Here is a 288,358-nt window from a genome sequence, read left to right as displayed (position 1 = left end):
ATTTAGTGTCTCGAATTCTTTCATGAATCTTGAGTTTGTCTATAGACTTTGACTCTTGATTTTCTTAGATCAAATTTTATAACTTCGTCAAAAGGCTGCTTCAAGCAATCAATCAGGTAGTCTAAATCATCCAAATGCAAAGTGGTTGTGAGTCCATCATGATAAATGCTGCCTCTCCGACCAGCCCTTCCGACAATCTGCTTCACCTGTGTTGTAGGCACTGGAACAACCTTGTCACCATTATACTTACACTACAAAAGACAACTCGTCGAATGTTTAATCAGTACAAGTTTGTGATCCTTGTAGGTTCTGATTACTAATCCCAATAGTCCATTATATGTTTTTTCTTACTCTGTTATATTCAGTCTTATACATGTTCTTCACTGTAGTCTGTATCATTCTGACTCTTTCAATGAACTGGGGTAAGGGTGTTGGTGCTGTGGTTGTGCTTTACTGTTCCAAACGCATCTTTGATTAGGTTTTGTGTATTTGGGAAGAAAGCTAATTTTATTATCTTAAAGCAACTATGGAATTTTATCATATTCCACATGGTATATTGGAAATTGATCTTTGTTATCCTCACCTTCCCCTCTATTTTTTTCCTCCCAAAATCATAATTTGGGTGGGCAATTTGTCCATTTGATGCTGTGGCAATAGAGTTTGGAAACCAAAGCCCAAGAGATTGTAATAACAGGATTAGGAGTTTATATAGCCTAGTTGAATTCTTGTTTCGCTTTTATATAAAGATATGTACCCCCATCAATAGCTTAGTTGGAATAGATTATTTTATTTTGAGATTGTGTGGTGTGAATAATTGTCTCCTCTCCTCTTCAATCTCTTTTCTCTCTGTTCTTTCTCCATTGTAGCTACTTACTTGCTTCTTATATCTTCCCTTTTACTCTCTCTCTCTCTCTCTCTCCCTTCCATAATTAAATGGTGAAGTTTAAGGGGCCTTGACCTGTTATCTGTGGTTTGTTTTGGTACCAAAGCTATGTATGAGCAATTGTCTGATGTTTTGATCTGGCTCTCTGGTTGTTTAATTCTTTGATCAATGCACTTGTGTCTAGCTTTCTATTTGTGATCTCATCGGAACTTTTGTCTTGACCATATTAGTTCTTCGTTTGGTCGACAGGAGATATGCAAAATGACATTTAATATTAAGGATTTTTCTTTTAGCATCTGAAACCATGTCTAGGAATTGGATCGGAAGTTCAGGATGCATCTTTCGTTGTCTTCACAATACAGACTTGAGGTCGACAAATTCATAGAATATGCATTTTCTAGTGCATCCATAGGGGATCAGATCTTATGCCCATGTGTAAAGTGTGTAAATCAACTGTGGATGAATAGAAATGAAGTGTTAGAACATTTGATTTGTGATGGAATTTTATGAAATTATACGAAATGATTTTCCATGGGGAAGGTACATCATCACAAACACATCACCGTGTTAACACTGCAGTACAAGATGAAAGTGAAACAAATGATGTTACACACACCATATTAGATGAGCTGCGGGGAAGAAATGCTAAAGAAGACGTTGAAGATTGGGATATAAATGATCGTACAGATGGGGCAAGTATAGAGGCAGATAAATTTGAGCGATTGATTGAAGATGCAGGAAAAGAGTATCCAGGGTGTGTAAAATTTACTAGATTGTCCTTCATTCTTCATCTTTATCATATAAAGTGCCTTTGTAAAATGACCGACAAAGCATTATCAATGCTTTTAGACTTGTTGCAAGAGGCACTTCCTGAGCCAAATACGTTGCCAAAGAATATATACGAAATAAAAAAAATTATCAAGGATTTGGGGCTCATTTATAACAAGATTGATGTTTGTCGAAATGATTGTACGTTATATTGGAAGGAAGCAGACAAAGCCACGTCTTGTTACAAATGTGGCACATCAAGATATACATATGAGGATAAGAAAATCCCGGCTTAGACATTACGCCATTTTCCTTTGATCCCAAGATTGCAAAGGTTGTACATGTCGTCTAAAACCTCATTAAATATGAGATGGCATCAAGATGATCGTTTAGATGACCAAAGGCTACAACACCTAGCTGACGGGCAAGCATGGAAGGCGTTGGATAAGTTGTATTCGGCTTTTAGTGAGGAGCCTTGTAATATCAGACTTGGGTTAGCAAGTGTTGGATTCAACCCATTCAAGTTGATGAGCTTAAAGCATAGCACATGGCCTGTATTGGTGATGCCTTACAATTTGCCATCATGAATGTGTATGAAACCCGACTTCATTTTTCTTTGCTTATTCCTGGACCTCAGCAGCCTGGGAATGATATAGATATATATTTGCAGCCATTGATAGAAGAGTTGAAAGAATGATGGTACAATGGAGTTGAGACTTATGATGCATATAAGGAGAAATTTGTGCTAAAAACATGCTTGTTATGGACTATTAACGATTTTTCAGCTTATGTAGTCCTTGCCGGTTGGAGTACTAAAGGCGCTTTAGGTTGTCCATGTTGCAACAGCGAGACTTCTTTTCGTTGGCTGAAGTATGGTAGGAAACACTGTTATTTGGGTCATCGCCGATTCCTTCCCCAAGATCACAGATTTCGACGTGATAAAATGAATTTCGATGGCCATGAGGAATATGGACTCCAGCCAAAGCCATTATCGGGGAACAACATATTGGAACAGTTGCAAGGTGTTCAATTTCCCCCATTTGGAAAAGAAAATGATGAAACAGAAAATAATAAAAAGAATGGGAAGAAGAGGCGAAGGCGGTTAAAACAACCAAAGCTTCCACATAATTGGAAGAAGAAGAGTATATTCTTTGACTTGTCGTATTGGAAATATAATCTAATTCGTCACAATTTAGACGTGATGCATATTGAGAAGAACGTTTGTGAAAGTATCATTTGTACGTTGTTGGATCTAAAAGAAAAATCAAAGGATAATGTGAATGCACGTCTAGATTTGAGAGAAATGAAAATACAACCAGATCTTCAACCAAAGGTCATTGAAGGCAAAAATAAATTGTTTATACCTCCGGCATGCTACACAATGTCTATCATTGACAAAGAATTGTTCTGCACAATTTTAAGGAGTGTGAAGGTTCCAGATGGGCTTTGTAGTAATATTTCACGGTGTGTGCTAGAACGTAACATTTCAGGAATGAAGAGCCACGATTGTCATATTATGATGCAACAACTTCTTCCTGTTGCATTGCGTGGCGTTTTGCCAAAAAATGTTAGCATTGTATTGATAGAAGTATGTACCTTTTTTCGGGATTTGTGTAGCAAAGTTGGAAAGGAGGAAGATTTTAAGAGGCTTGGTGAAAGTTTGTTTTAACACTTTGCAAGCTGGAAAGGCTTTTCCCATTTGCATTCTTTGATGTTATGGTACACCTAATTGTTCATTTAGCCAATGAAGCTAGCTTGGCTGGTCCAGTACAATACCGTTGGATGTATCCAATAGAAAGGTGAATGTGAACGTCCTTTTTGTCTTAAACAGTAAGGCTACTCATATAGGTTTCTGAATATGTTTAAAGGAATTAATCATTTTTTTGCTACTTGTTTAGGTTCTTTAAACAACTTAAAGACTACGTGCGCAATTCTAGTCGGTTAGAGGGATCAATAGCAGAAGGATACATTGCGGATGAGTATTTGACCTTTTTCTTTAGATACTTTGAAGGTGTGGAAACAAGGGCAACTAGACCCCTTAGAAATGCTGGGTCACTAGAAGTATATGATCCATCCTCTATATTCTCAACCGGATGTAGGCCGCTAGGGAAGTGCGATATGATACGACTAGACCCTATAGAAAGGGAGCAGGCACATTGGTACGTGTTGAAGAACTATGATGGATTACAAGAATATCGAGAGTAAGTGTTATATATAAACTATGTTTTCACTTGATCAAATTTTATAATCTATATGCATATGAGAAAGTATTAGTACATAATAGATTCTTCACACACTATATAGGCTCCACTATACGCAAATCCAAAGGTCAATGGGTCAGAAATCTCGTTCACTTTTGGTAAGGACGAAGCATGCTAAGGAGTTTCCAAAATGGTTCAATGAGCATGTAAGTATAACATGGGAATTGTTATAATTGTATATAGCTTAATTTTATTCTTACATGGGAATTGGTCCAAAAGAGAGTTTGTCCATGGACTGCTACATAATTGAAACCATAGTTGTCATGGTGTCGCCATGGCGTCCTGGCGCTGGAGAAACTGGCATATTGACCTTCGACATGGCTAATGTATAAATATCGACCGATATGGCGTACGGACGCCATATCACGATATATGGGCATATTGGTCGATATTAGTTTAAAAAACTTAGGTTTTAAATTTTTTTTTTAAAACCATTTAAAAGCTTAAATGCTTTTTCCTTCATTTGTATTGGTCACATTAACATTAAAAATTAAAACCATTAAAGATTAAACAGTACACTTTAGTAGTATTCCCTAAATCCCTAATTGGAATTGAAATTTGGGGATTTTAGAAATCGCAAAGTTTGTCGAGACAGAAGAGAGACTTCGTGAGACGTCTGGAGACTGAAGGAGTCAAGAAGACGAAGAAGAAGAAGAAGAAGAAGAAGAAGAAGAAGAAGAAGAAATGAAGCTGCAAGTTTGCCACTCTCGGCAAGTTCGAACCCCTCTGGCAACCTCCAGGTAAGTAATTTTTTATTTTTTATTTATTTGGTTCTTCTTCTTCTCCAATCTCCTCCCAGTCCTCCAGTGACTGCGATCCTTCTTCTTCTTCTTCTTCTTCTTTCATCTTGCTTCTTCAAAACTTTCTCCGTCAGTTCTTCTTCTTCTTGCTTCTTCTTGCTAGTTGCGAGTTTTGCACACAGTGTAGACCTCTCAGTTTTTTTTTTTTTTCCTTTTTCTTCTTCTTGCCTTGCATTGCGAGGCTTGCACACATTCATAGACCTCTCGGTTTTTGTTTCTTCTTCTTGCCTTGCGATTGCAGCTTGCACATAAAAAGAGAAGGTGTTTTTTTTTTATCTTCTTCTTGCCCTGCACACAGCCACACATACACAATTACACACACAGGGACAGGGAGAGAGTCGAGAGACAGAATGGGGGGTGGGGTGGAGGGATTTATTACAGCCAGTAGTTCTCTCGATTTTTCCCCCTTCTTCTTGCCTTGCGATTCTGAGACTTACATCACGAGAGATGGTGTTTTTTTATATTTTTTCTTCTTCTTACCTTGCACACAGGCACACATACACAATTATTTGATAGGCTAATCTATGTTTTCATACTTTCATGTACACTAATGGATATTACACTTTCATGAATTAAACCATAGTATATTAATAGTACACTTTCATGCTGATTTTTGATGTTATAGGATATATACTATAGCATACTAAATGACATTAAAAATAGAGAAAATAAAAAATAAAACATGGTCGACATGCTCGCCATGCATGTCGATATATCGACGTGACACCCCTCCACCGACTTGGATCGCCGTGACGCCGTGACAACTATGATTGAAACTTCCATGGGAATTGTGCTAATTTCATGTAGCTTAATTTGTTTGTTCAGATATTAAATCTACGCCAGAATGGGTCCAAGGTGCCTTATCATATCAGATGGCTTGCTCGAGGTCCTAACTTGGGTCTGAGAAGTTATGATGAATGCATCATTAGTGGCATCAAGTTTCATAGTAAGGCACATGAGAATAGGAAAACTCAGAACAGTGGTGTCTTTGTAAAGGCAATTACAGAAAGCTATTCAAGTTCAAAAGATATACACCTTGTTGAGGGATATATCACATATTATGGTATTCTAAAGAAAGTAATAGAATTGGAATACGCAAGTGATCTCAAAGTATTATTACTTAAATGTGATTGGGCTGATACTAGAAAGGGAGTGGTGAAAGATGAGCTTGGATTTGTACTTGTCTATTTTAACCACTTATTGTACAGTGGTCGAGATCAGCTTGATGATCCATTTGTATTGCCGTCACAAGCAGAGCAAGTGTTTTATGTTGTAGATCCTCAAAGGCTTGGATGGCAAGTTGCCAGAAATACAAAGAATAGGGATATTTTTTATATGGAAGGGAAAGTGGTTCAAAGTAATGAATCAGATCAGGCAAATACACAGACTACATCAGAGGGTGATGGTGATGCCGATGTCAGTTGGGTCAGATCTAATGTGGAAGGTATTATAATTGACACCCCCGTCGAATTGATCAGTACAATGGATAGTTCAGATGGCAATATATCGAATTGATTGACTATAAAATTAAATAAGGTATCATATATTGTTAAAGAATTGGATGTAAATGTGTTTATTTAAATTGGGGATGCATTTAACATGATAATTTAAATATATTGATGATACCCTAAGTTTGTGGATGCATTTACTAAGGAATAAAAATATAAAAAAATTTCACCTGTTTTTTGTACTTGTTAAAGGCCACTTTTTTAGACTTCAACATGTAGTAACCAATATTTGGTAGCAGATCACCCCCATTATATTTTCTTGGTTCTTTTTTCTTATTGAGCTGCCATGCGCTAGAGCTTTCGACATGTTCTGACAGTGATTGTTTATTGTAAATCAGGTTTAAACAATGAGTGATACCGAAGTACATGGCAGTACTAGTGCAAGTGGTTCAGGTTGGTCAATAGACTGTTATTCTTCAAAATTTATGTCAAATATTGTTGTTCTCAATATATACCAATGGTTTTTTTATCTTAAACTTTCACAGGAAAAAGGTATTGAGGCCAAAGGGGAAAAACTAAGGCCCTTGACATTGTCAACATGTCTGAGAATGATAGAATAGAAGTTGAAGTAAATGAGTAGGGGTAGCCTAACAATGAAAAGTCCGCATCTAAATTAGTTACGTGGATTGGGGCCATAGCTAGGAACTGTTTGTATTGCCCACTAACGTATCCTAATTGGAAGAAAAATTCACAACCTTACAAAGACGATTGCTGGAAAGCAATGAAGGTAATATGACTCACATATTATAATCTGTCTTATGGAAAAATGTTTATTTAGATAAAGTTACCATGTGATGTAATTAATTATATATGTATATATTTGTTGCTCTAGGACAAATTTATCATTCATGATGATTCCAAAAATTGGGCCTTCGATAGGCTAAATCATTGGTGGAGGGAGCACAAGTGTGATTTGAAGGCTGAGTACTACACTAAATATGACTCAGACTCTGATCGGAGAGTGAATCTCGATCCTCATGTTATGCTAATAGAGGATTGGGATGTGTTGCTGAAGTTCTGGGATGATGAAAAGAACAAGGTAAAGGACATTAGTATGCATGTATAGTTTTGTATGGATGTTGTGAGAAAGGACATTAAGGAATTGAAATAAACAAATGCTCCCTCATTTCATTGTAGGAAATTTTTGAGCAAAATAAAAAAACCAAAAAGAATCAGAAAATGCACCATAGGACAGGTAGCACTTTATTTGCAGTCATACGAGAGAAGATGGTAAGTGCTATGTTGTATATTGATATTGATTACAACGAATTTATTTCTGCTTAATCTCTCTTACCACCCAATGCATCCTAACGTTTATTGTTCTTGTTTTATTTTTAGCGTAATGAGAACCCAGATAAAAAGCCTCCCTCTCGTATTGAGTTGTTCGATAGGACTCATACACCCAGTAAGGGTGGAGAGATGGACCCTGAGTCAGCTAAGACAATGGTATGCTTATTAAACATAGCACATGTATTTATGTTAATGTATTGTTTTTTGGCGAATGGTTTCTCTTATGTTTTTCTTGTTTAATTTCATTTGTAGGATCAATTACGAGCTGCCCTGAGCAAAGAATCTGAAGAAAGACAAAAGGATAGTGCAGTTCAGGATGAAGTCTTCCAAGGTATATTGAAAAGGGATTCTCATGGGAGGGTACGCATGTACAGGCCTAGAGTAACCCCGAAACAAGTGTTTAGCATAGAGGGACCGCGCACCCAGAGACAAGAACAACATATTGCAGATTTGAGGGCAAAGAATTCACAATTGAAAGAGAAGATTGCACAAGAAGATGACAAGATAGCTGAACAAAGTGACAAGATATCTCAACAGGGTAACAAGATAGATATGCTTATGGAATTCATGCAATCGTTTAAATCTTCACTGGGCTAGTTATAATGTAGACTTAAATTCCTATACAAATTTATTGTTCATTGATTTATTCACATGTTGTAGGCAATGCTATTGATTTTGGTTAATAATATTTCTCGATTGAATTTGATTTGCAGGATGGCTTGGTAACTTGGAAAAGAAGGACCACTGGAGTAGTAATGGCTCCCATTTTGGGGAAATTTTTAACTACTTAAATTTAGCATCTTTTGTAGGTCTAAAGTGTTTTGAATTGGGAATCTTATATGGAAGTAATTCTAAATACATTTCTTATAGTGGAATAATTATCTTGCTATTTTTTTTTCATTTTAACCTTAGTATGGAGATTGGGTGGTGGTGTAACACTTGAACTTACTTTGGATGAAATTAAAACCTATTTTGGATATATATGGAAGGTTCTTCCTCTTGGTTTGGCCAATAGACTATTGTTTTAGCCATTTTCTTCTTGATTTTAATTAGGTTTAGAATTGGATTTTATTGCTGGTAAAGATCTTAGGTCCTACTTATTTTGAGAATATTGCTGATACGAAGATGAGATATAATCGAATCCATGCATCCATGTTGGTATGTAAAGATTCATATCCATGAGGTTTTATTGCTATAGTAGTGATTAATGTCACAACCCCATTGTTGTACCTTGTTGCATTCATATGGTTTCACCATTGATTTTCGGGTTTAAAGCAAAATATCTTTCTGTTTTTTTATTTATTTATTTGTGTTGTTTTACCGATTTCCTCTTCATTTGTGGAGGTCAATGTAGTCTTGATCTGGGCAGATCTAGTTTCAGTCAAAATTCTTTAATGGCTTCTTTCTCCTTCAAAATGTATTTTTCAATAAAAACAAAAGATTTTCCTTTTCTCTCCTCCTTTTTCTTTCTTAGCCATGGATCTTGAAGCTGAATCATTTCTTGATTTTCAACAATAGGTCATTTGACTTACATTAAAGTGGCCCTTAGGTCTGTAAATCGAGTTTGTGGATGGGTACAATGTCAGTCCATTAGCCCGGAGGTCATATCCTCCACACATCGTTTTGAGTCAAGGGTTCGAACACCAACCCTTGGGGCTTATAAGCAAAGCCCATTACTTTCGCTTGGGTCCAGACACGAACCTGACTGATTTATTTCAAAACATTGTCTTTCTTTCTTCAAAAAATACAGCATTCCATCATTGGGTTGGGCTAACAATGGACTAGGGTTACTCCTTGATAAAGGAACGAGTCTGGCGTTAAGCCAAGGGTAGGTAGTCTAAGTCTAGGTTGTTTGGATATTAACTAGTTTGGTACTCCAACAAGACTAAGGGCCTACATTAAAAAAGAAACATATACTCTTCTCTCTTTTTTGTGGGTACTGTCATGTCTTTCTCTACTGGCCTTGCCAACAATATCAGCCTAAAGCATAACAGGTAAGATACTGAAGAAACATATACTCTTCTGTTTCCTCTACTGATTTTTTTCTTTTTCTGTTCCTTAATTATTTCTTTCCTACTGCTGTGTCTACATGCAGTGTTGGTTTCTACCAGATGGCTAAGATTTCGGTCACTCCAACCATTGTCCTGGCCGAGTTCATTCTCTTCAAGAAAAAGGTTTCCTTCAATAAGGTGGGAGTGAACTTTGTCCATTTAAATGTGTTAAGTGTAAACTAGTATCTAAAAGGGGAGGGAGGGGAAGTAAAAATTTGTTTTTGGTGAAAGAACATGAAGAAAACAATGTTCAAAAGTCTTGCAGATGATGTGCATTTCTTACTTTCATAAATGTCTTAAATCCCCAAAGTGCTTACTTATAGGCTGTTTATTGGACTGCTGTAGCTTAAGTAACCATATTTCTTTTGATAGAAATCAAAGCCGTAAAATGTTTAGGGCAGCAAGGGGTGGGGGATGTGTGCTCAGGTATAGGGCAGCAAGGGGGGGGTGTGTGCTCAGTTGTAGGGCAGCAAGGGGGGGTGTGTGCTCAGGTATTGGGCAGCAAGGTAGGGGGTGTGCTCGGGTGTAGGGCAGCAGGGGGGGTGTGTGCTCAGGTATTGGGCAGCAAGGGGGGTGTGTGTGTGCTCAGGTATTGGGCAGCAAGGGGGGGTGTGTGTGCTTAGGTATTGGGCAGCAAGGGGGGTGTGTGTGTGCTCTGCTTTGCTACTCTCTCTCATAAAAATATTGCTCGTCTCTAGCTTCTAAACAAATGAAACTTATTGAGGAGAGGGACCAGCATTCTACCTCAAAAAAAAAAAAAAAAAAAACTCTTTTGACCATTGTTAAAAGAGTTCCTATTTGATTTGCAATTGAGTCATGTCCACTATTTCTCCCCCCCCCCCCATCTTTTGGGAGGGGGGTACATTGATATCCATTTCTAAATAGGTGATTTCTTTTGTCCATTTATTTACCTTTCTATTTTATTGATATCTTCCCAATATATTCTCTTCTGCCACTATATCCCCAATTGTACTTACTGCAGTTCACAATTAGATTTGTTTCAAAGTGGCAGTTCGACATGGAATGGGTTGGATTTATTTAGGTTACTATTGACTATGGCAAAACTGAATTTTCAATTCCTAGCCTGCAACTCATTTAGGACCAAAAGGGATGAACTTATGACAGTTTTGAATGAAAAATTGGGAAAGAAAGAAACACATTAGGCTTTGACAACAGGAGCAGTTCTAAGTCCAAGATTACAGGCATATATCCATTACTTCCATGCCAAACCGGGTTATAAACTTCAACAAATTCTGAATGTGAGCATGCAGGTTCAAATGGCTGACTAGATCTCCACATTGTATGCATGGCAAGAAACCAATAGTAGGAAAATTGCCATCAATGATTGATTTATATACCATAAGAATTCCATTAAATAACTAAATCTTGCTCAGAACAATCCTAAACAAGACCAAAATCTCTTGTGTGTCCACAAAGCAACGAAAGCAAATAGGGCTGCGAAACAAGCTTTTAGCATATTGAGTGAATTCAGAAATTACAGAAGTTGTTCACAACTGTGCAGATTGTATATAGAAATCACTCAAGTATTTAGGACTTGACTGATTATTGTGTTGATCCAATGGTTCTTTCGAATTACTATTTCTTGGATGAAATGAGCTGATGATTTCCTTGTAATTTTCTGTATTCTCTTACTGAGGATCAAATATGTCTATGGTCTTCCTGTTTGGAAACACCTATGATCTCCTTGCTGAATCTCTATTTAGAATTTCTGTACTTGTGTCTAGCTTTCTATATGTCGATCGATGCCATCATGATTCCTTCTATTGAAATTCTGTTTAGAGTCACCCCCATTGAATCTTCTATTGTTTGGATCGACTCAATGGTGGTTCCATTATAAGAGTTTGTACCTGTTGTTCGAGAAGTGCCCATTTGACTTTCTTTTACTTGGTTGGTAGATTTGGAAGCGATTCAGGGGCAACGACAAGCCTCCTGAGTATTTGGGCTCAAGCAAAGAGTACAATGTTGATATGATCCCTAAGGTATTCAAAACTTAGATCTTTGGTGGTCTATATAGTATAGATAATCCCTTGCAACTGTGTCTATATAGTATAGATAATCCCTTGCAACTGTACATAGACACACAGACAGTCCGACACGCACAGAGAGGGAGAGAGAGAGAGAGAGAGAGAACAAGATACTGCCATGACAATTGTACATCTTCAATTGTAAAAATGGTTTTCTATTCTCATGTATAAGATACCATGCTTTTTCATCTAAATTAGCACTGATTTCTACTAAAACCATCCTTGATCATGATTTATTTGTTCACAAGAATTGAAATAAACGTCTTCCTTAATAGTTAACACCATTACTCACAAGTTGCTTCTTTTCTTAGAGATTTCTTTGTTGAAAGTCATAGGTACTATAGGTCATGGCAGGCAAGGCAATAACCTCTTTTTCATTCATATATCTTTTTTTTCTCCTTATTATGTTTTGAGGGATGATGCACTGCATTCTTAAAGTCTATAACGTTTCCTTTTGGTATTTGATGATACAATCATACAGGTGGTGCATAGTAATTGATGTGCTTTTCCTAATCATTTCTTGGTCTTAACCTCCCTTGTGCTGGGGTGAGTGTGTACTTCAAATTCTAAATTGTGGGTTTTCTGTAATTGAAATGTTTGTCCACTCAGACCTTCTCCATTCATTGACATAGACTTTGCTTTGACTAATAAAGGATCCTCATCACTACTCCTATATAACACAAAAAAGGAGTCCTCTTTTAGATTTTGTTTCCTTTTCCTATTAGCTCTACAAACGGTTTTCAGTTTCCTGCTAGGAATCTAAAGTTTTACTTTATTTTCTATTTAATGATTTGTAAGAGCCACAATTTCATGAATTGAGAGGTTTCTGTCTGCTTCAATTGAGATGCTGTGAGCTTTAGTGAAGGGTGGGAAACCCTTGGGAATAGTGAGATTTTGGTCCAGGTATATGGTGGGAAGCCATTAATGTAGTTCTCCTTTTTTATACTCTGTTTTCTTGCAAGTTTGTTGTTGTTTTAATTTCTCTATCAATTGACATTGCTGTCTTGTGAATGAATCCTTGGTTTGAGTGATTCAAACTTCAATCAATTGGTATCCATAGTATTCTTTTAGTGCTTGCTTTATATTAGAGAAGCCACTGTTATACCCTTCAGATGCTCTGTTTTAGAGCTGCTTTTCTGACAGAATTGAGACCCCTCCTGAGGAAGATATGACCTTCAATTTAAGGAGACGTTTTGGGATATTCAAGGTCTCCCTAAAAGAGACCTTTGACCTGGGCCTGGTGCAGATCTGGTCTTCTGATCTGGATATATAAAAAATCTCCCAAATATGCCCCTTTGTTTTCCAGATTTTCTTCTTTGACTTGTGACTACAGTTCGACCTTTAGAACACAGTAATTTGGGTTTGTGAACTTTGGTTAAATTATGACCTTCATCAGAAAATGTTGACTTTGACCATACTGTTGACTTTAAATTGTAGATGCATTTACCATGGTAAACTATATTATGACCTTCATCAGAAAAGGTTGACATAGAAAATTAGTTCCACTTGCTTGTAACTAATGTTTCTCTGTCTTTTTTTTTTCAGCAACTGCTCTAAGCCCACCCTTACCCTCTGGTATGAAGCCATAAGTGATTTTTGGATCTACCAACCACTCAACTGGCGTGGATATGTGGTCTTTTGGATGCTCATTTGGTACTGCTGCCTAACTAGTTTGGTATTCCAACAAGACTAAGAGCCTACATTCAAAATTTTGTCATCTTCCAAGTTACATTGGATAAGCTATCATTGGATTTTACTGTTTTCATCTTTTGAATCATCCTAGCTGTCCTATATATGGTAGTTACATTGGATAAGCTATCGTTGGATCTTTTACTGTTTTTCATCTTTTGATTCATCCTTGCTGTCCTATGGTAGTTACATTGGATAAGCTATCATTGGATCTTTTATTGTGTTCATCTTTTGATTCATTCTTTTGAATCATATTACCTATTAGATCTTTTGCACACAAGTCAATGACAAGGAGCTAGACCGCTTGCTGTTGAGTTGTAATGAATTTGTAGTATCAAGACTAGCTAGTCTAAGCTATAAGAGATTAAAATTAACTAGTCACACAAAGCTTTCAATTTTCAGTGCAGATAGATAGATGAGGCCTTCTCATTTTATTCTGAAATTTAGTTTTAATGGTACACTGACTCTTAATTGGTACAATGATACAATCAGATTGGCTTGGAACTGAGAATGGATTTCTCATATTGATGGGTTCCCACACTAGAGATTGCTATGACCAAACATTTCTTGGATGGTCTAGGAGATCTCTTGAGAGTTGATTCAATTCCCAAGCTGGTGATGCTGTCTTGAAACTACTGTGGCTACCATTCTGATCCATTGAATGAGTTTTGCAAGATAAATCCAACTTATATCTGATGAAGAGTGCAAAGTCTATGAAGGTAATATATACAGTGTAATTAGAGTCATGAGTTCTTTTAATTATGATTGGAGCATTTTTTGTAAGTGAATTGTAAGAAATGTATTCTTATTTGGATGTATGGTTAATTTTATATTTTTTCAAATGGACCAGTATACTTATGTAATTATAGGAAATATATTGATTTTAATTTGTTGTCTCAGTTTTGGCAACGGTTATTTTTATACCGTTGCCAAAAAGCCTAACTATATTACCTTTAGCGACGGATTGTTTTATTTTTTTACAACGGTTAATGCCGTTGTTAAAAATATGGTTTTCTGCAACGGTATATTTTAATCTTCGGCCACGGTTTATTATTAACCGTTGCTAAAAATATGGTTTAAAGCAACGGTATTATTTTAACCGTCGCCAAATATATTTATCCTAACGGAACCATTTATTCCGTTGTCTAATTTTGGGTACGCCATTATGCCAACGGTGATTGCAACAGCTTAGAAAATCGTTGTCAGCATATTTAGTAACGGATTTGAATTTCTGGCAACGGAAAAAAATCATTGTCAAAAATGAGTTTTCTTGTAGTGTTTAATGGTGGTCAATTAATAGTTTGGAGGAGAATATGTTGGAGAAAGAAAAGATACATCTCTATGCTTTTGATCATTCATACTATATTTATATAGGTTTATGTATAATTACTGGTATAAGTTAAAATCTCGTCATAATTACTAGGATATGAGCTAATTAACCCATGAATGTGATAGAAGTAAAGTCCAAAAACCACAGAATTATTCCTCTAAACCAGATTATTAAACCAAATAATGTTATTTCTAGTGTCTACTGAATTGTCAAACAATAAATCAGGCGGTGTGATGAGATGAGATAAGCGGTTGACGTAACAAACACTAGCAAACTTATGAGAAACCAGAATTGTAGTGAACTAGAAAACTGAGAATATAGGCAGAAACTAAATAGGATCAGTACTAGCAAACCATTTATCTGATGGGACTGAAAGTAATATAGAATGGAGGTCCTAATGGGGTGAGTATATGGTTAAAATATCAAAAAAAGATGATGGTCAGATGAAGAGAAACAAGCAAGAACAAAATTAGAAACTAAGGAGACAGAATTAGAAACTTTAAAAAAAATAATCAGAACCCACAAATTGCTGATTGGATGAACACCAAGCATGGGTCGAATGTAGCGTAGGAGTAGAGAAACATACTAAAAGCTGAAATGATGTAGATCACAAGTCTATATTGTGAATTCGATTGCTGTGAGAGATAGCCTGGTCTGATGATGTGGCATGTTTTGTTGGTTCAATGGAGCATCACCTTGAGCCCCCACCTAGAGAAAAGCATGAAAGAAGATAAGAGACCAAGATAGAAATACAAACAAAAGAAGATACTATTCACCTTGAGCCCCCACCTAGAGAAAAGCATGAAAGAAGATAAGAGACCAAGATAGAAATACAAACAAAAGAAGATACTATTTACATGAACAGTACCTTAGTTATTGTTCACATGATCAATGATTTAGGGGCAGACATAGACAAGCTGATAGAGATTGAATGCAACTTTGAAGACTTCTAAAAGACTTTCTAGTTATTTAGTTTCTATTTTAGTGTCCTTCCTTTTGTTTTAGAAGTCTGAAATATAAAACGTTAGTAGTTTCTAATTCTAGTTAGTTTTTATTTTCAATTAGTTGCATTCAAAGACATCTTTTTTTGTTAAGATCTTAACTAAAAATGAACATATCATCAACATATAATAAGAGAATAATTAAGAAGAATATAAATATTTTCTGAGATAGACACAATGTACAACAATGGTTCTAGTAAAACTATTACTCATCATATATAAGTTAAACTTTATGTACCATTGTCGCAGTGCTTGCTTCAGTCTATACAAAGTCTTCTTCAACCTGCATACCATGTGCTTCTTACATTTCACAAAGAAATCTTTCGATTGGTCTGTGTAAATTTCTTCCTTTAGATCTCCAAGCAAGAAAGTTGTTTTCACGTCCAACTACTCAATCTTCAAGTATTGACAAGCAGCTAGACCAAGAATAGTGTGAATAGAAGACATCTTCACAATGAGAGAAAAGATTTCATCAATACCAACACCCTTTTTTGCCTGAATACTTCGACAACTAGCCTAGCATCATACATCATTTTCTTCTTGTCATCTTCATTTTTCAGCTTGAAAACTCACTTGTTCTTTAAAGCTTTTCATCCTTTTGGTAGTTCAACTAATTCATAGGTCTTGCTCATATGCAAAGAATCAAGTTCTTCTTGCATAGCTTCCTCCCATTGTTCGTTTTGTTCACAAATCATGGCCTCTTCAAAATTTTCTAGTGCACCAATTTCAGTGAGTGTGACATACTTGCAGCTTTTGGTTCTCTGTGACTTTCGTAGCATGGGTGGTTCTTCTTAAGGTAATTGCTCCCTCTACTCAAAATCACCATGTACATCATCATTTCCATGCACATCATCAAATATTTGAGGAGTCTCATCACCCTCACATTGATCTTATTCAACTTAAGTTTGTCATCCATCATCATCATGTATGGATAAAGGGGGTTGTGTTGTTGATAACTTATCTACAACCTTCTCTAGAAGTTCTTCCTTATAAAAATAAAAAAAAATTTGACCTTCTCAAATGATCACATCTCGAATTCTGACAATTTTCTTATCAATTGGAGCTTGTAATCTATAATTAAGTTTTTCATCTGTATATCCCATGAAAATGCACTGTTTTATCTTGTCATCAAGTTGGGACCGCTCATCTTGAAATATGCACAAAAGTCTTGCGACCATATTTTTCCAAGTGACCATTGAGAACATCTTTCCCACTTCACACTTTTTTTGAAACAATCTATTCAAAGGAATAGATGGAGATAAATTAATTAAGTAGGTAATTATACACATAGCTTTTCACCAAAACTGTTTAAGCAAATTTGTCGTCGAGAGCATGCACCTAACTCTTTTCATAATGGTATGGTTGATACTTTCAACTTTACTATTAAGCTATGGGGTCTTGAGAACTGTTTGCTCATTCCGAATATCGTATGCTTTTTACAATACTTCTCAAGAGACCACTGTACTCACTACTATTATTTATACGAATGCATTTGAGAGATTTTCCTGTTTCTCTTTCAATCATGATATGAAACTGTTAAAAGATTCTAAATAGTTGGTCTTTAGTCTTCATGGTTAGGCTCCAAACTTTCTTAGATGCATCATCAATAAAAGTAGCAAAATACAATGCAACACCAAGTGTTTTCAATCTTAAGAGATCACATACAACAGAGTGAATTAAATCAAGAATTTCAATTTTTCGTTTAGTTAAAACATGAGAAAAAGAAACTCTATGCTCCCGTCTAACTAAACAATCACCACATAGGGACAAAGACATATCTTTGAGATTTGGAAGAGAATTTCCCTTTGACAAAATCTCTATATCTTTCTCACTTATGAGGCCAAGTCATCGATGCCATAAATCAGATTGAGAATTTTAAAAATAGTGTTCACCTTAACTTGGTATAACTAGCCTTCGGTCATGTAAAGAGAACAACATTACGTACCTCTTGCCACAACAAGAGAATAACTTTCATTCCCTATTGCCAAATAGTGATTCATACCCTTCATAATCAAGTTTCCTAGTTGTGACGAGATTCAATCTGAGATCTGAAACATGTCTCACACCCTTGAGAATAAACTTGCAACCAATATTGGTTGTAAAGCAGACATCACCTATTCCAACATGTTCGGATATCCCATTACTTGTCATTCTTACTAAACTAAAGTCTCCTGACTTGTACATGGTATGGTAAAGAAATCTTTTTGTGAATTAGCATGGAAGGATACTCCTAACATCAATTACCCGATTTGAATCATCACATGTTACATTCTAGTATTTTATACTCCTGTATCAATTATCCGTACGCGGCTCTGTGGAGATGTACTTTTTCCTCCCACCCTCTCCCCTTCTTCTCCATACCAGCCCCCACCCATGCTCTATTTTTCGACCTCCACATTATATTTTAGTCCTCAGATATTTATTGTCCAGAAGGAAAAACATAATAGCGTTACTCTAGTATTTTATAACAAAGGCTTCTAACTGTACAATTTTATTATTTGCTACTCTGCTACCTTATATAGCTTTTATATATTTGTCACAAAATTTTTCATAAAAATAAATTTTCAGGTAAAAAGAAACAAGAAAAAAATTGGCCAAATTTTGCGTTCCATACAATTTTGGCCTTAATGCTCATACATCGGTGAGGTCTTCAACTAGGAGATTATATGTAATACCCGTACCCAAAATATAAGGGTAATTTAGGCTTTTCACCTTGTGTGCAGAATCTGTACCAATGGTGGACTAATGATGGATGAATTTTGATTAATTACCACGCTAGAGGTAAAAACCTTACTAGTATTTTTTTAGTGTAGCGTTGTTTATTTATTTCCCTATACTTAGTTATGTAACATTTATTTATAAGCATATAAATGGGGAAACTTGTTAGCCTAGTTGTTAGGATCTTAAAAGTAATTAAAAAGGTGTAAAGATCAACTCTTGTTGGAAGCAATTATAAGGAATTTTATCTATTTTTTTTAAGCAACAGGTGGACCCCACACAATATTAATTGAGAAATTGAGAGAAAATAAGGGTGGAGTATCCCTACGTTTAGAGAAAACGTGGAAGATAGGGAGAGAGATAGAGATTGAGTTGGATTGAAAATTTAATAAAAAAATAGAGAAGAAAGAGGATTGAGTTGGATTGAAAATTAAATAAAGAAATAGAGAATAAAGAGGATTTGAATTTAAAACAAATAAATAAATGGGAATGGAAGATAAAAAGGGAAAATCGTGGATAGCAAATTGGATAAAAAAAAAACAAGAGAGAGAAGAGAGAAAGAAGTTAGAGTTTTAATAGGAGAATTTGAGTGGAATTAGGAAAGAGGGGGAGACACCTAAATCGTGAAAGGGGGAAAGAGACTAGAATTGTGAAAGAGGAAGAGAAAGAGATCGTGGGAAAAAAAGAGAGGAAGAGAGAAAGAAAGAAAGAAAAAAAAAGAAAAAAAAAGAGGGAGGTCTTCCACCATTAGCATCTTCAAGCTTTTCTTTAGAATTTGATTTTTAGCAGACCTGTGAGTTAACATCTATACTTTGTGCTTATTTTATGTTAAAAATATTCTCCTCTCTTGATTTTAAAACTCTGATTTTATAAGCATATGTACAACAACTTTATTTGAGAAAACTATGTTGAAAAATCCATTGATTTATGAGCAAACTAGCATGAGATATAGTGAGAATGATGTTATGATGATATTCTTCATGATTATGGAAGCATGACAATCCTTTGCATGCTTATGGATGTAAGGATGTTTTTTTATTTATTTTTGAATTGTGATTGAGAAGTTGAGCCTGTAGTACGGTACGGGGCATAGTTGTCCTCATCTTTAGTGAGTGAGCTGCGCTTGTAGTACGATGCAAGGCTGGTGTTTGTGATTACATTGATGTGCATGTTCATGATTAAAATTGATATCGTGGTTATGCTCTTGGCCAGGTGTAAGCATGGTGTTGGTGCTTGAGTATGTATATGCGATATTATTTTTTTTGAAATTTGCTATAGAGATGAGTAACCCTAATTTTACGTATATATTTTTTTAACTCTGTTATGGTGCATGTTTTTTTTTTTTAAAATGCTCGTATGAGGTTTAAATGTTACCTTGCTAAGTTTCTTCCCGAAGTTTACCCCAATTATGTTTCAGATGGAGAGACTGTAGATATTGATCAGACCTGTGTGGAGAATCATGAGGATGAAGCTTATGATTGTGAAAGAGACATCATTAGGATTGAATCTTGAAGTTGATTTAAATTCTGTTTTAGACTTGAATTTTTTTTGGACATGTAACTTTGATTAATTTGGGTTTTGAGACGATGTAATAGTCAGTTAAATTTTTAGTACTATTAGAGACTTGAATTTTATTATATTGATTGAATGGATGTGGTTAGAGACTTCCGTTGCAATTTATGTTCTGAGGTCACCAGATGATTTATAAATTTGGTTCACATTCTGGTTCCTATTTTCCTAAGACTTAGATATTGTGGACCGTTAACGACCTAAACTCCTGGATGGATTTGGGGGCGTTACATTATACGTCTAGAAGTCATAATGCATTTGATGAACGCCGCCCAACCACACCCTCTGCAATCCCCTGCACCCATCCCCTCATCTTGCCCCGCAACCCCAACCCCCATCCCTACACCACTGTCTGCAACTCCCACCTACTATACCCTGATCTTTATCTCGTCCCCACCCCTGATCTGTTTTTCCACCCCAAACTAAATTTTAATCTTCAAATACCTTATTGTCCAGAAAGGAAAACATAGCAGCTATACTCTAGTATTTTAGAACAAAAGCTTCTAACTGTACTATTTTATTGTCTGCTATTCTGTTACCTTCTATAGCTTTTACAAAATTTTCATGTTCTTATGAAAATTATCTTCCAACCAAACAAGAAACAGGAATAAGACTAGATAAATTTTGTGCCCATGCCTTTTTGGCCTTAGTGCTCATACATTTGTGAGCTCTTCAGCTAGGAGATTATACATCTCAAAACCATGATGCATTTGATGAATGGATCAACTGTATATCTTTGGAAAATACATTTCTGGTGATCTCAAACTAGATCTAGATTCTGATTAGTAGTATGATATGTTTTAATAAATGTTCTTGGGAGAGAGTGACTAGAATTTTTTTTTGAAACTAGGACACTTAATTGATGTTTTCATCTTATCACCAATCCTTGATGGGTATTTTGAAAACTCTATGTGAGGACTTGAAATATTACCATGTTACCATTAGATACCTGTGCTTTGAATTATTGACTATTGCCTTTGGACTCTTATATGCCTAGAACTAGATTACTAGTTTGTTAGGCTATTTGTACTAAGAATTTGAGAACTGTGAAGGAAGGTTGTATTGGTGACATCAAGTAAGTAGGAAGGTGATTGTGTAGTGAAAATGCAAGATTTAAAGAATTAAGTTGTATTTGATGGACTGTACATATTTGATAAAAATTTGTTGTTAGTTGAAAACCTTAAAGAGTAGAAAAGAAGGCTTTGATTTCAGACTTGGAGAATTTAAGATACAATTCATCAAATTCAAGGATAGAACTGAGAACATTGGTAAATTTACCCATGATTCTATTTGGTTATCTTTTTAGATGGTAGAATGATAATCTGATGTATAAGTATTGATCAGTAATTGTTTTGTTTGTTAGATTATTTATTGCATGTGAGTATAATTTCAAGTTGAAAAGGTTGAGAGAGAAAGCTCTAAGGAATCAATTTTGGGTTTTTTTGAAGTGGTTATTCAAAGCAAGGCAATGATCCTAATTATGAAGTGATTAGAGTTCATGGCTTGTTTAGGATCATTTAAGGGTTTCTATTATTGGTTTACATGATTGATTTTTTTTTTTTTGGGTGAATGTTTACATTATTGAATTAAGTTTTAGTTAGGGGTTATTCCATATGTTTTGTTTGGGTGCAAACCCCTTTGATTGAACCCCTAACCCCATTGAAGCCCTGCTCTATTGAGCAAGATTTTGTCGTCTGGCAGTCGACTGGCATGCAATGACAATCGATTGGATCTTCCAGGTGGTCAGCTGGTTGACCAAACTTCGATTGGCAGACTAATTAAGTATTCTAAAAGTTTTGGTCGAAGCAACGGTCGATCGGTAGCTTCGACTGACAGATCCCCTTTTTTGTGTTTTTGAGTGATTCTGTTTGGGAATGCGACAATTTTGGTGTTCAGACCATGTTTTTAAAAGAATACCCTTTTGAATTGCATGGAAGACTGAAAGTATTTTCCATGCAATTCTCTGCTTCCTTCCTTGATTGATCCAACATAAAGTAGACTGCACTGCAATCAAAATAAGAGAGTACAATTAACGACCATCTTTTAACCAAAAAAATTATAGCAAAAACAGTGACACATTAGAGAGCTAAGCTCACATTAAAGGAACTAATGTGAATATGAAACTTGGAGATTTGTCATTCCTTCTGGTAAATCATATGTCAACTGATCTATCTTCTTCCCTACATCGACGGAGAGCATCTCTTCCAGGTGATTGTTGATTCATATGGATGACAATTCTTCCACACCATTTTTTCCCCAAAATCTTTAACTTGAAGTAGTGTTACCATTTGGATCCAGATCCTCTGATAAAACTTTGATTTTAATTTTTAGTCTTTGTGTACTTCCTATGCCTAACATTTTGATTATTTTTTCATGTGTAAATAGAAATTCAAAATTTTTTTTTTACACATTTATTGTCAAGGCGGATGAATCTCTTCATATCTGTGTCTTTGAAGATGTGAATTTTTATATATATTAGATCTTCAGGATAAAAAAAGCTATTTCTTAAAAAAATGTTTCAAATCCATTTGCACAAAAGGAATATACAAATTTCAATTAACTAAAAGATTTCAATAATGGACTTTGTAGACGCTGATTTTTGTCACCCCCTAATTGGCGATGATGACAATGGGACATGGACGATGGATGACGCACCCCCCTCTTTTCAGACCCAAAGATACCTGGCCCATAAGACCAAGAACCATGCTGAGCACAAAATGGCCCATTTTAGGCCCAAAAACAAGGAAAAATGGCACTGCGCGCCCATGGCGCCGTTGACTCTTCCCACGGCGCCGTGGACGCCTTCCCACGGCACCGTGGGTACCTTCCCATGGCACTGTGGGGAGGTGTACAGGATTTCCACGGCGCCATGAGGGGGTGTGACATCAGCCTGCTGACGTCACCCACGGCGCCGTGGAAAAGTCCCCCACGGCGCCATGGACATCTCCACGGCACCGTGGAGGACTTTTTCGGCTAGGAGAGAGAAAAGGTCCCTCCCTATAAATAGGAGGGTCCCCTCCCACATTTCCCAAGGAATTTTGCATAGAGAGACCCTCCCCAAGTGATTCTTAGTATCTTTGTCTCCCTTTTCACCCTCATTTCTCCTCCTTCTCTCATGAGTATGTGAGTATTTGAAGTTTTCTTGAGGTGGACAAATCCTTCGATTGTCCCTCTGAGTATAGAGCGTTTTGGCTCCTTAGCTTTGGTATCCCGTCTGTGCACGGATAACCATCGAAACTCCCTTGTTACAGACGTTATTCTGTCTGTTTACTCTTTTCCAAATCACTCAAAAGAGCCGTTACTCTGCCAAGAAAGAAGTAGCGTCGATCCATTTGTCCATCTCCCCTGAGCCAGGGGCATACAACCATACAGGTATAATTATTGCATTTTTGTTGATTCAATGTAGTCCTTTCATACTTTACCGTTTTAGTCCGCATTTTCCACATATATAATGTAGTTTATTATACTTTAGTTCAATTCATAGCATCTGAATGTAGTTCATAATATCCCCCATCCCCGTAATAAGAGAGAAACAACATTCGTCCTTATGTAGCATCTAACACAGAGAGACCGGCTTCGGCCGGGCGAGGTGGGTGCCTAACACCTTCCCACACTCGTAACCTGACCCCTTACCCGAACCTTTGGTCAGACCATATGGAGTCACGTAGCCCGATTCCGCTCACCACGGGTAGGGCTACACTTAATGGGTCCTAGGCCCTAACCCTAGGTGGCGACTTCTCATTATGTTAACATTTTTAATGCATGATCCCAATCCCCTATTCATCATACATTGACAATGATATCCACATCCATACACACACACATGTATCTCCCAAAACCCTATGTCACTAATACACCTACAAAAAGGGCTGAGGAAACCTTCGTCCCGAAGGACCGCGGTACTTACAGTGGCGACTCTGCTGGGGACATGGTGGACAAATGTCCACCCGAGGTCAAACTCTCTAAATATGTGCTATCAATAAATGACAGAATGTTCTCTCTAAACTTTTATAAACAAAAAAAAAAATAATAATAAAAGAATATAAAAAAAAAATATACAAAACAAAATACAAAAAATAAATAAATAAACAAATACCATAATATATTTGTCTGGCTAACCCTTGTGTGTACTAACCGCATCATGCATAGTGCTCGAAGTGAAATCAAACGGCGAGGGTACTCCCTGTCGTGCCTTTACCCCCGGGGAGGTGAGGCACGTCATGCTAAGTACTCTGAGATCGGATGATAGCCGCTTCCTGTACCACTTTCTTGCACACATACACTGCATGGAAACTCCTCTTACCCCCGTAGTTAGTCGTTGGACCCCATGAGTAGTCATGGGTAATTCGCGGCGAAGCTACAGCCCTTGATATTTACTGTACGAGTTTAGAATCACCAGCGAGGGTATTCACTAGTGTGCTGTGGAGTGCTCTGCCACTCAAAAAAGGCACTAGCTCGATTACTCTGAGTTTGTGTGACCTATTCTCCAGGTATGTCAAAAGAACCACGTGCCTACAATTCGCGACCACGAGCGATAGGTATATCGGTTCTGTCAAGGGTGGCCTTGTTCTGTCCTATGGAAGCCTACCCATTACATGCATCATGTAGGAAAATAGACCACATATGATTAGGGTACGACACAAACTAACATTTGTTAGCTGTAAGAAAGACCGAGTTTAGGGTCATTTGACGATTAACCTGGTTTTGATATGAGATACCATCAAAGATAAGGAATTCCATAGTCCCACGATAGTCCCTCAAAGAAAAATGGAAGTCCACTTCCATATAATGGAACCTTACATGTCCCTCGAAAAAAGAAGAAAAAAAAGAAGGTGTCTCATCTTGACTCCAGACATAATCATCAATGACTCGGTAACTAGGATCTTTCTTTTGTTTGTTTTTTGTTGTTGTGTTCGAAAATGCTTGGGCAATGACGGCATTCGAAGTCTGGTCTCAGAAGGAGTCTGCTGAAACTCTGATGATCACTCCGATTACTTGAGTCGAATAAAATAATAAAATGAAATAAATGTTATAAAATACCAAAAAAAAATTAAAAAAAAAAAACTCAAAAGGAAAAGAAAAAAAAATAGATAAATAAAATAAAATTCTTCTTTAGCCTTCTTAGGGTCTAAACTAGGTATTCTTCTCTCTTTCGTAGAAGCACGATTCCGTCCTTATCCATCTGGGTCCGACGCGATGGAAGGTTGATTCGAGCCAACCCACCATTCTCCTCAAGATCCCTGATTCCTTCTCAATCTTCTAGTTCATCTTCTGAGATATCACTTGTGAGTAACATGAATCCTCCGGAGGATCACTTGTCTGAAAGTCACGTCGAAGATCGAGTGGATAGGTTGCAAGTAGACATGGACGAAATGCGCCAACTCATGGCACAACTAGTTCAGTCAGTCAATGAACTATCTAGGGGTGGATCCATAGCTGGACCAGCAGAGCAAGAAGTCCGGAAAACTAACTCCGCAACCCTCAAGACTCCAATCATCATACCAGTAGAAGAAGGGGAAGATAGCCACCCTATGGACCCTCCTGAGACTGAAAGGGAGAAGAAAATGAGAGAAAAAGTAGCCGAGTTGGAAGTGGTTGTCAAGGGCAAAGTCAAAGAAAAAGATGAAGAAGACCTGGTGTTCTTTCCCGAAGGGAAAGTCCCCAAAGATTTCAAATGGAAATTGGATAAGTTCGACGGATCGGGAGATCCTAGGGCTCATCTTAAGATTTTTGCCACCATTGCCAGATCATGGGGACTTTTTGAAAACCAAATGGGACAGGCGTTCTTATATTCTTTGGCCGGATCTGCTCTGAGGTGGTTAACCCAGCTTGATCACACCCAAACCCAGTCATGGGCCTCTGTGGTTAAAGCCTTCACTAAGCAATATTCATACAACACTGAGATGGATATTACTCTAAGAGAATTGGAAACCTTGAGGCAAGAACCAAGTGAAGAGTTCTCAAACTACATCATGCGGTTCAGGGAGAAGGCCGCGAAAATGTGGAACCGCCCTACTGAGGAGGAGCAGGTCGAGATATTGTTAAAAAATCTATATGGGGAGTACCGTGAGAAGATATACTACCAGCACATCAAAACATTTGATGCTCTTATGACAATCGGGAAGAAGATTGAAGATAAGATCTTTAAAGAAAGGCAGAATCAGGGTATGACCCGTGAAGCATCAGGAAGCTATTCGGCAAGGAAAAGCCCAAGAGCCAAAGGAGGAAATGCTGTAGAGACAAGCAGCCAGGCGACAGAAGTCCAGGTGGTAGCCACAGAATCCACCCCTCTCGTGATCCAAACTGAATCTGAAGCACCCAGGAGGAATTTCAACTTTGAAGGAATGATGCCCTTGTTGTTATTCACCAAGCTCAAGAAACAGGGAATGATCAATTCCGTTCCTCCTAAGCCTGTGGATTTGAACAATCCACCTACCTGGTATAAGCCCAATCTGTACTGTCATTACCACGACCAACAAGGCCATCATACGGATAGATGCCTAGCTCTTAAGCATGCGATCCAGGACTTGTTTGACGAGGGTAAAATTGAACTTCAGAAGAAGCAGCCGCCAAATGTCACCACAAATCCTCTACCTAACCATGGAGTAAATATGCTTCAAGAGGATGCCGAGCAAGCAGATCCTACCACCTTGATTCATCCAGTCAGGAAGAGGAAGCTAATGAAGGCACACGTCTATATAGCAATGTTGACCAAGAAACTTAAGGAGGAAAAAGAACCACAGATTCGACAAGAGGTGTCTCAGGAAGTGGATCGGCCCGATTCCCCTTTCTATCATCCAAAGTCAGAAGGTGCCACATGGGTAGAATACCAGATACCTGCATGGAAAATCTCACAACCACTGGTAAAGGGGACCTATTCCCTAGAGTCGTCTACAGGATCAGTGAACATGCTGCAGGAAGAGACACCATTCCAAGATCCTACCACATTGATCCAGCCCATCCCGTGGTATTCAGGAAGAGATGAGCAGTCACGGTAAGCATGGGCAGAAAGGATGCAGATTTGCGTTTATTGCCCCCGAACCAACTGTGACGGGAATATCCGAACAGGCGGGCAACCATGTGACCAAGGTAGAGGTATAGCATCCATCAACCGGCTTCGAAAGTTGGATTTCTTGGAGTATGGATTAGAGGGTCTCAAGATAATGACACCATTGTGCAAGTATGGTTTCTCATCATCCGAAATATCTCACATGGTTCCTGAAGAAGAAGAAGGGACTGAAATCACCAGAGTCACACCTCAGCTCCTTAAAGCAGTCTCAGCATTAGCTATTGGACAAGCTCTGACCAAAGAAGTCTCTCTTGCCCATGTAAGGGGAGATATTGACAACAGCTCAGATGAGGAAGACGACCAAGATATCCACGAGGGATGGATAGAGTATGCCGAGCAAAGTCCAACGATGGAGGACGAAGGAGTAGAAGAGATGGATTGGGTAAATAACATCGGAAGCAATGATAATAATGACCCTACCGGCCTTATTCAACCCCTATCATCAGATGAGTATGAAAGCGAAGATGATGAGGAGATATCATCTCCAGAGGTTCCCAAAGGCGATTGGACGGTGTCCAGAGAAGATTTCGAGCGTTGGAACATGAGCGCCTTCTATCAAGTCGCAGATATACTCGATGTTTCCACCCATACTCAAGAGATCCTGTACAAGGCTACTTCTCTATTTCCAGATCTGGTGTGTAGTAACTTCGCAGCACGTTGTGAGAGCTTGGTAATGCCAAATAAGAGCGATGAATTCGCTCGAACCCTCCATGAGCTGAAAAATATGACTTGGTTAGTCAATGCTTTGGCCTGTGATCTGTTCGAAACTCCTCCAGAAGACCTGGTCTTGTATTCAGATTCATTCTCCTATCCAGATCCACCCCGAAGAAGTGAAACCTGGGACGCATGGATCCATGATATCAGCCTCGGGGAATTTCAGATTGACCCCATCAGAGGTGTCTTTCCTATGGACATCGATGATGAAGGGGAAGAGCCGTTGGAAGAAGAACAATCATCTGAAGAAGATGAAAGTGAGCAAGAATCTGCATCAGAGGAATCCAATGATGAAGTGTCTGAAGGGGAAGAAGAAACGGACGATGAGGAACCTTGGCAACCAAGGACACGTCAGGAGAAGTATGAGAACATTTGCGGACCCGCACCATGGGAATTATCATTTCGGGTGAACAAGATCCACGGGGATATAGATAAAATCCAGGAAACACTCATGAAGACGGTGATCTTGGATGATAAGTACCAGGAGGAGCTTCAACAACTGGAATCTGTTAAAGAACAGTGGGCACTCCCTCAAGCAATTCGTCATTTGGAAAACTCTGTAAAGTTAACTTTGGCCTTGACACAAGACCTATGTGGGACTCCTCCCCCGTCTCCGTATCAGGGTGACACAGAATACCGCGCATGGGCAAGAGCACATGATGATTTCTATATGTGTCATGTCAATGAGGGAGAAGCGGTAAATGACCCAACAGGGAATATCCACCCAGTTATTTCAACCCCAGAAAAGAGGTCCAAAATTTCAGTTTCCCAAGGAGAAAAGAAGGATCGCAACTTCTATAAGTCATTGGCGGAAGCAAGGAAGATGTACCAAGCGGCTTCGGAAGCTTTTCATGCCATTGGCCAATTGATACCAGAAGAACCCCATACAGTCCAGTAGGTTGCTGAAAAGCAAGAAACCCTGTCAGGAATCCTAAATCAAGCCCGAAAGTCTATCGTGGCCTTGTCTGATGAAGGAGGTAAAACCCGAATTTGTCCCAAGGGTCCTCTTATCATCACTGATAGTGACGAAGAAGATGGGGACTTTTGCCCAGTCCGGTTGATCATTAAAGAAAGAGAGTCAGAGGTGGCGGAAACCAGGAGTGGCCGAAACTTCAAGAATAAAGAGTTGACAGTGGAAAAATATCGGTCTAGCCAGTCCACGGCAGTTGTTGAGCCAGAAAACCGAGTACTAGACTAATTGAAGAAAGCCCAAGCCAACATCTCAATCTGGGGTTTATTAATGGCATCACCAACCCACCGAGAAGCTGTTCTGAAAGCTCTTACCAAGGTTCAAGTGCCCATAGAAATGGGGCCTAAGGAATTATCTCACATAGTGGGGGCCACTTATGCCATTCAGTCACTCTTTTTCTCAGAAGAGGATTTAGCCCCAGGAGGAAAGAATCACAACCGGGCACTTTACATTACGGTGGAATGTAACAAGAATCAGGTCCCCCAGGTTCTGATAGACAATGGGTCCGCCCTCAATGTGATGCCCCTCAAAGCAGCCAGATGCATGGGTTTATCTCTAGATAAAATGAAGTCGTCTAGTCAAACCATCAGGGCATATGACAATTCCAGAAGGGAGGTGATTGGGATTCTTACCACCAGTGTCAAGATTGGACTAGCCTGCTTTACCATAGACTTCCAAGTCATCGACATTCAAGCATCCTTCAATATGTTGCTTGGAAGACCATGGTTACATTCAACGGGAGCCCTAGCATCAAGTCTTCATCAAAAGCTGAAGTTCATATATGATCAGAAAGTGATTACCATTTTTGGAGACCCGAAAATGGTACACACTTTGGCCAACATTGAAGTAGGCGGTTCATCCTCGCAAGAAGTGCAACTGGGTGGGTTTGAAATCGGCCACATTTGTAATACCTCTGCAAGTGAAGAAGACCAGAGTCTAGGGAAATTCCTGACAATGTGGAGCGAAGCCTCTGTAAAGATTATGAGAAAGATGAAATATTTCCCTGGATTAGGATTGGGTAAAAACCAACAGGGGGTACCGACGTTCCCGGAGATACCAGCCAATGCCAACCGTTGTGGATTAGGGTTTAACCTGAAGAACCCAAGGAAGAAAGTCACAGGATAGACGAATAGTACGGCAAATGGTGAGCCATATTTCAAGACCCTGAACGGGTACTTCGTGAAAGAGGGAGAAGACTTCCCTTATTGTGGAAATCCAGAACCATGGTTCGATCAAGAACAGGGCGAACGTCTACTAGGACTTGAAATATTCTTTAAGAACGAAATAGACTGGATGGCCATGGAATTGGATCAAGCCAGCAAGAAGGAAGTCACAGGGGATCAAGGGATCGACAAACTGTTCAAAGTAGCAGTCATCATTGAAGAAGAAGAAGGAGGACCGGCACCACATCTTCTCATACAACCTCTCCAAGGATCCATAGCGAATTGGGCAAGAATGATGGAAGATTTCCATATTAATGAATCTGAAGTTGTAACCAGCTCTAGTATAATCCTGTCTAAGTCTGTCTCTGAGTCTATATCTGAGTCCGGTGGAAATGTCCAGTCCATTGGGTCTGTCTGTACTCTTCCCCTTATCATGAATGAAATTACTGATTCCGAGTATGTTTCTTCTTCTTCTTCCTATTCTTCTGATGATGATAATGTCTTAGAACATCGTAATCTGTTAGAACAATTGGAGCAAAGAAGAGCTCAACCCGTCCGAGAGGATACCCACCCCGTAAATATAGGGACCGATCAATACCCTCGAATAATCAAAATTGGTGATTCTCTCAACAATAACGAAACATCCCAAATGATCTCTCTCCTCAAGGAATTTGAGGAAGTCTTCGCCTGGTCCTACAAGGATATGCCCAGCATCGATCCAAAGATTGTGCAACATGAATTACCAACACATCCGGAGGCTCGCCCAGTCAAGCATAAGTTAAGAAGGATGCGGCCGGAATGGAGTGAGAAGATCAGGGAAGAAGTAATCAAGCAATGGAATGCAGGATTTCTTCAAGTAACTCAGTACCCTCAATGGTTGTCCAATATTGTCCCAGTCCCTAAGAAAGATGGGAAGGTTAGAATGTGTGTGGATTTTTGTGACCTAAACAGGGTCAGCCCGAAGGATGATTTTCCGTTACCCCACATTGACATTTTGGTAGACAACACTGCAGGCCATACTCTACTGTCCTTCATGGACGATTTCTCAGGATATAACCAAATTAGTATGTGCCCAGAGGACAGGGAGAAAACTGCCTTCACCACACCCTGGGGCAAGTTTTGTTACAAAGTAATGCCTTTTGGGTTGAAAAATGCTGGGGCAACATATCAAAGAGCGGCCACGGCTATCCTACATGACATGATACACAAAGAAGTAGAGGTATATGTCGATGATATGATAGTCAAATCTATTGACCGACAAGGCCATGTTGCAGCTCTCAGAAAGTTCTTTGAAAGAATCAAAGAATACAAGCTAAGGCTGAACCCTCAGAAGTGTGTGTTTGGGGCCAAAGTAGGAAAATTACTGGGATTTCTTGTCAGTGAAAGAGGGATAGAAGTGGACCCTGACAAGATAAAAGCCATCACGGAAATGCCACCACCCCGGACAGAAAAAGAGGTACGAGGGTTTTTGGGCCGCATCCAGTACATCAGCAGATTCATATCTCGGTTGACATCCACTTGTGAACCTATCTTCAAACTCCTAAGGAAGAAAGAGCCGAAAGAATGGAAAGAGAAATGTCAAGATGCCTTTATGAAAATCAAAGAGTATCTACTTTCTCCTCCTATACTTGTCCCTCCAGTGTTCGGTGAACCTTTGCTCCTATATTTGTCAGTAGGAGAAACAGCGATCGGATCAATGATGGCCCAAGTTGGCAAGGCGGATGGAGAAGAGCATGTAATCTACTATGTGAGCAGGAAATTCATCGAGTATGAAACTCGATATGCCCCAGTAGAAAAGACATGTACATCTCTGGTTTGGGTAACTAAGCGCCTGAGGCACTACATGGTGTCACATCCCGTCAGGTTGATCTCTCGTATGGATCCAATTAAGTACCTCTTCGAGAAACCAGCATTGACAGGAAGGATGGCTAGGTGGTTGTTGCTATTATTAGAATTTGACATAACTTATGTCAGTCAAAAGTCTGTGAAAGGGCGAGCAATCTCTGACCATCTAGCAGCATTTCCCTCAGAGCATGATTCCCGAGCAACAGATGACCTCTTCCCAGATGAAGATTTGTACTCCGTAGAAGCCGGACCAACTAGGGGGTGGCAACTGTACTTTGATGGAGCCACTAATCACAAAGGATTTGGCACAGGGGTGTTATTGATAACCCCAGAAGACTTTTACTTGCCGATGGCCTTCAGATTGGAATTTAGTTGTACCAATAACATAGCAGAATATGAAGCTTGTGCTATTGGGTTAGAAATGGCTCTGTCTGTAGGAGTTGACAAAATTAAAGTTTACGGGGATTCCTCTGTGGTAATCTGTCAAACACAAGGAAAGTGGAAGACTAAGGATGAGAAGTTGAGGCCCTACCAAATCTATCTGGAACAACTGACGCAATGCTTCAAGGAAGTTTCTTTTGAGTATCTGCCCAGGGATAGCAATCGGTTCGCCGATGCTTTAGCCACTTTGGCGTCCATGGTAGAATGTGATGCTCGAGACAAGATCCAGCCCTTCCTAATAGAAAGAAGGACTTGCCCAACATATGGAGAACCAGTCAATGCGCTCACCGAGGATGGAAGACCTTGGTATGCTCCAGTGGTCGACTACATCAAGGAAATGAGATATCCTAAAGAGTTTTCAGAAAGAGAGAAGAGGCATTTACGAAAATATGCCACTCAGTTCCTCCTCCAAGGAAACTTGTTGTATAAGAGGTCTTATGATGGTATCCAACTATTATGTGTGGATGAGGATCAGGCTCAAATCATTATGGAAGAAATTCATCAAGGAATATGTGGACCACACATGAATGCAAGGATGCTGGCCAAGAAAATTCTCAGGATGGGATACTATTGGGCCACTATAGAAGCTGAATGTGCTAACTTCGTAAGGCGATGTTATAAATGCCAGATATTTGCCAACATCATTCATATTCCTCCGACAGAGTTGCACTCATTAAATGCCCCTTGGCCATTTTTTACTTGGGGAATTGATGTGGTTGGAAAAATAACTCCAAAGGCTTCAAATGGACATCAATTCGTGTTAGTCGCCATCGACTATTTCACAAAATGGGTAGAGGCTCAATCTTATGCAGTCCTAACTTCCGCCAAGGTGGCAAAGTTCATAAAAGAGAATCTCATCTCCAGATACGGGTGCATAGCGTTGATTTCAGATCAAGGTTTGCATTTCAGGGGAAAAGTGGAAGAACTCGTAATCAATTTGGCATTAAGAGGCATAAGTCTACTACTTACCGACCACAGACTAATGGAGCAGTAGAAGCAGCCAACAAGAATATGAAGGTCATATTGCAAAAGATGGCAGATACACACAATGACTGGGAAGAGAAACTTCCACTAGCTTATGGGCATATCGGACATCTATCCGAACCTCTACCGGAGCTACCCCGTATTCTCTGGTATATGGGATGGAAGCCGTATTACCGGTAGAAATTCAGGTCCCTTCTCTTCGAGTCTTACTCGATAGTCAATTGCCAGAAGGAGAATGGGTAAGGGCCAGGTACGAAGAGCTCAATCTCCTGGATGAGAAAAGGATGAAGGCCATGGATAATCTCAAGAAATATCAGCAAAGAATGGCTAGGGCATTCAATAAAGGTGTCCGCACTCGGAGCATTGAGGAAGGAGATTTGGTCCTTAGAGAGCAGTGAGCTCCAATCCACGACCCAAGAGGAAAATTCTGACCCAATTGGAGTGGACCCTACAAAGTCAAGACCATATTGCTAGGACAGGCGGTCCAACTCTCTGATCTTGACGGAGAAGATCTTCGGGGTCTGGTCAATATGGACCAACTAAAGAAGTATTTTGTCTGAGACATGTGAAGCAATTTGAACTACGTTCGACCTGATTCCTCCGAAGGGATACGTAGGCAACTCGATGTATTCGGGTACGGTCTCAAAAAAAAAGAAAAAAGAAGAAGGTATTGTATCGGTTTCCTCCCATAAATTCCGCCAGCCGGCGTCCCTTGCACATATGGGTAAATCTCGCCATTTGGCCTTCCATCCTTGACCTAGCTTAGAAGTAAAAGTCATCTAGAGCTGGTTATTAACAAAGGATTTATTCATTCTGTGTCACAAAATGCTAACCCAATCCTTGATATAGGTAGCATGAGAGGACCAAAGAAAGAAGGACTCGATGAGCAGTTGCGTCAGTGGACTCTCCTGATGAATGTGGACGAGCCTACACTCCTAGAGGATCACCATCTGATAGTATTGGGAAGGATCGGTTGCTTTAAGCTCCATCATGATTTACTAAGGGAAGTGTCGAAGTGCTGGAACCCCCAATTGCACGCGTTCCACTTCGGAAAAGTCTGGCTGGCTCCGACCATTGAAGAATTCCGGATTTGCATGATGTCACCCCCTCGAGGAAAGTCGTTCCTCCCAACTATGAAGAAAGAACAGCTCTTCAAAAATTTGGGAGATTTCTTTGCCATGAATAAGAAGGAGTTAAAACAAGTTCTCAATTATGACAAGGTGGATGCGTTGAAAGTTGTGAAGATCTTCAACAACAATGGATTTGAAGAAGAAAGACAGATCCGACGCAAAAGGTGGGCATACTTATTCTGTATGATTGGAAGGTACTTATTAGCATCTCCAGGAAAAGGCATGTCCCCAATAATTGCGGAAGTGGTGAGGCAAATTGAAGAAGGATGCGACATCGCTCTTACCGTTTTAGCAGAAACGTTCAAAGGGTTTGATACCATGAGTCGGGTCTCGAAATACGGTCATGATTTCCTTCATGGATCTCGCGGTATTCCAAATGTGGTTGATGGAAAAACTAAAACTGGTCACACCAATTCCGTGTCCTCACCTCCGGCCTATGCATTTTCAAATACAAAGGGAAAAGTCAGAATTGCACAAGGTCCAAGACTGGAAGAAATATTTGGAGGAGAGAGATGTCCAAGAAATCCAGTGGAACTGCCCTTGGATGAAGGCCGAGAGAGAAAAATCAGAAACATCAGGGAACAATTATGTGAGATTCATGGGTTTAACTCACATCAGTTTTTATATCACTTCCTTAGTATCTCCGAGGCAGGAACAACCTAAGATGGAAAATTTCAGAACCTCAAAGATGTGACACAAGAAGTGGTGATGCTATTATCCGAAAAATGTTACAAATAAGTGATATCAATTGGATGTTCCTATCTTTACTTGTTTGTCTTTCTTTTCTCAATTTCTCTGTCCTTACTCATGTAATGGAACCATTTACCAATGGAATTTGTGCTTCTAAGGAAAGGGATGGAGTCTCATGTGCATTTCAAAGAAAGAAATATCCAATGAATTCATAGACAATTCGTTTGTGTACAAAAAAAAAAAGAGAAGAAAAGTGTACATAAAAATTGCACCAGTATCCATACCAAAGTGTATAAACAAAAAAGAGAAGGGAAGGAAAATAAATGCACATAAGTGTAACAATATTTCCAAATAAAAAAAATATAAAAAAAAAAAAAAAAAAAAAAAAAAAAAGAGGAGCGGTCATGACTCAGGGGAGTAATCGTCAACATCCAAGCCTCCCCCCTCTCCGCTTTGGGACGCTATCAAGGCATCCCTCTCGACCTCAGCCCGCATAAGGTTGAACTGCAGCTGATCATTTGCAAGCCTGAGTCTCTCAATCTCTCTCCGACAATGGTCGAGCTCAACCCTCTAAAAAAGGAGAGAGAAAGAGAGAGAGAGGAAAATCAAAAGATAAGCAAGAAATAACAATAATAAAAATTGAAATAAAAAAAAAAGAAGAAAAAAAAAGAAAGAAGAAAGGGGGGGGGGGAAGAGACAAAGTATTACCATACTATGGCCCGCGTCCACACGCGAGATGATCATCTCATCCATGCTCGCCATCATGCGCCTCATATCGGCGTATCGGCTCGCATCCACCTAAACATGATAACCACCCAAGATGTCAAGAGTTTGAAAAATAATGGATGAAGTTAGGAAAGTCGGATGTGCTTACCCCATCATAAGGAAGAGGGAGGCCTAGGTCCGTATCCGCAGCCCGAGGGGGTGGTAAGATGACCTCAACCATCCCAGGCTCGTGGTGGCGAATGAACCACGAATGATACCCTGGGATGTGGTCATCTGGACCAGCAATCCGCAGGGCTAGAACCTCTCCAGAAGGCCCAACACCTGACTCCACCTCCCCTACTCGGGAGGCGAGAGAAGAACTCCCACCACCATAGACCCCTGGAATCATGGGGCGACCTGAAAACGATCAAGAGGAGAAACACATCAGAATAAAAGCTAGATTAACAATCTGAGGAGAAGAGGGGAAAATGGAGAAGATCTTACCTGAGGACCCTCGCGGGTGAGGGGGATGCAGACTGTCTCTCGGAGAAGGAAGTCGGTGTAGTCCGTCTCGGCTAGCACCAACCCAATCGCGGGCTCACCAACCCTCCAGTGCATGATCTCATCCCGATCCATCAAGGCTGGCTGATGGACCCGAGCAGGAGGAGGGCAGGGCACCAAGCGAGCCTCAGACCACTGCAGGGATACTCGCTGTCCCAAGTAAAAAACAAACCCCCATGGGCCCTCAAAAAGGACCTTGCGAGTGGAGAGAGCTGAGGCCCTGTCAAACATGTCCGGCTCTAAAATCACCTCCCCCAAATAAGGACGGAGAGAAGCCTGTCAAGAGAGACACCAGATCAATGCAAAAATAAAAAGGAAGAGGAGAAAAGAGAAAATAAGATAAACAATTACTTTAAATTTACCTCGGTCGGCTGCAGCTCGTTCAGGAGGCCGCGAATGGACCCAAGGTCCTTATGGCGACCGCTCCTGAGCAAGTGGGACTTACGCCATCGCGTAGTCCGAGGAAAGGTGGTTTCGGGGTCATCCCCAGGTCTGAAAGTAGGGACCCGAAACCGAAGGATCTCATAGCTCCACGTCTGCAATAGGCAATCATAAATGAGCTCAAAAAAGTAAGAATAAAATAAAAACAAAAAAAAAAAGAGGGAAAAGAGAAAAAGGTAAAGTTGAGAGAACTCACCCATAGGACATAGCAGCATCCGATCAGGTTCGGTGACCCCACAACCAGATAATCTAACATATCCAGGAAGTAGGCGTACGCCGAGCCCCCCCCCAATCGTAGACCGCGGCCACGTCAAAATGCTCAAAGAAGCGAACATATGCGGCGTCGGTTGTCACTGTAACCGTCATATCGCTGAAGATCACCTCCTCCAGCAAGAATAGGAGGAAGCATCAAGCCTGCTGATCCTGAAGGATGGACGACGACTGGTCTGTAACAACCCTCTCATCCCAGCTACCCCTCAGGACCGACGCGGGGATCTCTCTCCCTGTAACGGAAATCCCCAACTGCTGCCTGTAGTACTCCAGGCGCTCTGATGGCTCTGCCGAGGCTATAATCCTCTCCTCCGGAGTCAGTGTCACGGGTAATCCACCAAAGGGGAATCCCGTGATCATGTAGAAATCTAAGGGGGTGACCGTCGCCTCACCAAAGGGAAGGTGAAATGTATGGGTGCTCGGCCACCACCTCTCTATCAGAGCCCTCACAGTCGGACTGTCCAACTCGCGAGCCAGGGATGAGGCGATGTGCCCCAGCCCGGTCCGAACAACCCGCGACTGTACCACTGGGCAAAGTGTGCGATACCACTCTGAAACTGCCTCCAACCCACAATATTTCTTGGGCGAAGGAAGGGAGCTGTCCTGCAAAGAAAAATAAGGCAAATGGTTAGCCGAGATAGTGAGGACAACAATTAAACAATTAAATAAAAATAATAAAAAAAAAAAAAAAAGAGAGAAAGAGGGAGAGGCTGTAAAAGGGGGCGTCACCCAGATTTGCGTACCAAAGGACACTTAGGGTAGTGTCTGATGGCCTCACTTTAATTTGCGTGCCACTGGGTGCCTAAGAGGGTATCTAGAGGTGTTACCTAGATTTGCGCAACAAAGGACACTTAAGGTGGTGTTTGATGGCCTCGCTTTGATTTACGTGCCACTGGGTGCTTAGGAGAGTATCTAGAGGCATTACCTTGATTTGCGTGCCAAAGGACCCTTAGGGTAGTGTCTGACGGCCTCGCTGTGATTTGTGTGCTACTAGGTGCCTAGGATGATATCTAGGGGCATTACTTGGATTTGCACGCCATTAGGAGCTTGGGGCAGAGTCTAGGGACCTTACCTCTAATCTATGAGGTAAGGTATGAAGCTAATATAAATGAATGCATAAATTGAAAGGAAAAGAGTAAGAATACTGACCTGGCCCCATATGGAGCGGCAACCATGGCGGGCCGTGTCGGCCAAGGTGACCCCTGAAAGATACCATGGAGCCCGTGAATCGCGAGCAGTGGTACTGATTAGTGGCTCCCGGTGAGACTGGCATCCTCGTCGGCGGAAAGACATGGTGTGAGCAAATAAAAAGGGTTTGAAGTCAAAAATCAAAAACAGCAGAGCTTCACAACAGAAATGGGAGTGAAGGAATGAGGGAGGGAACCCTCTATTTATAAATTCTCTATCGCGCCCACTGCGCCGTGGAGGATGGCCCACGGAGCCGTGCAAGCACGGTGCCGCCCATACACCGGGCCGTGGACCATAAAAAAATATATAGATATCCCTTGTGAAATCTCTCAATACTAACTTTCGGTAGAGTGGAACCTTATAAACCATCCAAGTTTGACTTTTGGTTGAGTGGTGCCTTATCACCCTCAAATTGGATCTTCGGGCCGAGTGGTGCCTTATCTAGATCTTTGGTCGAGTGGTGCCTTATCACCCTCAAATTGGATCTTCGGTCGAGTGGTGCCTTGTCACCCTCCAAACTTGATGGTTTCGGTCGAGTGGAACCTTATAAACCATCCAAGTTTGACTTTTGGTCGAGTGGTGCCTTATCACCCTCAAATTGGATCTTCGGGCCGAGTGGTGCCTTATCTAGATCTTCGGTCGAGTGGTGCCTTATCACCCTCCAAACTTGATGGTTTCGGTAGAGTGGAACCTTATAACCATCCAAGTTTGACTTTTGGTCGAGTGGTGCCTTATCACCCTCAAATTGGATCTTCGGGCTGAGTGGTGCCTTATCTAGATCTTCGATCGAGTGGTGCCTTATCACCTTCCAAACTTGATGGTTTCGGTCGAGTGGAACCTTGTAGCCATCCAAGTTTGACTTTTGGTCGAGTGGTGCCTTATCAGCCTCAAAAATTGTTTGAGCAATGCTCATAAGATAAAGATTTGGTTCTTCCGAGTTTTTCTTTTGAGGATTATCGAAAGATTTCATCGCGATTAATTGCCTGTTTTTAGCAACTCTGCCGCCTTTGAGCAAAGCGTCAGCAGTACATGCTCTTGGTGACAAAATTAGTTGGTCTTTTATCTTTACCCTTTGACTGTTGGCACAGGCCTCGGCCAAAGAGGGGCAAACTGTAGACGCTGATTTTTGTCACCCCCTAATTGGCGATGATGACAACGGGACATGGACGATGGATGACGCACCCCCCCTCTTTTCAGACCCAAAGATACCTGGCCCATAAGACCAAGAACCATGCTGAGCACAAAATGGCCCATTGTAGGCCCAAAAACAAGGAAAAATGGCACTACGCGCCCACGGCGCCGTGGACTCTTCCCACGGCGCCGTGGATGCCTTCCCACGGCACCGTGGGTACCTTCCCACGCACTTTGGGGGAGGTGTACGAGATTTCCACGGCGCCATGAGGGGTGTGACATCAGCTGCGACATCACCCACGGCGCCGTGGAAAAGCCCACCGCCATGGACATCTCCACGGCACCGTGGAGGATTTTTTCGGCCAGGAGAGAGAAAAGGTCCCTCCCTATAAATAGGAGGGTCCCCTCCCACATTTCCCAAGGAATTTTGCGTAGAGAGACCCTCCCCAAGTGATTCCTAGTATCTTTGTCTCCCTTTTCACCCTCATTTCTCCTCCTTCTCTCATGAGTATGTGAGTATTTGAAGTTTTCTTGAGGTGGACAGATCCTTCGATTGTCCCTCTGAGTATAGAGCGCTTTGGCTCCTTAGCTTTGGTATCCCGTCTGTGCACGGATAACCATCGAAACTCCCTTGTTACAGACGTTATTCTGTCTGTTTACTCTTTTCCAAATCACTCAAAAGAGCCGTTACTCTGCCAAGAAAGAAGTAGCGTCGGTCCATTTGTCCATCTCTCCTGAGCCAGGGGCATATAACCATACAGGTATAATTATTGCATTTTTGTTGATTCAATGTAGTCCTTTCATATTTTACCGTTTTAGTCCGCATTTTTCACATATATATAATGTAGTTTATTATACTTTAGTTCAATTTATAGCATCTGAATGTAGTTCATAATATCCCCCATCCCCGTAATAAGAGAGAAACAACATTCGTCTTTATGTAGCATCTAACACAGAGAGACCGGCTTCGGCAGGGCGAGGTGGGTGCCTAACACCTTCCCACACTAGTAACCTGACCCCTTACCCGAGCCTTTGGTCAGATCATATGGAGTCACGTAGCCCGATTTCGCTCACCACGGGTAGGGCTACACTTAATGGGTCCTAGGCCCTAACCCTAGGTGGCAACTTCTCATTATGTTAATATTTTTAATGCATGATCCCAATCCCCTATTCATCATACATTGACAATGATATCCACATCCATACACACACACATGTATCTCCCAAAACCCTATGTCACTAATACACCTACAAAAAGGGCTGAGGAAACCTTCATCCCGAAGGACTGCGGTACTTACAGACTTTAATGTGAAACAGTGGAAATATACAATCAAAAGATGCATCCACAAAGGCTTAAGTATTACACCCGCACCCGAAATATACCTTAATACTCCAGGGCAATTTAGACCTTACCCAAATGGTAATGCTATGGTAGCAATGGTCAACATTAATGACCTTGAACCTAATATTTTATTATAAGTGTCCCCTTAAAGTCTTGGGAGTACAGGTCAAAGCCCCACAACTTTCCTTGAAGTTTGGGCCCTGACAGTAACACCGGAGTCACGAACAGACTCACTCGAACTGAATCCGCTCAAGGATCCGCCCGTGCTGTTGCCTGTCCTTTTGGTTTATTTTCCTATGGGACCCACATCCCCGTGTCCCGGACACTATGATTTGATCCCCGGATCAGATTGACCCTCATCCCTACCTTCCTATGGTTAGTTGAGCCATGAAAGTGGCCCCATAAGACTTAACTTAAAGAATTAATGAGTTTTATATTTAACTCAAAACCAAATAAAGCCTAAGGACTAATAGTTCTTCTGAGATTTAAGGCTAAACCAAACATATCCTAACTAACTAACTAACTAACTAACTAACTAGACCTAATGGGTAAAGACATGGGCCAAACTAGACTTAAAGTCCAGCTAAAACCCATGCAAACCTAGAGGCCACTAAGTGTTTGAGGGCACCTAACCAAACAGGCCCTAAGGTCCATTTCATTTTATAGCCAATAGGTTCTTTTTAGGTTTGAGAAGTTGGGTTGGTTCAAGGACCATGGGTTTAATCTTGGCCCAATAGTTGGACCATGGCTTGTTGTAGAAAAAGGGAATAAAGGTAAGGGTAGTTCAAGGAGTTTACTTTTTATTGTTTATTTTAGCCTTAAAGGAGGAAGCTCTTAAGCTTTTCCTCATTTCTCCAATTGCTGAAACCGTAGAAGAGAGGAAGGAAAAGAAAAAGAAGAAAAAGAAGAAGAAGAGAAGGGAAGGGAGAAGAGAGGAAGCTACTGTCCTCCCCTCCTACACCTCATCTCCTCCCTCCCCTCTTGCTGTCCGGAGAAGGAAAGAAGAAAAAGAAAAGGAAAGTAAGGAAAGTAAGGAAGAAGGAGAAGAAGAAAAGAAAAGGAAAGGAAGAAGAAGAAGAAGGAGAAAGAGGGTTCACCTAGCCTTAGGTTTTACTTCTCTATTAGAAGTGAATGAGTCTTCCATCTCTCCCTCTCCATTTTCTTATTTATTAGATTAAGGTTTTGGATCTTGAGGTTGGGAGTAGCTTGGGTTCCACTTGGGACCCAATGCTCTTGTGTTGGAGCTTGTTCTTAGTCCCTTTGGATGCCTTTGCACACCTTTAATCCTCCCAATGGTGTACAATACAACCCAAGTCATGAAAACCTAGGGATTTCACCCAAAAACCTAAGTTTGGGTTGAGGAATTGGATATAGACCATAGATGCCTTAATGCATTGTGCCATTAGGATATTTGGGACCCTAATGAACCTTGGAAGTCATCCTTACAAGCCCTTGAAGTCATTGGGGGCCTTGGGAACTAATTTGGATGAGGTTCAGAGTTGAAAAACTCATTCTTGCTGTGAACGAACTCAGCGGCGGACTCTGAATCATGCATCCGCCTGTGGATCCGCCCCTTTAAGGTGTGTCTTAGGGTTCGAATGGATGCATGGGCGGACTCACACAACATAATCCGTTCGTGAATTTGCCTGCAGTTTATAGCATGACCACTGCTCAGTATTTTGACCATAACTTTGTCTATACATATCGTATCGACATGATTCAAGTTGCGTTGTAAAATAGAATCAAAGGGATACATTTTCTATGAAGGAACTGTAGATCCAATTCAAATAAAAGACTATAAAAAGTGGGCCCAAACCCAGCTGATATATTTTGACAGCAACTTAGGAACATGATTGTAATCCGGTGACCTGGCCCACATTGTGGCTGCTTGTGTAAGACTTAATAAATCTTATTGGGGGTTAATTATCACCTAAAGTACCCCCTAAATGTATTAATTAATTGATTTATCGGGATGCCAAGGTCTACCCTTGATGCCCTCAAAACCCCCTTGTTGTCCTAAGGGACTTGTGCCCTCAACCTAGAAATGAAAAATCCTAAGAAGAGACCAATCCATGGGATCTCCCAAGACCAATGGATGATATGAGACATTATATCCTTAGTAAGGTTTAGGACACCCTCCCCTAGCTCATAAGGCTGTTGGATCTCAAGAAGAAGGCTGGGAATCAGACTGACTTAAGGATTTCATGTTTAGAATTACTTGTCTATAATACTTGGGGCTCCTCTTGGGACCCGTCCACACTTTCTAACTTTATGTTTCACGTATCCCTGGGCTACTTAACCAGTGCGGGAGAGCATATATCAAGGCAATTCATACCAAACACATCGAACGATATCCGAATTATTGTGAGTGAGTTTTGGGTGATGTTTGGGCTTGTTATATATGTATATATATATATATATTCCATTCTTAACATGTTGCATCCTTGCATATAAACTATGTTGGATATGAATTTATGAAATGTGGATATGTTTACTTTATTTCATTGTATCGGGTTACGGTGCCGGGTATGCCGGTGCCGGAACCCCCGAAATGCTTATGATAATAATTGCTTACCATCTTGGTCTGTATGCGCCGTGCCGTGTTGGTATCCGGGTACTAGATGGAATGGGACGTTGATGCAATCGGAATACCTCTCAAGACGATAGAATTTGCATGTAGTATATCTGTGGCTAGGATTTATGCTCCCATATGCTACGATCCTTGCCAACAGGGGTTTATGTATTGGATAGTCTGAGCACCTAATGTCTATGGAGGCGGGAGAAGCCAGGTTAGGGGTAGTGATGACTATCGGGGTCTGCCACTGGGTAGTCATGATGACTTCTACCGGCGTAGGTCCTTTGTGATAATTGAGGTTTCACTGGGGTGATAGGATAAGTGACCCTCAGTGTCTCCCGAGTTATCACAGTAGCATATACCATAATTTAGATTGTTTGTTAGGTGAAAAATATATTTAACATTACATGCATTATGGACTATGTGTGATTGTGTGTATGTGCATTCCTCATCCCCTCACTGGGCTCAGTGGAGCTTACCCCCGCTGCGCAACCCTTTTTAGCTGTATGCAGGTGATGAATGATGGTGATCCTCTTTCTTTTGATGTGGGCTGATCGGAGCTGTGATTTTGGACCTTGATCATGGCATATGCTCATGGAATGTGCCATTGAGGCACAATTTACATCTTTTGTTATTTTGTTTATCATGAGTATTGTATATATTTGGTAGTATTTCTACTGTTACAGTTTCTAGTAAATCTTTTGGGTCAAAATGTTAAACATTAAACTGTCTATCACTTAAACTTTGAATCCTTTGTATCTGTAACGCTTCCGCCCAATTCTGATATTTTGGAATGAAATATTCCTTTACTTTCTGCATTCTAATATTATTATAATTTAATATTAGTTTAAGACTGTGAGTTGGCCACTGCATCGAGATCTTGGTAGTGGTTAGGATGTTAGTAAGCATCCTAGTCATACCCCCCTTTTATAGTATTTTATCCCTTGCCGGGATGGGGGCATGACATTAAGTCTTCTAGCCACTGAGACCTCTCAATACTCGGTTACATTTTGAAATAGAAGCAAACTTTGTATTTCATAGAGATAGACAAATGCAATAGCAGAATAAAGAGAAGATAAAAAAATGTATTTTTTAAGTACTCTAATGGTGGATCTACTTTCCCTCCTTGATTTGCCTATTATTGTTGTGGATTTCAATTAATGAGGTGTTCTCAGCCTCGAATAAATTAGGTGGGAGGGAGACCTGTGGATCTCAATAAGAGATCTTTGATCCTTCTAATCAACCTTATTCAGGAGTTAACCCATATGTATTGGACATTGCTTGGATTGGTGAGTTGACTGCTCGTTGGGGTTATTAGCCCACTCTTTATTGTTTCACCATGTTACAAATGATGCAAGAATGAAAAGGGCAAGGGTGTTGCCACGAAAGAGGAAGCGTAGAGGATTTACACTCCTTTACTTTAATTTTTGACGATAAACTTGTTCATTAAAATTTTGATGAATGTTAAGTACTGATATTGAAGGTTTTAACATCGAAGGAAGGATGTAACATATTGATTGATACAGTTCAATTTCAGTTTGTTTAAGGATGTATATATCATGTGCTAATCCTTGTATATCCTCTTTTGAATGGAAATGTACATAATGTGTAAAGCCACCAGGTTCCATTTTTGTTTATTGTTTATCTCTAATGGTTGTTTTTGAATGTCTTCATCTTCCACTTTAGATCTATAATGAATGTTATAGTTTAGTTTTTCCTTGTAAGAGTATTATAGTAATTTCCCTTCATATGTTCTAATATAATCTTACTTGTATTTAAAGCTCAGGCTATGAGGGGTAATCTAATAATTAACCCATTTGACCTAAACCTTAGTTTTCCTATAAATACTAGCTGGAGGCAGCACCCTGGGTATTCCAAACTCGATACTCAGGGTGTAATGTTTTAAGCAACCTTGTGCTTAAACCCTAAACCCTAACATTCCTTGCACGGTCCTAGCTAGGTGTGGCTTTGTGGGCCTGGTCCGACCTGTAGTGTTTGGGATCGTGATAGAGGGGGTGGGATTGCAAGACAGGTGAGGGGATAGGTGTAGGAGTTGCAAAGGACGGGGTTGGGCGGCATTGCAGGTGGTGAGGGAGGTGGTGTTCTGTGATGATGATGAAGAAGAAGAAGAAGAAGAAAAAAGGTAGGGGTTGAATAAAAAAAACAAAAAACGAGGGAGGGAGAGAGAGAGAGAGGAGGGGGGGGGGTTTCAATGGGTAATCAGTTACTGGAGGGACATATGTCAGCTTACCATCATATGTGGAGAGTATTTACATACGGAACTGATCTAGACTCCCCCCCCCCCCCCCTTTCTAGCCTGATAGGCTAACATCTCCATAAAAGTCATAAGGTGATTATTAAATCCATAATTAAGCATGTAGAAAGTTGATTAAAATTATTTTGCAATCCCATAAAAACTTTAAAACACCTCCATGCCCATGCGATGTCTTCTTGCTTTGGAATGAGCTTCCCTCGTACTAGAGGTCTAAACTTTAGCTATTCAATGTTCCATCTACAAACTTGCCTTGACTTCGTGAAGAAAGCCCTTAGTTTGAGTCTCAATTTCATCTCCTGCCAAGCCACGATCAAGAGCCAAAAAATAAAAAAATTCTTAAACACAAATAAAGATACACAACCAGCTTCTCCTGAAATAGTATCAAAACCCTTCGCTATCAAGATGATAGGATGGTCTTTGAAAATATGAACCAAAGAGTCGAGAGATTCATAAATTAAGAGAGGATCCAACTCTTCAAGGGTATTATGGGTCTGAAATGGAGAAATTTCTCAATTCTCTAATCTATTTGTTGATATTGAGTAAGACATATGAGGAGTTTAGTTTAAGATCCAGAAAAACAACCTAAATCCTATGTAATCCATAAAGTATAAAGGGATTGAGAAGACACTAAAGAGCCATGAAACCAATCCATTTGTTGATACTAAGTTAGTTTGGCAATTTAATACTATGTAGATAGAAAACTATCTACATAAGCAAGGGTTAAATATGATGGATGTGGTTCCTCTTGTATTTTAAGGGACCCTACTACTCAAATAGGTTGATTTTTTTTTCAAATAATTTTTATTTCAGGGCGTTCTTGAATTCAATCTATCCGAATCGAATCAACACTTCTTAGATCAGGCTAGGCCTCTCCAGCTGAGCTGGGCGCTGGGGGCCGACTCTTTAGTCTTAAGAATGTTGGTTTTAAGAATGAGTGATTGACCTTCTCCAACACTTACTGCCTAACCTGAGAGCAAACAACTATGCATTCCACTTATTGAACAAGGTGTGTTCCACGGTCGGTCTGTGACACCTGGATGCTGAAGGCGTCCTTGGGGTGATCTCGTAACATTAGAATAACATGTAGAGAAAACATACTTATCTAAATTTGATTGCATGTCTAGGTATTGATGCCGACAAAATGTTTGTTAAATTTTGGGCTCTAACAAAGCTATTGTGTGGCAATTATAATGGGGATGTGGGACCTTAAATGATGATTTCCCTTGGTTTTCAAGGGTTTTTTTTAGTTTTTTTTTTTTTCTTTTTTGGGTAAGGGTTTTTGTAGTTGATAACTAATTTTCTCTCATATGGATTAATGAAACACATGTTCTTTGAACATTTGCATTTTAATTTTGGGCTCTAACAAAGCTATTGTGTGGCAATTATATGGTCTATGACACCTGGATGCTAAGGGTTTGAGTCTCATATTTGCACATTTGCATTTTAATGATCTCTAAAGAAACACATTTTCTTTAAACTGATTGTAGTAGAGGGACCATTATGGGGAAGAGGGGGGGAACTGTACTTGACAAACCAAATGAGACCCAAAATCATTGGATATGTTGTCCAATCATCATCTAACAAAGAATTTCATACCATTCTAATATTTGTACACATCATTTTAATGATCTCTAAAAAATCACTGTTTATGGTACAATGTTCATTAACAAAAAAAAATAAGAAAACAATAGACAAAGAATTAAGCCCAAGTACATCTTGAACCAAGAATTGATAAAGAATTGATATTCTTTGAAAAGATTACAGGGAAAATTATCTTCTACAATTTTCTGCCCGGCCCAATTCTCTAGTGCCTATAATAAGGGAGGGATGGACCGCATCCGGGCAGAGTGTTCAGGCAGGGGTGGAATGGTTATTACGCCCCCCTTGTTAGGGTCACTAGGGGAACTGGACCGGACAGGAAATTGCAGGGGATAAAGATCCAAGATTAACGGGTTTTTGTTGATTAGACCAAGTAATTCTTGAACCAATAGAGTGAAAGCTCCTCCAAACAGATCTAGTTCACTAATGTTCTCAAGGACTGGGCTGTTGGGCTATTGAGGTTCAAAGCTTTGCTTGCCAATGTATCATCGGGTGACAAAATCTCAATGAAATCACCAATGAAAAGAAATGGAACCTGAATTTGCAGTCTTCCCAAAAAGCAATATGAATTTGTGACTGGAGCGGACCATACACCCCGGTTGAACACCATGAATTACCTATTATAGGATCATCAAGATCAGGTTCTCTTGGACAAGGTTTAAAGTATCAGTATCAGGTATCATAGTGGAACGGTGATTTAAGAGACGTATCATATATCGTATTAGATTAGAGATATCCAAGATACGTTAAAAATACACATGAAAATACACTTTTGGAGGTAAAAATAATATAGATAAACAATATAAAACATGTATCTTGCATAAACATTAAAATAGAAGGAGGGGGGGGGGCAACGTATATAACGAAACAAGTGTATTAAATTGAAATTGTTATAAAAGATGAGATTTCTTACATATAGTAATAATCTATTGCCATGAAAAGTGGCAAGATGGTTCAAACTCATATTTGAAAAGGTTCTATATTGAGCCTGAAACCAACATGGGCTTTTTAATGGCTGTATTGAATTGTATCGTATTGTATCGGATATAGCTCAATACAAACCGGTACTCTCATCAAAGACTTTAACAGACATATCAACAAGTGCCGATATGTATCGATGGTATCATGTCGATCAATACACAACATTTATAAAAAACAATATGTATCGTTATATACACTATTCGATACGGATACGTCTCATACAATAAAAATACGGGCCGATACTTGAAACCATGCTCTTGAGCATTCCAGAGTCCTGAGCCTCTTGACCAGGAAACGTTCATCTATAAAACTGTCAAGCCCCATAAATGCTGATGTGGCAAATTCTGATAGGTATGAAACGTCACTAATACTTTACCAAAAAAAAAAAAAAACGTCACTAATGCTGTCACACATACTTATGTGAAATTACCGAAGTCTTCAAACGAATTCGGCTATCCTCCAGACATTCCTGTTTTGACTGGTCTGGATCCTCCAGCCCCCGCCATGTTAAATGACCCAAACATTCCTGTTTTGGCTGGTCTGGATCCTCCAGCTCCCGCCATGGCTGGTGGAAAGTCAGGTTTATCTTCAAACGAATAACTGTATAGACCAGGTGTTTTTAATGTTGGAAGGACATCCGTCGGATTGGTATCTTAAATCTCATCTCAATAAACAATTAAATAAGGACCGGTAATCAGTTAAATTGAAGACCGTTTTGCCTTGCTCCCCAAGACTCTCCCCTTCAAAAACTTGGGGAAGAAACCGCAGGAATATTCGAGAAGAAGCTTCGAGGCTCAAAACCCTCAAAACTATAAATACCCTCTCGCTTCTCTTCTCATTTGCAGTCTTGTTGGTTTTCTGCTCAAATCTCTCATTGTTCTTTATATATCAAAGGTTTTCTTGATTGATTCTCAATTACAATAATGCCTCGCCGAAGCTCTGGAGGTAATGTTTCAACTTTCACCTTCATGTCTCTTTTGATTCCTGAAATTCCGTTTCTTCCAGCTCTGTTTTTTTTTTTTTTTTTTTTGAGTATTATGTGTTGTATTGAGTGCTCCTTTTTTTACTTGGGATGTCTGGTGGAGTCTCTTTTATGGTCTGGATGATTCAAATGGCTCTGGTTCTAAATATTTGTTTTTTTTAAAAAAAGTTTGAAATCTTATGCTTGTTAGATTGATATTAATTTACCTTGCACAACTCTGTAGTTATTGGTGAATCTAGTTCTGAATTAAATCCATGCTTACAGGAGAGGATTTAAATTTTTTTTTTTTTAATTTCATAATTGCTTGAATTTTGGAAACAAGAAGAGATAGTAGCTGAATTTTCAATTAACCAGTGATGCAAATCGTTCTTTTAAGCTTTCCATCTTTACTTGCTGATGTTCTAAAGGATGAATAATTATCTTAAAATTTTAATGTTGCATTAGCAGGAAGGCCAGCACCTCGTGCAGCATCTCGTGCTGCTCCAGTGCGTAACCTACCTCAGCCAGGTAATTTCTTATTGTTCTTTGATTTTTGTTTCTATCTCTCTACTCAAATTCAATTTTTTCTTCTCTTTTCTTGACATCCTAACATTGCCTGAGCTTTGATGATTTTAATTGATTTGTATCTACAGCAACCCCAGCTCCTCCTCCGGCACCTATTCGGGGTGGCGGTGGATCCATGGTTGGAGGACTTGGTGCCACCATTGCTGAAGGTAGGTTTAATATTTCAACTTTGTGGAATACTTGTCTCGGTTATTTAAATTTCTCTATTTCTCTAATTGTCTTGTCTTAACTCACAGGAATGGCTTTTGGTACTGGAAGCGCTGTTGCTCACAGGGCTGTTGATGCGGTGATGGGTCCTCGTGTAATTCAACATGAAACTGTGGTCTCAGGAGCTACTGCCGCTGCTGCACCTGCGTCTGGGTCTACAATGGGCAATGTTGGAGGAGCAGATGCTTGCGGTGTTCAATCCAAGGCCTTCCAAGATGTATGTTCACTCTCCATATAGAGTAATTTTACGTTTATTTTTCCTAAACAGGTGATGCTATAAAGTACTCCTTTTATACCTTAATTCTTAGAGGAACCCAATTTTTTCTTCTACCTTATATTGTCTATTTTGCTGATGATGACTAAGACATCTCTCTCTCTCTCTTGTGCGCACATGCACTCAAAGCTTCCACAATCCACCCACTGACTCACCCATGGTGTTGTCTTACCTCGTCTGATTCTGCAATTCTGTACAACTTTTTTGTTTACAAGGTCTTTCTTGGTCAGAAAAAACAACCAAAATATTGAACCCCAACAAAGAAGTTAGTATTGAGCATTCTACTTTTAAAAAAATGCTTTTGCCTATTTCAGTGTTCACAGGATCTGTTGTGTTGGGAAAATGTGGTTTTAAAGTTCGTTTGTTCCCATTATGGTTTTAAAAATTGGGAATCGGATTGGTGAATTGCCCGATTCGAATCGGAATTGGCTGTCACCAATCCTGATTGCCACCACTCCTAATCGGCAGATTCCTAGTCATTTTCTTTATAATCCAATCTTGAATTGGACCGTTCATGGGCCGATTCGCGAATCCTGAACCGATTTAGGCTCGGATTAGAATCCTCTCTGACCAATTCCATTTCCGATTCCAAGTTTTAAAACCTTGGTTTCCCATCCTTACGGCTCTTTGACTCTATTATCACAATTAAAGGTTCATAATGTTTAAATCATGAGACCTAAATGTTTATATGTTCATGTCCATGATAATCTCTGCATTATTCCCTTGCTGACATCTGTACTTGTTGGGATCTTTATCCTCTCAAGTGCGGTGCACCTCACTTGTGCATGGTGCACCTTTAGACTTCATCCTCTCAGTCTCATGGCCACCATCGGATGCTCAAGTGTGGTGCACTAGCACTGCACTTGAGAGGATAAACATACTTTTGTTGCAATTGGAATGAGTGCAGGATGGCCTTAGGGTTAAGGCATGCATAATAAAGGTATGAATGAATATGTCCACTACGTTCTGATCTTTCTGTCTCTGCTTGCAGTGCCTGAACAATTATGGTAACGATATCAGCAAGTGTCAGTTCTACATGGACATGCTCACTGAGTGCCGTAGAAGCTCTGGTGCTGTTATGGGTGTTTAATGGAGTACACAAATAGTGGGATTTCTTGGCTATATATGTGTCTAGTTTTTGCTAGTTTAACCATATCCAAAAAAATATTTGAGTGATGTGAGTGATAAGTTCTTGAAGGGTTATTACCTGAAAAATAAATGTGGAATTCCTAGACACTGGTACTTTAATTGCTGTGAATTGTGAAGACCTGATAAATTGAGCTTCTAATTTTATACAAAATGGATTTAGATCTAAAATTCAATATTTAGGTCCATTTGTGTTGTATTGCATTTCTTTACCACTCGTCAAACAATGGAAATTTTGGACTAACCCATCAACCAAAATCTTTCTGTTATGCTTCTAGATGTGATTGATGCTGTGAAATTGCAGTCTTGACAACCCTTTCTTGAATTTTGCTGAATCTCATGGATTTGCTTATTTCTTTTCAGAATGTGCCAAGCTCACAGATCTATAACCTTCAAACTCTAATCACAACCCTACTTCCTCCCCCCCACCACCCTTTTCCTATTTTTGGGTTCTGATCTGCCCAGGTTCCCATTTGATGTGTGCAGATAGGACCTTGAGTGTCCTGTGAGGCTAGCAAAACGCTTTCTTGCATAACAGTGGAAAGGGGAAACATACATGATGTTTGTTTTAGAAAATTATAAAACTGGTTGTCAATGACAGACCATATTTAAGATGAGGCAATGTTGTTGCAGGTTGCCTCCACTATTGCCTTCTTATTGCCCCTTTTTTTTGTGTTCAGCATGAAGATCATCTCGTGGAAGAAGGATCCTGATTATGTGTGTCAGACTTTGTATCATAATCCGATAAATGAGATTGACTTTTTTCTTAAAACAGAAAAAAGATAAAAAGACGTCCCCCTCTTCTTCTTCCTGAGCATTACCAATAATATTTATGTCTTGGATTTCATATGTATAGAATTATTACTATTCTATTGTATCTATTATTATTATTAAATTGATTATTGATATTTTATATGAGACAAAAAAAAAAAAAAAAAAAAAGAAATCACAAGAGAAATTGTATATTAATGGAGAAAAGAAAAAATAAAAATGTGGAAAACAAGACAGGGATTCTCTACAATGACCCGGTAGACCAATTAAAAGGGATGTAGCGCAGCTTGGTTGTAGTTATTGATCTACAATCTATAGGGTTATTCTAAAACTTAGATATTGCTGTATTATACATTTATACTTGTGGTTTTAAACCTAGAGAGCATGTTATTCAACTCAGTTACGAGTTACGATCACAAGGTTCCTGGAGCAGATAATCGAAATTACTCCACCTTGGAGAGAGATGGTTGTCTATTGAGTGTGGAACAGAATCAGACAGCCTAGGAAAAGTTGCATGTAACAGAGGACTCCTGTTCTCTGTATAATGAGTACAAGAACCTAATTAAACTTAAATTATAATTCCCTATATACAATATTCCTTGTTTAGACAAACAAACTCTTCAACAGTTAAAAAAAAAAAAAAAAAAAAAAAAAAAAAAACGGGTCGTACCTAGTGCACAAGGCTCCTGCCACTGCGTTGCTTTTTCAAAGATGCTGTTTCCAGAGTTGGTCACAATGGAATAACCTTACCATTTCACCAAGGCCCGCCCTCTAGGAACTCTTCAACAGCATTCTTGAAAATACAAGCCTTGAAGCACTTGGACTATATTTTTGATATTTATAGTTGTTTCTCACCAGAGGGTGCGCCTCGGTGCAACGGTAAGGTTGCTCCATTGTGACCACAAGTGGTCATGGGTTCAAGTCTGGAAATAGCCTCTCTGCAAAGTAGGGGTAAGGCTGTGTACATTATGACTTTCTCCAAACCCCACAATGGCAGGCTTCATGCACTGGGTATGTCTTTTTATTGTTGGTTCTTACCTTTTAATATGTTTGGCATCCAAATTTGGTTCACTGTTTGATCTCAAAACTCGTAAGCTTCTCAAAATATAATTTCTATTTTTTAATGAAGTGATTTAATAGTATTCTATTTTTAAAGACACTGAACCGACCATTTCTATTGGAGTACTTTTCATGAGATGGTATTGGCAAGAATTACCATTTCCAGAACAAGAAAGTGTACTAAACACTGTTCTATTTGAACAACAGTTGGGTTGAACGAGGATAACACAATTTAAGTATGCTACACACACAGGAATTTCAATTATTTGGGGTTTAAACTCGAGGCGTCCTTGCTCACCTAATAAAACAGTAACCTTTAAATCAAAATATGGATGAGATTAGGATCCCAAAGAAAATGGATCTGCAAGTTTTGCATTAAGATTCTCTATTTACAATAACGAAAAGTTGCATTGTGATCAGCAAACAGTAGGGCTTAGAGCCAAAATACAGATACTGTACAGTTAGTGGATAGGATAGGCTTCTTTCAGAAGCCAAAATAGAAACTTCTTCCCCAAAATCTGAAATACTATTTCACAGGGAAGAATACTCCATATTGATGATTCCCCATGAATAATTATGTGAAACTAGCAAATAATTTTATCCGACTATCAGAAGCAGAGATTGCCTGACTGCTGGAACTGAACAAATTAATGAGCCAAAGATACCAGTTAGAGCATAAGCAATTGCGCAAAAAGGGAGTGCTTCAGGCTCCTTTGCTGATAATGCTGCAGTTCCCAATCCATGAGCACTGAAACCATCAGAATAGCAATTTCAGCATGCATCGAAACAGTGGCACAAGGATCCTTCATAAATATTCGGGTTATCCATTAAGATAAGAAAGAAATAATGGAACTTTTGTTACATTTTAAACAAAATATTTCTGTATGTCAGTATGGTATAAATATATGTAGCTTCATAAGGTGTCATCTTGATAAATCCTTGAAAGGAGATGTTAAAAAATTTTGTCTGCCAACAATTCTATTAGAAATGGAAAAGAAAAGAAATACAGTATATATGACCTTAACGTCTCCAGGCAACAAGAATTACCAGTAGTGTTACCTCTTTAATCCTTACTTTTTCACCTCTTAATTCAAATTGCATCCTCCTCCCAATGGTAACAGGAGTATTTAGCAGCAAATTGAAGGTTTTGTTTACCAGAGTCAGTGCAAGGAACTCGTCCCATGATTTCCTCCATTTTCAGCAACTTTTCTGTGTATTTGTGTTGACTGGGTGGGGTTGTAGAATATTTGGCAATTACCTCCTGTCCTTCACCAATTGGACAGGCAAGCCTTAGAAAATTTAAACAATATCATTTTGGGTAGAAGTTATAGGAAATTCAATTTTTTTTAGTATATATATGATTCAGTTTGCTTTCCATTGCTGAGAGTCGACCATTCTGGATTGTTACTCCGGTCACATGATCCTCTGCTGCTCTACCTCCTTAAACTACAATTACAACCGCTTACCCTAAAATTTCGAGATGTTAAGGGCCACAACAATGTATATCAATACACACTAAAATCCACCCGCATGTGTAGCGCCCCTCCCCTTCCCTACACGGCTTTGCTCGTGACACCATCACCTGGAACCAAGGGGGCACAATGCATAGGGGCACAACACATGACACAACCTCCTCACACTCAGCTGGTATCCTCAATTTGACCTGGAAACTAATAGCTAAAAGGAAAAGTATTTGGGTTGATTGGCTCTACTCTAGACAGCTTCCCTGATCTCAGATGCTTCATGGGTCTGGAGAAAAGATATTGAAGCTTAGGCCCCTTGCTTATGGTACTATCACCTCCTTGATTGATGATGGTGCTTCTACTAGACTCTTGTTGGACCACTGGCACCCTCTACGTATCCTCCTTCTTTTGGTGGGTGATAATTGATAAAGCCATCTATAGTTTGGGATCAGACAGACTAACCATGGTCTCTACATCATTCAAGATGACATTTGGATCTCCCTCATCTCCTCTCCGAATTGGGTTTTTCTTCGGGTCTATTCAGCTTGAAGTCGGCTAGGGATTTTCTCATGATTCGGGGTTCGGTTGTTAACTAGTGAAAATTTTGGTTTGGTTTACATCCCTTATTCTGTGTCATAGTTTCATAATTTGGGGGGCCCTTAACTATTGCCTCCCAACATAGTCTTTTGTACCCTCCAATTAATTTTAGCTTCTAAGTAATTGATGATAGCATAGCAAAGAGTAGGAATATAAGTACTTAATCAAATATTTCCGTAAGTATGAAAATCTATAACTGAATTACGGGAAAGTATCAAACAATTATTTAGGTAGCTACTTCAGATATCAACAGCCCAAGTTTTTGCTGTGAACATGAAGGGGCATGGAAGTCTGTAAATAGTCAGATCCAGTGTCCATAATGTGGTGGCTGTGTGGACTATCCACTGTTATGGTAGTAATAGATATTAATTTATAATCTATGAAAATAATTGTGCATACCTAGATGCTGTTGCTATTCCTCGAGCTATAGGGTCATTCAAACGAAGTTTGTCAAGCACCGTTTGTACAAAATTTGCACCGACAAGACCAGATAGTACAACTGCAGCAGCTGTGAGAGATGGATTGGCACCTGCAATTAACAAGATAACCACATTAATCAAAGATAAAATTGAAGTTTAGAAAAGAGAAACATGCAATTCACACTGTGTGGTGGTTCGCTGCACTTCCATACATAGTGCATGTTTGGTTCATGACAAGAAATATGCATGACATGAAGTCCAACTCCTCCACCACCACCCTCTAAAATATATATATATATATATATATATATATATGATGGTAAATATTAACTAACTTGGTATTCCCTGTCAAAATTGGGCTTTCTGGAACAGATAGCTCTCAGGAAACAAGATTACCTACCTAAAATTATAGAATATCAAGAAGTTGGTGTACCTTCGAAAAAGGAGACAATGCTGAGGGCTAATGCAACTGTTATACATCTTGGCAAAATTGATACCGTCAAAGCAGGTTCCAGGCCAACAAGACGGCCAATGAGTGCAGTTGAATACAATGAGAATACTGTGGAGATGATCACAGATGAGAAAATCTCTGTTGCATGCCTCTTGACAAGCTGAAATTTGTACAATACAAAAAAAATATCATTTTCAACAAGTAATAAGAAAAAGAACTGGAAAATCATGGTGTGCAATTGTGCATCAAGTAGCTGTCATGATTGATGACCATGAGCTATTTGTCTACCAAGCGAGCACAGGTCCATAAGATGCAAATACTGGAGATTCTTTGGCAATTAAATGATTTCTACATGGTGTTAACCTCATTCAAAATTTATTTCCATTCATTGAGCATCAATATTTCCTAGAGCTTTGAAAAGAATGCATTAGAGAGGAAATTACCAATCATGTAGCTGAAACTATTTTTGGAAAAAGGTGTCACATAAGAAGATGCTGTAGGCATAAGGTCTTTAGACCTAGAACACACCTCAAATGTGTTCAGAGTAACAGTAATGATAGCTACAATACCTATTGTAATATCAGGTGTAATATGGGTATAAGGGTAAATCTGTCCATGGGGGCATTAATGTACTTGTACTTGTATGTCACTTATTATAAATAGAATAGGACTGTCCCACTAGCAGGCTCCTCTGAATCAAACATGGTATTAGAGATGAGATCCACCTCGAGATCCCAGCCCCAGCCTCCGCTGACACTCTCTCCCTCCTTTCCTCTCTCAGTCTCACCTTTCAGCCTCTCACCTTCTCTTCTCCGACTACTCCCAACACCTTTCTTCTCTCGGTTTCATCTTCAGTTCTCAGAAGGTCTATCCTAAACCACCGAGGGTCTTCCTCTCTCCCGTTAGGCTCTCAGATCTCCCTTGACTAATGATCTAAGAGACCCATATATGAAAATCACCTTTTCTTCAGGGTTTTGAGGTAGATCGACTTTTTTCAGGGTTTTGAGGCATGGATCAACTTTTTAGGCAACTTGCACTGTTGATGAAACTCCCTTCAAGTCACAAGATAAGTTTCGGGTTTATGATTTTCTAGCTGGACTGAATGTTGAATACAATTGGATTCGTGCCCAGGTACTTAGCCGGGACCCTCTCCCTACTTTGGAGCATTCTTACTTAATGATTCAGTTAGAGGGAAGCCGCCGCAATACTATGCTACAACACACTACTCAGGACCGATCAACCTTACTCTTTGGGTCCACTCCAACTAAGGGTGGTCCCCCTCAATCCAGTGATTGCTCTACTGATCGTGCCTCCTCTGATAGGGAACCAGTCAAGTGTGACTACTGTGGTAAGGAACGTCATACCAAGGACATCTGCTGGAAACTGGATGGTCGTCCTACTTCCTCTTTCTCACAAGGTTGTGGCTGTGGTCGATCCTTGCAGGCTGCACATCACACAGAGGCTTCTAAACCGATTCCTGATAGTACCAGTACCTATCTTTCCCAGGATGAGCATGTTATGCGTAGTCGTTTGATGACTCGCTTGGAGCCTTCCACTGTTCCTGCTTCCACCTCTACATCTACTCTGGTTTCCTTTGACTCCCACTTTGCCTACTCAGTTTATTTCTTTTGGTGGTCATTGCGCATCGGTTGTCTCTCGTCTTTGGATTATTGATTTTGGTGCCATTGATCATATGACTGGCTCTTCTAATTGTTTTTTTTTTTTTTTCTGATATTTCCCTTGGTCTGGTAAAGACAAGGTTAGAGTGGCTGATGGTTCTCTTTCCACTGTTTCTGGAAAGAGTTCTATCACTTGTTGTCCCTCTTTATCTTTGGCATCTGTTCTTCATGTTCCAGATTTTTCTACTAACCTTCTTTCTATCAGTTGTCTCATCACCGACCTGAATTGTAAAGTAACTTTTTCCCCTTCTCACTGTGTTTTTTAGGATTTGGCGACAGGGAAAACGATTGGTTGTGGTACAGTGCATGGTGGTCTTTATTTGCTTGACGATGACATATCTTCAATGGATCAAGCTCATCAGACCGGTTCTCCTTTAGTCTCTTCTGAGTTACTTCTTTGGCATAGGCATTTAGGCCATCCCCTTGTTGGCACTTTGGTTAAAACTTTTCCTAGATTATTTCAGCATTGTAATCCCCAGGATTTCTTTTGTGATGCTTGTGTTTTAGCCAAGCAAACTCTTGCAACTTATTCCAGTTTGAATAATAGAAGTTCTTCTCCTTTTTTGTTAATTCACTTTGATGTATGAGCCCTGCCCATTCTTCTATTACCGATTATAGTTGGTTTTGACTTTTATTGACTGTCATACATGAGCAAATTGGATTTATTTGATGCATAAAAAAAGTAAGTGTTTCGTTGTTTTCAGCTTTTTTAAATCATGGTCCATATCCAGTTTAACTCTAGCATCCAAATTATCCTTTGTGACAATGGTAGGGAATATCTTGAGGGTTCCTTTCAGTCTTATCTTGCTACTCAGGGGACCATCCATCAGACCAGTTGCGTTGATACTCCGGCTCAAAATGGTGTGGCTGAATGCAAAAATAAGCATTTGATGGAGGTTGCCCGTGTTCTTATGTTTGAAATGAATGTTTCTGCTCAGTATTAGAGTGAAACTATTCTCACTGCTGCTTATCTCATCAACCGTATGCCAATTCGTGTCCTTGACTTCAGGGCTCCGGTTGAGATTCTCCAGGGTTCTTCCACCTTTCTTATCCCTTTTAAAGTCTTCGGATGTGTTTGTTTTGTCCGGAATCACCATCTTCATGGCAAGCTAGATCATCGGGGGGGGGGGGACAAGTGTGTTTTCATTGGCTACTCTGCTACTCAGATGGGCTACAAGGGCTATCACCCCCCTTCTCGTCGGGTCTTTGTTTCTATGGATGTTGTATTCCATGAGTCAGCTGCCTATTACTCTCCGGCACCTCTTCATGGGGGGGAATCTTCTTTGTTTGGTGAAGATGTTCCTCCGTCCGTGCCTATTCTTGGCTCTGACTTCTCTTCTCAAGTTCCTTCAGTCCAGGAGGGAGTCTTCTCATGTTCACGTTCAGCTGCCCATGAAAGTTATGACCGTCGTCATCGTGACCAGCAAATAAACACCACCCAATGGCCCCTATAACACCTTCACCACTACCTAGCCAGTTGTTATCTCCTTATCCAGGTCATAAGTCTTGGTCAAGTAATACTTACTCTAATTCCCCTATTATTTCTGACCCATCTCTTGACTTACCCATTGCCATTCGAAAGGGAACGAGATCTTGTACTCAACACCCTATTGCTAAGGTGGTTTCGTACGACTCTCTTTCTCCTTCATATCATACCTTTATGCCTTCCTTGTCGTTTATTTCCTTTCCTCAGAATTGGCAGGAAGCTACCACAGAACTGCAGTGGAAAGCAGCCATGAATGAAGGAATGCAAGCCCTAAAAACGAATGGTACTTAGGATTTGGTCTCTCTTCTGATAGAGATAGACCTCCTTAGGGTCTGATCATGTGTGATCACGTGTTCTGTTATAAGGCTAGAGTCAGTTTTGCCATGTGGCATTGTATGCTGCCCTATATATATGTGTAATTGTCATTTGATTAATTAATGCAAATCATTCTTATCATGGTATCAAGAGCTTCTTTTTGGCTCATCTGAGCTGTTGTTTCCTGTTTGGACCTTGTTCTCTGTTCTTTTGCTTTCTTGGTTTCTTGTTAAGGTTTCGTCAACATCTTTCTTTCTGCGATGGTTTCTTCTAGCTCCGATCTCTCAGACATGGCCTCCTTCGCCTCTCTGGTTGCTCCGAATCTCTCTTCTCAGCTCTCTTTGAAGCTGACCACCACGAACTATTTGCTCTGGCGAGCACAATTTGTTCCTCTTTTGCGAGGTTATGACCTTCTTGGGTACATCGATGGCTCCTTTCCCCGGCCTTCTTCGTCCGATGCACCTGTTCCTGCAACTGTTTGGGATCAGCAAGATCAGTTGATCCTCAGCTGGATCATTTCTTCGCTTTCTGAGAGCGTCATTTCTCATGTTGTCAATGCCTCTACTACCTTTGAGGCCTGGAGTACCTTAACCTCTGTATTTGCTCCTTCTTCGTGAACCAGAATTCTTAATCTCAAAGATCGTCTATCAAGAATCCAGAAGGGTACGGATTCGATCACAGATTATCTTTCTTCTGTTCGCACGATTGCTGATACGCTTGCGGCCATCGATCAGCCAGTTTCTAATGAGGATCTTGTACTAGCAACCCTTCGGGGTTTGGGATCTGAGTTCCGTGACTTTGCTACTGCAATCCGTCTTTGTTCGGATTCCCTCACATTTGTTGAGCTTACTGGTCTCTTACTGAGTCATGAGAGTTATCTTCGCTCGATCTCTCCAGAGCGCAATCCCTTGGTGACTACGGCTAATGTTGCCTCTTCGGGTGCCACCTCTGGTTCTGGCACAACTGGTGGTTATCGTGGCAATGGCTCTGGCGGTTATCATGGTTCCGGTAATGGTTCTGGCTATCGTAATTCTAGATCTGGTGGTTATCGTGGTTCTGGTTCTGGTGGTTACCGTAATAACAATGGATCTGGTTCTGGTGGTTACCGCAATGGTCGTGACTCCTCTGGTCGTGACGGCTTCCGTAATGGTAATGGGAATTCTCGCACTGCTCATTACCAAAATCAGAATGTTTCCCCGGTGTCTACTTCCAGTGGTTATTCGACTCAATGCAATGGGAATTCGGATTGGTCTTCACCATCCATTATGAATATGCCTCGCTCGACCTGCCAGATCTGCAATTTAGTTGGTCACACTGCCTCTTGCTGCCCTCAGCGCTTCAACCACACTTTCCTTAGTATTTGTTCTTCCTCTACCTCTTCTGTGTGGCTTTTGGACTCAGGTACTAACCACCACTTGACTGCAGATATTAGTAATCTGGCCGTAAGTACTCCTTACTCTGGAACTGACCAAATCGTGGTAGGAAATGGTCAGGGGTTACCTATCTCCCACTCAGGTTCCTCTCTGTTTCACACTTCTTCTGCTTCCTTTAAGGCTTCTAATATTTTCTCTGTCCCTGGTATTCACTGCAATCTTCTTTCCATACACCATTTTACTTTGGATAATCCTGTGCACTTTGTATTTTCTGACTCTTCTTTTATGATCAAGGATTCTCGGACGGAGGAGACCCTGTACAAGGGCCAGAGTAGCAATGGCCTTTACACCATTTCTCTGTCAACCTCTGCTCCATCTCCGGTTGCTATGGCTAGTGTGTGCACCTCGCCTGATTGGCATAGTCGCCTCGGTCACCCATCTCATAAGGTAGTTCGAGCCATATTACATGATTGTGACTTTTCTGGGTCTATGTCTTTAGATTCACCTTGTAATGCCTGTAATATTTCTAAGAGCCATTGGCTCCCATTTCAATTGTCTACTTCTATTAGCACTTCACCACTTGAATTACTTCATTGTGACTTGTGGGGTCCTGCCCCGGTGCCTTCTCTTGATGGTTTCCGCTATTATTTGTTGATTGTGGATGACTTTAGTCGCTATAGCTGGTTATACACTCTGTCTCATAAATCTGATGTGTTACAAATTTTCACTTCCTTCAAAGCTCATGTCGAAACTTTCTTTGGGCTTCGCATTAAGGCCCTTCAAACAGATGGTGGGGGAGAGTTTCTCAAGCTCAAACCCTTTCTTTCTGTCCATGGTATATCTCCCATAGGTTATCATGTGCCCACACCCAGGCTCAAAATGGCCTTGCTGAGCGCAAGCATCGGCACATAACCGAGACTGGTCTGGCTCTTCTCCTACATGCTCATCTTCCACCTGAGTTTTGGTCTTATGCCTTCTTGACAGCTGTCTATCTGATAAATAGGATGCCTTCCCCAACCACTGCAAATCTAAGCCCACTTCGTCGTCTCTTTGCTACCACTCCTGACTATTGTTTCTTACACACCTTTGGCTGTCTCTGTTATCCTTGGCTCCAGCCATATGCCCGGCATAAGCTGGACCCACGATCACAGCCCTGCATCTTTTTGAGTTATTCATTAAACCACAAGGGCTACAAGTGCTATGACTTTGCACAGCGCAAGCTCTACATTTCACGCCATGTCGTGTTTGTTGAGTCTACCTTTCCCTATCCTTCCACATCATCATCTAGTTCGCCGGTTGCATTCCCTGTTGACCACTGGTACCACCATTCACCAAAGGTTGTGCTCCCTTGCTGCTCCCTTGCAGCCTCGGTTGTACCCTCTTTATCTGGTCCTGCTGATGGGCCTCCTAGTACATCCGTTAAGCCTAATAGTATATCCACTGAGCCTACTGATACGTCTATTGGGCCTACTGGTATAGCCACTGGGCCTACTGATACATCTGTTGGGCCTTCTGGTGAGTCTATTGCGCCTTCCACAGGCCCATCTGAAGAGCCAGCACCAATTCAGTCCTCTCACCAAGTCCGTCGCACGCACTCAATGACCACACGGTCACAAAGGGGATCCTTGCGTCCCCCGGTTCGTTTAAATTTGGTGGCTCAGGTTCAGGCCATGCCTGAGGTGGAACCAACTTGCTACTCTCAGGCCGTGCGTTATGCCCCTTGGCGTGAGGCTATGCAGGCCGAATTCAATGCCCTATTACAAAACAAGACTTGGACACTAGTTCCCTCCACAGTTGCGTCGAATGTTGTGGGCTGTAAGTGGGTCTACCGGATTAAGCGCAAGTCCGATGGCTCGATCGAACGTTATAAGGCTCGTTTGGTGGCCAAGGGGTAGCATCAGCGCCCCGGCCTTGATTTCAATGATACGTTTAGTCCCGTTGTCAAGCCAGCAACCATACGAGTGATATTATCCCTTGCGGTTACCAATGGTTGGGCCTTGCGGCAATTGGATGTCCAAAATGGATTTTTGCATGGGACATTGGATGAGACTGTCTATATGACACAGCCTCAGGGCTTTGAGGATCCTACCAGGCCTACTCACGTTTGTCTATTGCAAAAATCCTTATACGGCCTTCGTCAGGCTCCAAGTGCGTGGTACACCCGGCTGAGTACATTTCTGTTGGGCCAGGGTTTTGTAGCCTCCAAGACAGATACCTCTTTGTTCATTTTTTGGAATGGCAAGGTCGTCTTGTATTTTCTGGTTTACGTGGATGACTTACTTCTCACCAGGAACTCTATACCGGCTATCTCCGCCCTTATCAAGGCTTTATCAACAACTTTTGCCATTAAAGACTTGGGGGATTTGCACTTCTTTCTTGGCATTGATGTGCGCTGCTCCCCGGATGGGCTGTTTTTGTCACAACGCAAGTATGCCTCTGATCTACTGGCAAGTTTGGGTATGAGTGATGCCAACCCTGTCTCAACTCCCGTCGGTTTGACTGTAACACTCACGGCCTCTTCCGGTCCGCCCCTAGTTGATGGTACTGATTATCGTAAATATGTTGGAGCTTTGCAGTATCTTATTGTCACATGCCCGGACTTGAGCTACGCTGTGAGCCGGCTTTCTCAATTCATGCACCAGCCCATAGAGCAGCATTGGGCTGCCTTGAAATGGGTTCTACGCTATGTGAAGTACACCATCGATGATGGTCTATTCTTTCTCTGTGGCACTACTCGTTCTTTGACAGCATACTCCAACGCAGACTGGGCGGGTTGTCCTGACGACCGCCGTTCGACAACCGGCTATGGGATCTTTCTTGGCAATCACTTAGTTTCTTGGGCCTCCCGCAAGCAGCGTACGGTGTCGCGCTCCTCAACGGAGGCTGAATATCGGGCTGTGGCATCTGCAGCTACAGAACTTGTTTGGGTTCGCTCACTATTGCAGGAATTATGTGTCTTTCTGTCTCAAGCTCCGCTGGTTTGGTGCGACAACATCGGGGAAATGTATCTCACAACCAACCCCGTTTTTCATTCCCGCACGAAGCATCTCGAGGTCGACTTCCACTTTGTCCGTGAGATGGTTGCGGCTCAACAACTTGCGGTCCGTTATGTCTCTACGGCCGATCAATTGGCTAATTTGTTGACCAAGGGTCTCTCTCGGCAGCGGTTTCACTATCTACGGGACAAGCTCTCCGTGGGTCCACCCCCGGTTCGCTTGAGGGGGCATGATAGAGATAGACCTCCTTAGGGTCTGATCACATGTGATCACGTGTTCTGTTATAAGGCTAGAGTCAGTTATGCCATGTGGCATTGTTTGCTGCCCTATATATATGTGTAATTGTCATTTGATTAATTAATGAAAATCATTCTTATCATCTTCCTCCTCAAAAAAGGACCATGAGTTGCAAGTAGGTTTTCACTATAAAGCAAAAAATGGATGGGACAGTGGACTGATACAAGGCTAGGCTGGTTGCAAAAGGATTTGCCCAAACTTATGATTTGGATTACCAGGAGAAATTTGCACCAGTTGCAAAAATGATTACCATCCGTGTGATTCTTTCTTGTGCTATGAATCTAGGATAGGATTTGCAACAACTGGATGTCAAGAACACATTTCTTCATGGTGAACTGGAAGAAGAGGAGTACATGGAAATCCCCCTTGGTTTCTCATGCCAGAAAACTAAGGGAAAGGTTTGCAAGCTCAAGAGAGCTTTGTATGGGCTGAGGCAGTTTCCCCATGCTTGGTTTGGGAGATTCCACAAAGCTATGGTGTCTGTAGGTTACATGCAAAGCAATGATGATCACACCCTATTCATTAAGAAAACTGGCTCCAAGATTGCTATCCTCATTCTGTATGTTGATGACATTGTTGTCACCAAGAGCGACACAGAGGAAATTTCTCGCTTAAAGACTTACCTTGGTCAAGAGTTTGAGATCAAGGACCTAAATAAGTTGCGCTATTACCTTGGCATTGAGATTTCCCTCTCTACCAAGGGTATCTTTCTATCTCAACGGAAATGTACCCTTGACCTCCTATCTGAGACAAGGATGTTTAGTTGTAGATCTTCAGATACTCCTCTTGAAGCGAATGTTCATCATCTCACAAGTAAAGACTGATGACCCAATGGATAAGGGACTGTTATACCAGCGTCCAGAATACACCCTAATTTTCGGGCTAAATTGAATTTTCATTAGTAGGTGTGGCAACGCTGCCAACGGTCGACACTTGAGACCTTGGACCGTGGCAGTCAAGGGGAAAGCTTGATCAAAGAATGGAATTTCGCCTTGTTGGTCAATAGCACCACCCCACGGTGAACTCTTAACCCTAGATGTTATGTATACATACCCCCCTTAAAGCCCTTGAAGTGCGAGCCAAAGCCTAAAGCCAAACATGGAGTAAAAAGCCATTTCTCTAGGGTCGGTTGAAAGGGCGGATGCAAGACTGTTGTTGCATCCGGCCTTGCATCTGACGGTACTGTTGAGCCTCTGATGGGTAAATTTTCGTGTGGGGCCCACTTGCCCCGTGTCTTGAACATCGCCTTGGTGTTCCTAGGCATGGTGGACCCCATCCCCATTCTTCCATATCATGTAGGGTCAAGTTGGTGGGCCCACATTGCTCAACATAGACTTTAATAAGATTTGAGTCTTAAAGATGGCCAACCAAACAGGCCCAAAAGCCCATTTCATGTTATAAAAAGGGACTTGAGTTATAAAACTCATTTCATTTTCTCATCCAAGCAAAATCATGGAGAAGGGAAAGAAGAAGAAGAAGAGAAGGGGGGAGGGAAGAATGGGAGCCTTGCTGTCCACATCCTTGTGTGCTACCCTCTTCCTCCCCTCTTAAAGTCCAAGCCAAAGGAAGAAGGGGAAGAAGAAAAGGAAAAAAAGGAAGAGGAGAAGAAGGAGAAGGAGAAGGAAGGAGGTCAAGGGGGCACACCTAGCCCTGGTTCTAGCTTCCCCATTGGTGGTGAGTGATCTTTCCAACTCTCCCTCTCCATTTCTCTAATTGTTAGCTTAGGGTTTTGGATTTTGGGGTTGGGAATGGCCTTGGGTTCCACTTGGGACTCAATGCCCTTGTGTGGGACTTGATTTTGGTCTCTTGGGGTGCCATTATACAGCCTTGCTCCTCTTTTTGAAGTGCCATTTAACTAATCCACGAAAACCTAGGTTTTTCACCCAAAAACCTAAGTTTGGGGTGGGTAATCGGGTATGGACTATAGATGCCTTGACTCATTGTGCCATTAGGGTTTATAGGACCCTAACGAACCTTAGAAACTATCCCTACAAGGCCTTGGAGCCATTAAGGGCCTTGGGGAACGATTTGGTTGAGTTTTGGGGAAGAAAATCGTGTTCTGGGTGAGGTCGGATGCAAGGCCAGATGCAACATTTTGCGTGAAACCGCACTTGCATCCGGTCCTGCCTGGAATTGCCAAGCTCTGGACCTTAGCTCATTGTTTTGACCATAACTTTGTCTATACATATCGTATCAATGCGATTCAAGTAGCGTTGTAAACTAGACTTAGAGGGCTACATTTCATATGAAGAAACCCTTGACCAAATTGGAGTGTATGGCCCTCTCAAGTAGGCCCAAGTCTAGCTGATGTGTTTTGACAGCAATGTTAAAACCAAGTTTACTCCGGTGACCTCACTTACTTCGAGGATGCTTATGTAGGTCCTTGAAGGTTTGTAATGGGAGGTTACCTTGAACTTCTAATGACTTCTAAACTTGTTAATTTGGTTAATAATGCCCTAGGATATTCCTCTCTTGGCTAGGTTAGTACATGAAAACTCCCCTTCCCCTTTAGTTTGGGGGTTGAGAACTTATGATTTTGGAATTGACTTTGGGTTCCACTTGGAACCCAAGGTGTGGTCTTAGTTTAGTATTGGACCTCATTAGTGAGGCTTTGCCTCTAAATACAACCCTAAGACCCTTCCTTACAACCTTGATGCTGAATTTGGGATTTCATTACCCAAAACCCTAGAATTTGACCTTTCGGGATTCAATCCCTTGAGTCCCCTAAAACCAATGGATTGAATATGGTAATCAGACCCTAGTAGACCCTATGACACCCTTCCCTAGTCCTTGGAACGTGAAGATCCAAGTGGAACGAATTGGGGAGGAGAAACCCTTTAAAATTTAAGGCTTGCCTTAATTGGATTCAAGGGTGGATGTAAGGTGCTGATTGAAACCGCCCTTGAATCCGATGTCATCAGGGAAGGCTGGCTTGATCGGAGGCAAGGGCGGATCCAAGGTCCAGCTTGAAACCGTACTTGCATCCGGTCCTGCTCTTATGGCCTGTAACCTTATGTAATCTAAGGGGCTTCCCTTGGGACCTTCTCTACTACCTCTAACACTCTTTCACACCTCCCTAGGCAACGATGCACTTACGGGGAGCACGTACTAAAAGGCAATCGGATGACGAACCAAATCAATGGAACACGAACTATATTGTGAGTGGGTTTCGGTTGATTCTTGGGAATGTATATATATACTATTATATGAATATGCATCATTAATCAAGCATGTTGCATTCTTGCATTTATAAATTACGAATTGTTGAATTGTTGATGATTAGTGATGTAGATTTAAGTTTTATTGCTCATGCCGGGTTACGGTGTCGGAAAGTGCCGGCACCAGGACCCTATGAGATGAATTGCTATTGTATGTCATATTAGCTTGTATGCGCCGTGTCATGCTACTACCCGGGTACTAGATGAAATGGGACATTGATGCATCCGGAATACCTCTCGACACGATAGGATCATATAGTATAATTGCGATTAGGTTTCTGTTCCCTATGCTACGACCTTTACCAACAGGGGTTTAGGTGTTGGGTAATCAGGGCTCCTTGTGTGCCTAAGGAGTGATACGAGGCCAGGTCAGGGATGACCACTGGTTATCGGGGTCTGCCTCTGGGTGGCCTGGAGCTTCAACTGGCGCGGGCCCCAAGATAACAATTAAAGTTTCACTGTAGTGATAAGATAAGTGATCTATAGTGTCTCCTGAGTTGTTACAGTAGTATATACCTGGTAACCTAGATTTGTGTGTTAGGTGAAAAATTGATTAATAATCACATGCATCAAGGACTATATGCCAATTGTGTGCATGTGCATCCCCATCCCCTCGCTGGGCTCAATGGAGCTTACCCTCGTTGCGCAACCCTTTTTAGAAGTATGCAGGTGATGTTTTGATGGTGTTCCTTCTTCTTGATGTGAATCGTTCGGAGCTGGTGACCTAGGACTTTGATGTTGGTGTACACTCAAGGACTGTGCCATTGGGGCACAATTTCATCTTTATTCTTTTTAGTTTTAATCGCATTGTACACTTCTGTAACATTACTGTTGTTTATATAGCTTTTAACTTAATATTTTGGGATAAAATGTAATATACATTATTATCTACCACTTAGACTTTTGGACCCTTTTATTCGTTGATAAAACGCTTTCGCACTCTTGATTTTAAATTGGAAATGTATTATTCCTTTCGCTTCCGCACTTTGATATTATTGTGAGAATTATATTGAAGTGATTGTGATTCAAGCCACTGCATTGAGATCCTGGTAGTGGTTTGGATGTTGGTAAGCATTCTAGTCATACCAAAACCCTAGGGTGGGGGTTGGGGTGTGACAGGGACAATATTAGAGATTGTTTGGAAAGTTGATTTACCTATCCAACCCTCGTCCTGACATTGCCTTTGTTGTTAGTCTGGTAAGCCAGTATATGCATGATCCCTACTCCACACACTTGGAAGAATCCTCATGTCTTCTCATGGCCTTTATCGATGCTGATTGGGCCAGCTCTCTAGATGATCAGTGATCTACCACCGGTTATGGCACCTTTGTGGGAGGTAACCTAGTTGCTGATGTGGCTTCAAGGTCTCTTGAAAGACCTAGACTTTCATGTTTTCCTTCCTATGATGCTTTACAGTGATAGTAAGTTAGCAATTAGCATTGCTCACAATCCAGTCCAGCACAATCGCACCAAGCATGCGGAGATAGATCGTCAGTTCTTTAAAGAAAAGCTAGATCAAGGGCTGATTTGTATTTCCTTTGTAAATTTGGAGATTAGTCAGCAAATGTTTTTACAAAGGGGTTAAGTAGTAAGTTGTTTCATCTTACTGTATGCAAGTTGGGCATGTGTGATTTCTATGCACCAACTTGAAGGGGAGTGTTGTAATATCGGGTGAAATATGGGTATAAGGCTAAATCTGTCCGTAGTGGCATTAATGTACTTGTACCTATATGTCACTTATTCTAAATAGAATAGGGCTGTCACACTGGCAGCCTAATCATTCTTCTCAATCAAACAACACCTATAAGATGAAGCATCTTTTTTCATGGGGAGCCTTGAAAAATTTTTAACTCCATTTTGTTAAAAAGAGTGGTTGGTTACCTTTCTCTGTTTGAACATTGAGAAGGCAAAAGAAATAATAACAGATCCCAAAAATCCCATCAGAATGTCACCAGCTCCAGGGTTTGATGATACTTTCGTGAGATAATATCCTGCACAGAAGAACTATACATTATTTCATGTGTGAGTTCAAAAACAAAGTTGAAAAGCTCTGTAATAATATTTCTGAGCAGTATGTAAGGAAATATATAGTGAATGCATGAGTTTCTCAAAGGACTAGAATGTATTTTACTCATGGTAAAGATTTACCAATAACTATCTTTCTCAAGTGAATAATCAATAAACATGATTTAATTTTTCAAATTATAGTGTTTGAATTCTACATTTCAATGACGAATAATAAATTTCTTCATGTTTCCCAGAACTCATAGACTAACAATAGGATGTCGTGTCCTTCAATGTGCTAGAGTTGTGAAACAAAGATAGGAGGACATGTTCTTGAACTTCAATGTCTTGAACAGGATATGTCAATATGTCACAGAAAATACCAGTGTTATAGTAGGTAGGAGGAGGGAAGTTATTCTCTGATGTGTTACACAATTAATACAATGAATGTAGTCCTAAATGACTTTTATAGTTCAAGAAGTAAAAGCAAATAATTCCATTCAGTATACAGTGCAGGAGTGAAGCCCACATACACCTGAGGTATAGGTAATGTAAGGATAGTTTCTGTCGCAAGGAATAGTTCGATAGTTCATTGTAGCAATAAAGTAGGCTGCATATGGAATTATTTTCTTATTTCTGCTTTTTTATACTTAAAACTTTTGACAGATTCTCACTCGTATATTGAAAATTATTGATCTTGTTCTCTAACCCGGCGGAGGTCAAACAGAAAAGAACAGAATCAAGAAGTGGAAAAAACCAAAACTGTTTTCACCTCTTGGTCTGGAATCAAAGAAACAGATATGATGCCAAATGTGCTTTTAAATGATGGATGATAAAATACAAGCACATTGAGTAGGCTGTAAACCTAGAACAGCATCCACTCGAGACTTTGATAAATACCCAAAAGCTACTACTGCCAAATCTGCTGACAGAGCACAACAAATTATTGGGTGGAACAACTTCTTGATATCAGAGGGCAACCTGTAGACAAAAACCCATAAACATAATAAGGCGTTTCTATAAAGACTGAACATAAATCTTAGAATATATTCTGTGTCAGTCGAATAAATAGGGAAAGAAGCATTTTACCCAGAACCAACCATGTAACCTAACACAGTAGCTGCAAGTAGGAAAGGCAGGTATGTTCTTGCATTTGTCCCAAGTGCTGTTGGATATAGCAATGCTGAAATAAATGATGCAAGGAAAATTCCAGTCCAAGTCCACACTTCAAATTTTGAGAATGGGGAAGGTTTTGTCATAGGTTCGGCAGCTACCATTTCTGTCTTTACAATCTTTCTTACGGCTACTGCTGTGCAACCAGCAACAGAAAGTGAAGCCAGCCAACCCCCAACTGCGGGAAAGAAAAGGCTGTGTCATTTCATACATCTGAGATGAAAATTAAAAAGATGGTGAAAGAAATTTATCTTCTTGGTTCATTGGATAGCATATTCAGAACTTTAAAGTTCAGCTCAATCAAATCCTTATTTCAATAAAACTCATTTAAATTAACCCCTGATCCAATTAGATTTCACAGAAAATAAACAAGCAAGTATAGAAATAAAAGATTAGCTTGCTACTGTTGTTACATTTCAGAAGAAGCTCATTTAGACACAAATATACAGATCAAAACAGCATGGGAGGTAGTCATGAATCTCTAAAACATGCAATGCAAACAGACAATTGAAAGCCAGTAAATGCTTGTAGGCCACTTAAAGTGGACCCATCATGACATCTAAAGTAGAAAATCAAAATTAGTAAGGCTTGTGAACTGTTGGAATAGATTTTAAGTCTTGAAGGATGCTACTTGGGAGCTGGACCTAGGGATCACAAGATGATTTCATGACATAAATGCACACACAAAGTAAACAGAGTGATGCATTCACTAGGAAAATCGAAATCAAGAAATATTTCATAGTTCAAACATAGAACCAGGAGCTGATAAACATAAGGAATTTTCATGGTATGAGTACATAGTTTGATACTCCAGAACCTTAAATGCAAATATGATTTTATTAATCCTAAAACAAAGCTTAAATGTACACGACAGCTTCTTTAAGCTAATCCTAATACTACCTTCACAGCACCCAACCCTCCCTGCTTTCACCGGAGGATCACTCAAACCTCTGGTCTGGATGATCACAAATTTAATTAATTTTTCTCATGTGCATTAACCTTATATCTTGATATTACAGAAGCATAGACCATTTCTATATGCAACTCAATATAATACTGGTTCAAGTATTAAAAAAAGAAAAAAAGAGTACTGATTCAAAATGACAGGGAGTCGAAATAGAAAGGGGAAAAAATCCCGACTCGAAAGATAAATATTTTCAGTGAAATGAATCACACTAAGCGGTCATAGATCCAGATTTTCTATGATCAGGCCTACTTCCTACTATTCCTTTTTTCTTGCTCTATTTTTTTTTTTTCTTTCTCTAACTCAGGTTGGGCTAGATCTAGGAGGGCCTAAGCTTTGGCTCAGAAACTCAGCTCAGAACTCTTCTTCCTCCTCTACCCATCCCCTTAACATATGAGAGAGGATATGATGGGAACTTGAAAATGAGCTTCCTTTCAATTTTAGATTATTCTGGGACAATCACCTACAAGAAAGGAACCAAGAAGTTGAAGCATCCTATGGTTGTACTCCTATCACTGCTTTTTCCCAGGTATAAAATGATGTCAAACCATTAGCATTTACAGTGCCAGAGATATTCAAGTCTCCTTGGCTTACAAGGTACAAGTGACATGAAATTCGATAATAACACATGGTTTCACGCTTGTGGTTATAATGTCTTCCTACGAAAGGTTACAGGAATACTGACCTTTTTAATTAGAAATAGTCAAAATTGGTCAAACAAACCTTAGCCAATTCCAAGATATAGGAGCCATACAGAAACAGGGTTTGCAATATTATGCTCTTTTTTCATTTCTGCAGAATCACATAAGCTCAATGGTCTCAAAATGCAAGAAAGAGACTAAGATTCATATACCTATGATGAAACAGATCTTGACCCCTGAAGCCGCAGGGATATCCTTCACAGCCAATGGCAAAACCACCAAAGAAGGAACATAAAACAATGGAAGCCACCTCTGAATAAACAAATTTGCTGGCTCGAAGAAGTTCATCAAACTTGTTGCAGCTGAAGGGACTACAGAATCAAGAATTATCAGAATGGAAAACACACTAAACATCCCGAAAAGGGCACTCGGAAACTTGATAGCTGCAGCTACGAAAGCCTGTTTCAAATATTTATCCATTGCTAGAATGATTCCGAGCGAAACTAGCATATGCAAAATGCTGACGACCTGGTAGACAATCTCCCAGTTAAGAATAACCCTTTTCAAACTACACAATAAAGTACCGATTCAACATTCCATAAGGAGATTAAAACCATTACTCACACTCTGAAATCCAACAGAGACACTCCCACCCTCATTGCTCATAGAATTCACTAAAATTTGGCGGCAGGAGTGATTCTTGTTGGCACCATCAGGGAACGACCAAGATTGGGGGCCAATTGCTCTAATTGGCCCTGAAATTTGTTGGTCATTGGTGCTTTTATATAAGATTTGAATGCCATTGAAAGCTACTGATGTCTGCAGATGGGTTTTCACAAATGGAGTCACTGGTTTTCGATGGATTCCTGTGGAGTAAGTAGGAGACGGAGGCAAAAATCTGGGGGTAGCTGAAACAAAAGCCATGAAAAAGCAAAGGAAGGCCTGCTCCTGCTTCCTGGGAGAGAAACCAATTTCATGGATAAAAGATTTTGGATTATGGACAGAAAAGGCTGTTTGAATCGTGAGGTCCTTTCTCTCTCAGCCATCACTGTCAACGGAGTTGTCACCAACAGCTGCCTAGTGCAGTTGCTGAGCCGTGGTGCGCTTCATGCCATGCTCACCAAAAGGTCTCGAGGTCTGAGTCTCCTACTGGTACCTCTCCTCTGCTCTATATCCAGATCCTCTACTGCCCAACTGCCCGGCAGGACCGTGCTGCCAAGACACGGGAAGGCGTATATTGACTGTCTTACCTCTGCCCAAGCAGGGGTAAGACAATCATTACATGCCTCATCGTGTCTTGACAGCACGCTCTTGCCGGGCAGCTCGACAGTAGAGGGTCCAAATTGATTCCCCCTTCCCTCCTAAAAACACAAAAAAAAAAATATCGGAGTAGTTTTATATTTCCCAGGAATTTCAAAAGTTATCTTTTTCTTTTGGGCAGTTGGGGTCCTGGGGAACGTATAAAACTAACATTTATCTAACGATTAATATACCGAGGAAATGTATTTTTTATGACCAAAATACCCTCAAAGTTTTGATTTGATCAGATTTAAAACCAACGGCTCAAATAGAAAAGTCTGCCTGTATAATAGTCAATTCGGTCTAGTTTCGATCAGTTAAAAAAAAATTTATTTAAGTATTGATCTAAACGGAATCCAAATTGGTAAGGTGAGAATGTGAGATTCGATTTTAGTCAGTTTTGGTTTTGGGTTTGGGTTTGTATTAGGACCATTGAGGATCGAGACCGCCCGACAATCCAAGGCAAGGTTCTAAATCTCGGGTTTCGATTAGGTTTCAACCAGCTAGAAAATGAGTTCGTCTCGATCGAAACTTGGGATTTTCTCCAGGCTAACTTGAACCTTGGTTTCGAGGCCCAAAAATTGTTTTTTTGCCCTGATTCTTGTTGTGCTGCTTATTTTTTACATTTTAAATTCAATCGATGCATTAGTTTCACATAGAGAACACTAAAATCTTGCTTGTGGTTTTGATCCAAGCTTGATACTTTATATTGTTCTTGGACATGGTATCAAATAAGGTTTGACCGAAAAATAACTCCTTCAATATAAATGAGATTTAAGCAATCTTGGGTTTGTTAGAAAGCTTTGTTTTGATAGTTTTCCAATAAGTCCAAGATTGCTTAAATCTTATTTAGCAATTTTTAACATATTAAGATTTATGAAATTTTTAGATTTAAGAAAATTTCAACATTAGAAAGTTGAAAATTGCACCTATCATCGAAAATCCAGTTTTTGTTCTTGAATTGGCGGGTTTGACTTTTTTTCCTTTTGGAATTTTATTTTTTAACTATTTTTATTGGATTCAAATAGAGGGATATTGCTTATTTATGAATAACATCTTAAGTGAAATACAAAAACATTTACTTAAATGAGATTAGACATAACTAAGTGTCCTAGTTTCTGGCATAAATACCTGTCTGTCCTAGTTTCGAGCTAAGTTTCCCCTAGTTTCGATGGACATATGTGTTGAAACCACCAAAATATGGTCGAAACCAATCGAAACTCAGCTGAATCCAGTGATTTTATAAAATCCCCCTTCAACTCGTCTTGGAAACTTGGGAAACCGAGTTAACTTGGTGGTTTCAACAGGTTTCGGTGGAGTTTTTGTTCCATGATCCAAGGACGATCGAGACCTCAAACCCAAGGACGCGGGTACGCTCTAACAACCAGTGATGTGGAGGCATCTCCTTCTGTCGTTACAAATACACTCATCGTTGCAGGTCATCCAACGACTGCTCTTTTTGATTAAGGATCAACTCATTCTTTTTTGTCTCGTAAATGATAGACAAGCCATTTACCAACTTCAACTGAGTCTCTTTGCCACACAGGATCGACTAGTTTGGGGACCCTTGAAAGTTGGGAGTTTCAGTGTCAAGAGTGCTTACCATCTTCTTTGCAATCAATGGACGACTAAAGAGTTGGGGAGGCCATCACCATCAACCTCGCATCGTTGGATGGAAGTTCCTTCATCGGTTTGGAAGTCTATTTGGGGCAGCAATACCCTCACAAAGCTTAAGAGTTTCTTATGGAGGGCATGTTCTAATGGCCTTGCCACAGCCTCAGCATTCAATGTGAGGCAGACCAAGGTGGATATGCGTTGTGGCAGATGTGGAGTTGCTCCAGAGAGCATTGAACATATTTTATTTCTCTGCCCATTTGCGAAGGCTGCGTGGTTTGGGTCCAGCATGGCAAGTCTTATTCCAAGGGATGATGGAGCCAAATTTCATCATTGGATTCAGAATTGGGGTTCACTCTCTACACTGGACAAGCAAAGCAAGAAGAACCTTATTATACTCTGCACATTCATTGCATGGTCTATATGGTGTTCGAGGAATGAAGGTCTTTTTGGTCGTAAGGTTTCTTCCCCGATTGAGGTTCTGATTGCGGTGCAGAAGGCGTGTGATGAATTCCTCTCAGCCACTCGGCAGACTGCTCAGGCGAATTTACGCAATACTTCAGGTGTTTCATCTAGTCTGGAGCCTCCAGTATCGTACCAGGTCTGGTCTCCACCCCCACGTGGCTTCTTTAAATTAAACTATGATGCGAGTTTTACGCCTGGTAAAGAGTTTGGAGGAGTTGGATTTCTTCTACGCAATCATTTGGGTCAGCCTCGGCTTGCAGTTTCAAGTCATCACAGATTCAACTGCGTTATTGAAGGTGAAGCTATTGTAGTGAGGGAAGGACTTCTTAAGGCTATTTCGGAAGGAACTTACCAGGTGTTGGTGGAGAGTGACAATCGGGAGCTCATCTCGTATCTTCAGGACTGCTCTAAGCAACCACCCCTTTCCATCTGCCCTATTATTGAGGATATTCGGCATCTTGCTAGTTACCTTGATGTGTGTCTTTTCACCTTTATTCCAAGGGATGCTAATTGTGTAGCAGATTCCCTGGCTAGGAGGGCACAGTCTGTAATGGATAGGACTGTTTGGCCCAATTCCGATCCTTGTCTATCTGTAGATGCTGTTACAAAAGACTTGAGTTTAATCCGTTAATAAAACTCTTTGTTTTTCTACCCAAAAAAAAAAAGCATTTCTAATATAGGAGCCAAACTAAGGTGCAGTGTTAAACGGTCAATTCCTAAAAACCCCAACCAAACACGACCATTAATGGAATTAGTTCGGCTTGGTTTTCAATCGGTCCAACAAGTGGGATTGATTTTAGACACCCCTACTTCAAACGACTAATAATTGTCACATAGGTCATCAGGGGCCTAAATCACGTAGAGGTAGATCACTAATCCTTTTCTCCACATGTTTAAGTTTCAATCTTAATGGAAGTGGCTCTTACCAAAAAAAATCTAAATGGAAGTGGCCTAGTGGTGAAATAATGCTTTAGGGGAGTTTGGTTCATATATGGTTGTGGTAGGAACCCTATCATACATCTATATTGTATCCACTAATTTCTACATGGCTGCTTTAAATGTGACTAAATTCAGTTAATATGTTGTCCACATCATTTTATCATGAATTAGAATTTTCATACTAATATGATTTCCTACATAGAATTGTAATGTTTTAAAAAAATAAGAAAAAATCAATTCTTTGTGAAACTATTTGAAGACCACTCAACACATAAAGTAGATTTTATACATGTCGGGTTGTCGAGTTGTAACAGGCTACCAAATTAAACACATGGTCAATTAAGAGAGTTCCTCGTTTATCCAACACTCAGGATTTCAAACCATATTGTTTATTAGGCAGAAAACTAGCGGGTGTGTGGGAATCGGTTCCTAGCATGAATGTTTATGAACTTACTACTCCAAACATCCGATAATTTATCCAAAATTTTCAAAAATCTTTAAAAATTACTTTAGGGGAAAAGAACATTATCCTGTCACGTGGTTCCTGTGCCTAGACATAGGACTGCTTGAATTTACCATTCAGCCCCCAATGAAATTATAAATCCTATTTCAATAAATCCCCCTGCATGCTCTCATTGGCTCCCGCGTTGGTGCAGACGCTACACGACTAGACAACAATCTCTTGCCCATAACTTTAATTGTCTAAGGAAGATGCAAATGATGAGGGGTTATTTGGTTATATCTGGTACTAAAATTACACGACCTAAGGGTTCAAAACCTAGCCCTAACCGTTAAGACCAATCGAACCAGACCGGAAAAACCCAGACCAAACTGAACTGATCTTTATCGAATTGGTTTTGGATTGGGGTATGATGGGACCGGCTGAAAAACAAACCGCACCGAACCAACCGATATCCAAATCGAAAACCGAACCGATAAAAAATCATTGAGTATAAGGTTCTGAATAGTTGAATTAATTATCAATTGATTTCAACATTAGTGAGCAAAAATTTCTGGTTGTATAGGGAATTGTTACAAATCAATGAGTATGAGGTTATGAATAGGGAAATTTATTTGTAACAATGTTTCTTCCATTGATCTCCTTGTTCACTATACAAAATTAGTTGGGTTGTTAAATAAATGATTTGATAGTATCGTTCATTTTGTGATTTCAGTATTAGTTATCTTCTCAATGGCTATTTATTGATTTCAACATTAGTTATTTTCTCCTTACAATTAATGAAAATTAATGATATGATTTGTAACAATGATTTAGCTACAAATTCTATTTATTCATTGATTTAAATATTAGTTATCTTTCATTCTCCCTCTTACAATTTATTCTTAGTTGTTCAGACAACAATATGAACGTATCAAATCAATTTTCCTACTCATGGTTGTTTACCTGTTTTGACTTGGGGAAGGTGAATTAAAGTGTTTTTATCGAATTTTTCCTCACTACAAATTTTGAATGTAAGATTTCATTGTGGTTAAAACCCAAAATCAAACTGATCTAAATGGTATTAACCCGATATTGAAAAACTGAAATAAACTGAGACCACACCAGATTGAAACCGAAACTGACCAAAAATCGAAGTTTCTTAATGATTTGGTTTTGATCTCACTCATTCCGAGGCCGAAACCGATTCAGCCTGACCGAAACTGGGCCGAACTGACCATTTGACATCTCTAACATGACCCTTTGTTATGTATGCCTTGAATTCTTGGACCCGTTTCGAAGAATGACCAGCTCCGACATTTTTGGTGGCGACCTGAAAGGAACTTTTTTTCTGAGATAGTGATGGTAGCGGAGGACTTGGGCCGATGGATGAGTATTTATATTCTTTACCCACTTTATTGTAAAGTGTGTGAGATTTGGGGTTTTCATCTTAGGGTTTCAGGGTGAGAGCAACAACGCCGTTTATAGGCGTTCTTGAGGGTTCTCCATTGTAACTTTCTCTGATTTACATAGTGAAACCAGCTTCGCCTTCGCCCGCGGACATAGAACACCATACTGGTGTGTGAACCACATTAAATCTCTATGTCGAGTTGCTCTGTTTTTGTTTCTTTTTGTGATTTGGTTGGTGTTTGCTCTAACACCCTTCTTATGTAAGCCATGCAAATAAGGGACAATGCTCTCTGTGGGGTGAAATGACTCTCCCCCCCCCCCCCCGCGACACACATGAAAGGCGAAAATTCCACCCCCTAGATGCTAGCGTGCATGCTCTCATTGGTTGTCGTGCGTGTGTGGTTCTTGCGCTCCCCCACCGAGAACACTCTCCCTGCAAATAAATAGTACTCGTATTTTATGTAATAAAAAATGCACTAGACTTTCTACCATCCTATCCATTGTTACACACATTTTTCTAAATTCTATGAATATTACCTATAAATAAAAAGGGAAAAAAGAAGCTTGTCAGGCTGTGTGGTGTGTGCGCTAGTGCGGTGTCTGTGCCCAAACATACGAACTACACACACTCTCATTGTCCCCCCCTCCCCCCGGCGTTGGTGTAGGGACCGTAGCATATCAATGATCCCCCTCCGAGATAAAAATAAGGGGAGGAGTTCTTTGTTTGAGAGTGTGTCTCCTATACCTACGGAAGACCCAATTAGTGTCCCCCTTTCAGTTCAATCTGAGGGGTTAGGATGGTCATTTTACAAGGGGGAGGAGGAGAGAGAGAGATACAAGTGTGTAGGCATGGGAGCCACGCTCCTGGATAGAAAACTTTCTTTCTAAAATAATATTTAAATGACCGAGTTTCCAACACCCACCATCAAAAGAGAATCCCTAGCCTTGATTAGTGAGTTTGGATGGTGTTTCTAAGGTATAGGGGAAGAGTGAGAGTATTATCAATCATAACTATATAGGGGCAGATATTGTATTTTTCCTTCATGCAAGGGAAAAATTATATAACTAGAATATTCCCTCTCATAAGGAAATGAGAAGGAAACTTCAAAGCATGTGGATGGCGTCATGGTACTAATTAAGAAAGTCCCTCTTGTGATGAGCTCATTTTTCTATTACAAAATTCTTACCTTGAATTTATTGGTTTGGATGAAATAACAAATAAAAGGGGTGTTGTTCTCTATGCTGCAGCGCAGGCTACGCCCAAGCACATGGGGGTGGGCGCAATGACCACCCTACCCCCTAAGTGGCAGACCCATGTGCTTGGGCACAGCTTGCATTGCAGCACAGAGACCATTCTCCCTAAATAAAATGAAGTATTTCTTGGGTAGAGAGTATGCACGCGTAGGGGCTAATGAGAGCACACATGGAAGCATCAGACGGGCAATTATTTTCGCTTTCATGGTGTCGCAGCAATCATTTCAACCCCCCCCCTTTTGTTTCTGGACATGGGCACTACATTCTCCCCCAGGAAACATTTCTCCAATAGAAAAACAAAGTTGAGCCCAACCATTCCAAAAGTAGGCACTAAGCCCGCTTTAAAACTTATTAAGTTGGAATTTAATACAAAACCTGAGTCTTCCATTACTCTTCTTTTCAATTCTTGGATCTTTGTTTTTGATACCTTTACGAAATAGATATAATAAAAAATCTGCTGAAACCTAAATCAAATTCTACTTGAGAGTGCAGAGAGGATAGAAGTCAGAGATGAAGCTCTGGCAAGTTGGAGGGGTGGGGGAATTGTTTTGGTTTGGAAATTGAAATCAAATATATTTGATTTGGTTTCGATTTATAGCTATTCCATCTTGAACTGAACTGAAACCAAGCCATTTAATCAGAATCAAACCGATTTACGAATTTTTTTTTTTTTTTTTTGTGATCTGGTAAATCTTCTTGATGAGATCACTGTTGTATATTTGATGCTGAAACAATTATTATAATGTAAATAGAGGCAATGAAAGGACCAGGCATGGGACATGAAGCTGAAGTATGGAATTAATAGTGGATGATGCAACTTGGTGATCATGAGTCAGAAAGGAAGTTGAAGCAGTATTTAAAACTTGGGAGAGAGTTCTCTATCCGGGAGTGTGGCCTACGCCAGCACTCCCATGAATTTATCTCTCTCCTCCTCACATGAAAAGATAGCTCTATCCCCTTGTTTTACGGAGGAGAGAGATAGACACATGGGAGTGCTGGTGTAGGCCACACTCCCGGACAGAAAACTTTCTCCCTTAAAACTTTTAGAATTATTATTTTAAAAAAGATATTCCTTAATAAGCCCTATCATTTTCACAAGCAAAAGAAAAAAAAAAATTTTACATATAAACCCCCATTCAAATTATATCTTAGATTCGCCTTGAGGTCATGACAACTATGGTAGTATTTTCCACGAAATGGGAATGAAAAGAATTACTATCTCCAGAATGTTTTAAACGATGTTCTATTTGAACACCACTGAACCAAGCATTTCTATTGTAGTACTTTCCATTAGATGGCAATGGTAAGAATTACCATTTCCAAACCTCCTTGCTTTCCTAATAAAATGGCAACCTTGATTTAAAATGTGTATGAGATCAGGATCCCAAAGATGCCTGCATGCTTTTCGCAACAATGCTGATTTAATTTTATGTAAATGTTGTTAATTATCCAGTGAAATTAGTTGAGTTCAACTAAAGACTATTAAGAAGTCTGGATCCATCTTTGGTACTTCCTGAATTTGAATTAGATATTCTGTAACTTTCTTTCTGATATTTCCATATTATTTTACTGCAACCTCGAAAGAAAAAGGAAAATAGACCAGCAAGTTTCTGTATAAAGAATCTCCCTTTGAAATAACCAAAAAGTTGCTTTGTGATCAATATAAAATCACAATATTTTGCTAGAGAACAGTAATATTGTTTACATGGATGGGCCTAGAGCCCTAGAGTGAAGATACAGAGTCTGTACAGCAAGCTAGTGGGGGGCTATATGATAGAAAACAAATCTTTCCCAAAATTTGAAAAACTATTTGAGGGTAAGAGTACTCATATTGATGGCCCAAATATAATTGTTGAAACTAGCAAATAACTTTATCCTGCTATGAGAAGCAGGCTGTACCTGACTGCTGGAACTGAACAAATTAATGAGCCAAATATACCAGTTAGAGCATAAGTAATTGCACAAAAAGGGAGGGCTTCAGGCTCCTTTGCTGATAATGCTGCTGTTCCCAATCCATGAGCACTGAAACAACCACCGAAAGAGCAGCTATGGTTAGCAATTCAACATGCATCAAAACAATGACACAAGAATCCTCCATGAATATTTTGTTTTAACAATGAAAGAGTTAGGATTTGTTATGTAATAATGAAAAACTTTTGTTAAATTTTAAAATAAAGTTTTCAAACAAAGATGCAGTATGTTTTACATATAAAGACATTTGTGTAGATTTAATATTTTTTATGCCATACTTTTCTGCAAGCGATAGGATTTGCAGTCCTTATCTTTCCTTAAAATTTTCTTTTTGTGCCATTTTCAATCAAGGCAGTGGTTTATAGGTTTGCAAAAAAACGCATTAGTGTTTTCTGTGATATCAGATTTCCTAATTGATAGATTTCGAACAAAATGCATGAATATTCTCTCCTTCATTTTCACCTTATGCCTACTCAATTAACTTTGATTGTCAAGTAGGAAAGCTTGGAGCTGCATTTGCAGCATGCAAAATTATATCAGAAACTGTGAAATAACTCATGATCAGCAAGTCAAACAATGGAACCTTGCTACGCATGTGATGATTTGTCAATCTTTCAATTCAAATACCCAAAGCTGTTAAACTTTTCTTCCTAGGGAACCTGTGGCTCTGATACCACTTGACATTCCCAGGTTGACACTGAGAGGGGGTGAATCAATGTCTACAAAAATTCTTTCCAAAACAACCTGTTGATCACCATAATGAAACCACTGTCTTCTGGCACAAGCACTAATTGGCTGGGGCAATCCCAATTTTACCAATCTCAAAAAATTCGCATGCACATCCAACTCATAACCACAGAGTGGCCAAGTATATCAGATTGTGTACACTCACTCTAAAAGCTCACATACTCCAATATGCAATAAACTAAAGCAGGCACACACCAAATATAAGTGGTTCGACAAGTTGCCTACATCCACAGAGCACTGACCTAGTTGGGCTTCGTATATTGCTCAATACACTTCTCACATTTTGACTGCTACAACAGTCCAGGACCTATTACACAGACTAAGGGCTACAACCCCAAACCTTATCAAGCCCTAACTTGACAGGTTTAGAATTTTCAATATAAAAATCACATCCCCCAATTACATCAATGAACTAAGTTTCTCAACATTAATCACAACCTAGAAAGAATAAAATAGGGATTTGCTAATGTAGATTACCTTAACCCGTGTAATCCCACAAATGACTAACTCTTTGAAGCAAAAAAATCAACTTGTACATGCTCCAAACATCAAAGAGGTCATCTCAATCATCAATACACCTCTGCAATGAAAAGGGGTTTTCTTCTCAGTTTTTCTCTCTTTGTGCAGCTTAATGACATTCTGGTATGAATTTGAGAAGAATGAAAAAACTAGGGCCAAAAAGGCCTTAAATTGATCTCTAAATCACAATTTTATCTCGGTCATTGGATCTACACAAGGTAGAAGCCCCGAATGAGCCCAAAACAGAATCTCGTGACATTTCGTCACATCACAGCCGACGGCTCATACCAAGGTCATCGGAATTTACTGCAACAATTAGCAATGGCATATAAAATGCATTTCAAAAGCGCAGGTGGATTATCGTCCGTTAGATCTATCGATCACGTTAGCATATTTGCGCGATGCATAGGCACCTCAAGATCGGAATTTTGGCAGGCAGCGTGGGTAAGCTGCAAACGACAGAATTGGAATTTCTTCGGTGCGGCTTAGATGTTGGCCGTCAGATCGTGATGCTTAAAGGCGGGAAGCACAGGAGCCATCAGATGGGAATATTCTTGGCATGGGATGAATATTCAATGACGGATCAATTAGAGACCGTCGGACCGGCTGTTAAAAACTGTGGGGGTGATTACAAGCTTTAGATCGGAATCTTCAGCATCACAGTGAGACTTCTATGCTGCAGAAGTATTGATGGCCATTGGATCAGAATCACATGATTAATACGCAAAGGCAGGTAGAACCATAAGTGCTCGATTAGAGTCTCTCGTATCATCCCGATGCTCTTCAGACACGGCTTGATCATAGGCCGTTGGATCGGGGTCTTCACGGCACAGGACAAACGAGGGAGCATAAAATGGAATGAAGTCTGTTGAGCGCTTGTGTGCACGCAACATGGAATCATCTTTATGATGCAGTGGATCGTGTCACACTGTGACTTCGGTGCTCCACCAATCTCAGGGCTCGCAATGGAATTTGTCACATCAACTAACCGTGCCTCCACACACGGAAATATCAACTCTTCGATCGAAATATGATTGACATGGAGCAATAACAACCGCCCGATCTTTGTTAACTTTGTCAGCCAACGCTCCAGTGTGTGCACATTTACTCTAAGTTCATGCACCCGGCCTACCAAAAGGCTAGAAATGGAATCTCACACATTTTACAAGATTTTAATGCGACTTTCGAGGCCAATAGAGAGAATAAGGCTCGAGGAGAGATGTAAGCTATGGTGACTATATGTAATCTCAGGAAAACTGGCAGAGAGAACCTTAAAATGCTCCAAACTCACTCATTTTGCTTCTTTTCTACATGATGATACGAAAATTGTCATAACTCCCTCATATGGTATCGGATCGACGTGATTCTAGTCGCGTTGGAAAGATAGCTTGACTTACGACAACTTCCATGTACATTGCTCCTTCCAAATATTCCATTTTTCCCACTCAAATTGGCTCCAAAGTTGACACATCAATGTGAACCTATGAAATTGCCATTCTAACTGCATGTACACTTCACCCGATGCTGCCACGTGGTGACAATCACTGAATATCTCTATAATACACTGTCAAACACTGCCCCATATGACCAGTTCTCACTGCCACTGCATTGTCTGTACTGCTACATCACTGTCTGTCACTTCCAGCATTGCCACAACACTTGTACACACCTACACACATGATTTTGGTGCACGGTATCGGAACAGTTATCGGCAACACGGAAAACTGATACGATACCGATACAGTATCGGCTTGGATCGGCTGTATCGGACAAAATTACCCCTTGATTTTCTTAAAAAATGAGTTTACGGACCATTTTACCCCTTGTCCATACCTTGCTACCGATACAGTATTGACACGGTATTGGTATCAGTGACTAGCAAAACCAGTACATATCGCCCGATATGGGCGATACGATACCGATACTTAGAACCATGCCTATACATCACCAAAACACACTGTCTAGTTGCCAACAATGACAACACATGCTCTAATTGCCCAACAGTTACTTACAACTGGTTTGAATTGGGGGTTATATATGGTGTTTAACTCAGGGTTTTAAGTATCAATAGGTATCATATTGTATTGGCCGATACATATCGGTCAGTGGGTATCGACATGATACTTACCGATACAATACTTATTTTTCAAAAAAAAGTTTGTAATATGGTCCGACATGGAGCCGATACGGTCTACAGGTAAGATACGCCTCCTTTAAACTTGCAAAACAAAAACTGTGAGTGAGATACGAAACGGAGAGCACCGAAGGCCTTGGAAACTTCTTGTTCTCTTTGATATAAGTTGGAGGAAATCATCCAACATAAAAGACTCTAATCTTCATGATTTCAACAAGTCATTGGGACTTAGCGTTCAAATCACGAATCAAAATAGATTTGGGCAAAAAAGTGGTACAGTTGCAGATCTTTTTTATTTTTATTTTAATTATGCATCACTAGATTGGTAAAAATGACTCAAATCCTTGCATCTAGCTGATATATATTTACATATTGCATTATATGGTGTTTTTATGCTTCAAAACTGTATTTTATATGTCATAAGCACATCCATGCATTTCTCGATCATTTCCATGCGTATCTTGAGCGTATATTGCGTCTCTCCAATACAATATGATATGTATCTTAAAATCACCCCTCTGATATGGTACTCGATACCGATACTTAATTCCGTGGTTTAACCTGCTGGTCAGGTTATGAGTCATCCGATTCTGTTGTGGGAAGGATTCTAAAATCCATGATGGTGTTATTGAATCTGTCCCTCTCTCTTTCTCTCTCTTCCCCACACCCCAACTTGAAATCTCATTTGAGTTTGAGAAGATCGTTGATTTTTCTTGAGCAAGTACAATATTTTGTCCCCGCAGTGTAATGAATCTTCCACGTGCTGATCTGAAGAGTGTCTCTCATATTAGTCTGTATTAGTATGGCATAAGTATGCGGCAGCTTCACATGCTGTCATCTTCATAAATCCTTGAAAGGAGGTGTTATAAATTATTCACCAAAGTGTATACCCGATCAATTTCCTTCCTTGAGGTCCATTACCAGTGACTACTTATCATTTAGTCCACTAGCAATTCTATTGGGGGGGGGGGGGGGGGAGGGAAGGAATACCATTTGCTGGGTAGTGTGACCTCCTTAATCCTCACTTTTTGACCTTTAATTCAAATTGCTTACTCCCAATTGTAACAGGAGTATTCAGCAGCAAAATGAAGATTTCATTTACTAGAGTCAGTGCTGGGAACATGCTTGTCCCATTATCTCCTCCATTTTCAGCAACTTTTCTGCGTATTTGTGTTGACCCCGGGGGTTTAGAATCCTTGGCAGTAACATCCTTGGAAGTTACCCCCTGTTCTTCACCCATTGGACAGCCAAGCCTTAGATAATATAAATATTGCCATTTTGGACTGAATCGAAAGATTGGGAAGTCAATTTTTTGTAGACGATTCTGTAAGTACCGTGGTCCTCGGGACGAGGGTTCCTCAGCCCTTATATATGGTGACATAGGGTTTTGATATATATATATAGATGCATAATAGATAATATTGTCAATGTATGATATTGATAAATAGGGGATTGGGATCATGCATTAAAATATGCTAATATAATGTGAAGTCGCCACCTAGGGTTAGGGCCTAGGACCCATTAAGTGTAGCCCTATCCGTTGTGAACGGAATCGGGCTACATGACTCCATATGGTCTGATCGGAGGTTCGGGTAAGGGGTCAAGTTACGAGCGTGGGAAGGTGTTAGGCACCCACCTCGCCCGGCCAAAGCCGGTCTCTCTATATTAGATGCTACATAAAGACGAATGTTCTCTCTCTTTTATTACGGGGATGGGGGATATTATGAACTACATTCAGATGCTATGAATCGAACTAAAAACATACTAAACTATATTACATATATGAAAAATACGGACTAAAACGATGGAATACGAAAGGACTACATCGTATCAACAAGAATGCAGTTATTATACCTGTATGCTTGTATTCCCCTGGCTCAGGGGAGATAGACGAATGGACTGACGCCGATTCCTTTCTGGGCAGAGTAATAGCTCTTTCAAGTGATTTGGAGAGGAGTAAACAGACAGAATAATGTCTGTAATAAAAGGGTTTTGATTTTAGCCGCACATTGACAGGATAACAATGCCTAGGAGCAAAAGCACTCTATACTCAGAGGGATAATCGAAGTATCTATCCGCAACCAAGAAAACTTCACTCACTCACACTCTTATGAGAGAAGGAGGAGAAATGAGGGTGAAAAGGGAGAAAAAGATGGTAGGACTTACTTGGGGAGGGTCTCTCCACCCAAAAATTCCTTGGGAAATGTGGGAGAGGACCCTCCTATTTATAGGGAGGGACCCCCTCTCTCTCCTGGCCAGATAAGTCCTCCACGGCGCCGTGGGTGACGTCAGCAAGCTGATGTCACACCCCCTCATGGTGCCGTGGAAATCCGGTACACATCCCCACGGTGCCGTGGGGGCGCAGTGCCATTTTTCCTTCTTTTTGGGCCTAAAATGGGCCATTTTGTGCTCAACATGGTTCTTGGTCTTATGGGTCAGGTATCTTAGGTCTAGAAAGAGGGAGAGTGCGTCGTCCATCGTCCATGTCCCATTGTCATCATCGCCAATTAGGGGGTGACAAAAATCAGTATCTACAGATTCATTTTGCTGTCCATTGCTGAGAGTCAAACCAGCCTGGATTGATACTCTGGTCACAAGATACTGTGATTCACTGCCTGCTTAAATTATCATTACAGATTTCTCTTTTGGTCTTTTTTTTTTTTTTTTCTGTTCCTGCTTAATATTGAGTCTTAACCATTTACTAGTCAATCTAAGGATTAAGAGTGGAACCAGAACCGGCACACTATGATTGTTAGAGTTATGTGTGTAAGGGTAGTTCTGTCATTGTCTTGTTATAAGACATGAGTTAGTTGTTATTTATTCTTTCTTTTTATTTCTTCTTTCCTCCCTAGGGAGGCTTATGTAATTTCCAGAAGTTTATTAATAAAGTTATTATGTGTGTTGAGAATCACTCAACACACATAATCAATTCTCTCCCAATCTCTCTTCTCTCCTTCTTCTTCCCTTTCTCTTAGCTGTTAACCCTTTGATATCTCATTAGAATCGATCCATTGAAGATTTAACTTGGTATTAGAGCTAGCATCCCTGGTTTGAGAGTCAGCTGAGCTCAGTGGTTGTCTTCTCCTCTCTTTGGAACCCTAGAAATGTAAAGGGTTCCATTAGAGGCTATACTATGTGAGATAACTATACTTCTTACAGTCTTTGGAGTGCTATTCTTCAAACCAAGTCCATATGGAGAGAGTTTAGGAGCTGCTGAAGTAGTTTAAAGCTTTAGAAGGTGCTTGCCTAGCTACTGCCAGCTTGTGGAGTGATTGTCTCTATTCTCCTTCATCTCTCCATCTTTTTGAATGAGACCTAGTGCATTTGAATCGCCTAGAGGTGCTCTCTCAGACCCCTGACCTCTCGGTTGTTGAGAGGAGCGTTGCTTGGTTGGAAACTGCTGTGAAGCCTTTGAAAATAACTCAGAATTTCCATCAGCTTTGGGATGTTTGAGTTTCGATTCTGCCTTTGGGCAGATTGTTTTGCCTTGAAACTAGGCTTATTTGAGTCGTATAGGAGAGCTGTTTTGAAGCCCAAAGAGCCTGATTCTTGAAGGAGAAGATTTGGAGACTATTGCTCCCTTTTTTGCTGCTGTACAGGTATCGTTAGCTCTGTTTCTGATACTTGTTTGACCTTCTTTTGAAGATTGCTGCATTGGATGGTTGTTTGTTGCTGAGAATGGAATGTTTGCACCTTGTTCCACTTGTTGGGTGTTATGAACTGAAGTTCCTTAGGTGTTAGAAGGATTTGGATTGAGTTATGCAAGTTTTTTGCTCTCTGTATGCCTGCTGTTTTTTAGGATTTGCCCTAGCCTAGTTGATTTGGTTGATTTAGATCCATTTGTGTATTGGTTTACCTCCTTTATTTAAGTTGAGTGTACCCAGTTGAGCAGCACACTAGTTTGACTGTTGAAGTGTCTGCATATGGTGTCTACTATGGCTGGGCAAGATTCTGAGGTCAGTGGACCAACTACAGCTAGCAGCCTGAGTAGTGGTTCCCAAATGATGGCTTCCTTTGATAACCCCAACACCCAAATCTCTATTGTGAAATTGGATAATACCAACTACTTGGTTTGGTCTCGTTCTGTGAAGTTGTCCTTGCGAAGTAGGGGAAAGTAGGGGTATATTACTGGCTCTATTAAGGAGCTTGCCATTACTAATCCAGGCTATCTCAAGTGGGAGACTGAGAACTCCACTGTTATGACTTGGCTGATATTCTCCATGAAACCTGAGATAGGTAGGAGGTTTATGAGTAAGGAGACTGCGAAAGATATCTGGGACAGTGTCTCCAAGGTTTTTGATAGAGTTGGTGATGCAGCCAAAGTGTACCAAATCCTCCAAAAAATCATCCATATGAAACAGGGTGATAGGAGTATATCTGACTACTACAACACTGTTATTAGCTTGTGGGAGGAATATGATCATTATAACAACCTCCAGCTGTCCAGTTCTGATGATGAGGCAAAGGTCTACAAGAGCCACGAAAAGGAAAGGATCCATATTTTGCTTGGTGGTCTTAACCCAGAATATGAGCCTCTTCGCTTGCAAATCTTAGGGAGATCTCCTTTTCCATCTCTGGATGAAGTGTGTAGCAACTTGCAAAGTGAGGAAACTAGGAGAACAACTATGGATATGACACCATCAACAAAGAGATCTGCTCTTGTTTCTAGTACCCATAGAGACTGGAAAAGTGGGGGGAAAGGCCAAGGGCCAACTCGTGGAGATCACTGTGAGAGATTTAAATGTGATCACTGTGGAAAACTGGGACACACCAAGGACAGGTGTTGGGACCTTCATGGGAAGCCCCCTGTTATGCGTGGTGGTTCATCTGGTGTCCATGGTGACAAGCGAGGGGGAGCTAGAGCTCACTCTGTGACATTTGAGCCTGAGACATCTGGATCCCAGCCTGCTCTTGATTCCTGTTAAGATTATCGTGTTTAGGAGTTTATCGTGTTTAGGTGTTTGGAGTTGTTTATGTCTCTTATTATGCTTTCTAGTTGGTTCTAAATTAGCTTTATGTCTTAAGGGTATTTTGGGTACTTCATATTGTAATTCACTTAAGTTATGTTATAAATAAATCTATCTCTCACGATTTAGTGAATTCAACTAAATCATGAGAAGCCTTCTTTTCTCTCGGTTTTTCCTTCTTCTCCTTCTCTCGGTTCTTCTTCTTTCTTCTTTGCTTTCTTCTTCTAGTTCTCTGGCTGCAGATTATTTTTAGCTTCAGTTTTGTTTCATGGTATCAGAGCAATAAATTCTGATCCACGAGATTCATCTTGCTGCTGGAGTTTTGAAGGTTCTTTTTCACCCCTTTGTTTATCGTGGTTTACAACTACCTATGCTGCCTATATTGACCTGGACTCTAGTAATATATTCATGAAGGACTAGAGTCTCCTGCTATGCTGCAACTGATTGTGTATGTTCCTGCTGCTGTTCGAAGTCCTTGAAGATTGGTTATTTGCATGCCCCTAAAACCCTGACAATCGATATTTCAAATCCCTGTGGAAATCGATTTATTTTTTTTCTGAGGTCTGTTCTTCATTCTTGTGGCTGGACTTCTAGTGATTATACATCACTATTGCTGGTTATATTTATCAAAGACAATACTTCTGTATTGGGCTGTTCTGCCTTATTCTTCAAGGCTATCGGTTTTACCCTGATCAGAGATTTCTTTCTTTTGGGTTGTTATCGACATTGGAGTTTGCACCTTTTTATTTCCCTAATGGCTGATGCTAAGTCTTCTACCGACAACTTTAATATTCAGATTACCAGTGTGAAGCTGAATGGTGCTTCTAATTATCTACTTTGGTCTCAAGCCTTTGAGGTCTATGTCACTGCTTGCCGGAAGATGAAATATCTTACGATGGAACCCGTGGATTCCACTGATGACAAATATGATGATTGGAAGGCTGAGAATGGAACCCTTCTTTGCTGGCTTTGGAATAGCATGGAACCCTCCATTGCTTCCAATGTTATGTTTCATAAAACTGCCAAGGGTGTTTGGAACGAACTTAAAGAGAGCTACTCTCAAGATACAAATTTGTCCCGAATTTATGATGTCTATGAGAAATTCTTTTCTTTTAAACAAGATGGAAAATCCCTTGGTGAGTATTGCAGTTCATTGAAGGGGATGTGAGAAGAACTCAATGTATACCAGCCTATCTCTACTGATGCTGCTGTATTAAGTCCCAACGATCTGAATTTTTGGTTTCTAAATTCTCTCTGGGCTAGATTCTGATCTTCAATCTGTCAGAAGTCAATTGTTGACTGGAGAGAAGATCCCCTCTATGAATGAAGCATATTGTCGGATCCAGAGAGTTGTATCCCCTTCTGTGGTGAAGTTTGATTCAGCTCCTACCAACAAAGATAATTCTTTCCTTTTCACTTCTACTGGAGGGCGTGGCCGTGGTGGTGGTGGTACTTCTTCTCGCGGTCGTGGTTCTACTTTTGGGCGCGGTCGTGCCGCTGGTTCTGGAGGTCGTGGGGTTACATCTAACACTGCTGGTTCTGGTTCTGTTGATACTAGTTCTCGATGGTGCACTCATTGTAATCGGTCTAATCATACTTTTGATAAGTGTAGGCTCAAATATGGCAAACCACAGTGGGCCTGTGAGCAATTTGCAAACTCTGCCATATCTAATGGAGGGACTGATTCTGTGCACTCTTCCGACCCTGCCCCGAGATCCTCTACTGATGGTGGTACCTCATCTAATGATTTAGTCTCTCAACTCTTACAACGAGTCCAGCAACTTGAGGCTTCTTCTTCTACATCTACAGCTGTCCTTGCCCACTCAGGTACTACTGCTTGTTTTGCATCCTCATCCTCTCCGTGGGTCATTGACTCAGGAGTATCCTCTCACATGACTGGTAAGCCTACTTTGTTTTCATCTTCCACACAGACTTCTATGTCATCTCGAATTTCTATTGCAGATGGATCCTCTATGCCAGTCACTGGTCATGGGAAGGTTGCTCGGTCTTCTAACATATCTTTAGCTAATGTTCTTCATGTTCCCAAGCTTCCTCTTAACCTCTTGTCTGTTAGTCAATTAACTAAAAATTTGAATTGTTCCATAACCTTTCACCCTTCTTATTGTGTCTTTCAGGATCTTGCAACAAAGACGAAGATTGGAGGCGGGTATGAGAAGGGGGGCCTCTATTACTTTGATCTGGGAACTACATCCACTACAGCGGTTGCTACTTCTCCTAGCGTATCTCCTTTACATTGGCACTATCGGCTAGGACATCCTTCTCTATCTAAGCTGCAGCACCTTGTTCCCAGTTGCAAGTCTGTCTCCCGTATCGATTGTGAAGCTTGTGAGCTTGGCAAGCATCATCGTACTGTTTTTCCTTTGAGTCCAGAGTCTAGGAGTACTTTATTTCAGTTAGTTCATTCGGATATTTGGAGTCCTTGTAGGGTCAAAAGTCAGTTAGGGTTTTCATATTTTGTTAGTTTTATTGATGATCATTCTCGTATGACATGGCTGTACCTCTTGAAGGATCGATCTGAATTTGTCTCTGTCTTCAAACAGTTTTATAATGAAATTCGAGTTCATTTTGGTGTTTCTTTAAAGACTTTGTGTACTGACAATGCACTTGAATTAATTCAGCGTGAGGTCTCTCATTTTTGTTTTGATAATGGTATTCTTCACCAAACTAGTTGCTCTTACACACCCCAACAAAATGGTGTGGCAGAGCGCAAAAATCGCCATTTGTTAGATGTTACTCGTTCTTTGATGTTTCATATGCATGTTCCCAAACTCTATTGGGCAGATGCGGCGCTGATAGCATGTTTCCTTATTAATAGTATGCCTTCGTCTGTCCTCAATAATCAAATTCCTTTCAAACTAGTTTTTCCTGATCGGGCTGTTTTCTCTCTTCCTCCTTTTGTTTTTGGTTGTCAGTGTTTTGTTCATGTGCTTCGCCCAGGGCTTGATAAGTTATCTCCTCGGGCTGTTAAGTGTTTATTTCTTGGATATTCTCGTACCCAAAAGGGGTATCGCTGCTTTGACCCTGTTACTCGCCAACAGTTTATTTCGAGGGTTCCCCGTATTTTGCTGGTCCCTCCGTTGATGTTCCTTTTGATGCCGTTGATCGGGTTGCTGCCCCTGCCCCTCTTCCCTTGCCTATAGCTGCCCCGCCTGTACAGGTTTATGTGCGTCGTCACCAACAGCAGCCGCTGCCCCCAGTTCAATCTATTATGGCCACACCTCTACCGCCACCAGCTGATTCTTTGCCTACAAATCCCACTGTTAACGTTGATGATCTCCCTATTGCTCTGAGAAAAGGTACTCGTGCTTGCACTAACCGTCCTCTTTATCCTCTGGCCAACTGTGTCTGTTTCTCATCTTCCTCTTCATTATCGTGCTTTTGCTACTGCATTACATTCTACTTTTATTCCTACTTCTTATACCATTGCTATGTCTCACCCTGAGTGGAAAAATGCTATGGATGTGGAGATGGAGGCTCTCATCTCTCGTAAGACTTGGTATTTGGTTGATCTCCCACCTGGTAAGGATCTTGTTAAGTGTCGTTGGGTGTATACGGTGAAGTACAATCCCGATGGTACTGTGGAGCGGCACAAGACCCGTTTGGTTGTCAAGGGGTTTACCCAGACCTATGGGGTCAATTATTTTGAAACCTTCTCTCCTGTTGCGAGGCTGAATTCCGTTCGTATCTTGCTTTCTTTGGCCGTTAACCTTGACTGGCCTCTTTTCCAGATGGATGTGAAGAATGCTTTCTTATATGGTGACCTGCAGGAGGAGGTGTATATGGAGCAACCTCCTGGTTACGTTGCTCAGGAGGAGGATAGTTTCCGAGTTTGTCACCTTCACAAGGCAATTTATGGACTGAAACAGTCCCCCCGTGCTTGGTTTGATAAATTTAGCAGTATTGTTGCTGGTTGTGGATTTTCTCAGTGCTACTCTGATCACTCTATCTTTGTTAGACGACAGGGGTCTAATGTGGTCATCTTAGCCGTATATGTTGATGATATTATTATTACTGGTAATGATGCTTCTGGGATTGCACAGGTGAAGACATATCTACTTGACAATTTTCAGATTAAGGATTTGGGTAACCTCAGGTACTTTCTTGGCATCGAGGTTGTTCGCAGTTCTTGTGGTCTAAGCTTGTCCCAACGGAAGTATGTTCTTGATTTACTTGATGAGACAGCTATGATAGGTTGTAAACCTATTGATACTCCTATGGATCCTCATGTCAAGTTTGGTGCTTCTGATGACACAGACTTTGGTGATCCACACCAGTATAGATGCCTGGTCTGTAGACTTATCTATCTTACAGTTACTCGTCCTGATATTTCTTTTGCTGTAGGTGTTATCAATCAATTCATGCAGACACCTAAGCAAGTTCATTGGGAGGCTGCTTGTCGTATTTTACGTTATCTTAAGGGTGCTCCTGGCAAGGGGCTTATCTATCGCCGCCATGGACACACTAGCATTGTTGGATTTTCTGATGCCGATTGGGCTGGTTCTGATGGTGATCGTAGGTCTACTACAGGTTATTGTACTTTCTTTGGTGGTAACTTGGTTACTTGGAAGAGCAAGAAACAAACTACTGTTGCTCGTTCCAGTGCAGAGGCTGAGTACAGAGCTATGGCTCACACAGCCGCTGAATTGATGTGGGTTCGTTCCTTTGCTCATGAGCTTGGTTATTCCAGTAATCAGCCCATGGAGATGTATTGTGATAACCAGGCTGCTATCTACATTGCCAACAACCCTGTGTTTCATGAACGAACTAAGCACATTGAAGTTGACTGTCATTTTGTTCGTGATGCTGTTATGAAGAAGTTGATTACTACCCCTTTTGTTCGATCCTAGTTTCAGCTTGGCGATATGTTTACCAAAGCTTTGTTTCGACCACAGTTTGCAAATGGCTGTTCCTAGCTGGATCTTGGTGACGTCTATGCTCCAGCTTGAGGGGGAGTGTTAAGATTATCGTGTTTAGGAGTTTATAGTGTTTAGGTGTTTGGGGTTGTTTATGTCTCTTATTGTGCTTTCTAGTTAGTTCTAAATTAGCTTTATGTCTTAAGGGTATTTTGGGTACTTCATATTATAATTCACTTAAGTTTTGTTATAAATAAATCTGTCTCTCACGATTTAGTAAATTCAACTAAATCGTGAGAAGCCTTCTTTTCTCTCGGTTTTTCCTTCTTCTCCTTCTCTCGGTTCTTCTTCTTTCTTCTTTGCTTTCTTCTTCTAGTTCTCTGGCTGAAGATTATTTTTAGCTTCAGTTTTGTTTCAATTCCCTTTCACAGGATGATATTGCAGCCCTCCGCCAGTTGATGTCTCACCTCGGAGGGTCAGCTACTGGTTCTACCTCTGGAGGTTAGCTTCTTCTGCCTCGGCTCTATAGGGCTCGTCTACCTCGTCCACTGCTCCCACTTGGATTATTGACTCAGGCGCCTCTGACAACATGACTGGTGTGTCACAGTATTATGATTCCTATTCCATTTGCTCTGGCTGGGACAAAGTAAGGGTTGTTGATGGTTCTCTTCTATCTCTAGTAAGGGTAGTGTGAGAGTTACTCCTTCTATTTCCCTTGAGTCTGTCCTTCATGTCCCTGATTTTGCTACTAACCTATTATCAGTGAGTCACCTAACCAAATCCTTAAATTGTTGTGTCACTTTCTTTCCTTCCTATTGCCTTTTTTAGGATTTGGAGACAACGAGGGTTATTGGCAGTGGGACTGAGAAAGGAGGACTTTATCATCTTGAACCACGGTTACATGATTCATCTACTGCTGCGGCTTATGTTTGTGGTCGGAGTGACCGTAGTACTTTGGAGTCTGTAATGCTTTGGCATCAACGTTTGGATCAGCCCTCTTTTGTTGTTATGAGGAGACAGTTAACCCACTTGTTTTCTTCTTTTCCTTCTTATGTTTTTCAGTGTGAATCTTGTAGTTTTGCTAAACATTGTCGCACGTCTTATCCTTATCGTGGTAATAGATCTACTGCACCTTTTTCTCTTGTTTATACTGATGTTTGGGGGCCTTCTCCTATTACTTCTTTGTCTGGATTTCGTTACTTTGTTTCATTTGTGGATGACTATTCTAGATCTACTTGGACAGTTTTGTTGAAACAAAAGAGTGATGTTTGTGATGCTTTCAAGGATTTTTATCAACTTATCAGTACTCAGTTTGGTACTCAAATCCAAATTATTAGGTCTGATAAGGGGGGTGAGTACATGTATGGGGGGCTCCAACAGTTCTTCACTGATAATGGCATCATCCATCAACTAGCCTGTGTTGACACCTCTCAACATAATGGGGTAGCTGAGAGAAAAACCGCCACTTGTTTGAAATCACCAGGGGTCTTCTCTTTGGTATGCATGTGCCCGACTTTCTGATCTGATGCACTTCTTACCGCTGCCTTTCTTATTAACCGAATGCCAACTCCACTCCTTGGCTCTTCTTTCTCCTCAATCCTCAGTCTTCTCTTTGCCTCCAAAAATCTTTGGTTGTGTTTGTTATGTTCATGTCAACAAATCAGCCTGCACCAAGCTTGATCCCAAAGCTCTTAAGTGCATCTTCTTGGGCTACTCTAATTCAACCAAAGGGTATAAGTGCTACCATCCTCCTTCCCGAAGGCGACTTCTCTCCAAAGATGTCACCTTCCTTGAGTCTATTCCTTACTTTTCTTCTCCTTAGCATCCTCTTCAGGGGGAGAGTACTAGAAGTGAACAGGATGCTAATATCATTCCTTTTCTATCTCCCTTGCCTACCTCCACTTCCCCATTCCTATTTGATATTGGAAAATACAAAGAAGTGGATGTTGTTGATGCCGATGGTGTTGTTGATATTGATGCTAGCAATGGTGGTGATGTTAGCAGGAAAAAAGAATACAAGGAAATAAGATTCAAAGATGTTGTATTCATAAGAGGTGAATGCATATTGAAGGGAAAAGGAAGCAACCATGGTATGCGTTGAAGGGAAAGCAACCCTGCCAAAACCCCTCCTTGGATCCGCATCCTCAGTCTCATCCTCCCCAGTCAGGTAATACTTCTCCTTCTGAATTAGATCTTCCCATTGCTAAAAGAAAGGGGAAGAGAGTCTATACAAACTCCATATCCCAGTTTGTTTCCTATTACTCTATTTCTCCTACAGGTATTATCTTTTTCACTGCCCTTGAATCTTCTTCCATTCCCAAAAATGTCATAGAGGTCTTATCCGATCCAAAATGGATATAAGCAATGTCTGAGGAAATGGTGGCTCTGGAAAAAAAAAAATAATTGGACTCTAGTTGATCTTCCCAGGGGGAGAACTCTAGTTGGATGCAAATGGGTTTATACCATAAAGTATAGATCCGATGGTACAGTGGAAAGATACAAAGTTAGGCTGGTTGCAAAAGGGTATAGTCAAGTGTATGACATTGACTACCAAGAGACTTTTGCCCCTGTAGCTAAGCATAACTCAATCAAGGTTCTTCTTTCAGTGGCAGCCAATAAAGATTAGCCAATGTACCAATTAGATGTGAAGAATGCATTTCTTCATAGAGATCTAGCAGAAGAAGTATACATGCAGCCTCCACCTGGTTTTAAGTGTCCCTCAGCTGAAGGGAAAGTATATCTCTTGAAGAAAGCTCTCTATGACCTCAAGCAGTCTCCTAAGGCCTGGTTTGAGAGATTTAGACAAGCCATCCTGAAGAATGGGTATTATCAGAGTCAAGCTGACCACACCTTGTTTATTAGAAGAGGTAACGGTACAATTACAGCTCTCATTGTCTATGTTGATGACACTGTTGTTGTCCCTTTCTAACAGCTGTAATTGGGAATGATGTTACTGAGATAAACAGATTGAAGTCTTATCTGGCTAAACAGTTTGAGATCAAAGACCTTGGAATCTTGAAATAATTCTTGGGTATTGAAGTATTTAGATCAAGGAAAGGAATCAACATTTGCCAAAGGAAATTTGTCTTGGATCTTCTGAAAGAGACAGGTATGATGGGGTACAAACCAGCAACTTCTCCCATTGATCTGAATCATAAGCTTGGTGATGAATGTGGTTCTTCTCTTATAGATGCAAGCAAGTTCCAAATGTTGGTTGGGAAACTAATCTATCTCTCCTTGACTCGACCAGACATCTCTTATGCAGTTGGTGTGGTGAGTCAGTTCATGCATGCTCCCAGGAGTGGACATCTGGATGCGGTGTATCGCATCATTAGATATTTGAAATCCTATCCAGGAAAAGGTCTTCTATTTGCCAAGCATGATCATTTGCAGATCGAAGGCTACACAGATGCTAATTGGGCTGGTTCAATCTCTGACAGGAGATCTACTTCTGGGTACTGTACCTTTGTGGGTGGTAATCTAGTTACCTGGAGTAGCAAGAAACAACCAGTTGTAGCTAGATCCAATGCAGAGGTTGAGTTTAGGGCTATGGCTCATGGAGTGTGTGAGCTTATATAGCTAAAGAGACTACTTCAAGACTTGAGTTTTGAAACTAAAGGGCCAATGAGACTTTATTGTGACAACAAAGCTGCTATAAGCATTGCCCATAATCCGGTTCAGCATGATAGAACCAAACATATTGAGGTTGATCGACACTTCATCATAGAGAAGCTGGACTCTGGGTGCATTTGTACTCCCTTTATGAAGACAGGTAATCAAGTAGCAGATATCTTCACCAAGGGTCTCAGTCCTAGTCTATTTAGTACCTTATTGTGCAAGCTGGGAATGTATGATATCTATTCTCCAACTTGAGGGGGAGTGTTAGAATTATGAGTAAGGGTAATTCTATCATTGTCTTATTATAAGACATGACTAGTTGCTATTTACTCTTTCTTTTTATTTCCTCTTTCCTCCCTAGGGAGGCTTATATAATATCCAGAAGTTTATTAATGAAGTTATTATGTGTGTTGAGAATCACTCAACACACAATCGATTCTCTCCCAATCTCTCTTCTCTTCTTCTCTTCTCTCCTTCTTCTTTCCTTTCTCTTAGCTGTTAACCCTTTGATATCTCATTAGAATCGATCCATTGAAGATTTAACTATGATACCATAGGTTGTAGACAGAAATCTTTAGTAAAGATGGGAAAGGTTGAGTGGACCTGCCATTCCCAAGACCGGTTTGGAGGTTTTCAACTTCATTAATGGATAGTCAGATTTGGGTTGTGTCCTAAGATGGTAGTTAGTGGACGACTGGACCCCTAGCTACTAGTAATTGTATGACAGCAAGGCCTCTGCTTGGCAAGATCAAATTGAATGAGAGTCCTCTTCAGTTTAGATTTTCTCATTACCGCAAAATAACTCCTACCCAAATCAACCAAAAAATCCTCTATAAAATAGGAATTCCTACTATCCACCCTCTTACTTCTATCCTTGTTTCCCTGTTTTTCAGCTTCAGCCTCCCAATCCATAGTTCTCTCTCTTCCTACTTACTGCCACTCTAATTATGTTTCCAGGTTACCAGATGCACACATCAGTTTAAACCTTTATCTAGTATGTTTCAGAACTCTCATATTTTCATGTTATTAGAGGAGTATAGCATAGAACTTTAAATGCTTCTTAAATAACATCAATGTGAATTTTAAAACATCAACCTGAATTAGAAGAAGACAAACCTAACAAATTTTATTGAATAGTTTATCTTTGAAAATTAGGACGCTCACATTCATGCTTTAAGATATTAATTTCATTATAACAACTCGGTCTTATCCCAACTAAATGGGGTCAGCTACATGGATCCATGCCCTCCAATCAACTCTATTCAAGGTCATAATTGAAACAAGACCTAAACTATGCATGTCTTTCCTCACTACTTCTCCTAGGGTCATTTAAGGCCTACCCCTAGCTCTTTTAGTTCTTTCAATCTGAATCAAATCACTCCTCCATACTGGTGCATTCCAAGGCCTCCGTTGAACATGGCCATGCCAAATCAAATGACTTTCTCGGAGCTTATCATGTATCGGGGCAACTCCCAAATCAGCTCTGATATGGTCATTCCTTACTTTACCCTTCCTAGTGTTGCCACACATCCATATCAACCTCCTTATCTCTGCTACACTTAGTTTATCTATATGACACTTCTTAACTACACAACATTCCGGCCCCATACATCATAGCCGGACGTATGACATTCCTAAAGAATTTTCCTTTAAGATTTAAAGGAATACGCCAATTATACAACACTCTGGATGCACCTCTCCACTTCATCCATTTATTTCTCTGTGACACATCATCCTCTATATCACCTTCTTTATTTATGGTAGAGCTGCACCACGGAATCGAGAGCTCCAAGTGGGCCATTTTTGGTAAACAGAATTGGCAATACAGGATGAACCAGAAGCCGGGTTACGATGTCGATGCGACACGGGGCTGAATCTCAGTGGATCATGGCAACAATGCCACTCTGCCACTTACAATACCTCGTCGCGTATTTAAGTCGTTTGCAAAGGATTCTACTTGTAGTGCGACAAGAATTATGCTTCAAGGCAGCCCCATGCGACACGTCTGTCGCCGGGGCTTGGCCAATGACACGTGCCTCTGGGGACCGAGAGGCCCCTACTGCGGGTCGGCAAACGGGCGACAGGCGCATGCATCACTTCTTTAGCCTTGATTTTGACTTAGTGGCATTCAATCATAATCCGACACATGGTTTCGCAGTACTGGCTTTTCAACCAAGCGCGACGACCAATTGTGTGAATCAACGGTTCCTCTCGTACTTGGTTGAATTATTATCGCGACACTGTTATCGGTAGGGTAAAACTAACCTGTCTCACGACGGTCTCAATCCAGCTCCAACTTAGCGTTAATCTCTGCTTTTGTCTCATCCATAAAAACAGTATCATCAACAAAAAGCATACACCATGGAACCTCATCTTGAATGTTCCTGGTTAAATCATCCATGATAAGCGCAAACAAATAAGGGCTTAAAGTTGATCCTCGATGTAACCCAATTGTAATTGGGAATTTACTACTTGACTTCCCACGGTTCTCACGCTAGTCACCACACCATCATACATATCTTTAATTATGTCTACATGCTTACTTGACAAACTTCTCTTCTCTAATACATGCCAGATTAACTATATAAATACTTTGTCATAAGCTTTTTCTAGGTCAATGAAGGCCATATCGAGATCTTTCTTACAAGCTCTAAATCTTTCTATGAGCCTCCTGAGTAAGTAAATAGCTTTTGTTGTGGATCTACCTGGCATAAAACCAAATTGATTCTCTGAAATAGTAGTTTCTCTTCTCAGGTGGGCTTCAATAACCCTCTCCTATAATTTCATAATTTGACTCATTAGTTTTACGCCTCTATAGTTATTGCAGCTCTGGGTATCACCTTTAATTTTGTAAATCAAAACCACAATGCTTTTCCTCCCTTCATCTGGCATTTTCCTTGTGCTCTTAATCTTGTTAAGCAGTTTGGTTAATCAAGATAAACCACATAATCCTAAGCTCTTCCAAACTTCTATTGGGATCCCATCTAGGCTTGGTGCCTTGCCTTCTTTCATCTTTCTTAAGGCTTCTTTAACTTCAAACACCCTAACCTTTCATACATATATCTATATGTTGAATTATGTACACCAGAATACCGTGGGGGTATTCTGGTCATTTTACAGTTGTATCTTTTACTTATTTGTACCTCCTAGTTAAGTCGGCTGTACTAGGGGTACGTTGGTCATTAGTATGTAATCTCTCATATCATAAATACAATGCTTGGTTGATCACTTAAGCAATTACTCTCTAATTCAGGTCTGCTAACATGGTATCAGAGCAGATTTCAAATTAGGGCAGTCCCCTCTCCTTCCCTTCATTCTCGAGCTCTTCTTCCCCTCTCTTTCCCTTTGTTCTTCATCCTCCTACTAGGGCAGCACTGATGAGGTGATCTACAGATCTAGTTGCTGCCCTCCATCACCTCATTCATGCTATAAAAAAAAATTTCAGATCGATAGGAGCTTGTACACTACCTGCTATATTTGAAGACTTCAAGTTTTTTTGGACTGATTCATCTACCCTGCCGAATGATCTCTCCACACTATTGAAGCTCAAGAACTGCAGCAGATTTATATTGGACAAGATTTTATCTCCAGCCATACTACGACTTCTCTCCTTGATCGATTTTACTCACATCTTGGGTTTTTTTTAGCAAATGATCTTAGTGTTCTACTTCTCTGTTGAGGCTGATTTTTGGAAGGGTACTTCAGTACTATTAGAAGCACACTCGATCCATGTTTCAGCTCTTTCTGGTGATTTTTTTCTTGCAATCTGCCCTCCATCGATTTCACCAAAATCAAGGTTTTTAAAAAAAAAACCCTGAAAAAGTCAATCTCAGGGATTGCCCTACCTGTTGCTGCTGGTTTTTGGGGACAACTCTTCTTACATTTAAAAAGGTTTCTCCACCAATTTCCAGCTCTTATCTTGGAGTATTTATTGGGTTTCTCATCACTATAGCCCCTCTCTGCGATTTGATTTTTTCTACTGCATAATGGCTGGCTCTGAGGTCTCTTCTGGCACTTCTGCTGATGATGGGTATGGTAGGAATGATACCCGCGACCTTCTCCCTAATCTTATCAAGCTGGATGGGAGTGATTACCTGATATGGTCTTGCTCTGCCTACTTTGCCATTGCTGGCCGTGGGCTTACTGGACATATTGATGGTACTGTTGCTCGACCAACTAAAGCTGGTGCTCCTTTGAACAGATGGATCTCCAATAATGGCATCCTAATGCCTTATTTGCTTGGCTCAATGCAATCAGATCTTGCCAGTGGATTCCTTCTTCTTGATACTGCTGCCCAGATATGGTCTGCCTGCAAGGAAACATATGGACAGCTTGGGAATGATGCCTAGGTTTATGAACTCCCGAAGAAAGTCCTTCATACCACTTAGAGGGAATAACTGTCTCCAAGTACTATGCTAAACTTTGCAGCCTTTGGCAACAGTTGGACCATTTTTCTGATTACCATCCTTCCACTCCTGGTGATATTGCCTCTTACAAGAAGCATGTTGAAGTGGACAGGCATTTCATTAAGGAGAAGTTGGAAGAAGGGCTGATTTGTGTTCCCTTTGTGAAGTCTACTGATCAGGTTGCTGATATTTTCACCAAGGGATTGTCTGGGAAATTTTTCCATCCTAATCTAGTCAAGTTGGGCACGATTGACATATTTGCTCCAACTTGAGGGGGAGTGTTGAATTATATACATCAGAATACCGTGGGGTATTCTGGTCATTTTACAGTTGTATTTTTTACTTCTTTGTACCTCCTAGTTAAGTCGGCTGTACTAGGAGTGCTTTGGTCATTAGTATGTAATCTCTCATATTATAAATACAATGCTTGGTTGATCCTATTGATCATTCAAGCAATTACTCTCTAATTCAGGTCTGCTAACACTATGCCATGCGCTGTCTTGATGAGTAACACAGTCTTCCAAGCCACTATTACTAGAAATGTCTCCATTTGATAGGCTGTATAAATACTATTTCCATCTCTTCATAATGTCCTCATCCGTTACTAGCACTCTACCATCATCACTTTTAATATATCTAACATGGTCGAAATCCCTACTCTTCCTTTCTCTCATTTTAGCCATCTTATAAATAGCTTTTTACCCTTCCTTTGTGTTCAGATGGTTATAGAGATATTCATACTTCTATGCCCTTGCTTTCCCCACAGTCTTCTTGGCTTCATTTATGGTAGATTCATAACTTTGTTAGATCCTCTACCTCCTTAGTCTTTTTCCATGTCTTAAAACTAGCTCTCTTAGTCTTAATATTTACTTGAACCTCATTATCCCCCCACCAAGTCTCCCTAGTGGGATGACATTTTCCTTTCGATTCCTTGAGGACAGCTTTAGCAACCTTCATGATATAAGTTGTCATCTCATTTCATATTGTGTTAGTGTCTCCCTCAAAGTCCCACTTTCCTTGTTTGACCACTTTTTCAATGAATGAATTTAAGGTTACCCCTTTAAGCTCCACCACCTTATCCTAGGGCAAATAAAATCCCCTTTCTTCCGATCCTGAGGGATGAAGCATATATCCATGACCACTAATCTATGAATCTATGTTGAGTGGATAGGCTATCCCTTAGTATCACCTTACAGTCCTTACATGGTAATCTATCGAACATTCTAGTTAGGAAGAAATCTATTTGGCTACTATGATGCCCACTTTTATAGGTATATGCTCCTCTCTCTTTTCAAAATAAGCGTTTACAATGGTTAAGTCATAAGCCACAGAAAAATCTAAAACTATAATCCTTTCTTCATTACTCTCACCAAAATCATAACCTCCATGTACACCTTGATAGCCTCTATGGTCTCTCCCAACATGTCCATTCAGATCACCCTCATAAAAATAATTTCTCCTTGGCTAAAACCATGCACTAATCCATTCATGTGTCCCCAAAATTGTAACTTACTACTTTCGTCCAATCCTATTCGGGGTGCATAAGTACTAATTATATTGAGAACCTCCTTCTCTAGCCCAAGCTTGATGAATATAATCCTATCTCCAAATCTTTGAATATCCACCACATCATTCTTTAAGTATTTATCCACTACTATGCTCACTCCATTTATATTACTTTTATCCCCCGTACACCAAAGTTTAAAGTCGTCCAAGTCTTTAGCTTTATTACCCTTCCATCTAATCTCTTGAATTCAGCCTATATTAATCCTTCTTATGACATCTATTAATTGTAGACTCTCACTTATTAAAGATCCAATGTTCCAAGATGGTAATCTAATCCTACGCTTTTGCTTTTGGACTAGCTTCTTTACCAACACTGGTCTACCATGCGGGAACCCTTGCCTGCTTGCCACAGCATCCGGGTGCCAACATGGCATGTCGCTTACAGAGTACGCCCTAGCATAAGGTCGATAACACATAACTCCTAATTAAAAATAAAAACTCATAACATAGGATTCATGCAAAAGGTGATTGGCTGAAAATACTACAGTGCCGGCTGCTTACCTTTCACACTAAAAATATATAAAAATATAACTATACAATAAGATATGATCAAATATAAAACAGGAGAACAACAGCTTACCACAGTAAAGAAAGGAAACCAACAATTAAGAAATCCATAGGCACACAATTCATGCATAGCTATATCAGCAGTAAAACAAATACAAGCAACGAGATACTATCAAAACAAAAGTAAAAGAAACCTACAATCTTGATCAGTCACAAGCAAAGTGAAAAATAAACAACCTACTAGATCTGATGGTACAACATTAACTAGAATAGAACAGGGAGATCAGCACAAGAAGAGAGCAAGCGACAAAGATCATTGAAAGAAAATACAACAAAGCAATAAAGCAAGACAAACACTGGTAGATAAAAGGGGGTTAGGTATATCCCTTACAGAGTGGAGATCACTGATCCCCAGTCAAAAAACGCCAAGAATCCTGATCACAGACCAACAAAGAGGCCTAAGCAGATTGAAAATAGCAGCAGTGCTCAGATGATCACAAACCATAAGGTTGTGACCACGATTTAAAGTAAAGTGTGGAGCTCCGGGTAACCGATGGGAAGGTCAGTCAAGGGCAACAAGTCTTCACAACCGGATGGGCAACCAGGAAGACAGATCTCGATTCAACTATTGACTGAGAGACAGACCCAAGACACACGATAGAGGACCAGCAAAACAGTTCTTGTCTTTTGATGCAGAGATCTTTTTGGTTCCACTGGTCGAAAATATATAAAAGGAATAAAAAGGGTTGGACAAGTTTTGGTCATAGAGATCTTACAGAGTGGAGTCTGGAGATCACTGATCCCCAGCCAAAAACCTTCAAAAATCCTGATCACAGACCAACAAAGAGGCAAAAGCAGGATTGAAAACAGAGGCAGTCAGATGATCACAAACCATAAGGCCATGACCACGATTTAAACTAGTGTGGAGACTCAGGTAACAGATGGATAGATCAGTCAAGGGCAACAAGTCTTCACAACCAGAGGGGTAAACAGGAAATCAGATCTCGATTCCAATATTGAATGAGAGACAGACCCAACACACATGATAGAGGACCATCAAGACGGCTTCCTTGTCTTTTGATTTCGGTTCCACTGGTAAAAAATATATAAAAGGAATAAAAAGGGTTGGACAAATTTTGGTCATAGAGACGTAGATGAATTAAAACTTGACGGCTCTCTTGCAACGAGAGGTTCAAATGCTAAAGTCATACTGGCTCCTTTAAATGGACATAACCATCTAAGAACTAATTTGGAATTAAAATATTGAGAAGTATGATACGAATGTTATAGGAGGAGAAATCACCGAATAACAATTACCCAACGTCTGAGTTAAGAATATTATGGCAAACATCCCTGAAAGAGTAGAAAAATAAAAACTGACAGTCATAATGCCATTACGTAATAACAGTGATTGTTCAGTTTAAACCCTTTAAGTCCAATAAGGCAATAACCCAACCTTCAATTTCTCCAAATATTTTCTTACCCCTCCACTTGATTTTAGTTTCTAAGTATTTAATTATAGCAAAGCAAAAACTAGAAATAAAATTAATAAAGAAAATATTTCCAAAAGGGTGAAAATCTATAACTCAATTACAGGGAAGCATAAAACAACTATATAGGTAGCCACTTATTTATCAACAGTCCATGTATTTTCTGTGTACATGAATGGGCATGGAAGTCTGTAATTAGTCAGATCCACAGTGTTCAAATTCAATGTGGTCGCCATGAACTATCCACTGGTATGGTATTAATAGACTTGAATTTATAACTATGAAGATAATTGCGCATACCTAGATGCAGTAGCAATTCCTCGAGCTATAGGATCATTCAAACGAAGTTTGTCAAGCATTATTTGTACAAAATTTGCACCCACAAGACCAGATAAAACAACTGCAGTAGCTGTGAGAGATGCATTGACACCTGCAATTAACAAGATAGCCACATTGATTAAAGATATGTTTGGAGTTTAAAAGAGAGTCACATGCAATTTAGAGTTGTGTGTGCAATGGTTAACTGCAACTATTTGGTTCATGAAGAGAAAGATGACACCACAAATATGTTGGTACTTGACATGAAGTCCAACCCCTCCCCTTCCCCCCCCCCCCCCCAAAAAAAAAAAAAATGTATGATGGAAAATACTTAACCTACTTAGTATTTTTTTTTTTAGCAAAACCTTGTTTTCTGGAACAGATAGTTCTCAGGAAACAAGATTAGCTTAAAATTGAAGAATATCAAGAAGTTTATGTACCTTCAAAAAAGGAGACAATGCTGAGGGCTAATGCAACTGTTATACATCTAGGCAATATCGATACAGTCAAAGTAGGTTCTAGGCCAACAAGACGCCCTATGAGTACAGTTGAATACAATGAGAATAATGTGGAGATGATCACAGATGAGAAAATCTCTGTTCCATGCCTCTTGACAAGCTGAAATTGTACAGTATAACAAATATCATTTTCAGCAGCCAGTAAGATTAAAAAAAAAAAAGGAAAAAGAAAAAGAAGTGGAAAATCATGGTGTGCATTAAGTAGATGTCGTGAGCTATATGCTCACTTAAAGATCTCAAGTCCATATGATGCAAATACTGGAGATTGTTCCACAATTAAATGAGTTCTACCTGGTCTTAACATCATTCAAAATTTGTTGCCATACATTGTGCATTATTATTTCCTAGACTGTTGCCCCTACTATCTCTCACTTCTAAAATGCATTAGAGTGCAAATTAACAATCATGTCGCTGAATATATTTTTCAGAGAAGAGAATCTACTCTATGGAAATTAAAATGATGGTAGTTCCCCAATGTTAATGTATGCTACATAACAGGATGCTGTTGGCATAAGGCCTTTGTGAAACCCATCCCATATGTTCTCCAAGTAACAATGACAACAACTATACCTATAAGATGAAGATTATTTTCATGGGGAGATTTGAACTCCATTTTGTTAAGAAGAGTGGTTGGTCACCTTTCTCTGTTTGAATATTGAAAAGGCAAAAGAAATAATAACAGATCCCAAAAATCCCAGCAGAATGTCACCAGCTCCAGGATTAGATGAAACTTTCGTGAGGTAATATCCTGCACGGAAGAACTATATATGATGCTATGTATAAGTTGGAAAAATAAAGTTGAAAAGTTCAATAGTAATATTTCTGAGTATGTAATTAAATATATAGTGAATGCATGAGTTTCCTCAAGGAACAAGAATGCATGTGTCCAGAGTAAAGACTTCAGCAATAAATACACCTGATTTCTCAAGTGAATAATCAATAAACATAGTTTCACTTTACATATTAAATTAAAATTTATAGTGTTTAATATCTACATTACAGCAAGAAACAGTAAATTTCTTCTTGCTTCCCAGAACTCCGCGACTAACCATAGGATGACATGTCCTTCAATGCAGTAAGAGTTGTGAAACAGAGGTAGGACTTAGGTGGACATGTTTTTTATTTTCACTGAGTTTAACAGGATATGTCAATATGTCATAGAAAATATCAGTTTTATATAGGGTATGAGTTGGAGGAAGATTCTAGTGCAAGAGAAATTATTTTCTCTGATGTGTTACATAATCAACACAATGAACATAGTCCTATATGACTTTTACAGTTCAAAAATTATACGCATATAATTTCCAGTCAGTATTCAGTGCAGGAGTGAACCCACATATATCTAAGGTAAAGGTAATGTAAGGTGAGTTTCTGTCTCGAGGCATATTTCTATAGTTCATTGAGGCAATAAAGTAGGCTGCATATGATTTTTTTTTCTTTTCTCTGTATGGAATGATTTTGTTGCTTTCTGCACCAGATACTTAAACATTTGACATAATCTCTCTCGAATACTGAAAATGCTTCATCCTGTTCACTAATCATTTTGGATGGAGGTCAAACAGAAAGAACAGAATAAAAAAGTGAAAGAAATGAAACTGTTTCACATCTCTAGATCTGGAAACAAAGAAACAGAAATATAAAGAACGGAAGATAAAATATAAGGACTTTAAGTAGTTTGTAAACCTAGAACAACATCCACTCCAGACTTCGATAAATACCCAAAAGCTACTGCTGCCAAATCTGCTGACAGAGCACAACAAATTATTGGGTGGAACAACTTCTTGATATCAGAGGGCAACCTGAAGACCAAAACCCATAAACATAATGAGGCATCTCTAGAAAGACTGAACACAAATCTTCAAATATATTCTGTGTCAGTCGAATAAATAGGGAAAGAAGCATTGTACCCAGAACCAACCATGAAACCCAACAAAGTAGCTGCAAGTAGGAAAGGCAGGCATGTTCTTGCATTTGTCCCAAGTGCTGTTGGATATAGCAATGCCAAAATAAATGATGCAAGGAAAATTCCAGTCCAAGTCCACACTTCAAATTTTGAGAATGGGGAAGGCTTTGGCATAGGTTCGACAGCTCTCATTTTTGTCCTTACAATATTTCTTACTGTTATTGCTGTGTAACCAGCAACAGAAAGTGAAGCCAGCCAACCTCCAACTGCAGAAAAGAAAGGGAAAGAGAAGGTTGTCATTCCATAGATCTGAAAAGAAAATTAAAAAGATTGTGAAAGAACTTTATCTTTCGGTTTATAGGATATAATATTCAGAACTTTTAAGTTCAGCTTAATCAAATCTTTATTTCAGTAAAGCCCAACAAGATTAACCCCTGATCCAATTAGATACCATAGAAAACAAACAAGCAAGTATAGTAACTATAATAGTTAGACATTATTGATTACCTAGTTACAATTTATATCATAAGAAGCTCATTTAGACACAAATATACAGATCAGAACACAGATCAGAACAGCATGGAAGCTGTTCAAGCATCTCTAATATATGCAATGAGAACAGACAACTGAAAGCCAGTAAGCTTGTAGGCCACTTAAAGTAGCACATCATGACATATAGAGTAGTAACATGATGATGCACCTCCAAGTAGGAAGAAGAAGAAGTCCTGAACTTAGGGCTTAAGTAGGGAGCCATAGGTTAGGTTTATTTTGCTTGCATTTTCCATAGTTTATTTTCTGTTTTTTAAATTAAACCGGTTTAAATTGGTTGCATCCAATTGGTTCAATTGGTCTAATTTAAGTGAAGTGTTCCTATTGGCTAATAGGTTCTTAAATCCTATTGGCTATTATGGAATCTTCTTTTAAATCAGTAGTTTTAAGTTAGAATCTTTTAGCTTAAGTTAATAGGGGTAACTAAGTCTTTTCAGGGTTTTAAATTAGTAACTTTGTTTTAATTAGGTTCCTTCCACGATTTTAAGTGAGGAGGTAGTTATATTGTATTAGGAATTGGCCTAAGGCCTTATTATAAATAAATAAAATCGTGGAGGCTCCCCCACAATTGAATTTTTGAAAAGAAAAGACTATTTGCTGGCTGCCGATTGCTGCTGCTGCTGCTCCTGCTCCTTGGAGTGTTGCCTTGTGGATCTATCAAGGAAGAAGGACAGGTGGATTTCTTGTGACTCCTTACGCCGTGACGGCTGAGAGGTTCTCTCTTTGAAGGTAGCTCTATCCTTCTTTGTTCAAGCTGCTGCCAATGGAAACCTGTGGTAAGTTTGAATATAAATTCTGTTTTCCATTCCTTCTCCTTCCCCATTCGATCCCCCTTTAATTTCTGTTTTAATTTCATAAACCTAGTTCAATCTAAGTTCTGTCCAGCCCTATCCCCTCACCCAATTCCTCTCAGATTTCAGGCCTATCATCCCTATCCCAGCCCCTATACTCGATCCTAGTTTGAACCCAATCTGATCATCTAAACCCAACTACAAACCCCCATCCAAAACCCTAAGTTTTACCCTAGAACCTGAAACCTAACACCCAAACCCTAACCCTAATTCTGCAGGAATTTTAAACTCATCCAAATCCCAATATTTTTATAACAAAATAATCCCATAGACCTACTGATCATTACCATATATCACATTCACCCCTAACCTTAGTCTAAACCCTAAATTTGCCCTAAACAGCCCCAAATCTGCCCCAAATAACGGACTCGATCAGAACTTGATTTTACTTGGCTTCTAGTAGGGCTTTACCCTATCTAGAACTACATTACATGAAGTTACTAAGGCCTGTGAGTCATAGGAATAGATTTTAAATCCTGAAGGATGCTACTTGGGAGCTTAGTGAACACAAGATGATTCCATGGTAAAAGTGCACACAGAAAGTAAGGAGATTGATTCAACCGCTACGAAGATCTAAATCAAGATTTGTTTCATGGTGCAAACAGTAAACCATGGAATTGCTATGGTATGTGTATAATGTTTGATATATTGGAATTGTATCCATCAAATCCATTATTAAATTGTTCAATATTATTTATCTTTCAAGATGTTAATGGGTTGTACTTGCCCATAAGTAATAGCCTAAAAGTTGTTCACTACTAGGGACAGAATTGGGCATTTTGTTCATATGGTTGTCACACTATTTGTTCTCAGGAATGGAGATTCAAGACACAAGTGTGAGTGTACATTGATCTGGATTGCATGAAAATATTGAATGGACTACTGTCAATTGATTAAGGACAAGATTCTCATTAGTAGCTTACAATTGGCCCCTAGACTTCGGATGTCTTTATCGTTGCAATTAAACATTTTGGGTTTTGGTGTACCAACAGTTGATGTCTCTCAGACTATACATTGGTGCATTGGATTCATGGTGCTGTGAACGAAAGAGACAATCAACAAGGAATCCACTTCTCTAATAGGAAACATATCAAGATAGAGATTACTTGTACCTGATTGGACAAAATTCGGATCCGGTGGCACGTTTTGTAAACTGTTTACAGGAGGTTTTGAAAATATTATTATTACATATTTATTTTATAAATGTTTTAGAAACAGTTTTGAGGTTCAATCAATGGTTCAGATTCTCTGTACATGGAATTGCGACTGACTAGGGTGGCTGCAATAATATGGTCTATTATGTGATATTGTTAAGTGGATGGACCTGGTCCTAATCAAGGTACTAAAACTCGTGAGATCTCGGTTTTCTGGGAGGTCGAGATGAGTTGATATACAAGTTTCAAAAGTGCATTTTCTCGGTTGAGATCTCGGGTAACTCAAGATCACGACCCCGAGACCTCGGGTCGACCTAGATCTTGACCCATTTACTCCTTTAAAAGTGTTTTAACTCGACAGAACTCGAGATTTCTCGATCGAGTTCTGTCCAGAAGCTCTTTTCTTCCCCCTTTGAAGGCTGTGAGCTCATTTTACCTCTGGATTTCAAGTTGTAAGCTGCCGGAGAGTTGATTCAACTACACAATTGAAGGATTCAGATACAAAATTGAAGGATTCATCTCAAATTTGAAGCATTTTTCAAAGGTACATACGTGAAAGAATGGACACCAATGATAAAGAACCCATCGAGCTAGCAAACATTTTCTAGGAGGATTCTAATGATGATGAGGACCTCCTATTCCAGTGAGTGAGGGATCATGGTGTACCAGATATGGATCAACCTGGGGGTAGGCCCAACCCCACCATTGCATCCGTAACCGGTACAGATGTTGAGGACTATGTGTCGCAAAAGGGGCGTGTGCATTCAGAGTCACCGAGACCTTTTGAGGCTGCAACAGGAAGTGTTGATGATGATGGTGGTGATGGAGATGGTGGTAATGGTGATGGTAGTGATGGTGATGACCCTGCTGGTGATGGTGGTGGTGGTGGCATGCGGATTGGTGGTTATTTTGATGATCATCATGAGGGGATGCGCGAGCAGTACTAGTATGAGTTGGGAATGCAGGCGGACCTTGTATGTTACACAGGTGAGTCTCAACTTACGCATGCCACACAGGATCGAGACCATGGTGCCCACGCTACGTACAAGAGAAAGAAGGGTTGCAAACAATCACAGGCTCAGGATGACATGAGTATGAACACCATGCTTGCAAGTTTCGGAAGCATAAGTATAGATACTAATACTGAGCGTCAATCATGGCATTCATCTCAACCTCATCATGACTATGTTTATGGCCAGGAGAGCACCGATTCCTAATATAGTGGCTATGGTTAATTTGCGCAATCAGTACCATAGTGCCCACGTTACGTACAAGCGAAAGAAGGATTGCAAACAATCACAGGCTCAGGATGACATGAGTATGAACACCATGCTTGCAAGTTTCGGAAGCATGAGTATAAATACTACTATTGAGCATCAATCATGGCATTCATCTCAGCCTCATCATGACTATGTTTATGGCCAGAAGAGCACCGGTTCCAAATATAGTGGCTATTGTTAGTTTGGGAGTTAGCACTTGAGTTCGACAATCAAAGCACTGGGTCAGGTTTTGGACCCATACTCCTAGTCCCAAACCAGCCACACGCATACATGTCTCAATATGACAGTAGTAATGGATCTCACGCCTCATGGCAACCACTATACCCTAGGATAGGGGACTTGGCATATGCTGATGACAACTCTTATATGATTACTGTGGAAAACTATGTGCAACAATACAACAACACTATGTAATGGGAAAACTAAGTGGCACTAGTGGGGACTGAATGCGGGATTCAAGGGAATTTTATGTGATGATAGTTGTAACATTGTTGAACAGTTTGATGTATCACTTTAACATTTTTAATGCTTATTTAAGTTGTTTTACATTAATTGAATGTTTTGCTTGCTTTATATTACTAAATTATGTGTCGAGTAGGGTATTTTAGTACGTCGTCGCCTACCAACCTAGGGTCCGAAATGAAACTCCTATTTGGACTTTGTTTTTACAAAATCTGATAATGCCATTGTGTTTAAATGACCTAAAATAGGCTGAGTACCAAGTTTCAGACCTAAACTAGGTCTAAAACCCACCGAAACTAGGTTTCGAGTTGGAAAAAAAATGCACCAACTCAACTGAGATCTTGGTTTTTCCTAGGGTCGAGTTGGGGTCGAGTTCCGAGTTTTAGTACCTTGGTCCTAATTAACTACTAATTTGGGAGATTGAAGAGTTATATCTACTTTAGATGTATTTTTTAGTAAATAGTTTAATTGAGAATTTACTTAAATAGGAATCTTTTAATGATTTCCCAATAGGATCCTACCTCTGTTGGAGAGAGAAGAGAGGTGTAGAATCTAATTAGGAAGCCTAATTTAGGCTTTCAATAATATAATAAGATGAGGGGGAGGGGGGAGTGTTGGTCGCCCAAGGCAGCCTAGCTGTTCTCTGAGTTTTGACCTCTAGGAGTGAGTGAGTCTTAGAGATCGTCTCCTTGCAATTCGTGCAAGGAGTTACCGATGTGTTCGCTGAATAGGTTCCTATATTTGCTGGACTGCTGAGGAGCTAAGTTTCCTAAGAGGCACTGTGTGTGTTGTGCTTGAGGCAACTATTTTCCCCTTCCATGAGATGGAAGTTTTTGAAAACCATATACCAATGTAAGGCATGATCATAAATCTCATGAGATTAGATAATTAAAATTTTTTTTTCTTCACTGTGTTTGCAATCAATCGATCAGGATACTCCAGCATCTTAAATGCAAATAATAATTTTATTAATCCCAAAATTTATAGTTGAAAAAAAGCTTAAATGTGCATTAACCCTATATCTTGCTAACACAGAAGCACAAACCATTTCAACATGAGACTAAGTTTTATAATGATTCAAGTATTATAAAAAAATAAATATAAAAAAGAATACGATTCAAACAATAGGGACTTGAAATCATAGTTCAAAAACTCTGCGAAATTTCAGACATTTCGAACGCCCCGAGAAGAAACATCAAACGAAACGTCGAAACCCAAAAATACAATGTTTCAACCGAAATTTCCATTTCGTTTTGGAATCTCACTCATTTCGGTCTAAAAAATGAACTATTTCGTCAAAATTCCGGTTTTTTTCTGTCATTTCGTTTTGGTATTTCACTCATTTCGATCATTTCGGGCTTTTCCACATCGAAATGGCCAAGCAAAACTCAGAGAAAAAAAATACATTGTTTCGGCGAAATTTCGGTAACTCTGAAGTTTCAGTCTATCAGAAATGGCCCTCCGAGACGAGTTTTCGAACTATGCTTCAAATAAAAAGAGTGATGGGGGGGGGGGGGGGGAGGGAGAATTTGTGAATAATGAATCAGAATATGCAGTTATCCTAGTAACCTCCATGTTTGTAAATAATCCAGATTTTCTATGATCAGCCCTACTTTCTTTTCTATTTTCTTGCTTTTTTTTTTCCTCTAACACAGGTTGGGCTAGATCTAGGAAGGGCCTCAGGTTGGCTCAAAAACTCACCTCTGAACTATTCTTCCTGCTCGACCATCCCCTTTACAGATAAGAGAGGATTTGATGAGAACTTCAAAATGAGCTTCCTTTCAACTTTAGATTATTCTGGGACCATCAACTAGGAGAAAGCACCCAAGAGGTTGAAGCACTCTGTGGTTGTATCCCTATAACTGCTATTTCCCAGGTATAAAGAGATGTCAAGCCATTAACATTAAGTAACAGTGTCAAAGGTATTTTACTCTCCTCGACAACAACACATTGTTCCACATTTCTTATGGTTGACAATGTCTTCTTTTAAAAGACTACAGAAATACAGACCTTTTCTAATAAGTAGTCAAAATTGGAAGCATGAAAAAATTCATCAAACCTTAGCCAATTCCAAGATTTAGCAGCCATACTGAAACTGGGTCTGCAATACTTAGCTAATTTTTTCATTTCTGCAGAACCAAATAAGCTCGATGATCTTAAAATGCAAGAAAGTGGGAGGCTAAGATTCTTATACCTATGACGAAACCGATCTTGACCCCTGAAGCCGCAGGGATATCTTTCACAGCCAGAGGCAAAACCACAAAAAAAGGAACATAAAACATTGCAAGCCACCTCTGAATAAACATATTTGCTGGCTCGAAGAAGTTCATCATACTTGTTGCGGCAGAAGGGACTACAGAATCAAGAATCATCAGAATGGAAAACACACAGAACATCCCGAAGAGGGCACTTGGAAACTTGATAGTTGCGGCTTTAAAAACCCGTTCCAAAAATTTATCCATCGCCAGAATGATTCCGAGCGAAAATAGCTGATGCAAAATGCTGACGACCTGGGAATTCAACATTCCAGAATGAGATTAAAACCATTACTCACACTCTGAAACCCAAGAAGCTAAACATTCCCCATCTCATTGCTCATAGACTTTACCTTAATTTGACGGCAAGAGTGAATATTGTCGGGACCAACGGAGAACGACCAAGATTGGGGGCCTATAGCCCTAATTGGCAATAACATTGGTCGGTCATTGGGGATTTTCTGTGAGGATTGAATGCCATTGAATGAGACTGATGTCTGCATATGGGTTTTCACAAATGGAATCACTGGTTTTCGAAGGATTCCTGTGGAGTAAGTGGGATAGGGACGCAGAAATCTGGGGGTAGCTGAAGTAAAAGCCATGGAAAGCAAAGGAAGGCCTGCTCCTGCGTCCTGGGAGAGAAACCCATTTCATGTATTAAAGATTTTGGATTATGGACTGAAAAATGCCGTTCGAATCATGAGGTCTTCTCTCTCTCTCTCTCTCTCTCTCTCTCTCTCTCTCTCTTGCACACAGAGATATCACTGTCCAACGGAGTTTTATATTTCCCGGGGATTTCAAAAGTTGACCAAAATAACCTCAAAATTAAGGCGCCAAGCTCTCTAGTAGATGGTTTTAAAAGCATGATCTGATCCGATTTTCACCTCCCACCACTTCTTCTTCTTCATCATCATCTTACATATCCCATTTGGATTTCTCGCTCAAGTTTCATTGATTTCAATTTTCTCTGTAACTATTGATGATCCACCTATTTCTTCGGATCATTTAGACTTATTGGTTGGAAATTCAGTCCATCCTTCATCTTTCCTCATTCAGTTTCTAGTTGTCCATAATCTCTAAAACTTGAACAAAAGGGATAATTTTTTGATAGGTCCTCTGTTTCCAGCACATTATTTTCCACTATCTCTCTGTGTTCTTATATTCCGGCGAGAAAGTCACCGGGAAAATGGAAAGAAGCCTAAATACAGGCGCTCCACTGTCTTTCATGAGCGGCATTGACATCCGCTCAGCTCTATCAGAACTCTTACTAATGGGCAGAACAAACCCCATTGGTCTTAATATTCTTTAATTGCCGGATTTCAAACGATGTAACAAGTCAAGCACAGGAGCCATTAGGTTCCTCCATCTATCTTTGCCACAGGGAGCTGCTACAAAAGTTTAGGGGCGAAAAGCAGGTTTGGAGTGAGGTTACAGAGGTGGTGTTATGTGCCTTGCGTCAGTCTAGTATGGAATAAGTTAATGTTGAATCAGTTTTAAAAGTTTTTTAAATATAAATCAAATACCTAACATTTAGTATCGAAATCCAATATCACACCATGGATTGGGTTATAATATTCTAGAAAAAAAACTCTTCTTATGTGAACCATACAAATAAATAGCACTAGCATTTTATGTTTTAATTTCAAAATGGTCACCCAATTCATCTGAAAAACACCCGAAGAAAATGAGAAGGATATTTCGAGTAGGCACTAAGCACGCTCTAACACTTATTAAGTTGAGAATGAAACTTGGAGTAGGCACTAAGCACGCTTTTAACACTAATTAAGTTTTACTCAATTCTTTTCTAGGCAGGCATGCCACATGCCAAACATAATTTAAACAAAAACAAAAAAACAAAAAGAGAGTGTGATCTCCACCATCTTTTGGTGAGGAAATGCCTTCTTAAGTTTTTAATTAAGGTAATTGATCGGAAACTGTTTTTCTGATTTGTGCGGTTAAGAGGTTCAATTGGAATCAGGCTGAACCTTAATCAGAATCCGATTTGAATCAAGAATCGATGAGAATCGGGAATCGAATTTAGCCAATCCTGATTCTAAATTCGACTAGAATTGAGGATCGATTCCGATCCTTAAAACCATGATACCAATACCAATTGTGCCACATGGAAGACTTATTTGACTTTTAAAAAAAACAAAAAGAAAAAAGAGGTCTTAATCAGATTTTATCAATTTGGTTATAATAGTTTATACACAATATCTCTTACCAAAATAAAAGTTAATAAACAATACTATTTTATAAACTTATGAGGGTATTGTGGAACTAAAAGAATCAAGTGATCAGTCCATGATCAATGCAGAAAAATGTGGTTGATACTTACACATGTTTTGTGAACTTATATATATATATTCTCCATTGATAAACTATATTGTTCTTCTATTATTCTTGTTTTCAATTCTTGGAGCTTTGTAATCGATACTTTTACGAAATGGATAAATTGAAAAATCTACTGAAACCCAATCCAAATTTTGCTTGAGAGTGCTGAAAGGTCAGATGTGATAGCATACAAAGTGCGACCCAGCGGAAGCAAATACAAGATCAAGATATCGATGGGAGAAGTCATTCAATAACAGAATAATACATGGATCGATCATTACCTAGAGCCTCACAGATGCAAGACCTCCAGTCGATGATAGCCCTTTCGCGATCATTCCATGCATCACGCAAGCTTTGTGTTCCCCACACGGTCAAGCTATCTCCTCCACACCACCAAGGAACACAAGACGTTGGATTTCTTCTAGGATCAAACACCAAGAGAGCAAGAAGGAGAAAACAGATTTTGGAGGGGGTGAGAGAACTCCACGGTTTTTGGGGTTCCTTGTATATCTCTTGTGTGATTTTGCAATCCCACAAATAATATATATTTGCACCTCACACAATCCCAAAATGCTAGCTCACATGGGTGTGATATATTGAGTTTCCAAATGTGACTCAATTATCTTCCCATCCAATCTTTCTCAATGAGGAAAGATTTACATTGCTAGAGGAATCCAATATTGGGTTGAATATCCAATATTCACCCAATGAGTTTTCTTTTCTAACAATCTCCTCCATCCTACTGTAAGATCCAATCTTACAAGAGGATCATGAAAAGGAAGCCATGATCAACCGTTACTGCGTAAATGAATGGAACCGAAAGGAAAGGGATAGGATCGCAATGGGATTCCACTCAGCTTCTAAGGTGTTCAACACCGAAGATGCCAAACAGATGTAATAATCAACGCCTAAGGTAAGTATTTAAAACATGCATCAGTCCCCCCATAAAACAATGTTGCATGGTTCAATATAAGGCATGTATACGAAACTGTCAAACCTCAATGAACCGATACACAAATCGAGAGATTCAATTACTTTGATTGGACCGAGGAAAAATATTTCAAGTAAAATGTTCAAGAAAATAGATAATGTTTTGAATATATATCTAAAAGCATTTCAAAAACATTTTGAAAATGCTACCGGAATCGGATTTGTGTCCAATCCTATATAGAATACTCTCCTCAACATACTCCCAACGTATGGGCTGTGGGTTCCATGTTGGACATCTCTTTCGAACACAGTCAGACATTGAGAATCCAGTGCACCAATATATAGTCAGAGAGAGACATCAACTGTTGGTACACCAAAATTCTCAACATATGAATGCATCGATAAGGACCCCTCAGGTCAAGGGACCAATCATGAACTACTTAAGAGAATCTCATTTTCTTTATAAACCGATAGTACACCACATGTGAAATTCTCAAGTGATCTAGTCCAATGTATACACTGAATATGCACTCACATTTGTGTCTTAGAAAAATAACCTTCCTAAGCACACACAATGTGACCATCATGCCGGACAGGGTGTCCAATCCCATCCCTAGTGGTGAACAGTTTTAGGTATGAATACCTATGGACAATAACTGAGCTCAACAAATGATCACGCTAATCAAAACCAAATTTATTAATTCAAACAGAAGGAGTTTTGTACATTAGTGCCAGTTACCCATGAACTTCACCCCCATATTCCAACATGTTTCTCAAAAACACTAGGAGGCAATGCCTTAGTCATGGGGTCAGATAAGTTATCTGCAGTGTCAACCTTAGCTATGGCTATGTCACCACGCTGAATAATTTCATGAATCAAGTGAGATTTTCGCTCCACATGCTTGTTCCTCTGATGAGTTCTTGGTTCCTTTGCTTATGCTATAACTCCCCTGTTGTCACATAACAATTGTATGGGTTGCTGCACTAGCTCAGGCCCCACCCCTAGGTCTATCAAGAATTTCTTGAGCCAAACACCTTCCTTGGCTACTTTACTAGCTGCCAAGCACTCAACTTCTGTTGTGGAATCAGTTGTTGACTTCTGTTTGGCACTCCTCCAAATCACTGCACCCCCACCAATCATAAAGACCATCCCAAATGTTGACTTTCTATTATCCTTGTCAGTTTGGAAATCCGAATCTATATATCCAACTACTAATTACTGACAACGGATCACAACCATATACAAGGAAGTAATCTTTGGTCCTCCTTAGGTACTTGAGGATCCCCTTGACAGCTGTCCAATGTTCTTGTCCTGGATTGGATTGATATCGACTCACAATCCTTACAGCATGACAAATATCTGGCCTGGTACACAACATGGCATACATCAGACTTCCTACTGCAAAAGCATAAGGAACTCTCTTCAGTCTCAATTTCCTCAGGAGTTTAAGGACATTGTGACTTGGATAGACCAATTCCATGTCTGAGAGGCACATTACCTCTCTTCGAATCCTACATGTTGAACCTCTCAAGCACTTTGTCAATGTAGGTGGATTGTGACAATCCCAACATCCTCTTCTTACGATCTCTCACAAGTTTGATTCCTAGAATGTAGCTGACTTCACCCAGATGTTTCATTGAGAATGTTTTGGATAACCACATCTTTACAGATGAAAGTAACTCTACAACATTCCCAATGAGTAGTATATCATCCACATATAGGACAAGGAAACAGACGGCACCCCCACAGATTTTCTTATACACACATGGTTCATTAATGTTTTGTTCAAACTCAAATTCCTTGATAGTTTGATCAAAATGGATGTTCCAGCTTCTGGAAGCTTGTTTTAGTCCATAAATGAACCTCAACAACCTGCATACCTTGTTTTCCTCCCCTGGGGAGACAAAACCCTCTGGCTGACTCATGTATATAACCTCATCAAGATAACCGTTAAGGAAAGCGGTCTGTACATCCATCTGCCAGATCTCATAATCGTGGTATGCAGCAATTGATAATAGAATCCGAATGGATTTAATCATCGCTACCGGTGAGAAGGTTTCATCATAGTCAATACCCTCTTTCTGAGTGTATCCCTTCGCCACCAGTCTTGCCTTGAAACGTTCCACCTTTCCATCCACACCTCTCTTCCTCTTGTAGATCCATTTACACCCAATGGGTTTCACCCCTTGTGGCAGATCTTCAAGAGTCCAGACATGGTTAGAATCCATGGAATCTATTTCACTGCGAATAGCTTCCTGCCATTTCACAGAGTCAACATCCTGAAGAGCCTCAACGTAAGTATAAGGATCTGTGTCTGAACAATCAGACACCATGTGGAATTCTTCCACCTTTTGATCCTCCTCAATGAGAAGATTCAAACGAGTCAATGGTCTGATAGACCTCCCACTCCTCCTAGGCTCTTGAGGTTGTTGCTCTACTGCGGGTACGTCAACTGAAATTTCTGTCGGCGCAGAGGGTACTTGGTCATTAGTTATTTCTTTAATGACCACTAAATCTGATCTTGGCGAGATTACGTCATCCTCAAGAAAAGTCGCATGCTTACTAACTATGACTTTCTGATTAACAAGGTCATAGAAGTAGTAGCCTATTGTAGTCTTAGGGTATCCCAAGAAATAACATCTATTTGTTCGGGATTCCAACTTATCTGTCTGTTGTTTCCTTACATGTATTATGCAACCCCACACCTTAAGATGTTGGAGACTAGGCTTGCGCCGATACCACAATTCAAAAGGTGTTTTGGTCATAGACTTTGTTGGTACCCTGTTCAGTATATAGATGGCAGTTTCCAGTGCGAAACCCCAAAAACTCAATGGCAGTTCTGAATAACTCAACATGGATCGAACCATGTCCAACAAGGTTCAGTTCCTCCTTTCTAAAACTCCGTTCTGTTGAGGTATCCCTGGGGCAGTCAACTGAGATATAATTCTAGCTTTTTTCAGATAGTCCTTGAACTCATCTGATAAATACTCTCCTCCTCGATCAGATCGGAGGCACTTGATGCAATTACCCAAGTGTTTTTCAACCTCCGCTCGGAATTCCTTGAATTTGTCAAAGGTTTTCGACTTACGGTGCATCAAGTATATGTGACCATAACAAAAGTAATCATCAGTGAAGGTTACGAAGTATTCGTAACCATACCTCACCTAAACGTTAATGGGTCCACACACATCAGAGCGTATCAATTCCAACATAGCTTCGGCTCTTCTTCCCTTGTTAGAGAAAGGGTTACTTGATCATTTTTCCTTGTAGACATGACTCACAGGTTGGATAAGGTTCTACCTTTAATGAATCCAAAAGTTCATCCTTCACCAACCTGTTTATCCTTTCTATTTCAATATGACCTAACCTCAAGTGTCAAAGATATGTTGAATTATCTTGGGCTGATTTTCTTTTTATAGAATTATTGGAGATCTCATTTACCTCTAATATCGATTTTAAGAGATATAATCCGTTATCTAGTGGGCCAGTAATAACAAAATAATTTTTAAATCAAATAGTTAACTTATCACCAAAAAGAAAAGTATAACCATCCTTCACTAGCTTACTAACAGAAACAATGTTCCTCCTAAATAAGGGGACATAAAAACAATCTTTCAAAATTAAAATACTACTATTAAAAAATAAAGTGAAATCTCCAACAGCTTCAGCAACGGCCTCAGCATCGTACCCGTTCTCCAACGAAGTTCATCTTTACTCAGCCTTCTTGTTAGCTTGAACCCCTGCAACAAGTTGCAAATATGGGCGGTAGGCCACGAGTCCACCAACTATGTGTTAGTAGGTTCCTCTGACAAATTAGACTCATAAAGGACTAATGTTTAAGAAATACCTTCTTCCTGTTTCTCCTGCTTCTTTTTTTGAGCAGCCAGGAAAGCATGACATTCCTTCTTCCAATGTCCGTCCTTCTTACAATAGAAACAAGTCCCCTTGCCCTTGGTCTTCTGACTTCCCTTAGCACCAACCTTAGGGTTTTTGCCCTTGTCAGCCTTCTTGTTCTTTTTCTTGCCCTTGGACTTGGAGGAAGAAGACTTGTCCTTTGTAGTCAAGGCCTCCACTTTCTGCTTCTTGGATGCAGCTTCCACCTCTTGCAACATGTTACCCAGCTCAGGGAGTTCGATGGAGAGTTTATTTATGTTATAATTAACAATAAACGATCCGTAGATCTTCTGAGGCAAAGTGTAGAAGATGACATCCGTCTTATAATTCAGCTTGAAGGATGTCCCAAGGTTCTCCAGTTCTTGGAACAAGTTCCGCATATTCATCATATGATCTATAACTATAGTCTATAACCTTGAGTCATCTTCGTGCTATAAAGGAGTGTCACTAGTTGATGATGGGCATGTCTTTCTTCTCTCCCATACATCTCCTTCAACTCCTCCATCATGTCTTTGCTCAAGTACAGATCCATGATCGAATCAGCGATGGTCTTTTCCAGAAAACTGAACATAAGGAGTTTGGCCTTAGAGTTTTTCTGTCGAAATAACTCATAGACCGGCTTGGATTCAGGGTTTTCCTCATTAGGGAATTCAGGCTCTTCTTCATCCAGGACAAACATTAAACCTTCTGTAGATAGGAGTAACTTGATGTTCCTCCTCCAGTCAACATAGTTTGGGCCGGTCAAAATATGGTCTTTAATAAGGGCGGCATAGTTGATTTGGGTTGACATTTTTAAATCTACATGATGTACAAAAATTAACAATTAGCATGATCTACAACCATTGAAAAACTGGGGTAAGAATAATCAATGGTCAATCACACCCTAAGCTTCCCTCTGGCTTATAGGGCATGAATTGGAAAAGCATCAACCCTTATGCTTTTGACGTAGCCTATCGGAGTTCATCATTCACATGTTGGTTGGATGGACTATTCTGTCCGTCACTTAGACTTCCAATGTGATTTGGTCACCTGAGTGTCATGCCCATTCCTATCGGCTGACACACACTCAAGTCAAGTGTTTACTCTTAATTTTGGAGGGAACTATGGTGTTTATGGGTTAATGCCTACTAACATAGTACATATACCACTGACCACATTCACTACCCATCAGATGTGAGATGAGTGTAGACAATTTCACCAACTTACCCAAATATTATTGTTTGAGTTAAAATAATACCGCTAGCGTACGGGTCAATCGTAGCTACGGGTAGAACACGAGGCGATATATGCCACTCTATTTAACTAACTTAAAAATAATGCAAAGTGAACCAAGTTAAAGTGTTAAATTAAACTAATGAAAATTAATGCATCCTAACTCATAAGCATCTAACAAAATTAAGGGATTAAATTGGCGTCCTAACACATGAGCATCTAATCTATCAAACTAACGCAAATTAAAAGGAATAAAAAATATAGCCACACATAATAACCACATAAAAAGGAATAAGGGAATAAAAGTGCATCCACAAACCACAACCATATATAAAAAAAATTAAAAGAAATAAAGGGAGAAGAAGAAGAAGATAGAGAGATATAGAGGAGAGGGAGAATGAGATTAAGGGTTTAGAGAATGAAAACCTGGATGTGCTTGAACCGGACTGAAATTGCTTCCTCTTCTAAATCTCTAAGTCTTGTCATCAACTTAGAAACTTAGACTAGAAAGCTTGAAACTAAACTAGAATTATTACAACCATATTGAAGACATAAAATTAAAGCATGAATCAAAAGCATTACAACCATGAAATTGAAAGAATGAAATCAAACTAGAACTTAGAAAGCCAAAAACTAAAAGAAGAGAAGAAGAAATTTCACTAATTAATTGAACTAAAAATTACACTAAAAACTGAATTAAAATTGAACTAGAAACTAATTAAAAACTGAACTAAAAACTAACTTGTTACAACCCAAAGGGCAAGGGGTATTTATAGGGGGAAGGGAGAAGAGAGAAGAGGGAAGTGGTAGGAGAAATATTCCCTAAGAAAAGAGAATATTCTCTTCTCCTTCCTCCTTTACATTTCCTTGAATCCCAAGAAAAAAGAAAAAAAGTAGAAAGAGGGGGAGAAAAGAATCCTAGATACATAAATCTTCTATTTATTAAAAAGTAACTTTCTAATTCTAACTTGTGCTTCCTTTTCTTTGTAGGTGTCTTCTCCAAGTAATGAGATCAATGCATCTTTGACTTTTCAACCTTCCATAGATGAGAGAATATTTTTCAAATTAAATCTATCCATAGTCAAATCTCAAAAGTGCCCTTGGAAAGTTGGAGGAGAGAGAGAGCAAGGGTGATGACTAAGATTCTACTCACAATTAATGAAATATCAAATCTATCCTTAAAAAAACGTGGAGAATGGGATGCTTACATGGGCCTCACTGTTGTATTCCTTACAAAAAATCACCTAAAATAGACCCAAATTTCATCCAATTTGGAGTTCGGGAGCCCAAGATATCTCAAGTTGAAGTTGGACTGCTCTAGAGCCTTCCAAATGAAATCTTTCAGCTGATAGAAAGATAATTTCTGATAATTATGCTAAGGCCCCTAGAATCCAAACTTTCGCTTTACTTTGTTTTCGGTCGACTATCAATAATTACAAATAAACCCCTATCTGCGGAAACGACCGTAACTTCTTCGTTTCAACTCGGAATTAAGTGCCGTTTGAACCGTTGCAAAGCCGACTCGACGGGCTATGCATCCATACTATCACGCCCAGATTCCTTAACCATCAAAATCCATGATCGGAGCATACAAATACGCTTCACACATCCACCAGGATCACTGATGCAGTATTTAAGCTAACTCACCCATACCACACGCGTTATTTTAAACGACTAGATGAAATATAAATAATCATAATCAGAGTAGTGATGACTATGTGATAACATAGATATATTGACTGTGGCAGTTTATCCAAAGTTATCATTTCATCACATCAAGATGTCAACAGTTATAGATCATTCCCATCAGGACTTATGTATTACATAATATTTCGATAACACCTCACTCATGACATGAGTCAAAATAATAAGGTAGCAAGGTATCAATGTAGCAAAACATAAAGTATAAAAATGCGGCCCACGACCCAAGCTACTACTCCCCCTGGTAGCAAGCCTCGCAGTAGCAGTCCGATCCATGCTCCCCAACCTTGGGAGCACACCAGCCATCGCTAATGCCCTCAGGAACAACATACGTTGAGCCGACCAGCTCCACCATACGTGCACCATCATCTAAAAAGAGGTTTCCACGAGGAATGAGCTCTACTGAGCCCAATGAGCAAATCGAATCATGCAAATGGCTACAATATTCATAAATGCAATCACAAACATGCAAATCAAACATGATAAACGAATCCCACAGCATCCCATACCACCAGGACAATTCGTACGTCAGGTCTGATTTACAGTAATGCCACATGAATTCAATTTTTATTATTATCCACCTAACAAACAAATGCCTAAGTCTGGTCTAGTGCTACTGCAACACCCTAGGTAGCATCCCCGACCTTCCATCTCTCACACGCGAATGGCCTATCCGGCGATGTCAACCCGAGTTGCGGTTGGAAGCCTGCCATATACGTGTACGTCCTGTACGGCAAACCCCCGATATAACCCCACTGCCACAGTTCCGGTCCTTGTATCGGAATCACCGCTCCCAGCACCTCAATCGGTACACACTGGTGTCCCCATGGGGGGGATTATCCACCACATAAACCCCTGTTGGCAAGGGTCGTAGCACCGGGTATAGTGTTATCCTAACCAGCATACATCTAATGCATATTAAGGTACGTACACGCGTAGACCAAAGGTCGAGTCCATAGTCCCTCCATGTCGGGCTCGCTATCCTCTCGCGCCCTCTAACTTACACGTGCACATTATCCACCTGCCAAAGAATTGCCTAAGTCAGGTCTAGTGCTACTGCAACACCCCAGGTAGCGTCCCCGACCCTCCATCTCTCACATGCGGATGGCCTATCCGATGATGTCCACCCGAGTTGCGGTTGGAAGCCTGCCATACACGTGTATGTCCTGTATGGTAAACCCCCGATATAACCCTAGCTCTCACCTGGCCTTGGCGCCCACTACGGAACCGATCTGTTGAGAATGGTGCCCCGAGTCCGTCGGAAGTCACCACCGGTTACCCAACACCTTACCCCCTGTTGGTAAGAGGTGTAGCACTGGGGAAGTGTGATCCTAACTATATGCTTCTAAATGAGTAAAGGTGCATGCATACGTATAGGCCAGAGGTCGAGTTCATAGTCCCTCCATGTCGGGCTCGGTATCCTCTCGCGCCCTCTAGCCTACACGTATATATATAATTATTTTCAATTTTTGATCCCAAGTCCGGTGCACACTGCGGCACTTAGATCACATCAATCTTACACATCTCGTACTCATCACACATTCTCATATCTCAGATCCCAAGTCTGGCACACACTACGACACTTGGATCACCTCAATCTCACATATTTCACATTCACCACATATTTCCATATTCTAACACATGGCCATATCCGTTCTCAACACACATAACCATATTCAATCGCAACACCCATAACCATATTCAATCTCAACATATATAACCATAACCATCCTCATCACACATGTCCATCTCATCATTTAATCACATTCGCATTCTCAGTCTCGTCACACAACTATGTTTTCATTCAAAATCTCATCACAATAGTAATTTGAATATAAAATACATCCTAGCATCTACATTAAACATGGAAGAATTTATACCAATTTATCTCTAACACAATAGGCATTATTAGTTATACACTCTAGACCATTAAACAAATAGATACATGTAAGACATTCACACAACAAGATATAAAACATTCCAAAATAGGGTCGGCTATCCGATTTCCTCACCTTGTTCTTCGAATCAATGATGCTAACCAAAATTCTAATCCTCGCGTGTATCCGTACGGCTCCTCCAGACGGTTGTAGTTACCTAATTTAATATATTTTAAAAGGCATTAACATTTGTAGATAACCCTTATTAAAATCCCTTAAAACCTCTACTTAAGTATTGTCGAAGTAAGCGAGGTCACTGAAGTAAATTCGATTGTGGTAAAGCTATCAATGCACATTAGTCATCTTCAAACCCAATTTATAGGGCCTTCCCCTCAGATTTGGCTAAAGGTATCTTCATATGAAATATAGCCCTTCAAGTCTAGTTTATAGCGTAATTCGAATTGCATCGATTGAGTATGTATCGACGAAGTTATGATTAAAACAATGGGTAAAGGTCAGAAAAACGGTAGAAGCAATTTCTGAAAACGGTAGAAGGGTTCTGGGTTGCTTCTACCGTTTTCATTCTAACTTTTTTAGGCAGAGAGAAAAAGGTAGAAAGGAAGATCTGAAAAAGGTAGAAGGGCACCTGGGTTGCTTCTACCTTTTTCATTCTACCCTTTTTAGGCAGAGAGAAAAAGGTAGAAAGGTAGATCTGAAAAAGGTAGAAGGGCACCTGGGTTGCTTCTACCGTTTTCAGCCGACTGCATCTACCTTTTTACAGAAAAGACTTACATTGAATACTTGGCTTGGGCTTTGGTTTCATAGCTTAAATAGGTATATCCTAGGGTTATACCATGCAATTTTGGTTAAAACTATTACCCAAATCTAGGGTTTTAGGTCTTATCACCAAGAGAGTTTATAAACCCAAGCTTACACATGAGATGGGTGATAGATTTAAAATCAATGAACCCTAGCTTATACATTCTTGTGCTAGAGTTGGCATTGATGGACCATCCCATAATAGTAGGGGTTTTTTGGTACATGGAAGTGCATAAGAGGGGTAGATGTGCTCAATCAAACCTCCATGAATTGTTTGATACATAACCATGGAGGTTTACATAACCATGGAGGTTTAACCTAAGGTTCCAAGGAGAAACCTAAAATCACAAGCTCTTGGGTTAGGGTTTACCTAATGGTCTTAAAATAACATTTATGGAAGCATGGAAGCTATAACAGCTCACTTAGTACAAGCATCAAAGCATTAACATCCCTTATTGATGGCACTCCCCATTTGCTAGGTAGAGCTCCATAAATGGTAGGACATGGTTCTTCCATGATTTCTTCCAAAGATTGCATAGAGAGAGAGGAAAATAAAATGGAGAGGAGTGTACCTACAATGGTGAGGCAAGGTAAAGGGTGTGCTCCTCTCACCTTCTTCTTCCCTTTCTCTTTCTTTTTCTTCTTCTTCTTCTTCTTCTTCTTCTCTTCTTCCTCCTCCTTCTTCTCCAAATCGATTTAAGTTTCTAATTTGGGGGAGAAATGGGTGAATAGTGCAATGGTCTCTATTTAACACACATGGCCACTAGGGCATGTTTGGTTAGACACTATACTTAGTTTCCTAGGATATGTTTGGCTAATCACTAACAACTTAGGTCCCTTTTTAAGTTATTGGACCCTCTAACCAACTTAGGCCCACAGTCCATATAAGAAGAGTAAAGTGGGCCTAATGTCTCTAACCCAATTTAATGTCATATAGGGGTAGGTAGGTCCCACCCGATCTAGGTAGTATACATACATACGCTCCGATCAATAACTCCTATAAACCTTCATTACAAGCACCACTTGGGGTGAGTTGACTTTAATACCCCTAGACTAAGTTAACATTAAGTAGGGGTAGGTCTCACTTAGGGCTAGGTGGGGCCCACATTCCTTTAATCTAGTTTTAAAGCTTAAATGGCCTATTTTTTACTCGGATCGATCTGAGACTTTCTCCAGTTCACTCGCACACCTTCAAGGGCATAAATACTATGGATCATACGCATCAAATGTCATTAGCTACCATGCATGGTTGAATTTAATTATTCACGGTTAACCACTTATCACTAATCATCCGAGTGGGGGGTTCGGGTTCCCCTCCCGATTGACCCCGCACCACAACATGTACACAGAGGGTAGTCGAGCAGCTTCTACTATGATAAAAGTATTTTTCATCCTTTCTCACAATAATTTTATCCTTGATCGCTATAGCCCAAGGTCAACGATGTCGCCTTGTCGGTATCGCAACACTTAATATCAAAATTTTAAATTAGCCCGGATTTTTGGGCATGGATATAACACATACTATTAACACCTCAAAATTATGTTAAGGGACCCACTCGTAATCACATTCAAATTTGATTGATTGGCTTGATTCTTTCAAAGGCTCAATCCAAACTTGATTTTCTCGACTCTGGCGCTTCCAATATTCTTAGCATCTTTTGCTCCATTTTCACAAGAATTCACCTAAAACCTGAAAAGCACAAGAAAACACTAAGTAACTCTGTCCAATGTGGTAAAATATATGCTTTATACCCTAAGATTTCACATATAAATGTGCTCATCAATTATCCTATCGGCATCTACAAGGGTAGATCGATGAAATTTCTACACTTACCAACTAAGGGAGGCCGTGAGAATCCCACCAACCATGGTTTTCCATATCACATTTGTATTGAATTGAGGGATAGCGGGAATGCATAAAAATCATAATCATACATCCAATATACAAGCATAATAGCACATCCATCCAAGGATAAATATTAACACATAAACACCAATGATTATAGGATAGCATCTTTAATCAACATGAGTTCATATCCATGACAAACTCACTTTGATTAAAAGATGGATGAGAGCAATCATAGCCTCATATGTTACTCCCACACATGACAATAATTATGTGATAATGCATATGCAACTAACTATTATAGGAAAATAATTTCAAAACTGCAATCAACTTGGACACTTCTAGTGAGCAAGTCCTTCCTTCAATCTTCATTCCAACAAACTGGCAAGTTCCTTGATCCACGATCTCAACAAGATCTCCAAGCGATTACAATAAATAATTTTAAAAATAAATAAAATTACGTAGCAGGAAATCAGTCCACCAAAATTGGATTGCCTGGAGGATAAAAAAGGAATTACATATAAAACCACATCCATGCCATGTCTAGCACATACATTCATCTAATGCATGTAATTTTTAGATCCCATAACCATGGTCCTCATTACACATATGATGCTAAAAAATTAATATTCCAATATTTTATGTGAAAAATGCCAAAAACATATAAAATCATCATTACCATGACAATCCAAGTCATTATGATCATGTGCATCCAATGCACCCATTAACCATTACCATGACAACTTATGTCATAATGATTATGTGCATCACATGACCATTACCATGACAACCAATGTCACAATGATCATGTGCATCACATAGCCATTACCATGACAACTTATGCAACAATGGTTATGTCACATGCCCCCACAATATAATCACATACATGCTTAAAATAAAATTAATAACTCATAAAATTATGATAAGCGATTATGCCCGTTGGGGAAGGTGGGTGAAGGAATGAATCTCTCCATCCATCTTCTCCAAAGGATCTCCCTTCAATAAGCAAACTAGAACTTTAATTAATTTTTAAAAAAAAAAAAAACTGCTACTTAAGGTAGGCAAAGGAAAAAGCATAAAGGATGGAGGATCACATGCGCAAAGTGCACAAAGGCACATAAGCGGCATCGCATGCGGCAGGCTACCAGACCACGCACGCGGTAGGCAGCCATGGCACACGACAAGGGGGCAGGCCACAGTAAGAGAGAGGGGTTGGGGTGCATGTGGTAGGTGGGGCGCGCGTAAGGCAGCAAGCCCGCGTTCCCTCCCTCCCATGCATCTCAATCTCAAATTTTTATTTATTTATTTTTTTTTATAATAAAAACTGAATACAAATATTTAGAGCATCACATGCATAATGGAGAAGAGAAGACAACCCCATCGATAACGAGGCTCTGATGCCACTGATAGCATACAAAGTGCGATCCAGCGGAAGCAAATACAAGATTAAGATATCGATGGGAGAAGTCATTCAATAATAGAACAACATAGGGATCGATCATTACCTAGAGCCTCACAGATGCAAGACCTCCAGTCGATGATAGCCCTATCGCGATCGTTCCACGCACCACGCAAGCTTTGCATTCCCCACACGGTCAAGCTATCTCCTCCACACCACCAAGGAACACAAGACCTTGGATTTCTTCTAGGATCAAACACCAAAAGAGCAAGAGGGAGAAAACGGATTTTGGAGAGGGTGAGAGAGCTAGCTCCACGGTTTTTGGGATTCCTTGTGTATCTCTTGTGTGATTTTGCAATCCGACAAATAATATATATTTGCACCTCACACAATCCCAAAGGCTAGCTCATATGGGTGTGATATATTGAGTTTCCAATTGTGATTCAATTATCTTCCCATCTAATCTTCCATCCAATCTTTCTCAATGAGAAAAGATCTACATTGCTAGAGGAATCCAATATTAGGTTGAATATCTAATATTCACCCAATGAGTTTTCTTTTCTAACAAGATGTTGGTGATGATGCCCTAGTCGAAGGGGGAAACTGAATAAGAACCAATTAATTGAAACCGAGTATGTGGTTTTCGTTTTCAAGAAAATATTGAAACAAATTCTATCTGGTTCGATTTCAATTTATATTCATTCTACTTCAAACTACACCAAACCAAACCGATTTACCCCCTTAGTTCAGAGAGAATTGTATTCAACTCAATTAGAACCTGGTTGTCAATATATTCTAGAAATAGTTTTTCATTTCAATAATCGTGGATTTTTCTATCTTCCAACGTTCCTTGGCTACTTTTCACTAAAATCAATCTGAAGGCCAGAAGGATCCCTAGTAGGAGATAACCTTGATATTATCATAGAAAAATAGCATTCTCTTTGTATTTCTATTGTAGTATTCATCATTTTCAAAGTGTCGCCTTGGTGACTAAACAATTTGTTTTGGTAGAAACAATAATCTTTTTTCACTTGTGCATAAAAAAAATGGAGAAATATAGCAACATGTGAATCAATTGAATAGTAAACTATGAATAGTGTCATGTGAATGTAAACTTTTTGTCGGTTCCAACTAAGATTGGGTTCTTCTCTTGGCAAATTCTTAATGGGAATGTCCCATGTGATGATATGCTGATGGGCTTGGGCGTTCTGTTGGCTTCTAAATGTGTGTGTTGCAAAGAGCCTTGGAGGGAAACTACTAATCACATTTTTATTCATGGTGGCACGGCTACCAAAGTGTGGAATTTTTTTAGTGGCTTACTTGACCTTGTCTTGCTCCCCACTCAAGACATAAGGAGTCGAATCCTTTTTTGGCATGCTCAGGCAACTTCTTATGGAATTTGCGACTTCATAAAAGGTATTATTCCCTCTTTTATTATTTGGGAACTATGGAGAGGGATAAACAATCGAATAACGAGGAAAGAAGGTTAACCTCCATAATCATTAAGAAGATTACTACATGGGTTCACGAAATCCTTTTCCTAAAGATCTTTCGAAAGGGAACTTATCTCTTAAGGATGACCTGATTTTGAAGGTTTTCAATTTAAGACCCCCAGCCCTAAAGTTGAAACGCCCAATGCCAATTTACTGGTGTCCTCCCTTCAATATGCTGAAATTAAATGTTGATGGTGCGAGTAGGGATAATCCAGGAGTGAGTGGTGGTGGCGATATCATTCGTGATAGTGAAGGATCCTTGATTGCTGCCTTCTCTAATTTTTATGGTATCTGTTCTGATTCGGTGGCTGAAATGAGAGCCCTATGGGATGGGTTGTGACTTTGTGCCAGTTTGGGTTTACACGATTTTTTCATTAGCTTGAATTCAGCTTCAATTGTGCATTTCGTCACACAAAGGAAATGTACTCTGTGGAGTTGTTGGTTTTGGTTCCAAGAGGTTATCTCTCTTTGTGACTCTCTTGGTGTTTGCATTCACTTCGCTTATCGTGAAAGCAATCGTGCTGCGGATTTTTTTGGCAAATTTAGCTTTGGCTCTTTGGTTGATTCTTCTTTCCACAATGCTCAAGGTCTCCCACAGGGTTTACATCAGATTGTTAATGATGACAAAGCTGGTTTACCAGTCCTCAGAATGTAATTATTTTATCGGGCGGTTTTTTGTTCCTGTGATGTGTGAGAGCGAGGTTCTTTGGGTTGGGGTAAGGCAGATTATGTCCCCCCCTTGTATTCTCCCTTTTAGTTGACTTTTAAATAAAATTTCAGGGGCCAGCTTGGGTCCCAGGTATATTAAAAAAAAAAAAACATGAATGTAAACTATGAATAGTGTCATGTGAATGATAACTATAAATAGTATCATGTGAATGATGATTGTGAATAGTGTCACCTGAATGGTAACTGTGAATATTGACTATGTGGGTTCACGTGTGCACAAAGTGATAACATATAAAAATGGTAAATACAAACTAACAAACACAAGTATTTAAGTGGTTCGGCTATGCCTACATCCGTGGGTATAATTGAGACTCCTCTATGAAAGAACTGAGAGAATAATAGTACAAGTAATAATACTTTGGATTTAAACCAAACTCAACCCTGTATGCAAAACTAAATACCACATTCTCAAACCGTTGAAGAGAATTTAAAAAATCCAACACTCCAAAGAGCTCACAACTCACTTATGGTGTGCTTGCTTATCTTTTGACTTCTTATCGTCACTCCATTTATATAGGTGAGCAAACAAGGAGTGGGACACAACTTTGTTGTTGTTTCTGTGTTGAGCGGTGTTGACAAAGAGAGGTAGGTGGAAGGCACTCCCCCCGCCCTCCCTCATTTTCTTCTTCTACTTTCATGGCCAAATGGTGCTTTGGTTGTTTGCACATTAATTCTCCATGTTTTCTTCATTATTGACTTTCTCTTCCCTTTTTTTAATTTCATCACCACCTCTTTTTCTTTGTCTGGGGATTGGATTGGCCCTCTTTATAAGGATCTCAACAAACTTCCCTTACGACTCATAATGAGGAATCTATCAATGTCATACTGGTCGTGCTTATGCAAAAGTTGTGCTTTACTGTGAGTAAAGATTTTGTTATCATATCTACACCATTCTTGTTAGTGTGAATCTTCTCTAGCTACAAAAGTTTTTGTTCTAGTATATCCTGAATCCAATGATACCTTACATTAATGTGCTTAGTCTTGTAATGGAAACCTTATATTTTTATTCATGTGGATGACACTATGATAGGATTGTCACAATGAATGGCATATTTGTCTTGTTTCAAACCAAGTTTTAGAGTGAATCGCTTAATCCACAACATCTCCTTACAAGCTTCTACAACATAAATATACTCAGTTTTTATATCTGATAATGCCATACATTTCACAGCTTATAGTGCTCTTGACCAGGGTTAGTATGAAATTCTGCTTACAACACCAACTACATATGTGATGTCAAGTCCTATATATATCATGGCATACATCAAACTTCCTACTACTGATGAGTAGGGAATCTTCCTCATTTCTAATCTTTCTTTCTCAGTTGAGAGATTTTGCTCACTGTTCAGAGTCTGACGTTGTTCTCTTGTACAAATACACAATGGCCTGATGTTGTTCTCTTGTACCTATGATCCATCAGGAATGAATCAAATTTCTTGTACCACTACCTTGGTGTTTGTTTCAAGCCGTACAAATTCTTTCTTAACCTACTGACCCTGTGTTTCTTACCCTTGACTTGAAAACCTTCTGGTTGCTCCATGCAAATCTCTCTTCGTCCAGGTCGCTAAAAGAAAAGATATTTTTACATTAAGTTAGTAAGCTTCAAAGTTTTGACTTGCTTTCAAACCCAACACTACCCGTATGAATGACATTTTCACTATGGGTAAAAAATCTCATCAAAGTCAATATATTTCTTTTTCCCAAAACCTTTTATAAGTAATCTCGTCGTATACCTTGGTTGTGATTCATTCTCTTCAGTCTTTAATCTAGTCATTCATTTTTTGTTGAGTGCCTTGTTACCTTTAGGTAGATTCACCAATTCATACGTATGGTTCTTATGCAAGGAATCCATCTCCTCTTGCATAGCTTTCAACTACTCACTCTTATGTTCATCAACATTTGCATCTTTAAAGTACCCTAGTTCACTTGCATCTATTATTATACCATATTGATGAAGTGGGTACATGGTAGATGATTTGCGCTTCATGGTGGATCTTCTCAACTAGGGTTTAGCTGGTGGCTCTTGAGTTTGTTACTACTCTTGTTCGCCTTCACCAATGCCTTCTATAAGAGCATCATTATTGCCATCACCATCACTATTTGCATCTTCATTACCTTCTTGCACATCTCTCCCATTATCTTGGGCCATGGGTGGAGAATTTAGATCAAAATCTACTAGGTCATCAATGAACAGTTGAGGTTTTTCGATCTTGTCAAAGTCTTCGATTATTTAATCTTCTAGAAAGACCACCTCTCTGCTCTTGATCATCTTCTTCTCAATTGGATCCCATAACCTGTAACCCGGTCAACTTGTCGTTAGCATTTTCTAAGAAAAAGTATTGTTTTGATTTATCATCAAGTTTGAACCGTTCGTCTTTCAGAACATGCACAAACGCTTTGCAATTGAACACCTTTAGATGACTGTAGGATACATCTTTCTCACCGTACTTGCTCAGGAATATCTTAATTTGAGGGATTGATGGAGACAAATTAATCAAGTAAACAATTTTTTGCATGCTACTCCCTAGTAACACCATGCCAATGTTTCATGTGAAAGCATGCATCTGGTTCTTCCTATAATGATGCAGTTCATTCTTTTAGCTATACCATTGTGTTGTGGGGCTATTGGGAACTGTCTGTTAATGGAGAATTTCATGATCTTTGCAATACTCTTCAATTGGACCATTGTACTCACCACCATTATCAGAACGAATGTATTTAAGAGGTTTCCATGTTTATCTTTCAACCATGACATGAAAATATTTAAACACATAAAAACTTGATCATTAATTTTCAATGCAAATGCCTACACTTTTCTAGATGCATCATCTATATAAGGAACAAAGTAAAAAGCACTACCACCAAGTGTTTTACTTTTATAGGTCCACATACATCAAAATGCACTAAATCTAAAATGTCGCTTTTTCTTTGAGGATAAACTTTTATTGAAGGTAACTCGGTCTTGTTCACCAACTAAACAATGAACACAATGGTTTAGGGGCATATCTTTCATGTTTGGCATCCCTTTCTCACTCATGTGGCCAAGTCGTTGATGTCACAAGTCTGTAATGGACTCATCCTCTGTTGTGTTTATCCCGGTCGTCATGCATATTTGTACATTTGTTTTGTACTAGTACAACATTTATTTCCTTTTGTCGCCATAAGGGATTCTTTGGTAAGCTTCCATCGACCGTTACCTAAGTGATTGTGATATCCTTCTTTATCTAAATTTTTTGAAGAGATCATATTTAGACGAATATTTGACACATACCTCACTTCCTTGAGAATAAATTTGTAGCCAACATTTGTCTCAATGCACATGTCACCCATACCATAAAATCTATTGTTGCCTATTTTACGACACCAAAATCACCTGTCTTAAGAGAATTAAAAAAAAATTTGTGAGAGGGGTAACATAATATGATGCACCTGAGTTTAATAACCCAATTTGAGTGATGATTGGAGAGGATGATGATGTCTCCTTCTGAGCTAACGTCAGTGGTGTCTTCTTCTTTCTTCCCATCCTAGTTTTCCCTCTATGCTTTGAGCTTTTTGTAGTCCTTTTTCATACGCCCAACCTTTGTACAATAGTAACATTTGATCCTCCTTCTCAACTTGGATCTTCCTTGGGATTTCTCATTAAGGTCGTCTGGTTCTGCTTCTTCCCTGGTTCTCTACAACAAATGCCATGTGATGAGACGAGTCCAAGGATTTTCTCCTTGTCTCTTCATTTAGTGAATTCTCTATTACTTGACTTATGATGGGTTTTCCATCTGGTGTCGAGTTGCTAAGTGACACCACCAGAGTTTCCCAGATGTCTAGTAGCGAACTGAGAAGTAGCAACGCTTGCAACTCATCGTCAAGAACCTCATTTAAGTGCTGCAATGGAGCTCCCTTGTTTGTATTTGAAGTTTATAAGTTTTTTATTAGAAATGCCATATTGTCGATAGTATTTCTCTCATACATGCCTTCGAGTATTTTCCACAGTGAATACGCTGACGTCTTTGTGGATACATGGTGAAAGATTGAGTTATCCAACCACTGACATATTTTCGGTCTAAGGCTTTCCACTCCGTATCGAGCATTTTCTTCGGTTTTGATGAGTCATCTTCTACAGGTGCATGCAGATTCTTGCAGTACAATAAATCCTCCATCTTGGATTTCTAGATCATCTGGTTGCTCTTGTTCAGGCTCATCATCAGTGTTGAAGTGCTTGTCTCTGTCGACAATTTTTACACATGATCATACAAACTTGACTCCGATACCACTTGTTGGAAAAAACGATGAACCTTTTTCCATCAGCGTGTAAAGAAAGATGGAGAAATATAGCAACGCATGAACATTAATTGTGAATAGTGTTACATGAATAGTAATCATGAATAGTGTCATATGAATAGAAATTGTGAATATTGACTATGTGGGGCCCACGTGTGCACAAAGTGATGAATGTACAAAAATGGTAAAAACAAACTCACTGACATAAGTATTTACGTGGTTCAGCTATGCCTACATCCACAGGCGTAATTGGAACTTCTTCATTATGGGAGTATTTAGAGAATTTCAATATAAGTAACAATACTTGGAATTAAACGAAACTAAATCCTGTATTCAAAACTGACACCCCTTGTACACCCGCTGTCAACTCATACTATCAAACCCTTGAAGAGAACTTAAAAAACCCAACACTCCAAAGAACTCACAGCTCACTTATTGTGTGTTTGCTTATCTTTCGACCTCTCACCACCACCCCTTTAAATAGGTGAGCAAACAAGGGGAGGGACAAATTTTGTTGTCGCTTCCGTGTTTGCGCTAACGAAGAGAGGCAATCCTCTCCCCCATTTTCTTCTTCTTTAATGGTTGAATGGTGCTTTGACCATTTACACATTACTTCTTCACATTTTCTTCATTGTTGGGCTTTCTCTCCCTTTTCTTTATTTCACCACCACCTCTGTCTTTTTCAGTGGATTGGGCTAACCCTCTTTATGAGGAGGACCTCAACAGGTTCTTGAACGCCCAGACAATCAATCATCACATTGTTCAAGATGCCAACACAGAAAATAGGGAGGAGACAAAGAAAGAAAAAAATAAGGATATTTGGGAGAAAATGAGGAGAACATGAAGGAAACGTGGGGAGAAGAAATGATAGCAGCTAGGGGTGCAAGTTTGGCCCTGTCAGCTCGAACCCGTCTTGAACCCGAACAGGGTCTGGGCTGAGATTTTTGGCTCTGAGGGCTGATCAGGGCTGGAAATTTCTGGTCCTGAGTCAAGATCGGGTTGGGCCAGGGTTGAGGCCTCGGGCTAAGCCTGGCCCACCCCGGCCCGACCCTATTTTAAGTTATACTATAAAATATATATTGATATAATATATATATTATAAACTTTAAACGTTGTCCACATTTTGTTATATAATATATTATATATGAAGATAATAAGTGATATAATACATTTTATTATAGTGTTATTTTGTGTAGAATTGATAATTTTTTCCTCAGCCCATTCCAGCCCATACATTTCCTTCCCCCTCCTCATGTTTAAGTCCAATCAGTGTCAGCCCAGCCCGACCCTGAGGGCGGATCAGGGTTGGATTTTTAAGGCCTTGAGTCAGGGTGGAGTCGGGCTTGGGCCCAGCTAAGGGGACTCAAGGTTTGGGCTAGGGTTCTATAAAACCCGACCCAACCCGACCCTATTGCAGCCCTAATAGCAACTGCCATTACTGGTAGAAAGGCTGTAGTGGCAACCACTGCCACCACTGTCCACCGCCCATTGTAGGAGGAGGAGGAGGAGGTACTCAAGTACATACCTAGAACTTATGTGCAACCAGCAACTTTTCTACCGTCGACATTCTTTAATTTCATATGCTGCCCTCTTATATTCGGAAGAAAAAAAAATCATTTCACATATAAACCACCATCAAAATTATATCTTAAAGGGAATAAAATATCATATTTTACATCTAAAAGACCCCCTTTACTATCCACACCTTAGTCACCTAGACGACAAACACCACCTAGATTCGCCATGGCCCCATGAAAACTTATTGAAGATTAATGTCTTGTATTCTGTGGTTTGAGTTGTGGGCCACCTCCGAAGGACCGTTATAAGCCCATAGGGCTTGAGGCCAGGAGGAGTTGGCGCACCTTGCTGCACCCCTTCTTTGTTGGCCATGCCAATCTAGGGGGCCACCTTTGAGGGAAATATTTAAGGGTTTACATGGGGGTAATTTAAGAAATTGAATCTCTTTGTTTTCCCTTTCAATTGGTAGTAACGGGGGTTATTATGATTAAGAGGGAATTGTTTGTAAAAAGAGAGACGAGAAGAAGAGAGCTTGTAACCCTAGTCTCCATTGCTAGTGAAGATGCTGTCATCTAACTATGAATATATGCACCTTGCCGAACCATCTATAGCCTTGCATTGTAATTGTAAGAAGGCCCTTTTTTCCTTTGGTGCGTTTTGTTTTCTGTATCATGGTTAGGTTTCAATATATTACACAACTATGGTAGCACTTTCCACAAGATGGAAATGGCAAGAATTACCATTTCCAACAATGAAATGAATTAAATGGTGTTCTATTTGAACAACATTGAACTACGCATTTGTTTTTTAGGGGTGGGGGAATAGGGAATTTTAGGGGGGAAGGTACCAGCCAGGAGACTAGAACTCGAGACCTCCTGGTGAGCATAGGCTTGAAGCGCACCACAGCTCACCAACTGCACAAGGCAGCTGTTGGTGCTGAACCAAGCATTTCTATTGTACTTTCCACAAGATAACAATGGCAAGAATTATCATTTCTACAATTTTTTAACCTTGATTCAAAATGTGGATGAGATCAAGATCCCAAAGATGAACATGATGATTACAGTTGAGGTAAATATTATTATTATTTGGTGAAATTAGTTGAGTTCAACCAGATTCAAGGTTCTTCCATCCTTGACCTCCTCTTCTCCATGATTGTTGCCTCCCCAAACCAAATCCCTGATAAGAAATCATTTTTGTCCATCTTTTCCATCACTTGTTATTTCATTTGGACAGAACGGAACCATTGTTGGGTTTCACAGCCCCCCAACCCTCTTGCAATTATCCAGAATGTGCATAGATGAATTGAGACTTAGGACTATATCCTATCACCCTGCAACCTGAAACCATGCCTGACCCACCTTCCCCTTCAATCCGGGAGATACTATCACTTACACAGCCAAACTTGCTGACCATCATCTGGGATGGCAGTTTTGCACAAGATTCTGGAGATCATGAGGCTGGTTGGGCGGTCATTATCATTCATAACAATAATTTCACATGTGCTTGTTTGGACTTTGGTTATGCAGGCTCAGCACAAGAGGAAGAAGCAAAAGGACTACTCCTCAGACTGCAGCGAATAGGATCATTGGGCGGCGCTCCTCTTAACATTTGGACTGATTGAACCAACCTGATCCAATGGCTCACCCAGTCTACTCATCAATGGCCATGGGAAGTGTTTACTGATCTATGGGACATCAAGAATAGTTTGAAATCCTATTATAGTGTTTGTTTTTGTAAGCAAAACAGGGCTTCTATTCAGACTGCTAATGACTTCCTATAAAAGCCAGAGTACTAGACACAAGAAGTATATTTCTGACATCTCTTTCTTTAGTTAATTTATCCCTCTTTATCACACCCCCCCCCCCCCCCCCCCAAAAAAAAATAATAAGTCTATTCCATTTTTGATACTTCCTGAAGTTGAATAAGACATTCTGGCAATTTCTTTATAAATATTCCATATTATAACAGTTAAGTTGCTCTATTGCAATGTGTTGGTTGCGGGTTCAGATTGGAAGCAGTTTCTCCTACGAAGCAGGGGGTAAGGTTTCCCTGCAGTTGCGGACTATCTTTTTTTTTTTTTTTTTTTTTTTAATTTCCATATTATTTTACTGCAACCATGAAACATAAAAGGAAACTGGATTTACATGTTTTCGCATAAAGGTTCTCCTTTTACAATAACCAAAAGCTGCTTTGTGATCAACATACAATCACTATATTTCCTGGAGAACAATTATATTGTGTATGTGGATTAGCCTAACTGTATAGGAAGCCATTGGTGGGCTGTACAATAGACAATAGAAGCCTTTCCCAAAAATCTGAATACTATTTGAGGGTAAGGATACTCATATTGATGCCTGAAATATAATTGTGTGAAACTTGCAAATAATTTTATCCAGCTATCAGAAGCAGGCTGTGCCTGAATACTGGAACTGAACAAATTAATGTGCCAGATACACCAGTTAGAGCATAAGCGATTGCACAAAAAGGGAGGGCTTCAGGCTCCTTTGCTGATAATGCTGCCGTTCCACTTCCATGACAGCTGAAACAACCACCGAAAGAGAAATTTCAGCTACGGTTAGCAATTCATCATGCATCAAAACAATGGCACAAGGATCCCTCATGAATATTTGGTTCTAACAATGAAAGATTGTGCTGTAAGATTTGTCAAGGAATAATATATTTTTTTATTACCTTTTAAACTACATATTCCAGGCAAAGATGCAGTATGTTGTACATATAAAGATACTTAAATAAATTTTATATTTTTTATACCATACTTTTCAGCAAGACATATTCTTTGCAGTCCATATCCTTTCCTAAATATTTTATTTTTGCTTAATTTTCAATCAGGGCAGTGTTATATAGGTCTGCACAAAAACACATTAGTGTTTTTCATAATATCACATTCCCTAATTGATAGACTTTGAATGTGTAAAAGATGAGAACCTTACACAGAACCAGAACCAGAGAAAAGACAGAGAGCAAGTAAAGGAGAACTAAACCAGCAATAGAATTAGTTTGTACTCTATCGCAGGTCTTCAATCAATATATAAAACAATGTAATAATAGTCGTCGCCTAGTCTTCCAGACACTTCCGTCACCTTGGTCGTCTTGTGGTTGGGGAGGAGAAGAGAGACAATTGGAGCTTAGTGTTTTTGCATGTCCATCCGTAGATACTAAGTGATATATATTAAGAAAAGTAGATGAAAACTATTTCGAAACAAGCAGACCTGCCAAGCTTTAGCAATATAAACCTAACAACACTTTGATGTGTTCTTAAGTTATATATTTCATACTATTCATATACATAGATACCAATTTCATATTATTCATACACATAGATACCTATTTCATATTATTCATACACATAGATCTCTCTCCCTCTCTCTATATCTTTCTTTCTTTCCCCCACCCCAACTTGAGACCTCATTTGAATTTGAGAAGAAAATTATGGATTTTTCTTGAGCAAGTACAGGAATTCGTCCACACCGTGTAATGAATCTTCCATGCACTGATCTGAAGAGTGCCTCACATAGTAGTCTGTATATTAGTATGACATAGACATATATAACTTCATATGATGTCATCTTGATAAATCCTTGAAAGAAGGTGTTATCAAATTATTCAGCCCAAGTATCTATCCGATCAACTTTCCCTTGTGAGGTCCATTACTAGTGACTACTTTCTTTTAGTCTGCTAGCAATTCTATTAGTGTTACTTCCTTAATCCTCACTTTTGAACATTTCAATTCAAATTGCATCCTCCTCCCAATGGTAACAGGAGTATTCAGCAACAAATTGAAGATTACGTTCATCAAAGTCGGTGCTGGGAACACACTTGTCCCATGATCTCCTCCATCTTTAGCAACTTTTCGGGGGAGGGTTCGATCCTGGGCTGAAAAGGTATAGGGAAGTCCAAATTTTTTTTTAGATGATTCAGTTTGCTGTCCATTGCTGAGAGTCAAAAGCAGTCTGGATTGATACTCTAGTCACATGATCCTCCCCTTGCTCTGCCTGCTTAAACTACCATTACAGAATTCTTTCTTTTTTTTTGTACCATCTTAATATTGAGTCTTAACCATTTACTACTTACTAGGCAATCTAAGGATTAAGAGTGGAACCAGAGCTGGCAAGCTATGATAACAGATGTTGTAGCCAGAAACCTTGAGTAAAAATGGGAAAGGTTGAGTGGACCTACCATTCCCAGGACTGGGTTGGAGGTTTTCAACTTCATTAGTGTTAGTCAGTGGATGAATGGACCCCTAGCTACTATTAGTTGCATGACAGCAAGGCCTATGTTTGGTAAGGTCAAATTAAATGAGAGTCCTCTTCAGTTTAGATATCATCATACAGAAAAATAACTCCTAACCAAATCAATTAAAAAAACCCTTCATAAAATAGAAATTCCAACTATACACCCTCTTACTTCTACTTTTGTTTTCCTTTTGTCAGCTTCACCCTCCCAGTTCCATAGTTGTCACTCTTCCTACTAACTGCCACTGTCTAATTGAGTTTACAGGTTACCAGATGCATCTGTTTAAACCATTTTCTAGTATGTTTCTGAGCTCTTAAATTTTCATGTAATTAGAGGAGTGTAAGATAAAAATTAAGTGATTTTTAACTAACATCAATCTGAATTAGAAGAAAAACCAGATAAATTTTATTCAACAATTTATCTTTGAGAATTAGGACGCTTATGTTTCTACTTTAAGATATCGATCTCATAATTGAAGTTGTTAGAGCAAAACACCAACCAAAGCACGAAAGGAAACAAGAACAGAGCAAGATGACACAGAGATATAACGTGGTTCACACACCAGTATGGTGTGCACATTCACGGGCGAAGGCGAAGCCGTTTCACTATGTAAATCGGAGAAAGTTACAATGGAGAACTCTCAAGAGCACCCAAAACGGCGCTGCTACTCTCTCCCTGAAACCCTAAAACGAAAACCCCAAATCTTACTTTTTACAACAAAACGGGTTAAGAACATAAATACTCCTCCATCGGGTCGCCACCAAAAATGTCGGAGGGGTCATTCTTCGAAACGGGTCCAGGAATTCGAGACATACATAACAAATCTTCATCTTGGCTTGAATTCTCCTCCAACAAGCAAACACATAGCTGAAAACTTCATCTTCTCCAAAAGCCCTTCCAAGGGCTCAACTCAAATGCGGCAAACTCTAATCAAGTTCAAGCAATGCTTGAACTTGGTAGCACATAAAGGCTTTGTCAACGTATCAACTGGATTGTCTTCAGTACCAATCTTCAACACCTGGATATTGCCTTGAGCAACTATCTCTCTAACAAAATGATACCGAACATCAATGTGCTTTGTCCTCTCATGATACATCTGATCTCTAGTCAAGTGAATAGCACTTTGGCTATCATAGTGGACAATAATCACATCATGATCCATGCTGAGCTCTCTCAACAAACCTCTAAGCCAAATAGCTTCTTTAACTGTCTCAGTCACTGCCATATACTCTGCTTCAGTAGTAGATAATGCAATTGTAGCCTGTAAAGTAGCTTTCCAACTAACTGCACATCCTCCAAGAGTAAATACATAATTTGAGAGTGATCTCCTCTTGTCAAGATCACCTGCATAATCTGAATCAACATAACCAGATAAACTGTCACCATTCCTCCCAAACTTGAAGCATACACCAGAGGTCCCCTTCAAATATTTAAGTATCCATTTCACTGCTTCCCAGTAAGTTTTACCTAGACATGACAGGTACCTGCTCACCATACTGACTGCTTGTGAAATGTCAGAATGTGTACAAACCATAGCATATGTAATGGAACCAACTGCACTAGAGTATGGAACATGTGACATGTACTTCACCTCTTCATCTATCTGAGGTGATAGAGCAGCTAAAAGTCTAAAATGAGATGCAATAGGAGTACTTACAGGTTTGGCATCTTTCATGCCAAAACGCTCCAATACCTTCTCAATGTATTTCTGTTGAGATAGCCACAACTTCCTTGCTTTTCTATCCCTCTTAATTTCCATACCAAGAATCTTCCTTGCTACCTCCAAATCCTTCATCTCAAATTCAAAATTTAACTGTTGCTTCAACCTGTTAATCTCATTCATATCTTTAGCTACAATCAACATATCATCAACATATAGCAGCAAATATATGAATGAGCCATCAAAAAGTTCTCTGAAATATACACAACAGTCATGGTGGCACCTATTGTAACCAAAACTTGTCATAACAGAATCAAACCTCCTATACCATTGTCATAAAGGGACTTCTTCAATAAGCATACATGGTCCTCCTTACCCTCAGTAACAAAACCTTCAGGTTGATGCATATAAATTTGTTCTTCCAATTCACCATGGAAGAATGCCGTTTTCACATCGAGTTGCTCCAACTCCAAATCATGCATGGCAACTAAAGCAAGCAAAACACGAATAGAGTTATGCTTAACAATAGGTGAGAAAACATCATTAAAATCAACACCATAGACCTGACTGTAGCCCTTTGCAACCAATCTTGCCTTGTACCTAGCATCTTCAACACTTGAGGTAGATTCCTTCTTCTTGAATACCCATTTGCAGCCAACAATTTTCTTCCCTCTTGGTGGCTTGACAACTCCCAAGTCTGATTTTTATGAAGAGATTCGATCTCCTCATTCATGGCAATCAACCATTTGGTGGAATCAACTGAAGAAATAGCTTCTGAATATATTGCAGGCTCACTATTTTCAATTGTATCTGCAACAGACAATGCATAAGCAACAATTTCAGCATGCCCATATTTTTGTGGTGGTCTAACATTCCTTCTTGGTATATGCTTGGCAATGCTATACCGCTCTTCTTCTTGATCCCCTTGAGCTTCATCTTCTTCAGTGAAAGTAGGGAGCTGAAATGAAGTAGATTTTGATTTGTTTGAAGATGGACCATCAATTTAAAACTCCACCTTCTCCCCAGAATTTTTCTGGCTTTCATCACACTGAATGGGAGTTTCTTTCCTAGGATGCAACATAGCAAACTCATCAAAAGTAACATCTCTGCTAATACGAAATTTAGGAGACTTTGGATCAAGACACCACTACCTAAATCCCTTCACTCCAGATCCATACCCAAGAAAAATACATTTCTTGGCCCTAGGTTCCAACTTCTCATCATTCACATGTGCATAAGTAGGACATCCAAAAATCTTTAAACTTGAGTAGTCTGTGGGCTTACCTGACCAGACCTCCTCTGGAGTCTTGCACTCAATAGCTGTGCAAGAAGACCTATTCACCAACTGAGCTGCTGTGTTTACTGCTTCTGCCCAAAACTCCGCCCAATCCTGCATTTGACAACATACACCTTGCCTTTTCTAACAAGGTTCTGTTCATATGTTCCGCAACTCCATTCTGCTAGGGTGTCTTCACAACTGTGTGGTATCTTGCAATCCCCTCATTCTTGCAGAACTCATAGAAATCACCTTCATAGAATTCTAGGCCATTGTCGGTTCTCAACCTCTTAATTTGCTTCCCGGTTTGTTTCTCAAGCAAAATTTTCCACTGCTTAAAAGTAACAAATATTTCGTTTTTATGCTTCAAGAAATAGACCTAGAGCTTCCTAGAAAAATCATCAATGAAAGTGAGCAAATATCTAGCACCGTTCCCCTTGTAGGGAACCTTAGAGGGTCCCTAAAGATCTAAATGAATGTAGTCTAGAGTTCCCTTGGTCCTGTGAATAGTAGTACTGAAGCTGACCCTCTTCTGCTTCCCAAACACACAATGCTCACAGAACTCCATTCTACCTGTACTCTGACCATATAATAGACCTCTTTTACTCAATGATGTCATCCCTCTTTCTCTCATATGGCCCAATTTCATAAGCCATAAATTTGTGGCATCAGACTCAGACATAGATGATGAAGCTGCTGCAACTGAACCAGTAATTGTAGTACCCTGCAACACATACAGACTGCCAATTTTCATTTCTTTCATCAACAAGAGAGCACCCTTACAGATCCTCATGACTCCACCTTCAGCTGTATATTTGCACCCATTTGAATCAAGAGTGCCTAAACTGATAAGATTCTTCTTCAAGTCAGGAACATGCCTAATATTAGACAAGGTTCTCATAATGCCATCATGCATCTTAATTCTGCCTGTCCCCTTTCCAACTGTTTTACAATAAGCATTGTTGCCCATCAACACAACTCCACCTTGAAATGATTCATCTGAGGAGAACCATTCACGGTTGGTAGGAACACCCGCAATCAAGAATCCATTCATTTTGTGATTTGATTCTGTCATCAGTCACCAAAAGCATCTCAGAATCATTCTCATCTGCAGCAATACTAGCCTCTACAGAGTTTTCTTTCTTCTGTTGGTTTTGGGCACCACTACTTGCCTTTTGCTTATTTAAAAGCTTGTAGCATTCAGATTTAATGTGCCCCTTCTTCTTGCAGTAATTGCAAGCCAAATTCTTATGCCTAGATTTTGATCTAGCTTTCTTCTTGTCATTGTCTGAACCTCTTTCAGAAGTTCTGCCCCTAACCACCAAACCAACACCCTCTGATTTACCTAATGTCAACTCATCATCAATTTCCTGCTTGCTTGGCAGATTTGTTTTGACATCCTCAACAGAGATGGTCTCTCTACCATAAATCATGGTGTCCCTAAAATTCTTATATGATGTAGGCAGGGAACATAACAATAACAGAGTTAAATCTTCATCATCAATTTTTACATTTACTGCTTTCAAATCAGTAACAATAGAATTGAAGTCAGAAATATGGGATTTAAGTAAACTACCTTCACCCATACAAAGGGTATACAGACGTTGTTTTAATCTCAACCTGTTGGTGAGAGATTTGGTGAGATACAGGATCTCCAACTTCACCCACAATTCTGCAGCTGTCTTCTCTGAGAGAACTTCTTGCAAAACGTCATTTGAAAGACATAACTGGATAGCCGAAAGGGCTTTAATATCCATCTTGTTCCACTCCTCCTTGGACATAGCTGCAAGTTTCTTCGCCTTCCCAAATAGGGCTTCCCTCAAGTCTTGTTGCACAAGGACAGCCATCATCCGAACTTGCCATAGGCTGAAGCTAATGTTGCCATCGAACTTGTCAATATCGAATTTCGTTGATGTAGGAGCCATGGATGCAATGATCGAAGCAACCAAGGGCTCTGATACCAGTTTATTAGAGCAAAATACCAACCAAAGCACGAAAGGAAACAAGAACAGAGCAAGATGACACAGAGATATAACGTGGTACATACACCAGTATGGTGTGCTACATCCACAGGCGAAGGTGAAGCTGTTTCACTATGTTAATCGGAGAAAGTTACAGTGGAGAACTCTCAAGAACACCCAAAACGGCACTGCAACTCTCTCCCTGAAACCCTAAAACAAAAACCCTAAATCTTACTTTTTACAACAAAGTGGGAAAAGAACATAAATACTCCTCCATCGGATCCGGGTCAATCCATCGGGTCGCCACCCAAGCCCTCCGCTACCATCACAGATCTCAGAAAAAGTTCCATTCGGGTTGCCACCAAAAATGTCGGAGCGGGTCATTATTCAAAACGGGTCCAGGAATTCGAGACATACATAACAGAAGTGTATGCCTTAAGAGACATAAAATAAGTACAAGGAATAAAAAGGGTTGGACAAGCTTTGGTGATGGGTTTCTAAAAGCCTAAGGGATTAGGATCAGAAACTCAGTTGAAACCAGAATCACAGCGAATAAATAAGGAACAGAATTAATGAATAATTGATAAAACAGTGATATGCATCTCAGATTTGAATCAAATTTCAATGGATCACAATATTGAGATATAGGAACAGAATATCAAAATTTGAACTCGATCCAAGGGTCTGATCTTGAGTTTTAGAAGAATCCTACTTGAGATAGGACTTCCCAACTACGAATCAATTTCTGCAATAACTTTTGCAAAGATTAACTAATGAAGAAGAGGGTTAGAAGAAGAAAATATGACAAGACCTCTCACTTGACTTTGCTAGAATCCGCCAGTAGTATTGGAATCTCAGTAATGGAATAGTTGAATCTCACAACCAGTTTCTGAGTCACATAGAAGAACAGCAAAAACCCATGCTTTATTCATAATAAAATCCGTATGCCTTTTGGCTAGTTACAAGTATATATAAACACTCTAAATATGACTCATAACATGACTAGAAATAGCCTAAATCAACTAGTAATCAAACAGCCAAAGCTGGGACTGGACAATCTCAATGCAGCTGAGACTGGACAATCTACAAAGGCCTACCGAGCTGCCAGTTAATCCAATTGTTGCAGTCAAAGAAGCAGAAAAATATAGGAAGCTAGTTTGAGTTATGATAAGTTGATCAGAGTGTGTGAGTGTTTCAATAGTTGTCTCTTTATTAGAAATTGCTGCCATTTCGGGAGGAGCTGTTGCAAGTGGATTGGCACTACTGCTAGTGCCCAGATACTGCATCAAGTCTCTCCGGGTTGAAAAAACTCGCCCACGAGTTTTGTTGTGGCGTAGAATGAACACTGCGGGAGTAACATGCATCTTCAATGCAAAATAAAATTTGGTAGCTGTAGAGATGAGCTACTTTACCTGATAGGGGTAATTTAGTCTTTATTGTTTTAGTTATTTTATGTTTTAGTTTTTTCTTCTTTTCTGTTTTTTCCCTTCTATCCGATCTCTATTTGGGATTCCTAGTTGTAGTGGGAATTCCTAATAGGAATAGGGTTGGGGGGGATTCATACTTTGATTGTACTTTGAGATTAATTATAAATAAGGGGCTGGATGATCGATTTAGACCATTCAAGCATTCAATTCATAGGGCTGTCAACATGGTATCAGAGCCAACTCTGATCTAAGAGCAGCCTTTCTCAATTTCTGGTTTTCTGGTTCTTCCCCCTCTCGGTTTCAGTTTTTTTCTTCTCCACCACTCTCGGCTTCTTTCTCTCCATCAGGGCAGCAACTATGAGGTGATCTAATGCAAGTTTAGCTGCTGCCCTCAATGTCACCTCATTGAAGATCGAAGAACAGTGGTGTGACCTAAATCTGCAGGCAGTTTTCCTCCATCCTTGGAGATCGAGCTATCCTTTCAACTGAAGTTCGATGTCTGCTTTTGTGGAGATTGGTTCCTGCTCTTATTGGTCTACACCATTCCCTGTTTGAAGACTGCAGATCTGGATCAACCAATTCTGATTCAACCCTGCGATTTCTCTGCAATCAGGTTTTTTCCTAAATTTTGACAAATCTAGGGCTTTTTATTGGCTCATCTGAAGGAGCTAATTTTTGGAGGATATCTTCCCTACTATTAGAGGGAAACTTGACCTAAGTTTCAGCCCATTCTGAAGGTTGAAAATCCTGCAATCTCAAAACCCATCCTTCACACTCGATTCAAGTTTTTTTGAAGAACTGATTTTTTTCTGCCTGGCTGAATTATGGGTGACTCAGAGAAGACTACTACTACTTCTGGAGGAGATGGTCATACTAGGAATGACTTTCTTCCCTATGCTGCTGCCATTAAACTTGATGCTACGAATTACTTAATTTGGGCCAAATCATTATCCTTGACCGTGGCTGGTAGGGGACTTACTGGCCATCTTATTGGCACCACCAAACAGCCTATTGAAGATGGTGCTGCCCGTATTAAATGGGCTGCCAATGATGCTATGGTGATGTCATTTGTTTTGAATTCTATGACCACTAATTTCCAACCAATATCTCCTCCTTGACACTGCTACTCAGATATGGACTGCTGTCAAGGGAACTTATGGTCGATTAGGAAGTGGTGCTCAAGTTTATGAAATTAGGAAGACACTCCAAAATACTACTCAGAAGGAGATGTCTGTCACTAAATACTATGCTGCCCTCAAGTGTTTATGGCAGCAATTGGATCATTATGCTCGGTTTCAACCTACTACTACTGTTGACATTACTGCTTATCATTCCTATGTTGATCAGTTTCGGGTCTATGATTTCCTGGCTGGCCTCAATGATGATTATGACCCTATTTGGGTGCAAGTTCTTGGTTGGGTTCCTTTCCCCACTTTAGAGGAGACTTTTTCTTATGTTCACAGTGAAGAGACACGAAGGGCTGCCATGATGATTACTCCCAAAGTTGAGAGATCAGCCTTACAGACTGCTAGCTCCACTCCTGTTACTTCTTCTGACAGTGTTGCTTCTACTACTACTACCAAAGAGCCTGTGAAGTGTGAGCATTGTCACAAACCATATCACACTAAGGCTCAGTGTTGGAAATTACATGGGAAGCCTGCAGATTTTGAAGCTAAACGTGGTCGTGCTAAGTCTAAAAACAAAGCCAATCACACTGAAAGTGTAGCTCCAACTCCCATTGCTGACATCGGTTTCTCCCAGGAAAAACCCCAGGCTCTACGTCGTATGTTGAACACATCCACTGCCTCTACTACGTCTGCTGTCAATTCAGGTTCCTTCTTTGCCCGTACAGGTATTTCCTTTGCTGGTCATTGTGCATCAGTAGTTTTCACTTCATGGATCATAGACTCCGGGGCTACTGATCACATGACGGGTTCTTCCAGCCTTTTTAATACACATTCTCCTGCTTCTGGTAAGGATAAAGTCAAAGTTGCTGATGGGTTCCTCTCCTCTATCTCAGGGAAAGGATCCATTAGTTGTTCTCTTTCCCTTTTACTGTCATCTGTGCTGAATATTCCGAAATTTACAACTAACCTCCTTTCCATTAACAGTATCACCAAATCCCTGAATTGTAAAGTGACTTTTTTTCCCACTCACTGTGTTTTTCAGGAACTGGACTCGGGGAAGACGATTGGATCGGGTTAAATGCATGGCGGATTGTACCTACTTGATGGAGATCCTACACCTACCCAAGCTTTACCTTCTGCATCTTTCTCTTCTGAATTACACAAATGGCACTCCAGGCTAGGCCATCCCCCTTTAGGTACTTTATCAACTTTATTTCCAACATTAGTTAAAGACTGTACTAAGGAAGACTTTTTTTGTCAGCCTTGTGTCTTGGTTAAACAGACACGCTCAAATTACCCTATTTCTAATAAAAGATTCTCTTCCTTATTTCATAATGTTCATACTGATGTATGGGGTCCTAGTAGGAAAGCTTCCCTTTCTGGACATCGGTGGTATGTCACTTTTATTGACTGCTATTCTAGGTTCACTTGGGTCTACCTTATGCACACAAAAAATGAAGTTTTTTCATGTTTTCAGTACTTTCATCAGTTGGTTAAGACCCATTTAATGCCACTCTTCAAATTTTGAGGAGTGACAATGGGACAGAATATATGGAAGGTCAGTTCCAAAAATACCTTGCTACACATGGAATCCTCCATCAGACCAGATGTGTCGACACTCTAGCCCAAAATGGTGTGGCTGAGAGAAAAAACCGCCACCTCTTGGAGGTAGCTAGAGCTCTTCTATTTGCTCGCAATGTCCCTTCCCTTTATTGGGGGGATGCTGTCCTTACTGCAGCCTATTTAATTAATAGGCTGCCCAGTCGGGTTCTTAATTCTAAAGCCCCTATTGAGCTATTACTTGGCTCTTCTTCCTTTATAGTCCTACCTAAGGTATTTGGTTGCGTTTGTTATGCCAGGGATACAAGGTCCTCTGGTAAACTTGAACCTCGTAGTCTCCGCTGCATTTTCTTGGGTTACTCTGCTACACAGAAAGGGTACAAATGTTATTACCCTCCATCCCGCCGGACTTTTGTCAGCATGGATGTTGTCTTTCATGAAAGTGTTCCATATTATGTGTCCCCACCTCTTCAGGGGGAGAGTGTTAGTGAAGATGTGCTGACTATTGACTCTCCACCTCCACTATAGTCTGCTTACCACGAGTCTGAACCAGTTCGGCCTGCCCCTAGTACTCCCCCTGGGTCAGGGGGAGACTATCTCTATTCAGGGGGAGCAATCTACTCTAGACTCCTATCTAGAGGACTATTAGTGAATTTCAGCGGAGGATTGATGACAGTACTATGAAGACCTATGTAAGGAAACATAAGCAGGTTCAATCAACTCTTGCTCCAGTACCCATCCAATTGCCAAACCCGGATCCAGAACCTGCCTCTCCATCTGGTAATGTTCCTTCTCCTGAATTACTTATTGCTCTTCGCAAAGGTGTCAGGACTTGCACTCAGCATCCTATATCTCATGTTGTTTCTTATGACTCCCTTTCCCCATCCTTTCGTGTGTTTGTTTCCTCTCTTTCTTCTGTTCGTATTCCTAACAATTGGCAGGAAGCTCTATCAGATGGAAAGTGGAAAGCAGCTATGATGGAAGAAATGGAAGCCTTGAAGAAAAATAACACATGGGAGCTTGTGGTTCTTCCACCTGGGAAGAAAACCGTTGGATGTAAATGGGTGTTTGTGGTAAAACAGAAGGTAGATGGCACTGTAGATAGGTATAAGGCACGACTCGTGGCCAAGGGGTTCACTCAGACATACGGCATTGATTACCAATAAACTTTTGCACCTGTTGCAAAGTTAAATACTGTTCGTGTGGTATCATTTTGTGGAGTCAACCTTGGATGGGATTTGCAGCAGCTTAATGTAAAAAATGCCTTCCTAAATGGAGTACTGGATGAGGAGGTGTATACGGACATTCCACCAGGGTTCTCTTGCGACAGAATCCAAGGAAAAGTGTGTAGGTTGAGGCGTGCACTATATGGGCTGAAGCAGTCACCGCGAGCATGGTTTGGCTGGTTCCACAAGGCCATGATTTCTGTGGGCTATAAGCAAAGTAATGCTGATCACACACTCTTTATAAAGAGGGCTGGTGAAAACCTCACTGTTCTTATAGTCTACGTTGATGACATAGTGGTTACTGGCAATGATGGTGATGAGATCAAACGGTTGAAGACCTTCCTTGGACAAGAATTTGAGATTAAAGATCTAGGGAAACTACGGTACTTTCTTGGGATTGAAGTGGCCAGATCTGCTAAAGGAATTTTTCTCTCCCAAAGGAAGTATGTCCTAGACTTATTGGCTGAAACAGGGTTGTTAGGCTGCCATCCTTCAGATACTCCTATGGATCCTACTGTTCGACTCAAGGAAAAAGAGGGTGAGCCTGTTGATAAAGGCCGGTACCAAAGACTTGTAGGGAAGCTCATTTATCTCTCACATACTCGTCCTGACATTGCTGCCGCCGTGAGTACTGTGAGCTAGTTTATACATGATCCCTACTCTTCTCATATGGAGGCTGTACTTCGTATCTTGCACTATTTGAAGTCCGCTCCTGGAAAAGGAATTCTTCTGTCTGCACATGGTCACCTACGGATAGAAGCATACACTGATGCTGATTGGGCTGGTTCTGCGGATCGCAAGTCTATTTCTGGGTATTGCTCCTTTGTAGGTGGAAATCTTGTTACATGGCGTAGCAAGAAGCAAAATGTAGTTGCTCGTTCTAGTGTTGAAGCTGAGTTTCGGGCTATGGCACAAGGTATTTGTGAGTTACTCTGGCTTAAAGGTTTGCTACAAGATCTCGGTGTTCCTATTCGTCTTCCTATGATGTTGTACTGCGACAATAAGGCTGCGATCAGCATAGCACACAACCCAGTACAGCATGATCGTACCAAGCATGTTGAAGTGGATAGGCATTTTATCAAAGAAAAGTTAGAAGATGGGCTGATTTGTATTCCCTTTGTGACATCTGCTGATTAACTTACTGATATCTTCACCAAGGGATTGTTTGGGAAATTGTTTCATCCCAATCTAGTCAAGTTGGGCATGATCGACATCTTTGCTCCAACTTGAGGGGGAGTGTTGAGATGGGCTACTTTACCCGATAGGGGTAATTTAGTCTTTATTGTTTTAGTTATTTTATGTTTTAGTTTTTTCTTCGTTTCTGTTTTTTTCCCTTCTATCCGATCTCTATTTGGGATTCCTAGCTGCAGTGGGAATTCCTAATAGGAATAGGATTGGGGGGGAATCATACTTTGATTGTACTTTGAGATTATTATAAATAAGGGACTGGATGATCGATTTAGATCATTCAAGCATTCAATTCATAGGGCTGTCAACAGTAGCACACAACAACGAAAATCCATAACCTTAGGAACCTTCTCGTCAAAGTAGCCAGGTGGGAATGTGGGACCACAAACTCTATGAAATCCTCCACAGCAGGAACAAAATCTTGAATATTCATGACCACATGGAGTGTTCTCAAACTAGTCCTTAAGAATAACCTCATCTAGTATCACTGCTGCAACCTTGTGTTTGATATCTTTTTTGAGTTCTGCAACATTATCTTCCATGACAGAAGTTTCTGCATGTTGAACCTCTTCCTTAAAATCTTCAAAAATTGTATCATCTTTGTTGTCGCAGTCTGCTTTGCTTTCTTCATCTTTAGCTTCAACTGTAGGCTATAGCTCTTGAAGTGGAGGAAAATCTTCTGCCATGCAAAGAACTTGATTTTCACCTTGAATTATTGATTCCTCTACGATTGTTGTCTCCTCTTTACCTTCACCATGCACATCAAACTTGTGTAGGAGAACTGGATTCCCCTTCGTTGGGCTCATCTAAAGTCATAGGTTCATCTTATTTAGCTGCTTCTTTCGTTTCTTTCTTTGATGGTGCAAAGTTGAGGTCAGCCTGTGCTTTAACAATTTTTGTGTCAAACTTCCAACATTCTCCAACTTGCAAACTGAATTTCATAGATGGCTGCTTAAAATTATCTTCAGCGTTGAAGGCCTTTGGTGGTATTCTTGTTGAAGAAAAGAGCTTTCTTTAGATATGCTCTGGTAGGTACTTGTTCTTCAACTCATGCTTCATCTCTTCCCAAGTTCTAGGTTCACTCTTCTAACTTTGAGCCTCTCTTCATAGATTCTCCACCATTCTTTAGCATGACCAGTCACTCACAAATAATCAATTCTAAACTTCCTCTCTTCCAACAAGTTGTACCAATCAAAATATTCCTCTAGAGGAGCTAGCCAATTAAAGAATATCCATGGGTTCATTTATCCAGGAAAGTAAGAAACTTCTGGCTTCACCATTTTTGTAGTATTATCAGTCCTCATGTAGTAAGTGTTGTTTTCAGATGTACTCCTTTGAATTCTAATTGTACTATTAGTAGCTAAATCAATAGGTGGCTCTTTATCAACTCCATGATTTTCAAAAATTTTAGGTGAGTTAGAACAGAATCCGCACGTTGTTGTTCCATGACAACAAGTTTGCCAGATAACTTTTGTATACTTTCAACCATTTTGAATGAGGGATTCCATTATGGTGGCCGTGTCAGGAGGCATTGGTTCACTTGGCCATAGCTATGATACCAATTGATGGGTTTCTAGAAGCCTAAGGGATTACCAGAATCACAGTAAGGACCAGAATTAAAGAATAAGTTATAAAACAGTGATCTGGATTTCAAATTTGAGTCAAATTTTCATGGATCACTATATTCAGATATAGGAACAAAATATAAAAAATTGAACTTGATCCAAGGGTCTGATCTTGAGTGTCAGAAGAAACTTACTTGAGATAGGACTTCCCAACTAGAATCGATTTCTGTAATAGCTTTTATAGAGATTAACTAATGGAGAAGAGGGTCATAAGAAGAAGATAGGACCAGACCTCTCACCTAGACTTGCTGCAATCCCACTAGCAGTATTGGAATCGCACCAATGGAGTAATTGAATCTCACCACCAGTCTCTAAGTCACACAGAAGAACAGCAAAAACCCATGCTTTATTCATAAAAATCCGTATGCCTTAATGGCTGGTTACAATATAAACTCTCCAAATATGACTTATAACATGACTAGAAATAGCCTAAACCAACAACTAATCAAAATACTTGATTGACAAATAAAAGACTTAAAACAACTCCTAAACTGACTCAAGAACCTTCAACAGTGTTTGGAGTCCTAAACCAACCAGGAATTGACATAATGAAAGAAAATCAACTCATAACAGGACTGGACTTATAGATTCCTAATCCATCCTGAACTAGGCCACATAAACATAATCAAAATAAGAAAAGAAACTGAAAATGTAACTCTACTTAAAAATGATGTTGAATAATGTACACCAGAATATCGTGGGGGGTATTCTGGTCTTTTTGGGTGTTTTATTTTTATTATTATGTACTGCCTAGCTATGTCGGCTATGGCAGGGTTATTATTGTCACACAACATTATTTATCATATTATAAATATATGTCTTGGACTGATCATATCGATCATCCAAGCAATTCCATATTTCGGTTTTGTTAACATGTTATCAAAGCCAGTTTCTCTGATCTAGGTTACAAAACATCCCCCTTCCCTCCCCTCCATCATTTTCCTCCTTCTCCATCTTCTTCTTCCACTCCTTTTTTTCATGTTTTTTCTCTTTGCTTAAGGGCAGCACTAATGAGGTGATCAGATGATCTAGCTGCTGCCCTCTACATACCTCAATTAATGTTCTACAAGATTGGTTAAACATCTGCGATAGCTGCTGCCCTGTTCTTCTCTACGATTTTTTGGAAGCCCTCCCCTTGAAGATCATATCTATTATCATTGGAGTTTGATTGTTCACCTCTGGAGGTTCCTCTCTCGCAACATTGGACAGCAACTACTGCAGCCCTACATCCAGCATTGAAGCTCTCTTCCCTCAATCGATCTCACTTTTAGGGTTTTTTTCAAAACCCTGACTTTATCGATTTTGGGGTTTTAGGTTTCGGATATTGCTGATTTTTGGAGGGTGTGTCTCTCCCACCACACAAAGCACTCAACAGGATTTTCAGCCTTTTTCAGAATTTTTTGAAGACCCCTAACCCTAATTGATCACCTCTTTTAGGGTTTTTTCCAAAACCCTGCACCTTATCGATTTTTGGGGTTAGGGTTGATTGTGTTGCTGCTGCCAAGAGGGTTTTCATACCCTATATTCAGCTTCTTCTTTTGGTAATTTTTGCCCTACTTCTCATCTTCATGCCGGACTCTGATGTTACCACGGCTACTTCTAACGGCGATGGTCAGACTAGGTTTGATTTTCTTCCATATGCTGCTGCCATTAAGCTTGATGGTACGAACTATTTAATTTGGGCCAGATCTCTATCCTTGACCGTGGCTGGTAGGGGACTCACTGGCCATCTTACTGGCACCACCAAACAGCCCACTAAAGAAGGTGCTGCTTGTACTAAATGGGCTGCTAACGACGCTATGGTGATGTCCTTTGTTCTGAATTCTATGCACACTGATCTCTCTAGTCAGTATCTCCTCCTTGACACTGCTACTCAGATATGGACTGCTGTCAAGGGAACCTATGGTCGGTCAGGTAGTGGTGCTCAGGTTTATGAGATCAGGAAGACACTCCAAAATACTACTCAGAAAGAGTTTTTTGTCACTAAATACTATGCTGCCCTCAAGTGTTTATGGCAGCAATTGGATCACTATGCTCGTTTTCAGCCTACTACTACTACCAACATTACTGCCTATCACTCTTATGTGGACCAGTTTCGGGTCTATGATTTTCTGACTGGCCTTAATGATGATTATGATCCTATTCGGGTGCAAGTTCTTGGTCGGGTTCCTTTCCCTACTTTAGAGGAGACCTTTTCTTATGTTCACAGTAAAGAGACACGTCGGGCTGCTATGATGGTTACTCCTAAAGTTGAGAGATCAGCCTTATAGGCTACTGGCTCCACCCCGAATCCTTCTTCTGACAGTATTGCTGCTGCTACTATAGCCAAGGAGCCTGTGAAGTGTGATCATTGCCACAAACCATATCACACTCAAGCACAGTGTTGGAAATTACAAGGGAAGCCTGCTGATTTTGAGGCCAAACGTGGTCGTGCTAAGCCTAAACACAAAGCCAATCACACTGAAAGTGTAGCTACAGCCCCCACTACTGACATTGGTTTCTCCCAGGAAGAATTCCAAGCTCTCCGGCGTCTGTTACACACTTCCGCTGCCTCTACTACATCTACTGCCAATTCAGGTTCCTTCTTTGCCCGTACAGGTATTTCCTTTGCTGGTCATTGTGCATCGATTGTCTCCACTCCTTGGATTATAAACTCCGGTGCCACTAATCATATGACACGTTCTTCTAGCCTCTTCAATTCATATTTTCCTGCTTCTGGCAAAGATAAAGATAAAATTGCTGATGGGTCCCTCTCCTCCATTTCAGGAAAAGGATCCATTGGATGTTCCCCTTCTCTTACTTTGTCATTTGTGTTACATATTCCTAAGTTTACCACTAATCTTCTTTCTATTAGCAGTATTACCAAAACTCTGAATTGTAAAGTGACTTTCTTTCCTACTCATTGTGTTTTTCAGGAACTGGACTCGGGGAAGATGATTGGATCGGGTAAAGTGCATGGCGGATTGTACCTGCTTGATGGCAACCCTGCATCTACACAGGCATTCCCTTCTCGGCTCTGTCACCCGGCATCTTTCTCTTTTGAATTACAAAAATAGCATTCTAGACTAGGACATCCCCCTTTAGGAACATTGTCCTCTTTATTTCCAGCATTAGTTAAAGATTGTAACAAGGAAGATTTTTTTTTGTGAGTTTTGTGTCTTGGCCAAATAGACACGTTCAAATTATCCCATTTCTAATAATAGATCTTCTTCCTTATTTCATGTAGTTCATTCTGATGTGTGGGATCCTAGTAGGAAAGTTTCTATTTTCGGTCATCGGTGGTATGTCACTTTTATTGATTACTATTCTAGATTCACTTGGGTCTACCTCATGCACACAAAAAATGAAGTCTTTTCATGTTTTCAGCATTTTCACCAGTTGGTTAAGACCCAATTCAATGCCACTCTTCGAATTTTGAGGAGTGACAATGGGACAGAGTATATGGAAGGTCAGTTCCAAAAATACCTTGTTGCCCATGGGATCCTACATCAGACCAGCTGTGTTGACACTCCAGCCCAAAATGGTGTGGCTGAGAGGAAAAACCGCCACCTCTTGGAGGTAGCTAGAGCGCTTCTGTTTGCTCGCAATGTCCCTTCCTTTTATTTGGGGGATGTTGTCCTTATTGCAGCCTATTTAATTAATAGGCTACCTAGTCGGGTTCTTCATTCCAAACCCCATGTTGAGCTATTACTTGGTTCTTCTTCCTCTGTTGTCCCCCCTAAGGTGTTTGGCTGCGTATGTTATGCCAGGGATACAAGGTCCCCTGGTAAACTAGAACGGCGTAGTCTCCACTGTATTTTCTTGGGTTACTCTGCTACTCAGAAGGGGTACAAATGTTATTACCCTCCATCCTGCCAGACTTTAGTCAGCATGGATGTCATCTTTCATGAGAATGTTTCCTATTATGTGTCCCCACCTCTTCAGGGGGAGAGTGTTAATGAAAATGTGCTGACCATAGACTTTCCACCTCCACTCCAGTCTGTTTACAATGAGCCTGTACCTGTTCGGCCTACTCCTAGTCCTCCCTCCCCTAGTTGTCCCTCTGAGTCAAGGGGAGAGGTCCCTATGCAGGGGGAGACCATCCCTATTCAAGGGGAGCAAACTACCCCAGTCCAGACTCCTGTCCAGAGAACTATTAGTGAATGTGCAGACCTATGCAAGGAAACATAAGCAGGTTCAATCAACTGTTGCTCCAATACGCATCCAATTGTCGAACCCGGATCCAGAACCGGCCTCTCCACCTGGTAATGTTCCTTCTCCTGATCTACCTATTGCTCTTCGCAAAGGTGTCAGGACTTGCACTCAGAACCCCATATCCCATGTTGTGTCTTATGACTCCCTTTCCCCATCCTTTCGTGCTTTTGTTTCTTCTCTTTCTTCTGTTCGTATTCCTAACAATTGACAGGAAGCTCTATCAGATGGAAAGTGGAAGGCAACAATGATGGAAGAAATGGAGGCTTTAAAGAAAAATAACACATGGGAGCTTGTGGTTCTTCCACCTGAGAAGAGAACTGTTGGATGTAAGTGGGTGTTTGTAGTGAAACAGAAGGTGGATGACATTGTGGATAGGTATAAGGCACGACTAGTGGCCATGGAGTTCACTCAGACATACAGCATTGATTACCAGGAAACCTTCGCACCTGTTGCAAAGCTAAATACTGTTCGTGTGTTATTATCCTGTGCAGTCAACCTTGGATGGGATTTGCAGCAGTTGGATGTAAAAAATGCTTTCTTAAATGGAGAACTGGATGAGGAGGTATATATGGACATTCCACCAGGGTTCTCTTGTGACAAAAAGCAAGGTAAAATGTATAAACTGAAGCGTGCACTAAATGGGCTGAAGCATTCACCTTGAGCATGGTTTGGCCAGTTCCACAAGGCCATGATTTCTGTGGGCTATAAGCAGAGTAATGATGATCACACGCTCTTTATAAAGAGGGTTGGAGAAAAACTCACTATTCTTATAGTCTACGTTGATGACATAGTGGTTACTGGCAATGATGGTGATGAGATCAGACGGTTGAAGACCTTCCTTAGACAAGAATTTGAGATTGAAGATCTAGGGAAACTACGATACTTTCTTGGGATTGAGGTTGCCAGATCCTCTAAGGGCATTTTTCTCTCCCAAAGGAGTATGTCCTAGACTTATTGGCTGAAACCGGGGTGTTAGGCTGTCACCCTTCAGATACTCCTATGGACCCTATTGTTCGTCTCAAGGAAAAAAGGGGTGAGCCTGTTGATAAAGGCCGGTACCAAAGGCTTGTAGGGAAGCTGATTTATCTCTTACATACTTGTTCTGACATTGCTGTTGCCGTGAGTACTGTGAGTCAGTTTATGCATGATCCCTACTCTTCTCATATGGAGGCTGTTCTTTGTATTCTGCACTATCTGAAGTCAGCTCCTGGAAAGGGCATTCTTCTGTTTGCACATGGTCACCTACAGATAGAGGCATACATTGATGCCGATTCGGCTGGTTCTACGGATTGCAAGTCTATCTCTGGGTATTGTTCCTTTGTAGGTGGAAATCTTGTCACTTGGCGTAGCAAGAAGCAAAATGTAGTTGCTCGTTCTAGTGCCGAAGCTGAGTTTCGAGCTATGGCACAAGGTGTTTGTGAGTTACTCTGGCTCAAAGGTTTGCTACAGGATCTTGGTGTCCCTATTCGTTTTCCTATGATGTTGTACTGTGACAACAAGGCTGCAATCAGCATAGCACACAACCCAGTACAGCATGATCGTACCAAGCATGTTGAGGTGGATAGGCATTTCATCAAAGAAAAGTTAAAAGAAGGATTGATGTGTGTTCAACTTGCGGATATCATCACCAAGGGATTGTCTGGAAAATTATTTTATCCTAATCTAGTCAAGTTGGGCATGATAGACATCTTTGCTCTAACTTGAGGGGGAGTGTTGAATAATGTACACCAGAATACCGCCACGGTATTCTGGTCTTTTTGGGTGTTTTAATTTTATTATTATGTACTGTCTAGCTATGTCGGCTATGGCAGGGTTATTATTGTCACACAGCATTATTTATCATATTATAAATATATATGTCTTGGGCTGATCATATCGATCATCCAAGTAATTCCATATTTCAGTTTTGTTAACAAAGGACTCCATAGCAGAGTGAGAATAGGATTCCTGGTGAGACTAGGTTCCCTAGAAAAATTAGGAATTCTGAAATTCCTGAAACCACAAGTTCTTCTCCTGGGAATGTTGCTAGTGCCCAAATATTGCATCATTCGGTCATATAGATGTACCCAATGACAAGTGAATTAAAACTTGACTGTCCTCTTGCAGAAAGAGGGTCAAATACTCAAGTGACACTGATTCCTTTAAATGGACATGACCCCTCCACTTAATTTATTTTCCAAGCACTTGATAATAGCAAAGCAAATTTTAAAAAATTGGGAAAATCTATAACCGAATTTCAGAGAAGCATCAAACAACTATTTAGGTAGCCACTTCATTTATCAACAGCCCAAGTATTTTCTGTGTACATGAATGGGTATGGAAGTCTGTAAATAGTCAGATCCACAATGTTCAAATTCAATGTGGTCGCCGTGAACTATCCACTGGTATGGTATTAATAGATGTGAATTTATAACTATGAAGATAATTATGCATACCTAGATGCCGCAGCAATTCCTCGAGCTATAGGATCATTCAAACGAAGTTTGCCAAGCATCATTACTACAAAATTTGCACCCACAAGACCAGTTAAAACAACTGCAGCACCTGTGATGGATGCATTGGCATCTGCAATTAACAAGATAACCACATTGATCAAAACAAAAATTTAAGTTTAGAAAAGAGTTACATGCAATCACAGGGTGTAAGCGGTGGTTCACTAGAATGTAGGGGTAAGGCTATGTACATTATGACCCCTCCAGACCCCGCAGTGGCGGAGCCTCGTGCGCTGGGTACACCCCTTTTTGGTTCACGATGAGAAATATGAACACCAAAATTATGTTGAGTACTTGACATGAAGTCCAACACCCTCCTCCCAACCCACCCCCCCCCCCCCAATCCTTAAGGAAAAGAAGAATATGATCGAAAATATTCACAACCTACTTGGTACTCCCTGTCAAAATTGTGTTTTCTGGAACAGATAGTTCTCAGGAAACAAGATTAACTATTTAAAATTGTAAAGCGTCAAGAGTTAGTGTACCTTCAAAAAGGGAGGCAATGCTGAGGGCTAATGCAAGTGTTATACATCTAGGCAAAATCGATACAGTCAAAGCAGGTTTCAGGCCAACAAGACGCCCTATGAGTGCAGTTGAATACAATGAGAATAATGAGGAGATAATCACAGATACGAAAATCTCCGTCGCATGCCTCTTTAAAAGCTGAAATTTGTACAAGACAACAAATATCATTTTCAACGGGCAATAAGAAAGAAAAAAAAGGGGGGACAAGCAGAGGAAAATCATGGTGTGCAACTGTGCATTAGGTAGATGTCATGAGCTATTTGCCTACCAAAAGAGCTCAGGCCCATCTGATGCAAATACTGGAGATTGTTCCACAATTAAACGAGTTCTACCAGATCTTAACCTCATTCAAAATTTGTTTCCTTTCATTGTGCATTAATATTTCCCAACTGCTCCATATTATCCCTCCCTTCTAAAAGAATGCATTTAGAGTGCAAATTAACAATCTTGTAGCTGAATCTATTTTCGGATAAGGAAATCTCTTATATGGAAACTGTAAAATGGTAGTGCATATTAATGTATTCCATGCAACAGGATGCAGGCGGCATGAGGCCTTTGTCCAACTAGAACGCACCTCAAATATGCTTAGAGTAACAGTGACAATAACTACAACAACTATAAGACAGTAAGATAAAGCATTTTTATCATCGGAGATTTGAACTTTATTGAACTCCATTTTTTAATAAGGAGTGGTTGGTCACCTTTCTCTGTTTGAACATTGAAAAGCCAAAAGAAATAATAACAGATCCCAAAAATGCCATCAGAATGTCACCAGCTCCAGGGTTAAATGAAACTTTTGTGAGATAATATCCTGCACGGAAGCACTATACATGATTCTATGTATGAGTCGGAAAAAACAAAGTTAAAAAGCTCTGTAACAATATTTCTGAGTAGTATGTAAGGAAATATATAGTGAATGCATGAGTTTCCTAAAAGAACTAGAATATGTTTTCAGGGTAAAGACTTAACAATAAACACATCTAGATTTGTCAAGTTAATAACCAATAAACATGGTTTCATTCTACAAATTTAATTCAAATTTATAGTGTTTAATTTCTAAATTTCAACGAGAAACAGTAAATTTCTTGTGGAAAACTCTTCTTGTTTCCCAGAATTCAGAGACTAAATATAGAATGTCATATCCTTCAATACAGCTAGAGTTGTGAAACAGAGGTCAGAGGAAATGTTTTTGAACTTTATTGAGTCTTTAACAGGATATGCCAATATGTCATAGAAAATACCAGTGTTATATAGGTAGGAATTGGAGGAAAATTCCTATTTTTTTTTTTTTTTTTTTTTTTTGATAAAAGTGCAACAGAGAAGTTGTTTTCTCTGATGTGTTACATAATCAACACAATGAACATAGTCTTATGTGACTTTCATAGTTCAAAAAGTATAAGCAAATAATTTACAGTCAATATTCAGTGCAGGACTGAAGCCATATATACCTAAGGTAAAGTAATGTAAGGTTAGTTCCTATCTCAAGGAAATATAGTAGGGTGCATATAAATTTGTTTTCCTTTCTCTGTATGGAGTGATTTTGTTGTTTTCTGCACCAGATACTTGAACCTTTGACAGAATCTCTTGTAAATTGAAAAAGCTTGATCCTGTACCCAATCAGTTTGGGTGGAGGTCAAACAGAAAAGAACAGAATCAAGAAGTGAAAGAAATGAAACTTTTTTCACATCCCTTGATCTGGAATCAAAGAAACAGAAATGTTGCCGAACATGCATTTAAATGATGGATGATAGGATACAGGCACTTTGGGTAGGCTGGAAACCTAGAATAGCATCCACTCCAGACTTTGATAAATACCCAAAAGCTAGTGCTGCCAAATCTGCTGATAGTGCACAACAAATTATTGGGTGGAATGCCATCTTGATATCAGAGGGCAACCTGTAGATCAGAACCCATAAACATAATGAGGCATTTCTTAAAAAAATATTAAGCTTAGAACAGATTCTGCTTCAGTCAAATAAATAGGGAAAGAAGCATTTTACCCAGAACCAACCATGTAACCTAACACAGTAACTGCAAGTAGGAAAGGCAGGCATGTTCTTGCATTTGTCCCAAGTGCTGTTGGATATAGCAATGCCGAAATAAATGATGCAAGGAAAATTCCAGTCCAAGTCCACACTTCAAATTTTGAGAATGGGGAAGGTTTTGGCATAGGTTCGGCAGCTATCATTTCTGTCTTTACAATCTTTCTTACAGCTAATGCTGTGTAACCAGCAACAGAAAGCGTTGCTAGCCAACCTCCAACTGCAGAAAAGAAAGGGAAACAAAAGGCTTTTATTTCATTTATCACGAGCATTAAATTAAAAGGATGGCGAAAGAACTTGATTTTTTAGGTTTATAGGACAGTATATTTTGAAATTTAAAAGTTCAGCTTAATGAAATCCTTTTTTCAATAAGACCCATCAAGATCTGATCCAATTTGATACCGTAGAAAACAAGCAAGTATAGTAATTAAAATATTGGGAAATTATTGATTAACTGGCTACAATTACACATCATAAGAAGCTCATTTAGACACAATAATACAGATCAGAACTGCATGGGAGGTATTCATTCATACATTAACCCTATATCCTGATTCGCAGAAGCACAGACTAGTTCAGGTGCAACTAAATTTATTTCAGATTTAAGGTACTTAAAAAAAAAAAAAAAAAGAGTACTGATTCAAAGCAATAGGGACTCGAAATAGAAAGGAATAATGGGGAAAAAATCCAATTCAAAAGCTACATATTTCCATTGAAATAAATTACACACTTTGGTTCTCTTAGTAACCTTTGTACCTGTAAATAAATAAAAAAATTTTATGATCCACCCTACTTTCTTGCTCCTACTTCTGTAACACAGCTTGGGCTAGATCTAGGAAGAACCTAAGCTTATTCAAAAACTTGGCTCAGAATTCTTCTTTCTCCTCTAACCACCCCTTTAACATACAAGAGAGGATTTGGTGGGAACTTGAAAATCAGCTTCCTTTCAACCTAGGCTCATTTTTCATTTCTGCAGAACCACATAAGCTCTATGGTTTTAAAATAAAAACAAAAAAGAGGCTAAGATTCATATACCTATGATGAAACATATCTTGACACCTGAAACCACAGGGATATCTTTCACAGCCAGAGGCAAAACCACTAAAATAGGAACATAAAACAATGGAAGCCACCTCTGAATAAACATATTTGCTGGCTCAAAGAAGTTCATCAAACTTGTTGCAGCAGAAGGGACTACAGAATCAAGAATCATCAGAATGGAAAACATACAGAACATCCCAAAAATAGCACTTGGAAACTTGATAGTCGCATCTAAAAAAACCCGTTCCAAAATTTTATCCATTGCCAGAATGATTCCAAGCGAAAGTAGCATATGCAAAATTCCAACGACCTGGAAAACAGTATCCCAGTTAAGAATATAACCCATGAAAACAACACAATAAAACACCAATTCAATAATTCAGAAAGAGATTAAAACCATTACTCACTCTCTGAAACCGAAACCGAACAGAGACACTCCCACCATCCTCATTGCTCACAGAATTCATCATAATTTGCCGGAAAGAGTGATTAATATGGGGACAAACGGGAGCGGCCAAGATTGGGGATGAATAGCTCTAATTGGAACCAAAATTTTTCCGTAATTGGGGGTGTTTATGTAAGATTTGAATGCCATTGAAATTGTATATGGGGTCTTCACTAATGGCGTCACTGGATTTTGAAGGATTCCTGTGGAATGAGTGGGACAGGGGACCCAAACATCTAGGGAAGGGGAGGTTGAAGCAAAAACCAAATGGAAAGTGCAGAGGAGAGCCTGCTCCTGCACCTGGGAGAGAATCTTTTCATATTAATACAAAAGGCCGTTTGAATCATGAGGTCGTGTCTCTCTCTTACTCTTACTAATAGCGGAAGCTACTGGAAGAGATTGGCTTTTTGGTCATAGAAAGCGGAGCTTGCATTCAATAATTCCAATGGAATTTCAGAACTATACCTTTTCTTTTGTGCAATTGGCGAACCTACTTAGAAAACTAACATTTAAAAACGTCCAGGAACGTTTTTTATGACCAAAATACCCTCAAAGTTATGGCGCCAAAGCTCAAGTTGGTTTTAAAATCAGACCGGACCAGACCGGACATGACAAACCACAAATCATGGTTCTAAGTTTCGGTATTGTATCACCTGTATCAGGCGATATGTACCGGTTTTGCTAGTCACTGATACCGTATCAATAGCACGGTACAGAGAAGGGGTAAAATGGTCAGAAAACTCATTTTTTAAGAAAATTCAGAGGTAGTTTTGTCCATTATAACCAATCCAAGACGATACCGTATCGGTATCGTATTGGTTTTACGTGTTGCCAATATCCGTTCCAATACCGTGCACTAAAACCATGCCACAAATGGCTTTGTTAAATTCGATTCAATATGGCCATCCAATCCATGTTTACTTACACTCTTCCTATTTTATGAATATTAATTGTAAATAAAAATAGGGGGAAAAAAAAAACAAATTGGTCGCACAGTTCTTATGCCCAAACAAAGGAGCGTGCGGAATGATCGTTCAGCCCTAAGTGAAATAAAAAACATCCTATCCAAACAGATGCCCTTATGCAGGATCTTATTGCTCCCGCGTTGATCCAGGGGTTACACGACAAAGCAACGATCTCTTGCCCAATAATATTGAACCAAATTATCTAAAGTTTGGAGAGGGGGTTCTTGAAACTTAACGGTACAAAAAAACATAAGGAAGTTTTCCTTCACGCGGTGAAGGTTCACAAACCCTTATAGAGTTTTAATATGTTCCCCATGATATGCTGCTAATACCTTCTCACGTGCTTTTGAAGCCCCATGGTGAATGGATTCCCATTCGCTATGACTTAAGGAAAACTCGGTCTGAAAAATAATATGGCAAAAAGGTTTCATGCATGATCCTGCATAGTCCTGTCTCCCCTCTCATAGTATGGGTCTGAAAGGACATTTCCCCTCCCCCCATTTGACACTTCGTAACTTGTCCCCTCTTATGCGGCCCTACATAAAAACCTCTCCCAAATAATATTGAACCAAATTTCTAAAGTTTGGAGAAAGGTTTCCTATAAATAAAAATAATATTGAACCAAATTATGTAGAAATCCTTCTTATGTGAGGCATGCAAATAAATAGTACAAGTGTTTATGTGAAAAAGACATTGCCTGGATTACTCCAGGTTTAATATGGTCATCCAATCCATTGTTACACACATTTTCTAATCCCTGTTGATATTATTTGTAAATAAAAAAATAAGGGATAATCTTCATGTAACCATGCATGTGATAATGAGTTATCACCAACCTAAATGACATCAAAAACAAAAACAAACGTTGCATATAGGATAAAAAATCATTGTCATAGTTTCAATAGCACATTCAGTGTAACCAATCGTGATTACACCAAGCAAAACCAAGAAATAACTGTAAGATTTCCATAAAGTGAGTTAGCATAGTCCCACTTTTGTTTTAATAAAATTGGTTTAGTTGTGTTGATGGGGGCTACCTTAATGGTATGAGTTCAGTTTCCATGTGTGGACTTAAAGTATTGTTTCCTTAATGGGAAGAAAACCCTAATTTCTTTGCAGGGTTGGTCCCTACCCTCACCACTATAAATAGTTATCACTATCCCATTAAGTGACTAACCTAAAAAAATCATATTTCAGAGGCAGTATGACCGCTGGTGTGCCTGTTAGTGGACTGTTTTTCAGCATCTGAGGCCGGAGTTGCATTTGTCGAAGCCTGCCGGTCGTTCGCCCGAATATTCTCAAGCCATTGGCCTTTGTTTTGGCCACCGCAACAGGCGGCAAAGGTGTTGTGAAACCCTAAAAGGGTTTTTCACTGAAACATTGTAGCCGATCAGTTACACCGGCATCTCAGGCCATGGTTTTAATCGTCTGATCATGGTGGACCTTCGTCGTAAGGTTTTGAGGCTACTGGTTATTGGTCCGACCACCACTAGAGGCAGCAATCTGCTTTCGTAACCGTAAAAGGGATTCTCACCTAAATCTCGATCATCGTTGATCTTCACCGGGATCTAAGGCTGGCATAATGCTCGCAGGAGGGTGGCGGTCCTTCGCCAAGTTTTTCAGGGCCTTTGGTGGCCTGTTTTAGCCATATTGATCGGCAGAGGGGTTGGTTCCTGCAGACTTGCAATATCCTTTTTCCCTATTTTTCATGGACATTTCCGGCCATATCGACCCATGATTATTATCGCCTGACGAAGACGATCCATCGTCGACATTCTTCAGGCCTCCAACCCCCTCGTTTGGCCACCGTCGGAGGCGGTGGTAAAACCTTGAAACCCAAAATGGGTTTTCTTTCATTCTTTGCTTATGCGTTTTGGGGAAGAAGCCTATTTCTTATTCCATTATTTATAATGGAAAAAAGGTGTTGATTTTTTTTATTTGATGAAAGTATAATCACATAAACCACACACTAATCCCAAAAGGTTAACTGATTTTTGGGATCGTGGCACGAGAGATATACACAGAAAAAGGTGTTGATATATTATAATGATAATGTGGATGGATTTTGTTTTATTATAATGATAATGGATATTTTATTTTATTTTATTATACTGTTGATATATATGTCGTTTTGTTTTATAATAATGGATGCGTTTTATTATAATGACAAAGGAAAAGTTGTTTGTTTTATTATAATGATAAAAAAAAAGTTTTGTCTTTATAATAATAATGCATGGGTTTTGTAATAATGATGGATCTGCTATCATGCGCTGGTCCATGGTGCTAAAACGCACTGTGGGTCGGGTCGACCTGCCAACCTGAAAACCCAATCTACCGACCCATATTTTAACTCATGACCCGACCCAGTTAATTGTTGACCAATCAACCTTTGACTTTGACCAAACCTCCTAGGACTGGTTCAGCTCCTAGTTCATTTCTGGTTTGGTTTGGATCTGGTTTAATCCTATTTTTGGGTTCTTCTAGTTGGTGCAATTATGTAGGGGTGTCAATTTCAGGCTCGGCCCGGCAGACCTGATCGAGCCTGCCTGGATAAAGCCCGGCCCGGCCCGACCTAGCCCGACCCTTTAACTTGTAAACTTCCCCTTCCCTACTTCCCCTTCCCTTCCCTCTCCCGATCTCTTATGGGTGGCTGTCAATATTTACCTGTGGGATTTGTGCTGCAAATGAAAATTAAGTTCTCTATGATTTAAACATGTACTAAATAAGAAAGAATCACAGTAAGCAGCTCACTTATGAGTACCTTATCAACTTTGTTTTGAAAGTGTCCTAATATTTTTTTCACTGGGTTTAATGGATTGTAATTTTTACAGACTTTTAATCCATTGGGTGGGTTCTTGTTATAGAGGACTTACCAGAATCCACAAGATTACAAACTTAATTCATGAAAGACCCATTTAGCTAGATTTTGAATAGGCCAGAATGACTTTATCCAAATAACCCACAAAGAAATACTTGGAAGGTGATCCATCCATGTTAACTTTGGTCTTTTATTTCTACAAGAACAGATTAATAATCTCATCATTTATACAATTGAGTCAATAGATGATCTGAGGAAATAAACAGTAAGAATCGGATGCTAGTGGAAAGAATAAGAGAGAGAGAGAGAGGAACCAAATTTGGAAAGGAACGAAATTGGGAGTCACAATATTCGGAAATGGCTGCACCGTTTAAAGCCCGTTCAGATTTAAACAGGCCCATAGCTCGTTTTTACACTGTTTAAGACCCGGTTAAGGGCCGATTACACTATCCCGATTGTAGCCCAAAACCCGACCTAGCCCGACCAAGCCCGGCCCGATGACTTAAACGAGCGATCACGGCACAGGATTTAAGCACCGTGAAGCCCAGCTAGGCCCGACCGAACCCGATCGAGCCCGACCGGTTGACACCCCTACAATTATGAACCAATTTTTACTAGAATTTTAAGTTGTTACATCTAGTTGTATCACGAGATATTTGTATTATTCTGTTTTATATTTATCTTGTGATGGTACACATTGTAACAATAGGACATATATAATGTATACCTCATGATAGGGAACACTATTGAGTGCTAACACTAAGAAAATTGTGTTCCATATTGATTTGTGATGTTAAGTTTTGTCACAATAGGAACACTATGAATGCTCATGCTTGAAATATTTTTGTGTTTTCATATTCCATATTACATTTTAATGTTCTAGTTTGTAACAATAGGAAAACTTTAAGTGTTTGATTTGAACCTTGTTATGTTTCAAATTAACACGATAGGGAACTTTTATGCATGGTAACACTTAGAATTTTCTGTGTTATTTGTTACATGCTTAAAGAGGGCTTTTAATGAAAATAAATAAACCCATTCAGTTTTTCGGTGGCTTATTATTATAAAGTCCATTATATTGAAAATGTGTAATGGATATAAGTCCGTGTTACTTTTATTTGTCAAGGGTTTATTGTTATTTTTCTCCTGCACATTGTCATATTGACTGATCGAACTAGTGGAAGGATAAAATTATTTACTCCGAACTGGTTATATGGTTCGACCAGTGAGACAATGTAATTAATTATGAACTTTGTTCAGATTTTGGTATAAGTTTGTCTGATATGACTCAATTCAGGCTATGAATTATTCATAGAAATTGATTTGGTTCGTTCTACTTACAAAAATAATATAATTCATGAAAACGTTTTAGAGAAATGTTTTTACTTCAAAAAACTATTAATGTTCTAGAGAAGCACTTCTATTTCAAAAAATCAATCATATTAAGAGACTTATTTCTGTTTTAGAAACAGTTTCAGAAAAATTGATTTCTAGAATTAATTTAAGACCATTTAAAGCCAATTTTGAACTGTTTTGATTATGAATTTTATAGAGTACCTTAAACCAGTGGGAGTATAAAATTTAGGTCCTATAAAATGGTAATTTAATATTCCTTACATTGATAGGAACGTGTTAAAATATACTCTCAATTTATGGGAGTTTACGTAAGGGTTTGTTTGACTAGATACATAAAGTATACTCTCAATTTAGGAACGTGTTTGTTTGAATTTTATAGAGTACTTCTCAATTATCTCTTTGACCTTTTAAGGTGTTGTTTAGATACATAAAGTAATTTTTGGTTGCATATTGGTTGTTTAATTATTTAATTATTTAATATGATTATTATACTTTGTATTCCATCATGCTATATCACATATATGTACGAAATGCTATATCACATTTGGACTATTCTAAGTGTGGATTCAGTGCCATTAAGGTTGTGACATTTAACCATGTCACTAGGCAGTAAATATAACCACATGTATATTATAACACATAAGGAGCTCATGACATTTTGTATTGTCATGAGGTGTTATATTGAAATCAGTGATGTATGCATTTGATTATTTGTGACATTAAGAAAACATAATCTTACAATGTCTAATATTTACAAGTTTACCATTGAGGGGATAAATGTTGCCACATATTTCATCATTATATATCCCATAAAGTTATTTTAGGCAATCTTATAAATATGTAAAGACATTAAAATTTTGGAACTTCTGTACAAAAGTGTACATGATGATGCCCACATGTAACTGGAGTTTTTGAATTACTAAAGTAGAAGTTTTGAACTTATAAAGTTACGGATTAAATACTTCCATCATAGTTTTAATTAAACCTGCTTGTGAAGTCTTAGAAATAGATAGACCATAAATTATTTATCGAAGTGAATCAGAAATCATATAGTTTTGGTATAATTTATTGAAATGATTTCTGAATTCTTTTTGATGACTTTATGATTAATTGTGTTTTGTTTCATTTCTAGAAATGCTTATACAGATTGGTTCTATATATCATTTCTGGTCTTGAAAATTATTTATCAAGAAATATTTATGGATTACTTGTTGCATTTACAATTATTATTTTGGAACCTCTACAATGTTGTGATTATTAACCTATTAGCTTGTTCGTCCTATTATTGTGCACCGGCATTTTTGCCATCGTGTTCTACTAGATTGGGTTGAATCAATAATCCGGCCCGTCGAATTATTTTTTGGACCTAAAGATTCGTTGTCCGTTTGGCTTTTGACTTTGAGCGATTTTTGGTGATATTGATTTATGACAGATTTGAACAAGGTTGATTAGTTCAAAAGTAAATAAATTTTAGATCTTATATGAAGTTTTCTTATGATGTCACTATGGAAAGATAGAATTCTATCCTACTATGGGTGATGGATGCATTACACATTGGTTTATATGCAATACACTTGTCTTTTCATGAATTTTTAATCAATATAAAATATTTTTACTTACTCATCAGTGTTATACAGTCTGTGACATTCAGTTTCATCATGGGGAATTGCATGTAGCCTATTTATGATATTAACATCCTGTGATAATTCAAAACGTTATAAAAAGATTAATTTAGGTGATATTTCTTTAAATATATTAGCTATGTGTTTTATAATAAAAGCAATCATGATGAAAATTATTGAAATAAAATGGGCATTCAGTAGCAATCCAAGTCTATGAGGTTCATGATTTAAGTGATTATGCTTCCATTTAGTGGGCTAGTTATTTGGATTGTGTGATCGTCATTGGCTATTCGGATGGATTGCATTCAAGAAAACCATATGGCGAACGATGTGCTCTCGCCACCACAGGTGTCATCATTTGGTCGGTTTCGCTTGATGGTGTGAGGGTGACGTTTTGGGCTTCGCTACTTTGGAGGTTCTTGTCATGCCACCATAGGTGACAAAATCTTTAGAGTAGTGTTGTTTCAAACGTCTTGCCTTACATGTGAAAGAATCCATTGCATGTTGGACGATCTTGCCACCACAGGTGTGACCCCAATGACGCCTGATCTTGTTTTCCCAATTATTGAAAATAAAATCAGGATAAATCTGATTAATAAATCTAAATTAATCAGTTTTAATCATATTATTGGGATGTTGATATGCCTTCAGTTCTTGCATATTGTATGTTTTGGTAAATATTGTGTGATAATGTTTACCAGCTTTAACTTCTTAATTCTGTTCCATCAAAATCTTAAATGTTTCTAATTTGGAGAATGAAACGAATTTTTTAATATTTCTCTGATTATAATAATAATGGATTCTGTCATTTTAGAGTTTACGAACCTCCCAAACCTTTGATCGATAGTTCCATTGAAGATCATGGTTCTTTATGAAAAAAGGGAGGAATCCAATCGGTTATGTTTGATAATCATGAAATACATTATGGATATGACCATCAAGAAAAGTGTCACTCTGATTGAGAGTGTAGGCTATAAAGATCACTTACATTGAGTTTGTGATGTTTACACCCACGCGTTATGATAGTGTAAGTGGAATTTGTAATAATATTATAAATCACTATTATGTCATACAAGTTGGGTGAGATGGAGATAAAATGTCTAATACGATTCTTGTTTGATATATTATTCAGTTATTCTTGTCTTAGTTTGATGATCTCCTATATTACTCAAAGTTAGAATTGACTTGAAGTAAATGATTTTAGTAAAAAAAAAAAGAATATAATAAAGAAAAATTACTATAAACCAGAACATTTATCTGAAGATCACTGAAAATTAGATAATCTTTTCTTGTATTTTATAGTGATGATATTCTTGTTGTAAGTAATAATGTTATCCTTTTACATGAGACAAAACAGTAGTAACCATTTTGATAAGAAGATCTTGGTGAAACCTCTTATGTTTAGGCATTAAGATTCACCATAATAAAACTAGATGCGTTCTTGGTTTACCTAAAAAAGACCTCTTACGAAATATGACAGATTTACTAACACTCAGAGAACTCAGGTGAATAGTATTTTTTATGCAATCTAATGGTGGTAGTTTAATGAAACCTTAAGAATGCATATGGATTGATGTTGCTTATTTTATTAGTGTGCTTAGTAGATTTTTTAGCAATCTTGGAGTAACATATTAGGTAACTGCCAACATGACCTAAAAGTCCACATCTGGATATCTGTTTTATGATGACAGATGGTGCAATATGGTAGAAGAGTGTCCATGTCTAATAGACACTGACTGTTTTTCTATATACAAGCAAGGAATTTGTGACTTATTATGATGCCACTGTGTAGACTTTATGGCTGAGGAATTTTAACTCAGGGTAATTGAAGTTTAGACTTCCTTGTTAGAGAGAAAGTATGTGAGTCATAGAACTCAGTAGGGTACATTACTACAAATAGCATGATTGTTGATCTTCTTACTAAGGACTTGACTCTAAAAGTTTTCAGGAGCATGTCAGTAATATGAAACTTGTTATTTTTTTGATGCATTTTATTAGTGGGAGTCTTGCTTATGTATTCAGTTGCAACTGATTTCAGTTTCTTGTCTTTTATGACATTTTTATTCTCGAGAATATATATGCATCTTTTATTATGGCCATTTGCTTATGTGTATACACTTGATTAATTGCCTCCTACAGAATAAATTGAAGACATATGTGGTGTATTTACCTCATTCGGTATCTGAGGTTCTAGTCAATACATGCACATCCAGTTATTAGCAAAAACTTCATTTAGATTGAGGACTGGTGCTAGTGTTTTGGGACATTCGGACTCCCAATGAGCTTCTTTGGGTGAAGCATAAGCGTTTGAGTGACGCTTACAGTTGCTGAGATCCCCAGTTTTTATCTCATGCGACTCATTTGGTTTATGAGCTTGGACCAATTTGAAAATTGGTATGTTGATCATTGTCTCATGTATTTTCCATACCATACTCTCATACTGTACAGCCCAAGTCGGTGAAGCCATAAACACTTTGATGTGTTAGGTCCCATGTCTCTTTAGATGTGATGATCTATATTGTTGGATGTTTGTAGTTTTCATTCGGACCAAGGCATTAGGTTGAAGGTGTACTCCATTCAACACTATCTTTGTGGCTACAATTAGTTTGTCTAAACCGGACAGTGTGAGGATCCGGTCTTCCAGGTGCTCGATGGCGCATGATAGGGTTTTAATTCTCCTCGATGGGGGGAGAGAGAAGGAATGCATCTTCTCAGATTGTATGGTGTCAATTTATCAGGGGGTGAGGGTCATACAATAAAATGAGATGGAGTCACCACCTAGGGTTAGGGCCTAGGACCCCCGGTGTAGCCCTAGAAGGGCTACAAGACTTTGATTAGTCTAGTCAAAGATTTGGGGTAAGTGGTCAGGTTACGAGAGTGGGAAGGTGTTAGGCACCCATCTCGCCCGGATAAACCGATCTTTCTAATAGATGCTTGTTTTCGAATATTCTCCCTTTTTGAATGTCATATTCCCATATGTATGGCTAAATAATGATGTACAAACTATTTATTTAAATTAAACTATGTTATACTAACTACTGTACACTATTTGAGAGTACTTGAAAGGACTACATTGTACCAAAATTAAAAGTTAACAGAAGAAATGTATACCTATACTCTTTAAATAAATGAAATTATGTAAAACCGACATTGTCCCCCAGCTCAGGTGGAGGCAAAAGACTGGCTTTGTCCCTTTGTCGGATAGAGTAACGGTTTACAAGTGTCAAATCTTACGAACTTGAACAGAATACCGATGTTCCAACGCTTTGGAAACTAGGGGCTCAAAGGCCAGACAAAGTGGCTATGCCATGGGAGGTTTCCCAGATTTGGGCAAGAAAAGGTTAAAGAAGCTGGACTCGGATAGCCCGGACTTTGAACAGAGAGACGAGGCTCGAAGGCTCGATCGGATTGGGGAAGAGCCCTAAAATAAGGAGCTCAAGGAAAACTAAAAAATTGGAGCTTTGGGGGTGCCCCCTCTCCCACAAACTTGGATTATGCAAATGAGGGGGGTGACACCCTTTTTATAGGCAAATATTGGGTTTGGCGGCACCGTGGAAAATGTGCGGGTTTGCATAGCAGGGCCGCACGATAGTACTGCAGTACGCACGACAGGGCTGCGGCACTGCACGACAAGGCTGCATAGGCCGTGGCACCGTGTGCGCACGACACCGCACGGTAGGAGTGCATAGGTTGGGACATCGCGTGGCGGGGCCATGCAGTGTAGGGCACTGCCTTGCGGAGCTACAATCATGATGATGCCTCGTGGGGTTGCGTGGGCTTTCTGTGGCTGTTTGGGGGGGGGGGTCGTGCGCATGATTATGCCTTATGGGGCGAGTGGGGATGTTTTCTGATACAGTGTTTGGTTTTCAGAGACATTGCCAGTCATCTTCATCCGATCATCATCATCGCTGGGGGGTGACAAAATTCAGCGTCTATAGTTTGTCCGTCTTTAGCCGATGCCTATGCCAACAGTCGAAGGGCAAAGACATTAGATCGCTTGATTTTGTCACTAGGATCATGCATCACCACCACTTTGCTCAAAGGTGACGGAGTTGAATGATAAAACTGAGTTTTGGTAAAACCATTCGGTGAGCAAAAATTGTCGTCGCTTTGGTTATAGGCGACAGATTTTTAAACAATACTTTAGCAAACCAGTTGGTAAATCCTTTTTTGAGGTTTCAGACTGCATTACCTAAGCGTGTACTTACCTGATGGGGCAACATTGCTTGACTGGGTTTCTCCCTGGCGTTCAAACATTTGCCTGCTAGGATTCTGATCTTTAAACATTGTTCGACTAGATTTTCTCCTGGTGTTCAAACATCACTTGGTGGGAAACTGATCTTTGGGAATTGCTTGGCCCGATTTTCTCTTGGCGTTCGAACATTGCTCGGTAGGAACTTGATCTTTGGGCATTGCTCACATGCTCTTCTGATGATGTGATAGTATTGCAACGATGAGACGACATCGCGACCGAGTGATGATAGTGTATGATGAGACGACATCGTGACTAAATACAATGATGAGATGTCATCGCGATCGAATTTTTGAAAATATAACAATGAGACGGCCTCGCGACCGAATTTGTAAAAGTGTAATGATGAGACGACATCTCGACCGGATTTTTAAAAATGTAACGATGAGATGGCATTGCGACCGAATTCTTGAAAGTGTAATGATGAGATGGCATCGCGATCGGATGTTTTTGAAATTGTAATGATGAAAGGGCATTGCAATCAAATTTTAAAATTGTAACGATGAGATGGCATCATGACCGAATTTTGAAATTGTACTGATGAGACGGCATCATGATCGAATTTTTGAAAGAGTAACGATGAGACCACATTGCGACCGAATTTTTGAAAATGTAACAATGAGACGACATCGCAACAGAATTTGTGAAAGTGTAACGATGAGATAGCATCGTGATTGGATTTTTGAAAATGTAACGATGAGACGGCATCGCGACTGAATTTTTGAAATTGGATGTTTTTTGAAAAGAATAGTTTAGGGTATGGCGACAGGGCCCAAAGGAACATAGCATTAAGGCCTCCCAAAAAAAAAATTTCCTTTTTTTTTTTTTTTTTTGCGCAAACCTCCGCGGCACCGCCTGGCGCGCCCCTTGGCCTTTGGCTATAAAGGCAGGTGGGGGGGTCTCTCTCATTCTCACTTCCTCTCCTCTCTTTTTTGGGTTTCCGTCTTTGGAGCTCTACCCTCTCTCATCCTTTTTTTCCCCTTTTTTCTCTTGCATTTCCTTCTGTTTTCCTTTATTAACAGGTGTGGTGCTATGAAGTTTTGGGGATTCATGTTCCCCCCTCTCTTGATGAGACTGTCCCCTACATCCTTAAAGCAACATGTTGGGGGCATCGAGGTGCACCATCATTGACAAGTTGCAAGTGCTCCTCTAGCTCAATGACTTGACAGTCACCGGGTAACATAAAAAACTTTCCTCATGTTAATGCTTTGATTATGATGACTGACTTTTTGATCATGTTTGCTAGGTCCATAGGCATCCTTATGACGTTGAGGAGATCGATGATGAGGGTGACCAGGAAGATTAAAACTATGCCCTTACGCTCATTCAGAGATGGATAGTTTTTGAAGGGCCGGTCAGGGCCGAACTCTATCTAGGAGAGAGGATTACTCATCAATGGCATTCCGCCTAGCTAGTACCTCATCCTCCTCCTTCCCATATGCATTCTATTCTTCTATCTCCCGTCATTGGAGATTTAAGGGTCGGGATCCTTGCCCTCGGATTGACCTTTACTGATCGAAATTATCAAGAATTTCTCTTCCGAGAGACAGTCTGCATTCGTCTGACTCGAGAGGGCCCTGTGGTATTCTTTTGAATTTTTCCCTTACTTTATGTCCTTATTTTTTTCTTTGTTCTGGCAAACTTAATTTCTTATTTTCAGAGCATCCAGGTTGTCCTCTGATTCCTGGCACATATGGGATTCTTCTCTCATATAGCTATAGTGCGGATTCCTGTCCTTCTCAGAGCTCTAGTGCCGGTCTTTGTATTGGTGGGATGAGTGACCTTATCCCAGGGTACCGTGGATGGACCACCTTCTCTCTTTCTGACACCAGTCTTCAAACTATTCTTCTCACTTGTAAAGTTTCTGATCATGACCTGGGACTTCCTCTTCCCTTTGATGGGGTACGTCACTTATCCTCTTTCACTGAATTCTTCATCCTTGATGCTGACTCTACTCTTTTGACATAACAGATTAATGCCGAGTGGTATGCTGATATACGCCGGATGCAGGCGAGCATGGATGTGGTGCTTTCTGAGCGGACATGTTATGTTCAACAACTGGTGAGTGCTTTCTCTCTTTTCTCTTTTTTGTTCTCTTTCTCTTCTTGAAACCTTATCTTCTAAAAAATGGAACCAAATCCAGAGTGGACAACTTGGTGATATGAGGGAATCTCAGGATTACCATGAGAACTGCAATCGCAATCAAGCTGAGGAGAACTGGCATCTCCGAAGACAGTTGGCATTTGTGGGAATCACCCTTGCCCCGTTCGTGCGGCATAATGATGAGAGCGGTGATGATGAGGGTTATGCTGATGATGAGGTGGTGCCGGATGCTGAGACCTTATCTTCTAGTAATGAGAGCTAGTCCCATCTCCCTTTTTTCTTATTACATGCATTTTCTTTGCATTTTATGTTTTTAAATGTGGGAATGTTAGTGGAATTATTGGACGATGCCCTTTTTTTTATTATGCTTACGGAATAGAAACAATATTTTAATCTATTTAAGACACTTGCTTTTTCCTTTGTAATGAACAATTCTAGATATTTTCATTTAATCTTTGATCATTACATGCATGGAAACGATAGAGGGGTAAGGACAACCAAAAAGGGGGGGGGGGGGAAATTGACACATAGATCACAATGTCACCCTGCAATTACATGTATCCACCACAATTTATCCAGTAGATTCATAATCTTTGGCGTTAATTCTTCTAGTGGTTGAATCTTCACTTCCATCATCTTGAGCGGTGACTGGTATCGTGTTGGCACTAGACGAGGCAAGTAAAAGTAGTGTGAGTAAAGCCCACTAACCTCACAACATTGTAGCCTGGAGTCTCGAGAATTGGGGTTTCATGTCCCACCAATGGCAGTTCCACTGAACCTGCTCATCTGTTCTTTCTTCCAAATACTTCTTCCGAACCTTGATTGCACGGAATTCCTCCGTCTCTTTCTGGATTTGGAAATACTTTGGTTGAAATCTGGCATCGGCTATAGGTTTGACTAACCGTGACCTTTCCATTAACCATATTTGCAAAATCGTGGGTGACCCTATGCAATAATCCATTCCATATTTTCGGGAAGCACTGATTTTGTACAGACCCTTGAAAGTCTCTGCCAGTATGGTCGGGACGACGTCGCACCCATCTAGGAGCTGCCAAATGAGATCCACAATTACAGGGGGAACACCCCCTTTTGGAGTTCTTAGTTAACAAGTATCTTTCAATCATACAAAAGAAATATGCTCTTCTTCTGCTCCCTTGTTGGGTTCCTTTGGCTCCTTTTTGCCTGGAGAAAATCCCTGCTACCTGTAGAATATCCACATTTCCGTAATTCATGATTTTTTTAACTTCCCTCTTGGTCCATCCAAAGAAATCGTAAAATTCCTTCGTAGTTGCTGCGAAGGGGGGGGGGGGGGGTAAAAGAGTCTCCCTGGTGGTGGTGAGACCATGCAAGCTCAGAATTCTTCAATTGTGGGTGTTGTCTTTACTTCTCCAAATCTGAAAACATGCAGTTTTGGATCCCAACATTGGTGTGCTTGTCGGAGTATGTTGTGATGAATCTCTAGGCACATGATCCTTCCTAGGACTGGTAATCGGGCGTCTTCCAGAAGAGTTGGATTGTCAGATTTTATGTTGAGGGTCCACTTTCGCAAATCTCATCGAGGGAGGTCGTCTTCTGTGGATGGCGCATGTTACCTGCACTCAATCAAAGAACTTCCTTAATAATCTGGAATGGGTCTCCCTTTTTTTTCTCTTTTTTTAGACTCAAGGATTAGTCAGCTCCTATTAGAGACACATGGAAGAATGCCATATGACGGATTTTTTTTATATAACAGACAAAAGTGTCAAGTGACAGAACTGGCGGAAAGGGTTCTTAAATGATAGAGATGACGGGCAGAATTGGAGGAATGACTGCCACCTCATGAACATTTGGGCCCCACCTTGTTTGAGGTGGCATGCATAATCTAGAACTCCTCGTACATTCACCTTCAACCTAACCGTGCTGCCTCATTTCCATACCATTAGAAATAATAATTTCCCCCAACTCCCTTCCCTGCAAAGACAAATTAGCACTACCACTAGGTTGACTGGCCATATTGTGTGGAACAGGCAATAAGTACAACTGAGAGCTCTCCACAGAAGCAAGGACCAAACTAGAATTAGAATCCACTTGTGGTGTCTCCACCCCCTCCTACTACAGTTGCATCTGGTTAGATCCAGAATTTGAGAAAGGAGCACCTATTGACCCACCTGACCCTCCATTAACCTCCTCTGTTACGCAAGCTTCAAGAATTCCCAATAAGGAAAACCTGTTGGACTCAGAATCCTTACCTTTAAATGCATATCATGAGAATGGCAAGCCCCAGCTCTTTTATTCCTTTGTTGGTATCAAATCTTCTCATTTTATGAGTCATTGATCAAAGCAATTCTTTTATAAATCATGATGTATGAGGTTAGATGATGACATGGAAAACCTACCAACTTAGTCTGACTACTAATTAACCAGACGCCACGAAGTAGATAAAACCCTGCATAGGAGAATATACACATACTTTTCAAAACTATGGCTACCATTTGCATATAATGGAGGATTTGCTAATCATTATTAGACCTAAAGGAACACAATTTTATATAATTCTTGATTGTATAACATAAGAGCTACATGTCTATAAGATAATATTTTATTCTTACATTCTTTAGACATAAATCCATAAAAAAGTTGATCACAAAAAATCACAAGGAAAACACTGGCCAAAAGCCAGAAACTCAAACACAACAAGTAGGGTCAGCCTCTCCCACTTTCGACTAACCAGCATACAAAAACAAAATATCAGCACTCGCGAAACTGTGATCTGCCCTGAACACCCACTTAGAGCTCAAGATGAACTGAAGCGGGGAAAGTAATCATATTTGAAGAAATCCCCAGTGACTTCATCTGCTACATGCTCTTAGTCAAAGGGGGCATTCTGTAGAGACCACATTTTGACACTTTGGAAGTATATCTTGGAAATAATGATCAAAGCTCAGTTTCATTTTGTGGCAACCAAAGGGCAAATTATCGTTTAACCCCTAGGACAATGTTATTTAACTATTTTAGGCCCTCGCGCTAAATTTCACCCAAATCTAACATCTTTTGTAAAAATGACCATTTTACCCTTAATATTTTCCTCGATTTCCAAATTACCTTTGTCACACCCCACTTCCAAAGACAATGGAAGTTCAACGGGGATGCTTACCATCATACTACACCGCCCGCTCGGATCACAGACATAGTATCTTAACAACACAGTAGCCAATGAAAGTCAACAAAAGTTAGTGGAAGACTTGATTTCATAATATAGTAAAATCATTGTAATCAAGGGCATCTAAGTAATATAATTTCATTTATCCAAGATATTAAAAAAGTAAAAAAATGATACCTTTTTTTGCTGAAGATCAGCAAAGTATTGTATAACTTGTAAAAAGATATAATGTACATCGAATGACCAAGCTACCAAAGAAATTCCCTCTACCTTTGGCATGGCCATCAGTAGGGAGTGAATTTCAAAAGCAAAACAGGCACAATAAAAACCCCTCATTGGGCGAACCTACATCTAGGTCTTAATTAGGCATCCCAACTTAAGTCCTGTTTAATACAAGATGGAGCCGCAACCCAGATAAATGAAGTTCTTGTAGCTGCAGCATGCTTTGCTAAAATATTCGCCACCATGTTTGCTTCTCTGAAACAATGATTAATCTTCCATGTAATCGATGCCAAATACTAACTATAAAACCGCCATCTTTGTTGAAAGCACCACAAAATAGAGCTATTTATGTCACGCCCCTATCCTTAGCTTAAGCCGTAAGCTCATTCAAGAGGGTGATTAGGATGACCCACGTCATCCCAATTTCTATTAGGATCAACGACACAGTGTCCCAAAGCATAGTCACCACCCAAGGACCCACCCAAATAGTTGCATTTGAGCAAAAGGAATAGATGTTCCATTCATTGTTAGAGTTATCATAAGCGGAAGCAATATTTACATAAGCAGTTATAATATGTCAGCTGCCTAAGTGATAATATAATAGTTAGTGCTAACACCAGCTGACCATAACATAACTACTCAAAAGTATAATATGTTATTATAGAAAATGTTATAACGGGCACAAAGCCCCAAAAGAACAAAAGTGGGGAGAATCCCCAACAACATCAGTGCCCATAAGCACAATCGTCACAGGGACAACCATCGCCGTGTTCCTTAGACACGAACTCAGGCTTCTCTGCGCCAATACCATCATACACTACCGACTGTCCCTCTAAACCGGCTAAGTATCCATCACCTGTATCAAAATCTAAAAAGTTGTGTACACAGGGGGTTAGTTCCATTGAGCCAGTGAGGGGAAAGGGGAGTGCACAAGCACACAATCACATATAGTCCATGATGCATGAAATGTTAAATATATTTTTCACCTAACAAGCAGTCTAAGTCATGGTATATGCTACTGTGATAACTCGGGAGACACTGAGGGTCACTTATCCTATCGCCCCAATGAAACCTTAATTATCACGAGGGAGCCCACGCTGGTAGAAGCGATAGACCACCCAGTGGCAGACCCCAATAACCGTCACTACCCCTGACCTGGCCTCTCCCACCTCCACAAACATCAGGTGCTCAAACTATGCAACACATAAACCCCTGTTAGCAAGGGTTGTAGCATAAGGGAACATAAGTCCTAGCCACAAATATACTACATGCAAGTTCTATCGTCCTGAGAGGTATTCTAGGTCCATTAACGTCCCATTCCATTTAGTACTCGGGTACCAGCACGGCACGACGCATACAGACCAGAATGGCAAACAATGATTATACTAATACAAATTTTGGGGTTCTGGCACCGGCATACCTGGCACCATAACTCAATATAACAAAGTATAACAACATATCCACATTTCATCCATTGGTATCCAACATGGTTTTATATGCAAGGACGCAACATAGCAAAATTGAATGTAAGCACATAAACCATCGTATAATCTATGTAGTTATACTTCTATATATATATATCAAGCCCAAACATCACCCAAAGCTAAGGGTGTCAATTTGGAACCGAAACCGTGTACCGAAACCGAAACCGCCCGTGTAAAACCGTACCAAACCGCACCGTTTCAAAAACGGTACGGTACGGTATAGGCAAACGGTTTTGATCACGGTATGGTACGGTATCGGTATTGGGTACAATACCATCGGTATGTACCGTTACCATACCGTTATACCGAATTCATATCGAAACCGTACCATTTTTTGGGGGTATTTTTGTAAAACCAACTTCTAACTCCTAAGACCCTAAACCTAAATCGCTAATTTCTTAACGACTTGGCCTCTCCGCCCTCTCGTCCTCGACTCCTCTCCCGCTTGCGACTTTCAGAGTTTGAGACCTTGAGTCTCACAACAATGGAGCATTTCAGGCTTTCGATTCTCAAAGTTTCAGACTTCAGTCTCACAATGGAGTAATGGAGTAACCTTAACCTCTTCAAAGTTCAACCACAACTCACAAGGGTCGTCTTCTTTAGTTCACCGAAAACCCTAACAGCGGAGGCGGAGATTTATCAGGTACACAATGAATCTCTCTCGTTCTTGGTTACCTTTGAGTGTAGTTGTGTTTTTTTATAAGTGAATCACTGGAAAATCTGTGAAAAATCTCAGTTCGATTTCGTTCTCTGTGATGTGGTTTCTTCTATTTTCTGATATATTTTCTCAAAGCTGATGCTGCTCTCTTTATATCTCTCTCTCTATTTTCTATACTTTTGTACCATTTTGTATCGTTTTTATATTATACCGAAATCGTACCGTGAGTATACCATTTTGTATACCGTATTCATACCGTATCAAAACCGTACCATGATGGTACGGTTGCGGTATTAAAAGTAGACCTTCTAAACGGTACGGTACGGTATCGGTATTAGATACCTATTTTTGGTACCGTACCAAAACCGTACCATTTTACCGAAACCGTACCAGTTGACAAGCCTGCCCAAAGCCCACTCACTGATTGTTTTCTTACCCTTTCGAGGTGTTTGGGTAAGGTTTGCTCAAGTGCACACACTCCCGCACGGATTCCAAGGTCTGAGGATGTGTGAAAGTAGTGTTAGAAGTATATAGGTGGGTCCCCCAAAGGGCCCCAACATTTTAATTGAAGTTTGGGTCAAGACAACAGGGGCAGATGTAGGAATGGAGGCAGCCAGGTGAGTCCGATCGTGGATCCGTCCAGGCCATACCCAGAAAATATATGGAACGGACTCACGGGCAGATGTAGAACATGAATCCGCTTGTGCATCCATCCAAACCCTGAGACACACCCAAGAACGACTTGAGCTACGGGCGGATTCACCTAAGTGGGTCCGCTCATGGCTCCGCCCAGATTAAACAGCCAAGTTAGGCTGAACGGACTAACAGGCGGATACACGATAGTGAGTTTGGTCGTTCGTCCGTCGCCATACCTTTGAAAGCTGCGAAGATCATCACCTCCAGCCCTTCATTCATGGATCCATAAAGGTCCTAGGGTTAAGGAGGTGAGTCCAAACCTTTGTTGAAGGTCCAAAATACATAATTCCTATAAGAAATTAGGGGATTCAAGGGATTGGGATCCATCTCCAAGGTTTTCCCCAAACCTAACTAGGTCTCCAATGCTTGAACAACATTTGGGTTGTCAAATCAATGAAGGCATTAAGGGAAGGGGAAAAGGTCTTAAAGGGAGCATTCAATGAGGTTTAATGGGTTTCCAAGAGAACCCCCAGGCTTGGAATCGATCCCAAGGGATTCTCCAAACTTAGAAATGGAAAAGAGAGGGAGGAAGGTGAGGCCATTTACCTCAAGCTTGGATTTATGGATGGTTGTCCACCTCCACAGCCCCTCCAAGCTCCTCTTCTCCAAGTCTTCAATGCTCCCACAGCTCCAACATTTTATGTTGGTGAAGGAAGTAATGAGACTTGAAGACAGCCTTGGTCTTAAATCATATTCCATTTAGGGCCTGTTTGGCATGGGCATTATGAGTTAAAACTCATTTAAAAGTCCATAAGGCCGATGGGTCCACCTATACGGTACACCCACAAGCCAAGGGGACTAAGGGTGAAGCCAAACCTCGTCTAGATATCTAAATAGGATGCCCAGGGTATGGGGTGTGGGTCCCACCCGAGAAAAACACCCTAAGCCATAAATAGCACGGGTGGATGCAGTCTTGGTGAATCCGCTCTTGCGTCCATTGCTATTGTAAAGGGTAGAACTCAAGAAAAATTGGTAGGGCTTTGGCCCACACTTCAAGGTCAACTAGGAGAGAGTATAGTAACATCCACAAGGTAGTATCTTACCCCCTTGACCGTCACGACGTGTCCTTCGTGATCCCGAATAGTTTCCTAATCGCGATGCTAAGCTCATTGCCAAAGGAGGTGTCTAGCTGTGGGGACACAGGGAAAGCCTTCCGATACTCTTCGCTCCATGGACTCGTTCTAGGAGGATGATCGACCAAGTCATCATCGATAGATCTTCCCCATTGTCGGTTAAGGAACTTCTCCTCCACAGGCAGGCCCGTGAACTGGTCAATGATCTTGTGGCTAGGTTTAACCACAAGGGAAAACAGCTCACCAGCGTACACGGCAGTAGAATCTACACGTCATAGGAGAGAGAAATTATAATTAATAGTAAATTCGGGCACGGATGTAACAATTTAAGACACAACTAACCACTAAGGTGGAATCACTTTCAATCCACAACCTATCCACTTTCATTAAGGAGGCATGATGCAACCCGTTAAATAGAGCTACAAATTCAGCCATAAAATTTTTGCCAATACTTGTATAAAGCACAAAACACCATTGAACATCTCCTTTGTCATCCCTAACAATCCCGCCAACCCCTGACCGACCTAGATTACCAAGGGAGCATCCATCAATATTTATCTTGCACCAGCCCGATGGAGCAGGACGCGAAACTACTTTAATGATTTTCCGAATTGGGGATCTATAGAGTTTAATTGTTAACTTTCTTGAAAGCAACAACTTCGCCACAGAAGAGACATGCACAGAAACTATAGATGAAAACTCCTGTAGCTCCTTGAGAACTGACTTTATAATTATAGATGTATTGCGATGCATGTTCTTATATCTTCGTCTCTTTATTTCCATCCAAATTTGATATGGCACCAAAATCACCAACGCCAACCAATTTTTTTGAAGAATTACCCCAGCTTTTTTCCTTTTCCACCATGAGAACTGCTCTTCTATGGAAGGGAAACCATTCAATCTCTAATCAAAAAGCGAAAGAACCGCTGCCTATACTTGACTAGCAAAGTCACATTCTAGAAAGATATGGTTGGTGGTTAATTTCTTGACTCTTAAGACATAGCTCACATCCAGAGGCAATAGGTACGGAACACTTAGCTATTTTCTCATCAGTTGGGAAGCAGCCTTGAACTAAATGCCAACCAAAGATAAAGGATCGAGGAAGCAAACCTCTTTGCCGAACCAACCGCGTCCAACCTTGATGTTGTGAGTAGACATGCATTGTGTCCCATGCAGATATGATTGAGAAAGAACCCAAATCAGTGAGGCCCCATACTCTAGCATCCTCGTACCTACTAGATGGTAGTTTGGTAACCATAATCTGGTTGCAAATATCCCCGCATGCAGCTCAGGTTACGTTACCGATGGTAAAACCCACTCCCCACTCTAGATGAAATTAGCAACTCTGGCTTTAAGATTCCTTGGTAGTGTTACCCCTGGAGGAAGAAGATCACAAATTTGCTGCCCATTCAACCACCGGTCATACCAGAAATTTATTGAACCACCATCACCGATCACCTCCCTGTCAGCAGAGTTCACAAACTCTCAGACTTTCTGAAGGCCTGGTATTATTGAAGAAGAAATTACACTTCTTTTCAAGGAGCCATCTGTCGCAACAAATCTCTTCCGCAAAAAAGAAGCAAACACTGATTTCTCAGATTTAATATACCATGCAAACTTAGCTAACAACGCCAAATTAAACTCTTTTAGCCGTTGAATGCCTAAACCACCTTCCCCCTTTGGCTTGCATACTTTGCTCCAATGAACCGTAATAGCTTTGGCAGAAGATGCATCTCCACTCCAAATAAAGTTTCGAATCCACTTTTCCATAAGAGCAACCGACAATGCAGGCCATAAGTACACCAAAAAATTATGAATAGGGATGCTGCACTTTACAGACCTCACCAACTCCACCCTTCTAGCCATCGATAACAATCTTCCCTTCCACCCTGCTAGCCTTGCCTTGAATTTATCTACAAGAGGAAGAATGAGGTCTATTTTAACTCTACCTTTGAAGAGCTCTCACCCCAAGTACCGAGTGGGAAAAGCTCATTAAGGAATTCTGAGGACATCTTTAATTCTTTGCTTTCTTTGCTCCGAAATCGAACCCAAGAAAATTTTGCTTTTGTCCAGGTTTATTCTTTGACCCAAATAAGCCTAATAGATATCCAAAAAATTCTTTATCTTCCTTACACTTCTCACATCTGCTTTCATGAAAATAAATAGATCATCTGCATATAAAAGATGAGAAGGCGTGAAAGTATTTCTAGGTTTGGGAATACCCTTCACCAACCCTTTTGATCTCAAATCACTCAGCCCACGAAATGGGGATAGAGGATCCACCTGACGAAGGCCGCACTCCACCCCCAAAAAAACTATTGGACCTCGATTGATTAACACAGATAGCTTTGTAGACACCATCATTTGACGAATCCAATCAATCCACATTTGGAAAAAACCAAACATAAAAAGAATATCAAACAAAAAAGTCCACTTAATCGTATCATAGGCCTTTTGTATATCCAACTTCAATCCCAAACTGCCCCTATAGCATTTTGAGAACATCATGTTTATCAACTCCGAAGCAACACCAATATTGGAAAAAATTATTTTTCCTTTCTGGAAAGCACCCTGCTATTCAGAGATCAGCTTAGGAAGAAGAGGAGAAAGACGGGTTGCCGTGATCTTAGGATTATCTTAAAAAATAGACCCCCTAAACAAATAGGACGAAATTTGCCAACTTTCTTAGCATTGTCCACCTTAGGAATTAGAGTTATAAAGTTGTTGTTCACTCCTTTAATAATAATACCTTCACGAAAAAAATTAGATATAGCTAGACATGCCTCAGGACCCACAATGTCCCAGCAGACTCTGAAAAACATCCCTAGAAAGCCATCAGGACCAGGGACACTGGAAGGATCCAAATCAAATACTGCGGCCTTTATTTCATCTGGAGAGGGTATATCATCAAGCATAATATTGTTTTCATCCGAAACTAATTTCAGAATATAAGAAAGCATCTCCTCTGCATGCACTGAACCACCCCCCTTGTAGAAGTTTTCAAAATGAGACGCCATAATGTGACCTATCACAACAGGATCTGGCACCACTCCATCATCTGTTTGAGATTTCTAATAACATTTCTACCACTCCGAATTTTAGTCGAAAGATGGAAATACTTTGTGCTGCGATCGCCAAAATTCACCCATCTATCTCTGGACTGTTCTGCCCATAACTTCTCCTGCATCACTATAGCTTTATCAAACTCACCCTTAGCAACAAGCTCAAGATCAAATAAGGTCTCGTTGAAACCTTCCAATTCAATACGACCTTGTTTTTCCTCAACACACCTTTGAGTACAAGCAACCTCAAAATCCACATGGGGAAACAACCCTCCTTTAAATGATTCTTAAGACATTTAAGTTTTTTGGCCACTACAAAGATAGGTGTCCCTGTCATAAGAGAGTTCCACGTCTTCTGCACAACATCATAAAACTCTGAGTGCTCTGCCCAAAAACGCTGCATATGGAAAGGAACATGTACAGAACATGGCACATCAAAACAAGAAATAACGATAGGTGAATGATCCGAATACCGCTGAGAAAGAACCTGTTGAGCACTGCTTGAAAATTTAAGAAACCACTCTTCATTACAGAGGCTGTGATCCAAAACTGCTCGGACATTACCAACACGCCTATTGTTGGGCCACGTAAATATGCACCCAGCCGACGGGATAGACATCAACGAAGCTGAATCCATCATTGCAGCAACTTCCTTTGAAGACCACACATTGAATCTATCTGGGCCACGCTTCTTATGCGAGAACAAGAATTGAAATCGCTAATTATCATCCAAAGGCACTGAATTCCTGAAAAAGACACAAGATTACACCAAAGCTGATGGAGACAAACCCGCAGACAATGAGCATGAACCACCGTTATAAACACCTACACCCCTCCAACAATTACAAACATAGATATATGATGATTCGACATTAAAACTATCGAAGGAGGCTGTAAAAAGTTATTCAAAAAAACCAGAGGTTTGGGTGACCATCATCCCTCTGATTATGAACAAAATTATAACCTATAGAAACGAAAAAAATTTTAGAACACTTACCAGGGTCTACATTCGGCTCAGCCAAGCACAAGAAAATCGGATCATGTTCACGAACAAGAGAGCGAAGACTAAAACGGGCACACCTGTTTGAGATATTCCTCAAAAGTTCCAGAAAAAACACTTCATGAGGACTTTTGATTTTGAGAGCTCCGAGTAAGGCGACGGCTTGCAGCTCCTCCACCCTGATTCTGGATAACCAGATCATCAACCAAAGCCAACTCCTGGCTCCTCTTCTTATTGGGCCGAGCTCCTTGCCTACTCGATTCAACTCCAGCCCCTTTCTCTTGCATCGTTTTAGAATATTGAACTGCAACAAAAGGAACTGTGGATTGATCCTCCTCCACCACCACCGAAAGATCATGGTGGAATATAGCAACACGACCATTATGTTGGACAAGTGTGTGTCCATCAAACCTGATTCGGTCCGGTTCAACCCGGTTCACCTTTGTATTGAACATTTATACATTTTAGTTTAATAGTGTCACATGCGATATAAACTTTTTGAGCATTATGTGTCGATAAGTTATACTTAAAATGGTAGTCACGACTAGGGTTTGGGCTGGGCACCCTTATCATATGGTCGTCGCATTGGGTATGCCTAGACATGTGATGTCGGTCGAATGCGAGTGCTCACATGTTTGATGTGTGCATTGACGAAGAATCTACTTTGTCGATTCCCTCATGTATTACTGTCAGATGTAGGAAGGGATAGACATGTGTCACCGACACCCTGTACCTGAGGGAACCCTGTCATTGCAAAGTGTGACCGCATTCTTTGGTTCATCAATGACTGAGACTCAAGCGAGTTAAAGTCGGTGTTCTGGGAATGCGTGAACACTTTGTGAGTGAAGGAGTTATCCAACACGGTCACCACTGCCCGATTGGGGAACACCAAGATAGAGACTGTCTCGGCATGGTCGGATCGAACTGGATCCAGATCGCTTTTGGAAATGGTTTTGCAAAATTTATTTTACATAAAATGATACATTATTTATAGTTATTTCAAATAAAGTGTTTTATCGAGTTTTGCGGGACCCGATCGGATGCACAGACGCTCTTATATGGACATGTACTATGGATTGGGGTTTGGCAGTACATGTGTACATGCCCTAGATTCCATAATGATGGTGTTGATTAGTGGCGGGGTTGTATATGATAAATTGTTATCATATAGGGAGTTATTTGGAATTTGCTAATTTAATTGGCTCTTTATTTAATTAATGGATTTGGTGCTAATTGTAATTATCCATTAATAATTAAATAAAGAATCTAATTAATACTTTCCCTATTAGATTCTGCTTCTTCACCTGTGTAGCACTTTGAGTTTAAACAGAACTGCCAGACTGAGAGAGAGAGAGTCAGACTCTCACTAGGGCTCTATTAAATCTATCTAGGATTTAATTAAACCCTATTATTATAAATAGGGGACCATAAAACGCAAAAGAGGGCAGCTCTCCACATTTTTGGAGTAGACACTCTCTCTCCTATGTTTTTGGTTTCTCTCTCTCCCTCTTGTGATCTCTCTTCTTCTTCTTGCTTCTCTCACCTGTGTTTGAGAGTTAGGGTTTGTGAAACCCTAGATCTGTGCTGAGGAGTTTGAGGGCATCTGGGATTGGCGTGTAGAACCTTGGTAGCACCATTGGAGGTTTAGATCTGTTTGCTTGGAGCGCTCATTGGAGGAAGAACCACTGTCTATTGGAGGAGCAACACTTAAGGCTCACCAAGTTAGCAGTTCTTTATTAATTCCTTCTGTTCATTGATTATTAATATTTATGGGATGCGAATGAAACTTGAATCGATTAATTTTCGCTGCGCATTCGAGTATGGGATGGATCCCTCTTGCCATGTGATGGACTAGAGATGAATTTCTCCGTCCCTATTGTGATAATTAATTTTATGGAATGCAATAGGGAAGGAGAAACCCTAATAGGGATGCACCAGGGTTCCCATGGGCTACCATGGGAAACCCTAAAATTAAAATGGGGCACCCATGGGACACCATGGGCTAACCCAGGGCGTGCAAAACCCTAAAGATAAATATCTTGGTCTCCCTAGGGAACCATGGTTTGATCCTTGGACCGTTGTTTGGCTAACACATTATCCCTACTGGAAATATAGATAGGTGAACTATGATGGTCTAACCCGTCCAAGGGACATGGCAGCACCACCTCTACATGAACTCCACCACTGTCTAGACCCTCTCCAACGTCCGTACTCGTATCCACACCTCTACGTACAAAGGAACCTACTCCAGCCTTCAAACCTGATTCAACATTATTTGCCACCTTATTTAACCCCACTGAGGAAGGAACTATCTCCACACTCCCACTACCTATGGAAAAATCTTCTCTAACCGAATTCCAGCATTGCACCTCAATTACCTTACCATTTTGGTCAAGCCTATATTGAGGAGATTTATTAAGAGTCCCACTTGATGAAGGAATAGAATCAACCTCCCCACAAACCATGTGATTACCAACCCTAACTGAAATACAATCATGCACCTCCGTAGACTGACCAATTTGAAATAAATGAGATTGACACATTGTTGGGGTTATTTCCACTCCATAGAACACAGAGCCTAACGACACTACATTCCACTGGGTGAAATCGGAGATATGGTTGAATCTCTGATCAAAACCTAAAAGCTAGGGTTTGGGCGGTTTCCACCCAAATCACCCTGGAATCGATCGTGAACGGAAATTGGAGTGCACAAGAAGGCACAAAACCTTCACACAACAACACTCCAGCTGGCCTCCTTGCCAGACACGGGGTTTCAATTGAAACCCCGTAAAATTCCTAAACCCTAGGTTTACAAAATCAGTAGAAACAAAGAGGAGAAGACAAGGAGAGTGTGCTTCAAAATGAATGAGAAACAAAGAGCAAAAATCCTTATCTCTTGTACTTGAACACTTCGTTGGCCAAGCACCGAAATCGTCGGGTTGATGTTTCCAGGCTTTGGTGCTGGGTTTTTAGTAGAGGACTGTGGTGTTCAAGTGGTGGAAAAGGCAATAGACTAAGGCCAAGTGAGGGGCCAAAGCTAAGGACTCAAAGTTCTTGAATGGGGAATTAAGTATGGACTGGGGGCTTCAAATAGGCTGCACACAATGGCCAAGTAACCAAGTAACCCTCCTCAACGTGAGAGGGGGTGTATTTATAGATGTAGAGAGGTGTGTACACTCCCAAATTCATATAGGGATCCTTGGGTTAATCCGGATCGTCCAAAGGAGGTGTCTTTGCATCGACGGTGGGTGTAAAGTTAAGTTTATGGCCAATGGATGGGTGGCAAGTGTTTTATTACCTTAGGAGTGGTTTCTTGGGGCCTAAGGGAGCCAATATTGGGATCCAAGGTGCCAAAAATATGCTAAGTCGCGAAAGAAATCGCAACCGAAGCTAAACAAGGTAAGTTTGGGCTTCTCGGATTTGCAAAGATTCGACATTGAAATTGTTTGAGTCGACATCGAAGTGGCGTAGGTTCGACATCGAGTGGTTGTTGATGAACAATACTCAACATCGAGGGAAATGGATCTACTATTGATTGTCGTTATCTGAATGTCGAAGTGGGATAGACAGTAGAGATGTTCTGTCCAATAGTGAAAGGGCATGGCTCGATGTCAATGGCAAGTGGGTTTAGTGTCGACTCGGGGCCTTTGAGTGTCGATCCAGGTTCCAGTATCAACAAGGAGGAAAAGGGTTGTAGGGCCAGGTTCTGTGCTGGGCGAGGCTGGTTCCAAGGGGTCTGGGTCAGGGCTAGCCTTTCTAGTAGGGGTGTCAATGGGTCAGGTTGGGCCGGGTCTGCCCTAAACCCTAACCCAACCCTAAAGGCCTTAACCTAAACCCTGACCCGACCCGACCCAGCCCTGATTGACCCTATCTGAACCCCAAGCATAAATAGAGCACAGAGGTGTTAATGTTTTATTGCATTTAAAAGCTGAGGGAGAAGACGAGGATGAAATGCAGAAGAGAAATCTAAAGAACTCAAGAGGAAAGATATCTGACAAAAAAAAATGGTCTCTTAAAATTGCATGTGTGGAACTGAAACCAACAGTAGTTGTTATTGTGAAAGGGATTGAGGGAGTTATATAAACAGAGAGCAAAACATGGCTGAGTTGGATCTAAATTGTTTATCTTCTTGTTTAAGAATATGAAAACAACAGGGTTAGTGGGGGAGGGGGGAGTTGAAGCCATGAAGGAAGAGAAGGGGGAGAGAAATGATACAAGCTGTCTATTTGGTAATTAATCACAGCACAACCACTTGACAGATTAGTAAGTGCCCAAATCTTCTACCATCTGGTTACCTAACTTTTCCAATATATTATTGCTGAAAACAATGCATAATGGAGATGTGGTCGCCTAAAAGGAACTGAGGAAGAGAAGGAAGCAAGCAAGTGAAAGAGTGAGAGCAAATGGTTTTACTGCCGGAGAAGCCTGGGTTTGAACTGTTAACTTTCTAAAATCTCAAGAACGGAGCAGATTTGATGCTTTCTTTGGTCGCTATTCCAGTGATCGAGAACATCAAAAAGAACTAGGAAGCCAAGCATGTTCAACTTCTCGCAGATTCACAATCCATCCATCAATGGGAAATTGGCACCGTTTTCTTCCATTTCTTTTTCCTACTTAGGGAAGAAGGAAAAGGAAGGCAGCTAGCGGTGGCTATTCTCCCTTAAAAGTGATGAAAATTGAAAACTGAAAAGGGATTTAGGGTTTGGCCATCCCTTAGGGCTTTTTTATCTTTTCATTTTTAATTTTTCTCAATTATATTTATAATATATACATTATTATATATTTATAACTAATACAAGGCCGGGTTGGGCCGAGCTAAGCCCGGGGTCTTATCCCGAACCCGACTCGACCCTGCCAGGGTCAGACTAAAACTCAACCCTAACCCGTCCTTCGGGCTAACAAATTAGGGTCGGGTCGGGTCGGGTCGGGTCTGGTTCATGTGGGTTCGGCCCATCCGGGTATTATTGACACCCCTACTTTTTAGGGGTTCTTGAAGGGCTTGGAGGCTCTAGTTTGGGTTCCAGTAAGGGAAAATGGATGATTGATATATGGATTCGGGTGGTCCACACTGACGCTACATCCACAGATACACCGGCTCTAGACCTTGGAGGGGGCGCATCATTGCTACGGGAAACCTCCAGGGGGGAAGACAAAATGATGTTTCTACACCCATGAATCCTAGTCCGATCTAAGACTCATAATGTGATTAGTTCTCGGATTCATGCACATATCCAATCGACCTGATTCTACCTCTAAAAACCAGATTTTGTTCTATTTTTTTGCTATAAAATAACCTTCGTTTCACAAACTTAGAAGAGGCTCCTTATCCTGAAAAAATTTATGAAGAAAGTCTCATTTTGTTCTACAATCTTCAACTCATGAATTTCAAAACCCCTCCTGTGATTTTTTTTAAAATTCCTAGAATGCCCTTACTTTCCACCTTTGCCATTTGGAATGTTCACTATTTCAGGTAGTTTTCGGCCACTTTCGATAGTAGTTTCCAACCATCCAAAGTGCAATATACTGAGCATAGATTCCTCCAAGTTCCAAATGTAATTTAATTGTATCAAAGGTAGAAACTAAAATTGAATTGTTAATTAAACGGTTATTCGGTTCCCAAACTGTTCCAGAAAATGTCAAACCCAAGATCCTACTCTCATATAGAAAAATCATAAGTAATTATTTATTTAAGAAATACTCTCATATAAAAAGGTAACAATTATTTAATACAAATCTACTCCATATCTTTAAATTTTGAATGATTACCTTTAGAAAAAGTATTAACGATTTCATCAATATGGGTTGAGGCTATGAGGATGTTGAAGAATCAAAAGGGTGTTATTTCTTTAATAATTAAATCTAAACTTAATTTATTTAAATAGTTCAAATGACTAGAACCAAAACCAAACCACGGTCTCCTTTTTAAAATAAAAAACGAACAATTTATTAAATGGTTTCACAGTAACGATGTAAATGGCTCGGTTCGTTTTCTATAATCGGTTTCGGTTTGGTTTTAATACTCGTAGACATTAGGTTGCTTGTTTATAAAAACAATCAATTGAAGGTAAGAATCTTAGAATTGATTGTAAGTAATTTCTAAAGTTATGGACTTAATTAATTACTTGGACCGATTAGTTGGTGGGGATCCTAATACTGGAGCTGGTTCAAGCATGGCACCCGGTTCTATTTGGGATGGGCCAGCTCTAGCCCATTATGGAAGTGGGTTAGGGTCCTGGGACAGTATTTTTATAAATACTAATAAGGAGGGTCCCTGTAGTCAAGTCATTCACTTCCCTATTTCTCCCACAAGAAAAGGGTGCTCACAGTGAAAATAGGAGACTGCAGAAGATCCCTTCAAGGTTTATTAGTCTAAGGCTGCAGATTAAGGAGGAGCTCGAATTGGGTATTCTATTATCATTCTTCATCAACATACAAAGGCGTAAGGTACAATTCCTCCTCTTCTATTTCCATTACTATTGTGTTCTAGGGTTCATATGGGCATGATAGTTCTAGGGTTTATCCTTGTTTAAACTCAAAGGGATTGGATTACTCTAGCAAGTGGTATCAAAGCCATCCTATATGACTTAGAATCAACAATGAATGTTTTACATTGAAAAAAAAAATTTAAGGTGTTTCCGCTATCCGAACTGGGGTTTATTTATTTAATAGCTTCTAATTTGTATGCTCGGTAAGGGATTGAAGATGACAAAGACGTTTTGTTTTGGAAAATCACTATTGGAACGCAAGTGTTCTGTTTTATGAAAACTATTTTGACAATTTTTTTTTTTTTTAAAAAAGGGTTATTTTTTTTGTTTTTAATTTTTTTTTTATGCCGGCAGTAGAAAGGTTTCTAGCTATTGGATGGCTGCTGACCATCATCGATGGCTGGCGAACTCGCACCTGGTGACGAAATGGCCTACGGTGGGGTGATTAGTCGGATACTGCCGTAGTTTAAAAAAAAAAAAAACAGCATTGTTCCTTTTCCTTTTTTTTTTTTTTTGGTTTTTTCAGCCGGCCAGAGAGGTGTTTTCCTTCATTGAATGGCCGGCAGAGGTGGTCGGTGTTCTGCGTTCCTTTGCCGAGAGGTTGTATGGCTGTGGCCTGGTGCACGTCGCCATTCCTCCGCTGGTTACGGTTCATCTTCTTGAAAAACCTGCAAAACGTGAGGTGAAGAAACGTGAAAGAAAAGGAGATGGTTGAGGATAATGTAATATTCCTCAAAGTTTGAAAGTTTTAAAAAAAAAAAAAAAAGTTCAAAAGTTTGAAAATTTTAAAGTTAAAAAGTTAAAAGGTAAAAAAAAAGGGACCTTTTAACTTATGGGTCAAGTCTGACCCAGTCAACTTGACCCGACCCGTTTTAGATGCGGTCAAAGATTCCTGCCCTGGTCAACAGTAACCCGACCCAAGATCCAAAAATTTGACCCATTTTTTGACCCAACGACCCGGCTTGTAACCCTATGGGTAGACCCGGACGGTTTAACTTTTACTTGGTTCAATTCACCCAGACCGATTTGAACCAGGCCGAACCAGAATTGAACAAAAGTTTGACCAAGGAGAGTGCAATCACTCTCCAACTTTGATCGGCTCGTATGAGCTCATGCCAAGTCCGTTTTGGCTGTTTCCGAACTCTGTGACTTCGTTTTTTTGAAGCCTACGTTGTGGTGCCCTCTGTTGGTCAAAACAGTAACTTTAGGGGCACATTTTTTGAGGTTTTCTGTCCCTCCCTTTGTGGGGTTACATTTTTTAATTAAAATTTTGAATTTTGGCATTATATTGATTATTTATGAGAACTTAAACTTGCCAAAACTTCTATTTGTGTATGACGTCATTACACTAGAACATTGATAAATTTGTTTTAATTTGTGTAATTCATATCATTCCATCTTTTGGCTGCAAAATATTGTTTATGGAAGCCGTAGGGGAATGAGATGTTGACCACCAAAGTGGCACTTCAAGTTTCTCTATATTTTGCTAGGGCTGCAAAGTTGGTAGTATTTACCCAAAGGCGATACTTCCCAAGTTTAAAGAAAATATATATATATGCACATACACTTTTGGGAAGGAATGATAATTTAGGGGTTCTATATACCCAAAAGTGATAGAATTCTTGAGTTAACATTTCTTTCACGGTAAATGTGGTATTATGAAAGGATTAGTACATCTTATGCCCCAAAGGGTAAAGATGTAGTACGGTTGAGACTCTCATTTGGATGATATTGCTAGTATTTTGTATTGTCTCTCATACTAATTGATTTGATTATTTTGGTGTATTTATAACATACCTAAGTTATGCTCCCATAGATTTAGTGTGTATACTTACCTAAGTTGTACTGTCTCCAAGATGTCTATTTTCCACTGTCCCTGTCCTATCTGGAGACAACTATAAGAAATGAAAAGAGGACCTGGATGTAGAATTATGTCTGATGGAGTTGGACTTAGCTTTTAGAGAGCCTAAGCCCATAGTTACAGCCATTAGCACCACTGAGGAGAAACAGAAATTTAAAAAATGAGAAACTACTAACAGAAAGTGTGTCACCTTGATGAAAAGATCTATCCTTGAGAATATGAAGGATAGTGTGGAAGAGATGAACACTGTAACTGAATATCTGGCTGCCATCAAAGAAGTCTTTGAGGTTTCCTAAAGTGCTGAGAAAGCGAAATTGATGAAACAAATCCTCTCAGCCAAATTTGTTGGCCATGGAAGCGTGAGGGAGCATATTCTGGAGATATCTTCCATGGCAAAGAAGCTGAAAGATCTGGAGCATAACCTAGATGATGATTTTGTAGTCTCTCTTACACTGAAATCTCTTTCAGAGCAGTATGCAACTTTGAAGACCACCTATGCGGCCTTGAGGAAAAAATGGACCATGAAAGAGTTGGTCTCCATTTGCACACAAGAAGAGCAGAATAAGAAAAATGAGAAGAAAATTGAGAGTGCAAATGTCACCACTTCTAAGGGTGGTGTTGGACCTTACAGGAACAAGAAGAGGTTTAGTAAGAAAGGCAGGTTTAGGCCAAATGACAGGGCTAACAGGGACAGAGCACCTCAGCGGGATCAGTCTCAAGCAGGAAAGAAAGATATGGGCTGTCTGGAGTGTTTCTGGTGTCATAAGAAGGGGCATATGAAGAAGGACTGTGGGCTAGGCAGTCTTGGTTGGCCAAGAAGAAGGATTCTGGTACTTATTTGTCCCTTAATTGTTTGCTTTGAATCCTTTAATGTTAATGCCCCTATAGATTCATGGTGGATTGATTCTGGATCCTCTATTCATGTCACGCATTCCTTGCAAGGTTCATCAGAAGGAGGACACCAACCAAGGATGAGGTGGCGGTGTTCGTTGGTAATGGAGTAGAGGTTGCTATTGAAGCCATTGGAGTAGTTAGAATTAATTTTTTTGTCTGGTGGTTTTGTTTTTGGATTTAGAAGACATTGTGTATGTGCCCTCCATGAAGAGGAATTTGATTTCTGTTTCAAAACTTTCGAGAGTGGGATACTTCTTCAATTTTAATAAAGATGACTTCAATTTATTACATAATTCTGTTGTGGTTGGCAATGGTAGTCTTGTTGATGGATTTTACAAATTAAACTGTGATTTTTCAGTAGTTTTAAATGTTGGTTCTAAGCGCTCAATGTTAGATGAGCGATCTTCCATGTTGTGGCATAGGTGCCTGGGTCATATATCTGTGCAGAAGATGGAGAGACTGGTCAGAGATGAGATCCTTAGACCTTTAGACTTCCATGATTTACATAATTGTGTGAATTGTATGAAGGGAAAGATGACTAAAACAAGGAGGATGAAAGCAGCTCGTAGTAGTGGTTTACTAGAGCTAGTGCATGCAGATATTAGTGGCCCATTGCCTACTCCTTCACTGGGTGGTCAGCGATACTTCATTACCTTTATTGATGATTTCTCCATTCTGGGTACCTCTATCTCATTTCTGAGAAGTCAAATTTTTTGGATGCCTTCATGATCTACAAAGCTGAAGTGGAAAATTTTCTTTCAAGGAGAATTAAGACAGTGAGGTCTGATAAAGGGGGAGAGTATTATGGTAGGTATGGAGATTCTTCCCAACTACTTGGTCCCTTTTTCAAGTACTTATAGGAGCAATGTATTATTGCCCAGTATTCTATGCCAGACACACCACAGTAGAATGGAATTACAGAAAGAAGGAACCGTACTCTAAAAGACATGATGAGGAGTATGCTTAGTAACACCAATCTATCAGAATCCCTTTGGGGGGAAGCAATCAAGACAACTGTTTATATTCTACACAGAGTGCCTAGTAAATTAGTTCCAAAGACACCTTTTAAACTTTGGACTGGAAGAAAGCCTAGTCTCAATCACTTGCATGTCTGGGATTGTAGAGCTGAAGCGAGACTATTTAATCCATATGAAAAGGTATTGGACCCTAAGAAGGTCAGTTGCTTCTTTATGGGATATCCTGAGAGGTTCAAGGGTTACAGATTCTACTGCCCTAATTCAGTGAACAGGATTGTAGAAACCAGTCATGCCAAGTTAATTAAGGATAGTGGTGGATTTCCTAAGCCTAGGAATCTTATTTTTTGATGAAGAGAACAATGTTGCTTTTGATGTTATGCCTAGTACCAGTCTCCAACTACCTATTATTGTTGATCAGGCTGCACCTGAACCTGCTGAAGAGGTGATTGTTGAGCCAGTGGCAGCAACTGATCCTTTTGATCCCATTCAGCTAGAGGAGGTTTTGAGAAGGTCTACTAGACCTCGTAGGTCCGCCATCGGATCCGATTATATGTTGTACCTAACAGAGGGTGATTTTGATATTGGGCAAGAAGAGGATCCAACCAGTTACAAGTAAGCTGTCAGTAGTGCAAATTCTCAGAAGTAGTTGGAGGCTATGCAGAATGAGTTGTTGTCTATGGATAACAACAAGGTTTGGAAATTAGTTGATCTTCTAGAGGATTGTGCACCCATAAGCTCCAAATGGGTGTACAAAACTAAAACTGATTCTCAAGGTAGAGTTGAGCGCTACAAGGCCAGGTTAGTAGCAAAATGCTTCACACAAAAGGAAGGTGTAGACTTTCATGAGACCTTTTCTCCAGTATCCACAAAATATTCTTTTAGGATTATCATGGCGCTTGTAGCTCATTATGACCTAGAAACACACCAGATGGATGTTAAAATGGCATTCCTGAATGGAGATCTAGCAGAGGATGTCTACATGGTTCAGCCAGAAGGTTTTGAGATTGCAGGGAATAAGAGGAAAGTTTGCAAGCTGAAGAAGTCTTTATATGGTTTGAAGCAAGCCTCAAGACAGTGGTACCTCAAATTTCATGAGGTGGTAGTCTCCTTTAGGTTTCCTGAAAACCCAGTAGATCATTGTATATACCTGAAGGTCAGTGGGAGTAAGTTCATCATTTTGGTGCTTTACGTTGATGATATCTGACTGGCATATAGTGACATGGCGTTGTTACTTGAGACAAAGAGTTTTCTATCAGCGAGTTTTGAAATGAAGGACATGGGTGAGGCCAGCTTTGTCCTTGGTGTTGAGATCAAGAGCGATAGGAAGCGAGAATTTCTAGGGCTGTCTCAAAAGGCTTATATTAAGAGGATTCTCAAAAGGTTTAATATGTCTACTTGTTCAGCTGGTGATATGCCAATCAACAAGGGGGATAGACTGAACAAGATGCAGTGCCCTAGAAATGACATTGAGAGGAGTTCCATGGCTGACAAACCTTACACTTCTGTAGTAGGGAGTCTGATGCATGCGCAGGTTTGTACTCGCCCAGATATAGTCTTTGCAGTCAGTGTTTTAGGGCGGTTCTAGTCTGGTCTTGGTTTAGCATATTGGACGGCAGCAAAGAAGGTCATGAGGTACTTGCAGAAGACCAAGGATCATATGCTAGTCTACAATAGGGGTGACACTCTAGAGGTTGTGGGGTTTTCTGATGCTGACTATGGAGGTTGCACTGATGACTTGAAATCCACTTTTGGTTACATCTTCAAGATGACAGGTGGTGATATCTCTTGGAAGAGTGCCAAGCAGTCCATCTTGTCATCTTTTACTATGCAGGCAGAGTTCATTGCTCTTTTTTAGGCTACAAAGCAAGTTATCTAGCTCTGGGGCTTCATCTCAGAGTTGAGGGTCGAAGATTCCATAGCTAGACCCACAGTGTTGTATTGTGACAACATCTCAGCAGTTCCAAGCACATTGAGATAAAGTATCTCATGGTGAGAGAAAAGGTCAATGAGAGGTAGATTATTGTGGAGCACATTATGACTGACAACATGTTGGAAGATCCTTTGACAAAGGCATTACCAGTGGGAGTGTTCAGAAAACATATTTCTTGTATGGGTGTTGTTGAGTCTTTTGACATGTTTGTCTAGTGAGAGTCTTGTATTGGTTTGTCCTTACTTTTGTCTTTCAGACATCTATATGAGCATGATTATTTATTTATAAATGTGTTGTCTTGCTCATTTGTTTGCACATGTGTGATTTATTTGATTCATTCATCTGATATATCAGTTATTGGCGGCTTGCCAAAGTTATGGGTGGTTTGCCAAAGTCATTAGCGGTTTGCCAAAGTTGTAGGCGGTTTGCCAAAGTTCGATATTAACCCAAGGTTATGGTGGTTTGCCCAAGTATTGGTTAATATCAAAAGGTGTGGCTATAAGGTTATTTAAGGCACTCTGATTTTGTAATCAGATATATAACCTAAATGAAGTTTCAGCTTTATGGTTACACATCTCAAAGCGGTTTATTTGACAGGTGTGTCATGTTCGTGATGACAGAAAGTTGTAACCGTATATTGCGGTATATCTTCTGCTGTTATTCAACATAATATGTTGTTGAGTAAATCAATTGAGACATATAAAGGTAGAGGGATTCCATGGCCACATCAATTGATATGGACTCAGTAATTAATCTAGCCTAAGTGGGAGATTGTAAGTAATTTCCAAAGTAATGTGCTTAATTAATTTCTTGGACCGGTTAATTGGTGGGGATACTAATACTGGAGTTGGTTCAAGCATGTCACCCGGTTCTATTTGGGATGGGCCAGCTCTAGCCCATTGTGGAAGTGGGTTAGGGTCCTGGGATAGTATTTTTATTAATACTAATAAGGAGGGTCCCTGTAGTCACATCATTCACTTCCCTATCTCTCCCACAAGAAAATGGTGCTCATAGTGAAAATGGGAGACTGCAGAAGATCCCTTCAAGGTTTATTGGTCTAAGGCAGCAGATTAAGGAGGAGCTCGAATTGGGTATTCTATTATTATTCTTCATTAACATACGAAGGTGTAAGGTACAATCCCTCCCATTGTATTTCCATTATTGTTGTGTTCTAGGGTTCATATAGGCATGATAGTTCTAGGGTTTATCCTTGTTTAAACCCAAAGGGATTGGATTAGTCTAACACTGATTCCGTTAGATTAATTCGGTTGTACCATTAAACATTGGATTGTACATGTGACTACGCTAGGAAGTGCCACGATGTACGGGTTGTAGCAAAATTTTATCCGTTAATTCAGTCTTTAATGGATTTCCTATTGAATACAGTAGATTATACCACCAGACTTTTTAGGTCAAAACTAAACAAACCAAATGGAACAGACCCTATGCCAAAAATAAGATGCCAGCTTAAGTCGGTTACTTCTACAGTTTTATTTTTTTTATTTTTTTGTTCTCAATCACATAGATGGCTCCAAAGCTAATTAATTAAAACAAATAATTAACAAGCCTTCCAGTTTTTTTGAAATTTTTGTCTAACGAGTGAAGAATCCCCTCACCATTGGGGATTTGACCTTGTGATTGGACTTCTTTATCATCACAAGCTCGTTACAGTGGTGAGGGGATTCCTCCTTCTCTGTGGGTGAATGAAACTCGGATTAACTTTAGTATTACACTTGCAACCGTTTTTTACCTACCCTGGAAGATGGAATTCTCATCATCCCATCAGATTAATCAACCAGCTGATCTTAATCAGTATGGAATCCTAACCAAGCATAAAACTAGTCTATGCTATTCTCCATTTCAAGTGCAGTTCGAGTTTGAGCTGGTTGCTTTGTAGCCACTCCAACTCATTGCAACATATTCTCTTGGCATTACTTGCAAGTTTTGGACGAAAATAAAAATACAAAAGATTGTCATCACAGTAATAATTTTCCCCCTTTGCTTTGCAGGCTACATTGTTCCAAGGGTATGTAGTTGAGAGAATGGAAGGGGATGAAACCAATCGTCATGTGTTACTTTCATCTAATATAAGTCATTAGCACTCAATGAAATTTGTATGTTTCAGTATTATTTTTATTTTGGTGAAAGAATTTTTTTAAGGGTTTGTGTCTAAAGAATGTAAGGGTAAAATATTATCTTATATAAATGAGAATCTTATGTTATACAACCAAGAATTTTATAAAATTTTGTTCCTTCAGGTCTAATAAAGACTGTTAGCAAGTCCTCTACTATATGCAAATAGTAGCCATAGTTTTGAAAAGTATGTATACGTTCTCGTATCTAGGGTTTTATCTACTTCGTGGCATCTAGTTAGTGGTTAGATTAAGTTGATAGACTTTTCATATCAACATCTAACCTCATAGATGTTGATTTATAGGAGTATTATATCAGATCAATGACTCATAAAATTAGAAGATTTGATACCAATAAAGGAGAAAAAGAGCATAGGTATGAGAGAGGGAGGAGAGGTAAGTAGACCGATGGGAAAAGAGGTTGGGGGAGGGATACCTGGAAAGTATCAAATTCTAAATTCTTTTATAATATTAGAAAATCAATGAAACTCGCCTATTACATCTTGTAGCTAGATCTACAAACTCCAAAAAATCGAAGATCTCTTATGATCTTTGTATCTTCTTTTTCTAGGGTTCTAACTAATTACGGTCAATTCCAATCAAATCCAAAACGAAATAGATGGAGCCCGGTTCTATGTTTGGTTCCGAGTTTAAAACCATGGTCACTCTTCTCCATGTCAATATGCAAAGCCTAAGGAAGTCAGGGTCCATACAATAGTCCCAACACGGTCGAATTTGAACAATGCGGTCATGACCTTCAAGATCATCATTGCAAATCTACCCAATACAATGTGAAAGTAAACCAATCTTTTCCATATCAAGATCTAGGAGAATGTGACACGTCAATTGGAGAAACTTGGGTTTAAAAACCAAAACAAAAAAGATAACTCATTAGTGAATACTTGCCCACATTGTACTCTCTGCGATCCACATAACTCGAACCCAAACAAATTCTATAATGCAACAAAGCTCTAATGAGACACACCAACTCACTTGTTAGTCTATCTGTTGGGTACCATGGAATGGGGTTTGGCAGTGATGAGGCATAAAACACCCCTCCTATCAGAGGCTGCCACATGGCCGACCCGACCTTAGTCCGAGAACCGAGTTGGGCTGAGCAGGAGACCGGGCCGACCCCATCTCTGATAAGTCACCTGACAGAGCCAGACTCGAGCGAGCTAGCCGTTGGTTGAGGCCGAGCTCATACAGGTTAGCCATAGACTCCTGGCCTAGCTTGCGGCCGAGACCAACCTCTCGGGCTGACCTCCCTTGCCGACCTCCTCTGTCGACCCCCTGGGCCGACCTCTGAGGCCGAGCCCTCCTCCACTGAAGCTGCCATAGCACCCCACCGGGGATCTCCGGGCCACGTCAGCGCATCCCGAGAATCACGAGATAGGGATAGAGCCACGATCTAAGCGCAACATGGAATCGCACTCTACATGGACTCTTACCTTAATAAGAGTCCGACCCCAAAAATAGCTCTCCACTCCGCTCTACGCGAGAGAGCCTTCCGAAAGAAGGACTCCTACCATACTAGGACTCTCCCAACCGCCTCATCTCCTCCTCACTCTATAAATACCCTGGTATGGAGCACCATTGATCATCTGGCTTTTTACTAGCTGTTACGTTGTTGCATTGGAGACCTGACTTGAGCATCAGAGAGTCCTAGGCCAGAGCCACACCGGCTCTCTTGTGCTCATCGCTTGGTTTTTGCAGGGTCATCCGTGGGCGAACCGGCATCGGAGGTTTTCACACGCAACAGATTTGGCGCCGTCCGTGGGAACGACATCAGCAAGCATTGTCGTTTCTACCAACTTCAAGAGCAACAATAATGGTGCACACGAGATCAGGGCAGCATGGCTCGACTTCCCGCACGGACAAGCCACAACCCGTTGGGCAGACGAGGTGATCACCGCCCCCCGAAGCCTCTCGACAGGGGATAAATAGAAGACCCCCTCGGGTAGGGGGTGTGCAGCCTATCACGGGCACCATTCCCCCACCAGAGGATGGGAATGGGGGAGGTGTGCTAACCACGGCCGCGGCTGGCTGGGTACGAGCCGAGCCAAGCTTGGACGGGATGGGCCTACCAGCGCCGCCACCCTTGCCAGAGAGTTTGGACCCCGAAGCCCCGGCAAACAATCGACAGGTTATGGACTTGCAGTTGCAGATGCTCCACACCAACGAGATACTGCGCACCTTCATGAACCAGATGGCCCGAGGCGGGCTGATGGGCCAACCACTGACCGCGCCCCCTCCAGCTCTGGTATGCGCAAAGAGGAACTTACAGCAAAATGGTGGCCGGCGTAGGGCCGAGCCGAGCCAAGCCGCATCCTCACACCCGTCTCGTCAGAAGACTCCACCTCTGCGCCCTAGTAGAGGCGCTCGGCGGGAAGAGTAAGAGCATCGCCAAAGCCCTCGAGCAGGGCAGAAAATCGAACCAGTCGGCTTGGTAGCGAGGAGGTCGGTATTTTCTGGACGGCTCGGAGAGGACGAACAACCGAGAAGAGTCCGAGAACAAGGGAAAGAATCGAATAAATGACGCATTGCAAAACAAGGAGAAGGATCTCATCATAACCCCCGGCGTCAAAGCTCGCCTGCCCGAGAAGAACAGGAGGGGAGCCCTCGTGGGTCTAACTTCCAGGAGGAAAGAAGAACAAGGAAGGATGGTGAGGACCGAGCTGACCAGAATGGCCTACCACTACGGGATGGCCGACCTTACCAACCACGGGCCGAGGAGCCAGTTGGCCGAGCACCTAAAATCGAGATGGAGAGGCGGTTACGAGACTTGGAGGAGCAAGTGGAGGGGTTGAAAAAATAACCGACCCCGGATGCCTATTCGTTGGTCGGGCGTCACCCATATCCTCCTGAGATCATGATCGCGTCGCTACCAAACGGGTTCAAACCTCCCCCGTTTGACCGATATGACTGGATGATCGGCTCGACAGATCACATCAACTACTTTAATACGATGATGACCATGTACGGGGGAACCGAGATCGTTTCTTGTCGAGCCTTCCCCGCATCCCTCAAGGGCGCTTCGCTCAACTTTGTCGAGCATTCGTCACGCACTTTCAGAGTAGTATGAAACACAAGAAGACAACGGTCAACCTCCTCAGCGTAAAGCAAAGGCCCGACGAGTCGATCCGAGCATTCATCTCCCGCTTCAACAAGGAATCCTTAGATATCAAGGATTTGGATGAGGCCACGGCCCATACGGCTATGAGCAACAGATTGGCCGACATGGACCTCATCAAGGACTTGGCCCGAAAGCCGACCAAAAACCTGGCCGAGATCTTAGAGAGATGCAATGAATTTATAAATATGGCCGAGGTCCCCCAGGCCCGGAAGGGAAACGAAGGCCGGCCCAACAAGAAAAGGCCGACAATAGATAACCGTAGGGAAGACAAACGGCCCAGGATGGATCGCCGAGCTGACAGGTCGGACCGAGCTCGGAGCCCCGACTACACTCCACTGAATACCTCGCGTAAGGAGATCTTGATGCAAATACAGGACGGGGGGTACATCCGCCGACCCCGACCGATGCAAGCGGGGTCATCTCAGAATCCCAATAAATATTGTCAGTTCCACAAAGACACCGGTCACGACACCGAGGATTGCTACCAGCTGAAAAGAAAAATCGAAGAGTTGATAAAAGCAGGCCATTTGAAGCGATATGTCAAAGGAGTTTAAGATCGTGGGGGTCGGCGGCCCAAAGAGCGGGATCAAAGAAGAGCCGAGCCTAGGCCTGACAATAGGCGAGTCGAACGAGAGGAAGATAAAGTCCGAACTGAGAAGAAAGAGGACGGGTCCGGGCCGAGCAGTGATAAGGGAGCCCCCATATACACTATCCTCAGAGGGCCCGGACAAGAGACTACTCGAAAGGCTAAGGCAAACGCATGGTTCATCGGAGTTGTTAAGATGCCCACCAAGAAGCTCAAGCCAGCGTCGACGATCTCCTTCACCGAGGCCGACCTCGAAGGTATAAGTTTACCTCATGATGATGTTTTAGTGGTGCAGGTAGAAATTGTGAACAGACCTATCCACCGTGTATTGGTCGATACCGGCGCATCCGTGGACCTTATGTCACTAGAAGCGTACCGACAATTTGGCTTCGGCGATGAAGCACTTAAGCCAGAAGGCACCTCACTTCACGGGTTCTCGGGAGCTGCCGCCACCATCAAAGGCTCAATCGACCTGCTGGTCACGATTGGGCAAGCTCCATGCCAGGCAACAATTCAAGTCAAATTCATGGTGGTACGGTCGGTAGTGGCTTTTAATGCCATACTCGGCCGTCCTTCATTGACCGCTCTCCAAGCCATCATCTCCCCGATATACTTGAAGATGAAGTTCCCCACCGAGTGCTATGCTACTTTTGTCAAGAAAAACAAAGGTAATGTCTGAGGAATGGCAATGTGCGTCGAGCACCTCCCCGAGGATCAGCGGGATGAGCTTATCGAGAGGAGAGGATGACCCGTGGAAGACCTGACCCCATTTCATCTCAGCAAAGATGACCCAGCAAAGGTGGTCCAGCTCGGATCATTACTGAATGAAGACCAAAGGAATCAGCTCGGAGCCTTCTTAAAGGCAAACATCGATGTCTTTTCCTGGTCGGCCACCGACATGACGGGCATACCCAGGCATATAGCCGAACACCAGCTCCACATGGGCCCGGGTCGAAAACCAATTCGGCAGAAGAGAAGGAACTACGCACTTGATCGACAAACCGCGATCAAAGAAGAGGTGGAGAAACTTCGCCGCTCAGGGTTCATCCGAGAAGAAAAATTCCCGACTTGGTTGGCTAACGTCGTCATGGTCCCTAAATCGAACGAGAAGTGGAGAATGTGTGTCGATTACACCGACCTCAACAAGGCTTGTCCAAAAGATGAGTACCTGCTACCTCGAATCGACCTCTTGATCGACGCCACGGCAGGTCACGAGATGCTAAGTTTCATGGATGCGTATTTCGGCTACAATCAAATCATGATGCATGAGGAGGACTAGTCATACACGGCATTCCGAACTGACCAAGAAAATTTTTGTTACAAGGTCATGCCATTCGGATTGAAAAATGCCGGAGCGACATACCAGCGCCTCGTGAACTATATATTCCGCGGGCAGATCGAAAGAAACATGGAAGTCTACGTGGACGACATGTTGGTGAAAAGTTTGAAGGCCGAACACCACTTGGCCGACCTAGAAGAAGCCTTTGGCGTATTGAGGAAGAACCAAATAAAGCTGAACCCCGCCAAGTGTGCATTCGGTGTGACCTCGGGAAAGTTCCTCGGCTTCATGGTCTCTGTCAGAGGCATAGAAGCCAATCCGGCAAAAATCAGGGCCATCCAAGAGATGAGCCCTCCAAGGACGATCCGAGAAGTACAGAGGCTAAACGAACGAGTGGCGGCGTTGGCACGATTCATGTCGAGATCGGGCGACAAGTGCCTACCGTTCTTTAAGGCCCTTAAGAATATCCAGAACCCAAAGGACTTTATATGGTCAGACGAATGCCAGGAAGCTTTTGAAGAGCTGAAGAAATATTTGGAGAACCCGCCTCTTCTCAGCTGACCTGAGCCAAAAGAGGAGCTTCAAGTTTATTTGGCCGCTACCCCTGTAGCGGTCAGCGCGGTGTTGATTAGGGAAGAAAGTTGAACTCAAAGACCCATATATTACATCAGCCACGTTCTTGTCGATGCCGAGACAAGATACTCCGGGTTCGAGAAAGTAGCATTCGCTCTTGTTACGGCCGCAAGGAAACTAAGGCCGTACTTCCAAGCTCATCCGATCGCGGTACTGACCGACCAGCCATTCAAGAAGATATTGCACAAACCCGATGTCTCAGGATGGCTGATCACCTGGGTGGTGGAACTGAGTGAATATGATATAAGCTATCGTCCGAGGACGGCGATAAAAGGATAAGCCCTTGTTGACTTCATCGCCGAATGCACAGGGTCTTACCTTGAGGTCGGAGAAGAAAAGACAGTAGAAGAGGTCGGGGCTACGGCCGACCCGACTTGGACCATGAATGTCAACGGCTCAAGCAACTCCGAAGGAAGCGAGGCCGGCCTAATACTGATCAGCCCCGAAGGGTTTCTGATCCAATATGCCCTGAGGTTCAAGTTTCCCACCTCGAACAACGAGGCTGAATACGAAGCCCTCCTAGCTGGACTTCGAGTCAGCAAAGCAATGGGCATAAAGCGATTGAAGGTGCGAGGAGACTCCCAACTCGTGGTCAACCAGGTCAATGGAGACTATGAGGCGAAAGACGAAAGGATGATAGCTTACCTGAGTCGAGCCCGAGATCTGATCGCCGAACTCAAGCACTTTAAGATGACTCGAATACTAAGAAAAGAGAATGCCGCGGCTGACTCCTTGTCCAGGTTGGCCGAGGCCGATCTCCAATATCTGAGCCGATCAGTATACATAGAAATCTTGGAGAAGCCCTCCTTACAAGAAGAAAGCGTAAAGCACATTGAAGAGGACGGGCCGACCTGGTTGGACCCCATTGTGAACTATTTAGAGAATACCTGCTCCTAGAGAACCGAGACGAAGCAAGAAAGGTCAAGATTCGAGCGGCCAAGTACACCATGATCGATGGAGTGCTCTACAAAAGAGAGATCTCGACCCCTCTTCTCCGATGCCTTGGACCGAAAGGAGCCGAGTATGCCTTGGCCGAGGTGCATGAGGGAATATGCGGGAGTCACATGGGTAGCCGAGCTCTTGCATACAAGATACTTCGGCAATGATTCTATTGGCCAAGAATGCAAGAAGAGGCCATGAGGTATGTGAAGACGTGCGAGAAGTGTCAACTGTTCGCACCAATCCCAAGCCGACCAGCAACAAACTTGACCTCAATGCTGAGCCCAATCCCATTCACTATGTGGGGAATGGACATTCTCGGAGACTTCACCCCGGCATCGGGAAACAGAAAGTACGTGGTAGTGGCGATCGATTACTTCACCAAATGGGTCGAGGCTGAGCCCCTTGCAACCATCACCGAGAAGAACATGGAGAAATTCTTCCGAGATAAGGTCATCTATCGGTTCGGGCTACTGAAAGTGCTCATCACAGATAATGGCACATAATTCAACAACCCGGCCTTCTGAGAGTTCTGTGAACACTTCCACATTGACTTCCGACCCATCTCAGTAGCTCATCCGCAAGCAAATGGGCAAGTAGAAGTGTCCAACCGAACATTACTCGCCGGCATTAAAAGAAGGTTAGATGAGGCCAAAGGGAGATGGGTGGGAGAACTCCCAGGTGTCCTATGGGCATATCGGACGACAGTAAGAACTCCAACCTGGGAGAGTCCTTTTTGCCTCGCTTATGGGATCGAAGCCCTCGCCCCGGTTGAAATTATGGCCTCATCGTACCGAGTGCTCAACTTCGATGAGAAGACCTATGAAGATGGACTGAGAGCCAACCTTAACTTCCTCGATGAAGTTCGAGAAAATGCCCTACTCCGGAACGCGGCATACCAACAGAGAACGACAAAGTACTATGACTCAAGAGTAAAAGAGCGGCACTTCCGTCAAGGGGATCTTGTTCTCAAAAAACTCAGCGCATCCCAGCTGAGGCAACAAAGAAAGTTAGCACCAAATTGGGAAGGCCCGTACATAGTCTCCAAGCAAATTTGCCCTGGCACATATCGCTTGCAGACTCCGGGGGGCAAGAAGGTACCGAGACCTTGGAACTCGAAAAATTTGAAGAAGTTTTTTCAATAACTGAGCATGCTTGTATTCGGCTTCAGCTCCGACATTTGATTCAATAAAGTCTTTTCTCCGCCCACTTAACGTATTTGCAAGCTCCTAAATCAAAGTCGTAAGACCGGTCCTCATAGACCCGGCCGACCTCAAAGACCGACCCTCATAGGTCGGCAGCCAAGTCGTAAGACCGGTCCTCATAGACCCGGCCGACCTCAAAGACCAACCCTCATAGATCGGCAGCCAAGTCATAAGATCGGTCCTCATAGACCTGGCCGACCTCAAAGACCGACCCTCATAGGTCGGCATCCAGGTCGTAAGACCGGTCCTCATAGACCTGGCCAACCTCGAAGATCGACACTCATAGGTCGGCAGTCGAGTAGTAAGACCGGTCCTCATAGACCTGGCCGACCTCAAAGATCGACCCTCATAGGTCGGCAGCTAAGTCGTAAGACCGGTCCTCATAGACCTGGCCGACCTCGAAGACTGACCCTCATAGGTCGGCAATCAAGTCGTAAGACCAGTCCTCATAGACCTGGCCGACCTCGAAGACTGACCATCATAGGTCTGCAGCAAGGTCGTAAGACCGGTTCTCATAGACCTGGCCGACCTCTCAAGAGCAAACTCCCCCTTTGGCCGAGCCTAACAAAGTTTAAAACTAAGCTAAGGCATTACGCTCAACCAGGAAGGCTGCTCGGCCACGCGTCCTCTTATAAGATAGCCTGTCCAATCGGACCGAAGGGAACGGCGAATTAATCAACCAAAGCGAGGATCACATTGACCTCGGGTATGGCATGGCCGAGCCGCCGACCATGTGAAGCATGGGTAAAAAAGAGACAAGTTCCTAAACTCGGCTAGCGAAACGACTCGGTAGTTCAGCCACAAATATAACAGAGCACACAAGGAAAAGAAGGTTAAAAGCGCTGAGCTAAAACACTTGGACAAATTCTGGCAAAAATAGATTTTTTCATTCATTATAAGCCGACTGATCGGCACAGTTACAAGATGGGCAGTTCGGCCCCCAAAAAAGAAAAAAAAAATTTACATCTCAGTCTCCTCGGCTTTAGACTTGGAGGCGACCTCGGTGGTGTCCACGGCAGTAGGCTCGGCAGGAGGGTCTTTTGGTCCAGCGTCAAGAGGGGAGACGTCAGCCTGAGTAGGTTCCTCAAGGGGCAGAGCCTGGGTGACCTCGGCTCCCTCCTCATCTCCCAACTCCCCGGCAAAGGTAGTCACGTCATCATCAAAATGGGAGAGATCGAGATCAGGGTACGCCGCCTTGATCTCGGCCAAAAGCTCAGCTCGGCCTGCCTCGAAATCTTCGGCGTAGGGAGGCTTCCTGATCTCATGGCACACATCAGTGTACTCCTCAGATTGGAGATAGTCGCTGACCGCCTCATCCCGAGCCGTGGCCAGATCTTCCTTGGCCTTCTCCCTCACCTCGGCAAGCTGAGGCTACAGAGCCCGGACCTTCTCTCTCTGCCTGATCACCTCGGCCTGAGAGCTCTCCACTTCGGCCTCGATGGCAGTGAGCTTCTCTTGGGTCTCTCGACGCCTCTCAATGGCATCCTGGGTGTCCTGATAGGCCTTCTTGCACTGGACGCCCAAGGAATGGTTCTCAGTCAGGAGCCGCTCAAAGCGAAGCATGGTCTCCACTGCCTTGGCGAAGCCCTACAAAAAAGCATGAGAACAAAAGTCAAGATAGACTACACAGATCATATCTAATCACAAGAGCCGACCAGGAAACTTACCATGTTGAAATCCTGAAATAGAGTGGAGAGGAGCTCGGGGTCAGACAGCGCCTCGAGCTTCTCCTTGTCGATTGGAAGTTGACCTGCATCCAGCCATTCTTCGGCGTGTGCGGCTGACGTCAATGCCGAGTCCCCTGGGAAGAGACGCCAGGTCGGCCTCACAGGAACGTTGCTGGCCGAGGCCCTCCCCAAGACATATCGGGAGATGTTGGTGGGTGAAGCCACGGGCGGAAGACCACCACTCGTCAGATTGACCGAGAGCTTCTGACGCTTGATGTCTTTCGGAGGGCTCCTCTCGCCTTTTCGGCCTTTCCCCTTCCTCGGAGACCCCGCTGGCCCCGTACTCTTCTCGGCCTCAAGGCCGACCACAGCGTCCGACGGGCCCGACATCACGGCCTTGCCCTTGGGGGCCTTGGAAGACTCGCCCCGGGACTTCTTCTCCACATTTTTCTTCCTTCGGTCTGCAAGGGTCTCGGCTCTTAGCCGAGCTGTATCCATAGGGGGGATATGGCCGACCACTGCAGGAGAAACCAAATGTCAAAAACAAAAAAAAAAAAAAGAAAAAAAAGAAGAAAAAAGACTAAGTAAAGGGGTCAGCTCGGACAACGGAGACGGGCTCGGATCGGGCTCCTACCAGGGGTCATACGCCACCTCTGAAGAAACCCCTCATCCTGAAGCTAGAGGACATCGAAGGGCGGACGCTGGAGGATCAGGTTAAGCAAGGTCATCTCGTTCTCGATCAGGGGTAGTACCCTATTGACGTAGTTCAAGTTCATCTCCTTCCACTTGGTTCGAAGAGGGCTGTTGGGAATGGAAGCGAAGAAAAAATGAGGCTTGCAGTACTTATTGTAGGTCGGCGTGCCGACTAAAAATTTGTGGCTGCCCAGAGCCGCACTCTTCCCTGATCGGCGACAGAAATAGTACCACCCCTTCTCGGGAGACTTCTTCAAGAAGAAGAGCCGAGAGAAAAGAGTCACGCTCGCACCTCGGCCCATCTCGCAGAATAAGGCGTAGAAGCAGTACACGGCCAGCCAAGAGTTCGGCACCAGCTGACCAGGAGACAGGTGGAAGTGGTCCAAGATCTGGTCCACCAGGCCGAGAACGGGGAGCCTGAACGCATACTTGAAGGGCGTCTCGTACAAAGCCACCTCGTCGGGCCTGATGAAGCAGGCCATCTCCCCGGGGTTAGGAGCTCGGAGCTGAATGTCCTCGGGGATGGCATAGGTTGTCCTCAGACAGTTGAGGTTGGCCTCCGTGATCGTACTCGGAACGGTGCCGACACTACCTTCCTCTGGCTCAGGGGCGTCAGCGGACGAGCTGACCGAGCCAACCCCCACCTCGGACGAATCTACCTCACTTGATTCCTCATCGGATGAGGACGACCCAGAGTTCTCGGCTCGGTCTGCGGCAATTGGGTGGGCCGCGTGGTCAAACTCCATGAGTAACGGAGGCTCGGCCACCTCGGCCTGACGAAGCTCCACTACATCGGGCTCATCCGAGGTCGAGCCCAATAAGTCTATGGTGGGAGAACGAGCGGGGAGCTCTCGGCTTGGACTTGCGCCCTCTGCCGCCCCGGCGAACAGCTCGCCCATGGGACTACTACTGACATACTGGGAGTAGAAGACTTACTGGTTGAAGAAGAGCTAAGAATGATCTGAGCGCGAACGAACAAAGGCCGAGCTGATCACGAACCAGTAAACACCGAGCGCTACAGAGCTGAAGAATCCAAGCTTGCGGAGAAGTCAATAACTTAGTGCAGTAAGGAATGAATAGTTAGGAATCGCCTATTTATAATCCTTGGGTTTTACTGATCCAACGATCGACCAAAGCTCAGCATAGTTCAACGGCCCAGATCAAAGGACGTTTTGAATTCCCGAGCCTGCCATAATGACTCTGCTGACATGGCACTGACACCCAACCGTCAGACCGTGCAACGTCAAATTCGCGACAAAAAATAAGCTCGGCTCGACCGCAAAAATCTTCCAGACAAGCGGACCAAGAAACTTCACTCATCAGTGCCGAGCCGACCCCTGATGAGTGGGGGGGGCCTGTGATGAGGCATAAAACACCCCTCCTATCAGAGGCTGCCACATGGCCGACCCGACCTCAGTCCGAGAATCGAGTTGGGCCGAGCAGGAGATCGGGCTGACCCCATCTCCGATAAGTCACCTGATAGAGCCAGACTCGAGCGAGCTAGCCGTTGGCTGAGGCCGAGCTCATACAGGTCAGCCATAGACTCCTGGCCGAGCTTGCGGCCGAGACCAACCTCTGAGGCCGATCTCCCTTGCCGACCTCCTCTGCCGACCCCCTGGGCCGACCTCCGAGGCCGAGCCCTCCTCCACTGAAGCTGCCATAGCACCCCACCGGGGATCTCCGGGCCACGTCAGCGCATCCCGAGAATCACGGGATAAGGATCGAGCCACGATCCCAGCGCAACACGGAATCGTACTCTACATGGACTCTTACCTTAACAAGAGTCCGACCCCGAAAATAGCTCTCCACTCCGCTCTACGCGAGAGAACCTTCCAAAAGAAGGACTCCTACCATACTAGGACTCTCCCAACCGCCTCATCTCCTCCTCACTCTATAAATACCCAGGTATGGAGCACCATTGATCATCTGGCTTTTTACTAGCTGTTACGCTGTTGCATTGGAGACCTGACTTGAGCATCGGAGAGTCCTAGGCCGGAGCCACACCGGCTCTCTTGTGCTCATCGCTTGGTTTTTGCAGGCTCATCCGTGGGCGAACCGGGCATCGGAGGTTTTCACATGCAACAGGCAGTACTAGTGTACATGCCCTAGATTAAGGGTGTCAAACGGTGCGGTTCTGGTTCAGTGCACATATTGCAAAGTAGAAATCAAAACTGCACCGGATAAGAATCACCCAAAATCATAATCATTTTATATGCAGTGCGGTTTTAACGGTTTTTATTTGGTTTTTGTTATCCGGTTTACATGCGGTTTGTAATTCCGATCGATTTCACCTTTGTATCTTTTAATTTTATTTTCCACATTCTTTTTATGTGGGAGAAATTATATTGTTTAATACACATCTAACTCTAGGCAAAGTTCACTTAGACATGCTAGTTGTACTGATAATTTTAAGTGATTAATCAAAGCCACATAGTACCGCAAGGGAACCAAGCTGAGGACATCACCAATCCATACCCCACTCAATTCATTAACAAAGTTCACTAAGACATGCTTGTTGCAATAATTTTTTAGAGTGATTACTAAAACCTTCCGTCCCTTCATAAATTTGACACTGACAGTGAAATTAAAAAAATCTCAATAAGAAGTCCTAATATTTTAGAGTGCTTAACCCCATTATTAAACAAATAGAATATTCCTAATCTCGGTTTTTTACCCAGTTTCTATTTGGTTAATTGACGGTTTTCTGGTTTTGAACCGAATCGAACCGGTATTAGAACCTATGAAATCAGAATCGCGTCATTTTTAGATGGTCGGTTCCGGTTCCGACAATCGATTTCGGTTCCATTTTGACACCCTTACCCTAGATTCCATGACAATGATGTTGTTTAGTGGAGGGTTGATGCATATTTAATATGCAGGGGTATTTCTGGGATTTGCTAATTATTAATTGATTTATTTAAATTAGTATGGACTTGATGCTAATTAATTAAAGGCCCATTAATGTTTAAATTAGTTAATTAAAATTATTCCTTTTTAAATTTTGTTTCTTCACTAATTAGAAGCCCATCAAAGTTTCAAGTCAAACAGGAGAGAGAGAGTCAGACTCTCACAGGGAATGGGGAAGCTCATAAGAGCTTCTCCTATTTAAACACACCAGGGGTACAGATTTTTCTAACCCTAGCCTTGGATGGATTTTCTGCCCCCCTACTCTAGAAAATCCGTTCCAAGCACTCTCTCCTCTGTCCTTCTCTTTTGCTCTCTTGCTCTCTAGAGCTTTGAGAACTGGTTAGGAGATTGGAAACTTGGTTTTTCAGATTGGATCCAAGTCTTGGAGAAGAAATTCTGGTTTGGCTTAGGGATCTTCTACTGCATCAAGAAAATCCAGATTAGGGCTTGGTTGATCGGCTTGTTAGGGGAAGAACCATTATCTAGAGGAGGAGCAACACTTGAGGCTCAACAGGTTAACAAATCTTAAAGTTTGTTTTATACATTAAGTGTTTTAATTATTTGATAATCATGGGATGTAAAAGAAACCCGAATCAATTTATTTTTCGCTACGCATTCGGGTATGGGATGGTTTCCTCTTTCCATGGGATGGAAAAGAGATGATTTTCTCTCTTCTTGCGGATCCCATATTTTCATGGGATAAAAAAAAAGAGAGGGTTTGATAATAAATTTTTATACCAAACCCTAATGGGGATTCACTAGGGTTACCTTGGGCAACCATGGGAGACCCGAATTTTATTTAGAGTTCCCATGGGCAAACATGGGATTGCCCTAGGATCACCATGGGAGACCATGGGCTGAACCATATTTTCCAATATTTGTGAATCCAACATGATGGACAATTAATTCATGTGTTAGATGATCCCATGGACTGTAATTTGTCAACACATTGTAGAAGGAGGAGGAGGAAGAGGTACTCAGGTACATACCTAGAACTTATGTTGCAACCACCAACTTTTCTGCCATCGACATTAAAGAGGAATAAGAAGACCAAATGGATTGCATTTGTTAAATTGTAACTTCAAATAAGATGTTCTTTAATTTCATGTCTCCCTCTTATATTCGGAAGAAAAAAAATCATTTCACATATAAACCACCCTCAAATTTATATCTTTAAGGGAAAAAATATCATATTTTACATCTCAAAAACCCCCTTGGTATGTGCACACCTTAGTCGCCTAGACGACAAGCGCCGCCTAGATTTGCCTTGGCACCATGACAACTAGGGGGCCACCTTTGAGGAAAATATTTCGGGGTTTACATGGGGGTAATTTCAGGAATTGAATCTCTCTTTTTTTTTTTTTCCCCTTTAAATTGGTAGCAACGGAGGTTATTATGATCAAGAGGGAATTCTTTGTAAAAAGAGAGAAGAGAAGAAGAGAGCTTGTAACCCTAATCTCCATTGCTATTGAAGATGCTCTCATCTCACTGTGCGTGTATGCACCTTGCCGAACCATCTATATATAGCCTTGCATTGTGATTGTATGAAGGCTCTTTTTCCTTTGTTGCGTTTTGTTTTCTATATCGTGGTTAGGATTCAATTTTTACACAACTATGGTAGCATTTTCCACAAGAAGGGAATGGCAAGAATTACCATTTCCACCAATGAAGTGAATTAAATGGTGTTCTATTTGAACAACACTGAACCAAGCATTTCTATTGTACTTTCCACAAGATAGCAATGGCAAGAATGATCATTTCCATAGTCCCTTAACCTTGATTGAAAGTGTGGATGAGATCAAGATCCCAAAGATGCATGGATGTTTTTTGCAACAATGATTATTACAGTTTAAGTAAATAATATTAGGGTAAATTACAGATCACCCCCTGGTTTTCAATCGAAACTCAGATCACCCCGTGGTTTTTGAAAAAACTCAAATGTCCCCCTCTACAGTAATGGTGTTAGTCTGTTGTTACTTATTGGTGTGAAAGGACTATTTTACCCTTGTACTAAAACATTAGAATTAAATTTACAATACTACCCTTCCTTCATCTTCAACATTGGTCAAGGGTAGTTTAGGGATTTAAATTTATTTAACTGGTTGACATCATCACATAACAGCATAAAACTAACGTTAGGGACTAATTTGTCATTTTGGGGTCTAAATCAGGGGGTGATTTGAGCTTTTTCAAAAACCAGGGGGTGATCTGAGTTTCGGTTAAAAATCAGGGGGTGATTTGTAATTATTCGATGAAACTAGTTGAGTTCAACTACATACAATTAAGAAGTATGTTTCATATTTGATACTTCCTGAAGTTGAATAAGACATTCTGTCAATTTCTGTATAAATATTTCCATATTATAATGGTTAAGTTGCGCTATTGCAATGTGTTGGCTGCGGGTACGGAACTTGGAAGCAGTCTCTCCTACGAAGCATGGGGTAAGGATTCCCTGCAGTTGCAGACGATCTTTTTATTTATTTTTTTATTTTTCTATTTCCATATTATTTTACTGCAGCCATGAAACATAAAAAGGAAAATGGATTTACAAGTTTTTGCATAAAGGTTCTCCTTTTACAATAACCAAAAGCTGCTTTGTGATCAACATACAATCGCTATATTTTCCTGAAGAACAATTATACTATGCATATGGAAGCTAGTGGTACTGGTGGGCTGTACAAAAGACAATAGAAGCCTTTCCCAAAAATCAGAATACTATTTGAGGGCAAGGATACTCATATTGATGCCCAAAATATAATTGTGTGAAACTTGCAAATAATTTTATCCAATTATCAGAAGCAGGCTGTGCCTGAATGCTGGAACTGAACAAATTAATGTGCCAAATATACCAGTTAGAGCATAAGCGATTGCACAAAAAGGAAGGGCTTCAGGCTCCTTTGCTGATAATGCTGCCGTTCCAAATCCATGAGAGCTGAAACAACCACCGGAAGAGAAATTTCAGCTATGGTTAGCAATTCATCATGCATCAAAACAATGGCACAAGGATGCCTCATGAATATTTGGTTCTAACAATGAAAGATTGTGCTGTAACATTTGTTAAGGAATAATAAATTTTTTATTACGTTTTAAACTACATATTCCAGGCAAAGATGCAGTATGTTTTACATATAAATACATTTATATAGATTTTATATTTTTTATGCCACACTTCTCAGCAAGCCATATTCTTTGCAGTCCATATCCTTCCCTAAATATTTTATTTTTGCTTAATTTTCAATCAAGGCAGTGTTTTCTAGGTCTGCACAAAAACACATTAGTGTTTTTAGTAATATCATATTTCCTAATTGATAGACTTTGAACGTGTAACAGATGAGAACTTTAAACAGAACCAGAACAAGAGAAAAGAGAGAGCAAGTAAAGGATAACTAACCCAGCAATAGAATTAATTGCAATCTGTCACAGGTCTTCAATCAATATATAAAACAATGTAATAATGTAAGTTACAATCTCATAAGGACTCATAAGCACAATAGGAAACTAATTAGAGATAAACTAGGAAACCAATAAGACCTATCACGATGGGGACTCTCCCCTGTATGAATATTTTCTCCTTCATTTTCATCTTAGTCATTCTCTATTAACTATGATTGTCAAGAAGGAAGCTTGGAACTGCATTTGCATCATGCAAAATTATGGTTTGGTTGGTTTCTATACAGAACCTGTGAAATAACTCATGATCACCAAGTCAACTCAAAACTCAGCTATTGACGTGATTCTTCCAGAAATTTGAGATAAAGGTAATTTCGTCAAGTTGTCTGCTCTTCCTGTAATTCAACGAGTCATCTTTAGTGGCCTGAGTTTCTGAAAGGCTTTTAAGAATTGAAGCTCGATTGTCTATCAATGTGTAGCATAGTTGTCAAGTCGTCGCCTTGTCTTCTAGACACTTTGGTCACCTTGGTTGTCTTGATTGCCTAGGCGGGCGCCTTAGTTGCTTTGCCTGTAGGCCCCCTCCAACACCTTGGGTCTCCTAGACGGCATGACAACTATGATTTGTAGAGTTAAAATAAAGCAGGAACTGGGAAAGGGCAGCCTTTCTATTGAGCTATTGAGTTGCCCTGCCCGCCATTCCTAACATCAAGGAAAGAATGGAATAAGGGCAGCCTTTTCTATATGAGCTACTGAGCTAACCAACGGGAAAACAGATACGGTTGTTGGGGAGGAGAAGAGAGACAATTGGAGCTTAGTGTTGTTGCATGTCCATCCGTAGATACTAAGTGATATATACTAGGAAAAGTAGATGAAAACTACTTCGAAACAAGCAGACCTGTCAAGCTTTAGCAATATAAACCTAACAACACTTTGATGTGTTCTTAAGTTATATATTTCATACTATTCATACACATACCAATTTCATATTATTCATACACATAGATACCTCTCTATATTTCATACTATTCATACACAGATACCTATATTATTCATACACTTAGACACCTCTTTCTCTCTCTCTCTTTCCCCCACCTCAATTTGAGACCTCATTTGAATTTGAGAAGAAAATTATTGATTTTTCTTGAGCAAGTACAGGATTTTGTCCACACTGTATAATGAATCTTCCACGCTGATCTGAATAGTGCCTCACATAGTAGTCTGTATATTAGTATGGCATAGACATATACAACTTCAGATGCTGTCATCTTGATAAATCCTTGAAAGAAGGTGTTATCAAATTACTCAGCCCAAGTTTCTACCTGATCAACTTTCCCTTGTGAGGTCCATTACTAGTGACTACTTTCATTCAGTCTACTAGCAATTCTATTAGTGTTACCTCCTTAATCCTCACATTTGGACATTTCAATTCAAATTGCATCCTCCTCCCAATGGTAACAGGAGTATTCAGCAGCAAATTGAAGATTACATTCACCAGAGTCGGTGCTGGCAACACATTTGTGTGTTAAGCGGGGAGGGGGGGGGGGTTTAGATCCTGGGCTGAAAAGATATAGGGAAGTCAATTTTTTTTTTGTAGAATGATTCAGTTTGCTGTCCATTTCTGAGTTTAGATCCTGGGCTGAAAAGATATAGGGAAGTCAATTTTTTTTTTTGTAGAATGATTCAGTTTGCTGTCCATTTCTGAGAGTCAAAATCAGTCTGGATTGATACTCTAGTCACATGATCCTCCACTGCTCTGCCTGCTTAAACTACCATTACAAAATTCTGTCTTTTTTTTTTCATACCATCTTGATATTGACTCTTAACCATTTACTCCTTAATAGGCAATCTAAGGATTAAGAGTGGAACCAGAGTTGGCAAGCTATGATAACAGATGTTGTAGCCAGAAAGGCTATTAGATGCATGACAGAAAGGCCTATGCTTGGTAGGTCAATTTAAATGAGAGTCCTCTTCAGTTTAGAAATCATCATACAGAAAATTTAACTCCTAACCAAATCAATTAAGAAAACCCTTCATAAAATAGGAATTCCAACTATCCACCATCTTCCTTCTATTTTTGTTTCCCTTTTGTCAGCTTCACCCTCCCAGTTCCATAGTTGTCACTCTTCCTACTAACTGCCACTATGTCCAATTGAGTTTACAGGTTACCAGATGCATCTGTTTAAACCTTTTTCTAGCATGTTTCTGAGCTCTTAAATTTTCAAGTAATTAGAGCAGTGTAACATAAAAATTAAATGATTTTAACCAACATCAATCTGAATTAGAAGAAAAACCAGATAAATTTTATTCAACAATTTATCTTTGAAAATTAGGATGCTTACGTTGCTGCTTTAAGATATCAATCTCTTTATTGAAGTGTATGCCTTAAGAGACATAAAATAAGTACAAGGTAAAAAGGGTTGGACAAGCTTTGGTGATGGGTTTCTAGAAGCCTAACAGATTAAGATCAGAAACTCAGTTGAAACCAGAATCACAGCAAATAAATAAGGAACAGAATTAACGAATAATTGATAAAACAGTGATCTGGATCTCAGATTTGAATCAAATCTCAATGGATCACAATATTGAGACATAGGAACAGAATATTGAAATTTGAACTCGATTCAAGGGTCTGTTCTTGAGTTTCAGAAGAATCCTACTTGAGATAGGACTTCCCAACTACGAATCGATTTCTGCAATAACTTTTGCAAATATTAACTAGTGACAAAGAGGGTTATAAGAAGAAAATATGACAAGACCTCTCACCTGAATTTTCTAGGATCCGCCAACAGTGTTGGAATATCACCAATGGAGTAGTTGAATCTCACAACCAGTTTCTGAGTCACACAGAAGAACAGCAAAAACCCATGCTTTATTCATAATAAAATCCGCATGCCTTAATGGCTGGTTACAAGTATATATAAACACTCTAAATATGACTCATAACATGACAAGAAATGGCTAAATCAACTAGTAATCAAACAACCAAACCTGGAACTGGACAATCTCAATGCAACTGAGACTGGACAATCTACAAAGGCCTACCGAGCTGCCAGTTAACCCAATTGTTGCAGTCAAAGAAGCAGAAAAATAAAGGAAGCTAGTTTGAGTTCTGACAAGTTGATCAGAACATGTGAGTGTTTCAATAGTTGAATCTTTATTAAAAATTGCTGCCATTTCGGGAGGAGCCGTTGCAAGTGGATTGGCACTACTGCTAGTGCCCACATACGGCATCGAGTCTCCCCGGGTTGAAAAAACATGCCCACGAGTTTTGTTGTGGCGTAGAATGAACACTGCGGGAGTAATATGCATCTTCAATGAAAAATAAATTTGGTAGCACACAATGAAGAAAATCCATAACCTTGGGAACCTTCTCGTCACAGTAGCCAGGTGGGATCACGAACTCTATGAAATCCTCCACAACAAGAACAAAATCTTGAATATTCATGACTTCACATGGAGTATTCTCAAAGTAGTCCTTAAAAATAACCTCATCTAGTATCACTGCTGCAACCTTGTCTTTGATATCTTTTTTGAGTTCTGCAACATTATCTTCCACGACAAAAGTTTTTGCATGTTGAACCTCTTCCTTAAAATCTTCAAGAATTGTATCATCTTTGTTGTCACAGTCTGCTTTGCTTTCTTCATCTTTAGCTTCGCTCTTGAAGTGAAGGAAAATCTTCTGCCTTACAAAGAACTTGATTTTCACCTTGAATCATTGATTCCTATACGATTGTTGTCTTCTCTTTACCTTCACAATGCACATCAAACTTGTGTAGGAGAACTGGATTCTCCTTCGTTGGGTTCATCTAAAGTCATAGGTTCATCTTCTTTAGATGCTTCTTTCGTTTCTTTCTTTGATGGTGCAAAGTTGAGGTCAGCCTGTGCTTTAACAATTTTTGTGTCAAACTTCCAACATTCTCCAACTTGCAAACTGAATTTCATAGATGGCTGCTTAAAATTATCTTCAGCGTTGAAGGCCTTTGGTGATATTCTTGTTGAAGAAAAGAGCTTTCTTTAGATATGCTCTGGTAGGTACTTGTTCTTCAACTCATGCTTCATCTCTTACCAAGTTCTAGGTTCACTCTTCTAACTTTGAGCCTCTCTTCATAGATTCTCCACCATTCTTTACCATGACCAGTCACTCGCAAATAAACAAATCTAAGCTTCCTCTCTTATAACAAGTTGTACCAATCAAAATATTCCTCTAGAGAAGCTAACCAATTAAAGAATATCCATGGGTTCATTTGTCCAGAAAAGTAAGAAACTTCTGGTTTCACCATCTTTGTAGTATTATCAGTCCTCATATGGTAAGTGTTGTTTTCAGATGTACTCCCTCTTTGAACTCTAATTGTATTATTAGTAGCTAAACCAATAGGTGTCTCTCTATCAACTCCATGATTTTCAAAAATTTTAGGTGGGTTAGGATAGAATCCTCACGTTGTTGTTCCATGACAACAAGTTTGCCAGATAACTTCTGTATACTTTCAACCATTTCGAATGAGGGTTCAATTAAGGTGGCCGTGTCAGAAGGCATTGGTTCACTTTATGATACCAATTAATGGGTTTCTAGAAGCCTAAGGGATTAGATTCAGAAACTCATTTGAAAACCAGAATCGCAGTAAGAACCAGAATTAAAGAATAGGTGATAAAACAGTGATCTGGATTTCAAATTTGAGTCAAATTTTCATGGATCACTATATTCAGATATAGGAATAAAATATCAAAAGTTGAACTTGATCCAAGGATCTGATCTCGAGTTTCAGAAGAATCTTACTTGAGATAGGACTTCCCAACTAGAATCGATTTCTGTAATAACTTTTATAGAGATTAACTAATGAAGAAGAGGGTTATAAGAAGAAGAGAGGAACAGACCTCTCACCTAGACTTGCTGCAATCCCACTAGCAGTATTGGAATCGCACCAATGGAGTAGTTGAATCTCACCACCAGTTTCTAAGTCACACAAAAGAACAGCAAAAACCCATGCTTTATTCATAAAAATCCATATGCCTTAAATGGCTGGTTACAAGTATATATAAACTCTCCAAATATGACTTATAACATGACTAGAAATAGCCTAAACCAACTAGTAATCAAATACTTGATTGACAAATAAAAGACTTAAAACAACTGCTAAACTGACTCAAGAACCTTCAGCAGTGGTTGGAGTCCTAAACCAACTAGGACTTGACATAATGAAAGAAAATCAACTCATAACAGAACTGGATTTATAGATTCCAAATCGATCCTGTAGGCCACATAAACATAATCAAAATAGGAAAAGAAACTGAAAACGTAAGGATTCCATAGAAAAATTAGGAATTCTGAAATTGCTGAAACCACAAGTTCTTCTTCTTTTGGGAATGCTGCTAGTGCCCAAATATTGCGTCATTCGGTCATAGGATGTACCCAATGACAAGTGAATTAAAACTTGACTGTCCTCCTGCAACAAGAGGGTCAAATACTCAAGTGACACTGATTCATTTAAATGGACATAACCAAGTACTCCTCCACTTAATTTATTTTCCAAGTATTTGATAATAGCAAAGCAAAGTTTACAAAATTGTGAAAATCTATAACTGAATTTCAGAGAAGCATCAAACAACTATTTAGGTAGCCACTTCATTTATCAACAGCCCAAGTATTTTCTGTGTACATGAATGGGTATGGAAGTCTGTAAATAGTCAGATCCATAATGTTCAAATTCAATGTGGTCGTCGTGAACTATCCACTGGTATGGTATTAATAGATGTGAATTTATAACTATGAAGATAATTGTGCATACCTAGATGCCGTTGCAATTCCTCGAGCTATAGGATCATTCAAACGAAGTTTGTCAAGCATCATTAGTACAAAATTTGCACCCACAAGACCAGTTAAAACAACTGCAGCACCTGTGATGGATGCATTGGCATCTGCAATTAACAAGATAACCACATTGATTAAAACAAAGATTGAAGTTTAGAAAAGAGTTGCATGCAATCACAGGGTGTGTGCGGTGGTTCACTAGAACGCAGGGATAAGGCTATGTACTTTATGACCCCCCCCAGACCCCGCAGTGGCGGAGCCTCGTGCACTGGGTATGCCCCATTTTGGTTCACTATGAGAAATATGAACACCAAAATTATGTTGAGTACTTGACACGAAGTCCAACACCCTCCTCCCACCCACCCTCCCCACCCCCAAAGAAAAGAAGAATATGATCGAAAATATTCACAACCTACTTGGTACTCCCTGTCAAAATTGTGTTTTCTGGAACAGATAATTCTCAGGAAACAAGATTAACTATTTCAAATTGTAAAGCATCAAGAGTTAGTGTACCTTCAAAGAGGGAGGCAATGCTGAGGGCTAATGCAAGTGTTATACATTTAGGCAAAATCGATACAGTCAAAGCAGGTTTCAGGCCAACAAGACGCCCTATGAGTGCAGTTGAATACAATGAGAAAAATGAGGAGATGATCACAGATACGAAAATCTCCGTCGCATGCCTCTTTACAAGCTGAAATTTGTACAGGACAACAAATATCATTTTCAACAGGCAATAAGAAAGAAAAAAAAGGGGGAAAATGAAGAGGTAAATCATGGTGTTCAACTGTGCATTAGGTAGATGTCATGAGCTATTTGCCTACCAAAAGAGCTCAGGCCCATCTGATGCAAATACTGGAGCTTGTTCACAATAAAACGAGTTCGACCAGATCTTAACCTCATTCAAAATTTGTTTCCTTTCATTGTGCATTAATATTTCCCAAACTGCTCCATATTATCCCTCCCTTCTAAAAGAATGCATTTAGAGTGCAAATTAACAATCTTGTAGCTGAATCTATTTTCGGATAAGGAAATCTCTTATATGGAAACTGTAAAATGGTAGTGCATATTAATGTATTCCATGCAACAAGATGCTGTCGGCATGAGGCCTTTGGCCAACTAGAACATACCTCAAATATGCCTAGAGTAACAGTGACAATAACTACAACACCTATAAGACATTAAGATGAAGTATTTTTATCATGGGAGATTTGAACTATATTGAACTACATTTTTTAATAAGTAGTGGTTGGTCACCTTTCTCTGTTTGAACATTGAAAAGGCAAAAGAAATAATAACAGATCCCAAAAATTTCATCAGAATGTCACCAGCTCCAGGGTTAAATGAAACTTTCGTGAGATAATATCCTGCACGGAAGAACTATACATGATTCTATGTATGAGTCGTAAAAAACAAAGTTAAAAGCTCTATAACAATATTTCTGAGCAGTATGTAAGGAAATATATAGTGAATGCATGAGTTTCCTCAAAGAACTAGAATATGTTTTCAGGGTAAAGACTTAACAATAAACACATCTAGATTTCTCAAGTTAATAACCAATAAACATGGTTTCATTTTACAAATTAAATTCAAATTTATAGTGTTTAATTTCTGCATTTCAATGAGAAACAGTAAATTTCTTCTGGGAAACTCTTCTTGTTTCCCAGAATCCAGAGACTAACTATAGAATGTCATATCCTTCAATACAGCTAGAGTTGTGAAACAGAGGTAGGAGGAAATGCTTTTGAACTTTATTGAGTCTGTAACAGGATATGTCAATATGTCATAGAAAGTACCGGTGTTATATAGGTAGGAATTGGAGGAAAATTCCTTGTGCAACTGCGAAATTGTTTTCTCTGATGTGTTACATAATCAACACAATGAACATAGTCTTATATGACTTTAATAGTTCAAAAAGTATAAGCAAATAATTTACAGTCAGTATTCAGTGCAGGACTGAAGCCATATATACCTAAGTTAAAGTAATGTAAGGTTAGTTTCTATCTCAAGGCAATAAAGTAGGGTGCATATAAATTTGTTTTCCTTTCTCTGTATGGAGTGATTTTGTTGTTTTCTGCACCAGATACTTGAACCTTTGACAGAATTTCTTTTAAATTGAAAAAGCTTGATCCTGTACCCAATCAGTTTGGGTGGAGGTCAAACAGAAAAGAACAGAATCACGAAGTGAAAGAAATGATTCAAATCCCTTGATCTGGAATCAAAGAAACAGAAATGTTGCTGAAAATGCATTTAAATGATGGATGATAGAATACAAGCACTTTGAGTAGGCAGGAAACCTAGAACAGCATCCACTCCAGACTTTGATAAATACCCAAAAGCTAGTGCCGCCAAATATGCTGATAGTGTACAACAAATTATTGGATGGAATGCCATCTTGATATCAGAGGGCAACCTGTAGATCAGAACCCATAAACATAATGAGGCATTTCTTAAAAAATATTAAGCTTAGAATATATTCTGCTTCAGTCAATAAATAGGGAAAGAAGCATTTTACCTAGAACCAACCATGTAACCTAACACAGTAACTGCAAGTAGGAAAGGCAGGCATGTTCTTGCATTTGTCCCAAGTGCTGTTGGATATAGCAATGCCGAAATAAATGATACAAGGAAAATTCCAGTCCAAGTCCACACTTCAAATTTTGAGAATGGGGAAGGTTTTGGCATAGGTTCGGCAGCTATCATTTCTGTCTTTACAATCTTTCTTACAGCTATTGCTGAGCAACCAGCAACAGAAAGTGTAGCCAGCCAACCCACAACTGCAGAAAAGAAAGGGAAACAAAAGGCTTTTATTTCATATATCTGAGCATTAAATTAAAAGGATGGCGAAAGAACATCTTTTAGGTTTATAGGACAGTATATTTAGAACTTTAAAACTTCAGCTTAATCAAATCCTTTTTTCACTAAGACCCATCAAGATTAACCTCTGATCCAATTTGGTACTGTAGAAAACAAGAAAGTTTAGTAATTATAATCTTTGAAGATTATTGATTAACTGCCTACAATTACAGATCATAAGAAGCTCATTTAGACACAAATATACAGACCAGAACAGCATGGGAGGTATTCAAGCATTAACCCTATATCTTGATATCGCAGAAGCACAGACTATTTCCAGCTGCAATTAAATTTGTTACAGATTCAAGACTTTAAAAAAAGAAAGAGTACTGATTCAAAGCAATAGGGACTTGAAATAAATTACACACTGTGGTTCTCTTAGTAAACCTCTGTATTTGTAAATTAATCAAAATTTTCTATGATCCACCCTACTGTTTATTTCTATTTTCTTGCTCCTATTTCTGTAACACAGATTGGGCTAGATCTAGGAAGAACCTAAGCTTGCTCAAAAACTCGGCTCAGAAATCTTCTTTCTCCTCTATCCACCCCCTTATCATACAAGAGAGGATTTTGTGGGAACTTGAAAATGAGTTTCCTTTCAACTTTAGATCATATTGGCACCATCAACTACGAGAAAGGACCCGAGAGGTTGAAGCATTCTATGGTTGTACCCCTATAACTGCTATTTCCCAGGTATAAAATGATGTCAAGCCATTAACATTAAGTAAAAGTGTTAAAGCTACTCCAGTCTCTTTGATTTACAAGTGAAAAGACGCTGGATAACAAAACATCTTTTCACACAGACTACATAAATTCATTAAACCTTAGCCAATTCCAAGACATAGTAGGCATGCTGAAACTGGGTTTGCAATATTAGGCTCATTTTTCATTGTCTGCAGAACCATATAAGCTCTATGGTCTTAAAATGAAAGAAATAGGCTTAGATTTATATACCTATGATGAAACATATCTTGACACCTGAAGCCAAAGGGATATCTTTCACAGACAGAGGCAAAACCACCAAAACAGGAACATAAAACACTGGAAACCACCTCTGAATAAACATATTTCCTGGCTCAAAGAAGTTCATCAAACTTGTTGCAGCAGAAGGGACTAAAGAATCAAGAATCATAAGAATGGAAAACACACAGAACATCCCAAAAATAGCACTTGGAAACTTGATAGCTGCGGCTAAAAAAGCAAGTTCCAAAATTTTATCCATTGCCAGAATGATTCCGAGCGAAAGTAGCATAAGCAAAATGCCGACGACCTGGAAAACAATATCCCAGTTAAGAATATAACCCATGAAAACAACACAATAAAACACCAATTCAATAATTCAGAAAGAGATTAAAACCATTACTCACACTCTGAAACCGAACAGAGACACTCCCACCTTCATTGCTCACAGAATTCACCATAATTTGCCGGAAAGAGTGAATAATGTGGGGACAAACAGGAAAGAACAAGATGGGGATGAATAGCTCTAATTGGCACCAAAATTTTTCCGTAATTGGGGGTTGTTTATGTAAGATTTGAATGCCATTGAAAGCTACTGATGTCAGTATATGGGATCTTCAATAATGGCTTCACTGGATTTGGAAGGATTCCTGTGGAATGAGTGGGACAGGGGATCCAAACATCTGGGGGAGGTAGAAACAAAAAACCAATGGAAAGTGCAGAGGAGAGTTCACGTTCAAGCTGGGAGAGAATCTTTTCATATAATATAAAAGGCCGTTTGAATCATGAGGTCGTCTCTCTCTTACTCTCACAGCCATCACTGTAAAAAACGGAGCTCGCTTTCAATATTTCCAACGGAATTTCAGAACTTTACCTTTTCTTTTGGGCAATTGGCTAACCTACTTATATAACTAACATTTAAACGTCAAAGGAACGTTTTTTATGACCAAAATACCCTCAATGTTATGGTGCCAAAGCTCAAGCTGGTTTTAAAACAGGACCGGACCGGACCGAACCAGACATGACAAACCACAATGGCTTTGTTAAATTCAGTTCAATATGGCCATCCAATCCATGTTTACATACACTTTTCCGATTCAATGAATATTATCTGTAAATAAAAATAGGGGCTTCATGTGCCCAGACAGTGGAGCGTGTGGAATGATCGTTTAGCCCTCAGTGAAATAAAAAATCCCATCCAAATTGATGCCCTTATGCAGGATTTTATTGCCCCCATACTGATGCAAGGGTTAAACGATGAAGCAACGATCTCTAGCCCAATAATGTTGAACCGAATTATCTGAAACTTAGAGAGGGGGTTCTTGAAATTTGCAGTGAAGGTTCACAAACCCTTATAGAGTTTTAATATGTTCCCCAATACCCTCTCAATATCCTCTCACGTGCTTCTGAAACCCCACGGTGGATGGATTCCAATTTACCTTGACTTGAGGATAACTCGGTCTGAAAAATAATATGGCAAAAGGTTTCGTGCATGACCTTGCACGGTCTTGTCCCCCCTCTCATAGTAGGAGTCCGAAATGACATACCCCCCCCCCTCCATTTGACACTTCGTAACTTGTCCCCTTTCATGCGATCGTACCTGAAAACCTCTCCCAAATAATATTGAACCAAATTTCCAAAGTTTAGAGAAGGATTTCCTATAAATAATATTGAACCAAACTATTTAGAAATCCTTCTTATGTGAACCATGCAAATAAATAGCACAAACATTTGTGTGAAAAAGGCATTGCACTGGATTATATCCATGTTCAATATGGCCATCCAATCCATTGTTACACACATTTTTTTTTTAATCCTTAGTGATATTATCTGTAAATAAAGAAATAAGAGATATGATAATCTTCATGTAACCATACATGTGATGATGAGCCACCAATCTAAATGACATTAAAAAAAATAAAAACAAATGTTGAATATAGGATAAAAGATCATTATGATAGTCTTAATAGCACATTCAGTGTAACCAATCTTGATTACACCAAGTAAAACCAAGAAATAACTTTTAAAGGGGGGAAATTTTATGATTAAAATTATCTGAAAAAAAATGAGAAGCAAACTTTTCATTAATAAAGTTCCTCTGGTGATTAGGTCACTTTTCTACTACTTAAGATCTAAAAAAAAAAAGGGAAAAAGATCTCTGTCCGGGAGTGTGGCCTACGCCAGCACTCCTATGAGTCTATCTCTCTCTTCCCCATGTGAAAAGACACCTCTATCCCTTTGTTTTAAAAAAGAGAGAGATAGACACATGAAAGTGCTGGTGTAGGCCACACTCCCGTATAGAAAACTGCTTTTCAAAAAAAAATTCCTACATTGAACTAATTGATTTTGAAAGAAGTAAAAATAAATAGGGAAAGAGAATGACATCCGGTCACCTAGCACACACCATCCAAGTGTCTTGACTCTTGACACAGGGGTGCGTGAAATGATTACCGCACCCCCTAAAATCTTGGAAATAAATAGGAGCCAGGGGTGCAACGGTCATTTAGCATGCCCCTATGTCAGGGTGCAAGAACGGCATGTCTCTTTCTCCCTAATAAATAATCGAGTGAGAGGAGTAAACGACTTCAGATCTGCCACCCACATGAGGGTAGCTGATCCGGATTCGGAGTAAACACGATACCCTAAATATTAATAATGTACTCTCTAAAGATATTAAATTGGCTTTTTCGTTTTCATTTATGGCTTTAGACACAAGTCGATTAGTTTAAGAAAATATCCACTAAAACACAAACGAAATTGAGCACAACCGGTCCAAAACACTTCTTAATTATGTTTTAGTGTTTTACACATGTGGTGGCCTAAATTCCTTTTTTAGGCATGCCACATGCCAAACATGAAAACAACACAAAGTACCCATCTTATAGGAAATGCTCTCTTTGGTTTTAATGTAGGATAGATTTGGTATGATTTCTATTTCAATTTTGGATTGATTTCATGAAATAGTCAAAAAATAGATTTTTGGTCAAGAATTTGAAGTAGTTTTGGTTGCATCAATCTGAAATATTTTAAGAATAAGAAATCCATCTGGTAGTTCAATTTATGAGAATAAATTCTACATATTTCTGAGGGTGGTGTTGATAGAAACGGGGATGAGGTGGGGCCGAGAAGGGGCTGTGGCGAGCGGGTGGTCGTGGTGGAGGCATGGTGGTTGTGAGACCATCTAGGGCTGCAACAAGGTTGGGTTGGGCTGGGCTTTTTATACACAACAAGCTACCAAGTGCGCTAGGCACTTGTTCACATGTATCATAACTTCTATCTTTTTTGATACATAAAGAATTTTTTTCACGGAGTAAAACCCAGAAATGATGCTTCAGTGAACCATAGAGCACATACTAGAATACTAACATGAAAATAAAGAATTTTCTTCACGAAGATTTGCTTCTCTTTTATTTGGCGTTTTTTTTTTTTTGTTTTGCACAAAATATTCTGCATCAAGTTAAAATACTTGCCTCCATCTAAGAATTAATTAATTTGGTTTTTCTTTTGCATTGTGATGTTGCTTTGCATTCATACTTCGAGGTCAAATTTTTTGTTGTGTCCCCCTCAGACCTTCGATACCTTTCAACCTTTTATTTGTTTAATGAATTTATATTAATCCTTCCCAACCCTGAATATAATATATAATGTACTGAGAAGTTAAATTTATGAAACCTATTTTATTTAAAAAAAGAAATCAAAATAATAGAAAAAAAAAATAAAAACAATAGTTGGTGACTTGGTGTCATATTATGTTTTGATAAATAACAGACCCTTTAATTGTTAGTTGTTACATTTGTATAATCAGGGTCAAGATCTGGGTCAAGATCAGGATCAAGATCTGGGTCAAAATCAGGGCCAAAATTAGGATCAAGATTAGGGCCAAAATTAGGGCCAAAATCAGGGTAAAAAATCAAGGTCAAAATCAGGGCCAAAATCAAGGTCGGACTGAGCCCGAGATCTCAACCCTAACCCGGCCCGACCTTGACTTAGGGCCAGGAATTTCTGGCCCTAACCCGCCCTTAGGGCCAGAAATCTTTTGCCCAGACCCTATTTGGGCTCAGGGGGGGCCAAGGCAGGTTCAGGCCGATAGGACCAAACTTGTAGCCTGAAGACCATCTGGAGAAGAAGGGTGGTGTTTAATTTTTAACATGAAATTACTACTTTTCCGATTAAATTAATCACGTGCTCATTAAAGAGCAAGAGTGAAATAAGGTATAAAAATCAAATCAAACAATTTCTGAAATAGAAATTACCCCAATGAAATTGAAATAGAAATCATACCAAATCAGGCCCTAAGTGATTGGAAATTGTTTCTCATAGTTTTTGCAGTCAAGATAGGATACTAAAGACGGGATTTTTTATAGTCATAGATTTCAAGCGCCTTTGTGCACAAATAGAGTTGACCAACTGAAAATATAAACATTGAAAAATCAGGATTATGAAACAAGTGCATGCTACTAGATGCAAGGATATGCCAATTTGAGGGGAGTCCAAAAGTCTAAGCCATTTCATAGATGTCCATTGATTGGACTTACCACCTCAGTCTTTCATCGTGTAAGATCGAATGTTAGGTATTTGATCGATATGCCAAAAGCTCCATGCAGGGGTTCATCAACATTGCCAAGTCATGTGGTTTTACTTTTCGCCGTGGGCTGAAATGTGGAAGTAAGAATAATACATACCTTATTGCTCTAAAGCAAATAATTAACAAGCCTTCTAGCTTTTCTGAACTTTTTGTCCGGCTCTAAATTTAATAGACAGTTTTCCTTCACTCGCGAGTGAGGAATCCTCTTACCATTGGTGATTTGACCTTGTGATTGGACTCTTCTATCATCACAAGCTCCCAACTATGGTGAGGGATTCCTCCTTATCTGTGGATGAATGAAATTCGGTTTAATTGGTATTACACTTGCAACCGGTTTTTTTTTTTTTTTTTGGGGGGGGGGGGGTGAAGGGGTAAAGCAACCGTTTTCTTACCTGCACTGAAAGATGGAATTCTCATCATCCCATCAGATTAATCAACCAGCTGATCTTAATCAGTATGGAGTCCTAATCAAGCATAAACTAGTCTATGCTATTCTCGATTTCAAGTGCAGGTCGAGTTTGAGCCGGTTGTTTTGCTGCCACTCCTGTTCATTGCAATATATCCTCTTGGCATTACTTGCAAGTTTTGGGCAAAACAAAAAAAAAAAAAAAAAAAATGTCCTCACGTTAATAATTTTTCCCCTTTGCTTTGCAGGCTACACTGTTCCAAGGGCATGAAGTTGACTGAATGGAGAGGGATGAAACCAATCATCATGTGTTACTTTCAACTAATATAAGTTATTGGCCTCAATGAAATGTGTATTTTTCAGTATTATTTTTATTTTGGTGAAAGAATTTCTTTTAAGGGCTTGTGTCTAAAAAATGTAAGAGTAAAATATTATCTTATATAAATGAGGCTCTTATGTTATACAACAAAGAATTATATAAAATTTTGTTCCTTCAGGTCTGATAATGATCATTCAGCTAATCTTCCACCATAAGCAAACAGTAGCCATAGTTTTGAAAAGTATCCAAGGTTTTATCTACTTCGTGGCGTCTAGTTAGTGTTCAGATTAAGTTGATAGGTTTTCCATGTCATCATCTAACCTCATAAATTGAGAAGATTTGATACCATCAAAGGAGTAAAAGAGCATAGATATGTGAGAGGGAGGAGAGGTAAGCAGACCGAAGGCAAAAGGGCTGGGGGAGTGATACCTGGAAAGCATCAGATTCTAAATTTTAGTATAATATTAGAAAATCAATGAAACTCACCTATTACCTCTAGCTAGATCTACAAAATTTTGAATTAAAAACTCCGAAAAATCGAAGATCTCTTTTGATCTTTGCATCTTCTTTCATTTTTTTGCTAAAGGTCAGCAAAGATTAGATTAAAAAGAAAAAATAAGAACAAAAATTTAACATCCAGGCATACCTAAACGGATACAAAGAAAGGCAAGAAGGAAGGGAAAAGAACCCTACCCAAGCAACTACCCCGAGCAGGGAGCTCAGGCTAGCAAAATTTGAATCTTGGTCGGCCTAAAGCATCCTCAAGCAAGGACATATTAACTGAAGAAGGGAAATCGAAAATCCAAGGAGAAGACACCACTTTTTCCGGCTGATTTGGCCAAAAAATATGCCAACGGGTTCTCCAACGAATGGAATGAAGAAAAGGTTGAAGACTATTCCAATGCTGTCTAACAAACTTTGTGCGAGAGATGGGATTCTCGGCTTTTCATGTGAACTCGAACTCTAACATGGTTGTTCATTGTATTTTCGAGAAAGGGTGCAAAACTTGGAAAGTTTGGTATTGGTTCCATGAGATATTGGCCTTGATTGATGCTCTTCGCACGTTGATTTCCTTTACTTTTAGAGAAGGAAACAGAGCGGCAGACTGGTTAGCAAATTTTGCATTGAATCGGCAACTAACTCTCTGTTTACTTCTAATTCTAATTTATCGTTGGATCTCAGGCGGATATTGCGCGAGGATGTTTCAGGTCTTCCAGTCTTGAGAAAGCAGTAGGTGCTTTTTGGGTTTTGCTTTGTGATCAACATACAATCACAATATTTTCCTGGAGAACAATTATACTGTGTATATGGATGAGCCTAGAGCCAAGATACAGATACTGTACAGGAAGCTAGTGGTGGGCTGTACAATAGATAATAGAAGCCTTTCCAAAAATCTGAACACTATTTGAGGGTAAGGATACTCATATTGATGCCCAAAATATAATTGTGTGAAACTTGCAAATAATTTTATCCAACTATCAGAAGCAGGCTGTGCCTAAATGCTGGAACTGAACAAATTAATGTGCCAGATATACCAGTTAGAGCATAAGCGATTGCACAAAAAGGGAGGGCTTCAGGCTCCTTTGCTGATAATGCTGCCGTTCCAAATCCATGAGAGCTGAAACAACCACCGGAAGAGAAATTTCAGCTATGGTTAGCAATTCATCATGCATCAAAACAATGGCCACGGATCCTTCATTTGAATATTTGGTTCTAACAATGAAAGATTGTCAAGTAGGAAGCTTGGAGCTGCATTTGCATCATGCCAAATTATGGTTTCTATACAGAACCTGTGAAATAACTCATGATCACCAAGTCAACTCAAAACTCAGCTATTGACGTGATTCTTCCAGAAATTTGAGATAAAGGTAATTTCGTCAAGTTGTCTGCTCTTCCAGTAATTCAATGAGTCATCTTTAGTGACCTGAGTTTCTGAAAGGATTTTAAGAATTGAAGCTCGATTGTCGATCAATGTGTAGTATAGTTGTCAAGTCGTTACCTTGTTTTCCAGACACTTTGGTCACCTTGGTCGTCTTGGTTGCCTAGGCGGGCACCTTAGTCGCTTTGCCTCTAGGCCCTCTCCAACGCCTTGGATCGCCTAGATGGCATGACAACTATGATGTGTAGAGTCAAAATAAAGCAGGAACTGGGAAAAGGCAGCCCTTATATTGAGCTATTGAGTTGCGCTGCCAGCCATTCCTGACATCAAGGAAGGAATGGAATAAGGGCAGCCTTTTCTATACGAGCTACTGAGCTAACCAACGGGAAAACAGATGCAGTGGTTGGGGAGGAGAAGAGATACAATTGGAGCTTAGTGTTGTTGCATGTCCATCCGTAGATACTAAGTGATATATACTAAGAAAAGTAGATGAAAACTACTTCAAAACAAGCAGACCTGTCAAGCTTTAGCAATATAAACCTGACAACACTTTGATGTGTTCTTAAGTTATATATTTCATACTATTCATACACATAGATACCAATTTCATATTATTCATACACATATATATATCTCTATTTCATATTATTCATACACAAATATCTCTCTCTTTCTTTCTTTCCCCCACCCCAACTTGAGACCTCATTTGAATTTGAGAAGAAAATTATTGATTTTTCTTGAGCAAGTACAGGATTTTGTCCATACCGTGTAATGAATCTTCCACGCACTGATCTGAAGAGTGCCTCACATAGTAGTCTGTACATTAGTATGACATAGACATATACAACTTCATATGCTGTCATCTTGATAAATCCTTGAAAGAAGGTGTTATCAAATTATTCAGCCCATGTGTCTACCCGATCAACTTTCCCTTGGGAGGTCCATTTCTAGTGACTACTTTCATTTAGTTTGCTATCAATTCTATTAGTGTTACCTCCTTAACCTCACTTTTGGACATTTCAATTCAAATTGCATCCTCCTCCCAATGGTAACAGGAGTATTCAGCATCAAATTGAAGATTACGTTCACCAGAGTCGGTGCTGGGAACACACTTGTCCCATGATCTCCTCCATCTTTAGCAACTTTTCTGTGTATTTGTGTTAACCGAGGGGGGAGGGGGTTAGATCCTGGGCTGAAAAGATATAGCGAAGTCAATTTTTTTTTAGATGATTCAGTTTTCTGTCCATTGCTGAGAGTCAAAAGCAGTCTGGATTGATACTCTAGTCACATGATCCTCCACTGCTCTGCCTGCTTAAACTACCATTACAGAATTCTGTCTTTTTTTTTTTTTTTTTCTTACCATTTTAATATTGAGTCTTAATCATTTACTACTTAATAGGCAATCTAAGGATTAAAAGTGGAACCAGAGGTAGCAAGCTATGATAACATATTTTGTAGCCAGAAACCTTGAGTAAAAATGGGAAAGGTTGAGTGGACCTACCATTCCCAGGACTGGGTTGGAGGTTTTCAACTTCATTAGTGCTAGTCAGGGGATGACTGGACCCCTAGCTACTATTAGTTGCATGACAGCAAGGCCTATGCTTGGTAAGGTCAAATTAAATGAGAGTCCTCTTCAGTTTAGATATCATCATACAGAAAATTTAACTCCTAATCAAATCAATTAAAAAGACCCTTCATAAAATAGGAATTTCAACTATTCACCCTCTTCCTACTAACTGCCACTATGTCTAATTGAATTTACAGGTTACCAGCATCTGTCTAAACCTTTTTCTAGTATGTTTCTGAGCTCTTAAATTTTCATGTAATTAGAGGAGTGTAACATAAAAATTAAATGATTTTTAACTAACACCAATCTGAATTAGAAGAAAAACCAGATAAATTTTATTCAACAATTTATCTTTGAAAATTGGACGCTAACGTTTCTGCTTTAAGATATCAATCTCATTATTGAAGTGTGTTAGAAGGGTAGAATAGGGAACTCACCCTTCTTGGGATTAGCGTCAGGGAATCGAAGGGATCCCTCTCTTCTCCTGTTTGCTTTTTGATTTTCTGATTTCCCTTTATGCCCCTGTACAGCATATCCATTCTATGAGATATTTTTCTGGGCTCTCTCATAAACGAGAGTCCAGCTTGCTCTCTCCTCCTCTTCTTCTATTTTTCTGTTACCAACATGGTACCAGAGTACATCTGATGAAGAAGGACACACTTCCACTCCTTTATCTCGGTCCCTTTCTTGTCTCTATAACTGCAAGAAGAATGTGGGATAGACTCAATCAGATTTTGAAGACTCTCTAGGGTTCTTCTCTGTCGTAGGGGGTATCTTACCCCATTTCTGAAGTCTTGAAGGTTTTCGGAGGCTGTCACGATGATTTGAAGACATCGATTCATCCTCAATCTCAGTTCGATGTCCTTCGCCTTAGTTTATGGTTGATTGGATTGATTTTCTGGACTGTTTTGGGTCAATGTTAATGATTTTTTCTAGGTTGAGCAATGTTTGGCTGATGTGCTACACACTTTCGGGTGGTTATTTGGTGAATTTTGTGGACTGTTTATGCCTCAGTTAACTTGCTGAATAGATTTTTGGTGGTTATTTGAGGGCTGCTACTATTTGTTTGGTATTTTCTTGGTGTTCCTCTTTGGTGGCATTCATGGGTGAGACATCAAAGGATACAAACGTTGTGACTGAGGTGGTATCCTCGTCACCAAATTTTCTGACCTCCAAGAAGTTGGAAGGAAGTCAGAATTTTCAGCAATGGCACAAGATTGTGTCCCTAGTTCTCACTGGTAGAGGTGAGAAGCATCATTTGACTTGGAAAAAACCTGATAGCATGGATGGTACTACTTGGGAGGTTACTGATGCCCGTATTTTGGGTCAGATATTGAACTCTATAGATAGTATCATTGTAGATCTTGTAACTCACATTGATACTGTCAAAGATATATGGGATTATCTGGCTGTTTTATACTCTAGACACAACAATCTCTCCAGGATTTATGAGCTGTCCCAAGAGTTTTATCGGTTTGATCAGAAGGGTCGTCCTCTTACCCAACATTTTGCCGACTTTAAGAGGATGTATGAAGAACTGAATGCCTTGCTGCCCATTACATTTGATGTGACACAAATGCAACAAAAACGTGAGCAGTTGGCTGTTATGGGTTTCTTGGGCAGCTTAGGCCCAGAGTTCAAATCTGTTTGATCTCAAATACTTGGTGATGTTATAGTCCCCTCTCTTGCAAATACCTTTTCTCGGGTTCTCCGTGTGTTTCGTGATACAACTCGAGCTTCTTCTGGTGATAGCACTGCCCTTGTGAGTAATGGCCGCAGTGGGGGCCGTTAGCCTGCTAAAGTTCCCCCAGCTGCACTACTTGTTGATCCTCATGATTCATCTGATAAGTCTGAGGAGTCTGGCCCTATGAGGACTTGCCACCATTGTGGCAAACCTGGTCATATTCAGCGTTTTTGTTGGAAATTACATGGAAAATCACCATAGTCCAAGACACCCAATACTGCTAGTGTTGAACCAGCAGCCCCTATGGAGGACCGCCGTGTGACTTTGACCATGACAGAGGAGGAATATGCTCGCTACAGCTAGGGAAAGGCCTCTCAGGACATTTCATCCACTGCTACTTTTGTTCAGACAAGTAATGCCGCTACGTGTTTCTCCACTTCTCGGCCCTGGATTATTGATTCAGGGGCCTCAAACCATATGTCTAGAACCTCAGGTATCTTTTCCTCTTTACAAACCTCTAATTCAAGTGTTACTTTTGCTGACAATTCCTTTGCTACTGTCAGAGGCATTGGTACTGTTCAGCCTACTTCTTCCTTGTCATCATCTTCTGTATTGTATTTGCCCAAATTTCCTTTTAATCTCTTATCTGTTAGTCAATTCACCAATGCCTACAACTGTTCCATAACCTTTTTTCCTGATTCCTATGTATTTCAGGATTTGCAGACAAAGAAGACAATTGTAGAGGCAGGGTCTCTGGGGGACTATACCTTCTTGAGGACACACCTTCGGTTGCTTGTTCGAGTACTACATCCCCTCATCAGATCCATTGTCGGCTTGGTCATCCGTCCTTACAGAGTTTGCAGAAACTTTTTCCTAGTTTTCGTTCTCTTTCAGTTTTAAATTATGAGTCGTGTCAGTTTGGGAAGCTCCACCATGTGAGTTATCCCCCTCGTGTCAATAAAAGGGCCACCCATCCCTTCTCTTTAGTTCATTCTAATGTATGGGGTCCTTGTCGTGTAACGTCCAAATTGGGTTTTAAATATTTTGTTACTTTTGTTAATGATTATTCTCGTGTTACTTGTTTATATTTAATGCGATGTCGGTCTGAATTGTTTTCCATCTTTTCCTCATTCTTTGCTGAAATTAAGAATCACTTTGGCTGGTATGTTAAAATTTTGCGGAGTGATAATGCATGGGAATATTTTTTCTGCCCTATTTTCTGACTTTATGACCACTCATGGGATCATTCATCAGTCTTCCTGTTCTGACACACCACAACAAAATAGTGTGGCAGAAAGGAAGAACCGTCACTTGATGGAAGTGACTCGGTCCCTTCTCTTTAAAATGAAAGTAGACAATTCTTTCTGGGCTGATGTAGTGTTGACTGCTTGTCACCTTATTAATCGAGTGCCTTCTTCTCTTTTAGGTGGTGGCATTCCTCATGCTTTGCTTTTTCCTTCGGAAACTCTTTTCCCTTTGCCACCACGTGTCTTTGGATGTGTCTGCTTTATTCAAGACTGTTGAGTTATGTAACCCGATAAGGGTATTTTGGATTTTTTTTCTTTCTTTGTTTATTCTCCTGATATAAGCATGTTGGCTATATAGGGGCAGTATTGTAAATCTGCTCATTAGTAAAAGATATAAATGAAAGGGCTGTGAGTGAAGAAAATACACTTAAGCCATTCTCCCATTCTCTATTCAACTAGAATGGTATCCGAGCTAACCCTATTCTGATCCAAGCTTCCACAGCTTCCATCTCTTCTCTTCTCCTTTCTCCTTCTTCTACCGTCAATCTCATCTCTCCTTCTTCTCTTGGTTTCTCTTCTTCACCTTAGGGTAGCACTAATGAGGTGATCTTTTGATCTAGTTGCTGCCCTCAATCTTACCTCCCTTCTTTCTAATGATTTGAACCTTTTTTTTTGCTCGATAGATGTTGCTCCTTCCCTGCGGTATTGAAAACTTCCATATTCTTGAAGATTTAGCCTTCCTTCCCTAATAGGCTCCTCTTCCTTTTATTGGAACTTCACCTGCAACTCCTTTGCAGCATCTATCCATCCTTAAAACCTTTCTAATTAGTCCCTTGAAGATCGTACCCTAATCGATCCTCCCTTTTCAGCCTCTTTTTCAGTTTTTTTTCAAACCCTTAACTCTAATCGAATTTTCTTGATTGGAGCTGATGGACTTTTTGTTGGTGCTGATTCTTTCGGAGTTGCTTAATACCATCAAAAGCCATCTTCAACCTTAATTTTAGCCTCAGATTCTGTGCTTTTTCAAGAGTGCCTACCGAGTGCTTGATAAATTGCCTCTTTCAGCTCTCCTTCTTAGATTGAGGTTGATTTTTCCAGAGTTGATTTCTATCATCAAAGGCCTCCTTTGTCCATAGTTTTACCCTCAACTTCTGAGTTTTTTCTTGGAGGTTCTCTTTTCCCCCTCTCGAGATCGATTGTCTTCCTTATCGATTAAGGTTCCTGGTTTCTCTTGGCTGATTGCATAGGGTCTTCCTTCCTTGTTGGGCTGCTTCAATGGCAGACTCAGATGCATCTTCTACATCCTCTGTGCAAGATGGACAGCCCCAGACAGATCGTCTTCCACTTTTAGCTCCAATCAAGCTAGATGGCTCCAACTATCTTAAGTGGTCTCGGACTACCTATTTGACCATTGCTGGTCGAGGACTGACTGGTCACATACTTGGGACTATTCCCATGCCTACAGTTGGGCCTCCACAAGAGAAGTGGCTGTCCAATGATGCCATGGTCATGTCTTACTTGTTGCAATCGATACAACCAGATCTGTCCGACAATTTCATGCTTCTGGACACAGCCAATCAGATCTGGAGTGCCGCCAAGGAGACTTATGGGCGTGTTGGGAATGCTGCCCAAGTGTATGAGATTTGCAAAAAGGCTCATGATCTCACTCAGAAGGAGTTGTCTGTTTCTACAAACTATGATCTCACCTACTGATGTTGCTGCCTACCGTAATCACCTTAATTGTGACCGTGTGTAGGATTTCTTGGCTGGTCTGAATGTAGAGTATGACCCTATTCGGATGCAAGTGTTGAACCAGTCCCCCTTTCCTACACTGGAATAGGTCTTTGCTATGATTCATACTGAGGAGACTCGTCAAGCTGCGGTGTTGCATGCTCTTACTATTGCTAGGTCTGCCCTACAGACTACTTCCAGCCCCGCTCCTATTGCTACTGCCCTCCAGAGAGCCTGTCAAGTGTGAGCACTGCTACAGGCCCTATCACACCAAGGCCCAGTTTTGGAAGTTACATGGAAACCTGCTGATTTTGAGGCTAAACGAGGCCGAGGGAAGCCCAAACCGAAGGCAAATCTAACTGAAGCTGCTTCTCCTACTGCTATAGTCCCCTCTGCTGACACTGGTTTTACTCCGGACGAGCTAGTAGCCCTCCGTCACATGCTCCAGCCATCTTTCGCTGCACCTTCCATTGCACTTGCGCCTGCTACCTCATCTGGTTTTTACTTAGCCTCAGGTATTACGGTTGATCGTTAGTGTGCATCGGTTGTCTCCAGTCCTTGGATAATCGACTCCGGTGCCACTGACCACATGACTGGTTCTTCTCATGCATTTCATTATTACTTCTCTTGTTCTGGAAAAGATACTGTTCGAGCAGCCAATGGTTCTCTTTGTCCCATTCATGGAAAGGGTTCCATTCATTGCTCTCCTACCCTTACCCTAAATTCTGTTTTGCATGTTCCTTTATTTCCTACTAATCTTCTTTCCATTAGTAGTTTAACCCGAGATTTGAACTGCAAAATAACTTTGTTTCCCTCTCATTATGTCATACAGGATCTGGTGAAAGGCAACACGATTAGGGATGGTAAGGTATATGGTGGTCTTTATCTTCTCGACACGGGTCCCTACACTCCACTATCAGCTTCTTCTTCGGCTTATCAGTTATATTCAGCCACCTCCTCGGATCTTCATCTATAGCATTGTCGGCTTGGTCATCCTCCTCTTCGAACTTTAGCTTTCTTGTTCCCTCTGTTAGTTCAATGTTGTAACAAGGATGAGTTTTTATGTGAAGCCTGTGTCTTGGCTAAGCAGACTCGTTCTACTTACTCTTCAGTTAATAAAAGAAGTACTTTTTCTTTTGCTTTAGTTCATACTGATGTGTGGGGCCCTGCCCGTTGTGTTTCTATTTCTGGCCATAGATGGTTTGTTTCATTCATTGATTGCTTTACTCGAACCACTTGGGTGTATATGATGCAACACAAAAGTGAGGTTTTGTATACTTTCAACCATTTCGAATGAGGGATTTCATTAAGGTGGCCATGTCAGGAGGCATTGGTTCACTTGGCCAAGGATATGATACCAATTAATGGGTTTCTAGAAGCCTAAGGGATTAGATTCAGAAACTCGGGTTTCCAGAAGCCCAAGGATTAGATTCAAAAACTCATTCGAAAACCAGAATCGCAGTAAGGACCAGAATTAAAGAATAAGTGATAAAACAGTGATCTGGATTTCAAATTTGAGTCAAATTTTCATGGATCACTATATTCAGATATAGGAAGAAATTATCAAAAGTTGAACTTGATCCATGAGTCTGATCACGAGTTTCAGCAGAATCTTACTTGAGATAGGACTTCCCAACTAGAATCGATTTCTGTAATAAATTTTATAGAGATTAACTAACGAAGAAGAGAATTATAAGAAGAAGATAGAACCAGACCTCTCACCTAGCCTTGCTGCATTCCCACTAGCAGTATTGGAATCGCACCAATGGAGTAGTTGAATCTCACCACCAGTTTCTAAGTCACACAGAGGAACAGCAAAAACCCATGCTTTATTCACAAAAATCCATATGCCTTAATGGATGGTTACAAGTATAAATAAACTCTCCAAATATGACTTATAACATGACTAGAAATAGCCTAAACCGACTAGTAATCAAATACTTGATTGACAAATAAAAGTGTTAGCATTATTATGGAGTTAGTTTTTTCTTTTTAGTTCAAGTGACAGCTTGAGGGGGAGTGTTGGAATATGTAATCCAGAATACCGTGGGGGTATTCTGGTCTTTTGGGTGTTTTATTTATTCTTTATTTATGTATTTATGAGTAAGGGTAGAAATGTAATTAGGGATGTGACACTATTTATGTGAACAGTGTCGTGAATAGTATTTTCCCTTGTTATCTCTTTTATTATTATAAATAGAGAGCTTGACTGATCTCATAGATCATTCAAGCCATTCTCCCATTCTCGGTTCAAGTCAACATGGTATCAGAGCTGGTCTGATCTAGGTTAGAAAAAGAGGAAAAAACCCTACTCCTTCTCTCCAATCGACTTCTTCCTTCTTCTCTCTTTCTCGGCTTCTCCTCCTTCTGGTTTTCTTCTTCTCATCCTTGTAAGGGGGCAGCACTAAAGAGGTAAAAACCTTAACCAGTGATTTAGTTGCTTCCCTCCTCCATTCAATCTCTTTTTTCCATTAAAATTCTGCTGGAACCATCTTTGCGAATTGGAGCTTTCTAGAATTTTTTGGAGATCAACTTCCTATCACTATTGAAGGCTGACCTTCCACCATTGGAGCTCCCTTTGCTCTCTTTTCCAACACCTTCCTACCCTATTCCATTGATCTCCTTCCCTTTTTTCTATTTCTCCATCTTTCATTAACCTTTCCAGCCCCTACCCTAATCGATCTCAACTTGTCAGGGTTTTTCAAAACCCTGACTCCAATCGATTTTAGGGTTTCCCTTTTCAGATGCAGCTAATTTTTTGGGGGTGATTCCCTACTACTACAAGCCATACTCGACTTAAGTTTGGACCCTTTTTGATGGCTGGATTTGTTTCTACAGCAAAACTTTCTTAACCTGCTAAAACCTTGACTTCAATCGAAATTAGGGTTACAGGTTTCAGCTTTTGCTGATTTTTGGAGGGCCGATTACTTCATCTACAAGGACCACTCGACCTTAATATTGGCCTCTTTCCAAGTGTTTGAAGACCCCTAATCCCAATCGATCCTTATTTTCAGGGTTTTACAAAATCCTGACACAAATAGATTTTTTGGGTTAGGGTTATTTGCTGTTACTGGAGTTTTTTGGAGGTGTTTCTACCATCAAGAGACGCAACCTACTTCAACTATTCATGGCTTGAAGAAGTTCTATTTCGTGTAATAGATGCTGTCCAGAGCTACGTGAATGGATCTCCAATACAAATAACCAACCTCTTTTTGTGATTGAGACTTGATCTTCAAGAGGGAGAAACACCAAAAAAATGCAGAAAAATAGGGCAGCAGCTATCACACACCATCAACAATCTTTGACAAGTCATCATCTCTTTTATGAAGCCCCCTTTCCCTACAATCGATCTCAACTTTCAGGTTTTTTACAAAACCCTGACTATAATTGATCTAAGGGTTAAGGCAGTCCTCTCTTGCTGATTTTTTTAGGAGAGTTTTATAACCATCAGAGGAGTACTCGACCCAAGTTTCAGCATTATTCATGGATTTATTTTGAAAAAAAATTCAGGTTCACACTTATGGCTCGATTTCATCATTTATCAACCTATTCTTTTACTTGTTCCTATGTGGCTGGCTGCTTCAACTACCTATGGATCTGTTGGGTTAATTAATTTATACTTGCTGGTTCTATCAAGCTTTACTACATACCTTGCTCTATTGATTGGCTTCTGTAAGCATGACTGGTTGACATGTTACTGCTGCCTTTATGAGGACTACTGCTGCCCTATTATTGAGTCTGAATATCCTACTATTGGAGTTCGAATTTCTTTCATTGTTGAAGACTCAAATTTACTACCTTGGAGATCAGCTTATTTGGGATTATAACAGCATTGTCCCATGGTTATTGGTTGCAACTACGAACCTATTCAGTTGTGTGAAGCTCTTCTACTGCTTCATATCCGGCTTACTTTGGAGCTTGTTCCTAGCAGTGTTTACTAATTCAGATCTGATCCAAGTTTTTTGTTGAAGTTTATTACATCAATTCTGTCCAGATATCTTCGTCAATTCTATTTAGCATGAGGGAGTTTATAAATTGGAGTTTTGCACACTTGTTCTTCCTTATTTGAAGATTGATCAAGCCTTGAAGATTGGAGCTTTTCCTGACTTCAAATAAGATCTGTATACTTATCAGATGTGAATATTGGAGTTCGGTGTTTCTCCCCTGTAGGAGTTTCCATCTAAGGAGTTTGTTTGGTCGTTTGAAGATGGTGGACAATTTCTATGTTGCTTTGTTTTTCTCCATAATTCATTATCCCACAACTTTTCTTTTCACTTCACCACCTCCCCTAACATACCTTTGGCATATACCCATAACCACTTTGGACGATAATGGTATTCTCTAAATTGCCATTTCTTCCTTTTCCATTCCCTTAGCACCTTTTGGAAAATTCTGGAATATTATATTTTTGCCTTATCTCTTACATTATCTCTGTTATGTCCACGTGTCCTACTACACGTGAGGGGGAGATTATGTACAGTACACGTGCAGACATTGTAGAAGCAGAACTTGTAGGAATACTTGGTGCAAAACATAGAAGATCAGTGTTTCCACCATTGCTATTGGGAATCCTTCTTTATTGGGTTGAATTTGGCGTAAGGGGGAGATGAAGAGTATTGAAGATGTTTGGTTATTGGCTGCCTATATGAGGTTCTACAGTTGGGTTGACCTTTTCCGCTGCCTGATTCATTTTTTTCTGCTGTTTGCTGCCCTAGTTGCTTGTCTTCAAGATTATCAGTCAGAGATTCATCATTGGATAGCTATAGAAGATTGGTGAAAGCTGCCTTTTTTTGCTGATCAAGTCTGCCCAGTTTTTTGAAGATCTATATTTAAAGTTCTTGAAGGTTTATTTGGGAGCTGCATTCATCTCTGTCAAGCTGGATTCTGCTGCAACTTAGTTTCTTCCCATTTTGTTCAAGTTGGGCATTAGTACCTTGTATGCACCAACTTGAGGGGGAGTGTTAGCATTATTATGGAGTTAGTTTTTTCTTTTTAGTTCAAGCTGATTTTTCTTTCTTCTCTTATTTGTATAATCCAGCTTGAGGGGGAGTGTTGGAATATGTAATCCAGAATACCGTGGGGATATTCTGGTCTTTTGGGTGTTTTATTTATTCTTTATTTATGTATTTATGAGCAAGGGTAGAAATGTAATTAGGGATGTGACACTGTTCACATGAACAGTGTCGTGAATAGTATTTTTCCCTTGTTATCTCTTTTATTATTATAAATAGAGAGCTTGACTGATCTCATAGATCATTCAAGCCATTCTCCCATTCTCGGTTCAAGTCAACAAAAAGACTTCAAAAAACTGCTAAACTGACTCAAGAACCTTCAGCAGTGGTTGGAGTCCTAAACCAACTAGGACTTGGCATAATGAAAGAAAATCAACTCATAACAGGACTGGACTTATAGATTCCAAATCCGTCCTCTAGGCCACATAAACATAATCAAAATAGGAAAAGAAAATGAAAACGTAATGCTACTTAAAAAGGATTCCATAGCAGAGTGGGAATAGGATTCCTGGTGAGACTAGGTTCCCTAGAAAAATTAGGAATTCTGAAATTCCTGAAACCATAAGTTCTTCTCTTGGGAATGCTGCTAGTGCCCAAATATTGCATCATTCGATCATAGAGATGTACCCAATGAAAAGTGAATTAAAACTTGACTGTCCTCTTGCAACAAGAGGGTCAAAAACTCAAGTGACACTGATTTCTTTAAGTGGACATAACCAAGTACCCCTCCACTTAATTTATTTTCCAAGTATTTGTTCATAGCAAAGCAAATTTTATAAAATTGTGAAAATCTAGAACTGAATTACAGAGAAGCATCAAACAACTATTTAGGTAGCCACTTCTTTTATCAACAGCCCAAGTATTTTCTGTGTACATGAATGGGTATGGAAGTCTGTAAATAGTCAGATCCACAATGTTCAAATTCAATGTGGTCGCCGTGAACTATCCACTGGTATGGTATTAATAGATGTGAATTTATAACTATGAAGATAATTCTGCATACCTAGATGCCGTAGCAATTCCTCGAGCTATAGGATCATTCAAACGAAGTTTGTCAAGCATCATTAGTACAAAATTTGCACCCACAAGACCAGTTAAAACAACTGCAGCACCTGTGATAGATGCATTGGCATCTGCAATTAACAAGATAAACACATTGATCAAAACAAAGATTGAAGTTCAGAAAAGAGTTACATGCAATCACAGGGTGTGTGCGGTGGTTCAATAGAACGCAGGAGTAAGGCTATGTTATGACCCCCCCAGACCCCGCAATGGCGGAGCCTTGTGCACTGGGTGCACCCCTTTTTGGTTCATGATGAGAAATATGAACACCAAAATCATGGCGAGTACTTGACATGAAGTCCAACATCCTCCTCCCACCTCCCCACCCCCAAAGAAAAGAAGAATATGGTCGAAAATATATAACCTACTTAGTACTCCCTGTCAAAATTATGTTTTCTGGAACATATATTTCTCAGGAAACAAGATTAACTATTTAAAATTGTAAAGCATCAAGAGTTAGTGTACCTTCAAAAAGGGAGGCAATGCTGAGGGCTAATGCAAGTGTTATACACTTAGGCAAAATCGATACAGTCAAAGCAGGTTTCAGGCCAACAAGACGCCCTATGAGTGCAGTTGAATACAATGAGAATAATGAGGAGATGATCACAGATACGAAAATCTCCGTCGCATGCCTCTTTACAAGCTGAAATTTGTACAGGACAACAAATATCATTTTCAACGGGCAATAAGAAAGAAAAAAAAGGGGGAAAAAGAAGAGGTAAATCATGGTGTGCAACTGTACATTATGTAGATGTCATGAGCTATTTGCCTACCAAAAGAGCTCAGGCCCATCTGATGCAAATACTGGAGATTGTTCCACAATTAAACAAGTTCTACCAGATCTTAACCTCATTCAAAATTTGTTTCCTTTCATTGTGCATTAATATTTCCCAAACTGCTCCATATTATCCCTCCCTTCTAAAAGAAAGCATTTAGAGTGCAAATTAACAATCGTGTAGCTGAATCTATTTTCGGATAAGGAAATCTCCTATATGGAAACTGTAAAATGGTAGTGCATATTAATGTATTCCATGCAACAGGATGCCGTCGGCATGAGGCATTTGGCCAACTAGAACACACCTCAAATATGCTTAGAGTAACAGTGACAATAACTACAACACCTATAAGACATCAAGATGAAGCATTTTTATCATGGGAGATTTGAACTTTATTGAACTCCATTTTTTAATAAGGAGTGGTTGGTCACCTTTCTCTGTTTGAACATTGAAAAGGCAAAAGAAATAATAACAGATCCCAAAAATGCCATCAGAATGTCACCAGCTCCAGGGTTAAATGAAACTTTCGTGAGATAATATCCTGCACGGAAGAACTATACATGATTCTATGTATGATTCAGAAAAAACAAAGTTTAAAAGCTCTATAACAATATTTCTGAGCAGTATGTAAGGAAATATATATAGTGAATGCTTGAGTTCCTCAAAGAACTAGAATATGTTTTCAGGGTAAAGACTTAACAACAATAAACAAATCTAGATTTCTCAAGTTAATAACCAATAAACATGGTTTCATTTTACAAATTAAATTCAAATTTTTATAGTGTCTAATTTCTACATTTCAACGAGAAACAGTAAATTTCTTCTGGGAAACTCTTCTTGTTTCCCAGAATTCAGAGACTAACTATAGAATGTCATATCCTTCAATACAGCTAGAGTTGTGAAACAGAGGTAGGAGGAACTGTTTTTGAACTTTATTGAGTCTTTAACAGGATATGTCAATATGTCATAGAAAATACCAGTGTTATATGTTAGAGTTGTTAGTAGATATGTAACAGGGGTAGTTTGGGAACTAGACTGTGGACTAGTTGCCTTACTATGTAGTTTATCTTATCTGTCTTTTTTACTTTTTACCTCCCTAGGGAGATGGATGTAATAAGTTATTAGTTCTATTCAAGTAATATAGAGTGTGGAGAAGTCTCTCCAAAAAACACAACACATTCAACCGAAATATTCTCTCTTGTTTCTCCTTGTCTCCTTCTTCCTCTCATCTCTTCTCCTTTCTCTCACCTTGTTCTTCTCTTCTAACTCAACCTAAAATCTAACTTGGTATCAGAGCAACCACAGTTTTGAGAGTCGCATTACTCATTTTTCTCTCATTCTTTTCCTTTCCTTGGAATCCGAAAGCTCAAGGGATTCCAAGGAGAAGGACCCTATGTAAAGAAAGTTTGCTGAGATGGTCTGAGAAAGGTTCTACACAACCTGTTTCAATGATGGATGAAGTTATTTGAGCTGCTTTGAAGGTTCTATGGAGTTTTGAAGACAACCAAGACTCAGCTAGGGCTTCCGCCAGTTCTCTGTTGCAGTCCTTGTTTCATCTGCATTTCAGCATGTATTTGGACCATGGAGCAGTCCACTGAGATCGTTTTTAAGTCTTCTTCATGCCTCTTGTGTCCCCTCTTGCTGGTTGCTGAATTCTTTTGAGCATAGCTCAGTTTCGTGAACTTCTGTTCTACCCAGGTAAAACAGAGACTGCTACTAGTTGCTTGTGTTTTGCCTTTTGTGTAATATGGGCTTTCTTCTTGCTTGTGGGATGATTATGGACACCTCTAGTTGAGGTCTTGGAGCTGGTTTGAGTGGATTCTCCTTCTTGGAAAGTGTTAGGGTGAAGTTCTGCCCATTTTTTCTGTTTTCTCCTTGCTGGAATTTCAGTTTGGTGATTGGACTCTTCTATTTTGGGTTGAGTGTGTACTCCCCAACTGCTGTTTGTTATCTGTTTTATGGTCAAGTGTTTCTTCCCATATAATATGGTTGATACAGCTACATCTGAGCTTGGTTCGGCTGCTTCACAACCCCCTCCCACAGCTCCTCTAGTTGTTTATGAGAGCACACCTACACAGATCTCCTTTGTGAAGCTTGATGGTACCAACTATTTGGACTGGTCACACTCTGTGAGGCTTTCACTGAAAAGCAAACGGAAACTGGGGTACATTACAGGCACTATTACAGCCCCAGAGCCTGGTTCACCTACCTATGACCAATGGGAGGCCGACAATTCTACAGTCATGACATGGCTGATCTTCTCTATGACTCCTGAGATTGGACGAAGGTTTATAAGAAAGGAGACTGCCAAGGCAATCTGGGACAGTGTTTCACAGACTTTTGATAGAGTGGGTGACTTTGCCAAGGTCTATCAACTTTACCAAAAGATTAACTCTATGAGGCAGGGTGATAGGACCAATTCTGAGTACTATAATGCCTTTCTTGGCCTTTTGGAAGAATATGACCACTACAGGGATCTCCACTTGAAGGACCCAGAGGATGAGGCTAAGGTATATCAGACTCTTGAAAAAGAGCGTGTCTTCACTTTACTTGGTGGCCTGAACCCCGACTATGAGCCCATCAGGCTTCAGATCTTAGGCCGGTCTCCCTTTCCTTCTCTTAATAAGGTCTGTAGTTACTTATAAAGTGAGGAGACTCGGCATGTTGTTATGGAGCCAGCTTCAATATCCACTCTTGAGAGATCAACCCTCAACTCCAGTTCTTCCAAAGACACCCGTGGAGGTGGTAGAGGCCCGGGGCCTACCCGAGAGGTAGCCAATACAGTGGAGACAGTAGGTGTCAGTGGAGTTGGTCGGGACCGGTTTAAATGTGATCATTGTGGGAGAACTGGACACACTAAGGATAGGTGTTGGTCACTTCATGGCCGTCCTCTTGGCATACGTGGTCATGGTGGCCGTAGAGGGGGAGCTCGAGCTCACTCTGTGATAACTGAGGCAGATGCTATACAGGATGACTCCACCTTTATGGCGACAGTGGTTCACCGGGTCATGTCACAGCTTAGCACATCTTCTACACCTTCTGTAGCCAGCTCCTCATCATCCTCAGCTTTACAGGTCTCTACTTCAGCCTCTACTGCAGCCCAGTCTTGGGTCATTGACTCTGGTGCCACTGACCATATGACTGGTACGTCCCATAATTATGATTCCTATACCATTTGCTCTAGTAAGGATAAGGTTAGAATAGCTGATGGCTCCCTATCCTCCATATCTGGTAAGGGTAGTATTCCTGTCACCTCATCTATTTCTCTTACTTCAGTTCTTCATGTTCCTAACCTTACAGTTAATCTTTTATCTGTGAGTCACTTGACGAAATCTTTGAATTGCTGTGTTACATTTTTCCCTTCTCACTATCTTTTTCAGGATTTGGTATTGACAAAGAGGATTATTAGTAGTGGACGTGAAGAGCAAGGCCTTTATCTTTTTTACCCTTTTTTGCCCACGGCTCAGTCTTATGTGTGTGGCCATACTGATAGTAGTTCTGTGGAGTCTGTTATGTTATGGCATCGTCGTCTTGGCCATCCATCTTTTGTTGTAATGAGGAAACAGTTGCCTCACTTATTTTCTTCTGTTGCTTCTTCTCATGTTTTTTAATGTGAACCATGTATGTTTGCCAAACATTGTCGTTCCTCTTATCCATATCATGGTAATAGAACTGCCGCTCCTTTTCATATTGTGCATACTGATGTTTGGGGACCTTCCCCTACTACCTCTTTATTTGGTTATCGTTACTTTGTGTCCTTTGTTGATGATTTTTCTCGTGCTACTTGGACTGTTCTTATGAAACATAAAAGTGATGTTTGTGATGCATTTAAAACATTTTATCAGATGATTCTCACTCAGTTTGACACTCGGATCAAAGTTGTTTGATCTGATAAAGGGGGGGAATACATGTTTGGTGGCCTCCAAACCTTCTTTATTGATAATGGCATTCTCCATCAGCTAGCATGTGTTGACACACCCCAACAAAATGGGGTTGCTGAGAGGAAGAATCGTCACTTATTGGAGGTCACCCGTAGTCTCTTGTTTAGTCTGCATGTCCCCAAGACTTTTTAGTCTGCTGCTCTTCTCATTGCCTCTTTTCTCATCAATCGCATGCCTACCAAACTTCTTGATTTCAAATCTCCCTTGGACATCTTATCTCCCAAGGTTTCTGCTTTTTCTCTTCCCCCTAAGGTCTTTGGTTGCGTTTGTTATGTGCATGTAAACAACTCTGCCCGCACTAAACTTGATCCCAAAGCCCTCAAGTGTCTCTTCCTTGGGTACTCTTCTACTACCAAGGGTTACAAGTGCTACCACCCTTCTTCTCGCCGGTGTCTTATCTCCAAGGATGTCACCTTCCTTGAATCTGTTCCTTTCTTTGCCCCTTCTCAGCATCCTCTTCAGGGGGAAAAGTGTGAAACCCGGTCAAATTTCCGAATAAATTTAAACTTTTGGAACTTGTGTGATTTCAGGTTCCAGCTCTCAGTTTATGGTAGCATCGATGCTATGGACTATATCGATCGAGGATACAGACGAATCTCTCGACACTCCTATGGAGGACTCCAGGGAGTTTTATCACTCTGTTGGAGTCGAGAGGACCCCGTGAAACCCCGCACCGGAGTTACTTGTGCGGATCAGCTCTCCGGAGGCCATGCAAAGGCTCTCCTCAACTAAAATTATTGTAAGTATAATTTATTTATATTTATATAAGTGTTTTGTATGACCGATTAGGATTAGAGGGGTGTCTCGTAAATTTACCCGTGGGACCCACTTTCCTAGTGGAGAACACTGTCCCGACATTTACCCGTGTCCGGATCACCCTCGATGTCGCGTGACATCATTCACTACTGAAATAAGGTAATAAATACAAGAGAATTAGTTTTAGAAATAATTTATAACTAAAAGACCATCTTACCCCTTAGTGGTTAAATGAAACATATATATACAAACTTCTCTTAAATCATTCACTATTCACAAGTTAGAGAGAAACCTGAATTTCGTTCCAGCTTAGGAAAGAAAGAAAGAAAGTGGAAAAGAGAAGAGAAATAGGAAGAACTTGGGGCTGCTCTTACGGTCTTGGCTCCCACATCCGATGTGGACTAGGATCTCCATTACAAGGCTGTCTCTAACAAATACAGGTAAGCCTTGAGAAACTCTTGTTATTCCTCTCTTCTTCTCCTCTTCAATTGCTGGAATTCAGTCCAAGGATACCGAAATAGAAACTCGCCATTAAAGCTCAATTGACAAGGACCTTGAGTAATTGCTTGCTGTCCTGTTGTAATTGGACTCAAATATGCCTGGAATTCCATGGTGGTACCTCTATTCAGCCTAGGTTTTATGTCTAGTGACTAAACCATAAACCCTAACCTAATTAATTTAGGTTTGATTGAAGAAATTTCTAAATTACTTATGTAATCATGAAATTTGAACCCTGGATAGGTTGACCCACCTTGAAATGATGTTAAAACATCAAATTGGGCCCATGCATGTAAGGATCTGCCCAAAATAGCAAAAACCCCAAATTCGGACACACTCCCGGATGGAGTTGCAGGTCCAGGGCGGTTGACCGGCCCTGTGGAGTCCGCATCCGCTGGTCCTTTTTGGTGCCCTTCTCCTGTATGTTGGGAATTGTCCCGACTTCAAACTAGACCTAATATATATTGTGTTGTTATGATATTAGGGTCCGATTCTCTGCTATCCTTGTGTGCTTTGCTGACCTATTGGAGAATTACCTAGTTGAATTAGACTTGATCCGTAAGGGGATTCGACCTTAATTTCTGCGTGTTTATCACGTTAATTTCAACTTTATCTTGAATGCCACGCTCATGCATCATCACCTTTATACCTGGAGCATGTAGTTTTCTAGCTTTTATTTAATGCATTAGATCGCATGTAAAATAGGTCGCACAAAGACATACCGCATCGCATTTGCATTGATTATTTATATGACTTGAATTTATGATGATGGAATTCGGTAATTTATAACTCGGATCATGCTTGCCTCATCATGTTTAGATGCACCGGGCTAGGTTGATATTCATTACCCAAGACTATGCCCTTACCAACAGGGGGAAAGGTGTTGACAACCCGTGGCAGACCGATGTGTTAGTTCCGGATGCCATCTTCATCCCATGTTAGCGGGTCCCTAATTCCGCTGTGGGAATAAACAGCGGGGTTGGTCATTTGGGGGGCGTCGGGGTCCGATGTGTTAGTTCCGGCCTGCGGGTCCTCACCGTGGTAGAATGGTTTCGCTCGGGTGACCAGAAGGGTTAGTTCCGGGACCGAGGTTAGCATCTACCACTAGTAGTAGTACTTATACCTCATGAGACTTAGTAACGTCTTTGGAGAGCATACTAGTTAAGACATGTGCATCAGTGAATTCACGTGTATCATGTTTCCCCACCCTTCCGGGCTCGGTTGAGAGCTACGCCCATGGGCGTTCTTCTTTTTCGGATGATACTACTGCTTGTTACCGTTCTTGGTTCTGTGGGGATTGTTCCTTCTCGGGATGCTTTTCTGTTCTTGGAGTTGATACTCCTGTCCTTATTGAACACGATCTTTGCGTGCTCTGCGATGACTGCGCGTTCTCACGAGCGTCGGCTTTGACCAGGCTACTTTCCTTCCTTTTTGGTTTATAACACTTTTGTATAGCTATAGTTACTAACTTGTTGGTTTTTGAGCTTATCCTAGCTCTTTTTGGGTACCAATGTAACTGATGTACAAACAATCTTCTTTTGAATATAATACTATCATTAGTCTTTTCTTATTTATTGTTTATTGCTCTATTATTGCTTCCGCTGCAAATTTTAATTCTGATAATTATGGATGAAACTGCGAATAGAACACTGCATTTGCGATCCTGGTGGGATTCTCTGGGTGTCGAGACATCCATGCAACTGCCCTTTTGACCGGACCGGGTGTGACATTTAAGTGGTATCGAGCGTCGTACTTCTAAGTTTATTCGCGATCAAATCCATGTTAAGGCAGCTCTTGAACTCATTGACTGAAGGTGGGTTCAATTAGGGATAAATAAAAACCTTAATTAAAAGCTACCAAGTAAAAGTACATTAAGTAAGTAAATACTTGTATATTTATCTTTAGTGTCATACTAAAAATTTCGCTGATCTAGTTACATCGCAGGTACACAGAGATGCAACACCGTCCCTACAAGTGTAGAAAAGAAGACACAAGTTACATCAGCTGAAATAAAACCTAGACTAGGACAAACATGAAATCACCGCTACTCCGTGGGGTGGTGGTGGTCCCCCGGCCGGAGAAGAAGGTCCTCCATTGAACTAACTCCGGTCTCCACCGCTGACACGACCACTCATATTATCAAAGCCCCGCCTCACCGCCCTCTCCAAACGCCTAATCGATCGAGGAGCTGTCCCGTGGAGTACCATCGGTAGGGACAGCAGGAAGTAGAAGAAGAGGCCCTGCATAATCATATGTGCAGTGTCTGGGAAGAGCGGGCAGATCCCCTGCGTACTGGAATGCACTCTCTCTCGCACTCTCTCTCTCAGACAACAGCTGATCCTGTTCGGTACAGTCTGGATGCCCGAGCTCTGGAGAGAAAGGAGGGAGAACTATGCGCATCTTCACCAGGCTGATACGGTCGATGTTCATTCTCTTCTCTGTGGAGATCTCCTCATTCCTTAGGTTCACTCCAAACCTAGGGAAGATCTTAGTCATCAATCTTCCAAACAACAGATTTCCTCGCCCCGGGTTATCATGCAAGTGTGCCATAATGCGCATGATGGCATAGGGTAAGCAAATCTGTAACCAGCAGCGGGATTGAAGAGTGGCAAGGATTTGCATGGTAGACAATTGGCGGTGGCCACCCTTCCTGACCACATGGCCCACAAATCCTAGAAAGCACGCGGCCGATGGTAACAGTCCAACTCGGACTTGGCTATCATCAGAAAGCTCCATCGTCAAAACCGAATATAACCACTCTAGTTCCTCATCGCTAGGAACTCGAGGCATCCACAGTGAGTACAGATCTCCACTCCCCTCATGAGAGATCGCCAATATCTGTGCCGGATCCGCATTGTGTTAAACATAATAGGAGTCTCCTTCACGTAGGACCTTATAACAAACTCCTCCCCTCGAATCCGTATGTAAGGTTGCTTAGAAACAACCTTACCAACCTAGGTAGCAGATATCTCTCGAGGCAAACTGGGTAAACGGCCAACCCTCTCAAACCTCTCCTGGACCTTAAATGCCACAAGGTCCGGAAGTACTATGTTCCTTTCTTCCTCCACTTTTCTTTCCATAAACCATTGCCCATAATATTCTTCTTCTTCCACATTTCGGAAGTATCTTGGGTTGAATTGAGGTGGAGCTGCCACCGCCCCTTCCCTACCTCCCCTACCTCTCCTCTTCCTCCTCGGCCTTGTCTGCAGCCATATCTTATGAGCTGCACGCATAAACAACAAAAGAAAGAGAGAAATTCAGTTAGAACAGAATATACGAACAGAATATACATATAGGACAACAAGCCTATTAATATAAAACTAACAATTAGCCTATGTTGGGCTAAGTAAACCATAGAGAAATTTAGGAGCAAGACCTTGGTGGGTATAGGATGACCTCACATCAATTAGAAGCTAACAACAGTCCTAGCTTAGTACTAAAACATAACCAACAAAGATTATATGTATAGGGAGAGATCCGAATTAAATAGAAAATAATAAGAAATAAGGGAAAATATATCGTTATGTAAAATAGGACTAAAACATAGTGACTTAAGGAGTAAACAACATAGAAACTCAAGACTAGATAACCAAAACAAGTTTGAGATAGTCTAAAGGCAAGGAAAACAAAGAACTTAGGAATTTGAGAACTTACTTGTTGATTTGAAGCTCAAATCCGAGAATCAAAGCTAACTTTTGTCAGCAAGTGTGAATTTTGGTTGCCTCAGGTTGGGTTTCTGGGCCATATAATTTCAGTCAAAGGGATTGAAGTAGACCCTGGGAAGGTTGAAGCTGTAGTAAATTGGGGGAGCCCCAAGTCGGTGACTGAAATTAGAAGTTTCTTGGGTTTAGCTGGTTACTATAGAAGATTCATAGAGAACTTCTCGAAAATAGCTATGCCTATGTGCAGCTTACCGGAAAGGTGCTAAGTTTGAATGGAATGAAGATGTGAGAACAGCTTTCAAGAGTTGAAGAAAAGATTGGTAACAGCCCCAGTTCTAATCCTTCCCGGAAGGAACCGAGGGGATGGTTGTGTATACGATGCTTCCAAGACAGGCTTAGGGTGTATTGATGCGAGAATGGGAAAGTCATTGCCTATGGTTCGAGACAGTTGAAAGACCATGAGAAAAAGTACCCTACACATGACTTGGAACTGGCGGCAGATTGTCTTTGCATAAGTTGTGGAGACATTACTTATATGGTGAAAAAATTGAGGTTTTCTCACGACCATAAGAGTTTAAAGTACTTCTTCACTCGGAAGGAGTTAAATATGAGGCAAAGAAGATGGTTAGAACTCATTAATGACTATGAGTTCGACATTTCCTATCATCCAGGCAAAGCCATGTGGTGCAGATGCACTTTGTAGGAAATCAGAGATTGGGATCTTGGAAGGGTATTCATTGAAGAGGAAGTCCTGAAGGATCCGAGTGCGATGGATGTGGAGCTCATATTTGGAGAGATCAAGATTTGATTTGATATTAATGGTACAGCCATCATGCGAGCTCGGATAATTGCAGCCATCTGCGATGAGAGTTCCAACGTGTTGTAAGTAACATTCGGGCTGGAACCCAAAAGGGTACAGATTTCTCAGAACGGTGACGGAATCGATGTTGAGACAGATCAGTGTGTGCCCGCGATACTCGAGTTGAAGGATCTGATTTTGCAAGAAACCCATCGGTCTCCTTATCTTTGTACATCCGGGAGGTACAAAAATGTATCGAGATTTGAAGCGATACTTGTGGTGGTATGGAATGAAGCATGATGTGGCAGTTTATGTTTCTAAATGCTCTACTTGTCGTACCAAGTAAAGGGCACGGACACAAGCCTCGGGGACTTCTACACCCTTAGCCATTCCGAGTGGAAATGGGAGGACATAACTATGGATTTTGTCACGGCCTTCCTCGCACTAGGAAGGGAATGGATACAATCGGGTCATTGTAGAGCAGATTGACCCAGACAGCCCATTTCATTCCCATGAAGCTTACTTTCTCCATGGATCAGCTGGCTAAGCTTTATGTGGATAACATTATCGACTTACAGGGTACCAGGTGAACATAGTGTCGGCAGAGATCCCGAGTTCACCTCTGATTACGGAGAAGTTTGCGAGAAGGCTATGGGTGCTGAATTGAGCCACGATTCGGCATCATCCCGAGACGGATGGACGATGCGAGAGGACAATCCGGACCTTAGAGGATATGCTTAGGGCGTGTGCCTTAGAGATGAGTGGCGATTGGGATGAACATTTACCCATGATTGAGTTTGCTTATAATAACAGCTATCGCTCATCTATCGAGATGACTCCATTGAGGCCCGTATGGTAAGACATGTCGTACTCCTCTATCTTTGGGATGAAGTCGGTGAACGCGTATGTTGGAGTCTGAATTGATTCAGAGAACTTGTGAGCAAGTTGACTTGATAAGAGAGAAGATCGAGGCTGCCTGATCTGAGGCGAAGACTTATGCGGATAGAAGAACGACATATCGATTCGAGTTGGTGAGAAGGCATTCTGAAAGTATCTCCGATTAAGGGTGTTGTGAGATTTGGGAAGAGAGGAAAGTTGAACCCTCGATACATCGGTCCGTATGAGATTATAGCGAGTTGGTGCGGTGGCTTATCGCTTGCTTTGCCCACATCGCTTGCCGGTGTACGATGTGTTCCGTGTCTCATGTTGAGACAATACATTCCCGGACTCATCACATCTATTACCCCAGCCCCCTTGAGCTCATTCTGATCGACTTATGATGAAGTGCCGAAGAGATTGTCGCGAGAAGAGAGCATAATTTAAGGAATCGAACCATCTCTTTTGTGAAAGTGAGGTGGAGTAACCACTCTGGTGAGGCGTCTTGGGAGAGAGAAGACTTGATGCGAGAAAGTATCCTTCCCTCTTCATCTTCCAGTCGTCAATTTCGAGGACGAAATTTTTATAAGGGGGTGGAGTGTGAAACCCTGGCAAATTTCCGAATAAATTTAAACTTTTGGAACTTGTGTGATTTCAGTTCCAGCTCTCGGTTTATGGTAGCATCGATGCTATGGACTATATCGATCGAGGATATGGACGAATCTCTCGGCAGCTCCTATGGAGGACTCGGGAGTTTTATCGCTCGCTCATGTGGAGTCGGAGGACCCCCGTGAAACCCCGCACGGAGTTACTTGCTGGGATCTGCTCTCTGAGGCCGTCTAGGCTCTCCTCAACTAAAATTATTGTAAGTATAATTTATTTATATTTATATAAGTGTTTTGTATGACCGACTAGGATTAGAGGGGGTCTACGTAAATTTACCTGTGGGACCCACTTTCCCATGGAGAACACTGTCCGGACATTTACCCGTGTCCGGATCACCCTCGATGTCGCGTGACATCATTCATACTGAAATAAGGTAATAAATACAAGAGAATTAGTTTTAGAAATAATTTATAACTAAAAGACCATCTTACCCCTTAGTGGTTAAATGAAACATATATATACAAACTTCTCTTAAATCATTCACTATTCACAAGTTAGAGAGAAACCTGAATTTCGTTCCACTTAGGAAAGAAAGAAAGAAAGTGGAAAAGAGAAGAGAAATAGGAAGAACTTGGGCGCTCTTACGGTCTTGCTCCCACATCCGATCGTGGACTAGGATCTCCATTCTGGTCGTCTCTAACAAATACAGGTAAGCCTTGAGAAACTCTTGTTATTCCTCTCTTCTTCTCCTCTTCAATCTGCGGAATTCAGTCCAAGGATACCGAAATAGAAACTCGCCATTAAAGCTCAATTGGCTGGACCTTGAGTAATGCTTGCGTCCTGCTTGTAATTGGACTCAAATATGCCCGGAATTCCATGGTGGTACCTCTATTCAGCCTAGGTTTTATGTCTAGTGACTAAACCATAAACCCTAACCTAATTAATTTAGGTTTGATTGAAGAAATTTCTAAATTACTTATGTAATCATGAAATTTGAACCCTGGATAGGTTGACCCACTCAAATGATGTTAAAACATCAAATTGGGCCCATGCATGTGGATCTGCCCAAAATAGCAAAAACCCCAAATTCGGACACACTCAGGGATGGAGTTGCGGTCCATGGGCGGTTGACCGGCCCTGTTGAGTCTGCATCCGGGCCGGTCCTTTGTGCCTCACGCTACTGTTATGTTGGGAATTGTCCCGACTTCAAACTAGACCTAATATATATTGTGTTGTTATGATATTAGGTTCGATTCTCTTTATCCTTGTGCTGCTTTCTTGACCTATTGGAGAATTACCTAGTTGAATTAGACTTGATCCGGTAAGGGATTCGACCTTAATTTCCTACGTGTTTATCACGTTAATTTCAACTTTATCTTGAATGCCACGTGCTACTGCATCATCACCTTTATACCTGGTAATGTAGTTTTCTAGCTTTTATTTAATGCATTAGACTGCATGTAAAATAGGTTGCCAAAGACATCTTGCATTGCATTTGCATTGATTATTTATATGACTTGAATTTATGATGATGGAATTCGGTAATTTATAACTCGGATCATGCTTGCCTCATCGTGTTTAGACTAGCTTTGGCTAGGTTGATATTCATTACCCGATACTATTGCCCCTTACCAACGGGGGAAAGGTGTTGGACAACCCGTGGCAGAGACCGATGTGTTAGTTAGGATGCCATCTTCATCCCGTGTTAGCGGGTCCCTAATTCCGCTGTGGGAATAAGCAGTGGGGTTGGTCATTTGGAGGTCCAGTCGAGGGTCCGATGTGTTAGTTTCGAACCGGCGGGTCCTCGCCAGTGGTAGAATGGTTTCGCTCGGGTGACCGAAGGGTTAGTTCCGGGACCGAGGTTAGCATCTACCCTAGTAGTAGTACTTATACCTCATGAGACTTAGTAAGCTGTCTGGAGCATACTAGTTAAGACATGCATCGCGAATTCTGTGTATGCATGTTTCCCCCCCCTTCTCGGGCTCGATTGAGAGCTCACCCCGTGGACGTTCTTCTTTTTCGGATGATACTACTGCTGTTACCGTTCTTGGTTACGTAGGGGATTGTTCCTTCTCGGGATGCTTTTCTGTTCTTTGAGTTGATACTCCTGTCCTTATTGAACACGATGCTTGCGTGCTCTGCGATGATTGCAGCGTTCTCCTGACGTCCGGCTGACGACAGGCTACTTTCCTTCCTTTTTGGCTTATAACACTTTTGTATAGCTATAGTTACTAACTTGTTGGTTTTGAGCTTATCCTAGCTCTTTTTGGGTACCAATGTAACGATGTACAAACAATCTTCTTTTGAATATAATACTATCATTAGTCTTTTCTTATTTATTGTTTATTGCTCTATTATTGCTTCCATTGCAAATTTTAATTCGATAATTATGGATGAAATGCGAATAGAACATTGCATTTGCGATCCTGGTGGGATTCTCACGGGTGTGAGACATCCAGATCGCATCAGCCCTTTTGGCCGGACCGGGTGTGACAAAAGTGTGGAAGTGAACAGGCTGCTGATTTCCTTCATTCTCCTCTCCCTATCTCTCCTTTTATGTTTGACATTGGTACACACAAGACTGTGGATGTGGTTAATACTAGTGATCAATCAAATGTGAATACAGAATTGGTGGTTGAAAGTGGTCCTACTAAGGAGAAGGATTACCACATTACATACAAAAAGGGTGAAGGCATACATAACCAAGGAAAGCAGACCTACTAAGAGTCCTCTTTGGATCCAGATCCACATCTTGAGATTCATCACTCTTAGCCAGGTGACATCCCTTCTCCTCCATGAGATTTAGACCTTCCTATTGCTGTTAGAAAAGGGAAAAGAGCTTGTACTAATCCTATAGCCCAGTTTGTTTCCTATTATGCTCTTTCTCCTACAAGTATTGCCTTTATTACTGCTCTTTCTACAACTTCTATTCCCAGGAATGTTAATGATGCTATGTCTGATCCAAAGTGGAGATAAGCTATGCCTGAGGAGATGATGGCTCTTGAGAAAAATGATACTTAGCAATTGGTGGATCTTCCCAAGGGACGTGTTCCAGTTGGCTGCAGATGGGTCTACACAATCAAGTATAAATCTGATGGTACTGTTGAGAAATACAAAGCAAGGTTGGTTGCCAAGGGGTATAGTCAAGTCTATGGGATTGACTATCAGGAGACATTTGCTCCTGTAGCTAAGCATAACTCTATAAGAGTTCTTTTATCATTGGCTGCCAACAAAGATTGGCCATTATATCAACTAGATGTGAAGAATGCCTTTCTCCATGGTGACTTGGAAGAGGAAGTGTACATGCAACCCCCACTAGGCTTCAAGATGCCTTCAGCTGAAGGGAAAGTGTGCCTCCTCAAGAAGGCACTATATGGTCTCAAACAGTCACCAAAGGCATGGTTTGAATGCTTCCGGCAAGCTATTCTGAAGAATGGATATTCTCAAAGCCAAGCTGATTACACTCTCTTTACCTAGCAGGGCAATGGTACCATCACATCCCTCATTGTCTATGTTGATGATATTGTGGTCACAGGAGATGATATAACTGAGATAGGTACACTGAAAAGATACTTGGCACAACAGTTTGAGATCAAAGATCTGGGCCCCTTGAAGTACTTCTTAGGAATTGAAGTATCAAGGACTAAGAAAGGAATCAACATATGTCAACGGAAGTTTGTTCTTGATTTATTGACAGAGACAGGGATGTTGGGCTGCAAACCAGCAAATGCTCCTATTGAGCAGAATCACAAATTAGGAGAAGATTGTGGTCCTTCTCTGGTTAATGCGGGAAAGTACCAAAGGCTGGTTGGGAAGCTTATCTATCTTGCTATGACACGCCCAGATATCTCCTATGCAATGGGAGTGGTGAGCCAATTCATGCATGCTCCCAAGAGTGGCCACTTGGATGCCGTGTATCGCATTCTTAGGTATTTGAAGTCTTCCCCAGGGAAAGGGCTGTTGTATGCCAGACACAATCACTTGAGAGTGGAAGGTTTCACTGATGCAGATTGGGCCGACTCTGTTACAGACAGGAGATCTACTACCGGCTATTGTACCTTTGTGGGAGGTAATTTGGTTACATGGAGGAGCAAAAAATAGCATGCTGTAGCCAAATTCAGTGCAGAGGCAGAATTTAGAGCTATGGCTCATGGAGTGTGTGAACTCATATGGTTGAAAAGACTTGTTCAGGAACTGGGATCTGACACTGAAGGCCCTATGAGACTCTATTGTGACAACAAGGCTGCCATCAGTATTGCCCACAACCCTGTTCAACATGACCGAACTAAGCATATTGAGGTTGATAGACACTTCATCAAGGAGAAGATAGACTTTGGCTGCATTTGTACTCCTTTTGTGTAGACTGGTGATCAGCTAGCAGACATCCTCACCAAGGCCCTTGCCTCTCCTCAGTTTAGTTCTCTCCTAAGCAAGCTGGGAATGCATGATATATATTCTCCAGCTTGAGGGGGAGTGTTAGAGTCGTTAGTAGATATGTAACAGGGGTAGTTTGGGAACTAGACTGTGGACTAGTTACCTTACTATGTATTTTATCTTATCTGTCTTTTTTACCTTTTACCTCCCTAGGGAGATGGATGTAATAAGTTATTAGTTCTATTCAAGTAATATAGAGTGTGGAGAAGTCTCTCCAAAAAATACAACACATTCAACCGAAAAATTATCTCTTGTTTCTCCTTGTCTCCTTCTTCCTCTCATCTCTTCTCCTTTCTCTCACCTTGTTCTTCTCTTCTAACTCAACCTAAAATCTAACTTTATATAGGTAGGAATTGGAGGAAACTTCCTAGTGCAACTGAGAAGTTGTTTTCTCTGATGTGTTACATAATCAACACAATGAACATAGTGTTATATGAGGAAGTTGTATTCATTGGAGGACTGAAGCCATATATATCTAAGGTAAAGTAATGTAAGGTTAGTTTCTATCTCAAGGCAATAAAGTAGGGTGCATATAAATTTGTTTTCCTTTCTCTGTATGGAGTGATTTTGTTGTTTTCTGCACCAGATACTTGAACCTTTCACAGAATTTCTTGTAAATTGAAAAAGCTTGATCCTGTTCTCCAATCAGTTTGGGTGGAGGTCAAACAGAAAAGAACAGAATCAAGAAGTGAAAGAAATGAAACTTGTTTCACATCCCGTGATCAGGTATCAAAGAAACCAAAATGTTGCTGAACGTGCATTTAAATGATGGATGATAAAATACAAGCACTTTGAGTAGGCTGGAAACCTAGAACAGCATCCACTCCAGACTTTGATAAATACCCAAAAGCTAGTGCCGCCAAATCTGCTGATAGTGCACAACAAATTATTGGGTGGAACACCATCTTGATATCAGAGGGAAACCTGCAGATCAGAACCCATAAACATAACGAGGAATTTCATAAAAAACATTAAGCTTAGAATATATTCTGCTTCAGTCGAATAAATAGGGAAAGTAGCATTTTACCCAGAACCAACCATGTAACCTAACACAGTAACTGCAAGTAGGAAAGGCAGGCATGTTCTTGCATTTGTCCCAAGTGCTGTTGGATATAGCAATGCCGAAATAAATGATGCAAGGAAAATTCCAGTCCAAGTCCACACTTCAAATTTTGAGAATGGGGAAGGTTTTGGCATAGGTTCGGCAGCTATCATTTCTGTCTTTACAATCTTTCTTATAGCTAATGCTGTGTAACCAGCAACAGAAAGCGTTGCTAGCCAACCCCCAACTGCAGAAAAGAAAGGGAAACAAAAGGCTTTTATTTCATATATCATGAGCATTAAATTTAAAGGATGGCGAAAGAACTTGATCTTTTAGATTTATAGGACAGTATATTTAGAAATTTAAAAGTTCAGCTTAATCAAATCCTTTTCTTCAATAAGACCCATCAAGATTAACCCCTGATCCAATTTGATACCGTAGAAAACAAGCAAGTATAGTAATTAGAATATTTGGACATTATTGATTAACTGGCTACAATTACAGATCATAAGAAGCTCATTTAGACACAAATATACTGACCAGAACTGGGAGGTATTCATTCATGCATTAACCCTATATCCTGATATCGCAGAAGCACAGACTATTTCCAGGTGCAACTAAATTTATTACAGATTCAAGTACTTTAAAAAAAAGTAGTACTGATTCAAAGCAATAGAGACTCGAAATAGAAAGGAAAAATGGAAAGAAAAAAAAAAAAAAGAAGTCCGATTCAAAAGATAAATATTTCTATTGAAATAAATTACACACTGTGGTTCTCTGAGTAACCTCTGTTTTTGTAAATAAATCAAATTTTTATGATCCACCCTACTTTTTATTTCTATTTTCTTGCTCCTATTTCTGTAACACAGCTTGGGCTATATCTAGGAAGAACATAAAAAAGATGTCAAGCTATTAACATTAAGTACCAGTGTTTAGAGCTACTCCAGTCTCTTTGATTTACAAGTGAAAAGAAGCTGGAAAACAAAACATCGTTTCACACAGACTACATAAATTCATCAAACCCTAGCCAATTCCAAGACATAGCAGCCATGCTGAAACTGGGTTTGTAATATTAGGCTCATTTTTCAGTTCTCCAGAACCACATAAGCTCTATGGTCTTAAAATGAAAGAAAGAGGCTAAGATTTATATACCAATGATGAAGCAAATCTTGACCCCAGATGCCACAGGTATATCTTTCACAGCCAGAGGCAAAACCACCAAAATAGGAACATAAAACAATGGAAGCCATCTCTGAATAAACATATTTGCGGGCTCGAAAAAGTTCATCAAACTAGTTGCAGCAGAAGGGAGTACAGAATCAAGAATCATCAGAATGGAAAACACACAGAACATCCCAAAAATAGCACTCGGAAACTTGATAGCCGCGGCTAAAAAAGCCCTTTCCAAAATTTTATCCATTGCCAGAATGATTCCGAGCGAAAGTAACATATGCAAAATCCCGACCACCTGGAAAACAATCTCCCAGTTAAGAATATAACCCATGAAAACAACACAATAAAACACCAATTCAATAATTCAGAAAGAGATTAAAACCATTACTCACACTCTGAAACCGAACAGAGACACTCCCACCTTCATTGTTCATAGAATTCGCCATGCCGGAAAGATTGATTAATGAGGGGATAAAAGGGACCGGCCAAGATTGGGGATGAATAGCTATAATGGGAACCAAAATATTTCCGTAAGATTTGAATGCCATTGAAAGCCACTGGTATCAGTATTTGGGGTCTTCACTAGTGGCGTCACTGAATTTGGAAGGAGTGCTGTGGACAAGGGACCCAAACATCTAGGGGAGGTATAATACAAAAGACCGTCTGAATCATGAGGCCGTCTGGAAGAGATTGGAGAAGCCAATCTCTTCCAGTAGATTCCGCTATTACTCATAGCCATCAAAACTGTAAAACACGGAGCTTGCTTTCAATAATTCCAATGGAATTTCAGAACTTTACCTTTTCTTTTGGGCAATTGGCAACCTACTTAGAAAACTAACATTTAAAAAAGTCAGAGGAACGTTTTTTATGACCAAAATACTCTCAAAATTATGGCGCCAAAGCTCAAGTTGGTTTTAAAACCAGACCGGACATGGCGGTTCAATATACTTTTCCGATTCTATGAATATTAACTGTAAATAAAAAAGGGAAAAAAAAAAAAACAGCTTGGTCGCTTGGTTCCTGTGCCCAGACACAGGAGCAGGAGCATGCAAAATGATCGTTCAGCTGCCAATGAATTTAAAAATCCCATCCAGGTAGATATTCTTATGCATGCTCTTATTGTCCCCACATTGATGCAGGGGTTACATGACGAAGAGAGAGATATCTTGCCCAATAATATTGAATCGAATTATCTGAAGTTTGGAGAGGGGGTTCTTGAAATTTGCAGTGAAGATTCACAAATCCTTATAGAGTTTTAATATGTTTTCCAAAATACCCTCTCACGTGCCTTTGAAGCTCAATGGTGAATGGATTCCAATTCACTGTGACTTAAGGAAAACTCGATCTGAAAAATTAATAATATGGCAAAAGGTTCCTTGCACGACCATGCACGGTCTTGTCCCCTCTCTCACAGTAGGAGTCTGAATCCCTCCCCCCACTATTTGACACTTCGTAACTTGTCCCCCCCCCCCATGCGACCCTACATGAAAACCTCCCCCAATTAACAGTGAACCAAAATTTTAAAGTTTGGAGAAAGGTTTCCTATAAATAAAAATACGGAAAAAGATCTCTACTTGGTGGTGCTTTCTACGCCCTCTCACAAAGCACCGTGAGATGATGCCTCTGCCCACTGGGTAGATCTCCAAGCGTGCTCACCCATTGGCCTAGACGCTTGTGTAGAGTCCATGCGACCAAGTAGAGATCTCTTACCTATAAAAATAATATTGAACCAAACTATTTAGAAATCCTCCTTATGTGAACCATGCAAATAAATAGTACAAATATTTATGTGATAAAGGCATTGGATTGGATTAAATCCAGGTTCAATATGGGTATCCAATCCATTGTTACACACATTTTTCTAATCCCTATTGAAATTACTTGTTGTAAATAAATCATCACCCGTTAGGGTGTTACCTAAACGGAGATGGGAATGCAGTGGAAGAGGATCTCGTACAGGTTTGGTTACTAGCTTCACGAACTCGAACGATCTGCTTTACGATCTTCATATATCTTATTAGGCTTTTCCACAGAGAATTCCACACCACAAAACCCTGGGAAGAGATGGAATTCAAAAGAGAACACAAAACACTAAGAGAGAGGGAGAATTCGATTTCTCATATATCCGGACTTAGGGTTAGAGGTTTTCTATTAAATTTTTATCACCTCAAGTGCACAAAAAAGGTACATATGACGAGCTCTTTCTACTTACCCCAAAGTTATGATTCAATAGCCCCACTTTGTTACCATGTCCATCCACACCGCACTCAACTCCAAGATCTGCTTCCTCGAAATCACGCCATAAAGATCTAAAAACACCAAAGTCCAATTTCTCTGCCCCAAACCCCACTCTTAGGGCAATGAGTGTTAAGAAAACAACACCCAGAATGGCGATTTGCAGATAAAAACTAAAATAGAGAAAACACACACAACGCACAACACAGAGATTTACGTGGTTCACCTCCAAAATGGAAGCTACGTCCACGGCCGAGCAGTAGAACAGGTTTCACTATTTCTCTGAAATGTTACAAACCCTCATAACCCCTATCTCAAAGAGATAAGAACAAATATATAAGAAAACCCTAACCCCAGAAAGTACACAAATGCCCTCAGCCCAAAAAAACCAAAAAACCTGAGTCGGACCAAAACATAACACATGGTCCAAAAAGTACTCATTTCGAAGATCTTGACGAGCCCAACACAACTCCAACTGTGGGTGTGGAGCCCCATCATTTTTCGGCATTTCGAGGTCGTTTCAAGGCCAAAACGGCCCTCCAAAGGTCTCAACCGCACTTTCTAGACCAAATCAGGCTTCATCAACAACAATGAGGTTAGAACTTAAAAGGAGAGGTCTTTAAATTTGTCAGATCTTAAAACACAAAGATGGGGGCAAACCAAAATCTGCAGACCTTTAAACACAGAAGCTGGGGAAGTTGAGAAGATTTTGGTTTGATTACTTTGTAAGCTAACCCTGTGTAGGCTGTAAAAACCTTAGATGCTTCAAGATTAAATCCTGCAGGAGGGAATTGAGGTTAACTGGAGCATTAGATTGTTGAGAAAGAAGTGGGCGTCTAAGGCAATACCCATTGATGCCTTTGTATTCTTTTGACTCTGAAAGGTGTCGTCTCTGTTCATGAATTTCAAGATGACCTCAATAATCACCATGGATTGTATTTTCTTTGTCTTCTCCTCCCTTCTTCATCTTTATTTAATTCGTTTGCCTTGTGTTATTTTCACTTGCATTGGTTTTGAAGGAGACGAACAACTGATCTTGGATCAAATAGAACAGCAATGGCCCTCTCTCCAATCATCTCTTTAATCTGCAGACATGCTTCCAGTTGGCATCGGTAGCCTCTTCAAGGTAGAAGAAATGAGGGTGATGAACAACTCTTTTCATGGAGAAATTCTAATACGATTCATTTAATTAAGGTGGAGTACACGAAACATACCTCCACCATTCATTAGGACCGAGATTCGCCATTCCTTTCCAATTGTTCTTGGTCTATAACGATCCTTTGATGAAGAAGCACAGTTGCAGTTATTTTGAACTTCTTCTGGTTTTTCAAAAGTCTCTCACTTTAGTCACACTACTCATGATGGATAAATTGTGCATTGTATGCCTTTTAAAATCAGGGAGTCCAATCTCCTTAAGGCTTTCATTTCAATAATTCCTTCCATCAAAGACGTTATCTTAATGGAGTGCGTATTCCCACTACTAAAATGGTTAGAGTTTCTAATGGAATATTAAGAGATACTACCACTTCTTATTCTGTGCTGACGTGGCACAAAGGCCATGTCGGCTTACAAAAATCTCCATTGAGATTTAAAAGGACAGTTTGTTAAGTGTTCTTGATCTTGAAGGGAACCATTTCACCGGAGAAGGTAGAGAGATTCAAAAGTACAGTCATTCTTCCATAAAAGAATCTTTTTGGAACATTTCTTTCTTTTTTATAACCTTTGCCGGAGATGGTGCGAAGGCAAAACCCTTAATTGATTTAGGGAATTTTTGTTTTGGGAGAGAAGAAGGTCATGAAGGATAAAAATGTAAAATAATACTAAATGTAGGTCAGTGAAATAAAAAAGTAAAACGATCTTTTTGTTTACAAAACTAACAGTTTATTAACAGCATGAGTCATTAGGGTTTTTTTTTATAAAAAAAAAACTAGGGGGTGTTTTATTATTGGTTCAAACTATAGGAGGGTGCATGTAATTTGTTCTTTTCCTTTTCATTTATGGCTTTAGACACAAGTTGATTAGTTTAAGAAGATATCCAATAAAACTTGATTAGTTTAGGAAGATATCCAATAAAACGCCTGGCACAACCAGTCAAAAAAGTAATTAACTTGTACTAGGTCATTGGAAAAAAGCAAAAAAAAAAAAAAAAAAAACCCGCTTATTATTTATGTTTTACACACGCGGTGGCCTAAATTCCTTTTTTTTAGGCATGCCACATGCCAAACATAAAACAACTGAAGTTACTCATCATCTTCTGATAGGGAATGCCCTCTTTAGTTTTAATGTAGGTCAGATGTTGTATGATTTCTATTTTAATTTTGGATTGATTTGATTGATTTCATTAAACAGTTAAAAAATAGATTATTTATCATGAAAGTGAAGTTCTGTTGGTTGCATCAATCTGAAATATTTTAAGAATAAAAATTTTTTTAAGAATAAAAAATCCATCTGGTAGTTCAATTTCTGAGAATAAATGCTATATATTTCTTTGGGAGAACGTGGTGGTGGTAGGGACGGGGACGAGGTGTGGCCGAGAAGGGATGATGGTGAGACCATCAAGAGAAAAAGGGTGGTGTTTAATTTTTAACATGAAAGAGCAAGAGTGAAATATGGTATACAAATCAAACCAAACAATTTTTGAAATAGAAATCATACAAAATCAGGCCGTAAGTTATTGAAAACTATTTCTCATAGTTTTTGCAGTCAAAATAGCTAGGATACTAAAGATGTGATTTTTTTTAGACATAGACTTCAAGTGCCATTGTGCACAAATAGAGTTGACCAAGTGACAATATAAACATTGAAGAATCAGGATTATGAAACAAGTGCATGCTAATAGATGGAAGGATATGCCATCTAAATCGGTATTAGTATCGGTCTCGGCCCATACCGATTCGATTGGTTGGTATCGGTCCGGATCGGAAGAATTTACCCTTATTTCTTTGAAATTTTTATATTTGTTTTACATTACTCTTGTCTTTACTAATCCACTGATATGGGATCGGTCGCCACCGATACGAATACAAATTGACAGATCCAACTGATTCGATACCGATTCAACAAACCATGATCCCAGTAGTATCAACTTGTGCAAACCAGCCAATATGGTATTTAAGATTTTGCATATCTCTTTGATAGGAATAGGATACTAGTATAAAGCTAGATCAGGTTGTCCTTTCCTGTTCCCTCACCCTATTAGAGATGTGTCCCTTTTAACTATCTCACCCTTATTTTTTCTTGCAAACAAACAGGGTCTAAGGTTTCTTCCTCCGTGATCACTGCCCACCGATCGAATAATAATACTAGAGGGGAAAAGATTCCCACGATACCAGTATGCAGATCACTTTTACACACTCTCTTACATTTCACTATTCATCCAAAGCAGTAAAATGTTTATACTAGTCCCCTCCGCTCCCCTATAGGGAGATCCTAAGGGGAAATCCTCAATGCCCACATCAGAAAATTGGTGTCAGAGGGAAGCCTCACCCAATGCTATGGGTAAGGCCAATACGAGAAAAACAAAAAAAAAAAAGAAGAAGAAAACAAGTGAGGCTCATAAATTTCATTACAAATAATAACCTGGGAATTGGTTACCGCGTGGGCTGCCTGTCCTGCCGTGCTGCGCAGACACAAGGCGGCACGCATTGACTGCCTTACCTCTGCCCGAGCGCCTTGCGCGAGCAGGGGTAAGGTGGTCATTACACGCAGCCCTGTGTCTGTGCACCACAGGCAAGACAGGGCACCGCATCGTAGAAGACCCGTGTGCTTTCATTGTAACATTAAAAAGCTTCTCTTTAATTTTCATCTTTGGCTGTTTTTTATCCACATTACTATGAGATGAAGATTTGGCCAGAGCAGTTGAAAGTTCTTGGACTTGAAGACATCTGAGGGGATTGCCATTGATAACTGAAAGATAACCCAATAATAAATACCTCGGGTCACAGTTATATCAGATTGATGACCCATATCTCACCATATTTGCCTAGTGCAGTTGGTGAGCTGTGGTGCGCTTCATGCCCATGCTCACTAGGAGTCTCGAGTTCGAGTCTCTTGGCTGGTACCTTTCCCCCTCCCTACTCTCCCACCCCCCCCCCCCAAAAAAAATGGTAAAAAAAAAAGGGGGGGATCTTGAAGGTCCTGACTCCATTGTTTAAATTGGACTGTGTTGGGATTATTGTATGGACCCTAACGTCTTCCTTAGGCTTTGCATCTTGACATAGAGAAGAGTGACCAATGTTTTAAATTTGGAACCAAACATAGAATCAGGCTTCATCTATTTCGTTTTGTTTCAGATCGGAATCGACCGTAATTGGCCGAAACCCTAGAAAATAGGAAGAAGATGCAAATATCATTAGAGATCTTCGATTTTTGGAGTTTTAATTGAAAAGTTTTGTAGATCTAGCTACAAGAGGTAATAGATAAGTTTGATTGATTTTCTATTATTCTACTAGAATTTAGAATCTAATACCTTCCAGGTATCCCTCCCCCAGCCCCTTTTTCCATCGCTCTGCTCACCTCTGTTCCCTCTCTCATATCAGTGCTCTTTTATTCCTTTGTTGGTATCAAATCTTTTCATTTTATGAGTCATTGATATACAATTCTTTTATAAATCATGATGTATGAGGTTAGATGATGACATGGAAAACCTATCAACTTAGTCTAAACCACTAACCAAACACCACGAAGTAGATAAAACCCTGCATAGGAGAATGTACACATGCTTTTCAAAACTATGGCTACCGTTTGCATATAATGAAGGATTTTCTAACTGATTATTATTAGACCTAAAGGAACACAATTTTATATAATTCTTGGTTGTTTAACATGAGAACCACATGTTTGTAAGATAATATTTTACTCTTACATTCTTTATACATAAATCCATAAAAAAAAATTGATCACAAAAAATTACAATTTTTTTTTCTCGCTAAAGGATCAATTGTATTAAAAGATTGGAAAAAATTTACGAGGAAACATTGGCCAAAAGCCAGAAACTCAAACACAAGAAGCAGGGTCAGCCTCTCTACCTTCGACATTGCCATCAACAGGAGGGACTAATTAACCAACATACAAAAACAAAATATCAGCACTCGTGAAACTGCGATCTGTCTTGCACGCCCACTTGGAGCTCAAGAAGACCTGCAGGGGGGAAAGTAATCATATTTGAAGAATTCCCCAATGATTTTCATCCGCTGCATGCTCTCAGTCAAAGGGGGCATTCCGCAGAGACCACATTTTGACACTTTGGAAGAATATCTTGGAAATAATGATCAAAGCTCAGTTTCATTCTGTGGATACCAAAGGGCAAATTATCATTTCACCCCTAGCCTATTTCCTATATCCAAACCATATAAAATAGAGCCCAAACCTAGGAAAATGTTATTTAACTGTTTCAGGCCCTCGTGCCAAATTTCACCCGAATCTAGCATCTTTTGCAAAAATGACCATTTTGCCCCTAATATTTTCCTTGATTTCCAAATCACCTTTGTTACACCCCACTTCCAAAGACAATGGAAGTGCGACGGGGATGCTTACCATCATCCTACAGCGCCCGCCAGGATCACAGATACAGTATCTTAACAGCATAGTAGCCAATGAAAGTCAATAAAAGTCAGCGAAAGACTTGATTTCATAATATAATAAGATCATTGTAATCAAGGGCATGTAAGTAATATAATTACATTTATCCAAGATATTAAAAAATTATAACAAATGATACCTTTTTTTTTTTTTTTGCTAACGATAAGCAAAGTATTGTATAACTTATAAAAAGATATAATGTTCATCGAATGACCAAGCTACTAAAGAAATTCCCTCTCCACCTTCGGCATGGCCATCAGCAGGGAGTGAATTTCAAAAGCAAAACAGGCACAATAAAAAACTCTTCATTGGGCGAACCTATATCTAGGTCTTAATTTGGCATCCCAACTTAAGTCTTGGCTAATACAAGATGGAGCCACATCCCAGATAAATGAAGTTTTCATAGCTACAACATGCTTTGCTAAAATATCCGCCGCTACATTTGCTTCTCTGAAACAATGACAAATCTCAAATGTAATCGATGCCAAATACTGACTATAAAACCACCATCTTTGTTGAAAGCACCACTGAATAGAGCTATTTAAGACACTGATGAACACATTTATGTGTGAAATCTTAGGGCATAAAACATACAATTTACCACATTGGACAGAGTTACTCGGTGCTTCCTTGTGCTTTTCAGGGTTTAGGTGAATTCTTGTGAAAATGGAGGAGATGATGCTAAGGAGAAGTTTTTAAGCTTTTTAGAGGTGTTAATAGTATGGATGCTTAGCCCATCGAGTCAGCTTCGTAGCAGTTCAAACGGCACTTGATTTCGAGTTGAAACGAAGAAGTTACGGCCGTTTCCGTAACGACGCGCGAAAATGGTCTATAGGGGTTTATTTGTAATTATTGACAGTCGGCCAGAAACAAAGTGAAGCGGAAGTTCGGATTCCAGGGGCCTTAACGAATTATCAGAAGTTACTTTTCTGTACCTGAAAGATTCCATTTGGAGGGCTCTGGACAGTCCAACTTCAACTTGAGATATCTTGGGCTCCCGAACTCCAAATTGGACGAAATTTGGGTCTATTTTGGGTGATTTTTCACAAGAAACACAATGATGAGGCCTATATAAGCACCCCATGCTCCACGTTTTTTGAAGGACAGATTTGACATTTCATTAATTATGAGTGGAATCCTAGTCATCACTCTCTGTCTCTCCTCCAACTTTTCAAAGGCACTCTTGGAACTTCACTTGGGATAGATTTATTTTGAAAAATATTTTCTCATCTATGGAAGGTTGAAAAATCAAAGATGCTTTGATTTTATTGCTTGGAGAAGATATCTACAAAGAAAAGGAAGCACAAGTTAGAATTAGAAATTTACTTTTCTAAAAATAGAAGGTTTATGTAAACAATATTCTCTTCTCTCTCTCTTTCTATTTTTTCTTTTTTTCTTGGGATTTAAGGCATTGTAAAAGAGGAAGGAGAAGAGAATATTCTCTTTCTTAGGGAATATTTCTCCTACACTTCCCTCTTCTCTCTTCTCCTCTCTTCCCCCTATAAATACCCTACCTTCTCCTTTGTAATGTTGCTCATTCACTTAGTGAAATTTCTTCTCTTCTTCTCCTTCTAATTTGTAATTTTTGGCTTTTCTAAGTTCTAGTTTGCTTTTTGATTTTTATTTAATGGTTGTATTAGGTTTAGTTTATGCTTTAATTTCAATTCATGTCTTCAATTGGGTTGTAATTTCTTAATTCTAGTTTAGGTTTTAAGCCTCATAGTCTAACTTCTTAAGTTGATGACAAGACTTGAAGATTTAGAAGAGGAGACCATGGTAAGTTTATTCAAGTATTCAGGCTCTTCAATTACATTTATGCAAGCACATTCAGGTTTTACTATCTAAACTCTTAAACTCATTCTCCCTCTCCTGCATCCCATTCTCTCTCTCTTCTTCTTCTTCTCCCTCTATTTCTTTTATTTTTTTTACTTTATGTGGTTGTGAAGTGTGGCAGCATTCTATGTTTATTCCTTCCAATTCATTCCAATTTGCGTTAGTTTGATAGGTTTGATGCTCATTTGTTAGGACGTCAATTTAATCCTTTAATTTTGTTAGATGCTTATGAGTTAGGATGCATTAATTTTTATTAGTTTAATTAGTTTAATTTAACACTCTAATCTGGTTCACTTTGCATTACTTTTAAGTTAGTTAAATAGAGTGGCGTGTATCTCCTCGTGTTCGACCCGTAGCTACGATTGACCAGTACTCTTGCGGTAATTTTTTAACTCAAACAGACACAACTAACCACTAAGGCGGAATCACTTTCAATCCACAGCCTATCTACCTTCATCAAGAGGCATGATGCAGCCCATTAAACAGAGCTTCAAATTCAGCCATAAAATTGTTGACAATACCTATATAATGCACAAAACACCATTGAACATCTCCTTTGTCATCCCTAACAATCTTGCCAGCCCTTGACCGACCTGGATTACCAAGGGAGCATCCATCAATATTTAGCTTGCACTAGCCCTATGGAGGAGGACACCAAACAACTTCAATGATTTTCTGAATCGGGGATCTAGAGATTTTAATTGTTAACTTTCTTGAAAGCAACAACTCCACCACAGAAGAGACATGCACCGAAACTATAGACGAAAACTCCTATAGCTCCTTGAGAACCAACTTTATAATTATAGATGTATTGCGATGCATGTTCTCATATCTTTGTCTATTTCTTTTCATCCAAATTTGATATGGCACCAAAATCACCAACACCGGCCAAATTTTTGGAAGAATTACCCCAAACTTTTTCCTTTTCTCTCTTCTATGGAAGGGAAACCATTCCATCTCTGATCAAAAAGAGAAAGAACTTCTGCCCATACTTGACAAGCAAAGTCACATTCTAGAAAGATATGGTTAATGGTTTCCTGACTCTTAAGACATAGCTCACATCGAGAGGCAATAGGTATGGAATGCTTAGCTATTTTCTCAGTAGTTGGAAAGCAACCTTGAACTAAACACCGACCGAAGATAGAGGATCGAGGGAGCAAACCTCTCTACCAAACCAACCGTGTCCAACCTTGATGCTGTGAGCAGACACACATGGTGTCCCATGTAGATACGACTAAGAAAGAGCCCAACTTAGTGAGGGCCCATATTCTAGCTGTTGGACAAGTGTGTGTCCATCAAACCCGGTTCGGTCCAGTTCAACCCGGTTCACCTTTGTATTGAACTTTTATACATTTTAGTTTTATATTGTCACATGCGTTATAAATTTTTGGAGCATTATGTGTCCGTAAGTTTTACTTAAAATGGTAGTCACGACTAGGGTTTGGGTTGGGCACCCTTATCATATGGTCGTTGCATTGGGTATGCCTAGACATGTGATGTCAGGGTACGAATGCGAGTGCTCACATGTTTGATGTGTGCATTGACGAAGAATCTACTTTATCGATTCCCTCATGTATTACTGCCAGATGTAAGAAGGGATAGACATGTGTCACCAACACCCTATACCTGAGGGAACCTTGTCACTGCAAAGTGTGATCGCATTTTTTGGTTCATCAATGATTGAGACTCAAGTGAGTCAAAGCCGGTATTCTGGGAATACGTGAACACTTTGTGAGTGAAGGAGTTATCCAACATGGTCACCACTGCCCGATTGGAGAACACCAAGATTGAGACTATCTGTGTATGGTCGGATCAGAATCTGGATCCAGTGCCATTTTGGAAATGGTTTTGCAAAAATCTATCTTACATAAAATAATAGATTATTTATAATTATTTTGAACAAAGTGTTTTGTCGAGTTTTGCGGGACCCGATTAGATGCACAGACGCTCTTATATGGACATGTACTATGGATTGGGGTTTGGCAGTACATGTGTACATGCCCTAGATTCCATAATGATGGTGTTGATTACTGGGGGGGTTGTATATGATAATTGTTATCATATAGGGAGTTATTTGGAATTTGCTAATTTAATTGGCTCTTTTATTTAATTAATGGATTTGGTGCTAATTATAATTATCCATTAATAATTAAATAAAGTAGCTAATTAATACTTTCCCTATTAGATTCTGCTTCTTCACCTTTGAAGCACTTTGAGTTTAAACAGAACTGCCAAACAAAGAGAGAGAGAGAGAGTCAGACTCTCACTGGGGTTTTATTAAATCCTTCTAGGATTTAATTAAATCCACCTATTATATATAGGGGACCAAAACGCAGAGGGGGAACTAGCTCTCCACATTTTCTGGCTTCCCCCTCTTTAGTGTTTTGGTCTCTCTCTCTCTACCTCTTGTGATCTCTCTCTTTCTTCTTCTAGTTTCTCTCATCTGTGTTTAAGAGTTAGGGTTTTAGAAACCTATATCTGTGCTGAAGAATTTGAGAGCATCTGGGATTGGCTTGAAGAACCTTGGTAGCACCATTATAGGTTCAGATCTGTTTACTTGGAGCGCTCACTAGAGGAAGAACCATTGTCTATTGGAGGAGCAACACTTGAGGCTCACCAGGTTAGCAGTTCATGATTAATTCCTTCAGTTTTAATTATTTAATATTTATGGGATGCGAAAGAAACTCAAATCGATTTATTTTCGCTACGCATTTGAGTATGGGATGGATCCCTCTTGCCATGTGATGGACTAGAGATGACTTTCTCCGTCCCTATTGTGATGGAAAAATTTATGGGACACAATAGGGAAGGAGAAATCCTAATAGGGATGCACCAGGGTTCCCATGGGCGACCATGAAAAACCCTAAAATTCAAAAGGGGCACCCATGAGACACCATGGGATAGCCCAAGGTGTACAAAACCCTAATTTTATAATATATTGGTTTCCCTAGGGAGCCATGGTTTGATCCTTGGACCGTAGTTACGCCTACAGTGTGGTATCAGAGCCACCTTTTCCACTCATGAATATTGAATAATTAATGGTTAATATAATTATCATGAGTGGGATGCAAGTTAGCACATGGGAGGTTAAAATTATGGTTGTTGTAACAACCTTCCAATGTGCACATGGGTGGTTACAAGGTTGTTAATGTAACAACCTACCCATGTGATGATGGATTTATTATTTATTTGTTAATTCCAATTATTGAAGCATGTATCTGATTAGGCTGTGATTACTAATTTTTTAATTTAAAATTTGTAATCATGTTTTTATGTGGGGGGGGGGGGGGGGCGCATGCTGCCAAGCCTCTGCGCACGCTCTCCCCCCTTACCTTGCCCTTGTGCGCATGCTCTAATGGGCTGCTACCTGCGGGCTGCGGGCCTGCAGGTTGCTGTCCGTGGGCTTTTAGCCTACAGGAAGCAAGCCTGCGGGCTGCAGCCCATGGGCCTTAGGCTTGCGGGCTGCGCAGGGAGTGCCTGCAGCCTGTGCATGTGGGCTGCATGCACCCCCCTTGAATTCCCCTCTAGTTTTAATTTAAAAAAAAAGGATTTTTTCAAAACAGAATTTTTTAATTTGTTTTGTTTTTGGAGGAAGAAGATGGGTGAAGGGGTCCTTCCCTCCACCCACTTGCAATTAAAATTGTGATTTTAATTTTATGGGCTTGGATACACGTTATCATATGTGATGTGGTGGTTCAATAATTGAAGGAATCCATGTTAATTTTTGGTTTACTTGCCTTAATGCCCATGCATAAAATTATATTATGATGTGATTATGAGAATGACATTCTAATAAATGGATGAATTGCTTATGTATGTGATACATGGGGTTATGGGTGGATGTGATGCTTCTCTCTCTTTCTCTCTCTCCCCCAATCTTTTTTATAAACAAATGTACTCCACCCCATGGGCAGCCCAAATGGTGGGTTGGTTTTTCCATGCGGGATTTCTTTATTATTATAGAAAGGAAAGTGTATAGAAATTTTCCTAGGTTTCCATTGTAATTTTAGAGGAGTTAGGACTCCCAGGCCATGTTGATGGTGATCCACATGTGGCGCTCAAAGCTTATGGAGATGCAAATCACCTACTTTGAAGACGTAATCGGGCAGAGGAGATGATCGAGGCGTGGCATCCATGGCATGATTGATGCACCTAAGTTATTAGTTTATTTTTATTTGGGAGGGTTTTTTAAATTGCTTCTAAATAAAAATGCCGCCATCCCATAACTACTTTTAATTAATATTGATTAATTATGAATGTTTAAATCTGTCCATGATATGTGAGAGTTGATTAATCCCTCTTTATTCATAATACATGTATGATATGAAGTAGTCTTAATCGGTAGACATGTCCATGGCCTCCTATTGAAGATAAATATAAAAAGTATGTGACATGACCTCGCATAAGCCGACAGGACATTGTCAGGACCTCTATCGCACATTTATCTATATTTACCTTTATCTAGATACGTTAGGGTATGGATAGTGAGAGGGCACTGCGACAGTGGGCCATCTTTCATGATTCCATGATTCTAACTAATGCAATAGATAAGTACATGACTTGGGTGTGTGTCAGCCGACAGGATCTGGACATGACACCCAAGTGGCCAAAAATATTGGAAGCCCATGAGGCGGATAGCTTAGTCCACACTACCATGGTGTGTGTAATGACTCCCGACAGGGTAAGTTATACATGCAAGGGTTGTAGGTATCCAATTCATCTTTTGGGTTATGAGGGAAACCCAAATCATGAAAGACCATTGACGTGTGTGTGCTCAATTTATTATCTTCAATGGTTGTTAATTAGCATGTGGTTTTTACTTGTACATGTGTAGATAATTATACGATGGCTGTCGTTAATTCCAACCTTTTGACGGTCATTAGTGAATATAAGCTTAATGGTACAAATTATGTCGATTGGTATCGGAGCATTAAGTTGCTCCTGACTGCTGAAGGACTGTACACAGTACTAGATGAACAAGTTCCTTCTCAACCCGACCCAAACAATTTTGAGGCAAATAAAGAGATACAGGACTTCCTTATGAGGGATTCCAAGGCATCACTTTATATCTTAGGATCGTTGGAAAAGTCAGTTCTGGACTCGGTCAAAGATATACGCACTGCTGGCTGTAAGATGGATAAGCTTGCTGAATTGTGCAACAGGCAGTTGACACACACCCATTCTGATGTGGTGAATCAAATCCATAATACCAAGATGTCCCAAGGGACTCCAGTGATGGATCATGTAATGAAAATGATCAATTTATTTGAAAAATTGGAATCCATGGGGACTGATTTCAGCCTGCGATACAAGACTGATGTGATCTTAGCGTTACTCACCCCTACCTATGCAACCTTTAAGATGTCCTACAAGATGTCTGACAAGGAGATGGAGCTCACTGAGCTTGCTAACGCACTGGTAGAGGCTGAAGCGTCCTTGAAAAAGGACAAGGTTGAGGTCAATGCAACTGTGGCAAAGCCTTCTTCAAGTGGAAAGAAGAAGAAAAAGGGAAGTAAGGGTAAGACCCTGAAAACCAAGGGTGGGAAGTCTGACAATAAAGGCAGAGGCAAGTGCTTCTATTGCAAGAAAGAGGGTCACTGAAAAAGAAACTGTCATGCTTACCTAGCTACTGTGAAAGACAAGAAGCCGGATGAAACAGAGGCTGCTAAAGAAGGTACATGTGATGTTTATGTTCTTTATGAGTCCAATTTATCTTTTGAACCGACCAATTCTTGGTTGGTGGATAGTGGATCCATTGTTCACATTTGCAATAATTTGCAGGGGTTCAAGGAGACAAGGAACCTAGAAAGAAATGAGGTGCGTCTTCGGATGGGCACTGGAGCTGAGACCATGATGATGGCTGTGGGAACTTTTATTTTGAATTTTAGTTCTGCTAGTTTAGTTTTAAAGGATTGCTATTATGTACCCTCTTTTAAGAGAAAGATAATTTCAGTTTCAAAACTTGTTTTGGACGGATATAGTTTTTCCTTTAATTCTAAGTTAATTATTCATTTTAATAATTCATTTGTGGCATCCGATTATATGCAAAGTGGTTTGTATTTTCTAGATTGCCTTGTTAGAACGAATGTTGTTTCAAATGTTGATTTGAAACGGAAAGCAGCTCCAGTGAACTCAACATACCTGTGGCATCTAAGATTAGGTCATATTAACTTGGACCGAATCAGTAGATTGGTGAGGGATGGTCCCTTAGAGAGTCTGAGGGTGGAAGCATTCCCCACCTGTGAGTCATGCCTTCAGGGCAAAATGACCAAAAAACCCTTTAGCAATAAAGATACTAGAGCCACAGATCTGTTGGAGTTGATATACACTGACGTGTGTGGACCCATAAACAAACAAGCTAGGTATGGGTATGAGTACTTTATCACATTCACCGATGATTACTTTAGATATGGTTACATAAACTTGATGCATAGAAAATCAGAAGCCTTTGATAAATTCAAAGAATTCCAAGCCGAGGTCGAAGGATAACTCGATAAACGCGTCAAGTCCCTACGATCAGATCGTGGAGGAGAGTATCTATCGGATGAATTTAATGATTATCTCATATCACAAGGGATAGTTAGTCAACTAACTAATCCAGGCACACCACAACAAAATGGTGTATCCGAACGACGCAATCGGACCCTATTGGATATGGTCAGGACGATGCTCACTTATAGTGAGCTGCCTCTTTCTTTCTGGGGGTATGCTTTAGAGACGACGATTTATATCTTGAATAGGGTTCCATCCAAGTCTGTAGCCAAGACACCCTTTAAGTTGTGGAAAGGGTGCAAGCCCAGTATTCAACACCTTAGGGTATGGGGTTGCATAGCACATGTGCGAAAGCAACAGACAGACAAGTTGGAATCCAAAACTTCAAGATGCTATTTCTTAGGCTACCCCAAAGGCATGATAGACTATTATTTCTATGACCCGGTTGACCAAAAGGTTATTGTAAGTAAACACGTCACATTTCTGGAGGAAGAAATGATGACCCAGAGGTCTAAATCAGTAGTCATTAAAGAGCTATCAGATGGCTCAGAAACGTCACTTTCAGAAGTGAGACCAATTGACATACCCGCTGAAATACCAACACCTGAAGAACCTCGACGCAGTGGGAGGATTATTAGACCACCCACCAGGCTCACTCTTCTAACTGAAGAGGAAACAATGGAAGAGTTCCACATGGTATCGGTTGAATCAGATGATGATCCGATGACATACTTTGAGGCTCTAAAGGATGTTGATGCCACTGGGTAGCTGGAGGTAATGCGCTCTGAAATTGATTTGATGCATTCCAATAAGGTCTGGACTCTAGTCGATCCACCACTTGGCGTCAAGCCGATTGGATGTAAATGGATCTTTAAGAGAAAGAAGGGCACAGATGGAAAGGTCGAAAGATTCAAAACGAGACTGGTGGCAAAAGGCTATACCCAGAAAGATGGTATAGACTATAAGGAAACCTTTTCACTAGTGGCGATGATGAAATCCATCAGGATTTTATTGGCTATCGCAACACACTTTGATTATGAGATATGGCAGATGGATGTGCAAACTATATTTCTGAATGGGTTCTTGCAAGAGAAAATCTACATAGAACAGCCAAAGGGGTTCTCTTCCTTGGAGGAAGAAAGAAAGGTGTGCAAATTACAGAGGTCCATTTATGGACTGAAGCAGGCTTCCAGGAGCTAGAACATCAGGTTTAATCAATCAATCAAATCGTTTGATTTTGACCAAAATATGGATGAACCATGTGTTTACAAGAAGATCAGTGGGAGGGCAGTATGTTTTCTTGTTTTATACGTAGATGACATATTGCTGATTGGTAACGATGTGGGTTTTCTTTCATCAGTAAAACAGTGGTTATCCACCACGTTTTCAATGAAAGACCTTGGTGAAGCTAGCTATATCCTTGGGATCAAACTCATAAGAGATCGCCAGAAAAGGATGCTAGGCTTGTCACAGGCTACCTATATACACAAAGTCCTGACCAGATTTAGCATGGAGAACTCCAAGAGGGGAAGTGTTCCCTTCAGGCATCGAGTCAATCTTTCCAGATCTCAATGTCCTCAGTCTCAGACAGACATTGAAGAGATGAAGAGAATTCCCTATGCCTCAGCAGTGGGGAGTCTTATGTACGCTATGTTGTGTACGAGGCCAGACATTTTCTATACAGTAGGTATGGTAAGTCGTTATCAATCTAACCTTGGACGCGAGCATTGG

At 40.3% G+C, this 288,358-nt stretch overlaps 5 protein-coding genes and 1 long non-coding RNA gene across 6 annotated transcripts; 1 reads left to right on the top strand and 5 right to left on the bottom strand.

Annotated features, from left to right (window-relative positions):
* The first annotated feature begins 48,813 nt into the window (after positions 1-48,813).
* Positions 48,814-51,142, top strand: LOC122646319 (hemiasterlin resistant protein 1-like). The gene is made up of 5 exons (XM_043839852.1): positions 48,814-48,932; positions 49,417-49,476; positions 49,602-49,682; positions 49,770-49,957; positions 51,006-51,142. The coding sequence occupies exons 1-5, from the start codon at positions 48,911-48,913 to the stop codon at positions 51,102-51,104; spliced, it is 450 nt and encodes a 149-aa protein (XP_043695787.1). The 5' UTR covers positions 48,814-48,910; the 3' UTR covers positions 51,105-51,142.
* Positions 51,143-53,429: 2,287 nt separating this feature from the next.
* LOC122646318 (plastidal glycolate/glycerate translocator 1, chloroplastic-like) lies at positions 53,430-232,961 on the bottom strand. The gene is made up of 8 exons (XM_043839850.1): positions 232,840-232,961; positions 232,427-232,742; positions 231,132-231,393; positions 165,902-166,017; positions 69,166-69,275; positions 55,903-56,080; positions 55,450-55,579; positions 53,430-53,738 (listed from the first exon to the last, which is right to left on the bottom strand). Exons 1-8 carry the CDS (start codon positions 232,891-232,893, stop codon positions 53,588-53,590), a joined length of 1,317 nt encoding a protein of 438 aa, XP_043695785.1. The 5' UTR covers positions 232,894-232,961; the 3' UTR covers positions 53,430-53,587.
* Positions 80,997-116,254, bottom strand: LOC122646317 (plastidal glycolate/glycerate translocator 1, chloroplastic-like). Its single transcript, XM_043839849.1, has 8 exons — positions 115,929-116,254; positions 115,515-115,830; positions 109,029-109,290; positions 108,805-108,920; positions 107,760-107,869; positions 107,044-107,221; positions 106,586-106,715; positions 80,997-81,508 (listed from the first exon to the last, which is right to left on the bottom strand). The coding sequence occupies exons 1-8, from the start codon at positions 116,175-116,177 to the stop codon at positions 81,358-81,360; spliced, it is 1,512 nt and encodes a 503-aa protein (XP_043695784.1). The 5' UTR covers positions 116,178-116,254; the 3' UTR covers positions 80,997-81,357.
* On the bottom strand, positions 222,148-228,732 carry LOC122646320. Its single transcript, XR_006330592.1, has 2 exons — positions 228,597-228,732; positions 222,148-222,355 (listed from the first exon to the last, which is right to left on the bottom strand). It is a non-coding gene; the product is annotated as an uncharacterized LOC122646320 (long non-coding RNA).
* A 6,119-nt stretch (positions 232,962-239,080) lies between the features above and the next one.
* Positions 239,081-269,607, bottom strand: LOC122644973 (plastidal glycolate/glycerate translocator 1, chloroplastic-like). The gene is made up of 6 exons (XM_043838329.1): positions 269,300-269,607; positions 269,081-269,196; positions 253,132-253,241; positions 252,390-252,567; positions 251,866-251,995; positions 239,081-239,360 (listed from the first exon to the last, which is right to left on the bottom strand). The coding sequence occupies exons 1-6, from the start codon at positions 269,605-269,607 to the stop codon at positions 239,210-239,212; spliced, it is 993 nt and encodes a 330-aa protein (XP_043694264.1). The 3' UTR covers positions 239,081-239,209.
* Positions 269,608-270,458: 851 nt separating this feature from the next.
* Positions 270,459-270,969, bottom strand: LOC122644972 (plastidal glycolate/glycerate translocator 1, chloroplastic-like). Its single transcript, XM_043838328.1, has 2 exons — positions 270,880-270,969; positions 270,459-270,782 (listed from the first exon to the last, which is right to left on the bottom strand). Exons 1-2 carry the CDS (start codon positions 270,931-270,933, stop codon positions 270,459-270,461), a joined length of 378 nt encoding a protein of 125 aa, XP_043694263.1. The 5' UTR covers positions 270,934-270,969.
* Positions 270,970-288,358: the final 17,389 nt, after the last annotated feature.

Source organism: Telopea speciosissima, chromosome 11, assembly GCF_018873765.1.
Source record: "Telopea speciosissima isolate NSW1024214 ecotype Mountain lineage chromosome 11, Tspe_v1, whole genome shotgun sequence".
NCBI classification, from domain to species: domain Eukaryota; kingdom Viridiplantae; phylum Streptophyta; class Magnoliopsida; order Proteales; family Proteaceae; genus Telopea; species Telopea speciosissima.
Note: the sequence above shows the minus strand (reverse complement) of the source record. Positions and strands in the feature narration are given on the sequence as shown.

Bases quoted from the DNA above. Each gene is read 5' to 3' on its own strand.
- LOC122646319 (XM_043839852.1), top strand. From the start codon at position 48,911: ATGCCTCGCCGAAGCTCTGGAG. The intron at 49,477-49,601 runs GTAATTTCTTAT...TTGTATCTACAG, and splicing joins GCGTAACCTACCTCAGCCAG to CAACCCCAGCTCCTCCTCCG. The intron at 49,958-51,005 runs GTATGTTCACTC...CTCTGCTTGCAG, and splicing joins AATCCAAGGCCTTCCAAGAT to TGCCTGAACAATTATGGTAA.
- LOC122646317 (XM_043839849.1), bottom strand. From the start codon at position 116,177: ATGGCTTTTACTTCAGCTACCCCCAGATTTCTGCGTCCCTATCCCACT. The intron at 115,831-115,928 runs GTAAAGTCTATG...TTGAATTCCCAG, and splicing joins ACTCTTGCCGTCAAATTAAG to GTCGTCAGCATTTTGCATCA. The intron at 106,716-107,043 runs GTACATAAACTT...TGTTAATTGCAG, and splicing joins CATTGTCTCCTTTTTTGAAG to GTGTCAATGCATCTCTCACA.
- LOC122646318 (XM_043839850.1), bottom strand. From the start codon at position 232,893: ATGGTGAATTCTGTGAGCAATGAAGGTGGGAGTGTCTCTGTTCGGTTT. The intron at 232,743-232,839 runs GTGAGTAATGGT...ATTGTTTTCCAG, and splicing joins TCTCTGTTCGGTTTCAGAGT to GTCGTCGGCATTTTGCTTAT. The intron at 56,081-69,165 runs GTAACCAACCAC...TACAAATTTCAG, and splicing joins CAATGTTCAAACAGAGAAAG to CTTGTCAAGAGGCATGCAAC.
- LOC122644973 (XM_043838329.1), bottom strand. From the start codon at position 269,607: ATGATATATGAAATAAAAGCCTTTTGTTTCCCTTTCTTTTCTGCAGTT. The intron at 252,568-253,131 runs GTGACCAACCAC...TACAAATTTCAG, and splicing joins CAATGTTCAAACAGAGAAAG to CTTGTAAAGAGGCATGCGAC. The intron at 251,996-252,389 runs GTACACTAACTC...TGTTAATTGCAG, and splicing joins CATTGCCTCCCTTTTTGAAG to ATGCCAATGCATCTATCACA.
- LOC122644972 (XM_043838328.1), bottom strand. From the start codon at position 270,933: ATGGCGAATTCTATGAACAATGAAGGTGGGAGTGTCTCTGTTCGGTTT. The intron at 270,783-270,879 runs GTGAGTAATGGT...ATTGTTTTCCAG, and splicing joins TCTCTGTTCGGTTTCAGAGT to GTGGTCGGGATTTTGCATAT.